This window comes from Mesoplodon densirostris, chromosome 15 (genome assembly GCF_025265405.1).
Source record: "Mesoplodon densirostris isolate mMesDen1 chromosome 15, mMesDen1 primary haplotype, whole genome shotgun sequence".
NCBI lineage: Eukaryota > Metazoa > Chordata > Mammalia > Artiodactyla > Ziphiidae > Mesoplodon > Mesoplodon densirostris.
In genome coordinates, this window is record NC_082675.1 from 23,209,450 (window position 1) to 23,497,807 (window position 288,358).

At 40.4% G+C, this 288,358-nt stretch overlaps 2 protein-coding genes across 8 annotated transcripts; both read left to right on the forward strand.

The window, feature by feature from the left end:
* Positions 1-2,248: 2,248 nt before the first annotated feature.
* Positions 2,249-138,112, forward strand: MTMR3 (myotubularin related protein 3). 7 transcript variants are annotated; one of them, XM_060118096.1, is made up of 21 exons: positions 2,249-2,462; positions 78,896-78,948; positions 89,468-89,553; positions 94,042-94,131; positions 94,560-94,676; positions 102,823-102,905; positions 105,142-105,308; positions 111,435-111,531; positions 114,075-114,188; positions 118,799-119,004; positions 119,540-119,671; positions 120,659-120,770; positions 123,748-123,943; positions 124,740-124,925; positions 127,518-127,688; positions 128,906-129,051; positions 129,818-131,234; positions 132,577-132,687; positions 133,161-133,249; positions 134,000-134,026; positions 135,888-138,112. In XM_060118096.1, the coding sequence occupies exons 3-21, from the start codon at positions 89,551-89,553 to the stop codon at positions 136,057-136,059; spliced, it is 3,636 nt and encodes a 1,211-aa protein (XP_059974079.1). In that variant the 5' UTR covers positions 2,249-2,462; positions 78,896-78,948; positions 89,468-89,550; the 3' UTR covers positions 136,060-138,112. The 7 variants fall into 7 exon arrangements, with proteins under 7 accessions (XP_059974079.1, XP_059974081.1, XP_059974082.1 ...); XM_060118097.1 differs by lacking the exon at positions 2,249-2,462 and adding an exon at positions 2,753-2,821; XM_060118098.1 differs by lacking the exon at positions 134,000-134,026.
* Positions 138,113-188,584: 50,472 nt separating this feature from the next.
* Positions 188,585-263,761, forward strand: HORMAD2 (HORMA domain containing 2). Its single transcript, XM_060119357.1, is given in 11 exon segments — positions 188,585-188,635; positions 192,632-192,773; positions 194,672-194,735; positions 195,487-195,523; positions 198,407-198,427; positions 199,158-199,184; positions 205,643-205,710; positions 207,996-208,004; positions 208,921-209,069; positions 209,249-209,502; positions 263,657-263,761. Coding segments are annotated over 11 exon segments (927 nt in total).
* The last annotated feature ends 24,597 nt before the right edge of the window (positions 263,762-288,358 follow it).

Below are 288,358 nucleotides of genomic sequence, written 5' to 3' on the forward strand. Positions count from 1 at the left end.
AGGTAGCAAAACGTGTGCCCCGAGGGGACTGAACTTGGTGGGAACCTTATTTTACTGGGCAATAGGAGAAACAGGTGGGAAAACCTGTTCATCTGTTCTTTTGTACTTACTGTTTCCTCTCTCATACTTTAAAGGCTATAATCATATAACAGTAAAAGGAAAGCTGGATAGCAAATTATAAATAAAGGTGCAGAGTTGAGGTGGGAGGGAAAGTCACCGTTAATATGTGGATTTGAAGGGCCAACAGCAGGCCACCACTGAGCTTCAGATTTAGCCCTGGGCTTTCTGGAAGCCAAGGTGAGAAGATACACAATCAGCTGCCTAACACTAATTATCAGAAAGGAAGTGCACCTGTATCTGTGAGCAACGTAGAGAATATTGCCTGCCATATCAGTAAACAAAGGATGTTGCGGCCATCAAGCCATCAGCCACTGCAGCCACCTTCTTTACGGTGCTGCAGGGGATTCAGGGTGGAGAAAACAGGATACTGGTCCCGGGTCGTTAAGGTGTATATCAAAGGAATGATTTCAATGAGCCCAGACTCCTGCATCTTCCCATGCATAATAAAGTGCTAAATTCATTAACTTGAGATGTCTGTTTTTTCTTTAATTAACGGTAATCTTTTGATGTTCTGACTACCTGGTTTTTGGTGCAAAAATTCCTATATATTCTGGCTCCTCCCTTACCTCTTTGGAACAGTCCCCAGAGGTATCAGAGAGGCTAAGAATAAAACATATTCTCAACTTTTAGGTTGTGCAATTTTTTTTCAGCTGACAGAGTAGAGCAAAGCCTTTTCTAACTTTGAACTCTAGTGTAGTTTCTTACTTGGGATTTTATTTCAGGCAACGATGCCATAGAGTTGGCAGTACAGCCTGGTGGGTGAGAGCATAGTTTTTGTTGTCAGTTGGGTTTGGGTTTGACATATATATATTTTAATAAATTTATTTATTTATTTATTGGCTGCGTTGGGTCACTGTTGCTGCATGTGGGCTTTTCTCTGGTTGCAGCGAGCCGGGGGTGGGGGGCGCTACTCTTCTTTGCAGTGTACGGGCTTCTCTTGTTGCCGAGCACAGGCTCTAGGGTGTGGGCTCCAGTAGTTGTGCACGGGCTTAGTTGCTCTGCGGCATGTGGGATCTTCCTGGACCAGGGATCCAACCCATGTCCCCTGCATTGGCAGGTGGATTCTTAACCACTGCGCCACCAGTGAAGGCCCTGGGTTTGATTTTTAAAAAACTTTTAGTGCAGCTTATCCTGGGCTGCAGTTTCTTCATCTGTAAAATGGTGATAATAACAGTATCTACTTATTCAAGCTGTGAAGATTCAATTAGATGAGTTGTATAAATATTAGCTATTAGTTAATCAAGGAATTTCCCACTGCTTGTCATGAGCAGTTCTAGATGCTGGGGGTAAAGTGATGAACCAAACAAAGAAGATCTTTATCTTCAAGTAGCTTTTACTTCAGAATGGGATAAAAAGACAACAAACACGAAAAACAGGTAAATAATTGCACAGAGTACCGTGGAAAAAACAGTACAACAAATGCAAGGATAGATTTCATTTGACTGGTTCTCGCAGCCATTTTCCAGAAAAGTCAAAGGAATAACGTTAAAACGTAACTCTGATGAGGTGAATATGTTAGGGCCTGAGGTTAATTCAGTCCTGGTGTGTAGAATTCTTCTACAGGCTATTGAGTGTGGGTTACAAGTTTATTTTTTGCTTGTTTGAAAACTCACTTCTTCCAGCTGTGCTTTGGTGCAAGCGGTCTGAAATTGTATCGAGTAGAACCTTGAGCACACTATACTTAACTTGCATTACATTAAATTAGTTTTATCCTCAGCACAATTACAGGTGAAAGATACTACTATTGTTCCAGCGTTGTCTTGCCCAGGGCTATAGAGCTAGGAAAATATGCCTCCCAAAAATCTGTGGGACCACCTTTGGTTTTCTTCTTCGCCCATTACCCACCCTTTTCTCTTTCCTTCTCCAGCTGCTCTTCCCAGCGAGCCCCTCGCTCGCCCCCTCGCTCGCCCCCTCGCTCGCCCCCTCGCTCGCCCCCTCGCTCGCCCCCTCGCTCGCCCCCTCGCTCGCCCCCTCGCTCGCCCCCTCGGGCGCTCGGCTGATCAGCAACCCCGCTCACCCCGGGGGCGTGGTAATCAGCCCAGACCGCGCCCCCTCCGCCGCGATGGCCCGCCCTCTTTTCCCCTGACCGCCGGCTGAGAGGCCGAGCGTGCGCGCGCGCCCCCGCTCGCGGCCCGGCTCTGTCTCGGGAGCGTGCTCTGTGTGGCCGCCGCCGCCATGTTGTTGTGGTTGTGAGAAGGCGGCGGCAGCGGCGGTGGCGGAGGAGCAGCCGGTCGAGACGCTCCAGCGGCCCAGGCCCTGCCCCCCGCCGGCCCTGGCTGGGAGCCTTGTGGGGTGGCGGAGGAGGCCGTGCCGTGACGGGCCTCGCCATGTCCTGCCGCCCGGTAAGGAAGGCCCCCCCTCCCGCCCCGTCTCCTCTGGGGGTGAGGAGGAGCTGGAGGAGGGGCGGGCCTCGGCCCGGGCGCGGCGGCTGTCACCCTCTGAGGAGGCGGCGGTGGCCCGCGGGGGTCTGGGGACGGCGTGCGTGGCCCCGGGAGGGTGGCGCGGGCGGCGGCCGCGGCCGCCAGAGGGAGGCGCGGGGAACGGGAGCTCAGCGGCCCGGCGCGGCCCGGACCCTCGGCGCGGAGGAGGCGGGGTCCAACCCGGGCTGCCTTCCCGAACTTGGTGGGGAAGGGCCCACGGGGCTAGGGGTGTGAGGCGCTACCTCGCAGCGTCCGGGGAAATGTCCGCGGACCCCCGGGAGGTGAGTGTGCGCCCCTCGCCCCGACTGGGTCTGTGGGGGTCCTCCATGGCGAGAGGCCGGAGGTCGGGGGCCACGGAACCCCCGGGGCGAGCGGAGAGGGCCCGGGACTTGTGGGAAGGAGGAGTGGCCGCCTTACTGTGCAGCAGGGCATCACCCTGACCTGGTAGTGCTTGGGTGGGAAAGATGGTTCGGAGGCGGTTGAGAGAGCTCAGCAACACTGGTCAAACAGCTCCACGAAAGATTGCAGAGTAATTTCTCAGATGAAAATCGTGCCACTAAATGTATTGAATCCTGCTGCTTAGGACCCCTAAGATAATATTGTTGGTTGTACTTTGGGCTGGAAAACTTCCTTCAAAATAGTGGGGTAAATTTTATGGCCGTTTTAATAAACTCCTCGGCGGTCTGATAGTCTCACCTGTGAGTTTTGCACATTAGCTACTGTTGAGTAATGATGGTCAGGTGTCGTCTCCAGACTGCGGCCTAAATTCTTAACCGTTTTAGTATCTTGACATACACTGTGTTATCTGACAGTATCTATTTTTTTCACAACGAGGGAAAAAAAGTTGGCATGCCCTTCCAGTTGAGCTTCACCTTCATTTCTCATAATGTCGACAACAGTGCCATCGAGGCCTGGGTTGAATTAGATGAGATGTTTTTTTTTAATGTAATGTAGTCGTGACTTGTACATGAAGAGGTGTTGGGGACCTTCCCTTTTCAGATCCAAGGCTGTTTCAGTAGGGCAAGAGACAGGACGCGTGTTGCTTTTTGCTCGGAGTCCAACTAAGGTAAGGTGTGTTTGGTGGCAAGCAGAAAGTCGTCTTTTCCAAGGCCTGTGACTTGGGTGGGTAGAAGAGCTTAGAGAATGACACTGTTTTGAGTAAACCCAGTACAGTATGTGTCATTTAACTAAGTTTGGAGGGTTCTAGAATTTTAGATTTGCTCCCTATAAAGGCTTCTTTCAGCTGTAATTACTTTCCTCATTTTCAGGTGGCCCTGAGCTGTTTGAGTGACCGGCACACTGGTGCAGCCCCACCTGTAGTTAGTTAATGGCAAGCCATAGGAGAACCGAGGTTTTCCCAGCTTGTAGGCCAGGTTTTTTTAGTTCAGTCCTTACCTAATTAAATACCAGTTGTCGGAAATAATATGGGCTGCCTGAGATGCTGATTCCTGGGCCTCACGCAGGACCTGGTGAATTAAAATCTCTGAGGGTGGGGCCTAGGAATCCATCCTTACAAAACTCCCTGAATGATTCTGGTCAGCCAGATTTGTGAACTTGTGCTTTAGATCACTTTTGGTATTCCAAAAGATTTCCACTAATTACGACTCATGAGAGTGTTTTTAATTGTTTATACAATTTCGGAGGTATGGAGGAGGGGGAAGCCTGAGAGACAAAACTGAAAAATGAGCATCTCTTAAAATATAATGGATTTATGTAGGGGAAACAGATTTGTTGCCAAAAATTATTTGTGCAGGTTCTGAGGAACACACTTGATAAAATTAGAGGCTGCTTGACTGGAGGTATATCCAGAGATACAATGAGGAATCCAGAGGAAACAAGCAGAGAGGGAGAGGCAGTAAGTCTGCTTCTGGCCCACAAAGAGCTCCACTGAAGGTGCTTCCCAGCATCATGATTGCTCCTACACCATCTGATTCAGTTTCTAGTAAAGTGTGGGTAGGGCAGGTGAATTAGCAGTCATTTGAGACAAGGGTTGTGAACCAGGCAGGTTTACTGTGGACTGTGAAAAGTTGTTGAAATATGCCTGAGGCCCTGAGGACTGGTAAAGTCAGTTTTAAAATCTGTTGCAGTTTTGGTTAACACCTTCTGTGGTAAAGTGGAGTGCTGAGTTACCAAAGGAAGTAGTCATATTGCAGAGGGGGTGTGGTGAGGTTTGTTATAAGTTTGGAAGAGTTGGAAGAAAGTGTTACAGTTGTATAGAGCAGTGAAGGAGTTTGCTAAATATCCTGTTAAATCATAGTGTAGTATTGTTAGAGAAGTACACCTAGTTGTCCACTACAAGAGCCAGAGGCCATGTTTGTTTTGTTCCTTGGTGTCTCCAGTAGCTAGCATAGTTACCAGCATATACTGTGCTCTCAGATATTTGTCGAGTAAATGAATAGTATTGAGATGGGAAAAAGAACAGTTTTGGTGGTTGATAACAACGTTTGTTATTAAAAGTTACTTGATCATTTGCATTGGATTAAAGAGTCAGTTTTTTAGTCCTTGTGGTTTGGAACTTTGAGATCCCATCAAGAGATTCTGTTTTCTAAAGACTGCCATTGCACACTATCCTGTTCTCTAGTTTTGGGGTCTTAAATGTGCCTTAATTTTTGTGTGTGTATGTGTTTCTTAATTTTTTTAGGTATTGGTGTTTTTAAGCACATTTTAGATGCAGAGCTATTTAGAATAATGGGAAGCTGTAGATTGGCAGAGATTGTGTCATTAATTTGACTCTGTGACTGCTGTTGGGAATGTCACTTCTCTGGACCTCAGTTTTCTTATCAATCTACAATTAAAGGCCTGTACTTGTTGACCTCAAGTAGTTTCTCCAGCCTGAATTTGGAAATCTTTAATAATTTGTAATTGTTACTTAGTATTAATCTCATATAGGTAGATGAACCTTTTAATAAAAAAAAAACTGAAAAAAGAACATTCTGTTTTGAATTCTGCTTTTGACTTATGGATTTTAGACATTGTCCAAAAGTGCTCTGGAAATTGAGTGCATGTTGTAAGTATTATGCAGAAACAACATGCTTATGCTGTTGTAATTAACTTAGTGTTGAAATCAAAATGGATTTCACATAGGGAACTTCAAAATTTAGTGTGAAGCCACAAGATTAAGACTGGTTCGGGGGAAGTTTGTGTAATTTATGTGGTCAGCTGTTCCTTACAGACCACCCAGCTGTGTAATTTTCTGTGGTGAATTTATATGTAATTTTATAATCAGTGAAACTTAAGACAAAGCATGAGATTAAATATGTATCCAATTGAACTAGGATTCCCAATAATTTTAGAGGCTACCAAAATTGTTAATATTCATTGTTATTTTTAATTTTAATTTCATGCTTGTGTCTTCACTTTTGCGCCTAGAACCTTAACATACCTTTTAAATTCATATTTGTATCAGATGTTCAAACTGAAAACTATTGTAGCATGGCATTGGATTCAAGCCTGGGTTGTGCTTCTCATTAGCTGTATTGTTTCTGGCAAACCACATAACCCTTCTGAGCTTCAGTTCCTTCATTAGTAAAAGGAAGAAGAGCAACTTCTCTATTTATATCAGCCTGTCAGTGAGGATCAAATGGAGTGGTGTATATGAAAAGCAATCTAAAAATGTAAGGGATAATAATGGAGTCATATTGTATTAGAATCCTGTTTTCCTGGAAGAGTTGGCTTGTGGAGCAGTGGTAAAATCTGGTATCTGCTGTCAAGTGCAGAATTTACTAATATCACTGGTAAAGCAACAACAAAATGTCTGTACTCTGCCTGGAGAAACCTTTTAGCAAGCACTTGTACCAGTCTGCCAATAGGAATGGTCACAGTGTTTCGAGAAACTTCAGAGGGATCTGGGAGTCTTACATTTGTGCCCAGGTTTGCACTTGGAGTAGACTTGCTAGATTTCACACATTTTGCTATGTTAGAATGGTGGTAGAAAGTGGAAGGGTCAAGGAGTTTAGTACATTCTGTGTAAAGTTTTAGGGCTGTGTTTTCTAAATGGCAGGTGGCAATGTCATAGGGTAGTGAAATCAATGTGGTGATTTCTAAAAAATAGAAAATATCAGCACATCAAAAATGGAAAAAAAATTATTGATTTGGGAAACTTTTGTTGTTTTATACGTTTATATATGTGTATTGAGTTGCAACATAAAATGTATTTTTTCTTTTTTTTTTTTCTTTTCTGCACCGCGTGTCTTGCGGGATTTTGCTTCCCCAACCAGGGATCAAACCTGTGCTCCCTGCAGTGGAAGCATGGAGCCCTAACCACTGTACTGCCAGGGAATTCTCTTGTTTGGACTTTTAAAATACATGTGCTATTGTTTCCTTAGGCTAAATTCCTAAAAGTGGGCTTACCTGGCAAAGGGTTTTTTTTTTTTTTATTAATTTTTGGCTGCGTTGGGTCTTCATTGCTGCACCCGGGCTTCCTCTAGTTGTGGCGAGCGGGGGCTACTCTTCATTGCGGAGTGCGGGCTTCTCACTGCAGTGGCTTCTCTTGTTGTGGAGCACAGGCTCTAGGCGCACGGGCTTCAGTAGTTGTGACATGCGGGCTCAGTAGTTGTGGCCTGCAGTCTCTAGAGCGCAGGCTCAGTAGTTGTGGTGCACGGGCTTAGTTGCTCTGCGGCATGTGGGATCTTCCTGGACCAGGGCTTGAACCCGTGTCTCCTGCATTGGCAGGCGGATTCTTAACCACTGAGCCACCAGGGAAGCCCCGGGTTTTGTTTTTTAAATTGGAGTATACTCAGGACGCCCTCTAGATAGGATACTATTTTAAAGTCTCAGCAAGAGATTATCAGTGTCCAATTCCATGTATTCTTTTTTTTTTTATTGGGGTAAAATTGCTTTACAATATTGTGTTAGTTTCTGCTGTACAATGAAGTGAATCAGCTATATGTATGCATATATCCCTTCCTCTTGGACCTCCCTTCCACCCACCCATCCCACCCATTTAGGTTAACACAGAGCACTGAGCTGAGCTCCCTGTGCAATTCCATATATTCTTGGTAGTGATTTACTACCTTTTAGCTTGTTGGTGGGAGTTTAAAATAGTTTGGGAATAGTTTTCCTTTGTTCTTTTTTCAGCATCAGATCTTAGCCTCTACAGCTTAACTGTGGAAGGGGCAGGTAAAAATGAAAGTGCAGTGATAGGGACTACTTTAGACCAGTGGTCTCTAAACTTTTTGATTGCTCATCCCAACAGTAAAAAAATTTTGAGCATTAATGTTCAATCCTTAAGTATTTAATTTACAAATAATATGTTTAGTAACTGGTTATTGTGTACCTTATAAAATATAAACAAAAAAATTAACAAGGATGAGAACTAAAAATACCTTATAAAATATAAACAAAAAAATTAACAAGGATGAGAATTAAAAATAAAGTTCAAATACCTTTCTTGTTTACCCCAGTGGAGCATCTTGGGTACTCCTTGAAGTGTACTATACTCTACTTTGGACATAACTGCTTTTGACGCTTAAGATTTAATGTTGGGCTTTTATGGTTGACTGTTTTTGGGCCTTTCCACTAACTGTGCAGATGGTCCAGCCTAGTTGGATTATGATAGTCTTTAAAGTGTCCCATGCTGTTCAGAGTCACATCCGCAATAAGTGCAAACATAAACCTTGCTTATAAAGCATCAGTTTGATACCTTTTGTCATTGTTGACGTGGCTGAATTTGAAAAGGGCAAATCAGGATAGGAAACAATCTAAATAATTAGTCTACTTCTCTTAGATATGAAGAACTGATATTGTGTAGAGTATATTTTTTAAAGTCTGTGCTTTATGGAAAGCAGTTTGGTTGTAACATTTTTGTTTTCTAAGAGCTTACGTCTTGGAGACTGAAAAAATTGCTCCGTACTTGCTTTCCTTTGCTTGCAAAATACCACAATTAACCTTTCACTCTAACTCCATTTGGAAGAGCCTGAGTCAATAACTTTTAAAAAATGATTTCTTGGGTTGAAGCTTTTCCTGATGAATCTTAGATTAAAAGGTAACTTTTTCCCTTAAGTTTGAATAAGTTACTTTTGATTTGCCCCTTTCCTCCCCCCTGTAAGTTACAAAATCAGGAAAATGGTGTTTTTTGCACTACAAAAATGAGTCTCCCTCTCACTTCCCATCATGGGGAACTTAATTTCAGTTATTTTATATGGGTCGATATCAGAGAAAGATAATATTGAAATCTTAGAGATTGTGAAAAGAGCAACCTGAGTGATTATTTTTTGCTAGTTAAAAGAAATTTTTTTTGCCAGTTAAAAGATAATTTATATTGAAGGGGATTGCTATATACAGTATTTTGGGAAAAGGGCCAGGTATCCCTTCTTACCTTAGGTAGCATGATTTATAAGGTGCTGTCACATACATCTTCTTGGATCCTCATAAGGATTTGAAAGCATCATTTAATCAGGGATGTTGTGACTCCTTTGAGGCCACATGCGTAGTATTTGACATCATATTTAAAGAGGTAGACTGTAATCCCTGCAGAAGTAGGTACTGATGGCTATTCTCCTTCACTCATCAGCACTTTATATACTGCCTGGTACAAAGTAAGCTATCAATATTTATGGACTGTTTGAACTCGTACATATATATTTACATGTGTAAATAAGTTATAGCATTGTAAAACCAATACGTCATTTTCTGTAGTTAGATTTTTCGTTCATCTGATGTGCACAGAAAATGTTTTTGTGGGAGAGGTCATTAATTTTACATCAGCCTTTCAGATATCCTCTTACTTTCTCTTAAGGATAGATTCATGGTGACAAAAAAATTAGTCTTGATGTAAGTCTTTTCACCGTGTGTGTCCCTCCTACTGGCAAGACTGTGTGTGTGTGTGTATGTATGTGTATATTTATTTATATAGTAGCTTGCTATTTTTTTTTTAATTAATTAATTCTTTATTTATGGCTGTGTTGGGTCTTCGTTTCTGTGCGAGGGCTTTCTCCAGTTGTGGCAAGCGGGGGCCACTCCTCATCACGGTGCGCGGGCCTCTCACTATTGCGGCCTCTCTTGCTGCGGAGCACAGCTTCAGTAGTTGTGGCTCACTGGCCCAGTCGCTCCGCGGCATGTGGGATCTTCCCAGACCAGGGCTCGAACCCGTGTCCCCTGCATTGGCAGGCAGATTCTCAACCACTGGGCCACCAGGGAAGCCCAGTAGCTTGCTATTTAAAAAGGAAACATACTCATTAGTTAGTCTTTGGGTATATAGTGGTTCTTGAAACATGGACTTCATGGTTTGCCATAGGGTGAATGAAAAGGAGCAAGTATGATTTCTCTCACTTGTCTTATTCTCTCCAGTTCCCTGTACATGTGGTTTTGGTTTACTCTGAAAACACTGAAAAAAAAAAGTTAGTCTTCTGAAGAAGCTAGTATTTTATTTCCCCTTTGGTCTGCTGAACTTAAAATCATGTTTAGTAAGTGAACTAATATACTTTTATACCTAAGAGAGACCCTGTAAAGAGAAGAATGGAGGGCCTCCCTGGTGGCGCAAGTGGTTGAGAGTCCGCCTGCCGATGCAGGGGATACGGGTTCGTGCCCCGGTCTGGGAGGATCCCATATGCCGCGGAGCGGCTGGGCCCGTGAGCCATGGCCGCTGAGCCTGCGCGTCCGGAGCCTGCGCGTCCGGAGCCTGTGCTCCGCAACGGGGGAGGCCACAACAGTGAGAGGCCCGCATACCGCAAAAAAAAAAAAAAAAAAGAGAAGAATGGAAATATGAATAGTGATTAATTTCTGGCTGGGATAGTGACCATTTTCTGCTTCATATTCTTCTGTAGTTTCCCAATTTTCTGTAATGAACATGTATTACTCTTATAATTAGGAAAAAGCTGCTATTTTAAAGTACATTTTAATATCCTTAGTTTTCTTTTTTTTGGGCTGTGTTGGGTCTTCGTTGCTGCGTGCAGGCTTTCTCTAGTTGCGGCGAGAGGGGGCTACTCTTCATTGCAGTGCGTGGGCTTCTCATTGCGCTGGCTTCTCTTGTTGCGGAGCATGATCTCTAGAGTGCACGGGCTTCAGTAGTTGTGGCTTGTGGGCTCTAGAGCTCAGGCTCAGTAGTTGTGGTGCACAGGCATAGTTGCTCTGTGGCATGTGGGATCTTCCCAGACCAGGGATCGAACTTGTGTTCCCTGCATTGGCAGGTGGATTCTTAACCACTGCACTACCAGGGAAGTCCCCGTCCTTTTCATTGACTGGCTTATGAAGGTTTAAGTCATAGTCACCATTGAGAAAGTGGGTTGTGGTCTTCCCTGGTGGTCCAGTGGTTAAGATTCTGCACTTGCACTGCAGGGGTGTGGGTTCGCTCCCTGGTTGGGGAAGTTCTGCATGCTGTGGGGTGTGGCCAAAAAAAAAAAAAAAATAGAGGAAGGAAGTGGTTCCTTAACCGACTCCAGTTCCTAAGCAGAGCGGCAGCTGTAGGAAGTGGTATGGGAAAATGGGGCAGGCAAGCTGATTTGAACTTTCTTATTGTAATTTTCACTGTGACTGAAGCAGTCTGGGCTTTGGTCACAGTTAAACACAAGACCTCCATCTAATTTTTCTCTTCCTAATGAGCTGTTTGAGAATTATGAAACTTAAAAAGAAAAGTCAGATTCTATGAACTGTGAACACAGGACTTGGCCTGAATTCCCAGTTTGCTTGCTGATATGCCATGTGGACTTGCCATGTGGAGCAAGAACTGTAGCTGTGTATGTGTGTGTGTTTAAAAATATCAAGTGGATGGAGAACAGTATGGAGATTCCTTAAAAAACTAAAAATAGAACTACCATACAACCCAGCAATCCCACTACTGGGCATATACCCTGAGAAAACCATAATTCAAAAAGAGTCATGTACCACAGTGTTCATTGCAGCTCTATTTACAATAGCCAGGACATGGAAGCAACCTAAATGTCCAATGATAGATGAATGGGTAAAGAAGATGTGGCACATATATACAATGGAATATTACTCAGCCATAAAAAGAAACGAAATTGAGTTATTTGTAGTGAGGTGGGTGGACCTAGAGTCTGTCATACAGAGTGAAGTAAGTCAGAAAGAGAAAAACAAATACTGTATGCTAACACATATATATGGAATCTAAAAAAAAAAGGTGATGAAGAACCTAGGGGCAGGACAGGAGTAAAGACACAGACGTAGAGAATGGACTTGAGGACACGGTGGGGGGGAGGGTAAGCTGGGACGAAGTGAGAGAGTGGCATGGGCTTATATATACTACCAAATGTAAAATAGATAGCCAGTGGGCAGCAGCCGCATAGCACAGGGAGATCAGCTCAGTGCTTTGTGATCACCTAGAGGGTGGGATAGGGAGGGTGGGAGGGAGGGAGAACGAAAGAGGGAAGAGATAGGGGGATGTATGTATGTATAGCTGATTCACTTTGTTATAAAGCAGAAACTAACCATTGTAAAGCAATTATACTCCAACAAAGATGTTAAAAAAAATCAAGTGAGACTATAGCAACTCAGATGTGATACTGATTTTGTATAGGTAATTTGAACTGGAATATGCTTAGATAAATGACTTATTTTGACAGTCTCATTGGGGTTTTGGTGTTAATGTACAGCTGGGAGTTGAGCCACTGTACGTTTATTTACTCATTCATCTGTTGATATTTTAGGAACGTCTATGTAATACATCCTTTAGAGTTTAAGTGATAGAGTTTAGGTAGAGCCTGGGCTTTTGCTGTTTATTGCATGTTATAGTGACTTAAATGCTTGTGTAAATAGATGATATTCAGAATGTTAGATTTCTGGGGTAGAACTTTTTTTAACTATTTGCCCTTACTTTATTATTTTAAAGAATAAGCTTAAAGTTGAAGAATGATCAAGGTAATAAAGGTAGGTGCTAATATAAATTTATAGAGGTTTTTAGTTTAAAATTTTATAATACAGATATATAGGCTTGTCAAAAAATAAAATACCCTGTAGAAGTCGATAAAGGCCATATTCCTCTGTTCCCAAATTCCACAATCTTCGCTTTCTTTTTTTAAAAGTAAAATTTAAATATTTCAAAATTTAGAAAAAATGGAGAATAATTTAATAATCACCATGTACCTAATTTAAAAGATGTTGATTTAGATTTAATAGATGTTGACATCTTGTAAGATTTGCCTGAAAGGTGTATTTATATTTGTTTTTAAAAATCAAAATATATAGTTGGAGTCCCTTTTGCATTAATCTTAGATCCTGTTTCCATTATCCAGAGGTGGTTTTACTCTCTTAGCCCATGCTCTTTTATTCTTCCAACAAATGTCTCTGTGTATTTAACATGTAGTATTATGGTGTTTCAAATGTATGTGGTACCTTAGTGTATATATTCTATTTGGAAAGCTTGAAATTTATCTGTGTTGATGTATGTATATTTGCTTCACTTAAAAGCTATTAGCTTAATAGCTATTCAGTTGTATGAATAGAATGCAATTTTAGTCCCCTATTAATAGTTGTTTTCAGTTAATATATAAATCTTAAAGTTTCCCTTTAATAGGATCAAACTGTACGTGCTTATCTACAATTTGTTTTTTTCTCAGTAATGTACTACGGACATCTTACTGTATCACAAAATACAGATTTACCTCATTTTTAAGGACTGTAGTTTTTAAAAACTTTTTATAGTCACGCTACAATTATTTATCCAGTCCTTTACTGATGGACATCTAGGGATTTTTTTTGGGCATTTTTTTATCTTATTACAAAAAGTGCTGTCTCTCATGGATATTCTAGCACTTTATACTTTTGAACAACGGTAGGATAATTTCCACAGAAATAATTCTGCAGAGTAAATTTTGGGGGAATAGAATTGCATGCAATAAATATTGATGCTTTTATATTAAATCTAAACCAATACGTGTATTTGTAACTTTTTTATTCCTGGTCTGTTCACTTAGGTCTGTTCAAAATGGGTGCTATGTAAGAGGCGCTGAGATGGATAGCTTTGTAATATAAAGCAGCTAACATGTTAAAATTGCATAGTAGAAACTAGGAGGAGTCCCAGCTTTATATAGGTGAGGCACATAGAGCTGAGTTCGGGGAATAGTTTTAGTTTTGCTAGCACAGAATAAAGGATTCAAAAATAAGTTTGTAAAGTGCTATAAATTAATCAAATCCTTAAATTACTTGAAATTTCTTTTACTTGCTGTACTGAGCCCTTTTAGGCTGAGATCAAAGGCAGTTTTGGTGAAGATGTGTTTGGTGGTAGTGTGCATAATTGGGAGCAGGCAGAGATTAGAAAGCAGTGAAGAATCTGTACTGTACTCAGAATTAGGTAATAAGGACCTGAATTAAGGTGGTGGCAAGGTGGTAATTTAGGTAGCTAGATTAAGGTAGAGGATTGTTGGTTGATACCCTAAAGGAAATACACAAATTTGAATGGGAGGTTAGTGGCAAGGATTCAGAGTTGGTGGGTTTTGGGTCTCAGAGAATAGTGATAGTATAGAAATGTGGAAGTGGGAGGGGGAGCTGGTTTTGGAAAAGGACTAAAATGAAACCCTTCACACGTTTAACATTGAGGCCAGGGTATACAAGTAAAAATATCCTGCAGGAGCTTGGAGATAGAGAACTTGAGGCAGGAAGAAAGTAGGCCTTATCTGGATGAGATCTTGAACCTAGAAGAGCCAGAGATTGAGGCTCACATTTAGGGGAGTGGGAGAAGATTGAATTTTAAGAAAACCTGTTAAAATTAGGTTAATGAGGCATAGTGGAGGCCAAGGAGAAGAGATTTCCAAACGAGTGATAATTAAATTTGAGTGAGATGGGAAACAATGGGATTTGGTGATCCATACTAGTCATCCGTCATTTTCTTAGGTTAATTTTAGCATAATAAGGGGTGAGGAGTGGGAGATGAAACAGCATGTATGGAACCTGTGTTGTTCAATAGAACTTTCTCTGATTCCTTCTGACATTCGATAACTGCTGTTCAGTACATATTGAGCCCTTGAAATTTGGCTAGTTTGACCAAGGAACTGTTGGGTTGGCCAAAAAGCCTTCGGTTTTTAAGTAAAAATAAAAGACATTTTTCATTTTCACTGAGAACTTTATTGAACAACATATTCACCCTACCTTCTGCCATTTTTCAGACAACTTCATAATTCCATCTTCCCAAAACTTTTAATCTTGAGCAAAGAACTGTTCCAGGTGCCTTTTACAGTCTTCTAAGGAATTGAAATTTTTTCCGTTAAGAGAATTTTAAAGAGACAGAAATAAATGGAAATCCAAAGGTGCGATGTCTGGTGAATACGGCGGATGAATCAGAATTTCCCAGCCAAGCTGTAACAGTTTTTGCCTGGTCACCAAAGAAACATGCAGTCTTGCGTTATCCTGATGGAAGATTGTGCATTTTCTGTTGACTAATTCTGGACGCTTTTCGTCGAGTGCTGCTTTCAGTTGGTCTAATTGGGAGAGCAGTACTTGTTGGAATTAATCGTTTGGTTTTCCAGAGGAGCTCGTAATAGAGGACTCCCTTCCAATCCCACCGTATACACAACATCACCTTCTTTGGATGAAGACCGGCCTTTGGTGCGGTTGGTGGTGGTTCATTTCACTTGCCACACGATCTCTTCCTTTCCACATTATTGTATGGTATCCACTTTGCATTGCCTGACACAATTTGTTTTGAAAACGGAATGTTTTCATCACATTTAAGTAGAGAATCGTATGTGGAAATATGGTCAAGAAGGTTTTTTTTGCTTAACTTGTGTGGAATCCAAACATCAAAGTGATTAAAATAACCAAGCTGCTGCAAATGATTTTCATCGCTTGATTTGGATATTTTGAATATGTCAGCTATCTCCCATGTGGTATAACGTTGGTCATTCTCAGTGTCTCGATTTGATCACTATCAACTTCAACTGGTCTACCCCACCATGGAACATTGCCCAGCGAGAAATCTCCACCACGAAACTTCTCAAACCACTTTTTTGTTTGTTTGTTTGTTTTGTTTTTGTTTTGCGGTACGTGGGCCTCTCACTGTTGTGGCCTCTCCCGTTGCGGAGCACAGGCTCCGGACGCGCAGGCCCAGCGGCCATGGCTCACGGGCCCAGCTGCTCTGCGGCATGTGGGATCCTCCCGGACCACGGCACGAACCCATGTCTCCTGCATTGGCAGGCGGACTCTCAACCACTGCGCCGCCAGGGAAGCCCTCAAACCACTTTTGACACATTTGATCAGTCACAGCACCTTCTCCATACACTGCACAAATCTTTTTTTGCGTTTCAGTTGCGTTTTTACCTTTCTTGAAATAATAAAGCATAATATGCTGAAAATATTGCTTTTTTCTTCCATCTTGAATATTAAAACAGCTACACAAAAATTCACCAATTTTGGGCCTCCCTGGTGGCGCAAGTGGTTGAGAGTCCGCCTGCCGATGCAGGGGATACGGGTTCGTGCCCCGGTCTGGGAGGATCCCATATGCCGCGGAGCGGCTGGGCCCGTGAGCCATGGCCGCTGGGCCTGCGCATCCGGAGCCTGTGCTCCGCAACGGGAGAGGCCACAGCAGTGAGAGGCCCGCGTACCGCAAAAAAAAAAAAAAAAAAAAAAAAAAAAAAAAAAAATTCACCAATTTTGATAAGTTTTTTTTTTTTAATAAATTTTCAGCTGCGTTGGGTCTTCGTTGCTGTGGCGGGCTTTCTCTAGTTGCGGTGAGCTGGGGCTACACTTTGTTGTGGTGTGCAGACTTCTCATTGCGGTGGCTTCTCTTGCTGCAGAGCACGGGCTCTAGGGTGCGTGGGCTTAGTTGCTCTGTGGCATGTGGGATCTTCCCGGACCAGGGATCGAACCCTTGTACCCTGCATTGGCAGGCGGATTCTTAACCATTGCGCCACCAGGGAAGTCCCAAGTTTTTTTTTTTAATGTGCCCTGATACGACAGGTGTCACAATACAGTCTAACAAAATTGTTTCGAATGAAGTTAAAGACAACTAAGTGCTACTAGAGCCATCCCAATAAATTAAAAATTTTTTATTTTAATTAATTTAAATTTAAATAGCCACATGTGGCTAATGGCTACCTGTTGGACGGCACAGATTATGGACTCTTAAAATGAAACAGTGATGTAGATTAGCAGGAGGAGGAGATCTCAGGATAAAGTAGAAACATTTAGTTATTTAAAAATTTTGTTGCAGTGCTATCAAAATTGTGTTGGAATTACATATTTTAGTGCAAACCAGATTTTTGCATTTTTGTGTTCAGTGTTGGCTATAATTAATTGACAACTCTTTTCTATATAGAAGATCAAAATTAATTTTAAGAGAATTATGGTCTGAAATTTTTTCATGATGTCCCTTCCCTTTTTTTTCTTCTGTCTTGCTTTTTAAAGGTTATAATTCAAATTTTACTGATGAAAGAATATCTATTGAGACATTTGGATTTCTGTTTTCTCCCATTAAAAGTAACTGAAAATTTCTGTTTTAGAAATCTCATTGGGGAGAGAGGGAATACCAGCTATACTTTAAACAAATCAATATCTTAGATATTTTATGGCTTGAGAAATGGTTTGCTTTGAGAATGATTTATGGTTTAAATTTGAATATTTGATAATACATGAGAGAACCTTTCTTACTAGGCTTACCTAAATGCACTTTGCAAGAAGAAATATTAAGTGTAAATGGAAGAACCCATTCACAAACAGTGCTAATTATGTGATTCCATTTCTATAAAGTTAAAAAAAAAAACTGAAGTCAGAATAATGGTTATTTTTGGTAGTGAGCATAAGGGAGACTATAGGGTTTCTAATGTTCTGTATCTTGATCTGGGTGGTAATTTCATGGTTTTCTTTATGAGAATCATTGAGTTGTATACTTATATAAACTTTTTTGTATGTATGTAACACTTCAGTTTTAAAACTTTTACCGCCTCACAAAATTTTAATGAACATAATTAGCTGAGTTTGTCTTTCTTTAGCTTTTTAATTTTTCTGCTACTTCTGTTCACACGTGAATACACTTAATGATGAAACCTATTTTTTAAAATTACGATCGAAAACATGCAGAAGGGTGCATAAAAAATGTATAGCTTAATGAATTTTTAAAATGAGTATATTGGAGGCATGTCCCTGGTGGTCCAGTGGTTAAGACTCTGCTTCCACTGCAGGGGGCATGGGTTCGATCCCTGGTCTGGAAACCAAGATCCCGCATGCCTTGTGGCGCGGCCAAAAAAAAAAAAAAAACCAAACTACATTGGAGGGTTTTTTTGTTGTTGCTCATTTGTTTTTTGTTTTTGAGTATGTCGTACCTATGTCTATAAGAAGGGAAGGAGTTGATAGAGGGTGAGAATTTTTGAAGAGAACAAAGTTTTGAGGATTCCCAGAATACCAGATCTTTGCCTTGGCTCTTCCTTCACTTTACCATCTCCTTGGGCAAATCATTTAACTTAATTTGGGCCTCAGATTTTTCTATACAGTGGGGATCATACCTAACCTTCTTTGCAGGGTGACTGGTGCAATTCAAAATTATAGGAACATAGAATAATATTACTAGATAGCCCTTTACGCTTGAATTCAGGTCTCTGACCTTACAGAACAGAATTGTGATGCGAAAAGATAAAATGATTTGTACAAGGACACACAGCTGGTGATTATTAAGATTATTCATTTACATTGGCTTAAAAATTTCTGAGGCTTTTAAGTATGCTAGGCACTATTCTAAGCAATCTACATGTATTAAGTTGTTTAATTGTCTAGGATTATTCCCAGAGGTAGGTATAATTATTCCAATTTTACTGATGAGGAAATTGAGGCAAAATGGGGTTAAGTAACTTGCCCAGGTAGTTGTATTCTTTGCTATACTGCCTAGCCAAGTGAAAGCACTTAAGGATTTTAGGAAAATATTAAGATCTTTTAATAATGTTTTACAGATTTTGTGGAGTAAAATTTTGGTTTTTGAACCAAAATTAGGAAAAGGAACCTCATTTGTTGTGACTATCATGATTATGGAAAAGATTGATGTTAATACTTACTGTTTGGGTTTTATTCCGTCTTTGACAAAGCTCATTTTCTTCTTAAAATGACTAGGATGTAAACACTAGGTAGTTTTCTTTTAAAAATAGATTTGTTTTTTTAATCCTGAGTTAGTTTATTTCTACTTTACAAATACTGTTTAGATTTCTAGGCAAAATGTTAATGGAAGGGAGTTTTCAGACTTGGAGGCAGATCTAATAAGGTTTAGTGTTCCTGTATCGGTTGTTTCAGCAGCGTCTGGTTCTTGTTTTCAGGACAATAATACAGATTCTGTAAAAGTTTATTTTAGACTAAGGTATAATTTACATACAGTAAAACTCACCCTTTTTGAGTACAGTTCTGCAACTTTTGGAAACACATGATCAACACTGTAATCAAGATATAGAAGAGTTCCATCACCTCAAATTGTATTTGGCAACTACTGATCTGTATTGTCGCTATAGTTTTGTCTTTTCCAGAATTTCATATAAATGGAATCATGCAGTATGTAACCTTTTGAGACTGGCTGCTTTTATTTAACATAATGCACTTTGAGACATCCGTAGTTTGTGTATCAGGGATTACTTTTTATTGCCGAGTAGCATTCCATTGTATGGATGTACCACAGTTTGTATATTCATGTTCCAAGTTCATTTGGGTTGTCCAGTTTGTTTATTTATTTTTGGCTGCGTTGGGTGTTCGTTGCTGCACGTGGGCTTTCTCTAGTTGCAGGGAGCAGGGGCTACTCATTGTTGCAGTGCGCAGGCTTTTCATTGCGGTGGCTTCTTTTGTTGCGGAGCGTGGGCTCTAGGCCGTGGAGGCTTCAGTAGTTGTGGCTCGCAGGCTCTAGGGTGTAGGCTCAGTAGTTGTGGTGCACGGGCTTAGTTGCTCCGCGGCATGTGTGATCTTCATGGACCAGGTCTCGAACCCGTGTCCCCTGCATTGGCAGGGGGATTCTTAACCACTGTGCCACCAGGGAAGTTCCGGGTTGCCCACGTTTTGATAACTACAAATAAAGCTGCTATAAAAGTATTCACACACGTGTGTGTATGCCCATGTATGTGTTTTCTTACGGTTTAAAAAAATATATGGTGCCTAGAGCTTTTTAAACTTTATTATGGAACCTGAAAAAGCTTGTAATTTTCACAGAATTTTGTTAATTGCTTAGTAAACTTCACCCCCCAAAAATTTCACTGTGGAATGAGAATAATTTGTTATACAAATAATCTTACAGAGTAAACTGTAAATAATGAGAATTTTTTTAAATTAAGGAAGTAGGCACATGTACTTAGTGGATATACTTACTTACCAAACTCCTTAGTGCATAATGTCATATTTTGTTTTTAGTAGCTCTTGAATTGTGAATCTTTGACTTTCTTTTGTTCCTCTAGCTAGCAGAATGGTTATATAATTGGTTATGAAAAGTCTATAAATAAAACAGGTTTAGCACTACAGAGTTTCCGCAAGATGGCTGGAAGTATTAATATTGGTTGCCAGTTTCATGTAAACAAGTCATAAAACTTACAGTTTATGGTTGATTAGCTACTTGAATTAAATTATCCTCTTTTTTTTTTCCTGTGTAGTGAACTCTTTCTAGCAATATGAGGGCAAGAAAAAGAGGTGTAGGACCTTTTATCTTGGGAAAGAAATTGCAGGCAATTTTTGCAAGTTAATGTTTCAGGGTTCCGATTCTGACCCTGCAGAGGACTACAGAGACTGTAGGTGGTATATGACATCTTCGAGAATAGTATATGTGTGTTTCTTTTGATTAGTCTTAGAATTAGATTAGTTTAAGCCTTTTGGATACTGTGATGAGGTACTTGGTATACAGAGCTACAGAGCTTCTTTCAGCAATGTACATTTCTTCTGAGTTAAGATATTTAGAAAACTGAATGTTGTGTTTAGAACCAAGAGACATTACACTTCAAATATGAACATTTGGTTAAGGGGATATCTCACTTGTAGGCTATCATGTTTCTAGCTATTTCCCATGGAAATATCCATCTGGAGATGCCCACTCTTGACAGTAATGGGGATTGCAGATTAACAGTTTGTTTTCTGTATGTGGTTGTTTGCTAGCGGCAAGACTTAGGTTCTTTACTTTTCCTAAGACTACAGTATTGGTGATTCAAGTTGAGAATTCCAGGATAAGGTTGCCAAAATTAGAAATATGGAAGTATGGAGGTAGCAACCATGGGATCAGTATTACGAATAAAATTTTAATTAGCTGTATTAGTTGCACACTTAATTTTCACTGCTACCTAGTGAAGTAGGCAGGGCAGGCTGTACTGTTACTCTCACTTTACAGGTGAATAAATTGTGTTTCAAAGCTGTCAGAACTTGTCTGAGGTTGCACTGCTAGTGAATAGCTGAATTAGAACTTCAGTCCAGGTCTTCTAATAACAAGTTGGATGTTCTTTCCACTACTGCAGTTTAGTATGGTGAAGAGCTCAGGCTTGGGTTTGAATCTTGGTTTTACCACTAGGAGCCTGTGATCCTAGGCAAATTCCTTAACTTCTCCTTGCATCAGAATTCTCAGTTTTAAAATGGGGATAACAGTACTCTTGGGGCCTTTGTTAGGATTCGGCAAATGCTTACAACAGTAGGTAGCCAATAGTAAGCACTCCATATATGCCGGTTGTGGTCGTTGCTACTGTTACTACAGTGATAACACTGCTTCTTTCCCTGAAGGCATTATAACTGTCCATTACATTTTTTTTTTTTTTTTTTTTTGTGGTACGCGGGCCTCTCACTGTTGTGGCTTCTCCTGTTGTGGAGCACAGGCTCCGGACGCGCAGGCTCAGCGGCCTTGGCTTATAGGCCTAGCCGCTCCACGGCATGTGGGATCTTCCCGGGCCGGGGCACGAACCCGTGTCCCCTGCATCGGCAGGCAGACTCTCAACCACTGCGCCACCAGGGAAGCCCCATTACTTTATTTAGAGCTAAGAGCTTTTGCATTCCTGCTCCATGGAACTACTTAAGTTGCACTACACACACCCTTCCCCCATTCCCAGTGTTTTACCTTCTCAAAACTAAGAAATACAAAAATTTATTAGTGGGTTCATCTAAAAAGATACAAAAATAGATTTTTCCCTTTAGAGATATTTGATGAGCCTTCAGAGAATTCCTGGGTATCTCAAACTTTTGTTAACTTGAGAATTCTTCAGCTAGTTTACCTGATACAGAAAAAGATAACTTTTTCTTTGTCAAGAGCATGAAAAACTTTTAAATGTACCCATTTGCATAACATCTACTTAAAGTTATCAGGAGATTTTACAGGGCATTTTTGGACATTTGCACAGAAGAGAATCTTTTAACATGATACTATGTAAACCTGCTTGGGTTATTCATTCCTTCTTTTACTGAAACATGTGAGTGGCTTGCTTGGATATGTATCTGTGTCCTTTCTTTGATAAACACCTGAGGGAGTCTTTGGAAGTGCAGTGTTTTGGCCACTATTTCAACTCTGCAGAAATATGGTTTCATGATAAACACAACAGAAAGCACATTGGCAGCAGTCCAGAAGCTGACTCACCAAGGAGTAATGATAGACACTTTGAAGGCAATGGCCTATCCCAGGGTCCTATTTCAAAGCTTCATGCTATGATAACATCAGTGAAAGGCAGCCAAGAAATCAAGATGTGATCTTACTTGTATCTCCTGGGAATAATGGTAGGAAAGACTTCTGTAGTAGGATGCAAGTAAGATTTTTTTCGTAATGATCTTGTAAAACTTGGGGATGGGCGAAAAGGTGCAGATTCAGAATGGTGGTGAGCTTTGTGAGGCTGTAGTACCATTTCCTTCTCTTGGACTGGATGAGAATAATCTTATAATAACTAAGGGTTAACTCAAGAAGCTCAATGCCGTATCAGTTTTCTAGAGCTCGGGGAATATACTTAGCTCAGTAGTAAGCACACGTATCATGTTCATGTCAGACACTGTAGCTACTGTTTCCTACTTGAACAGACTAGAAGAAACCAAAGCAAGACCAGAATCAGTTCAGTTTTGAGGAACAGACGCTTTGCCTACTAGTGTTGCATATTTTAGGAGTAAAAATATTATGAAGGTGGACTTGCTTCAGAGTCATGAAATAAATACTAACTGTGGTTGTTTTTGTGGATTAGAATGATTGCAGCTCCATTTCTAAATCCAATTTTATAGCCTTAAGTTTTTCTACATGGCAAATTAAACTATAATCACTACCGAAGATCATTGCTGACTCTGTGTGGAAATAGCAGTATGCCCTTTCGTGTTGTTGAAAGTTGTTTCAGAGATAAGAAAACACCTCAATAATCTGAAAGTATTTTTCAGAGATGAAGCTAAGTGAATATGCCACAGTGATAGATTGACCCTTTTTTGATTATTGCGGTACTTTCTGTCTACCAATAAAAATTGTTAACATGATAGTCTTTTCCTATAGAATATTAAGGAAGATTGCTTTTAGCTCTTTACTGTATTTTTTTCAGGCATAAAGTTTAGGAAATAAAAACTTAGTTTTCTGAGTGCTGTAATTTAATATGTGCTTTATCCAGAATGTGCCTCTTTAAGTGCTTTTCTTGAAGAAATGTTACTTTGCGATATTTTTGTATAACTTGAGAATATAGATATCTCTCCCTGCCCCCCCCCCCCAACCCAGTAATCTGGGCCTGGTTTCAGTGCACTGAGAGGAAAAAAATCCTAGTTTTTCTTCTTTTTTGCCTTTTTGAAATGGAGTAGTATGACATTCCCCCCACCCCGCCTTTTTTTTTTTTTTTTTTTTAAACTCTGGAGAAGGGAGGATTTATTATTACTTGCAGCACTGGGGAGAACACTGAGGAATCTTTCCCAAAGCAGTGTCTGGCCCTTTTGTTTTTGAATTGGTCTTATACTTGTCCTACTTAAGTTCTTATATGATTTGAACTTGGATCTGTAAATTATTAGCTAGCTCTTATGACTTGGGCAAGTTAACTTATCTTTTTGTGCCTTAGTTACCCCCTTTGTAAAATGGGATAATACCTCATAGGGTTGTTTTAAGATTAAATGACTAATAAATGATGAAGCACGTGGAAGAGTTCTTTATATGTGTTGACTATTATAATTGTTACGAACAAGGAGCTTCTCCCCTACACTATTTGCAGCTCTACGTTTTTGTAATGTTTTCATAAGTAGTATGACTAACAGAACTTTGTATTAAGGAATTTAATTCTTTATCATAAATAACTATAAATTTACTACTTATTAAAAATAGAGTATCATTTTATTCCCTCAGGTTGAGCCTGAAAGGTAAGAGTTAGTAGAGAGTGAGCCTTTTTTATGTCTTACAGGTACTCAGATACTACTAAATGTAGGTCATCGTTTGAATTGAATTCTGAGTATACATGCAGTTATGTAGAACAGAAACAGCTTGCATGGGACTGGAAGTGCCGGAAAGATAAAAACCGTAGAGGGTAGCGAACTGCGTCACTTAAACTGAGTGGTGGATCAGCAAAGAATTTGGGGTTGTGAGTTTTCTTTATAACACTCAATTGTTTTGAAATGATTAGCCTTGAAACAAAGTAATTTAAAACTTAGATATGCTAGGAAGTTTCAGATTCCTTTCCACTTAAATGCCTTTCAAGGAAGGAAGCGGGAATTCCCTGGCAGTTCAGTGGTTAAAACTCTGCTTCCACTGCAGGGGGCCCGGGCTCCATCCCTGGTCAGGGGACTAGGATCCTGCAAACTGTGCGGCGTGCCAGAAGGGGGGGAAAAAAAGAAGCATTTCTCCAGAAATATTTAGCTCCCTGAGTGTTGTATGATTCTTAGCCATTGCTGTGTTGATTATATGATCACTAACAAATATGAGTCTCATGTTATGCTTTAATTTCAGATTTGTGCCATCACTGAGTGAATTTTTAAGTGAGATTGCTCTGTTTCTTGCTAAACTATCATATATATGCTCATTAAATTGACCTTTTCCTTTTCCCCCTGTGTTTGGACTTTTCTGTAATTTTAGGTCACTGGTTTTAGAGCCAGGGGTTAGATTTCTTTAGTTTTTACATTTTGGATTATCTGGAGGATTATTGCTAATTCCTAGATTGTGCCCTTAAGGCAGATTTTTTGAACATTAGGGGCTTCCCCAACACTTAATTATACTATTAAAAGGAATAGGGTTTTCATTGGATTTTTGTTTGTTTTTGAGGTCCTTGCATTTAATTCATGGAACCAAGATAACTTATAGATAGTGGCAAGTCATTGCTTTTAGTTTATTCAGCAAGATTTCTCATTACTCATTTTCTGGTGCCTTAAGGGTTGAACATGTGTATTAGGCCTGGCCAGTTTTGTCTCTCTCACTTGTACTGATTGACATCCTACACAAAGGGCCAGTAGGTATTCTTCACTGGTATTGATACACAGATGACAGGAGAAAGCTGTCAGTTTTCTTCTGGGTTTGTGAAGCTGAGACTACCTCTAGCGGGAGGCAGGAGGTTTGTCTATAGTGGGAGAGAATGAGGCCAAATGAGTAAAGAGGAGCATGAGATAAAGAGATGGATCTGGTGGCATTGAGACTTTGAGGCCCTACTGCCTGAAGTTCATGCTTTTTGTATCTGTGCACCACCTTAGTATCCTTCTGTGAGCCAGGCAGTTCTGATTTTAAGTTAGCTGGGTTTCTTTCACTTAAAATTGAGAGTTCTGACTAATATATCCAATATTAGTCTAGTAATGTTTAAAGATAGTTTGGACTTTAATCTCCGGGTAAATATTTAATATGCATAGGTAAATTCAGTTCATACATAATATTCAGAATCAGTGAAAATAATGAAGTATTTTCAATTTTCAGTGGTCTTTGCTTATAGGGAAAGGTGTCAGGATGGGTATAGAATGGATCAGTATTCTTTTCTAATCGTTTATACCTATACGATGTAGAAGTTTCCTTTAAAGAGATTATCACCATAAGTAGAAGAGCAAAGATAGATACTTAGATTATAATCATAATTTCACTCATCAGGCATGAATATCCTCTATTGTTTTCTCAAAAAGAGGCTGTGGTAACCATATAAAAGTGGCAGAAAGAGGGAGGAGAAAAACTGGAAAGTAGAACAGACGAGGAATTGAAGAGATGAGCTACGTATGCTAAGAATTAGTGAACAACTAGTATTTGCTGTAGGTTCCATGGATTGCCTACTTCTGGATTAGATGCTAGACTCTTGTGAAATGAATTGGTGATAGAGATGAAGAAAAGTTTTAATTTGTTTTCTTTAGGCTGAGGTTAAGATTGATGTGGTTAATAAGTATTAAGGGCAGCTTTCTTGTCTTGCTTTTAAAATAAGCTGTTGAGGGCTTCCCTGGTGGCGCAGTGGTTGAGAGTCCGCCTGCCGATGCAGGGGACACGGGTTCGTGTCCCGGTCCGGGAAGATCCCACATGCTGCGGAGCGGCTAGGCCCGTGAGCCATGGCCGCTGAGCCTGCGCATCCGGCTCCGCGACGGGAGAGGCCACAACAGTGAGAGGCCTGCGTACCGCAAAAAAAAAAAAAAAAAAAAGCTGTTGATACTATGTTGTCTTGCAAAATCTGGTTCTTTCATTACTTGACCCTAATTGCTTGATTGTAACACATAATGGGAGAAAGAAAGGTAAAGTACTCAAAACTTTCTTTCAGAATTTTTGTTTTGGAAGCCTTTGAATACTGGGATTAATGCATAGGCACTTCAGTTAACATGAAGAACTTTAAAATAATCCATTCCCAAAATAAACTTGACCACTGGCAAGTATTTGAGGTATCTGTGCTACACCATCCAACTTTTAGCCTAATCTGTTTTAGCTGGCTTGCCCTGAGTAAGTTGAAACATCTTTTACGGCTTCACTATGGGTTAAGTGCAGTTCGTGGAGCTCCATCAAAAGGGTATTAGTTATACAGATTCTCATGGTCATTCCTAAAGCATACATTCTGTGTTTAGATTTACAATAAAATAATCTGTGTCCCTAAACATGGTTCCACCAGCTACTAATGATTTTGGGGCAAGTCATTAACTTCTTAGAGCCTTACTCTAACTAAGATTTAGGAAAAATACTTGCCTCACCTGGAGCATATGTGTATACCTCTGACTTTTTTTTCTGCTAAGTGCAGGGGGAAAAAGCTTCATTGAGGTATAATTTGCACAAAATTTCACTTTTTTTTTTCCCCCGTGCCAAGCAGTGTATGGGATCTTAGTTCTCCCACCAGGGATTGAACCCACGCCCCCTGCAGTGAAGCCTGGAGTCTTAACCACTGAACCGCCAGGGAATTCCCCAAATTCACTCATTTTTAACTATGTAGTTTGAGTTTTTAAAATTGTATAAGGTCATATAAATAATCCTATTCTTATCACCCCAAAAGGTTTGGATCACTTTCCTTCCCCCATCCCTGCCTGTGGCAGTTACTGATAACTTTCTATAACTATAGTTTTGCCTTTATTCTAAAATGTCATATAAATGGAATCATACAATACATACTATTTTGTGTCTGCCCTCTTTTTTTTTTTTAATCAATTTATTTTTGGCTGTGTTGGGTCTTCGTTGCTGCCCGAAGGCTTTCTCTAGTTGTGATGAGCGGGGGCTGCTCTTCATTGAGGTGCATGGGCTTCTCATCGCGGTGGCTTCTCTTGTTGCGGAGCATGGGCTCTAGGTACGGGGGCTTCAGTAGTTGTGGCTTGCAGGCTCTAGAGCACAGGTTCGGTAGTTGTGGCACATGGGCTTAGTTGCTCCGCGGCACGTGGGATCTTCTTGGGCCAGGGCTTGAACCCGTGTGCCCTGCATTGGCAGGTGGATTCTTAACCACTGCGCCACCAGGGAAGCCCTTGTCTGCCCTCTTTGACTTAACATAATGCTTTGAGATTCATTCCTGTTGTTAAAAGTAGTAGTAGGTTGTATTTAATTTTAGTATTCCATTATATGGATATTCCATAGTTTCTTTTTTTTTTTTTTTTTTGTGGTATGCGGGCCTCTCACTGTTGTGGCCTCCCCCGTTGCGGAGCACAGGCTCCGGATGCGCAGGCTCCGGATGCGCAGGCCCAGCGGCCATGGCTCACGGGCCCAGCCGCTCCGCGGCATATGGGATCCTCCCAGACCGGGGCACGAACCCGTATCCCCTGCATCGGCAGGCGGACTCTCAACCACTGCGCCACCAGGGAGGCCCTCCATAGTTTCTTTATTCACTAGTTGATGGATATTTGGGTTTCTAGTTTGTAGCTGTAATGAATAAAGTTCCTTATAAATATATGTATACAGGTCTTTGGGCATTTGTTTTAATTTCTCTCAGTTAAATACCTAGAAGTGGAAATTGGAGTTATGTAGTAAATGTATGTTTATAACTTTATAAGAAACTGCCCAACTATTTTCCAAAGTGACTATACTGTTTTGTATTCCTACCAGCAATGTATGAGAATTCCAGGTGTTCCACATCCTTGTTAACACTTGGTATAGTCAGTCTTTATTTAGCCATTCTTGTGGGTCTGTAGTGATACATTACTGTAGTTTTACTTTGTAATTTCCAGATGATTAACATTGATCATCTTTTTGTGTGCTTATTTGCTATTCATTTATCTTCTTTGAAGTGTTCTTTAAAATCTTTTGCCCAGGGGCTTCCCTGGTGGCGCAGTGTTTGAGGGTGCACCTGCCTATGCAGGGGACACGGGTTCGTGCCCTGGTCCGGGAGGATCCCACGTGCCGCGGAGCCACTCGGCCCGTGAGCCATGGCCGCTGAGCCTGTGCGTCTGGAGCCTGTGCTCCGCAACGGGAGAGGCCACAGCGGTGAGAGGCCCGCATACCGCAAAAAAAAAAAAAAAAAAAAATCTTTTGCCCAGTTGAAAAATCAGGTTGTTTTTTAAGTTGCAAGAGTTCTTTATGTTTTCTGGATATGAGCCCTTTATTACAGGTTTTGCAAATCATGTTTTGCAAATATGTCCTCATAGTTTGTGGGGTTAGCCTTTTCATTTTCTTAACGGTATCTTTCAAAGATTGAAAAATTTAATTTTTATGAAGTCCAAGTTACTGATCTGTTATTTCTTTTATAGTTAATGTTCTTTATATCCTATTTAAGGAATCTTCTGTAAGCCTAAGGTCACTAATATTTTCTTAAATTTTTCTTTTGCAAGTTTGTGGTTTTACATTTGGTTCTGTGAAACACTTCAAGTTAAAGTCTGTTTAATGAATGAGATAAGGGTTGAGGTTCATCATTTTGTATATAGATATCTAAAATTTCCTCTAAGCAATGCTGTAGCTGCATCCCACAAATTGATATACTATGTACTACCATTCAGTTTGAAATATTTTCTAATTTCTCTTGTAATGTTTTTTTTGCTATGGATTATTTGGAAGTATGTTGTTCAGTTAACAGATATTTGGAGTTTTAGTTATCTTATTGTTACTGAATTCTAATTTAATACTGTTGTGATCAGAGAACATACTGTATAGGATTTCAGTCTTTTGAATTTGAGGTCTGTTTTGTGGTGAGGCACATGATGGTAAATATTGTATATGTCCTGAGAAGAATGTGTATCCTGCAGGTAGACATCAGTTATTGGTTGATAGCATTATTAGTCTTATATACACTTATATATTGTTTTGTTCTACTTGTTCTATCAGTTACTGAAAGAGGAGTGCTAAAATCTCAAACTACAATTATGGATTCAGTTCTGTCAGTTTTTGCCTCATGTTTTTTGAAGTTCTGTTTTTAGGTGCATATATATTTAGGATTGTTATGTGTTCTCAGTAAACTCACCCTTTTATCATAATGACTTGTCCTACTTTATCTTGGTAATATTTGCTCTTCCCAAGGCAACTTTGACATGAATATGGATAGCTCTTGTAGCTTTCTTAGACTGGTATTTGAATGGTGTATCTTTTTCCATCCTTTACTTTCAACCTGTCTTTGTCTTTATATTTACAGTGTGTTTCTTATAGTTAGCACGTAGTTAGATCTTGATTTTTTAAATTTAGTCTGACAGTCTCTGCCTTTTAAATGGTATCTTTTAAAAAGTCTGTTAGCATTTAAGTATTGATATGGTTAGGTTTAAGTCTACCAGCTTGCTCCTTGTTTTCTGTTGTGGGGATCCACTCGGACCTCTAGAATTGATATATGATTATTTTAAACTAAAGGCATTTGATATTCAACAATTCAGAAGGAAGCCTTCCTGGAACTTCCCTTTTCTCAAAGCAGAAACTTCTGGAGTGAGGCTCCCATAAGTCTCCTCTCCAGAGAAATTTATGGCCATGAAGAAAAAATGGCTAAGACCACTTACACCTGCATAAACATTACGACAAACTTTCTTCTGTTTATTCCTCTAGAAATCCATTTGTTGTTCCCCATAGAAGCCTTTTCATCTCCTACCTTTTCTATTAAATTAGGTATATAAGCCTCCATCTTTAGCTGTTTAAAGAGCCACTTCTTTTGTGCATTTTTCATATGCATATGAATAAACCTAGTTTTTTCCCCTTGTTAATCTGTTTCAGTTTAATTTGCTGGCCTCCAGTATGAAACTTAAGAGTAGAGGAAGTTTTTCCTCCTTGACACTCTTCACCCCATCTTTTCTTTTTTTTTTTGCGGTACGCGGGCCTCTCACTGTTGTAGTCTCTCCCGTTGTGGAGCACAGGCTCCGGACGCGCAGGCTCAGCGGCCATGGCTCATGGACCTAGCCGCACCGCGGCATGTGGGATCTTCCCGGACCGGGGCACGAACCCGTGTGCATCGGCAGGCGGACTCTCAACCACTGCGCCACCAGGGAAGCCCCACCCCATCTGTTCTTTATTTTTATTGCCATTTTTTTGGTTAAGTATTTTGTAATATTTAACTTATCTCTTTTTTTTTTTTTTGCGGTACGCGGGCCTCTCACTGTTGTGGCCTCTCCCGTTGCGGAGCACAGGCTCCGGACGCGCAGGCTCAGCGGCCATGGCTCACGGGCCCAGCCGCTCTGCGGCATGTGGGATCTTCCCGGACCGGGGCACGAACCCGTGTCCCCTGCATCGGCAGGCGGACTCTCAACCACTGCGCCACCAGGGAAGCCCCTCTAACTTATCTCTTATTTTAGTGTATTAACTGTGCTTATTTTTCTTCCTAGCTAGGGTTTACAATAAGCCCCTTTAACTTACCACAGTCTACCTTCAAATAATGTTATATATACCATTTGATGTATAATATGAGAGCTGTTTGGTAGTGTACCTCCATTTTCCCTTCTGTCCTTTGTGTTATTGTTATACATTTAGCTTCTAGATACGTTATAAAACCCATAATTCACTGTTATATTTGCTTTAAAGAGTCAACTGTTTTTTTAAAGAAGAAAAGATAATTTATACTTATCCGAATTCCTCAAAATTTGTTTTTATTTAAAGCTTTGTTAGGGTGGGCCAAGAGAAGTCTTTGCCCTAGGGCTAGTTTAGCTCTGCCTGTAAGGTTTCAACTGAATGCTGGAGTATTTAGTAAGATCTCTTCACTCTGGTTGAGGTTGGTTAGAACCCCACATCTGTGTAAAATAAACTCCAGTACTTGTTCGGACGTAGTTGTTCATTACCCAGTGATTCTTCTTTGCCCAACTTCGTGGAATCTCATTCTATGCATGTACACCTTAGTTCAGTAAAGACAGAAGCTCAGTGAATATAGCCAGTATTTTATAATAACTTTATATGGAGTATAATGTATGAAAATATTGAATCACTATGTTGTACACCTGAAATTAATATAATGTATAGTCAACTATATTTAAAAAAAAAGGATACCTCAAATTACAGCTGTCTCAGACTTTTGAAACTCATAATTGAGTTTCTGATTGGATTTCTACTGTGCTTGGATTTCCGCTTTTTGGCCAGGGTGTGCAAAGTACTTTGAGGCAAAAAGCTTGGGCAGTCAGAGGTCTGAGGTAGTTTATTTCCCTTCTCTCAGGGATTGAAGTTCTGTGCTGTCTGTTGTTGATCGTCCAAGAATTTTGGTTTATATATTTTGTCTACTGTTCTAGTTGGTTATGGTGGGAGGGCTAGTCCCAAACCATTTACTCCATCATGACCAGACTAATATTTTCGAAATGCAAGATTCTGCATGATAAAAGCTCTTATAGCCTTTAAATAACGTATTGCATTTTGCAGGCAATCTTTTGCAGCAGCTTTCCTGGCTTAGCCAGTATCCATGTTGTAATTACACATTAAAGAATTTTATGTAAATTAAAAAGTGTTTGGGGCCTCCCTGGTGGCGCAAGTGGTTGAGAGTCCGCCTGCCGATGCAGGGGATACGGGTTCGTGCCCCGGTCTGGGAGGATCCCATATGCCGCGGAGCGGCTGGGCCCGTGAGCCATGGCCGCTGAGCCTGCGCGTCCGGAGCCTGCGCGTCCGGAGCCTGTGCTCCGCAACGGGGGAGGCCACAACAGTGAGAGGCCTGCATACCGCAAAAAAAAAAAAAACAAACAAAAAAAAAACCCACTTTAATGTTAGAGGAGGAAAGATGATTCTCAGTGACTTTTTTCACATGAAGGTGGCATTACATTTTCATATTTATTGCTTAAGGAAAAAATTATGTGGCCAAAGATTATCTCTTATAGTTTGGTCATTATCTAGGACTGCGGACTTCAGTTTTGTTTTCTTAGTAATATTATTCTCTACTTCCTCATCATCTAAGAGAAGACCCTTCATATAAGATTTTAAAAATCATATTGGGATTTGCATTAAAAGTTGCATTGTATACCTAGTAGACTTTATAGTCATAATGTGTAATTTTCACCTACTAAATAGGGCCATCTTCCTTCACCAGAACCTTTATTTCACTGGAACAAGTCTTTGTGCCAGTTTTGGCACCACTCAAGGAATAGTGGCAGCCTTTAAATATTGACAAAAGATGTCAAATAATTTCCTGTCATTTTATTGTCGTTATTACTACTGGGTAAAAGATAAAAAGTTATAAAAATATTGTGCATTTATTTAATACATGTTTTTGCTTTCCTTTTACAGTTTTTAAAGTCTTGGTAAAAAGTGATTTTTGGGGTAAATTGACATACTGTGTCTATGATGTATATGGATAGTAAGACCCTCATGTAGCTTGAAGACAGCTTATGGAGTAAAGAATATTTGCTAACAATTAAATGGGATTTGAATAACTGGCAAGGGATCATTTGATACAGGGAGGTTGCTTATTTATCTTGAAATTGTATAATACTTTTTCTCATCTGAAATCATCAAATGTCTTATGTGGCTAATGCAGACAGTTTAAGTGTTTAATTTAGCAAAGATTAGTAACTGCTGGTGTTACCTGGCTTGAGATGACCTTGAAGGAAGTGTTGGGAGCATGATCTGTACTGGGCTGTTGAGAACTTTCTTTAGAGATACATACATAGTTCTTTCTTACACTGATCTCCCAGTGTATGCCAGAATAAGGTCTTACTTCTTGATGTATTGAAAAATAAGTCCATGATGTTAAGCAAGCATCTTTACATTGGTCATATAATTTAAAATAACTTCCATGTGGTCTAGTTAATTTTGAACTTTAAGTTTTGCATTTTGGTAGCAGATAGGAGCTCTCTGAAGCATTTTCTCTGCCTTGAAACATCTTCCTGTTTATTATCTTTGCCTATTTCCTTTACAGGATTTGGCTTAGGTTTATTAATATAATAAATATTTACCAAGTGCCACCTATTTACTAGACACTGTTATGCTCTAGGCCTGTGGATGCAGTGGGGAACAAGATTACTTGGTGTCTGACCTCATTCAGTTTGTAGCCTGTAAAGGAAAAGGAATAGGAGTTGGGGAATTACTTATGTATGTCTTTTTTTTTTTTTAATAAAATGGGCAAACTATGCTGAATGGTTAAGATAGTCTTCTGCTTTGTTTTGGTACATTGGGAGTTTCACCAGCATCTGTCTCAATCAACTGTTAATTTAAAGGGACTATATCATGTCATATGTTAAGAGTAAAGTGAACTTTACCTAAAATGATGCTGTTGGTTGTGGATTCTAAAAGGTAGAGGTACACAATATTATTTGCTTTTAAGAATACAAAGAAAGGATTGTCGGTTTGTACAGTATTATTTCTTTCCTTCCCACAGGAGACATTTTAGTATCAGCCTAAAATCTAAAATTATAGCTCTTAAAGTTTTGGGGAAGTGTATTATATGACTACATAGTTTTGCTAGTAGTCACTGGGTGATTAATTAAGTTTTCCTCATTTTATGCTTCCAGTCCTTTTTCTTTTCTAGGGGGGAAAACAGTTTTCTCTAGGTCCCACCTCTTCCCAATTCTTGTAGCATGGCATATTTTTATTCTTTATACCAAAAGTGTACATATTTAAGAGTGAATGATATTCTGTCATGCCATGGATTTCTCACTGACACGTTTGGTGAAGTGGTTTAAACTGCCCAATTTTATGTACGTTGACAGCAAAAGCTAGCCAAGAAAGGAAGAAGGGAAGTTTTTATCAAGAGGTTAATAAAATTATTGTTGTAAAACAGTGATATATGCCCAGTAAGAAATTTGGCTCTTGAAGTATAATAAGTGTTTCTGGATTACTAGTTTATATTGACGTTTGGACATGTTTCCAATCCTGGTTTTAATCTGTAGGAAATATTTTTCTAGATTAAACTCAACCCAGTATAATTATGTTTATAATTTATTTTAGATATCTAACTTTATTAGGCTACTGATTGATAACTTTATGTGTGCATTTTATTTCACCTGTGCTTTTCTTATTCTTAAGATTTAGGTAATTTGCTTAAAAAAAAATTAGATAAGTCGGGAGGGGGTGAGGGAGAGAGGGATGGACTGGGAGTTTGGGGTTAGTAGATGCAAACTATTATATTTAGAATGGGTAAACAACAAGGTCCTACTGTATAGTGCAGGGAACTATTTCCAATCTCCTGGGATAAACTGTAATGGAAAAGAATATAAAAAAAGAATATATACGTGTATAACTGAGTCACTTGGCTGCACAGCAGAAATTAGCACAACATTGTAAATCAACTATACTCAATAAAAACACTCAAAAAAATTAAATGCATGAGAACACTAAAAAAATTAGACAACTCAGGAATTCACTAGTTATTCCTTATTTAAAAAATTATTAGATCACATATGCTAATTGACTCATCTCTGCTAATTAAATCATCTGTATTAGGCTAGAGAAAAGAACATTTTGTTGGAGTCTTACTATGTAAAAACTAAGCCATCAGTAAATTCATGGCTAAGATTAAGACTTTAGGAATACAGGGTTCTTAAGTTGAAGTCTGAATATGGGCATTTAGTAAACAGTATTCTTGCTAAATTTGTCTATTCAGTTTTGGTTCCTGCTAGCATTTAGAATATTTGAATATTGTGTTATATTCATTTGGATATTTATTTTTGCATCTATGTAACAAAAAGGAAGTGGTTGGTATTTAAACTTTTTGAATGGTAGGAAAAGGATCTTAGAGGCAAAGGAAATCATTTCAAGACCAGTGTTGTACACCTACTATGAACAAAGTTTTTTTTAACCTTATGTATAAATAATTCTCTAGCATAGAGATTGTTCAAGCTTTGATACAAGGCACAGTTAGTAATTGCATTTGGCCTAAAGATTGATGCTGACCAAAAGTTAAACCTTGTGAGTTTTGCTTCTTCTAATTTTTTTTTGCTTCTTGATACTCTTTGAAAATATATGAATGACTACTTAATTTCTTCAGCATTTACTAAATTTTGTTTAAAGACTTAAAAAAGCTTACAAGTTTAATATGTCAGAGTTAAAACAAAAACTCCACAGGGTTTTGTGTGTGGATTTTTTGCTGGGGTGGGGGGATGGGTTGTCCTCTTGTAATGCTACAATAACTTAATGAACATCCTGTTAATATTTTGGGGAATTTCTTTTACGGGAGTTTAGGATTTTTTTTAACATTTTAATTCATAGTTCATTATTTTCTGAAATTCTTATTTCACTTTACTACTTTTACTATATATGTGCATATATATAATTTTATTGTGGTAAAATATACATAACATGAAATTTACCATTATAGATGTACCATTCTGTGACATTTAGTACAATCACATTGTTGTGCAACTATCACCTGTATCCATTTCCAGAACTTTTTCATCTTCCTCAGCGGAAACTCTACGCATTAAATACAAACTTCTCATTCATTCCTCTCTTCAGTCCCTAGCAACCACCATTCTGCTTTTTATCTTCCTGAATTTGACTACCTTAAGTATCCCATAAGTGGAATCATACAATATTTGTTCTTTTGTGACTGGCTTATTTCACTTAGCATAAAATCATTGGTTTATCCATGTGGTAGCATATGTGAGAATTTCCTTCCTTTTAAAAGCTGAATAGTACTTCACTGTACGTATATACTACATTTTGTTTATCCATTGATCCATCTGTGGATACGTAGGTTGCTTCCACCTTTTGGCTATTGTGAATAATTCTGCTATGGACATGGGTATACAAATACCTGTTCAAGTCCCTGCTTTTACTTCTTTTGCGTAGGTACCCAGAGGTGGAATTGCTGGATCATATGATAATTTTTTTAAAAAAATAAATTTATTTATTTATTTTTGGCTGTGCCGGGTCTTTTTTTCTGTGCAAGGGCTTTCTCTAGTTGTGGCAAGCGGGGGCCACTCTTCATCGCGGTGCGCAGGCCTCTCACTGTCGCGGCCTCTCTTGTTGCGGAGCACAGGCTCCAGACATGCAGGCTCAGTAGTTGTGGCTCACAGGCCCAGCTGCTCCGCGGCATGTGGGATCTTCCCAGACCAGGGCTCAAACCCGTGTCCCCTGCACTGGCAGGCAGATTCTCAACCACTGCGCCACCAGGGAAGCCCCCATATGATAATTTTATGTTTAGTTTTTTGAGGAATTGCCATACTGTTTTCCCCAGTGGCTGCACCATTTTACATGCCCACCAGCAATGCACAATTTCTAATACATCCTAATACTTTATTAATTTATTTTTTTGTTTTAAACAATAGCTATTTTGGATTTGATTTGCATTTCCCTAATGACTAGTGATGTTGAACATCTTTTCGTGTGCTTACTGGCCCTTTGTATGTCTTCTTTGGTTTGGAACAAAGTCTAAGTCTTTAGTAGCAACAAAATACTTTAGAATGGGTGCCTTAAACAACAAAAATTTATGTTCCCACAGTTCTGGAGGCTGCTAAGTCCTAGATCATGGTTATAGCAGGGTTCAGTTTTTGGTGAGGGCTCTCTTCCTTGTTTTCAGAAGAGCACTTTATCTTCATATGGCCTTTCCTCTGAGCCATATGAAGGATGGAGGGAGCTCTCTGGTGTCCTTCTTATAAGGATATTAACCCTATTGGATCAGAGCCCCACCCACCCCTTATGACTTCATTTAGCCTTAATTGCTTTTGTAAAGGTTCTTTCTCCAAATACAGTCACTTTGGGGATTAGGCTTCCACATTGTAATTTTGAGGGGACACAGACATTCAGTTCATAACAAAGTATTTTGCCCATTAGAAATTATTTTTGGTTGTTGTTGAATGTAGGAGTTAAAAAATACATATGTAGGGCCTCCCTGGTGGCGCAGTGGTTGAGAGTCCGCCTGCCGATGCAGGGGATACGGGTTCGTGCCCCGGTCTGGGAGGATCCCATATGCCGCGGAGCGGCTGGGCCCGTGAGCCATGGCCGCTGGGCCTGGGCATCCGGAGCCTGTGCTCCGCAACGGGAGAGGCCACAGCAGTGAGAGGCCCACATACCGCAAAAAAAAAAAAAACAAAAAACAAACATATGTATATGTACACACAGACTAGATATTAATCCCTTATCACAAATGTTATTTGCAAATATTTTGTCTCATTCTGTGGGCTGCCTTTGTACTCTTTGCATCAAAGGACATTATCAACAAACGATTTTCATTTTGATCAAGTGCACTTTGTTAATTTTTTTACTTGTTGCCTGTGCCTTTGATGTTATATCCAGGAAATCATTGCCAAATGCAATGTCATAAAAATTTCTTCCTGTGTTTTCTTCTAAGAGTTTTATGGTTTTAGCTCTTTGATCCATTTTGAGTTAAATTTTGTATATGGTATAAGAAAAGGGTCCAACTTTATTCCTTTGTATGTGAATATCCAGTTTTCCCAGGACCATTTGTTGAAAAGACTGGGTTTCCTGTTGAATGGTCTTGGTACCTTATGTGCCCCATATATGCAAGGTTTTATTTCTGAGTTCTCTGTTCTAGTCCATTGGTCTTTATGCTAGCACCACACTGTTTTGATTACCATAACTTGGTAGTAAATTTTGAAATCAGGAAGTGTGAGTGTTCCAGGAAGTGTGAGTTTTCCAGTGTTGTTCATCTTTTTTCCAAGATTGTTTTGTCTGTTCATGGTACTTTGAAATTCCACATGAGTTTTAGGATGAATTTTCCTATTTCTGCAAAAAACATCATTGGGATTTTGATGGAGATTGAATTGAATCTGTAGATCACTTCAGGTAGTATTGACATCTTCACAGTGTTCAGCATTCCAATCCATGAACACATGATATCTTTCATTTATTTGTGTTGTCTTTAATTTCTTTTAGCCTTGTTTTTGTAGTTTTTAGTGTACACGTCTTTTGCTTCCTTGGTTACATTTATTCCTAAGTATCCTTTTTGATGCTATTGTATGTAGAATTGTTTTCTTAATTTTGTCTTTGGGTTGTTCATTGTTATGTATTCTATGTTTTTATAAATTTATTTATTTATTTTTGGCTGCGTTGGGTCTTCGTTGCTGCGTGCAGGCTTTCTCTAGTTGCAGTGAGCGGGAGCTACTTTTCCCTGCTGTGCATGGGCTTCTCATTGCGGTGGCTTCTCGTTGGGGAGCATGGGCTCTAGGCGCATGGGCTTCAGTCGTTGTGGCACATGGGGTCTAGAGTGCAGGCTCAGTAGTTGTGGCACACGGGCTTAGTTGCTCTGCGGCATGTGGAATCTTCCCGGACCAGGGATCAAACCCATATCCCCTGCATTGACAGGTGGATTCTCAACCACTGCACCACCAGGGAAGTCCCTGTATTTTATTTTTGTGTTTTGGACCAAGAATATAAATTTCTAGCTTTCCTAGCTGGTAACTAACTTGGTTATCCATACTGATGTTCGTAATTGATTTGGTAGTCTTAACAGTTTTTAAAAATGTTTGGATGAGGGGTTCCCTGGTGGTGCAGTGGTTGAGAATCTGCCTGCCAATGCAGGGGACATGGGTTCGATTTCTGGTCCGGGGAGATCCCACATGCCATGGAACAACTAAGCCCATGCGCCACAACTACTGAGCCTGAGTTCTAGAGCCCATGAGCCACAACTACTGAGCCCGCGTGCCACAACTACTGAAGCCTGCGCACCTAGAGCCTGTGCTCCGCAACGAGAAGCCACCGCAATGAGAAGCCCGCCCACTGCAATGAAGAGTAGCCCCCGGCTCATCGCAGCTAGAGAAAGCCCGCCCGCAGCAACGAAGACGCAACACAGCCAAAAGTAAATAAATAGAGTAAATTAAAAAATGTTTGGATGAAATAATTTGGAAAGCAATTTTTCCTCAATTTCTTTTGATGCCAGTAGTAATTTGTGTGTGCTTTGTTCTGAATATTAGGGTAGTAGCTTGGGAGTGGCCTGAGCCTTGGAGGTAAGGTGATTAAAATTAAGAGTAATTGTAGTGAATAATTCCAGACACATCTTTTTTTTTTTTTTTTTTTTTTTTTTTTTTTGCGGTACGCGGGCCTCTCACTGTTGTGGCCTCTCCCATTGCGGAGCACAGGCTCCGGACGCGCAGGCTCAGCGGCCATGGCTCACGGGCCCAGCTGCTCTGCGGCATGTGGGATCTTCCCGGACCGGGGTACGAACCTGTGTCCCCTGCATCGGCAGGCAGACTCTCAACCACTGCGCCACCAGGGAAGCCCCCAGACACATCTTAAAGGGTAAATCTTGTGATGGTTAGTTTTGTATGTTAACTTGACTGGGCCCAGGGGTGCCCAGATGAAACATTTTTTCTGGGTGTATCTGTGAGGGTGTTTCTGTATACGGTTAGTGTTTAAATAGGTGGACCTAGTAGATTGCCCTACCCCCCACCCCCAGTGTGGGTGGGCATCATCCAGTCCTTTGAGGGCCTAACTAGAACAAAAAGGTGGGGGAAGAAGGAATTTGCCTTTTTTTGCTTCCTGCCTGTCTGCATGAGCTGGGACATTGGTCTTCTGCCCTTGGACTGGGATTTACACCATCAACTCTCCTGGTTCTCTGGCCTTTGGACTTGGATTGAAATTATACCGCTGGCTTTCTTGGGTCTCCAACTTGCAGGTGGCAGATCATGGGACTTCTCATCTCCTTTAATCCTGTGAGCTAATACCTCATAATAAATCTCTTCATATATGTAATTTATTGGTTCTGTTTCTCTGGAGAACTCCAGCTAGTACAAATCCCATTTTCTAAAAAAGTAACCAAGGAGTAAGAGTGGAAACATACTCTGTTCCTTTTTGATTTCCTTTTTTTTTTTTTTTAAAAAATGACAGCTTTGTTTAGATAATTCACATACCATAAAATTCACCCTTTTAAAGTGTACAGTTCAATAAATTTTAGTGTATTCATGGAGTTCTGTGGTTATCACCACTAATTTAAAAATGTTTTCAGCACCTCCAAAAGATACCTCGTACCCTTTAACAGTTCCTCTCCTTTCCCACCTCTTTTCAGTTGCTGGCAAGTACTAGTTGACTTTATTTCTGTGAATTTGCTTACTCTGGATATTGTATATAAATGGATTTATATGTGGCCTTTGTGTTTTACTTCTTTCACTCAGAGTAATGTTTTTAAGGTTCATCCATGTTGTAGCATGTATTAGTACTGTGTTCCTTTTCATGCCTGAATAATATTCTATTGTGTGGATAATACATTTTGTTTATCCATTCATCCATCAATGGACATTGGGTTGTTTGTACTTTTTCACTATTATGAATACTGCTATTATGAACATTTATGTGTAAGTTTTTGTGTGGACACATATTTTCAGTTCTTTAGGGTATGCTCCTAGGAGTGAAATTGCTGAGCCATATAGTAACTATAGGTTTAGCTTTTTAAAGAACTGCCAGACTATTTTGAACAGTGACTGTGCCATTTCACATTTGTACCATCAGTATTTTAGGGTTCTAGTATCACCACATCCTTAACAATACTTGTTGTTACCTGTCTAGCCATCCTTAGGGGGTTTGAAGTGGTATATATTGTGGTTTTGATTTGCATTTTTCTGATGACTAATGATGCTGAGCATCTTTTCATGTGCTTATTGGCCATTTGTATATCTTCTTTGGAGAAATGTTTATTCAGATCATTTGCCCATCTTAAAGTTTATTATTTTTAAAATTGTTGAGCAGCATTCTTTATATATTCTGGATACAAGTTCCTAATCAGATATATAATTTGCAAAAATTTTCTCCCATTCTGTGGATTGTCTTTTCTCTTTCTTGATGGTGTTCTTTGAAGTACAAATATGCTTAATTTTGATGAAATCCCATTTACCTATTTTTTTTCCTTTGGTTACGTATGGCATTGGTTTTTTATCGAAGAAGCCATTGCATAATGCAAAATCATGAGGGTTTTACTCCTTAGTTGTAGAAGTTTGATAGCTTTATTTCTGACATTTAGTCTGTGATCAATTTTGAGTTAATTTTTGCATATGGTTGTGAGGTAGGGTTCCAGCTCGATTCTTTTGTACGTGGATATTCAGTTGTCCTACCACCATTTGTTGAAAACAGTCTTCTTTCCCGATTGATATGTTATGGCATCTTTGTCAAAAAATCAGTTGACCATATGTGTCTGGGTTTATTTGTGGACCTGTATTTCTATGACATTGATTTACATGTTTATTCTTAAGTTAGTGCCACATTGTTTTGATTACCCTCGCTTTGTAGTAAGTCTTGAAATTGAGAAGTGTGAGTCCTTCAACTTTTATTCCTTTTTTCAAGATTATTTTAGTTATTCTGGGTCCCTGGCATTTCCTTATAAGTGTTAGGATCAGCTTGTTACTGTATGCAAAAAAGCCAACTGAGGGGCTTCCCAGGTGGCGCAGTGGTTGAAGGTCCACCTGCCGATGCAGGGGACACGGGTTCGTGCCCCGGTCCGGGAAGATCCCACATGCCGTGGAGCGGCTGGGCCCGTGAGCCATGGCCGCTGAGCCTGTGCGTCCAGAGCCTGTGCTCCGCAACGGGAGAGGCCACAGCAGTGAGAGGCCCGCGTACTGCAAAAAAAAAAAAAAAAAAAAGCCAACTGATATTTTTAGAGGGATTTCATTGAATCTGTAGATCAGTATGTGAGTAGTATTGCCATCTTAACAAATTAAATCTTTAGATCCATGAACATGGTGGGATGTCTTTGTATTTGCTTAGGTCATCTTTAATGTCTTTCAGTGGTGTTTTGTAGTTTTGAAGTTATTTGTCCTAAATTCTTTTTTTCATTTTCTGTTCTAGATTTTGAAGTGTATTAAAGGGTAAAGTTCATCCTTAGTGGTGGTAGTTTATTAGAAAGAAAATTTGAGTGTCGCTGTATTTTCCAAAGCAGCATGTGATATGATGCATGCAGTAGGCAACAGCAACACGTGTAAAATGATAGTGATATTTCTCAGATGAGATCATTTAAGGGGTGAAACGTATTAATTTCTTGTTTGCCTCAGTGCCTTCCAAAATAAGATTTCAGTACTCAAGTAGGTGAATAAATTCTCCTTGTAAAATATTAAAACATTAACGATAAGACTAAAATTACCTTAACCATCTTTTTCAATACTGTTTTTTTCTCATTTTCTCTACACATAAGCCACTGTAATTAGTTTTGTTTTTTTTCTTCCAGGCTTTTTCCTTCGTGCCTTTGTGTATATATGTACCCCTAAATAATATATATAATAATAATATATACCATTATAATATATATAATAATATTATATACCAAATAATATTATATACCAATAATATATATACCATTCTTTTTTTTTCAATTTTATTTAAAATTTTTATGGTAGACAATAATCATTTGCCCATCTGAGGCCAATAGTCTTGATTAAAAAATCACAAAGTTGTATAAATGTTCTCTTCCTTCTCAAAAACCATGTTCATTTTCTCTCCATGAAACAGGGCTGCCTGGAAAGCCTTGAACCACAGTGTAACCCACAGAGCTTAACTTTGGCTCATCAAAGCAGTGTCACAGCTGTTCCAAGAGGAGGCATTTCTTCTCTGGAAGTATGAAGCCAGTGATTAGTATACACAAATCAGCTTTTGCCACCACTGTCATTGGCTGAGGACAGCAGTAGGTTCACATGAAATCATTATTTTTGTTAGAAAGTGATGGAGCGAGCATAATTCCTAGTAAATTTCATGATTTTTCTGCCAGAATACTGAGGTGAATGACCTTGAAGTCCAGTTTCTTCATAAGCGTCTTTATCCAGTGATGATAATAATTTCCCTGGGAATTGGGGTTCTCCTCTGCTCTCAGCAGATCCTGGGCAAACCAAGTAACCTCACTGATGCCTCAGCTTCCATATCTTGCTCTTGAAAGATTCACAGGCACAAGAAGGAACCAGGCTGTGGGCAGAGGGGGTAGGGAGGAGGCACGAGTCCAGACTCAAGTTTCTTCCCTCATTTCATAATATATTGTACATTTCTCTCTATATCTTACATTTTCCTCAGTAATATGTCTTAGAGACATTTGCTTAAATATTATATAGCATTCCCTAATATGAACATTGCTTTGTTTTTATTACCTGTTGCAGTGAAGATTTTTCTTACATTTCTGTCAGTGCACATGTGACTACTTCTCTGAAGTATACTAAGAGAAGTAGAGTTGCTGGGTTATATGATATACATACCTGTAGTTTTAACACACTGCCAAAATGCTCTTCAAAGTAGCTATAATAATTTTACTTCTATCAAAAGTGTATGCAAGTAGTCATTTTCTATGCACATTCCAGTATTTGAAATTAAACAGTATCTTTTTGCAAATCTTATAGATGGAAAGTAGTTATTGTCATTGTTTTCATTTGTATTTTTCTGATTATTTGAGGTTGACCATACTTTCATATGTGTGTTGAACGTTTGCATTTCTTCTGTGATTTCCCATTATCGTTTGTCTGATTTTTTCAGTTGGGATTTTTTTCCTCTCTCATGGATTATAGGAGGTTTTTAAAAGAATATGCTCAATTCCTTTCAGATTATTGCAATCTGATCTTCCTTTTACCATAGATTAGTTTTACAGAATTTAATATAAATGGTCATTCCCAGACCTTTTATGTGGACTTCTGAGCTTATGATTATATTCAGTTTGTTATAAGAAAGGGAACTTAAAAAATTGAGTTGTTGGCTAAAACATTTTGAATTAGAGTTGAGTGGTTTCCAAATAGTGACTTGGGAACTTTACTTCACTGTTTAATTAGAAAAAAATTTTGTTTTAAATTCTATAGTGGAAACACTGACACAACAAGGTTAACAGTACTCGAATCTCTGAAATGAGATATAGCCCAGTGGAAGGAAGATAGCAGTAGCTGATCTACCCCTATCTGTTTCCATACTTGCCTCTTAAATGTTAGTTTCATGGTACTCTTTACCATTACATACATTGATTTTGGTTTATATTGTCTTGTACACGCAGAGATTGTTTTGATAAAGGACAACATCCAGAGTGATAGTGTTTTAGTTTTTGCCAAAGCTATATTTTAAACAAATAATTTTTATTCCCATAGTCCCCCCAAAAGCAGAAAAAACCTCCAAGTTTATTTTTTTAAGCAGACTAAGTCAGTAGAGGGGAGGATGTCTAACCTGATTTCTAGCCTTTTTGTAGCGCAGTTAATGTTACAGATTCATCAAGATTTCATGTTATTTGGTGGGAACTCCTGACAGCCAGCTCTTCTTTCTTCCTTGCTTGTGCCTTGATCTCATTGCACACCTTCTACTTAAAGTTCTGCAGTGGTTATTCTTTTAAAAAATACCCATCTCAGAGCTCTGCTCATGTTAACTAAGATTACAGGGACTGGTTAATAAATCTGAATGCCAGTGCAATATATGTCAGTCTGTTGCATTGTAGGTTTGTATTTAAGCTGAGAACTTCTCTGTTCTCTGAAAGCACTTCTTGTTTTAATTTAAAAAAATTGAGATATGATATACATATAATAAAGTGTAGTAACCTTAAAGTTTGACAACTTTTTAACCTATGTAACTATACCCAGATTAAGATGAACATTTACAGCTCTCCTCCATTAAGATTCTCTCCCACCCTTTCCCAGTCAATACGTACCCTAAAGAGATAATCACAATTTTGACTTCTGTTACTATAGTGCCTTTGCTTTTGTGTTTAGTTCCATGGTAACAGTTCTTTTTTAAATATTCCTTTTTTTGGTTGTGAATTTAATAGAACACTGGAGTGGCATACCTAACCTATTAGTAAAGTTATAATCAGAGATTGCTTGGAAGGCATGGAAGTAAGCAAGGTGAATTGTATGATTCAGATGATTAATAGTATCATTCTAGGGTAGTCTTATGCAGCCTTCCTCATGGTCAATATACTTTACAACCTCCTTTTTCATTTTGATTTTTTTTTATAATAAGGAGAATAAAGAATGATGAATGTTCATATACCTACAGACTAATTTAACAATATTAATCTTTATCATATTTATGTCAGACTTAACAAATTTTTTGCTTTGATATTATTTCAAATTTAATAAAATCTACAGAAGTAATATGAGGAATTTACCAATGCCCTTCACCAATTGTTTATATTTTGTTTCATATGCTTTATAATTCTCCTTTTTTTTTTTAACCATTTGAGTGTAAGCTGGAGGTGCTGTGCCCCTATGTGTCTTTAGAGTTTATTTCTTAAGAATAGGGTAAGGAACATTCTCTTGTATAACCACAGAGCAATCCTTTATGGGTTCTTATAGTTTAATTTTGAGGATAATTTTATATCTGAGTTCTTGGATACACCTCTTAGTTGGCAAAATATTCACGTTTCCTCAGGTTCCTATATCATCAGAATTTTTAGTATATTTTTAAGTGTCTTATAACTAAATGCAGTTGTTGTTTGTTTTGCTGTTGGTCAAGACATTTTGACATTTGAGAATTAAAATACATCTTGCTGACTTCCGCTTGTATTTCATTGTGTTGTCACCAGGTGTACTGTATTCCAGTATCTTCACATAATTTTTGAACCGAGAGGTGCTAATCAGACTTCAGTCTGTCAGTGTCCATTGCACATTCATACCATAAAGTATCAAAGATGATACTATAAACCCAACAGAGCATTTTTTATTTTCCCTTACCACCAGCTCCCACAGAGGTGATGTACTTATGCTTGTCTGAGCCACATTTATTCTCCTCCTTGTTCTCCTTATATAATAGTACACACTTTTAGGGCAGTTGATTTGTGGATAAAGACATTTCCGTTGTGTATAAAATTTATGGAAGTGAGTAAATTTGCTTGTGAAAATTAAGCTCTGGACACTATAGGTCTTGGCATACATCTAACCAACTGAGCAACTATCTGTGTTGGAGTACTTGAAGAAGGTGGTGGTTTCCCTCATGCCCTGTTTGGATAGTCTGGATAATTTTTCTTTTATACATGTAACGTCTGGAATTTTCTCTTGTTTTATTTGCATGTTAAAATCTATAATATACTTTTTTTCCTTAGTACCTAAGTTTCAGTATTTTATTATACATTGTTATATTGGTAGAATTTGAAAAATCCTATCATTGTTTTAGGGGAAAACTCGATTCGGGTGATCATTCACATCATGGTGAGGTGTCTACTCTGGTATTTTAGAATCTAGAAATGTACTAGCTCTTTGACCTTGGGCAAATTACTTAATCTTAGGGAGACTTGGAGTACTACTCTCTCTGAAATAGGGATGAGCAACCTATGAAGATTAAGTGGGATAGTGTATGAAAAGTACATTGGCACATAGTTCAGTAAATACTAGCTCTTAAATATGAAGATAATGGTGTTTATTCAGAGTTTGGTTTTGTTTAACAAAATAATAAAATATCCCTTTAGACTAGTTTTACTAAGCCTATATTATCCTATTATAGTGTTAAAACAGAGCTCTGGGGGCTTTCCTGGTGGTCCAGTGGCTAAGCCTCCGTGCTCGCAATGCAGGGGGCCCAGGTTCGATCCCTGGCCAGGGAACTAGATCCCACAACTAAAAGATCCCGCACGTGGCAATGAAGATCCCTCGTGCTGCAACTAAGACCCGGAGCAGCCAAATAAATAAATAATAAAATAAATAAATATTTTTTAAAAAAAGAGCTCTGTATGCAGTATTTTAACTGTGGTTCTCTTGTGAACAGCGTAATGGATACTTCTGTATTGAAGACCTTTTAAGAGTTTTTTATGTATATTAATTCTCCAATAATTCATGAGTTTGGTCAGGGGAGGTAATTAAATTTTTTTGAGAGCTCAAGAACGATAACCAGAGTGTGTGGTGTAACTAGTTATTGATAGGTATCAGGACATTAGTGATAAAGCTACTATGTATGTGATTACTAAGTGCCAGGTACACTTCTAATTGCTTCTGTATATTAGATCATTTAATCCTTAATACTCTGATACATTGTTGCCATCAGAAGCTTGTTAATGAAGAGTGACCTGTTGAAGATTACAGAACTAGTAACTGCCTGAATTAGGTTTTGAGGCAAGGTCAGGCTGACTCTAAAGCTTTGCAAGAATGCCTAAAAACTAACACTGTAATGCTAGTGTGTGTTTTAAATTCTATTTGTTTGTTTATTTATTTATGGTTGTGTTGGGTCTTCGTTGCTGTGCGCAGGCTTTCTCTAGTTGTGGCGAGCGGGGCTACTCTTCGGTGCGGTGTGCGGGCTTCTCATTGTGGTGGCTTCAGTAGTTGTGGCTCGCGGGCTCTAGAGCACAGGCTCAGTAGTTGTGGTGCACGGGCTTACTTGCTCGTGGCATGTGGGATCTTTGCGGACCAGGGCTCAAACCTGTGTCGCCTGCCAATCCACCACTGCTCCACCAGGGAAGTCCCTGTTTTTAATTCTTAAACATTAACATTCCCCCTGGAGGCTTTGTTTAAAACAGGAGACACTGAAGAGATACTACACAGTAAAAGGGGAAATCATATCCCTTCACTCTGCCACAAGCTGTTGTAGGGAGTAGAACAAAGGAAGGAAAGCAGGAGATTTAGTGTTAAATATGGACTTTTACAAAAGAATTTGCCTTTCCGATTAGGTTTATTGTCTGGTTGATAATCCTTTCTCCCTTGTACCCTTTCCAGGAAGAAGTTTAGAAGCAGTAGACAAAACCACCTGTCCACTCTGAAACTCCTTAGATGGGTTTGCATCTCTTCCTATTCTATAGTCTACAATTATAATTTGGAACAAAATTAGATTTAAGAATAAAAGATTCTTCTATGGTTTTGTTATAGTACTGACCTTAACACCCTAATAAATTTTCTTTGAAAATCAGATAATTTGGGTATGCTTCGGAACTTTTAGGTAGTTGTAGTCTGATTAACACACTGATCACATGGACCAAATTCTCTAATCCGGTCAGTTTTTTGCTTCCTTGCCCTTACATTTGCTCTATTGTGCTGGTGCCCATAACAACACAAGCTTACAGCCCAGTGATGCAGGGCAAGTAGACTTCCTTCCTACCCTGAAGTTTTTTCCTGTACTAGATGCCAGCCCTGAGGATGGTGAGCCTGGGAGTTTAATGGAAAAACCTGATTTCCTGACTTTCTCCCATTAGATTAGATTGTCTCAGTGCTGAAGTAAAAAGTGGGTAGCAAGCAGTGCCTGGCTTGAGGATATTTAATAAATGTTCAGCTTTAAAGTGAATGGATTTGTTGCTTTAACATCTCAGAAAATGTCAGTGGCTTGAATGTTGGGTTGGCCAAAAAGTTGGTTTGGGTTTTTCCATAAGATGTTATGGAAAAACCTGAACGAACTTTTTGGCCAACCCAATACTATTGAAAAATAATCTGTAGTGGAACATTATTTAGTGACACCAAGTTTTCAATTTAATAGTCATTTATTTGCCTTGGTAAATTCTGTGTATTTTCCCATATTCTCCAAAACTTGCTTCTCTTCAGTTTTCTGAGTTAATTTTTTTAAATAGAATATAAAATTGTAACATATAAAAAATGACCCCCTTCATCCTTTCCATTTGAGTTTTTAAATGCTTATTTTTTTTGATATAACTGACTTGGCTAAAAGACATCCTGGATGATTTGATTTTTTGGATTTTAAAGGCTTATATTTTGCCCCTTTTCCAGAACCTTTTGTCAAGCATCCGCTTCTACAGCTGAAAAAACTTAAGATACTTCTTGATAAGTATCTTAAGTAAGGATTAAGCTTCCTTATTATGTAACTTCTGTTACCCTTTTAGTCATTTCTACTAATTTTTCAGCTTCACTGTATTTTCTCTTCTAACTCATTTGGACTTGGGACTTTTAATACCCTTATCAGCAGGGCTGAATCTTTTTTTTTTTCTGAGGAGAATGCTGGCACTTTAAATGGTTATAAAAATTAGATGTTTGCGTGCCTACTGAATGCCAAGATATCCTTTTCTGGAGACTTCTTTCTTAACCACACACTGTTTACCTTTGATCACAGCATTCTTTAGGCTCAGGAGCTGCTTGCTCTCTCTTCTTTTTGTGCCTGTTTACCTTTTCTTTCTTAAAAGTTTGAAGACTTTTTTTTTTAATACTAGTTTTTAGAATATAAAGTTTGGTGAATAATAGCACTACATATAATTTTGGAGTCCCAATGAAGTACACATCAAAATGCATTTCATAAATGTGTATAAAAGGATCTAAAATCATTGAATGATGGAATAAACTTCCCAAAGCCTGTTTTTTTTTAGTTATGATGCTTCAGTAGGTACAGACGTTTTGAAATCTGAGTCCCTGATTTGGAACTATATATACACTTCTGGTCATAATGAGAAAAAAGAGTTTTATTGATTTGTGAGCCCAGAAGTAAATTTTTCTTGGTCACTAGAGTACTGGTGTTTGTAAATTCTTTTCCGTTTTTCCCATAGAATCCTAGCACAGGACTGGGTATGTAGTTGGCAGGGTCTCTTTTTCAAAAATTAAAAATTTCAGAATGGCTACAACAGAGCATTAAACCAAGTGTGGAGTCCCATGTGACTGCACAGGTTGCACACCCATGAAGCTGGCCCTGTCCTGGCTAACGTGTTCAGTTCTTCAACAGATGACTTAGAAAAACTGTACATTTCCTAATTTTGAGGCATAATTGTATGTTTTACTATCTTCATTCGAAGGAAACATGTCTGTACTATCAGTAGAATCTAAAATATCTTGAACTGGTTTACATTAGTTTTATTTTCTAATGTAAGATCTGGTTGAGGAGTGTTACAACTCAAATTTTTATTACAGGTTTAAATAAAATAAAAAACACAAAAGACTAAGCATCTGAAAGATGGGAAAGGGACTTAATTGGAGCTGAGAGTTTATTCAGACATTGAGATCTTATAGAGAGAGACTTGAAATGGATGGTCCTGGGTTGTGACTTGAAGTCATGTGTTTATCTTACTCTTGAGATAACCTTATAAACCATTTCAGGCATGCTAATTGAGGTTAGTTAAAACTACTTTTAGCAAAAGCCATATGGTGCTTTTCCTAATGAGCTAAATCGAGCCTTAAAATCCAAAGATACAGTTTTTTGTTTTTTGTTTTTTTGGGGTTTTTTTGCAGTATGCGGGCCTCTCACTGTTGTGGCCTCTCCCATTGAGGAGCACAGGCTCCGGACGCGCAGGCTCAGCGGCCATGGCTCACCGGGCCCAGCCACTCCGCGGCATGTGGGATCTTCCCAGACCGGGGCACGAACCCGTATCCCCTGCATCGGCAGGCGGACTCTCAACCACTGCGCCACCAGGGAAGCCCCAAAGATACAGTTTTTTAATAAAATCACTTGAAGGTTTCAAGGTAGACATTATTCTGGGATGATTATGTGTGTGGTGGTATTACTTGGCTATTTTATACAGAAGATTAACAATTGATGTGGACTTTCAGATGATGCTGTACTATTGATAATAATATTGTATTTTAACAGGTGAAAAACTTGATGGGAGTTGAAACTAGAATCCCTTTTTTCTTCTAAGTAGGAAATTGGAACATTCTCAAAGATCCAACATTTCTTGTTTTTTCTTTTATTGTTCCTTGTTGCCAGTAGGCTAGTGAGTAGTTAAACAATTTCTTTGACAAAAGGTGCAAGGTAACTGACTGAAGCCATCATATAACACATGCCTTTGATCATGTCATGAACTTTTTTTTTTGAATTTATTTTTTTATACAGCAGGTTCCTATTAGTTATCTATTTTATACATATTAGTGTATATATATCAATCCCAACCTCCCAATTCATCACACCAGCCCCCCTCCTCCCCGCCACGTCCCCCCTTGGTGTCCATACGTTCGTTCTCTCTGTCTTTGTCTCTATTTCTGCCTTGCAGGCAGGTTCATATGTACCATTTTTCTAGATTCCACATATATGCGTTAATATACGATATTTGTTTTTCTCTTTCTGATTTACTTCACTCTGTATGACAGTCTCTAGATCCATCCAGGTCTCTACAAATGACCCAATTTCGTTCGATTTTATGGCTGAGTAATATTCTGTTGTGTATATGTGCCACATCTTCTTTATCCATTCATCTGTCGATGGACATTTAGGTGGCTTCCATGTCCTGGCTACTGTAAATAGAGCTGCAGTGAACATTGTGGTACATGACTCTTTTTGAATTATGGTTTTCTCAGGGTATATGCCCAGTAGTGAGATTGCTGGGTCATATGGTAGTTCTATTTTTAGTTTTTTAAGGAACCTCCATACTGTCCTCCATAATGGCTGTATCAATTTACATTCCCACCAACAGTGCAAGAGGGTTCCCTTTTCTCCACACCCTCTCCAGCATTTGTTGTTTGTAGATTTTCTGATGATGCCCATTCTAACTGGTGTGAGGTGATACCTCACTGTAGTTTTGATTTGCATTTCTCTATTAATTAGTGATGTTGAGCAGCTTTTCATGTGCTTCTTGGCCATGTCTTCTTTGGAGAAATGTCTCTTTAGGTCTTCTGCCCATTGTTTGATTGTATTGTTTGTTTTTTTAATATTGAGCTGCATGAGCTGTTTATATATTTTGGAGATGAATTCTTTGTCCGTTGATTCGTTTGCAAATATTTTCTCCCACTCTGAGGGTTGTCTTTTCGTCTTATTTGTAGTTTCCTTTGCTGTGCAAAAGCTTTTAAGTTTCATTAGGTCCCATTTGTTTATTTTTGTTTTCATTTCCATTACTCTAGGAGGTGGACGAAAAAAGGTCTTGCTGTGATTTATGTCAAAGAGTGTTCTTCCTATGTTTTGCTCTAAGAGTTTTATAGTGTCCACTCTTACATTTAGGTCTCTAATCCATTTTGAGCTTATTTTTGTTTATGGTGTTAGGGAGTGTTCTAATTTCATTTTTTTACATGTTTTCCCAGTACCACTTATTGAAGAGATTGTCTTTTCTCCATTGTATATCCTTGCCTCCTTTGTCATAGATTAGTGGATCATAGGTGCGTGGGTTTATCTCTGGGCTTTCTGTCCTGTTCCATTGATGTATATTTCTGTTCTTGTGCCAGTACCATATTGTCTTGATTACTGTAGCTTTGTAGTATAGTCTGAAGTTAGGGAGTCTGATTCCTCCAGCTCGTTTTTTTCCCTCAGGACTGCTTTGGCTATTCAGGGTCTTTTGTGTCTCCATACAGATTTTAAGACTTTTTGTTGTAGTTTTGTAAAAAAAATGCCATTGGTAATTTGATAGGGATTGCATTGAATCTGTAGATTGCTTTGGGCAGTATAGTCATTTTCACAGTATTGATTCCTCCAATCCAAGAACATGGTATATCTCTTCATCTGTATCAACTTCAGTTTCTTTTCTCAGTGTCTTACAGTTTTCTACATACAGGTCTTTTGTCTCCCTAGGTAGGTTTATTCCTAGGTATTTTATTCTTTTTGTTGCAGTGGTAAATGGGAGTGTTTCCTTAATTTTTCTTTCAGCTTTTTCATCATTAGTGTATAGGAATGCAAGAGATTTCTGTGCATTAATTTTGTATCCTGCAGCTTTATCAAATTCATTGATTAGCTCTAGTAGTCTTGTGGTGGCATATTTAGGATTCTCTGTAGTATCATGTCATCTGCAAGCAGTGACAGTTTTACTTCTTCTTTTCCAATTTGTATTCCTTTTATTTCTTTTTCTTCTCTGATTGCCGTGGCTGGGACTTCCAAAACTATGTTGAATAATAATGGCGAGAGTGGACATCCTTGTCTTGTTCCTGATCTTAGAGGAAATGCTTTCAGTTTTTCACCATTGAGAATGATGTTTGCTGTGGGTTTGTCGTATATGGCCTTTATTATGTTGAGGTAGGTTCCCTCTATGCCCACTTTCTGGAGAGTTTTTATCATAAACGGGTGTTGAATTTTGTCAACAGCTTTTTCTGCATCTGTTGAGATGATCATATGGTTTTTCTCCTTCAATTTGTTAATATGGTGTATCACATTGATTGATTTGCGTATACTGAAGAAACCTTGCATCCCTGGGATAAATCCCACTTGATCATGGTGTATGATCCTTTTAATGTGTTGTTGGATTCTGTTTGCTAGTATTTTGTTGAGGATTTTTGCATCTATGTTCATCAGTGATATTGGTCTGTAATTTTCTTTTTTTGTAGTATCTTTGTCTGGTTTTGGTATCAGGGTGATGGTGGCCTCATAGAATGAGTTTGGGAGTGTTCCTTCCTCTGCAATTTTTTGGAAGAGTTTGAGAAGGATGGGTGTTAGCTCTTCTCTAAATGTTTGATAGAATTCACCTGTGAAGCCATCTGGTCCTGGACTGTTCTTTGTTGGAAGATTTTTTTTTTTTTTTTCCCCAGTATGTGGGCCTCTCACTGTTGTGGCCTCTTCTGTTGCGGAGCACAGGCTCTGGACGCGCAGGCCCAGCGGCCATGGCTCACGGGCCCAGCCGCTCCACGGCATGTGGGATCTTCCTGGACCAGAGCACGAACCTGTGAACCCTGCATTGGCAGGCGGACTCTCAACTACTGCGCCACCAGGGAAGCCCTGTTGGAAGATTTTTAATCACAGTTTCAGTTTCATTACTTGTGATTGGTCTGTTCATATTTTCTGTTTTCCTGGTTCAGTCCTGGAAGGTTATACCTTTTTAAGAATTTGTCCATTTCTTCCAGGTTGTCCATTTTATTGGCATATATTTGCTTGTAGTAGTCTCTTAGGATGCTTTTTATTTTGCTGTGTCTGTTGTAACTTCTCCTTTTTCATTTCTAATTTTATTGATTTGAGTCCTCCCTCTTTTTCTTGGTGAGTCTGGCTGATGGTTTATCAATTTTGTTTATCTTCTCAAAGAACCAGCTTTTAGTTTTATTGATGTTTGCTATTGTTTTCTTTGTTTCTGTTTTATTTATTTCTGCTCTGATCTTTATGATTTCTTTCCATCTACTAACTTTGGGTTTTGTTTGTTTTTCTTTCTCTAGTTCCTGTAGGTGTAAGATTAGATTGTTTATTTGATATTTTTCTTGTTTCTTGAGGTAGGCTTGTATTGCTATAAGCTTCCCTCTTAAAACTGCTTTTACTGCATCCCATAGGTTTTTTTTTGTTTGTTTGCTTGTTTGTTTTTTTGCCATACACGGGCCTCTCACTGTTGTGGCCTCTCCCGTTGCGGAGCACAGGCTCCGGACACGCAGGCTTAGCGGCCATGGCTCACGGGCCCAGATGCTCTGCAGCATGTGGGATCTTCCTGGACTGGGGTACGAACCTGTGTCCCCTGCATCGGCAGGTGGACTCTCAACCACTGCGCCACCAGGGAAGCCCTGTTTTTTTTTAAATTAATTGCTTAATTAATTTGTTTTTGGCTGTGTTGGGTCTTCATTTCTGTGCGAGGGCTTTCTCCAGTTGCAGTGAGCGGGGGCCACTCTTCATCACGGTGTGCGGGCCTCGCTGTCGCGGCCTCTTCTGTTGCGTAGCACAGGCTCCAGATGCGCAGGCTCAGTAGTTGTGGCTCATGGGCTTAGTTGCTCTGCGGTATGTGGGATCTTCCCAGACAATGGCTCAAACCCGTGTCCCCTCCATTGGCAGGCAGATTCTTAACCACTGCACCACCAGGGAAGCCCCATCCCATAGGTTTTTTTTTTTTTTTTCTTTTTGCGGTATGTGGGCCTCTCACTGTTGTGGCCTCTCCCGTTGCGGAGCACAGGCTCCGGATGCGCAGGCCCAGCGGCCATGGCTCACGGGCCCAGCCGCTCCGCGGCATATGGGATCCTCCCAGACCGGGGCACGAACCCGTATCCCCTGCATCGGCAGGCGGACTCTTAACCACTTGCGCCACCAGGGAGGCCCATCCCATAGGTTTTGATCATTGTGTTTTCATTGTAATTTGTCTCTAGGTATTTTTTTATTTCCTCTTTGATTTCTTTAGGATCTCTTGGTTATTTAGAAACGTATTGTTTATCTTCCATGTGTTTGTGTTTTTTATGTTTTTTTCCCTGTAACTGGTTTCTAATCTTATAGCGTTGTGGTCAGAAAAGATGCTTGATATGATTTCAGTTTTCTTAAATTTACCAAGGCTTGATTTGTGCCCTAAGAGATGTGATGTATCCTGGAGAATGTTCTGTGCGCACTTGAGAAAAAAGTGTAATCTGCTGTTTTTGGATGGAATGTCCTATAAATATCAATTAAATCTCTCTGGTCTGTTGTTACATTTAAAGCTTGTATTTCCTTATTTCTTTTGTGTCTGGATGATCTGTCCATTGGTGTAAGTGAGGTGTTAAAGTCCCCTACTATTATTGTGTTACTGTTGATTTCCTCTTTTATAGCTGTTAGTAGTTGCCTTATGTATTGAGGTGCTCCTATGTTGGGTGCATATATATTTGTAATTGTGATATCTTCTTCTTGGATTGATCCCTTGATCATTATGTAGTGTCCTTCCTTGTCTCTTGTAACATTCTTTATTTTAAAGTCTATTTTATCTGATATGAGTATTGTTACTCCAGCTTTCTCTTCATTTCCATTTGCATGGAATATCTTTTTCCATCCCCTCACTTACAGTCTTTATGTGTCCCTAGGTCTGAAATAGGTCTCTTGTAGACAGCATATATATGAGTCTTCTTTTTGTATCCATTCAGTGAGCCTGTGTCTTTTGGTTGGAGCATTTAATACAGTCACGTTTAAGGTAATTATCGATATGTATGTTCCTATTACCATTTTCTTAATTGTTATGGGTTTGTTTTTGTAAGTCCTTTTCTTCTCTTGTGTTTCCCACTTAGAGAAGTTCCTTTAGCATTTGTTGTAGAGCTGGTTTGGTGGTGCTGAATTCTCTTAGCTTTTGCTTGTCTGTAAAGCTTTTGATTTCTCCATTGAATCTGAACGAGATCCTTGCCAGGTAGAGTAATCTTGGTTGTAGGTTCTTCCCTTTCATCACTTTAAATATATCATGCCACTCCCTTCTGGCTTGTAGAGTTTCTGCTGAGAAATCTGATGTTAACCTTATGGGAGTTCCCTTGTATGTTATTTGTTGTTTTTCCCTTGTTGCTTTCAATACTTTTTTTGTCTTTAATTTTTGTCAATTTGATTACTATGTGTCTTGGCGTGTTTCTCCTTGGGTTTATCCTGCCTGGGACTCTCTGTGCTTCGTGGATTTGGGTGGCTGTTTCCTTTCCCGTGTTAGGGAAGTTTTCGACTATAATCTCTTCAAGTGTTTTCCTGTGTCCTTTCTCTCTTTTCTCCTTCTGGGACCCCTATAATGTGAATGTTGTTGCATTTATTGTCCCAGAGGTCTCTTAGGATGTCTTCATTTCTTTTCATTCTTTTTTCTTTATTCTGTTCCACAGCAGTGACTTCCACCATTCTGTCTTCCAGGTCACTTATCTGTTCTTCTGCCTCAGTTATCTGCTATTGATTCCTTCTCATGTATTTTTCATTTCAGTTGCTGTATTGTTCATCTCTATTTGTTCTTTAACTTTTCTAGGTGTTCTTCAGTTCTTCTAGGTCTTTGTTAAATATTTCTTGCATCTTCTCAATCTTTGCCTCCATTCTTTTTCCAGGGTCCTGGATCATCTTCACTATCATTATTCTGAATTCTTTTTCTGGAAGGTTGCCTATCTCCACTTCATTTAGTTGTTTTTCTGGGGTTTTATCTTGTTCCTTCTTCTGGTACATAGCCCTCTGCCATTTCATCTTGTCTATCTTTCTGTGAATGTGGTTTTTGTTCCACAGGCTGCAGGGTTGTAGTTCTTCGATCATGTCAAGAACTTGATCTCCTTGGAGACGAGTTTACTTCATGGAAATTTTAGTACCTTAGAAGAACCTTGGACTTTACCCAAAACACTAGTCACCTGTAAATGTATGCTTTTTGGTTATAGGGGGGATCAGGAGTTCATATGCATACCCTCAGAAAGAGAGAGTCTGGTGACATTGGGAGGGTGATGCATATGATCTCATTGTACAACCTTTTCTAAAGACAGTATACTACTTTTGGATGGGGGTTAGAGACTCTGCTTTAGGATACTATTTTAGGATTTTTTTTAAGTTAAAATAGAATTTATTTAGTGAAATACACAGATGGAAATGTGCGGTTTGTTTCAGTAAGTATTTATAGCTGTGAAGCCACTGCCTCAATCCTGATATAGAACTTATACATTGCATTAGAAAGTTTTCTCTTGCCCCTTTCTGGTTATTTCCCTGTCTCCTGCCCAAACTACTGTTCTTGTTTCTGTCACTACAGATTAGTTTTATCTGTATTTGAACTTCATTTAAATGGAATCGTGTAGTATTCTTCTGTAACTTGCTGCTTTGAGTCAACATAATACTTCTGAGATTCATCCCTGTTGCTGCGAGTATCAGTAGTTCATTTATTGCTGAGTAGTATTCCATTGTAGAAATACACTACAGTTTATCTGATGACCTGTTACTGAATATTATGAGTTCTTTCTAGTTTGGGGCTATTATGAGTACAGTTGCTGTGAATATCTGTGTGCAAGTCTTTTTGTGATCATGTGTTTTCCCTTCTCTTGGGTTAATACCAAGGAGTGAAATTGTTGGGCCATAGGACAGATGTACTTTTAACTTAATAAGCAATTGCCAAACTGTCCTCCAAAGTGGTAATGTCAGTTTACATTTCCATGAGCCATGTATGAGTTCCAGATACTCAACATCTTAGCCAGCATTTGTTCTTGTCAGTCTCTTTAGTTACTTATTGGGTGTGAAAGGTTATCTTACTGTGGTGGGTTTTTTTTTTTTTTTTTTTGCGGTACACGGGCCTCTCACTGTTGTGGCCTCTCCCGTTGCGGAGCACAGGCTCCGGACGCTCAGGCCCAGCGGCTGTGGCTCACAGGCCCAGCCGCTCCGCGGCATGTGGGATCTTCCCGGACTAGGGCACAAACCCGTGTCCCCTGCATCAGCAGGCGGACTCTCAACCACTGCACCACCAGGGAAGCCCTTATTGTGGTGTTTTCACATGCTTTTTGCTGATGACTGACAATGCACATTTTTTAATGTGTTTATTGGCCATTTGTATATCTTTTGTGGGATTTCTATTAAAATCTTTAGCCCATTGAAATTTTTTTGTTATTGATTTTTTGGGAACACTTCTTGTATTGAAATATGACAGAGTGCATGAGATGTAATTGTACAGTGTAATGAGTGATTATAAAGTGAACATTCATTTCACTACTATCCAGGTTAAGAAATAGAATACCAGCCCCCCAAAAGGCTGTCCAGGTCTCTGTTCCTTCTAATGCTTATCCCTTTCCTTCCTTCTTAGAAATAACTAATCACTCACCTGGCCTTTATGGTAATCACTGTATGGCTTTTATTTGTATTGTTACCCACGTATACATTCATAAACAATAGTTTTGCCTGTCTTTGAATGGAATCGTACTGTACACGTTTTCTGTCTTGCTTCTCTTGCACATTCCTATGTGTTGTGTGTTGATCTAGTTCGTTTTTATTGCTGGTATATTGTACAGATATGCTACAAACTATCCATTTTATTGTTGCTGGACAAGTGGGTTGTTTCTAGGTTTGGACTACTATGAACAATGCTGCTGTGAATATTCTTAAACATTTCTTTTGGTGCAGTATCTGCATTCTAGGGTTTATTCCTAGGAGCACAATTTCCAGGCCACGGGGTATGCATATCTTCGACTTGAATGCCATGTTGTTTTCTAAGTGGTTTATCAATTCATATTTCCATTAGTAATGAATGAGAGTTCTTGTTCCATATCCTCATCAACACTTGATATTGTCAGTGTTTTCAGTTTTCAAAACCTGGGAGGTGTTTAGTAGTATCTTGTGGTTCTAATTTGAATTTCCCTGATGATTGTTTTTGAGCATCTTTGCCTATGTTTATTGGCAATTTGGATTTCCTCTGCAATTGCTTATTCAAGTCTTTCATCCATTTTTCTAGTGGATTATTTGTCTTATTTAAAAAAATACTAATTTGTAGTTCTTTGTATATTCTGGATACCTTGTTGGTTAAGTTTGGGCAAATACTTTTGTCCATTTATTTGCCTTTGTTTTCACTGTCTTTATGATCTGACTAATAGAAATTCTTAACTTTAATGTAGTCAAATTTAGTTTTTTTGCTTTATGGTTACTTTTTATGTCTTATTTTAAAAGTCTTTCCATGCCTAGAGATCATGAAAATATTTTCTTAAGCATTTTTTTTTTTTTTTTTTTTTTTTGCGGTATGCGGGCCTCTCACTGTTGTGGCCTCCCCCGTTGCGGAGCACAGGCTCCGGACGCGCAGGCTCCGGACGCGCAGGCTCAGCGGCCATGGCTCACGGGCCCAGCCGCTCCGCGGCATATGGGATCCTCCCAGACCGGGGCACGAACCCGTATCCCCTGCATCGGCAGGCGGACTCTCAACCACTTGCGCCACCAGGGAGGCCCTTAAGCATTTTTTGAAAGCTTTATACTTTTGCCTTTCACAGTTTTGTCCATAACTCACTTGATGTTGCTTATAGTGTATGAAATAGGGGCCAATTTCATTTTTTTTCCATGTGGATATCAATTGTCCCAGCATACTTTATTGAAAGGCCAGTCCTTCCCCTACTGTTTTATATTATCTCTTTTCATAAATCAGGTGTCCATTATATGTAGATATGTTTCTTGGCTCCCTGTTCTGTTCCATTGGTCTCTCCCTGTGACAGTGCCACACCATCTTTAGCTAGTATGGTCTAATCTTCATATCTGTCTTACTGAATCTTCACATCTTGATTCCTCTCCCCCTTTGAAGGGCATTTTAGCTATTCTTGAACTTTCATGATTTCAGAATCATTTTATCATCTCCTTCATAAGAAAAGAAAAGAAAAGAAAAACACCTGCTAATATTTTGATTGGGATTGTATTGTATTATCAGTTCAAAGAGAGAACTGATAATTTACAGACTTTGTAATTTATTGTGGTGGTCTTTACTGTCTTTCAGTACCTCCTCATAATCTATCTTCATTGAATTTAGTCCTGGGTGCTTGATAGTTTTTGATGCTGTTATACATACATTGTCTCTTTTCTCTAAATTTTTTTCTAACCTACAGTCTTGCTAAATCTTTGTAATCCTTTGCTTTTATATATTTCTACATCATGTTATTAGGTTTATATAATACAGAATCATTGTTTTCCTAATTTGAACATTTTATCATTATGAAAGGTTTTATTTCTAGTAATGCTTCTTGCCTTAAAGTCCTTTTTTTTTTGTATAAGTATAGCCAAACCAGTTTTTCCTTTGTTAATACTTGCTTGACATGTTTCTTCATAATCTGTTTTCCAATTTTTTTGTTTCCTTAAATTTTCAGTTGTGTGTTTCTAACAGTGTGTAGTTGGATTTTTTTTTTTTTTTTTTTTCGGCCGAGCCGAGTGGCTTGAGGGATCTTAGTTCCCCAACCAGGGATTGAACCCAGGCCACCACAGTGAAAGTGCTGAGTCCTAACCACTGGACCACCAGGGAATTCCCTTGTGGTTGGATTTTTAAATTTGGGAGCTGCTGGGACAGTACAGCTCAGTCTGTCTTCAGTTTTAACAAGTTATTCTGGGGAAACAAGATGGTAGATTGTTTTCTTTAGGTGGTGGTAGTAAAGTGACGTTCATTGAGGAGCAAGTTCATTGTTAGGATTTTTAGCTAGTGTGACAAAGGCAGAATACTCCATTAGTAGTAGAACTGTTGAATGTTAGTCAGCTGATTAGTTATTTTTCTTTCTGATAAAACTTTATTTGCAGTAGGTCTATATAAATGCTTTATCACAGAACATAAAAATTAGCTGTAACTGCATTTTTTTAATTGCCATTTTTAATTGGTATAGTTCTGATTTAAGCTTTTCTCACTTTTGAAATGTTTACTTTTATCTCAGTTACAGTGAATGAAGTATAAATTGTCCTCATTGCTGAAATCACTGCTGTCTTTGATTTATATTAAAAGCAGATCTCACCATAAAGTAAATATAAGCTCTACATTAATTTATTTCTGGAAATGAATTAATTATTATTTAAGAAAATATTTGACTTTTAATATTCATAAATTGAATGTTTTACTTATTCTTTAAAGCTGTAATTTGAGTATAATAGTTTGATTACTTAGAAATTTTTAAATTTCTAATGTTAGTGTGAAAGAAAAAACATGGTATGGTTTATATTATGTGAAAAATTAATTCAAATGAGTATTTTTGTCAAGAAATCTATAAAACTTTAAAACTAAATTTTAGTATGCAGTGTCTAATAGTATCCTTTGTTCAGCTGATACAAGAAACTAAACAGAACGATTTATATTTGAGTTAAAGTAATCCCTAACTATGTAAAAAAAACAAAAACAACTCTGATATACATTATTCAATTATGATTTTACTAAGGAAATAAGGCTGAATGTTTGAATCACGTGATTTTGTTATCAGGACTCTGGGTTGCTGGTGATAGAAACTGAATTAGAGCTTAAATGAACGACGAGAAGGGGTGGCTTTATTGGCAGAACACTGGAGCGGCTCATATAATTGAAGAACTGTGGCAGGCAGCTTGGGGACTTTGAGGACTGGAGGTGGGGGTAGAGTGTCTCAAGTATTCTAGCTTTGCATCTCTCTGGGCATTGGTGTGGGATCCTTTCAGGTTTCTCCTGGTTCATAGCTGCACAGTCCAAAGTCTCTTCTTAGTGTCTCAGTAATATTTTTCATGGTGCCCATAGGCCAAAAAAATAACTAACAGTTCCATTTATAAAGTGGTTAGGGCCAAACATCCTAAGTATTTATTTCCTAACAATTTAGTTATTTGAAAAGTTGATACATGCAATTTGAAAGAGAACGTTTTAATTTCCATATATATGCACGTTGGATACTGCACAGATTCTCAAGCCTTAGAATCAGATCAGACATTACACCTCTGTTTCCTGTTCCACACTGATTGTTACATGGTGCTTGTTTTTTATCATAGCAACTGCTAAAACTCCTGCTTCTTAAAGAAATGTCACTGAAAGGAATGTTCTGTGAGTTAATGTTGAAATTATGAATGATGTCAGATAGTCGTTTGTGTGGTCCACTAGATGTCAGTTATTGCCATTTCCCTTAAAAACTAGAAATAGTCCTGTAGGGACCCTGTGAACTTACTGTGGTAGGCCCAGGGTGACTCGGTGTACAGTGAGGGGACTGAGTCTAGTAGAAGAGAAGGATTCTCATTGGTTCCCCCTTGGTTCATGTGGTTGAGGGAATAGGCTATGACTTGGTTAACCTGGGTTACTCACCCAACTCCTATGCTTAGAAGGGCATAATATTCCATTGTATGGGTATATCAGTTTACCTATTTCCAGTTGTTTAAAAATTGTAAACAGGGTGTAAATTAACATTTTGTATATCTGTGACTATTTCTATAGCATATAGATTCTATTAAATCTCACCTAACACTTAAACTTGAAAAAAGTTTTATGGATTTGAAAACATGATTATTTGTGCTTTAAAATTATCTCGGTAATTGAGGATCAGAGACCTAAACCTAAGAGCTAAAACTATAACACTCTTAGAAGAAAATGTAGGGGAAAAATCTCATGACGTTGCATCTGGCACTGATTTCTTGGATATGACATCAAAAACACAGGCAATAGAAGAAAGAAATAGAATACACCATCAAGAGAGTGAAAGGCAATCCAAAGAATGACAGAAAATATTTGCAAGTCATGTCTGATAAAGGATTAATATCTAGATATATAAAGAACCACAGTGCAACACCAAAAAACAACCCAACTAAAAATGGGCAAAGGACTTGAATAGACATTTCTTCAAACAAATTATACAGATGGCCAGTAAGCATGTGAAAAGAGGATCGGTATCACTGATCATTAGGGAACTGCAAATCAAAACCACGGGATACCACTTCACACCCATTAGGATGGCTATTGTCAAAAAGTGGAACAGTGTTGATGAGGATATGGAGAAATTAGAATCCTGGTGTATTGCTGATAGGAATGTAAAATGGTACAGCTGCTGTGGGAAACAATGTGGTGGTTCCTTAAAAAATTAAACATAGAATTACCATGTGATCCAACAATTCCATTCCTTGGGTATCTAGCCAAAAGAAGTGAAATCAGGGACTCTTAACAGATTTGTACATCAGTGTTCATAGCAGCACTATTCACAGTAGCCAGAAGGTAGCAACAACCTAAATGTCCATCAGTAGATGAATGTATAAACAAAATGTGGTACATATAGTCATCCCTCGGTATCCATGGGGGACTGGTTCCAGGACACTGTGGTGAATACAAAAATCCAAGGATGCTGAAATCCCTTGTATAAAATGGCATAGTATTTGGCATAGTATTTGCGTATAACATACACACATCCTCTGGTATGGTTTAAATTGCTTCTCGATTACTTGTAACACCTAATATATATAATGTAAATGCTATGTAAATACAATGTAAATGCTGTATAGTTTCTGGCAGGTGCAAATTTTTTTGCTTTTTGGAACTTCCTGGATTTTTTTCCACCTGAATATTTTTGATCTGCAGTTTGTTGAATATGCTGATGGGGAACTTGAGGATATGTAGGATCTACTGTACATACAATGAAGTATATTTGGCCTTAAAAAGGAAGTTTGGGATGATAAAGTTCTGGAAATGGATAGTGGTGGTGATTGCACAACAGTGTGATATACTTAAGGCCATTGGATTGTACACTTAAAATGGTTAAAATTGTAAATATTATATATTTTGTACCACAGTAAAAATAACCCTGAAAAAACTACCTTAAATTTGTACTTTGTTATATTTCAACTATACCTTAATAAAGCTAAACAAAATCTTGGAATAATCTAAAAAATTTGTGAAGACTTTAAAGATGATGAAACAATAAACTGCATAGTTTTGAAAGACAATTTGTTCTACAAAGTAATATTCTTATGGAGGCAGATCTGTTTAAGAGGCAAGAAACTGGTATATTTTAACTCTAAAAAAAATTTATTAATTTATTTTTGGCTGCGTTGGGTCTTCGTTGCTCCACGCGCGGGCTTTCTCTAGTTGCAGAGATCAGGGGCTACTCTTTGTTGAGGTGCACGGGCTTCTCATTGTGGTGGCTTTTCTTTGTTGTGGAGCACGGGCTCTAGGCATGCGGGCTTCAGTAGCTGTGGCTCACGGGCTCAGTAGTTGTGGCTTGCAGGCTCTAGAGCACAGGCTCAGTAGTTGTGGTGCACAGGCTTAGTTGCTCCGTGGTACGTGGGATCTTCCCGGACCAGGGCTCAAACCCATGTCCCCTGCATTGGCAGGCGGATTATTAACCACTGCACCACCAGGGAAGTGCCGATATATTTTAACTTTAGGAAAACTTTTAATTATCCCTGGTGGCACCTTCATCCATATGGGATGAGAATATGTCTTACTGCTAAATGGTGCAGAACAGATTTGGAGGGTCATATTTTAGAGGGCCATATTTATTGTTACTGGTGGTTTGCTGTCAGAAGAGAGAACGAATTTTTTTTTTTTTTTATAACGGGGTTAGAATTAGGCTCTCTACTTACCATATAGGGTTCTTACTAGTGATAGAGATCAAATGGGGAGTATGCTTATTAAGTTCACAGATGACTTGTAAGCTCCTTGGAGGATAGAATTAGAGTTCAGAATTATCTTGACAAGTGAGAAGATGTTGTAAAGAATAAAGATTTTAAGGAACATGTGTCAAATAGTGTACTTTAGACAGTGGATAATAAAACACTGATGAAAATCTGTAGTTTTGTGGGAGAATGAAACTGAATAAAACCTATACTGTTCTTTGAAAAATATAGTTGAACCCGTAGTAAGTGTATAAGAAATAAACATGTTCAATATTACAGGGGTTCCTTACTTGGATACTCTTTATGAGCAGTAAAGTTAGCATCAAGTTTTACTGTATTAGCGAACTTATTTAATGGAGAGGCAGTGTGGTATAGATACTTAAAATGTAAACTGTGGAGCCAGAATGCCTAGGTTTGAATTCTGGCTTCTCCACTTAGCTGGTATAAGTTCAGGAAAGTTACTTGTTTGTGTATCTTTTTTCAACTGTAAATGGTAACAATAATAGTTACTACTTTATATGTGGGGTTAATTGAGTTAGTATACGTAATACTTTTAAAACAGTGCCTGACAGAGGGAAATGCTCAATAAAAGTTAACTGTTAATAAAACAAGCTTGACAGCTGGCCACAGTTGACTCATTAATAGGAGATTATACTTGTTTCGTTTGACTGTTTTCTCTCCCTGTTCTTGCTGTTACTTAAAAAATTATTTAAAATAATTTGGACTTGTTCTTCCTGCACAGCATGCCAAATAGTATTTCCATATTTTTTGATGCTATAGAGTCAGCTATTCATGTGGATGCAGTACTATTCAGGTTCTTTGCCAATTATCAAAAAGCATTAAATGTATATGACTGAAAAATTATCTTGGCTTCAAATTGGAAGAAACTGCTTTATTTCACCTTTGTCATTTCAAGAAAGGTTGAGAAAAGGAAAGAGGAGGAGTCCAGTTTTGGGGGTAGAAGCAAAATTATTACACAAAGAATGGGACATAAAAAGGATGCTTTAGAAGTGGCTTGATCAAGGATTCCTACTTTTATATGATGGCCTCAGAGATCAAAGAGGATTAAGACCACCTCTTTCTTGCTGTCACTTTTGTATTCCATATCTTTGTTTTGAAGCAGTATTTCTAGCTTGACAGAAATGACCCTCATTTTACACAAAAGCAGCATTCTGTTAATAGCAATTCAGGACTGATATTACAGTTGTTATCAAGTTCCTGTTTGCTTCAAGAAGTTTTTACATGTTAGTGAAACTATAGTTACAATTTTCTGGTCACATATTATCTATTTTTAGTGTAATACTGGAACATGAAAGTAGAAAGCACTCCAGTTTTCCCATGATTATAATGAGAATTATCACCTATAGTTATCTTTAATTGCTTATGAGAAAAACTTTTATGGTATCTCAAAACTCTTAAGCTTGGGTACATATCTGAAGAAAATGAAAACATTAATTTGAAAAGATATATGCACCCTAGTGTTCATAACAGCATTATTTACCATAGCCAAGATACGGAAGCAACCTAAGCACCCATCAACAGATGAATGGATAAAGATGATGTGTATATACACAATGGAATATTACTTAGCCATGTAAAAGAATGAAATCTTGCCATTTGCAGCAGCATGGATAGACTTGGAGGGTATTGTGCTTAGTGAAATGTCAGTCAAATACTGTATGATGTCATTTATATGTGGAATCTAAAAAATTAAACATACTAGTGAATATAACAAAAAAGAAACAGACTCACAGATACAGAGAACAAACTAGTGGTTACTAGTGGGGAGAGGGGCAAGTTAGGGGTAGGGGACAAAGAGGGAGAAACTACTAAGCATAAAATAAGATACAAGGATATATTGTACAAGACAGGGAATATAGCCAATATTTTATAATTATAAATGGAGTATAACCTTTAAAAATTGTGAATCACTGTGTTGTACATCTGAAACTTATATAATATTATAAATTATACCTCAGAAAACCTCTTAAGGAGAGAAATTTCATTGATCAAAACATTTTGAGTACCTCTTGAGGGAACTTGCCTCTGTGTGTTTGAGAGAGAGAGAGAGAGGAAAAAGGAGAAGGAAGGAGGAGGGTGAGAGAGTTGGGGGAGGGAGAGAAGTAGACCTAGGTAAAAGAGAATAAATGTTAAATCATGTGTACTTGCAAAAATGCAGTGAAAGTTTAGTGCTTTGGAATACTAGAGGAGCTCTAGGGATCTGGTTGGTGGAGAAAGGGCCAGTCTGGGCATAGGAAATAACATAAGCAATGGCAAGGAATTTGGAATGGACACAGAATGTCCTAGAGGGAAGAATAAGATTTTCATGTGGGGGAGACCTTGTCATTAAGAAGGAAGGTCCTCGTTTTGGGGAGGTCTTGTTGAAAGGTATGTTTAGATCTTGACAACTACTATGATAGTATCCTGAGAATTGAGAATGTGTAGAGAATAATGGTTAACATTGCTTGGCTCAGTCAGTTAAGTGATTTCTTCTTGGTTAGCCTCAAATGCCTACGACTAAAATTTTTGCTTCAGCAAAATCACATTACTTTTTTTATTTTGGGCTTTGAAAGTTTTTAATGAATAATGGAAACTTATACATCTTTCAATCCCAAGGGTTTATTCTGTATGAAGAAAGGCAGGTAGAAATGTTGGATTTATGGTAAGAACTAGAATATAGAGGTTTTAAATGGGAATGGGTGTGCTTGAAACATTTATTCAGTGGGTAGGTAATAGGAGGCTCTGGTTAATTTCTTGTATTGACCTAAATTATGCTTGTTTTTTAAATCTAGAAAACAGTTATTGAGCATGTTTCTTGTCCTCATCAGAATTAGTATTCATTGAACATTGATTAGAAAACTATTAATGTTATCTCCATTTTACAGATGAGAAGACCATATCACTTTGGGAAGTTCACTCAGTTTGAAGCCAAAATTCACATCCAAAACAGTCTGATTGCAGAACCTGTGCTCTTACCTAGTAAGCTATATCGTAATGCCTCTTGTTAAGCGGTAGTGGTAAGGCTCTTGGGTTCAGATGTTGAGTGTTGAGTGGGAAAATGACCTATATAGATAATCACGGTCTAGACAGTTAGAAATGTAAATAATTATAATGACATGTAGTAAGTTATAAAATAGAGCTGTATTGAAACTGCACAGTGAACTCTGAAGGGAAAGTTTTCACGGTGAAATTAATGTTTTCAAGCCAAGTAATGAAGGATATGTTGGATTTATCCAAATGGATTAGGCGGTATGAGTAAATCAGGCAGAGGTAGTAGCAGTGACAAAAGCTCATGCATGAAAAATTTTAAAGAAGCCTCAAGTCGTTCATTCTGGACATGTATGCCATAGGGCATATCTTTTTTGAGTAGGGACGTTTTATGGAAATGTCTGTTGATAGGATCGATATGCCAGGTGATGTTTAAAGAGGAATTGACCAGAATCAGTTCTAAGTTCAGTTGTAACTGGTTATTTTGTTTCATAGGTAATAAGGTCTAAATAAATTTAATTCAGCAAATGTTTGAGAACCGGTTTGCTAGACCAGTGGTGGTGGCCCTGGTGGCATGGAATGGAAAGATGGAAATTGAGCATTTCAAAGAAAGCAGTGGGAGATGGTGTCAGATTTTGTTATTGGAAAGAGTGTCAGATGGTTTCCAGTCTTGAAGACCTAGGCTGACCAAGATTCCCGATGGAATATTAAGAAAGAAGATTTGGTGGGGGAAGGGAAGGGAGGCCAGTGATGGCTTCTGTTTGGAATATGTAGAGTTGGAGGTGCTTCATTGACAGTCCAGAGGAGATCTGCTATTCTGCTCGTGTGCCAGCAATAGCAGTCAGGATTGGGGAAGCTGTGGGAGCTCTCATGTAGTAGTAGCAGAAACCTTGAGAGAGGCTGTCATTTCTATGGGGTAGGACTGGATGTTGTTGTTTATGGCACTGCTCAGGCCTGCTTTGAATGGTTTCAGACTTTTAATGGATTGGAAAAATAGGTCTTATGAAGCAAAATGAGAGAATAAAGCAGCCCGAGGAAAGACAGGTAGCAGTTTGTCTTATGAAGGATTTGTATTAGCATATAGTGCAGTATAACCCAAATCTCTCATTAATATATTACCTACACGATTTTTTGCAGTATCTGTATACCAAATGATAATGCTTTTTTTTTTTTTTTTTGCGGTACGCAGGCCTCTCACTGTTGTGGCCTCTCCCGCTGCGGAGCTCGGGCTCCAGGCGTGCAGGCTCAGCGGCCATGGCTCACGGGCCCAGCCGCTCTGCGGCATGTGGGATCTTCCCGGACCGGGGCACGAACCCGTGTCCCCTGCATCGGCAGGTGGACTCTCAACCACTGCGCCACCAGGGAAGCCCGATAATGCACCTTAAAATCAAGTTTTTTTCTTTCTTGGTGATGTGTAAATTTAATAGTGTGCCTTGACTTCGGTGGCATCTCAGAGTCAATAGAATGCAGAATGTTTTTTCCAGTGCTCATTAGCGTAAGTATATAGTTTTGTTTTTTAAAGGCCTTTGTGTTACATTTAAGTCCTCTTAAATATCACCAATGGTATGTATACCATACCATGGAAATAATTGAAAAAATACCTATATGTTGTAGAATATAGGTTTTAGGTTAGATGTTGAACAGTAAATCAGTAGAAAATGTAAACTCTCTTCCCAAGGTTTTTATATTTCTTTGCATTTTAGCATATGTGTGTGCATTGTGTTGTCCATTCATAGGCCTGATGTTTACCAGAGAGCTTGGGTAAATGCATTATTCCTTACACCTCTTTTAGACTTCAGTTTCTTTCACAAACTATTTTCATGTTGGAAAATGCAAGAAACATGAGTGGCTCAGATTGACCTTGAAAGTGTGGTATTATTCTTAGTAGTTATGTTCACATGCTTATTGGAAACTTGAGAATTCCGGTCACTTGTCTGTGTGGATTTTTTTTTTTTTTTTTTTTTTTGGCCGCACCGCGCCACATGCAGGATCTTAGTTCCCAACCAGGGATCGAACTCCTGTCCCCTGCAGTGGAAGCTTGGAGTCCTAACCACTGGACCACCAGGGAAGTCCTAGTACTTAGGTTTTTTGATGTATAAACAATATATTTAGAATACTCAGTATGTTTAGAATAGGTTGATATTAGGCTGTATGTTTGAGCAGTTTTTCATCTTGTTTTAGAGAATATTTTACCTATATTTTTATTTATGTATTTATTTTTTAAATAAATAAATCTATTTATTTGGCTGTGTTGGGTCTTTGTTGCTGCATGTGGGCTTTTCTGTAGTTGCGGAGAGCAGGGGCGGCCACTCTTTGTTGTGGTGCATGGGCTTCTCATTGCGGTGGCTTCTCTTGTTGCGGAGCACAGGCTCTAGAGCGCAGGCTTAGCAGTTGTGGCGCACGGGCTTAGTTGCTCCGCGGCAGGTGGGATCTTCCCGGACCAGGGCTCGAACCCGTGTCCCCTGCATTGGTAGGCAGATTCTTAACCACTGCGCCACCAGGGAAGTCCCTTACCTATATTTTAATGTGCTTACTATGAATATAAGTAATTTACCCAGCATGTTTTTTAAAAAAGCTCCCGCCTCCTTCCTTTTCTGATTAATGGATTAAGCAAATTGATAGCTTAAGAATTTTTAAAATTCAAGATTTGGTTTTTGTCTTCAGTTTGAACCTATGACTTGTCTTGAGGTTTTCAGAGTGGTTAATTTAAGTGCAGTTACTTAAGGACAAAGGAGAACCCTCTTTTCTTAATAAGACTTTATTTCTTATTAGCTTAGGACTTTTGCCATCCTTTTCTTAAGTAAAGCATGTTCGTGAATTCTGCTTTCTGACTTTAGCTGAAAATTTTTTCTTCCTGTGTTTTTTTTTTTTTTTGCGGACGCGGGCCTCTCACTGTTGTGGCCTCTCCCGTTGCGGAGCACAGGCTCCGGACGCGCAGGCTCAGCGGCCATGGCTCACAGGTCCAGCCGCTCCACGGCATGTGGGATTTTCCCGGACCGGGGCACGAACCCGTGTCCCCTACATCGGCAGGCGGAGTCTCAACCACTGCGTCACCAGGCAAGCCCCCTTGTGTATATTTTGATGGCAGTTACACGTTTCCCTCTGTTAACATGAGATAAATATTACTAGTTTAAAAGGGTGGGTCTCTTTCTGGGGATCTGTTGAATTATATTGGTCTTAAAAGGATTCTTAAGAAGATGGTCTGGTTCTGGTCAAGACGATTTCTGGTCTTTTGGCTACCTAATGATTGAGAATTGAGGAGATTATTGGGTTTTTATTGGCTTGTTTTCAAAAATATGAGTAGCCCCCTACCTAATTGCCAGAATATAAGTTTTAACTAGGCTAGCAGGAAGAAGAGTGGATTCTTTTTCTTGCACATATAGCCTCTACTATTGGAATTTTGTTTCTCTTTTCTGAATGTACCTATTGGCTAGTTGGAGTTGGACAGTTTATAATTGAGATGACAGCAGTTAAAAATTTAAATCCGGGGGCTTCCCTGGTGGCGCAGTGGTTGGGAGTCCGCCTGCCGGTGCAGGGGACGCGGGTTCGTGCCCTGGTCCGGGAAGATCCCACATGCCGCGGAGCGGCTGGGCCCGTGAGCCGTGGCTGCTGAGCCTGCGCGTCCGGAGCCTGTGCTCCGCAACGGGGGAGGCCACAACAGTGAGAGGCCCGCGTACTGCTAAAAAAAAAAAAAAAAAAAAAAAGAAAAAAAAAAATTTAAATCCGTTTCTTCTCTTCATTGTTAAGTTTTATGCTTAAAGGATGGATTTGGGGCTTCCCCGGTGGCGCAGTGGTTGAGAGTCCGCCTGCCGATGCAGGGGACACAGGTTCGTGCCCTGGTCCGGGAAGATCCCACATGCCGCGGAGCGGCTGGGCCCGTGAGCCGTGGCTGCTGAGCCTGCGCGTCCGGAGCCTGTGCTCCGCAACGGGGGAGGCCACAACAGTGAGAGGCCCGCGTACTGCAAAAAAAAAAAAAAAAAAAAAAAAGGATGGATTTGCATTTTCATTTAGCTTTCTGGTCCTTGTCCTTTTTTTTTTTTTTTTTTGCGGTATGCGGGCCTCTCACTGTTGTGGCCTCCCCCGTTGCGGAGCACAGGCTCCGGACGCGCAGGCTCCGGATGCGCAGGCTCAGCGGCCATGGCTCACGGGCCCAGCCGCTCCGCGGCATGTGGGATCCTCCCAGACCGGGGCACGAACCCGTATCCCCTGCATCGGCAGGCGGACTCTCAACCACTTGCGCCGCCAGGGAGGCCCGGTCCTTGTCCATTTTGATGCCAGTTACTCTGCATAAAACTAAGTGGAGTGAACCAGAATTTTTCTGAAGAATCTGTTTACAGATGGGTAGAGAAACATTAACATTCCTATATATTATTAAAAAAACTGATAAGCAGTATGCAGATTAGCTAGGTTTGGGATACTGATAGCTATTTTTTGAGTGTAGTTTAATTCCAAATTTTTCCTAGAATTGGTGTTGAATATCCCAAGTACCTAGGCATAATAGGAAAACCATGTCATTTATACATGGGCATACTTCTGACTTCCTATGGTAAGTAGACCTTCAAACTAAGTTGCTTGTCTTTCTAGAAAAGAAACCTCTTTCAGCAGTGAGGGCGGAGGGTTGGTGTAAAAAGGGTGGGGTTTAGAGAGTCTGTTTTTGCCACTCTAGGGCAGGATGCAGAAGCAAAGCATATTAGAATAAACACTGTAAATTTGCAGATTTCAAAATGACATTGGTATATTGAATTTTGCATAATTTTTTAGTTGTCTTTAACAAAAATAAGTTTTTGGTCTTTGCTACCTCACTGATTTCTTTTTCTGAGTACATAAGACATAGGAGCTCATAATTTAAGCCTTATTAAAAAACCTTTTTGAGGAACCTATTGTAAAACTGCTCGTCTTCATAGGGATTGGTCATTTAAGTGTTTTGTCCAAGAAAATGTAGTTATAATTTTACTCTTCAAACAGTAGGAGGCAGGGACAGAGTGCCGTCTCATGTTGAGATAATCGTGATTTTTTAAGAGGGGCAGAAGTCATTACAGGATTATAATTAGGAAAATTTAAGTTTCCATGAAGAGGTATGCACCTCGTGATTAGGAATCTTTCTTTTTTTAAAAATAGAACATTTGACCTATGCATTGCCCATGAGAACTTTGATTTGTGACAGTGTAGGGGAGAAAGGAGGGGGAAACAAAATTACTTCTTTCCTCTTCATCAGAGGTTAACTGAGAGCTAGTGGCAGGACATTAATGAGCATACAAAAATTTACCTTCTCTTAATTTCCCAACAGTAGACCTTGGAATTAGTCAAAGAAACAAAAGTCAGGAAACGTTTTTCCAACACTGGGGCTAGTCTTTCTGATCTTTCCATAGCAGTTATAAATATTGAACTACCTCTGGCACTTAGATGAAATGATCCTGCTTGGCTTTTAATTTAATTAATTTCTAGTGCTTTGAATGCCTGGATTTTCTATCTCGATAACCGAGACTTAAGTATTTGGTTTCTGTTAAGAGTTTTTTTTCTTAGGAGATAGGGAACATTTCTTCATTTACCATGGTGAATCTAAATGCCGCCTTATAAAATTAGATTTAAAATCCTTAATTTCAGTAGTAAAATGATACCTGCCTTGTGACTTTTCATGGAGGATATAGAGTCAGAAAATAACGTTGCAAATTACTCATAGAAATTCCTTACAATCCTATTAATGATTTAATATATCTGAGTTAGTAGTATGAAGTGAATGTTTTCTTTTTTTTTTTTTAAATAAATAGTATTTATTTATTTATTTGGTTGCACCAGGTCTTAGTTGTGGCTTGCTGGCTCCTTAGTTGCAGCACATGGGCTCCTTAGTTGTGACAGGCGGGCTCCTTAGTTGGGGCATGTGAACTCTTTGTTGTGGCATGCATGTGAGATCTAGTTCTCTGACCAGGGATTGAACCCAGGCCCCTGGCTTTGGGAGTGTGGAGTCTTATCCACTGCGCCAGTAGGGAAGTCCCGTGAATGTTTTCTTTATAGAAGTGATTATAAGGAGCAAGTCAAAACATTAAAAAAAACCTTTTTTGAAATTATTTTTACCCTTTTTAGCAGATTGTATTATATCTTCGGTTTTAATCCTTTCTGGTCACCACCAGAAAATGTCTTCACTAAGACATCATGTATGACTTATGCTCCCCTGCCCCCCTTTTGTATAAGGATTAAGTTTAAAAGGGAAACACTTGTAAAATAAGTGATTTTAAAAGGTACAAATCAAAGTTGATAAAGTTGGTTTGATCACAGCTGATCTTTCTGAGAACATGGTCAGGGCTTCCTTTTGCCCACTTGAGATGTGAAAAGCAAAAAGGTGCATCTGAAGTACAGTCAGATCTTAATGTCTAAAAATGCTAGAGCACAGTTTCTTTGCTTTTGACTTCTCACATTTTTGGGTCCCATTTGGAAAAGCAGCTATCAGTATTTCAGCCACTTAAATGAAGACAAATGATCTTAAGTATTGATCGCTAACCAACTGTTGGAAATTCTGTCTATTGCAGATACTCCTTTGAGGAATGTATTCAGAACTTCTCCCACATGAAAACAAAACAAAACAAAAAAAACTCCTCATAGAATGAACCACACTCTGTACCACTAATGTAGTCACAGAATTATTCAGGATTGATCTTCGGTCATTATCTATTGAAACAGAATTTTACTTGTTAGAGTGAACATTATCATTAATGTTGCTGGTTCAAGAGACTTACTGCTAGTAAAAGGCTCTTTGATACAGAAATTTGATTATAACATGGAGTTCATCTGACCGTTTCTGACAACTTACTGGATTTTTGTTTTTCAAGAAGATGGTTGTTTTTTGCTTAGGAAATGATAATATTTTAGCTGCTTATCTGTGTCCTACAGCTGGCAGAGGAATGCAGTACTCTGACCATGAATTTGCTTCTGGATCCCTGAAAACACACAGAACTTACTTAGTGTTTTCAAAAGAGGTAGAAAAGACATGTGGCATCTTTTTAAAAGTTTTTTTTTTTTTTTTTAAGTAAATTACCTTGTTTGGAAAACTCACTGAGTTTTCCAGGACACTGACTCAATTTTGTATTTAGTTTCTTTCTACTTTTTTTTTTTGAAACATGGTTCTAATAAGTAGGAGGGGAAAGTCCAACTGAGAGCATTCAGCCATACTTTTTATTTTATTTTTTAACATCTTTATTGGAGTATAATTGCTTTACAATGGTGTGTTTCTGCTTTATAACAAAGTGAATCAGCTGTACAGCCATACTTTCTGAACTGTCTCTCGGTTTTTATTTTCATTTATAGTTGACTTCAGCAGCAAAAGTTTAGAAAACTTGAGGTTTGGTCTACTGTACAGGGAGTAAGACCAAACCACAGTAGTTTTACTCAGTTGCTAAATGCTTGGGTTTTGAGTAATACTAGTGATTAAATCATCTCCCACCATGGAATAATCTCCCCAACATGCCATAGAATCCTAGTTTGGGAAGGTCATATCATCTATCAGATATCCGAAAAGTTACTAGGCATAAGTGAGGAAACACTAAGGGAAAAACTTGCCCAAAGTCGTAGCAGTTGTAAAGTCACTTCTTAAAATTTAACATCTCTGAATTACTTTATGACCTCCACACTCAAGTTTTGCTGTCAGTGTTTCTTACTATGCAGTGCATGTGCAAGAAAAGCCATTTCTTTCACATACAGTGAAAATAAAAGATTCCTTTAAAATTACTCAGTGTTGCCTTCTTTTTTTTTTTTTTTTTTTTTTTTTTTTTTTGCGGTATGCGGGCCTCTCACTGTTGTGGCCTCCCCCGTTGCGGAGCACAGGCTCCGGACGTGCAGGCTCAGCGGCCATGGCTCACGGGCCCAGCCGCTCCGCGGCATATGGGATCCTCCCAGACCGGGGCACGAACCCGTATCCCCTGCATCGGCAGGCGGACTCTCAACCACTTGCGCCACCAGGGAGGCCCTCAGTGTTGCCTTCTTAAAGTTTTGAACCCTCAGTCATTCCTGTATTTGAAAGTGAGACAGGGCTGTAAAAAAAATACTTCATAGGGTGGAATAGGGAGTGTGGGAGGGAGACGCAAGAGGGAGGGGATATGGGAATATATGTATATGTATAGCGGATTAGCTTTGTTATAAAGCAGAAACTAACACACCATTGTAAAGCAATTATACTCCAATAAAGATGTTAAAAACAAACAAACAAAAACTCCATTGTTCTTTTGAAGTTAAAATGTACCCTAGGCAAAAAAGTGCTGCTTTAACCACCCTTCTCCACCCTGGACAACCCCCCCCCCCCACACACACACACATTTTTAGGAGGCCTGGCCTGAGTCTCTTAAGTTTTTCCTTGTGAATTTGGTTTGACCTAATTAGTTTTTGTAGTTTGGATTCACTTATTATATAAATGGCCCAAATTGGTGTGCCTCTTTGTTGAAGCTGATCTAGTAGGTGGCATACACATGATAACAAACTATTCCATGTAGGTGTCCATTCCTTATTAGCCTTCTCAGGGCCTCCATGCCCTTCCTCTTAATCAGTATCTCATTGTCTTCCAGTAAGACATTGACTATGCTTTGCAGATGCACAGTAATATCTAGTATTTTAGTATTTAATAATCAAGTATGTTTTTATTCTCTTTAGGGTTTCCTCTTGAAATAGATAAAATTCTATCCATAGTATAATACATGATTGTAAAAAAATTTACCTTTTTTGGATAACTGCAAATTCTTTTTTTTTCTTTTAACACTATCCCCCAGATGGAACTTAAGGGTGACCATAGTTAACCTTTGCCCCACACTGCTGCCCTGGCTGGCTGTTCATTAGTGTTTTATGTGTTTAAGAATCCCATGTTATTAGACACTTTAGGTAATTGCTTAGATTTAACGTAACCACTTTACATTCTACCTCTTCAAATATATGACTGTTCAAGGTCACCCAAACATAACTGTTCCTACTCGGAGGTGTACATAACTGGTGTCACAGGGTATCATCTGGCTTCATGAGAAGGTAGCTTGTGGCACCAAAGAGCTTCTTTCAGACTTACTTCTACATGGCCTTTAACTGGCAAATAGTCCTAAGAGGCATGGGCAGTTTTTAAAATTTTGTTGGCAGTGTTTCACAATGGCATACTTGTTTCCAACTAAGTAGATATTTGGTTGTGGTTAAGAGGAGTCATTGCTGGCATTAAAGCAGACCTGCCTGAACCTTTTTGTTGAATCTTCTGTTGTTTGGTCTATGTCTTGGAGCTTTACACCTGTGGAAACTGTACAGAAACACTTTTGTATTAATGGACTTATATCTTTGACAGAATAAATTACCAAGTAATTTCTAAAACATGTCAGATGATCCTTGGAGTAGATGTAGTGATTTCTTTGAAGTAAATGTAACACCATCAATTCATTCTTACCCCTAGACTTAACCTGTCTCTTGAATTTAATCCCATTTCACCCCTAATTACTGGCTGGACATACATCTACTTGGGAGACCACCTTTAAAGTCAGTGTATCATATCTCGTGTTGCTTCCTTGGAATCTACCCTTCATTTCTTAACAATACCATTCTTTTTCTACTCACCACAGGCCTTAGAGTTTTGCAGTTATCTTTGACAACTTGCTCTGCCCCCTTTTTTCCATTCCTAATCAACTACCAAGCTCAGGCAATTAATGCTTTCACTCACTTTGGTGTCTTCCGCATTTTTACTATGGTTGAGATACTGGGCCCTTAGCAGTTCATATCTGCACTACTAGTCTAGGAACATCCTAAGTGACTTTTCCCCTCCAAACCATCCTACTTGCTGCTTTTTAATACCACCATTTTCATGTTGTTATTCTCCTGCTCATAAAGCGTTTGGTTTAGTGCCATCGAATGAAATCTAGATTCCTTAGCCTGGCATTCAAGGCCCACAGTGTGTCCTATCTTTTTAGTCTTATTTTCCTGAACATGATTGGTATTCTGACCTATTCTTTATTTCTCAAAAATGTGCTTTCTTCCCACTGTGGTATTAATAGTCATCCTTACTTGGCTTCCATCCCCTCTTTCTCTTTATTGAAATTCCACCTAATCTGTAGGACTCAAGTTGAAGTTCTCTACCTCCTGTGAAGCTTCCCTGGGGTTGTCTCTCCTCTGAACTCTGAGTACTTGCATGTCATTGGACAGTTAACCATGTAGTACTCTGATACTTCTTGGGTTACAGTGAACTATGTCTCATCATTTTTTGCATTTAATACCTAAGTGGAATGTGCCTTCATATATTGTTTTATCTGGTTCTTCTTTTAACAGCTAAGGACAAAGAGACCCAGTATCTGTTCTTTTTAACAAATGTTTTCTTATTATCCTAAATAAAATTCATAGATGATACAATGTACCTACAGCCATAGTTTTAAAAAAATCAACAATAACCTTACTATAGTATAAAGGAAAAATGAAAAAAATTTGTAACTTGTATTTCAGTTTTCAAATACTCAGCAAAAATTATACTCTAGAAAGAAAAGTTCTTACAGATTTAAAACCCCTGAACTTTCCTGCTGTACTGTGTTGTACCTCCTTAAACAACTTAACAGGACCAATCTTGATACTAACACGATTTGTATCTGAAGTTGCAAGTTATGAATAGCCTTAGTTCCTTTCCCATACAGCATGTGGTCAATACAGCCCAGCCTGTATTAAACTAAAATTAAATTTTACAAAATTTAAATTAAAAGTTACTGGGAGACAAAAATACGACTTGTAAAATGGTTAAAACACTTTATTATTACATATTTAGCCTCCTCTTATATGGTTCTTACTTGTTTAAAAAATGGTTCCAGAGGTTATGGCAATAATGTGATATGTTGACTGACTCTTTAATTTTAGGACTTTGATATTTTGTACAGTCTTGTTCATATATGTGACTTAAACAGCTCAAAAGGATGAGTTGCCTGCAAATTCTGAGAGAAGTCTTTACAAAGGAATCAGGTTGATAAGGTCTTTTATCTCTAAAGGTCAGATTGTTGCCTGGTTGTGACAAGAATTCTTTGTGTTTAGACTATACTCCTGCCTCTCTGATTTTTTTCTTACATAAAAAAGACCCCTTGATAGAAGCCAATTATGTGTACAAATTAAACTACCAAGTCCAAACCTAGATCTCCTGTGATCTTCTTAGTTGTTTAAAGTACTTGTTCCTTTAGTGGCAAAGGTTTACCTGAGAAGCCATCAGAAATGATGCTAGATTGATAGAGAAAAACTCTTAAAGAGGAGTATTTATAGGTTCTTGGAAAGTTCTATCTGTGCAGTTCTGTAGTTTCTAAAAGCGTGCTAAGGCCTGACTTGGCCCGTTTTGCACAATTAAACATTCTAAAACCTGTGGTTGACTAAATAGTTTACATTGTAACAATTTAAAAAATAATGTATTGTCATGGCATTCTAACTTGTAGAGAAAAGTCTTGTGGGGAGATCTAAGTGGCTTAACTTGATTCTTAGGATATTTGTCATTGTAAAACTACTGGTTTTTCTTTTGCAGATTTTCTTGTGAAACGTTCCAGTAGAAAAAGTTCTTGGGACGAACTTCATTTGGTAAGTTTGTCCCCTACCTCCTGCCCCCTACTGTACTCTCTGCTGTTCTGAGGCAGCAAAAGGTAATTTGTAGATGAATTTTGGGGGCCTGTTTTGTCTTTGGACATAATTATTTAGGTGAATCCTTGTATGTTCACTTTAATGTTAAATCTCAATATTTGGTGGTTTGGTTTTTTTTTTCCCCGTTAGGACTCAAGCCAGATTACTTTTCCCATGTATAATTGTGCCATAGTATAATATACTGTGCCTAGAAACTTGTATTTAAGTTGAGATTAAATGAGTTGTGGCCCTAATCTTTTGTTTAAAATAGTTCTTAACATGATGTTCTTTTAAATGGAAACTTGATTCTTACTTTGAGTTTTCTTAAATTGTTAAATCTGTGTGAAAATCGAGGCCTCATTACTAGCATTAGTGGTACTAATGTGATGTTCTACTAGAAAATAACTTCTAAAAAATTTGTTAGTCCTGCCCCCAGTGTGGATGTTAATCCCTGTCCTGTCCTTTTTTTCATAGACCTGTGTGGATCTGTTATTACCTAAGTCTTTATTACTTCCTCTTTTTTCTGCCATCTATTTAATGGAGGAAATTATTATCTAAGTTTATTGAAAAGAGAAGTTGCTGTTTTGGTTTTAAGTTTCTGGATCCAAATCATTCCCTTGTTCCAGAACCTTTAGCTTGGCATTGCCTCCAGATTAAGGATCAAGCTCCTTAGCATGGCATTTTAGGCTCTTTATAAGTGAGCTTTAAGCACATCTACTGCAACTAGGCACTCATTTCCTCCATACATCTAGAACGTCTTTTGCTGTAGCCACCCTGACCTACTTACTGTCCCTCAAATACTGTCCAATATCTTGCCTTTTTTTTGGTCTCATTCTTTGCTTGTGCTGTTCCTGTCCCCCCTTTGTCTCAAAATCTGTCTGGTTCAGCCATTAAAAGTGTGAGTGTTCCACAAAGCCTTACTTGAGTGCCCAGTTCAGAATCCATTTCTCTGTCTTTTGCATCCCCATGGTATTATATTTCTACATCTGTTATCACACTCTGCCTTATTAGTTATGTTTGTCACTCCACAGGATTGTGAACATCTTGAAGGCAAGAACTATCTTCATGTTTGAATTTTCAGATCACACAAACGTTCCCTGAGTCCTGGGATACTAGTGTCTTCTCAGTATAATTTCATTTTAATTAGGATTTTTGTTTTTGTTGTGTGTGTTTGGTTAAGAATAAGGGAGAAGAATTAGATTCTTTTGTTCTAGTAGAGAAGAATTAGATTCTTTTGTTCTAGTAGAGATTAGTTATCATCTTGTTGATTCCGGATACTGTTTTTTTCCTTTCCATATAGGAAGGATTTATATAGTACATATAATGTGTCCTTGTAGTCCAAGTTGCTCAGTATCTCACTTGGCTGAGTTATTGTTGGCAAGTGTGAGTTTTAGTTACTGATTAAGGAATTGAGTAATTTCTTGTTAACAGGTGCCTGAAAGAATGAGATTCCATGTTAAGTAGGAAGATAAATATCTTACTTCGGTAAAGATTTCTCAGAAGTCACATTCTGAGACTGACACTGGAGACCAGTGAAGCCTGCAGATCCCAACTGTCAAATTCTCATACATACATTAAGAAAAGAGAAATCATTTGACTTTGCTTCAAATAAGAATTTTACCCTTCATTTGGCCTAGCAGGGTGCATATTAGACCTTTGGAGAGGAAATGTAATCCTAATGTATTACTTGACTCTTCAGTGTTTAATTTTTAAAAAAATTATTTATTTATTTTTGGCTCCGTTGGGTGGGTCTTCGTTGCTGTGCACAGGCTTTCTTTAGTTCTGTTAGGCGGGGGCTACTCTTCGTTGCAGCGTGCAGGCTTCTCATTGCGGTGGCTTCTCGTTGCGGAGCCCGGGCTCTAGGTGCCTGGGCTCAGTAGTTGTGGCTCATGGGCTTAGTTGCTCCGCGGCATGTGGGATCTTCCCGGACCAGGGCTCAAACCCGTGTCCCTTGCATTGGCAGGCGGATTCTTAACCACCACGCCACTAGGGAAGCCTGATGTTAGATTATTAAATTAATTTTGATACCAGGAAACATATTATTGGAATTAATATAATGTGGGTTCCAAATTAAAAGACTAAAGAAAGATGACAGCTAGATCCAGTGTGATCCTAGACTGGATCCTTTTATAGAGGGGGGAAAAAATCTCTGTAAAAGATGTAATGGTTGACCAAATTGGAATATAAAAAGTAGATTAAAGTACTATATCAGTGTCAAGTTTCCTGAATTTGAAAACTAGTTCTGTGGTTATATAAGAGATTATTTTTGTTCTTATAAAGTATATATTGAAGTAGTAAGGGGTAAAGAAGTAGCATGACTTGCCTTAAAGGTCCCAAAGGTCATAGAGTTTAGTGAATGGCAGACTCAGGACTCTTGTCTCTTCTGCCCTCAGAACCATTGCTTTACATCCCTGATTATTTTTTTTGATGGCTTTATCTTCACACTCTGTCTTAGGTCAAGTGAAAAGCTTTTATGCAATATTATTTTGAATTTCCTTTTTAAAAATATCTTTGTGGGGCCTCCCTGGTGGCGCAGTGGTTGAGGGTCCGCCTGCCGATGCAGGGGATGCGGGTTCGTGCCCCGGTCTGGGAGGATCCCATGTGCCGCGGAGCGGCTGGGCCCGTGGGCCATGGCCGCTGGGCCTGCGCGTCCGGAGCCTGCGCGTCCGGAGCCTGTGCTCCGCAGCGGGAGAGGCCGCAACAGTGAGAGGCCCGCATACCGAAAAAAAAAAAAAAATATATCTTTGTGGAAAAGTTTATTTTTCTAATTACAAGGGTAAAGTAATTCTAAAAGTGTAAAAACAAAGTCCCTATTGCCACTTTCTTCCTTAGAGTGGTAACCATTGTTAACAATCATTATATCATTTTTCCGTACATGTACAAACATGTTTCTGGATTAATACAAATAATGCTTATACGTATTTTTATTTTAACCTTTCAAATTACAGAACATTAGGACTTCTACCAAGTTGTTGACTGAGTTAGTGAAGTATAGTTTCATGAATGGAATTAGTATGTGTAGTCTTTGGCAATAATGATCCCCCCCACCAAGTGTGTATCTTTTCACCTAGTAAATTTATTTTTAAGAATCTGGGCTGCAGGGCCTCCCTGGTGGCGCAAGTGGTTGAGAGTCCGCCTGCCGATGCAGGGGATACGGGTTCGTGCCCCGGTCTGGGAGGATCCCATATGCCGCGGAGCGGCTGGGCCCGTGAGCCATGGCCGCTGAGCCTGCGCGTCCGGAGCCTGTGCTCCGCAACGGGGGAGGCCACAACAGTGAGAGGCCCGCATACCGGAAAAAAAAAAAAAAAAAAGAATCTGGGCTGCAGAAATAGTGACTTGTGCGGAGATATGGGCAAGGATGGTTATTGTGGCTATTTTGATTGTAATAGAAAAGTGAAAATAACCTAAATGTCTCAGTAATTGATGAATTGTTAGGTTATGGTGTATCGGAATATAATGGAATACCGAGCTGCCATGTTGAAAGTATGTAGTGACACAGGAAGGATTTGGTACATTGAGGGAAAATGTGCAGAACAATGAATACAGTATGATCCTCCCCCCTCATTTTTCGGGGGTAGATTATGTATGTCTTTGTATATGAATAAAGTGTCCTGGACAGAATTATAAAATATTAACAATAGTTGTTATTACATGCAGTTGAAGTGAAGGGCAGCAAAGAATGAGAAGGGAAGTTCTACTTATTTACTTAAAAACAAACAGATTTGAGATATAATTCATATATCATACTATACATTTGACCCATTAACGTATACAGTTCAGTGGTTCAGTATATTCATTGTGCTGTGCAACCATCACTGCAGTCAATTTTAGAACATTTTATTACTTCAGAAGGAAGCTCTCCATACCCTTTAGCTATCACCCCACCCTTCCCTTCCACCTCTCCCAGATCTAAGCAGCTGCTAATCCCCTTCCTATCTCTATTAATTTCCTTGTTCCATTTCTGTGAAGTATGATATGTGGACTTTTGTGACAAGCTTCTTTTACTTGGTATAATGTATTCAAGATTCATCTATATTGAAGCATGTATCAGTACGTCGTTCCTTTTAATTGGCTGATTAATACTGCATTTTGGGATATACAACATTTTGTTTCCATTCATCTGTCAGTGGTCATTTGGGTTGTTCCTGTCTTTTGACTACCTTGAATAATGCTGCTATAAACATGTGTATACGAGTTTTTCTGTAGATATGTTTTTGTCTCTCAGACAAAATTCTACTCTCTTTAGGAGTGGAATTGCTGGGTCAGGTGGTAGCTCTATGTTTAATCGTTTGAGGAACTGCTAGGCTGTTTTCCAAGGAGGCTGAACCATTTTACACTCCCACAGCAGTATCTGGGGACAGTTGCTTAGTTTTTACACCTGTATATTAAATTTTCTTAGAAGGAGCATGCATTACTATTACAACTAAAAAATTAAGAAGTGTTAAATTACTTCTCTTAGGCTAACAGTAATGACTCAGTTTCTTCCTTTCGGTGATAGTATAATTACCATTCTGGAACGCAAGTTTTGCAAGTCAGTTGTTGACTATTTTTTAATGATTGGCTATATCTGCTCTTTGTAGTATTAATATTATAAGGACCTCCAGCGGCTTCGTGATTCATATTGGTTGCAGAGTTACCCATGATCTTGGCTTTTTCTTATGAACTTGGAATTCCTATAGAAAGTTTACCTTTCCTCAGATGTTTAAAGCAGCACCTCTTATTTTGAACTATGTTATCTGTTTTCTTATCTCCCCTCTTGCACCATAAATTCTTTAATCTTCCTTAGCCCCCACATCTAGGCCTTTACCTATTACTGTCAGTTATACTCTAAAATAACTTATATCCTTATGCTTTTATTCCATCTGCACTGCCTCCATTCTAAATCAAGCCACCATTTTCCTCCCTGTGATTGTCTCCTGATTCTCTTTATTCTTTTTGTTCTCTAATCCATTCACCACATAGTAATCAGAATTATTTTAAAATCAGATCATATCACTCGGCTGTTTAAAATCTGTCAATGAATTTTTGACACTTGGAATATAATCTGTTGCCCTTGGAATATAATTTATACTCCTTACCATCTACATTATCCTCTTGTACATTTCTCCATCTTCAAGTTGGGCCACTCTTCTTTCTGACTCAGTACATTTTAGCTATACTGGCTTCCTCTTTTTAATCCTTCAGAAATGCCAAAGTCTTTTCCTTGTCAGGAACACATGCTGTTTTCTGTACCAGAAACTGGCCTTGCTGCACAGAGAGGCCTTTTCTGACCACCTTATCTAAAGTAGGACTCCCATACCCCCACCCTCTCAGTCTCTGTCTCAGCATCCTGTTTGTTTCCTTTATCACATTGAGCACAATTTGTAATTATAATTATTTCTTTCTGTCTTCCACACTGGGATATGAGCTCCTTAGTGCAGGAACCAGCACAGTGTCATAGTGTTTGACACGTAGTTAGTTGTCAGGTAATTGTTGATTGACCAAAGTGCAGCACATCATTTTACAATCTTTATTTGGTGTAGAAATGGAAGACATCAGGGACTTCCCTGGTGGTCCAGTGGCTAATAAGATTCTGCACTCCCAGTACAGGGGGCCCAGGTTCGATCCCTGGTCGGGGAGCTAAGATCCCACATGCCTCGCGGCCAAAAAACCAAAGCATAAAACAGAAGCAATATTGTAACAAATTCAATAAAGACTTTAAGAATGGTCTACATCAAAAAAATCAAAGAAAAATAAAAACTTTGTGAAAATTTCAAATGTATAAAAGAGAAAATAGGTTAATCTCCATTTACTTATCTCATTGGGCTTCAAAAGCTATCAACTCATGGGCCCATCCTGTTTCATAGATATATACTCCTACTCATTCTGCCTGTTCCATGATATATTACTTCATGTGTACATATTTCAATTGTATATCTAAAAGAAACTTCTAAAAAGCCATAACCACAGAAACCTCCTAACCACTGTGACATTGTCAGTTATACAGAAAATTAATAAATAACATCAAATATTATATGGGCAGATTTCCCTAAGTGTCTCAAATTATTTTGATACTTTGAGTTAGGATCCAAGCAAAGTCCATATATTGCAGTTGGTTGACATGTCACTTACATCTCTTTTTAAATCTGAGTTTTCCTTTGATCTCTTCTGTCTTGCAGTTTAAAGAATTTGGGTTATTTTTATATTTTTATAGCTTTCTCTAGACTAGATCATTATGTTCATCCTATATTTCATTAGCAGTTGTAAAATGGTGATACTTATTTGTGTCTTTCCTTGTTTGTATATTAGGTGAAATACTACCCCCATCAACTACTTGGTTGTACAGAGGTTCAGTTTATATAGGAAAAGCAAGATAAATACTAATTCTTTGCCTTTATTTACCAGTTTCAAAAATAAGAAGTTGCTTACTTAGCATCCTCCAGTGGTGACCAATGAGAGGGAGAGAGAGAAATATTATGAACTTATAATTAAACATATTGAAATTCAATACATAGCGCTTATTATTTTTGTTCAAATTATTCCATTTTCACCAGTGATTCTGTTTAGATTGGCTCTGGAGTCCTTTTGTTATACCCTTAGTAGTCTTTGATAGTTTCCTTGCTTTCCAATTTAATGTTCCAGGATCAACTTACACATTTTCTGTTCTAGACCTGTAATTGGCTATTTCTCAGGAGCCTTGGCTCCTTTTGATGTGAGAATTAGTATTTAGATACCATGGTCTAGATGCTTAGAATGCTCATTGCTGCTGGGTCAGTTCCATAACTTTTTTGCAGTAAGATTATTTTTAGTATTTCATGAAGAGTTTGATTATATTCATACTCCTCATCTACAAATCACATAAAACTTACCCTTTAAAAGCATACAGTTCAGGAGTTTTTAGTATGTTGTGCTAAACCACCACTAATCTGTTTTCTGTCTCTACCTAGATTTACAATTCCGGGCAATTCATATAAATGAAATTGTACAATATGGTATTTTGTGCCTGGCTTCTTTCAGTTAGTATTAAGTTTTCAGAGTTCATCCGTATTGTATCATGTGTCAGTATTTTAGTCTTTTTTTATTGCTGGATAATATTCCATTGTGTGGATATACCACATTTTATTCTTTCATCATTTGATGGACATTTGGGTTGTTTCTGCTTATTGGCTATTATGAAAAATGCTGCTGTGAACATTAACACACAAGTTTTTGTGTGGATATGTTTTCAGTTCTCTTGGGTATATACCCAGGAATGAAGTTAATGACTCATCGTGACTTTTTTTTTTTTTTTTTTTTTTTTTTTTTGCTGTACGCGGGCCTCTCACTGCTGTGGCCTCTCCCGTTGCGGAGCACAGGCTCCGGACACACAGGCTCCGCGGCCATGGCTCGCGGGCCCAGCCGCTCCGCGGCATGTGGGATCTTCCGGGATCGGGGCACGAACCCGTGTCCCCTGCATCGGCAGGCGGACTCTCAACCACTGCGCCACCAGGGAAGCCCCATCGTGACTTTTAAAGGAACTGCTAAACCATTTTCTACAGCAGTGCGTGAAGGTTGCAAATTCTCCATATTCCACTACCTTTTTTATGTTAATATCTTCATCACTGGAGTTGCACTTTGTTATCTGTTTTGAAAAACTTCAAATCCACTTCTATTTGAGTTATTTAAAATATAGCAGTTTGAATATGTATATGATACTGTCATTAGACATTTAATTCTAAAACAAATATCTTTTGCACAACATTAGGACAGTTTAAAAATAAAATTCATCCAGTAGGTGTTTCTTTTTAAAGTGATCTTTTTTTTTTTTTTTTTTTTTTTTGCTGTACGCGGGCCTCTCACTGCTGTGGCCTCTCCCGTTGCGGAGCACAGGCTCCGGACACACAGGCTCCGCGGCCATGGCTCGCGGGCCCAGCCGCTCCGCGGCATGTGGGATCTTCCGGGATCGGGGCACGAACCCGTGTCCCCTGCATCGGCAGGCGGACTCTCAACCACTGCGCCACCAGGGAAGCCCTAAAGTGATCTTTAAGAGATTTTTTTCTAATAAGTTCATACCCTCAGGAATAATTTCTTTGCCTTTCCTCCTTTCCTTTTTAATTAATTCCAACAGGTGGCCTCTTTACATACCCTTGCCACCTCATCTAAAACAGCAGTTCTTTGTTACTCCTTATCCCTAAACCCTGCTTTATTTTCTTTGTAACACTTACCAGCTACCTAATATAAAGATATCTATTTATTTGTTTCTAGTGGGGAAGGCAGGCAGTAAAATTTTTATTTTATTTCATTTTTTAAATTTATTTTTGGCTGCGTTGGGTCTTCGTTGCTGTGCACGGGCTTTCTCTAGTTGAGGTGAGCGGCTCTACTCTTTTTTGCGGTGCACAGGCTTCTCATCGTGGTGGCTTCTCTTGTTGCAGAGCACAGGCTCTAGGCATCCAGGCTTCAGTAGTTGCAGCACGTGGGCTCAGTAGTTGTGGCACATGGGCTTAGTTGCTCCGCGGCATGTGGGATCTTCCTGGACTAGGGATCGAACCCGTGTCCCCTGCATTGGCAGGCAGATTCTTTCATTTATTTATTTATTTATTTAGGCTGCATTGGGTCTTCATTGGTGTGCGCGGGCCCCCTCCAGCCGCAGCGAGCAGGGGCCACCCTGTGCCGCGGTGCGTGGGCTTCTCACTGTGGTGGTCTCTCTTGCCGTGGAGCGCAGACTCTAGGCGCACGGGCCTCAGCAGCTGCAGCACACGGGCTCAGTAGCTGTGGTGCAAGGGCCCAGCTGCCCCAAGGCATGTGGGAGCTTCCCAGACCAGGGATCGAACCTGTGTCCCCCGCAATAGCAGGCGGACTCTCAACCACTGCACCACCAGGGAAGTCCCAGGCATTAAAATTAAGCTCCATGACTTTCTGGTTACAGTTGTCTCCCCTAGATCTAGGGCAGTGCCTGGGTTATACTAGGTGTTGAATAATTGTTTATTGAAATGAATGAATAAATGAGAATTTTATGCTAATCTGTGTTCTTGAGCTAGGTTATATCACAAAGACTTGTTTTAGGTTTGAATAATGGTAAGAATGATGACTCTGACTTGATTTGTTACTAAACCACTTGGTTCTTCCTCATCCTTCTAGCCTCTGAACAATGGAGTACCCCAAACCACCACTTGGTCCTCTTAGTTTCTCCATCTGTACTTGCCCTGGAATTTACTAGCTTTAATGCCATCCACACACTTATGGCTCCCACATTTATGTTACTATCTCTAGCTTCCATCTTCTTCATCTCCAGGCTAGTTTGTTCAGCTTTTACTTGGCCTCTTCAAAGGGATATCTGATAGGCATCTCAAATATAACGTGTCTAAAACGGAACCTTTGATTCCCTGTTCCCCCTCCTGTACCTCTGCACAGAGTGGATAATCCATTTTTCTTAATGTTTTCCCTCATCAGTAAATGGGAAATCCTTGCTTCTAGATGCTGAAGCCAGAAAGTGTGACTTCTTTTATTTAATGAATTAGTTCAAATCCTGTGGGTGGTAATTTCAAAATATATCCAGAATCCAGCAGTGTCTCACCATTTCCATCACTACTTCTTATGGTGATTATTTCCTTCTGACAGGTCTTCCTGTTTCCTCCTATGCTCCCTCAGCTCCCCCAACAATCTAGTCTGTTCCCACCCTATAGCCAGAGCCATCCTTTAAGTCACCTCATGTCGCTCCTGTGTTCATAACTGCACAAGGCTCCACATGTTCTGGGCCCTGCTACTTCTTTGATGTCCTCTGTTCCCTCACTTTCACTGCTCACAAAGAGTTTACTTTGAATATTGAATCCCAGACTGCCTAAAATATCCTATATTCATGGAAGTTTAGTGAACTAGAAATGCTGGCTTTGCATGAAATGTATCTATTTTTTTTTAAAAAAGCTACTTATTAGAGATGATAGTGTTCTTACTAGCCTGTCTTTGAGTTTCTTGTTAGGTATTCCTCCCCCACTCTTATACTTGTTTCTGAAAACCAAGTAAAGGTATTAGTGCAGTTTATGTGAGTTTTCAGTGAGCATAGGATATTGGGGCAAAAGGCAGTTTTTTCGTATTCTTTTACTAAGCCAGTTTGGTTCCCACAGATGGGGGGATACATTTTGAATTTACAGATAACCACAAAAACATACTGTAATATTACAAGAATGTTGTGTTTGCATTTGCAGGTCAGTTTTAGTTATTGCTTTATTATTTTCATCTAAGGTTTATAATATTTTTTGTATTTGCTATCAACATTAAGAACATGAGCCTTTGCTACTTTTTTGCTCAAATAGTTTACGACCAGGAGGATTTTCACAAGGGAGTTAAGGAGTTTGGATTTGACTAGTGGGGATTGGCTGGGTGATACTCATCTTTTCCTTGGCTGACTGGTCAGGTCTTTAGGTCCTTGTGTATGCAGTTTCTTTAATTAGGGTATGGCCAAACGGGGCGGGGTGTGTGTGTGGGAATTGCCAATTTTGTCCTTTTTTTTTTTTTCTTTTTCAAGATTCAGGCATAAAGGAAAGAAAAGCCTTGCCAGGATACTGAAGAAAGGACGGGGATCTCTCCTCCTAATCTGGGCCTCCTGTCATGGTAAGTTAAGAAAATTGAACTTGAACTCTGTCCTGACAATTAAGTGAATACTAATAAGTTCAGTTACCCATTTTTGTTATTGTGAGAAATCATTTCACTTTTTCTTTCCCAGAACTCTCTTGTCTATTTTCTTTTATTGTTTACTTAGTAGTAATAATTTTAGAATATTCTAGTGTCTTAGAGCAGTTTTGCTTCTATTAACTTTAATCCTGTGAGTCAGATATTGTCTCTTTTCAGTCAGATAGTAAATGGAGTCAAGACTAAAACCCATGTTTCTTGGACTACAGGGTTCTTATTCCTTTTCTAGGAAGGAAGGTATCATGAAAAGCTTTTTCTCTGTGTGTGTGTGTGTGTGTGTGTGTGTGAGCGCGCGCATGTGTGTGTTTTCTTGTGTGTAGGAGAATTATATGGTCATACACATATTCTTTATGAATTTACCTTTCTGGATAGAAGCAATTCCCTGTCTTCCCTGTCTTGTCTCTTTAAGGCATTATTTTTATCCCAGAGAAGATGAAGTAGCTCTGTACACTCCCTACCTACGTCTTTGACTAAAATGAGTGTATTTCAGTGACTTGTGGGCCATTTAGGACCCAGTTCAGGCAGAGATGATGGAGCAATGAGCCAACCACATTTCTGTCAGTCCTGAGAACACGTAAACCGTGCTCCAAGGCTTAAAAAAGAAATGGTCCTCTGTATTGTCCCGCTTCTATCTTGGTGATGTTTTCTAGAACCAAACTCTGTCTCATGCTGGTGCACAAAGAAGGAATTGAAAAGGCCATGTTAATTTCAAGCTTCATTAGGAACATGGGTGGAAAATGCTTTTCAAAATTAAAAACAAACTAAAACAAAACAGAAAAACTAGTTGTATAGAAGTGTCATATTAAAACGACGACAAAGGTAACTGCTCTCATCTTAAATCTTTGCCAGTTTTTTCTTAGTTTGTGGGCATAACAACTTTCTAATGTATCCTGTACCCAAACACTGATGAGCTTTTCTTTAGACTATATTTTATTTTATTGGTTTTCACGAGTTTTTAATGAATTGAAAAAGTGTTTGCCTAATATTTTATAGTATGTATGCCAATGCTAATGAATAGCAAATGGTGGACTTATGAAAGCAGCTCTGTTCTGTACTGGGGGGTTGTCCTTCACTGTGTACCACATAGCTACAACGGTGTGGTCCTCATTCTGGTGCTACTGGGGTCTCTGGTGCCCTGCAGACAGTCTTCCTGGTGCGCTCTGGAGATACTTCTGTGTGCAGTATTTGGGGAGCAGTATGACCGTGGGTCTTTTTTAAAAAATCTGTCATAAAGTAGCATTATAACAAGTTTTTACAAGTACTTATTTACAACTCTTCCACCAAAACCCATGGTTGTGTTCCTTTCTAACTAGTTTATGTCCATATGTATATTTTACGTAGTTGGAATTAAAACATAATTATTTTGCTTATTTCACTAAATGAATTAAACACTTTTCCCTTCTTGACTCATTGGATTCCTAATGATTTTTTACTAGCTGCATATCATTTTGCAAGTTGTTGAATCATTGATTTAAGTAATATTAATATTTTCTTTTGTTTTAGAATTTTGGTTCTGTGTCCTTAATCCTTATTATTATTATTATTATTATTTTTTTTTTTTGCGGTACACGGGCCTCTCACTGTTGTGGCCTCTCCCGTTGCGGAGCACAGGCTCTGGACGCGCAGGCTCAACGGCCATGGCTCAGCGGCCATGGCTCACGGGCCCAGCCGCTCCGTGGCATGTGGGATCTTCCCGGACTGGGGCACGAACCCATGTCCCCTGTGTCGGCAGGCGGACTCTCAACTACTGCGCCACCAGGGAAGCCCGGGAAATTTATTTTTCATGGCCTTTAATACCAGTCTTAAGAATGATAAATTGACAGACTGACAATCACTTTAACTTTTACATTTGTCAAATGTTCCTACAGATATTTCACTCTTAAGTATAGTTTTTTTTTTTAACCTGGAAAGCTGTATATAAATTCAGTTTATAGGCATTTCCACTGGTCAGCCTCTACTCGCCATGTTCTTTAAATATTTATCTCTAAGGTATAGACTTAAGTCTCTTACCTGCATAGTTTAGTGAATAGCAGAAATTAGCCTGGAACTGTGGTGACTGATCGATCCCTTTTCAAGGTTTTATAGGTGAGCCCATATGGCGCTGGTGGAGATTAACTACCACCAGATTCCACAATGCCTGGTGTTCCTCAGCAGTAGCAGGAAATTGACCATGTGGAATACATTCTCCTACTAACAAACTACTGCTTATAGCTAGCCTAGGAGAAATTTGTTTTCAAGCCTCTTATCAGGGTAACACTTGACAGACTTTTTCTTTTTTTTTGGTTAGTTTGTTTGTTTATTTATTTATTTATGGCTGCATTGGGTCTTCGTTGCTGCGCACGGACTTTCTCTAGTTGTGGCGAACGGGGGCTACTCTTCGTTGCAGTGCATGGGCTTCTTACTGCGGTGGCTTCTCTTGTTGCAGAGCACCGGCTCTAGGTGTGCAGGCTTCAGTAGCTGTGGCTTGCCTGCTCTAGAGTGCAGGCTCAGTAGTTGTGGCCCATGGGCTTAGTTGCTCCATGGCACGTGGGATCTTCCCGGACCAGGGCTTGAACCCGTGTCCCCTGCCTTGGCAGGCGGATTCTTAACCACTGCTCCACCAGGGAAGCCCCGACAAGTATCAGTTCTTTGGTTAGTTGCAGTGTGGAATCTGAAGCCATATCAGTGAACTTTTTGTATTATGTTGAAACCATAGGTCTGTCTTGCACTTTAAATTAATCTTTTTCCATGCATAATTTTGTAACATCAAGAATAGGTCATTTAGGGGCTTCCCTGGTGGCGCAGTGGTTGAGAGTCTGCCTGCCAATGCAGGGGACACGGGTTCGTGCCCCAGTCCAGGAAGATCCCACATGCCGCGGAGTGGCTAGGCCCGTGAGCCATGGCCACTGAACCTGCGTGTCTGGAGCCTGTGCTCTGCAGCGGGAGAGGCCATAACAGTGAGAGGCCCGTGTACCACAAAAAAAAAAAAAAAAAAAAAAAAAAAAAGAATAGGTCATTTTGAAAACGACGAGGAATGAGAAAATAATGAGTAATGCAGATCTTCCAAATGTAGACATATTTCGCGGTAAAATTTCTTTAAAAAAATCACCCTTGGGGGCTTCCCTGGTGGAGCAGTGGTTAAAAATCCGCCTGCCAGTGCAGGGGATACAGGTTCGATCCCTGGTCCGGGAAGATTCCACATGCAGCGGAGCAGTTAAGCCTGTGTGTCACAACTGCTGAGCCTGTGCTCTAGAGCCAGTGAGCCAGAACTACTGAGCCCGGGTGCAATGACTACTGAAGCCCATGCGCCTAGAGCCTGTGCTCCACAACAGGAGAAGCCACCACAATGAGAAGCCTGCGCACCGCAACAAAGAGTAGCCCCCACTCTCCGCAACTAGAGAGAAAGCCCGCATGCAGCAACGCAGACAAAAACAAACAAAAAACCTTGAGTATTGTTTGTTTATAGATAGGATTTTTCTTTCTTTGAGATTAAAAAATTGTTAGAAGTATGATAAGTAGAATGTGTAGAAATGTCCACTAGTGGTTGTAATTCTTACTGGTGCTGTCAGTTTAACATGATATGGTTTTGCTCATATAAAATTTGCTGTGTAAACAGATTCCATCATAATTTACAGTCAGACTTTCCAACAGATTGCTTTTTCCCCCTGGTCTTCCTATACCATAAAAATTCATAATGTAAAAGGCTACTTTTTAATATAAATTATAATTAGTTCAATTCACGTGCCATTTAGATTATAATTTATTGCTTCTTTGAAATTGCCTTAATAGAAATAAATCTAATTTGTAATATAAAGCAAATTATGCTGGGGGTAGTGGTTCACACATGTTTTCAGTTTGAGAATTCACTTCTTAAGTTTACATTAAAAAGAAAAAATCTTTCTGTTATGGAAAGTTCACATATAACCAAAGGAGACACAATGGTATAGTGAACTCTCACTTAAAAGTTGCATGAATTATCCCTCATGGACAGTTCTGTTTCATTTATGCCCCATTCCCTTCCCTCTCCAATTATTTTGAAGCAAATTCCAGACGTGAGTCACATCATTTCATTTTTATATAATGCAGAATGTATCTTTCAAAAATAAGAATTAAAGGTTATAACTTAAGAGAAAAAAGCCACTGTATCTTGGTTTCTCTTAAAAGTAATATACTAACAACTTATTAGTGCTTAATAGAAATGTTCTTAACTTCTTTGACTTTTTTTTTTTTGGCATTGGTGTGTTCTCCATCTAAAGGCGCCTAATGTATTAGATGGAACACTTTTGGGGGTGAGTATTTTTTCATTGAGCTTTCTGCCAGTCCACCTTGGTCACTGGACTCTCACTGTTATTATGCTCCTAGACATGGCAGAAAAACCCAATATGGATGAGTAGGAGCTTTGAAATTATTTAAACATTTGGGTTTTTCCAGGATGAAGAGACTCGGCACAGCCTTGAGTGCATCCAGGCCAATCAGATCTTTCCCAGGAAGCAGCTGATCCGGGAGGATGAGAATCTTCAGGTAATTTCAGGCCACTTTTGATTGTGAAATAAGTATTAAGCATCATAGTAACAATGTAGCAGAGCTAATGGATTCAAGTAATGTACTATATGTAGGAAAATATGTATTAGAAAAATATATTTTTTCCTGAGCCATACACATAATAGCAATTTAAGCTGGAAAACATCTCTCCTGTTAGAAAGACTTTTTTTCCTGAGAATTCACTGAGATGATCATCTCTGCGTCATTCCTTCTGTAGTCTAGAATATGAATAACTAGGTTTTATGAATCTTGAATCATGTGGGTATAAACCCATCCTTTTTAGGTCCCTTACCCATTTATGTACTGTTTTTGAGTGACAGTGTTTATCATCCATTCACCCGACCCGTGTTTGAACACTTTGCTTTACTGCTTCAAAACTCTGAAGGGTTTCTTCTTCCATTTTGAAGGTTCCTTTCCTTGAACTTCATGGAGAAAGCACAGAGTATGTGGGCCGTGCTGAGGATGCCATCATTGCCCTTTCTAATTACAGACTTCACATCAAGTTCAAGGAGTCTCTGGTTAATGTAAGTGTTTCTCAACTGTTCTCCCACTAAAGTAGATGGAGAAAGGAAGTATTCCAATAAAAAAACTTGTTAATGTTCTCAAAGAGAGGAGAGTTATATGGGGTTTGGTTTGAAAACCTTGTGTGCTCTGCTTTTCTCTCACTTAATTTAAGCACTCAGGAACACTAGGTTAGCAAGCAACTCTTGTGCTTGATTTAAAATGATACATGTAGTTGTCAGCTAAGGTGTCCATTGTCTCCTAACACTGCAGTAGGTAATGCTGTAGCATTAAGCTTTGTAAGGGTGCAAAGGCTGTGTAGGCTTTTATTCCTCAATTTTTAGTAGCTGCTGACTGCCTCAGTTGAGAGAATTTCCTTGACCTTAATGTCAAATGTTGAGTTGTACTTTGAGCTCAGTGCAGACTTCTGTTATAGGATGAAGTTATTCTAATGGCTCCTTAGTGGTGTAAGTATAGATGTTAAGTACAATGTGTATTTGCATAATGGACTATACATTGCTGAAGAGAAGGAAGGCTTTCACTTTTTGAGTGCATTTACCCTTTTCAGTTATTAATGTATTCTCAGTGAACTGGTTCTTCCAGCACACTTGCCATCATTAATAGTTTTCAATAAACGTGCCTTTTACCACAAAAATGTGAAGGTTCATGTATTTCAACCAAATGAATGCCTTCTTTCTTCCTCACTGGAAGGAGGCTTTTTGCACTTTGGTTCTGGCACAAAGAAGTGTATTATGACATCTTGTAAAAGCTCAGGACTGGACTTTCGTTCAGATTGTGTGTTTTGGGGTTCATTTTGGGATTCTTAGAAAAAGTTTACTCAGCCATCCAGAAGTTACCCAATTCCTTCATCATATTTTTCCCTTGTCAAGACTCAAATGGCTGACATTTTCTTTGTGGTTGGCATTTATTATTTTAGTATTTATTATTATTCTTTGTAGTTAAGCATTTACATCCAGGAATCATTGTGGCCTGAATTCCTTCTGGTTTCTAGATTTGGGCTATGATCATATCTGTTATGTTAGTTTTCTGCCTATCAGCTAAAAATACACACTGGATTCATCAAGGAAAGAGGCATGTTGTGCTTTCTTACCATATAGTACTGTATTCAGAAGGGCCCATTTGGAATTGGGTGGCTGTGATAGGAGGGGACAGGATTGAATCTCCTATAACATTCCAGCAACCAGAGGTTTCCTACCAGCTGCTGTGGAAATAATGACAGTAATAATTAGTAGAATTGCCCAATTTAATTTTGTGTTTAAACTGTGTTTAAATGTCTAGAATTGATAAAATTGTAATTAAATTGCATGTGGAGATAATTTAGTTTCATATCATTGCATTTTTCCATACAGTCCTCTGTCTCTCAGCTTTTTGGTTTATGGCGAAGTATTTCAGAGACTATTTTTAGATCTATTTGGGAATATGGTCTATTGGAGAGAAAGCATGGATTTGATCATGTCATTCACCAGCCTGAAGCCCTTCAGTGTTTCTTAACTACTTCTAAGATGAAATTACTTAGCATTGTATGATCCTTGGTCCCTGACAGCTTTTCTGTATCCCTCTTTTCCCCCTTCTTCCCTTTGTATTGGTAAAACCACCCTCCTAGGAATCTCAGACATAATTTACACCTCTGAGTTCTCTCTTCTCCTACCCAGGGAACTTCTCTTCATCTGTCAAAACCCAGTTCAGGTGATAAATTCTTCTGTGAAGCCTTTCTCAATCCCAGTTCCCTCCCTGACAGTTTATTACCCTCTCTTCTGGCTTCTTCTGTATCTTGAACATACCTTTACAACATTTACCAGATATGCTGTAATTTTTTGTTTATTCATCTTTGTATCTTCAGGATCCAGCGTGTTTACTGGTGCCATGGTATTCAGTAAAAACTAAAGTAAATTGAAGTTAATAGGGGTTTGAAATTGATATTAGACCATTTTTAAACCTCCTTTAGGTTTAAAGTTCATTTTAAAACATACTTCTGTGTAAATATGCCTGTGTCATCTTGTCTCTTAACGGTAGCTGTATGAGTAGCTTATCTACTGGAATTGTTGGTCCCCCATTGTGCTTAAGAAAACTTACCCCGTTCTTACTTTTGACTCATGTCTTCACCTAAAAGTGCTTTCCATTTAGCATTATAACCCTCTAAGGCATAGAGCCTGTATGTCACATTTTAAAAAGCCCAAGATAATGGTTTTGCACAGAAGAATTGTTGTGCAAAAGTATTTTGGCGTTGCAGTGACTTTAAACATTTCAGGTTGAGAGCGACTAGGACTTCTTCATACAAGTACGTTAATCACATCGCAGTTAGTGCTAAGGTTCCTAAAACCTGTGGTTACTCCCAGAAACAATGGCTCCTCCTACACTAGGTCCTCCCTCAGCAGATGAGTATTTAAGTAAAATCTGTGAGATTAAGAGACCCCCCCCCTTTAAAGGTCATTATATCTAAATCAAACATAAATCAACCATCACCCAGATGTGCCAGTATATATTGTGGCATGCTCCAGTTTGCATCATTTTGTATGCTTTTAAATCAACACACATCATTTTGTATGCTTTTGAATCAACACATTTAGCACTTTAGAGAATGACTTACTGACAAGCTTTCAGTAGCTACCTGATAATCATATATTCTCTGTTAATTTCACAGCAGCGCTGAGATACATCATTACTTTATTTTTATTTATTTATTTATTTATTTATTTTTGCTGTACACGGGCCTCTCACTGCTGTGGCCTCTCCCGTTGCAGAGCACAGGCTCCGGACGCACAGGCTCCGCGGCCATGGCTCGCGGGCCCAGTCGCTCCGCGGCATGTGGGATCCTCCAGGATCGGGGCACGAACCCACGTCCCCTGCATCGGCAGGCGGACCCTCAACCACTGCGCCACCAGGGAAGCCCCATCATTACTTTAATGCACACACATTCACTGGATATCAAGTTTCCAGTTTCTAGGGTAAAGAACCTCTAGTACAGTTCAGTTGTAGCATTTAAGGTATGAATTGCTCCTATTCTGTGCTTTTCCCAAACTATATTTTTATATATGTACAGGTATTTGCTTAACTAATTTATAAACAAGTAAGTGTTCAAGTGGAGTTCATGAAATTTTTAAACAATTCTTGTTGTGTAATTCAATAGACCGCCTCTCAATCTGCTGCTTCTGCAATCCCAGTAAGTAGCATGAGAATTCTAGGCGGTTGTTGCACCTGTGCTTGGAATAAACTGGTTTTGAGTGTCAGATGCTCACCTTGCAAATCAGCAAAGTGTGTCATCTCTGCATGAGTCCCTTCCCTCATATTAGACAAAGTTCTAGTGGTTTCCTATATGAGGACAATTTGTGGGGTGGGGATAAAGCCACACAGTTTAAACATAAGCGGGTGGAATTGTGACCTTCAAAAAATGTAAACTGAATTTCAACCAGAAATAATTTGTAAAGTCAATGTGAGTATTTAAAAGGACATTAAAACTCCATTTCCAGACTGCTGTGTTAATGCTTCTTAGGAACAAGCTGGAAGTATACTTGGAAACACTTCCCTTAGCATTTTCCTAGATTCTTTCCATTGCCTAACTATTGTACATCAAAAATCTTCATTCCCCAAGCATCAATAGGAGGTTATTGTTAACAATGCACTTTGGCCTTAGCATTCATAAATCAGAAGAGCTTCTGAAACCAGTGCTGGAAGAGTATCTTGTAAATACCACAGGTGAGCAATAAAGAGTTTGGGTCTTTAACCTGTGACAGTCTTCTTCCTCTGACTGGTTTTTAAGTCATAGAGTTAGAGCCCAGATATTCCAATGTGTTACAGATTTTAGGTTAAGACTCATTACATTATTTTTTACTCTTCTATTGCCAGTTTTACTTCACATGTGTATGCAAGATTAGTACTTCCCATTCATGCTATAAAAAGGGCATTTGTTTTTAAAAGGTATACATTATCCCACTTTTAAATTCTGGTGCTTAAAAAATAATTCACACACACACCCCCACCCACCCAGAATGAATTATGGTAAATATAGTAGGATATGATGATATAAAATTCCCTCTGGAATGAGACAGTACTGTGAGTCTTTTATACTTGTGCATGTCTATTAACTTTTTAAACTGCCGCTCTTCTGCTTTTTTGGATTGATGCTCTTATGAGTTTTGGTATACATGATATAACTTTTGACCTTTTGAGGAATTGATTAACAGCACTGAGTGTGTTTGATGTATTTTTTTTTTTTTTCTGGTATGTGGGCCTCTCACTGTTGTGGCCTCTCCCGTTGTGGAGCACAGGCTCCGGATGCGCAGGCCCAGCGGCCATGGCTCATGGGCCCAGCCGCTCCGCGGCATATGGGATCCTCCCAGACCGGGGCACGAACCCGTATCCCCTGCATCGGCAGGCGGACTCTCAACCACTGCGCCACCAGGGAGGCCCTGTTTGATGTATTTTGAGCATGAGTTTGGTGGGTTTTATAAGAGGTAAAGCACTGTGATGGGAGATAGAATTGCCTGGCAGGTAGAAGGCAGAGGAGAAAAGAGCAAAAAGAAAATGAGTTGCTACAAAACACTGAATCAGTGGGTAAGAGAGGATTTGAATGTGACTTTAGATTTCTTCGAATTGCCTCTAAGGAATCTTGGTTTACATTCTGTTTTCCTCTTGAAGATCCCTGGTGAAGAGGCTACTACTTAATTGTGAAAGAAAAACTAAAGTAGAGCTCACACAGAAGGGAAGGGCATCTTAGAGGAAGAAAGAAGGGAGTACCATATGTAATGGAAGGACCCTGAGCTAGAGGACAGCCATGGATTCTGGTCCTGACTTGCCACTAGCTTTAGTGTAGTGGCTTAACCTTCCTGGGCTATAAAATGGTCTGGCTCTTGTGTCTGTAATTCTTTGTTATAAGGTTGAATATTGGGTATGTCTAGTTACGGAAATGGTAAGAGATCCTCCTAATATATGATGAAAGTTGAGAAACCTAAATCAGTGGACTTGCCTTTAAAAAAGTAGAGAACCTTATGTTTTGGTTGGATGTATGAAGAGGAAAAGAAGCCTATCTCTGGCTTTTTAGAAGAGGAGGCAGTCTGGGGGCAGGGGTGCATTGAAGAGTAACACTGAGGTGAGAGGGGAAGAAAAAAGGGAATTTGGTATAAAATCAGATATTTCCCTTTTAGGTCCTTATTCTTGCTGCATATTAAACTTCCTTGCATGTGACAATCTGCATGATCATTAAAATCTGTTTTCTGTGTCTATGACTTGAGTACACATGATTGTTTCTGGTGACTTGCTAGTATCTGTATACTAGCAACCAACATTTTTATCCTTATTCCTTAAATTTTCAGTGTTAAAATACATGAAAGTTTGTATATTGAAAGCATTTAGGTAGCATATGTTTTGCATGCTCTGAGGTGTTGCATATTTGTATTTTGGAAGTCTGGACATAGGCTCTTGGGCTCTAGTCCAATAGTAGGGATGTAAAACTTACCTGTTCTTTGTAGCAAAATAGCACAGACTGGTCCACTCCCTCCAGCAGCTGCTAATAGCGTTAGTTGGTTTTCAAGTTTTCTAGCTCTAAGGAAAGGTGATAGAAGGGGATCTGGGATGCGGGTGACTGCTGAGAGAGCACGTGGATTTGTAAAGCTCACTCTCACTCTACCCCAGACTCTTCCCATTCCCTGTCCCTGGGACTTCCTAAGTTGTGACCATCCGAGGTTGAGAAAGCAAAGGCTTGTGTCATGTAGGAAGGTTGGAAGGTTGTCCAAGGAAGTCAGGAAGCATGCAAAATTTTGGCTGGTAAAATTTTAGAAAATTGAGATAAGAACTCAGGCCTCTTAATTGCCACTCTGGCAGCTCTTTTTTGTTTGTTTGTTTGTTTTGTTTGTGGGGTGGGGGGAGAAGGGGGTTGTAGGTTTAAAAACAAAGAAACCCAACATGAGTCTGTTATAGGATATCCAGAGGACTGGCCTGAGAACAAATCAGTGTTCTCTTCTGATCTCTTAATCTCCTATTACTTCTTCACAATTTATCCCCACTGATACATTGTTGGTTTTTTATTTTTTCCTTCTTAGACGTACAGGTCTTGAAAGAATTTTTAGCAGCATCAACTCCAGTTTCTCACAGCACCTTGGGGTTAAGGAGTTAAACAAAAACAGAGGGCCAAAGCTCCTTTTTTTTCTCAGAACACAGGCAAGAATTCTTAGTCTTTCTCTTACTTCTGGTCCTATTACAAGTGTAAGGGAATTTTGTTGATTAATCAAGAAGGCTCGGGCTTCCCTGGTGGCGCAGTGGTTGAGAGTCCGCCTGCCGATGCAGGGGACACAGGTTCTTCCCCCGGTCCGGGAGGATCCCACGTGCCGCGGAGCGGCTGGGCCCGTGAGCCATGGCTGCTGAGCCTGCGCGTCCGGAGCCTGTGCTCTGCAATGGGAGAGGCCACAGCAGTGAGAGGCCCACGTACTGCAAAAAAAAAAGAAGGCTCTAGTCCTGAGGTAGAACTCACAGTCATTACCTGAGTAATATTATTTTGCTTTCTTCCCCTTTTTAATCCCTGCCCCAGTTTGTTTGTTTATTTGTTTGTCTAAGATGTCCGGCATTGGGCTTCTTTTTGATCTCCACATCCTTGTTCTGAGAGTTCTCAGCTGACTCTGGCAACTGCATGGTGGGGCAGCGTTTGCCAGAAACCTGTTTCTGAAACTGGTTCAGCTAACAGGAGGGCCACCCCGTGCAGGCAGGACTCTCTTGTTTCTGTCTGTTGGAAGAGACTGCCTCCTTCTCATGCAAAACATGAATTGTTGGAATGCTCCTTGCAACTCCCAGAGCCACATTTTGGTTGGGCTTGATACAGTGTGAAAAGACCCTTTTCCAATGAGTGTTTTCCAATGAGTGAGAGTATCTACTATTATTTTTACCAGGCTCTCTTTAGAAGTTTTGGAAATTGCTTTCTGAAGCCAGGGGTTGAATCAGGATAAGATGAGGGACAGAGGGAGGATTCTAACAACCGCTTAAGGATTTGTCACCCTGTTCAGATGCTTTCCCTCCTGTCTGCCTGCCTTCTTTGATCCCTCTCCACTGTCATACTTATCCTGTGTTCAGTAGTCTGCTGACCAGACTGGCAGGGAAAGAACCATCCCAGCTTACTCATACCTTGAGCCCCACTTGGCAAACAGGGCTCCTCAGCTTGTCTTTTTCTTTTTTTTGGCTGCGTTGGGTCTTCGTCGCTGAACGTGGGCTTTCTTTTCTCAAGTCGTGGAGAGCGGGGGCTACTCTTCGTTGCAGTGCGTGGGCTTCTCATTGCGGTGACTTCTCTTGTTGCAGAGCATGGGCTCTAGGCGCACGGGCTTCAGTACTTGTAGCACGCTGGTTCAGTAGTTGTGGCTTATGGGCTCTAGAGTGCAGGCTCAGTAGTTGTGGTGCATGGGCTTAGTTGCTCTGTGGCATGTGGGATCTTCCTGGACCAGGGCTTGAACCTGTGTCCCCTGCATTGGTAGGCAGATTCTTAACCACTGTGCCACCAGGGAAGTCCCCTCGGCTTGTCTTTTGAAGCAAATTAGACCTAGCTAATTAGGCCACTGTGAGACCTGCTCCCTTCTCCTCGATACCTAGTCTACTGAGCAGAGAGCCTGACCCACAGCTCTGTCTACTCTCTTGTCTTTTTTTGTGCAACCTGCAGGCAGTTCAGACCTCCAGTCTTTTTCAAGATTCTCCTTTGCTGACACAAAGCCACAAGCCCACCTTGTCATTTGGGGCAAGTGACAACTGTAATCCCACTAGCCTCTTGATCTGCAGCTCTTTTCTGTCAACAAGACAGGATAAAGGTTCTGGTTCCCTTTAGCTTCTGTGTCATCACAAATCACAGCTAGCTCTAACCTTGTAAAGTAGTGCTTTGAGAGATGAGTTTGAAAGTTTGTTGCCAGAAAGGTGGCATATTTCCCTGTTCTTCCAGATGTGGTGCCTCCTCTTTGTTAGCTTTGTGCTATGACATGACTTGAGGGCACTGATTAGAGGTTGAGAAAGGGAAACCCTAAATCACCCAGGAAATCACTTGAGTGCTATTGATCTAGGTGAATATGCAGTTCTGTGCTTCTTTTTCCTGCAGAGCTTTCTAATCACTCTTGTTGGACACACTGAAGAACTGCAGGGTCAATACCTTTTTGACTAAGGGAACTTCATCTTTTTTAATTGCAGGTTCCATTACAGCTTATAGAAAGTGTTGAATGCCGAGATATATTTCAGCTTCATTTGACTTGCAAAGACTGCAAAGTTATCAGGTATGTGACGAGTTTATGCTATTGTTTAGTGTGGAAAATACTTCTTAAAGGATGGATTCATGATTTGATAACAGAAAAACAGCTTTTGAGGGTCAGCCTAGTTAGTATTTTCGGAGTAGTTAGTCCCTGAAATGTTTTATCTTTAGCCTACTTTTCTATTGGAAAGGTGTTTTTTATTTTTTATTTGGACATGATTTTAAATTTACAAAACAGGTGCAAACATAAAAATAGTAAAGAGCACTAGTATTGTTAACATCTTACCCTATTTGCTTTATCGTTTGCAGGGGGCGTGTGTGTGTGTGTGTGCGCGCACGCGTGCGTGCATGCGCTAGTGTGTGAAATTCTTGTTCTGAACGATTTGACAGTAAGTTACATAATCATGGCCCTTTGCCCTGAAATACTTAAGTGTGCTTTCTTAAGAATAGGGGTATTTTCTTACATAACCCACAGTATCATTGTCAACTTCACAATTTTACACTCATAATACTTTTTATCCAATCTACTCTCCATGTTCCAGTTTGTCAGTTGACCTAATAATGCCCTTTATAGCATTCCCCCTACCTCGTTCAGAACAGGATTCAGTCAAGGTCACACATTACATTTAGTTGCCGTGATTCTATAGCTTTCTTTAATCTGAAATGTTTTCTACCACCTTTCTTTATCTTTTATGACATTAACGTTTTGAAGAAAAAATCTTTTATTGTAATAGAAAGTTTCTTATTTTGTGTCCAGTGTTTCCTTGTGATTAAATTGAGGTTGTGCGTTCTCAGCTGACTACTGTACGTATGAGGTTGTGTCCTTTTCAGGAGATTGTATTACAGCTGGAAGCAAACAATGTCCATCTGTCCCTTGCTGATCACTCTTGTCAAGGAGTCACCCGCTTTCTGTGTAATTTCTGTATTTTCTCCCTTGCAACTAATCAACAGTCTGGGAGGCACTTGAAGACACTAGAAATGTCCTGCTTCTCATCACATTTCTCCAGTGTTGGCTTTATCTGATCTAGTCTTTACTATAATGGTTGAAAAGTGATGCCTAAAATGCATTTTAAATTTAGTAGCTCTACCAGTTTTTAATTCCCCAAGTTTTTACTTTATTTCTTTGATCTATTCTGGAGTGCCAGTAAACATTGTGTGTGGGCATATTGATGAGCCACACTGATTGGGACAAGGGAGAGGTTTAAGTGACCTCCTTGTTTTTTTTTGTTTTTTGTTTTTATTTTTTTTGGAGTATAGTTGATTCCTCCTTGGTTTTAAGGTAAATATTTAAGTTGCTTTTTAGCCATTGAGATTTGGCTTGCTTTTGATAGATACTGGTTATAACTCACAGTTTTAAAAGGTTGCTTATTAATTACTCAATTTTAGATACTGCATTTAAAAATATAAAGTATTTTTTACACTAATTATTTTAACCTCCTAGTTATATATACTGAAAATTGCACTTGATAATAGAATTGTTTTGTTCTCTACATGGTAACATCTGAAAGTTTCAGTGTAATGTATCTTATTTTCGATTTAAAGTTGCTGATTTATTCTAATTGCTAAATAGATAAATTTTGAAATTATTCCCTAATTGGCTAAAAGTACTGTGAACTATGTTTGAGCTTGCTGTAATAATGTCATAACAAAACAAAAAGAACTTCTTTAAACATATTCTTTGAGAAGGACAACCATAAAGCTTTGGTGGAAGAAGTGGAATAAAACCCCATTCCTGGAAGAGAATGACTGCCATTTTACTTTAATAATTGTCAGTCTCAGAAGAGATTTTATTAGTCTAAAAAAATAGGTTTTCCACATGTCCAGTTTTCTTCTTCTTGACATTTAGCACCATTGGCTAAAATTTGTTGGACATATTTTGTCATTATAAATCATAAACATTAGACCACCTCTAGTGCTTTTTTTTTTTTTTTTTTTTTTTTTTGCGGTACGCGGGCCTCTCACTGTTGTGGCCTCTCCCGTTGTGGAGCACAGGCTCCGGACGCGCAGGCTCAGCAGCCATGGCTCACAGGCCCAGCCGCTCCACGGCACGTAGGATCCTCCCGGACCGGGGCACGAACCCGTGTCCCCTGCATCAGCAGGCGGACTCTCAACCACTGCGCCACCAGGGAAGCCCCTTCTAGTGCTTTTTTGATTATAGTTATCATTTCACTGTGAGTAGGCACTCTTGAAATGGTGGCTACCCTTAGGTTTCATTGTCAGCTGTCTTCTGATTACATTTGTACTTGTTTGGCTTTACAAAGGTGTCAGTTCTCAACCTTTGAGCAATGTCAAGAGTGGCTGAAGAGACTGAACAATGCAATCCGACCACCTGCTAAAATAGAAGATCTCTTCTCATTTGCATACCACGCTTGGTGCATGGAGGTCTACGCCAGTGAAAAAGAGCAACATGGAGACCTGTGCAGGCCAGGTAGGCCTTTCTAAAACGTGCAGATGGTGACTTTATTGAAATACTGCTTGAGATATCCATAACATGAAATGGGACTCCTAAGCATTCATGTATTTAATCAGTATACTTTTCATGGAACATGTAGCATTTGCCCATCATTCTTCTAAGCTCAATGGAAGATGTTTCCTACCTTTCAGGGGGAAGGAAAGAACACTAGACGTGGCATCACAATTTACTGGGCCTGACTAAAAACACCTAGGGTATGGGTGTTAGGGGAGCCCAGTGGAAGGGAGCCACGAGCGTTATATACATGTTTGCGAAGAATGCACATTTGAAGTGGCTTTTGAGTAGGCTTTGAAGGTTGAATAAGAGTTCATTGATAACAGACTGGGGAAAAGAACTTTAGACAGAGCAAGTAGCATGAACAAAGGTACAGAAGTGTGAGGTTAGGCCACAGAATAATGGATTACAAAATGGCTTTTTGCTGTCTTTGAATTTCAAGTCATAGATTACCTTTTGTCACCCCTTTCATCTCACAGATGATGAAACAGGTCCAGAGAGGCCAGGTGACTTTTCTCAGGACAAATAAAGAAGTTGGGCCTATATTGGAACCCAGGCTTCCTGACTCCTCATGAAATCTTTGTCACACTCACTGTCTTTCTCCCTCAAAAATGGCATTGACAAAGTTCATGCTGTTTCTCTGTGTGTAGTTTTCTATAAATTGTATGTTGCCGTAAATAGAACTTTGCTGGTCCAGCACCAAATCTTTAACATGTCCAGCTTGGAAGCAACGTCTTGAATTCCTGAGCAGTGAAACGTTGTGAGCTTCCTTCCAATAAAGTTTACTCTAGAGACTTTTTCCTTTAAACCTCAATTTTCAGTCCTGAACCTTCAATATTAACAATTCTGCCCTGGGTTGTTTTAAACATTTGAGGCTAATCTAGCATGCTTGGATCCCTTTGTTTCCTGGCTCATTCACTGGTTAAAGCTTTTGGTTCATATATTTAATTAAATTATAGCAAACACAAACATATTTTTAAAGATGCTTTAATATGTACTTTTGTTTGACCCTCATGACCTTGTCAAACAGGCAGGATAGGCTGGTGTTTCTGTTTTGGGAGCCAAAGAAACGGAGTCTCAGAGTAAAACCTGTTGCCAAGTCCCACTGCTAGGCAGCGACAGAGCCAGGACTTGAACCCAGTTCTCAGCTATTGGGAGCTGACTGTATGGGGTGCTGTGGATACAGAGATGAAAAACAGAGGCACCTGCTCTTGTGGAGCCTCAGGGAAAGCCCCAGGAATCCAAGCTTCCCACAAGCCTGGTCAGCCAATGGAACCCAAAGTCGTTCAGAAGAGTCACCCACACCAACCTTGGAAGGGGACGAGAATGTGCCTTAGCTGTCTCTCACTTCACTCCCTTTATCCGTTGCATCTTTCTTTTTCCTTCTTTATATGAGATGCCATTGTATTTTAATTCTTTTTGTTCATGGCTCTTTTCAAGTTTTTTTAGTTTTTAAAAAAGTAACGTTTACATGCAATGAGATGCACAAATCTTACATGTATATTTGCTAAGTTTTTAGCTATTATATCTTATTTATTAGATTTTTAATCTCTACCATCTCCTAGGATAATGAAGTTATTGAGTGTATCTTGCTGTATTATGTTATATAAGAACTCTGATTTGTTTAAGGCTCTTAACTCCAAGAGGCATCCCCTAGTTTTGGGTTGCCAGTGTTTAGTTAACAAGGCTTGAATTTCTCCTAACCTGTTTCTCTCACAACCACAGACTGAAAATTCCTCATCTTTAGATGATTCCTTATTCCCTTGATAATTTAGTTTCTTTAGGATTTGAGTCAACTCAGAATATTCCTAAGATGTGTCAGATCAAAACTTCACTCCTGTCTATTAATTATAGATGGCTTTTTTCTGAACTGAGATGACTTTGGTCCCCAGGTCTTTCCCTTATTGAAGATATTTGGTATTCGTTGGCCACCAGCACATCCAATTTCCTGTCTTTTCATGGGTTTGTGATGGATGGAGGCATTTGGGGGTTAGAATACTGATTTAGGAACTAGAAAACCTGAATTCAAACCTGTACTCTACCATTTAATTTTACAAATTAATACTGGGCAAGCCATTTATCCTCTCTGTACTTTAGTTTCTTTTGTTCTTCAAAGTGAGACATTTTTCTTCTTCCTGCCCAAGCTGATCTGGATATTCTGAAGATCAAATCTGTTAATGCTGGAGAGTTCAATTCAGTAAATGTTTGAGTGCCTCCTATGTGCCATGCCATGTGAATACATTTTGGAAATTATGAATATACAAGACGGTGCCATTGTAACTGATTGGAACTTTATGAGTAAAGGTTGTATTTTCTTTTCAATATATACATTCCACACTGAAGTCAACCTGCTACAACTCACATGCAATCTTACTGTACTTCAGTGACTTGGTTTGAGTGTGTGTATATATGTATGGCTTTTTCCTTTTATATATTTTCACTGTGGAGTACAGAGGAAAACCTGCTTTTAAAAAATACTGTGGTTTGAGAGTCCGCCTGCTGATGCAGGGGACACGGGTTCGTGCCCCGGTCCAGGAAGATCCCACATGACGTGGAGCGGCTGGGCCCGTGAGCAATGCCGCTGAGCCTGTGCGTCCGGAGCCTGTGCTCTGCAACGGGAGAGGCCACAACAGTGAGAGGCCCGTGTACTGCAAAAAAAAAAAAAAAAAAAAAAAAAAAAAGAATAGGGTTCAAAAAAAAAAGAATGGACTGGACTTCCCTGGTGGTACAGTGGTTAAGAATCTGCCTGCCAATGCAGGGGACACGGGTTTGAGCTCTCGTCTGGGAAGATCCCACATGCCGCAGAGCAACTCAGCCTGTGCACCACAACTACTGAGCCTGTGCTCTAGAGCCCACGAGCCACAACTACTGAAGCCTGTGTGCCTAGAGCCTGTGCTCCGCAAATAGAGAAGCCACTTCAATGAGAAGACGGCACACCACAACAAAGAGTAGCTCCCACTCGCCACAACTAGAGAGAGCCTGCACACAGCACCAAAGACCCAATGCAGCCAAAAATAAAAAATAAATTTAAAATGAACAGGAGAAAATTAAAAAAAAAAAAGAATGGACTAAAGCTTAAAGCTTCTCTCCCATATGCTCAACATCTTTCTCATTTTAGCTGCCTTCTTGGTGACTGTTCTGTACTTCAGCATTAATCTGGAGTCCTGACAGATGACTGGGCAATTCAGTTGCTATTTTAGTAGCATCAGACCCACATCTCTGACCTCTCTTCTATGATATACCCATTAAGCACATTTTGATTAACTATGAATAGCATGACTCTGGGTCATACACTGTTGTGCAGCTGCCTGTTTCGTATAAAGTAAAAGCCCTTGTCAGCAGAGTCCGTTTTCTGAGTTTAAATGCAGTCCAGTAAGTGTACATCTAGACGACTGCACTGGGACCTTTGTTCATAGAAAAGAAGGATTCTTCCCTCCGTATTTGAAAATCTGGGCGGGCTAGTTCTCACCTTCTCTGACTCTGATACTGTTCTTCCTCACTATCCCAGGCCTTTAAGTTGTGTATAATTGTAGGCTTGAATACTCAGAATCACCGGGAAGCTAGACTTTTGGGGGGAAATTTTTTTTAGACTGCTGGTTGACACTGTGGTTATGATAGAGGGATTTACTGCTTTAAATTTTTTTCATTCCCATTAAAATAAGAATTGCTACACTGTTTGTGGTGTAAGAAATACAGAATGTTAAAAAGGGACAGATCCTCATTTGGGGATGGGGGAGGCACACAGGAAGGGTTGAAATGGAAATACAAAGCTAAACAAATAAATTGGGGTATTACAGCATATCTAATGTTGAATCAATGGAGACATGAGAATTCTGAGAGGGGAGTTCTTAAGGGAAATCCAGCAATATATGTGCTTGGCATGCACTTTTCTGGCAGAATAAACACAAGTGAACTTACAACACAATTTAGCAAAAGCCAGTTGAATTACTCATGTATGTAAGGTCTGCTGCTAAATTTTTTTTTCAAGCAGTGGTTTTCAAACTAGGTTGTGATCCACCAGTAGGTCATGAAATCAAAGTTTTAAGAAATGAAATATGAAATGAAAATTCAGGATAGAAAATACCAATGTATCACACACATAGTAAGGGTGGGTATTTTGTGAAACTTAAAAAATAAATATGTCGTATTGAATTGTGATGTAAAACATTCTCATTGTGGGTTGTGATGGTCAGTTTCAAAGTTGAAGCTGATGAAGTCACTGCTTTGGAGGATACAAAGATAATTAAAACTCTTCGCAAGGAACTTGAAACAACAGATTTTCTGTGCTCACTACTCAGTATATATTTCTTGTGTGTAGCTCAGAATTTCATGCCGGGGATGGTAATTCTAAGCCCTTTCTTGGGCAATTGTTCTATGTAGAAAACTGCCTGAGGAGGAGGGGAAGGAGGTGGGAGAGGAGGAGGAGGAGGTTCTTGTTATTTTGCCAGTGATTATTTTAAAGTTATAGAAGATCCTGTTTAGAGTATGTGTTTAAGATAGAGGTACTAATGTAAATGACCATTAATTAAAATACCTTTACCTTTTGCAAAGACTTGGAGCTGTATCCCAGGTTGGGGAAAATCTTGTCATTAATTAATGAACTTGGAAGTTGCCATAGTTCTTACAGCTTTTATATTGGGATTAAAAGTGAAAGATTCCCTGTGTAGAATTATTGATGGTCACCATTCCTTGCAATTTGTAGACAGCGCTCCAATACAGGTAGCTTTTTCCTATTTGGAAGATTATATTGCTTTTAAAACTTTTCCAAAATGGGATAGATTCAGTTGATTATTTCTTCCTGCATCTCTGAACCTCACCTTTTTATAGCTCTCCTTCAGGAAACATATAATACTTAGTTTAAGCTCAAGAAAAGCAGTTTAAATGTGAAGTAGTTTTATAGACTTGTCCTTCATTCAAGTAATTGCTATTTCGTATTCTGAAGCTATTCTCCCAGGGAGAGCAAAGCTTTGATCACCAGTGCTGGCTGTTTTATGCTTTTGTTACTGTAGTTTCTCCCAGCCCCCACCAGTATTTATTTTACAACCTATAATACTATATGTTAGAGATACTGCTTAATGGTTTGTTTTGTTGTTGTTGTTTATTTGTTTTTTATAAAATTACTGCTCTAGGACTGTTTTCAAGGAAGGAAGTTATTTCAGGTTTAATGACTTTTATGTTCGGTTCATTTCTGCCTTTGTTGCTCGCTGTCTTGAAGAAGCAGCCAAATTCATTAGGGCAAATGTAGGCAGGTTATACTTGTTTGGGTGGATGTTCTTACAATTGCTCAGCACTGTAGTTACTAGTGTGATGTTTCTTGAGATTCCTGGGTACTGGCAGTTAAAAGTCCCATGATCTTTTAACTGCAATTCTGTAATCTGTAAGGTTCTGAAAATCAAAAGATTTTTATTTTATTTGGTAGTTTGACTTGATCTGAACTATTTGTTGCTTTATTTATCTCATTTAGTGTGAATTATCCATGCATTTCACTGTAACGATGTTAACGTTTGGTTAACGTTAACCCAGTTTGATATCATTAACCCAGTATTATTATACATGCACACCTTAAAATCCAGAAAATTCAGGTTCTGAAATCTGGCCCAAAGTGTTTCTCATGAGGAGTTATAGGTCTGTGCTGCCATTCTTGATGAACTTGTTGATTTTATTTCTTACGTATACCATCAGTCTCAGTGTGGAAATGGGAAAGTAGCCAGTATAGGGATAAGAACATGGGTTTTGAGATGAGACAGACCTGCCATAATAATCACCTCAGTCTCAGTTTTGTCCTCTGTAAAATGAGCCCAGTGATACTACTCTCAAATTTGATAGTAGTGATTAGATAATATTCTTTTTTTGTTTTTTAGTTTATTTTAAATTGAAGAGATAATACTAATTTTTAATTAAAATCAAAATTAATTTCCTCATTTCTTCTTATAGTCTTATCCTGGCAGGAGATTTTTTTAAACTAAATATGTTATTTATACAATACCTTTTTAAACATAACTGAGCAGGGTAGCAATGCTTTCATTCCACCTGTTGTGGAAAATCGTATTCATTTCGTCCTTTCTCCTATCTGTCTGTGGTTCCTAGGGGAACACGTAACATCACGGTTTAAAAACGAAGTGGAGCGGATGGGTTTTGATATGAACAACGCCTGGAGGATTTCCAACATCAATGAAAAGTACAAGTGAGTTGTATTTGATCCCTGTGGACTGTGTTTCATGGCCCCTGCCTTTGCAAGAAACCCCAGTTCTCATGTGGCAGAACATTTGAATTTAGACTTCTTCTTTGAAATGGAGTTTTATTTATTAAATCTAAATGCCTCATCTTCAGCGTACTTCTGGGCCTTCTGTTCCCATTGCTATCACTGGAGTGGAAAGAGATCCTTACTTATAGTAGGATCCTGGAACCTTCCTTTCTGTCCCCTCCTATTCTTCCTGGCATATGCATGTCTAGATAATATTGTGCTTACCTGTAGACAGGGAGTTTCTGTTGTTCTCATCACTGCTTGACATCACATTAGAGATAAGATTAGTGATCTCAGAAGCAGTGATAAAACACTTAGGAGTTGGTTTTTACTGTAATTTTACTCCAGATCCTATGAAATAGGCTACCGTATTATTCTCTAATTTGTTGAGCTAAAACTAATGTCACAGCTATGATCGCTTAACCATTAAATGTTAATGTAACCATTATTAAATATTTCCCATTACCTATTTCCCTAAAAGGTATAAGAACTTTGGTAGGGGAGGGCAGTTAACTACTGTGATTTTGGTGATCCAAATTTCTGTAAAACAAAAGAAAATTGTCCAGAATTTTAAAATTAACATATCCTTCTCCTCTTAAGTTTCCCTGCAGCAATTGGAGGCCTTAATCACTCTGTTGTCCTTCCAGCTGCCTCAAATTGTGATAGGTATTTTCCTGAACTGTTTGTGGGTAGCCACCGGAGCATTTCATTTTTTGTTGGAAAAACAACAGCTAATTACTACGCACAGCTCTTAACATGGACCTTGGCCAAGGAGGTGGTGTGAAGAATCAGGAGCTACAGACATTTCATACTTTTGCCTGTTCTCAATGACAGGTCACATTAGAGAATTGAGGTGGAGAGAGGAGGGGCGTCCTCAGGGAGCCTGAGGCTGCCACAGGCTTTGCTCACATGTAACCCACCTTTCCTATACTGGAAACTGCTTATCTACAAGTGAGAAGCTCATACTTGCTGAAGAGCTGACTACTAGGTAATGTAATCCTTAGAGAACAAGGAATATAGTGATCCAGAATATTGGGTGAAGTAAAACAAAACCTGAATTAAGCTAAGCTTGTTGAGAAAAAATTTTTCAGTTCAAAAGCTAGTGGTTTTCAGAAATCTTTTTAATATGGATTTAAAAAATTAACTTCTTTGAGTCCACTATTTCCACTTCAGAACCAGCCTTCAGGACATTGAAAAGTTCTTCGTACTACAAAGGAAGAATAAGTGCCAAATTTACTCTTAAGTTTAAAAGAAGATAAAAGGAACAAGACTCATGGTTAGAGTGTTAATTTATAATCTGTGTCCTAGGTTATTTTTAGGAGTTTGTAGATAGGTATTAGGAAGTTTGTGGAGCTACTTTTGGTCAGTCTCCCTTCTCCTGGTTAGGCTTTTGAATTCCTGATACTTAATCTGGAAATTGAGAATAAGAGAGAGAGATTTAGTGCAGAATGATCAGAACCCTCAATTCCTAAGCAGTTTGTATTTGTCTGCCTCTTCCCCTAATGCATAGAGTAGGTAGGGCATGGTGGTAGAGATGGTGGTAGTGGAGGACGAGGAGCAGTTTGTATATTTTTGGATTTGGATTAAGTGTCTTATTGCCTTCACTATTGAGAAGGAATATTGGGTTTCCCAGAGAGAGACATGTCTTGTAAGTAAAAAACCTGTCAGAAATAATGCTTTCTAGGGCACCAGCTTGACTAGTATGTGCCTACTAGTATTTTCCCTAATGAAAACAGCTTTTCTTATGCAACATGGTAAATCAACTATAATATAAAATAAAAGTTAAATTTAAAAAAGAGAAAAACAGCTTTTTCCCCTTGAGTGTAGTTTATTCTGAAGTATGTTTATAGAAATTATGATTAATAGCATATTCACATTACTAACTTGGCTTAATGGAGCTACGATTATGTATGCAGATGGGGCTGACCCATAGTGCTCTATCTGTATACCCACGGCTGCACCTGTTACCTATAATTAGGACACCCTGTTTGGTTCACATCAAAGAATATGTTAGTAATCCTATGATGTCTCTGGAAACTTGAAATTGTGGGCTCTTGCCCTTCTTCTCATGTTTCCCTGAAAGACTGAGGGTCTGGTAGAAGTAACACAGACTTCCACCTCTGCAGTTGGACTGGGCATTTGTGTAGTTAGAAATGACCCACATATTGGTTACAACAGTTACAGTGGAGTAACTGCCTCTCAACTCCCCTTTTTACATTGATAGTTAAGATCACCAGATTTCCAAAAGGCAGCATCAAGTGGAACAATCCAAGATAGTATCATTTGACATATACATAAGTAAACACTTAAGGCACCCCATTCTGCTGAGCAGGCCAAGACTCAGGTAATGCTCCTCATTGCCTTTTTACTGGCTCTGGGGTAGCTTGATCGACATCCTTCTGCTGGCTCACTCATGTCTCTCCCTCTTCTCCCCTCCCTCTCTGTCTTCTTCCCTTCTCCCTCTTCCTCACCTTCCCTGTTAGGCTGTGTGGTAGCTATCCACAGGAGCTCATAGTGCCTGCTTGGATCACTGACAAAGAACTAGAAAGTGTCGCAAGCTTCAGGTCCTGGAAGCGCATCCCCGCCGTCGTCTACAGGTAAGGAAGCCTGGCCAGACCCAGCTTGGTCTGGTGCTACTGCCCACTGCACGTGGTCTGCTGCCTCTCTTGCTGCTAACCTGCGGGGGGTGGTGGTGGGGGTCAGGGAACTTTCCAGGTTATTCTGTACTTCCTTATTGCTGAAGCTGCTCGTCCAGTCATATACCAGTAATTCATCTGGAACACTACCTGATGATTCAGTTGACACTGAAAAGAAAATTTTAATAGAAAAGTGGCTGGACTTGCTATTTTAAGATCCTTCTGACATTCTGTGGGAAGATAATGTGCTCATTGCATTTAGCTTCAGATGTTGGCCTTTGGATTAAGAGAGATGAACCCTAGAAAGTACAAATTGGGAGTGTAGATTTGAGTCCTTTGTGATTGTCTTTGTGGTTGAAACTTTGACACATGGAAGGAGGTCTGCTTTGAGAGGGAGCATTTAGAGAAGAAGGCTAGGGCTTGGCTGGATAGATGCTATCAGAGATCAAAGGAGGGAGAGTCAAGGGAGGCAGGTCCTAGAAAGGGGTGGTGGTGTGGTGACGAGCACAGATTATAGAATTCAGGTCTTCTCTCTGACACGCCTTGCTGTGGCACCTTGAGTAAGTCCCCTAACTGACCTCAGCCTGTTCCCAGTTAGTAAAATGGGAATGATGTTCTTACTTCACAGGTATGCTGCGACATCTGAATGAAGCACTGGGCTTCCTAAGCAATGTCTGGAGTAGGTTGTATTCCTGAGGGCTGCTTTTATAATTCAGTGACTAGCTAGCTCAGTTCTCACAGAATCATGTTAAATTTTTAAGAAGTCATTCCCTCTTATTTTGGAACAGTTTCAGATGTCCTTGTAATATCACATTCTCCATTTCATTTTTCCAGTTTGCAGAAATTATGGACTCTCCTTGAATTCGGGCCAAACCAGTGAGGTTTAGTTAGAAACTCATGCCAGGAGGCAGTCCATTGACATACTGAGGTTGTAAGAAGGGGTTTATTTCCTTGTGGAATTCCCACTGAGGTAAGCAGCTTGTTTAGCCCATGGAAGGCAGATTCTGATGCCCACACTGAAGAGGGAGAGATGGAAAAGTACGTATTTGCTTCTGTCCCAGAGGAACCCATTAAGTTTTCAGCCTCAGTTTTCATCACCGTTTTCAGACACTCCTAGAAAAGTAGGTCACCAAATTTACCTATCACTCAAGTGGTAAGGATGACACAGGAATTAGAGAGAGCAGTGAAAGCTGAAAGGATTAATGAGTCTTATCAGTGATCGGCCCAGCTCAAATAGGGAAAGCAGCCAGCTGCTGCTCTGCGGACAGCAGCTGTGTTAGATCAGCAGCCCTGGCATTTGTGAGGTTTGCTGACTTTGAGCATAAGGGGAAAGGATTCTCATTCTCAAAGTAAGGGTCTTTTGGTGAATTCTCCCTGTTGGTAGAGAGGCCTAAAAGTGTAGGCTGAAGAAAAACTTAGAGTAAACATGGGAAGCTTCTTTCCCCTTCCAAAGTTTATTCCAGAGGGCATAAGCTTCCCTAGCTCAGGTGGCAGGATGCTTCTGAATCCAACATGTGTTTACTGAATGTAGTTGTCTGTAAATTGCAGTAATGACTCCTGAGGTTGCTAGCAGCAGTTACTTGACAGCACCATGCTGAACCAGCACCTGATTTAGTGCTTTCTCCTATGGTGATGAGAGAGTGCTTAATTGGATTTATTATTGAAGACAGATTGCTTTAACACAGAAAGATGGTGCGAAGGGCGCCCATCTGTAGTGCAATTCACAGCTCTCCCCCTTTGTGCACTGAGTGATAGTTAGAAACTTCTAGTCATTTAGGGAGTTGATTAATACTAACTTAAGGATAGTTTAAACATTTGTATCTTTCTATATAAAATTGAAGCATTTAGTGTTTAGTAGGGGACTCATACATTGGACATCTTAATTTTTATGTTTCCTTGTTCTATTTGTAAAATGATGGAAATGCTCTTTAGTGATTTTTAGCTGTAGTGTTTTCGTTCTCTTTCATGCAATCTAAAGCATTTAGAAGACTGCAGAAAACTTCACTGCTTATTGCAGCAGTTCAGTTGCAATCTAGCTATTATAATACTATGGCCCTTAGGGAATTCCCTGGCAATCCAGTGGTTAGGTAGGACTCCTGCTTCCACTGCAGGGGACACAGGTTCGATCCCTGGTGGGGAAAGTAAGATCCTGCATGCCGCGTGGTACGGCCAAAAAAAAAATAATGTGGCCCTTAAAACCCAAGACCCAGGCTGACGAGTGCCATCTACTGTTCCTCTCCAGCATTGCTGGGAAAGATTTCAGAAGAAAAGGATGTGCAGGAAAGGCCCTGCCAGCCTGTCCTGTAAAGGGTTTGCTGTCAATCAGCTCATTGGTTACTCAGCACCTATTATAATATGCTAGGAGGCATTTTAAGAATCAGTGAGGTTTTATTTATAGTTTGGCTCCATTCAGTAGGTGACCCAATTGAATGTGTTGGCAATACACAAGTACTTTCCATTATTTGTCTCCTAATGAGGGAGGATTTAAAAACTACAAGCAAACTGATGGTTCCAGTGGAATTTGATTATTGCCAAATTTAATTTATTGCTTATGAGTTTTAGGATTGAAAACAAAAATCCTTCTCACGTTGTTCCTTGAGCAAGATAAATAGATTCAATAGTCTTTGTTAAAAATCCATCTGTGCCCTACATGTGTTATATGTGTGTATGAATATATGTTTAGAAACAATTTTAATGGGAGTAAAAGACATTGACAGTTCTCTCTAGGATATAGAATTGGGAGACATTAAAATTTTTTGCTTTCTAGCTTTTATATTATGCTCATTTATTTTTAAAGTGAACTGATTACCTCTATAACTTCTAAAAACAGCTTTATTTAGATGTCACATACAATTCACCCTTTTAATGTGTATAGCTCAGTGATTTTTTTCTGGTATATTCACAGTGTTGTGCAACCATCACTACAATTATTTTAGTACATTCTCACCACCCCAAAAAGAAACCCCAGACCCATTAGTAGCCACTCCCCATTCCCTCCCCAAGCTCCTTAGCTCTGGGTTATCATTAAATCTACATTCTGTCTCTATAAGATTTACCTATTCCGGACACTATATAAATGGAATCATAGTATGTGGTCTTTCATAACTGACTTCTTTCACTTAGGAGCAATAACATACTCAAGGTTCATCCGTGTTGTAACATGTATTAGAACTTGATTCCTTTTCATTGCCAAATAATATTACCTTTATAACTTTTTAGTTGCTGAAATTGCCTAACTAAAATTCCTAATGAGGAAAAGCTTGAGTTTTTAGAGCATCTTAAGGTAGACTATGAGTATGATTTCTGGTCTTATTTCTTTTTTTTTTTTTGCGGTACGCGGGCCTCTCACTGTTGGGGCCTCTCCCGTTGCGGAGCACAGGCTCCGGATGCGCAGGCTCAGTGGCCATGGCTCACGGGCCCAGCCGCTCCACGGCATGTGGGATCTTCCCGGACCAGGGCATGAACCCGCATCCCCCGCATCGGCAGGCGGACGGACTCTCAACCACTGCACCACCAGGGAAGCCCTGGTCTTATTTCTTGATAAAGGATCTTATCAGAGTATGGCTTATTGATGTCTATGCTATTCATTTCCTTCTAATAGTTTACAGAAGGGTGGCTGGCTCATTGAGCTATCTACCTATAGTAAGAGCAGTTGTGATTCATGAAATGTCAGGAGGTTTTGTAAAGCAGTCCACTATGGGCCAGGTAAGTATTTCAGTCCCACGTGTGGGATCTTGTTTTGAAAAGAATCCTCAAGCCAGCCCCAAGTGTACAGTTGTCCCTCGGAAGTCAGTGAGGAAACAAATGTTTGTCAGCATCTATTATGCTAGGATATTCAGGTGTAGTATTAAAAAGGAGAGATTAATACTTCATTATTAAGTGTGGTATTTGTAGTTTATTTTTTAACTGATTTTCCAAAAATAAATTTAAATATTCAAGTATTTTCTTTATGAATATTAATTTTTCTCTGACAATACACTTTTAAATACACTTTTATTATTTTGTTGGTTATTCTACAAAGGTCTCTAAAATGGTTTGATAATCAAGAAAGATGCAGATAGGTTTTGTTATTTTTTATTTTTAATTATTATTATTTTAAATATTTATTTGGCTGTGCCAGGTCTTGTTTGTGGCATGCAGGCTCTTTTAGTTGTGGCATGTGGGATCTAGTTTCCTGACCAGGGATCGATCCCGGGCCCCCTGCATTGGGAGCACGGAGTCTTAACCGCTGGACCACCAGGGAAGTCCCTAATTCTTACTTATTTATTTTTTGTCTGCACTGCACGGCATGTGGGATCTTAGTTCCCTGACCAGGGATCGAATCCGTGTCCCCTGTAGTGGAAGTGTGGAGTCTCAACCACTGGACCGTCAGGGAAGTCCCGGGGTTTTGTTATTCTTGTTGCTGTATAAGACTTCTGCCCTGAGAGGACTTGAAGCTAACCCATCACTTACCTTCAGTCAAGCTGTTCATTAAGGCATTTAAAATCTACTATCTCACTTTTTGTATGAGCACAGAGCATCTGAATGGGGCCACTGGGATGGGTACAGTTGTTGTCTTGCTCCCCGCACAGGCACCAGAGCAATGGAGCTGTCATTGCCCGCTGTGGACAGCCGGAGGTCAGCTGGTGGGGCTGGCGAAATGCTGATGATGAGCACCTGGTGCAGTCAGTAGCCAAAGCTTGTGCCTCCGACTCCAGATCCAGTGGCAGCAAGCTGTCAACTAGGAACAGTCCCCGAGACTTCCCCAATGCAGGAGACCTTTCTGATGTGGAGTTTGGTAAGGTGCTCCCTGGGCCTCTGGCAGCAGTTTTTATAGCATCTGAGAACCTTTTCTTGAAATGGCCTTCTTCTTATAAGACACAGAATTTGTTTCATAGGAGAGAGAGAGTGAAGCATCAGTTGATGGGATTGTTTGAGGAGTCATGGATCTTGGCAAAAACCAGAAGACCCTCTGTTTCAGACTTGGTTTAAGTGGACTAGAGTGTTTGTTGTCTTTCTTGCCATCGTGACAAGATGGAATATATATGTGATAGGGGACCTGCAGTGTCTCCAGACCATGGGGGAAAACACCAGGATTATGTTGTAGTCATTCTAGGACTACAGATGTAGAAATGCGGTATAGGAGATTGTAGGCAAAATAGAAAACAAACTAGAGAGAGAAGTCCTATTGTATTAATGTAGTTTTGCGTAGGTGGATTTCACTTAATCGAGTTTTTTGGGTACTGTAATAAGTGCCTGTAGTTCTTATTTTGCGACAATTCTGGGAAAAACAGGTTCATTTAGTTTTTCCTTCCTGCTCCTGATGTCCCTAGATTCTTCTCTGTCAAATGCTTCAGGAGCAGAGAGTTTAGCTGTCCAACCACAGAAGCTTTTGATCTTGGATGCACGCTCCTATGCAGCAGCTGTGGCGAACCGAGCCAAAGGAGGAGGCTGTGAATGCCCAGGTGAGGTGCACAGTGCTTTCGTCCCTGACCCTCTGTCCCTGTGAGTCCACCCCATGCCCAGCTGGGTCTTAGTTCTCAATTTGAAGTGAATGGAAAGCCATGTTCCTCATCCTGTCTTGAGACAGCCAGAGCTCCTTCTTGGATTCTTAATACTGTATGCTCTTTTTAAGGGAGAAATGGAGGAGGAGGTGCAGTGAAACCAAAGAATCTTCCTTCCCTGTGCCAACTTTTAGGTGATAAGGAAAGTAAATCCTCTCCCATAATAAGACCTGTTATGTTTGGAAACTTCTTTAGCAGCTCAATTTCTCAGCCTTCTAAACGCTTTTTTTGTGTTTGACAGTGGGTATGCTCATTACTAGCCTCACAGAAAACTCCTCACATGACTTTTACTTAGAAAACATGGGGTAGAAATTGAAGCAGCAAATACAAAACTCTAGCAAAGTGCCTCAGTCTTGACCTATAACACCCTTACTGTTTGAACGCTGGCTTTCTCCAGGGAAGGACCTGTTAGGTGCCAGTTGTGTGCTGTTGGAGCAGGTAGGGGCACTGAGCTCCTTTTTCAGATGTGAGCTAAGCTGGAATCTAAAAGCAGTTGTACCAAGGTGAAATTTGAACGCAGAAATGCATGGTTCTGCTACGTTCTTTTCCAAGAGCTTCCAGAGATGCAGGTTAGGAGAGGCCCAAGAAGTAAACCTGGGGTAAGGTGGAAGTATACACATCTTTTTAAAAAAAAAATAACAGCTTCTATTTTATATCAGTATCTTCACAAATCTAACCTTCCTTTTTGAAAAGACAGCTAAAAATCAAGCACTCATAATAAAGTCCTCTCATAATAAAGGACTGAACTAATAGGCATCAAAACATTGGCATTTCATGAGTCGGCAGCTACAGTGGGTTTGTTTTATAGCCAGTTTGCTCCTTTTAAATTTGGCCATTTGGACTTTAAATTCAACATATTTGTGTTCTCTTTGTTGTTATTCTCTCCAGAGTATTACCCGAACTGTGAAGTTGTTTTTATGGGGATGGCAAATATTCATTCAATTCGGAGGAGTTTTCAGTCTCTGCGATTGCTGTGCACACAGATGCCAGATCCGGGAAAGTAAGACCTTGGCTTTGGCTTTAAGTTTGCACTGATTTTTTTTTTTTTTTTTTAATGAGTTTGAAGGTGTCTTTCTATTTTTTGGTAAATTTCAGTTTAACTTTCAGAGTCCATGGTTATTCTTACTCCTGTGTTAGGAGCATGCAGCACAAAGGAGGAGCTGGAAGAAAAATCTAGCACTTTGAAAGGTTTAAAATGTGCAGCAAAGAACAGATCTCAGCCCTCAGAATGGAAGCATTGCCTTCTTATTTTTCCTGGGCCCTCTTCCTTTTCTTCCACATGTTTTTGACTCAGAGTAACTTAATTCTTTGTTTTCTGACATACTGTAGTGACACTTAACTTGCTATGAACTGGAATGTTTTACCGTGAAGAATAAAAATTTATTCATTATGTTCTGAAAAGGGTTAAAAATTCTTTAGACTTGCCAGTAGGTCAGTTCCTTTTACATTTGCTTCTGATTTCTAAACTACCATCTTACTTACTAAGAACATTACTGTGATTTTTATTGCTTATTAAAAATGAATGGCTGGCATTTGCTGTGAGGAAGGTGAAATAACACTCCTCCCCCCAAGGGAACTGTTTGAATACAAGATAAATTAGGAGGAATGCTCTGTAAAACAAAATGGACAGATAAATATTTCAAAGCCCCTGTTTTACTGTTTCAGGAAGGCAGAAATGGTGCCAGAGAAGACAGAATTTTCTGTGTTCTGGTGTTTGTGCTAGGTCCCATAGCTGTTTCCCTGGGTTCTGTTCAGTAGATCTCATGATTGCATCAATTTTGCAGCATTGTTTGATTTATTAAATCAAATGGCTGCTTGAACCACTTGTACTAACTCCTGGTAGCAAATGATTAAATTCATCACAGTTGCAGTCAGCCCAGAGGGTGAAGCAGTTGTCCTTGGAAATGAGATCGCTGCCCTGCTTTGGGGATTAGCAACTTGCATCTGCTATACGTATTCAGAACCTAGCTAGTAGTACTCTTTCCTAAAGGAAGGGGAGGGCATAGAAAGAGCCTGGCTGAGGATTCAGGAGATCTGCCACTAATTGACTGTGTGACTTAGGCCAGTGGCTTAATTCCTGTGGTTATCAGTTTTTCCTGTCTATAAAATAAAAGGGATAGAGTCAGTACTACCTGATCTCTAATATCTTCCATAAGTTAAAATTCTTCCTTAAAAAGCTGTTTTTTAAACTCTGAGTCAAGAAGATGTAATTAGCCCTTGCTTGGTCCAAATGAATGTCAGGGAGGAGGAGGGAGGTTGTAAAGGAAGAAGGAAATGCTTTGTCTGTCTTTGGCAGCAAATCATAATGCAGTACTGAAGCTTCCCTTGTGGATAAAAAGAAGCTATGGCAGAGGCGGGACCAGCTTATAAGCGAGCCTCCTGACACTTGTTTGCAGCTGTAGAGGGCTACAGCATGCTTAGGTTGCTACCTCAGCTTTTGAGAATAGGACAAGGGAGACTGGAGTCTCAGCACACCTCCTCCGTTGGCAGATTTTGGAGTGCAGCTTCTGTGTTAGGCATGGATGGACGACACCAAGTGGTATGTAAGAATGATTCAGTCAGGTTCAAGAGAACCAGGTTCTCATTTACTGTTTCTCCAGGGGCCAGGAGATAAATTAGTATTTGTTCTCCTAAGCCTCATCTTTTATTTTTTTTCAAGACTGTGTGAGGAATGAGAATAAGTAATCAATCCACCAGCAAAAAATGTTTCTCAGGTATTTAGTAGGACATAGAAGGTCTTGAGATAGAATTTTTATCCACGTTTTAAAAAGTAGGAACCTTCAGTGTGTGCTAGGCACTGCACAAGGAGGGTATAGCTGTGCCTGAGACACAGTGTCTGCCCACTGAGGAGTCAGAGTCTGGTTGGTATAACAAGCAAATCCATGTGAAGCCAGTGCTTATGCAGTACATTCTGGTGTTTGTTTGCCTGGAAAGACCCTCTCTTTGGACTATTCCAAAAATTCATACTCATTCCCCAAGGTTTAATAAGCCTTTATAGGCTAGTCTTGGCAAAAGCCTTCTCATAGTCCCCTGACAGAAGTATTTATTCTCTCCTCAAACTCAGAGTTTGAAGGACTAGACTGTGGTCTTAACTACAAATCTGATCACATTTTGGAGAAATTGGAGCTTCTTTGGGGGGTTGGGGAGTAGAATTCATGACAGGGCACAAGAAATAAAATGTCAACACAGTTAAAAAACCATTTGTGATCAGCTTGTGATTATTCCCAAGGGGCCATTCTTGGGATCTGATACTTCCTGAAGGCCTTTCAAAAGGTTTTTAGATCCCTGCTGAATCTAGTCTGTACTAAGCCCAGCAACTGTGTAGCCACAGGCGTACTAATTTGTGTGAGTCTAAATCATTAGTTTGGGCCCATCCAGTTTTAATCCATAGACATTCAAGACTTGATCAGTGGTAGGTGTTGGGGTGTGGGTAGTAAGCGATGTTGTCTGCACTGTTGTTGGATGTGGCATCTAGCTTGTATCTTATTACAGACATACTTATATTTGAGTTTTCTTTACCTTTTTTTTTGAGAACTTGCTGGGCAGAGTTGCTGATCATTAAATATAAATATTTTCTCTTTTCCATCTCAGTGGCTGTGTTTTTTGTTTTTTTGGGTTTTTTTGGAAAAGATTCCAGGAAGAGCTACTTTTCTTATACTGGGTAGATATACCTATTATGGACTAAAAAATATTAAATATTAATTCTCTCTGGGAAATTAGCTGTAAGATTTTTGGAACAGAAGGTGGCCCTGTTAATTACTGTCCTATTTCTAAGGCTTTCCTCTATTGCATGGTAGGGCTTGGGTTTCATTCTTGTACATGCTTTGTAAACACAGAGATTTTCTGTTTGTTTTGGCAGTGTTTTATTTGGAAGGAAAAGTCTTTGGGAATTGCTTTTTAATATGACTGGTATTTGGCATGACCCAGTATATCATAAAAATCAGCATTTCCTATCCCCTTCTGTTTTATTTTTGTAGTTGGCTCTCAGCTCTTGAAAGTACAAAATGGCTCCATCACCTGTCTGTGCTTCTGAAGTCAGCACTTCTGGTAGTGCATGCTGTGGATCGTGATCAACGACCAGTGCTAGCACACTGCTCGGATGGCTGGGACCGCACCCCCCAGATTGTGGCATTGGCTAAGCTCTTGCTGGACCCTTATTACCGAACTATAGAGGTAGGATTTGACACTTCAGGATGAGTGGGGGAAACCTTGGAGGGTTTTATGATCAGTTTTGATTGTGGTGGCTAGGTCCAGTGAAAGTGAAATTTCTTTAGTTTTGAATCATTGCTCCTTTATCTTGAGCTAAATTGTTGTGGTACGTACCACAGTGCTTGTGCCTCTTAAAAGGGGGTAGATTGTGGATAACAAGGTATTGAGAATACAGACATGTTTTCCTTTGCAGAGTATCTACTTGGATACCCCAGGAAAGTGGGGCTTCTATAGAAGGATCTTGACATGCTTATTATGGTAATGGGTCTGAATATCACCACAATGTTCTGTGGAGAAAGAACCCTATTGTGAAATAATCACCTATTGGGTTAAAGATATAAGAAAAACCATAAAGGTACCCTAAAATATATGTAAATCTGGGATGGGGAAAGATTTTACAAACATGACTTTGTAAGGATACCATGAAAGACAGAAATTAAAAAATAAAAAAGAAATTAAGGGGGAAAAAAGTATGACTTTTTTATAGTGAATGAAGGGTTAAAAATATAAATAGTCTCAACAAAGACTTAGATAAATGCTTAGTTACCACCCTTTTGATGATTATGCAGTGGAGTTGAGGGAATCGGAACACTGCCCTAAGCCTGTGTCCCATCCTTTGGCCGTGGGGCTGGGTTAGAGGCTCCTGGTGGGCTTAGTGGGAGGGCGTTAAAAGGGATCACTGTTGATGACATTAGGCTCAGGACAGTTACAGTTTGGATAGACAAGCACAAATGGGTCTCTCCTGGGTGCTTCCCCGCAGGGTTTCCAGGTCCTCGTGGAGATGGAGTGGCTGGATTTTGGCCACAAGTTTGCTGACCGGTGTGGTCATGGGGAGAACTCGGATGATCTGAACGAGCGTTGCCCAGTGTTTTTACAGTGGCTTGACTGTGTTCATCAGCTTCAGAGGCAATTTCCGTGCTCTTTTGAGTTCAATGAAGCATTCCTTGTGAGTTTGGGCTTGTGATTCTTCATTTTGGGGACCTTCTAAATTCATAGGGCTATCAATGCAAATGTTAGTGGGCCAGTTTTCACATGAAACTGCATCCTTTCTAGAATTTGAGGGGTCATTCTTCCATTTTTAATTAAAAAACAATAGTAATAAACAGGTATTTGTTTATTTAGTGAATCCATGTGTACTAAGTTTACATAAACTTTGAGTTCTTCTTTAAAATGGATGATAAAAGCACTAAACAGTAGTTAGAAATAGAAACAATAGATTTTCATCTGCTCCCTCCAGTCCATCTACCAACCCCCCTGCGTCTGTCCCACACTCTCTGCTCCCTGTCCTTTGAAGGAGGATGTACTGTCCTTGCCCTCTTCCAGCCCCTCCTCCACTTGTGCACCAGCTTCCACCCCGCTCCTTTGCTCAGCTTCACGGCTTCAGCATTTCTCCTCCCTGCCCTCTGCATCAGCCTATTTTCCTTTTTACCAGATCATTGCCATCAGCATACAAGCATGGTATAGTGCCTCCTATTTCATCAAAACCGTTTCTGGGTCCTGCATCCCCCTCTAGCTATTATCTCATTTTTCATATCTCATTTCTTCACAGCAGAGCTCCTCAAGTCTTGACATTTACTCTCTCAAACGCTTCTCCTCCCATTCCCTTTTAAACCTGGCCCAGTCAGGTGTTCACTCCACCACTTTACCAGAGCTGCTCTTGTTAAGGTCACCCGTGACCTTCACATTTGTAATCCAGTGATCAGTTTTCAATCACCCTTCTTTTTTTTAATGCAGTATAAGTGATAGATAACATTATATTAGTTTTAGGTGTACAACAGTGATTTGATATTTGTATATATTGCTAAAAGATTAACACAAAATTCTAGTTAACATCTGTTACCATACATAGTTACGAAGTTTTTTTTGTGTGATGAGAACTTTTAAGATGTCCTCTCCTGGCAACTTTCAAATATATAGTACAGTATTACTAACTTACAGTCACCCTGCTGTACATCACATCCCACGACTTACTTATTTTATAACTGGAAGTTTGTACCTTTTGACTGCCTTCATCTTCTTTGATCCATCATTAAAATTTGGCACAATTTAATCACTCCTTTCTTGAAACACTTTCTTCAGTTGACTTCCAGCACACCGTCTTAGTTCTCCGCTTCACCAACTGGTCCTTTCTGTCTCCTTTGCTGGTTCCTCCTTCCCTCCCCACTCGTGAATGCTGGGAGTGCTGAGCCTCCTTCTCTAGGGATTTCATCCAGTTTGTTGGCTTTAATTGCTCTCTGTGATTCCCACATGTATACGTCTTCAGCTCAGATCTCTCTCTCCACTTAACTCCAGGCTCTCATCCACTTGTGACTACTCAGTATCTCCACTTGGATGTCTTAATGGTATTTCAAACTTAACATGTTGAGAACTTAGTTCTTGATTTCCATGTGTCTCCACCCCAAAACTTACCTTCCAGAAGTCTTCCATCTCACCAAATGGCAACTCAAACCTTCGATTCATTTAGGGCAAAAACTTTTATGTCATCCTCAACTCTCCTTTCTTTCATATTCCATATTCAGTCTGTCAGCAGATTCTGCAGCTCTGCTTTAAAAATATATCTAAAACCTGATAACTTATTGCTACCTGTGCTGTTTCCAGCACTAGTCTAAGCCACCACATCTCCTGCCCCAATTCCCGAGTCAGTCTAGCAGCCTGAGGAATCCTTCTAAAACATGATACAGACCATATCATTCCTCTGTCAAGAAACCTCCAATGACTCTGCTTTTCACACAGAATAAAAGTCACAGTCCTTAAAGTGGCCTGCAAGGCCCTCCTCCAAGGCTCTCTCCACAGTCCTTAAAATGGCCTGCAAGCCTGTCCAGCCTCATTTCCTCCCATCCTCTGCCTCATGCAATGTCTGTCAGTTCCTCAGAAGTTGCAATCCTCAAGTGCTCACCTCAAGGCCATTGTGCTGGCAGTTGCCTCTGCCTGGAGCAGCCTCCTCTCCCACCCCCGGCTGGTATGATCTGCTCTCTCATTTCCATCAGGTCTCTAGAGGCCAGTGAGCCTTCTCACGCTGCCCTGCATGTGCTCTGGCCCTCTTACCCTGCCTTATTGTTGTCCATAGCACTGGTCACCCCTCCCCCTACAGCCAGAGCGAGCTCTACCAGGGCAGGAGAGCCGTCTTCTCACTGTTGCCTGTCAAGCACCCACAGAAACGTTTGGGGTATGTGAGATGCTCAATAGCAACTTGCTGAATGAAAAGCTGTTTAGAAGTTCAGACTTGGGTTGCACACTGACCTGCTCCTATGCCCAGTTTATATGGGTAGCCGTTAACTTGGGACCTTGGGGACTGTTTACAAGGGAGGCCAAGAGGATGGGGGTGCCAACACCGTCTTTGCTTTTTTGACTCAGGAGTGATGGTGGCTGGGGTTATGAGGAGTCTGCGATTGGGTGGCTTACTTGGGTCCCCCATCCTTACCAAGCGTGAACTGAAGTGCACATCAGGGGCGTTGGGGAAGGTGGCTTAGCTGGGCTGACCTTCCCCCAGAAAATGTGTACCCATTGCTTGATTTTGCCTCATATTGGACTCCCATAGGTGAAACTGGTGCAGCATACCTATTCCTGCCTGTTTGGAACATTCCTGTGCAACAACGCCAAGGAGAGAGGGGAAAAACATACTCAGGAACGGACATGTTCTGTGTGGTCGCTGCTTCGGGCGGGCAACAAGGCTTTCAAAAACCTACTGTATTCCTCTCAGTCAGAAGCCGTATGTATTCTACAGTCTTTTCTCCCTCATCAGCAGAATGAATGTGGGGATGGGGACATATGGGATCTTTTTTGAAAAGTGACTGTTTTCTCGAAGGCATCTCAGTTGTCTCTGGATGGAGTAGTTCCATTTTTTCCCAACCACTCTGTCCTGAGAAAGGCCTGTTTTCTGGTTATTCTGCCCTGCTTCTGACTGCTCTTTGTTCAGGGTGGTTTTATTTAACAAACATCTCTACTTTGCCACTCTAGACATGAATCTTTTCTGGCACCTCCGCCAGAGCTTAACTTATTTCTAGCATGTTCTGTCTAACAAGTGGAGGAGGCACTTAAGTTGTTCCCTGGATGCCCCTGACAGCTCAGAAGGAGCTGCAGGCCCCCAGCACCCTTCCAGTGTCAACAGGCAATGATACCCATTGCAGCATCTGTCTCAGCAGAAAACTGTGTGTGACACTAGCAGTGTGTCTGTGTTATCCTCTGCTCACATGGAGAACTGGCAGGCCCTTTAAGACTTTGTTCCTCAAAGGAACACTTTCTGTTAAGCAAAGGAGGCACTTATATCTGTGCATTGGTACACAGTAATGTACACAGTAATGTTCCTTTTGTCAGAATGCATCTTAAATTCTAAAGTCACAAGGAAGCTAATCAGAGGTTACATTGATTTGCTGGACTATTAATTAATAAACCTCTCACTACAGTTAAGTAGTCCAAGGAAAGATTGAAGCTAGCTGCTTCTCTCTCTCCTGTGCCTGCTGGGGAAGTAACAGTACAGAAGAAAATTCCCTCCTTTTCACTTGATTAATTTAGATGATCCTATAAAACAGGTTTGATAATGTTTTCTGAAGCCAAGCTTTTGTACTAGGGAACTAACTATCACCGTCTAGCAGAATGACTCATTTTCTTGTGCAGTAAAAGCAACAAATTAGGTTGAGAAAAGCCAGTCATTCAATAAAGGTGACCTAAGAAACAACTAATGAGAAATGGATTTAAAGAATTTTTTTTAGATTTTCATTCCCACAGAGGCTGTCAGGTGAAAAATGTCCCGTCTACCCACCACCCCCCGTGATAGAGCTGCATCCACTCATGCTAAATGCCCCTTAGAGATGATGCAGGACTGCTGGGCGTTCCTGCTTGGTGCTTGCTTCTTCACTCTCATTTCAAGACATTTCTAACAGACTTGTTGGAAGTTGTTTAAACCTGTGTCCACCGCTCTCTCTTCAGGTGCTGTACCCTGTGTGCCATGTGCGTAACCTGATGCTGTGGAGTGCAGTGTACCTGCCCTGCCCATCCCCGTCCACCCCCGTGGACGACAGCTGTGCACCATACCCAGCCCCTGGCACCAGTCCTGATGATCCACCTCTGAGTCGGTGAGCCTGGGGCTGATGCCAAGACTGCAGGTCCTTTGTGGATGTACTCCTGTGTTGGGATGCATCCAGGGTTGGTTGGAGATCATGACATTGTCTGGTTCCACACATCTTTCTTAGATCTCTGAAGTTTTCTTAGGGAAGGTATAAGGGTTTTGGGCTATAAGGCTGGAAGAGCCTTGTTCCCTGTAGAGTACTGGGCCCTGTTGCTACATCACTCTCTTGCATGCACCAAGCAGTTCCTCAGTGATGGAGCATATCCTCTGGGTTCCTTGTGACCCTCTGGCTGGAGTTTCAGCCACTGCTCTGTGCTCCTGCCTCCCTGCTGTGACTTCCTGTCCTGGGCTTGAAAGACAGATGCAGTCAGATGATAGACAGTCTGGCTTTGAGACATATGAATTAGCTTTATTGAATTCAGACTGATGAATAATAATTTAAAATATTGTAATATCAGAAGATCAGCAGTGCTACTTTCCTCTGCCACTAACTGAGAAACAGCAGTATCATGAAGAATATCTTTTAAAAATAGCATTTGCTATTAGCTTATTTGTATGTGTTGGGCATGGGGTAGGGATGGTGCCACAGGAATAGAAGTACTCATCCTGGAGCTCTGCCTTCCTGCAGTCTGAGCCTTACTCCAGATGCGCCATGGCTCCTTGAGTAGCCATAATGGAGCCGTTTATGAAATGACTGCCTGTTAAAACCTGTTGTCTCCTACTTCCCTGTGAACAACCTCATATCCTCATTTCCCCCACACTCCTTCCTTTAGGCTACCAAAGACTAGATCATTTGACAATCTGACCACAGCCTGCGAGAACACAGTGCCTCTAGCCAGCCGGCGCAGCAGTGACCCGAGCCTGAATGAGAAGTGGCAGGAGCACCGTCGCTCGCTGGAACTGAGCACTCTGGCTGGTCCTGGAGAGGAGCTTCTGGATCCTGACAGCCTGGGGAAGCCAGCCAAAGTGCTGGGTGGCGCCGAGCTGTCTGTTGCAGCTGGAGTAGCTGAGGGGCAGATGGAGAATATCCTGCAAGAGGCCACCAAAGAGGAGAGTGGGGTAGAGGAGCCTGCCCACAGGGGGATGCAGGAGGTCGAAGAGGAGGCTCTTTTAGAAGAGGGGAGCAGGGGGAAGACCCCTGAGTGCCCAGCCATTGTGCTTCATCAAGAGCCAGAACTGGGTGATGCTGCTCTAAGGAGCCACCATCCAGGCACCAGCCTTCCTGTGCTCTCACAGGGTATTCCTGAGCAGCAGGGTGGGCACAGTATTCTCCCCAGTTCTCTCCAGGAGCCCCCCCGGGGAGAGGATGCCCAGGAGGCCCCTGTGGAACAGTCTCGAATAGGAGCTATCACACAGGACAGGGAGGAGGCAGTCCTTCCAATCTCAGTAGATGTGAAAGTCGGCTCTGGTACCTCACAGTCAAGTTCTCTGCCCTCCCAAGTTTCATTTGAGACCAGAGGACCAAACGCGGATAGTTCCATGGACATGTTAGTGGAAGATAAAGTGAAGTCAGAAAGTGGTCCCCAAGGCCATGATAGACCTTGCTTACCTGCCAGGGTAAGCAGTGACAGGTTCAGTGGCAAGGAGGAGCTTCCTCAAGCCATGGAGCCCAGGCCTTCAGAGAGGAGCCTGGCTGAGAGGCCCCAAGTGGGATCTCTGGTGTATAGGACTTCCCCCAGCAGCACCCAGAGCCCAGCGAATTCTCCTTGTGCCTTGCCTTTAGCCGAATGTAAAGAGGGGCTTGTGTGCAATGGTGCTCCAGAGACTGAAAATAAGGCCTCAGAGCAGCTCCCAGGGCATAGTACCCTCCAGAAGTACCCTACCCCCAATGGGCACTGCACCAATGGGGAGACTAGTAGGAGCAAGGACTCACTGAGCCGCCAGCTGTCTGCCACAAGCTGCAGCTCTGCCCACTTACACTCGAGGAACTTGCACCACAAGTGGCTACACAGCCACTCGGGGAGGGCGTCTGCAACTGGCAGCCCTGACCAGCCTTCCCGCAGTCACCTGGACGACGACGGCATGCCTCTGTACACGGACACTATCCAACAGCGCCTGCGTCAGATTGAGTCGGGCCACCAGCAGGAAGTGGAGACCTTGAAGAAACAAGTCCAGGAGCTGAGGAGTCGCCTGGAGAGCCAGTACCTGACCAGCTCCCTACGCTTCAATGGGGACTTTGGGGATGAAGTGGTAAGTACACCGTGGTGCCTTCATAGCTGCACAAGGAGACAGGGCACACTGAGTTGGGGCACCCTTTGTACAGATTTCTGAAAGAACTGGAAAGTTCCAGAATTGAGAGAGGCTGGAGATCAGCCTCAGCCAGGTGATTGGCAGTGTTCTTTTTCTTTCCTGTCTTGCTTACTTTCCACAAATATCCTGTCTAGACAGAATAAGGAAGAGAGTTAGCACTCACTATGTGGTTGGTCAGTTCTCTTTGGAGAGAGGATCATGCCTTGAGAAAAGCGTGAACTCCTGGGCAGAATAACATTTGTAGGGCAATGTCAAATATTCCTGTGAAATCATAGTGCCTGTCCTACCCCAGTAGCTAGTGAACAATTAGCTGCTGCACCCCACCCCCAACCCCCAAACATAACATGGGCTGTAGCTGTGAAGGTTTAGTTCTTTTTAAACAGATATCTGTACCTACCTTGTGGCAGGTGATGGCAGTAGAAATGGGGAGAGAGGTAGCACTGATGGAGCCTGGTGACTGGAGTAGTGGTACCTGAGGGGAGGTTCTCAGGGAGGCAGTCTCGACGTGATTAAGGACAAGTGTGAGTCTGGCTCTGAAGCAGTCAGCGTACATTAAAGGCGGGCTCATCCAATGACTTTCACTTCAAACTGACTTGGTTTTTCCTTTATACTAATGATGGTTTCTCATTTTCCCAAAGAGTCCTTCAGAGAAAGGACATGCCCAAAGCACTTAGTTTCAACACACACGTGTAAGTGGCAGGGTTGGACTGACAGGCCCCCTGGAGCAGCTGACACTGAGTTCCCACTTCATCCTGGTCATTTCTGCCCTACTCACTTCCTGGAACCCGAGGCCTGTCTTTCCACTCCAGAATCCCTGCACATAACCTTAGATCTGTGTATCTCTCTTCTAGCTGAGCTCAGCCCTGTCTCTGAACCTGCTCAACCCAATTCTTTTTTTTTTTTTTTTTTTTTTTTTTTTTTTTTTTTTTTTTTGCGGTATGCGGGCCTCTCACTGTTGTGGCCTCCCCCGTTGCGGAGCACAGGCTCCGGACGCGCAGGCTCAGCGGCCATGGCTCACGGGCCCAGCCGCTCCGCGGCATATGGGATCCTCCCAGACCGGGGCACGAACCCGTATCCCCTGCATCGGCAGGCGGACTCTCAACCACTTGCGCCACCAGGGAGGCCCTCAACCCAATTCTTGATGGCTGAGGCACCTAGAGATTCAGCAGCCCTAACACCCAGGCCCGCCCAAAGTCCTCAGTGCTCCCTTCTTTGCCAAGCCCTTTCTTCTTCTGGGAGGAGACCAGGTTCATTCTGTTCAGCTGTGTTTGTTTGCCAACAGACTTCAATTCCTGACTCGGAAAGCATTCTGGATCAGAACTGTTTGTCTCGCTGCAGCACAGAGATTTTCTCTGAAGCCAGCTGGGAGCAGGTGGATAAACAGGACACGGAGGTACAGGCTCAGCCCCTGTTCTGAGTGCCACCCATGCAACTGTTCTGCAGTTCTTCTCTACCCCCATCATCCATTCCCCCTGCCCCTGGCTAAGGAATGACCACACAGCACACTTAGCCTTGAGCCTCTCTGAATCTCAGCACCTGTGAATTCCCATCAAGCCTAGAATTTCTCAGCAAGGGAGATGCAGCAGGCCAGCCCTCTCTCCTCATTGCGTCTACGAACTGGAGCCTTGCCAGCTCTCACAGCGACCCAGGGTGCTATTGCCTGCCACTTGATCTCAGGGGAGTTTGAAGTCCCCTCCAGGGAAACGATTTGGACGCCTTTCTTGTACTGCTGACATCAGACCTGATGGGCTGGTGCCACTGGAGCCAGTGTGGTCCTTGTGACTCTTGCTGCCCCCAGCATGGCTCTGTTGGCTCCGGCTGGATGGCCCATCTCCTGTCACTAACCTGGCCTCATCCGTTTTACAGATGACCCGTTGGCTCCCTGACCACCTGGCCGCCCACTGCTATGCATGCGACAGCGCCTTCTGGCTTGCCAGCAGGAAGCACCACTGCAGGTGCCACTGGGAGGGTGGGGTGGGGTGGGTGGGGGTGTAGAGGCTGAGATTTGGTCCACAGATCCTGCAGATTTGAAAGATGCAGGCAGCTGGCTGGCAGTGTTTTGAGGCAGACTCCAGGGTCTTCAGGACCCTGACTCACCTTTTGTGCCTCTGAAATTGGTGTTTGCAGAACTGCACTGGGTGTCTTTCTTCCATTTTAGAGTGATCGTAAGTTTTGAAAATGATGTCCCTTTTTTATTTTGCTTCCTGGATTGGTGGAGCAACTGCCACCACCACCCACACCGCCATTTCTTATTCCTAGAATACAATTTCTTCCGATTCAGCATGGCTGCTGTGAGCAAAGACAGTTTTCCTGCTGTGGGCAGGGAACTTCGTGTTCCTACTCCTTACCCCCGCTCCCTGACCGCATACTTATTGGTTGGAGGACTAGTGGGAATAGCTTAGGGTATAGTCTTCAATCCATAAGGCTCCTGACTTCTTTCTTCCTTCTGGGTTGGGGTAGTGAGTGGCTAGGGATGCTTTGCCCCAGCTGGGGTGGTGACTGGAGGATGTTCAGTGTTCTTGGGGTAGGGATTTTATCTGAACTGTGACATAGCCCACCCACATGAATGGACCTGGATTGAAAATGGAACCACACCTCTTTGTCTAGTGATGATGCTTCTAAGACTGTATATCTCCCCAAGCTCACCCCAAGCCCAAATGTCTTTAGTTGGCTTCTTCTCTGAGCTCTTTCTCCCCTCCTTGCAGGGACATTGACCGTGTTGATCAAACGTGGTGAGCATTTGCAACAACCTGTCTGTGATTTCTGCACACCTACAGTAACTTCTCCACACTAACGCTACCATTTCCCCCTCTCTGCACTCATTGGGATGAAGCTTGGGGCAGGAGTGCAGGCAGGCAAGCAGGTGGGCTTGGGTGGGGTGGGGGACCACAGCAGCTGGCTGAGGAGACCATTACAGCTGAGTCAGGTTGCAGCCGTGGTTGCCCCTGCTGACTGCATAGGTCAGCCGAGCCATCTTGCTTATGGCAAGAAGCGGTGCTTCAGCAGGGGCTGGTCTTGTGGAATAGCCAGTTGAGGGGTTTTAGAGCTATTTCTTTGGGGTCAGATGCCGGTGACTTTCAAGTCAAACAGCATGACTGCTTTTTTTTTTTTTTTAAGGAAAAAAAAAAAAAAAAAAAAAAAAGAGCCCAGGACTGAACAGAGGTGGTCTTTCCAGAGAACTGTTAGCGCTGAAGACTTAAGGGAAAACTCCACTTAGGGTCTATCAGGATCCCCTGAAAGAAGTCAGATAGAAAAGCTTAACTCATCAAATACATGTCAGGCCTTTAAGCTGAATTCCAGAAGGTATGTTAAATAAATGTACACATCCAGAAGTAGATTTAGGTAATTTTTCTCTGTAACCACAGTTGTTGCTGACTCATGCTTTTCAGAAACAGAGTTGTGAAGTACTCACTGCATTCTAGAAGATGAAGTCCTGTGTTTGTTTTAGTTCTGTCTTTTCATTGCTCCTTGTCTAGCCTTTTCCTTTTGTGGTGGTATTTTGTTGCCAAAGGGTATTCAGTATTCTCTCTTCTGTGCTTAAGTGGTCCTTAATCCAGCAGTGGGTTTCCTTTCTGAGGAGCATAAATGAAAAGGTAGTGAGTGATACTGGCTGAGGAGGAGGATTTCCTTTTAGATGCTTGCCCCAAGTCTTTGGCAGGCTGCATCAGACTCTTCCGAGTCTCCTATTCTAGGGCCTCCCCAGAGTGGGGTGGGGTTGTAAGGTGAGCAGAAACTCATCCTCTGCCAGTTCCCTTTCCTGGTAGTTGTGAAGGGCATCAGTTTGCGTGTGCAGACTTTTGCTGCACAGGCGCTCAGAGCTGGGCTTTCAAATGGAGGAGTGGAGAGAGGCCGGGGACCTGGGTGCAGTCAGGCCTTCAGGTAGAGCTGATATTCCCTGGAGATGCATGGGGGCAGGGGAGTGACCCAGTGTCAACTCATCCTTGTCTAATAGGGTGTGTGTGTGCACCTGCGTTCACCTGTGCTCTTGTCTTTTCACCCTGAGCATGTGTCACTGGTTGCTTGTCTCCTGGCTTCGCATGCTGTCAGCAATAGCAGTCCTAGATGGCAGCAGTCAGTTCTTCGTGTTGTTGCCTCTGAGCCTTTGGGCAAGGCTCCTCACTCCCCAGCTGGGCTGGTAGTTTCTCTCATCTGATTAGCTCAGAGGCAGTTCCATTGGACTCTGGCCTCTCTATGATCATAAGCTACACAGAGGCCATTGCCCAGGTGGGTGTGGCCACGGGGTTTTCCTGGGCCAAGACTTGGCCATTGAGCTAGCAGCTGCCTTCTGCCCTGGGCTCATTTGTTCTCATGGATCTCTCTTGAGCAGCATCTACCTGACACCTTGTAACCTTGAGCCATAGTGGTGAGGCAACCAGGGTCCTTGGCCTTAAAGTGAAAGTGGTGTGCGATTGTGCTAGGGAGCAGTCCCCTCCCTTCCTGGCTTCTTCGTGGGTTTAGACAAACGAGTGTTTGATATTAGAGGAATCTCCGGCATATCTGAATCGTGTACAGAGAAGCGCTGTGTTCTGAAGTTGGTTTCTCCACCCTGTGTCTGCTGACACTAATGCTGTTTTTGTTTCTGCTCATCTCAAGGAATTGTGGGAACGTATTCTGCTCCAGTTGTTGTAACCAGAAGGTTCCAGTTCCCAGCCAACAGCTCTTTGAACCTAGTCGAGTGTGCAAGTCTTGCTATAGCAGCCTGCATCCCACAAGCTCCAGCATTGACCTTGAACTGGATAAGCCCATTGCTGCCACTTCAAACTGAAGCTCAGTGACCTGGGGCGGGCAGAGTCCAAGCTGCTGTTCCTTTGACAGGCCCACGACAGCCTGGGCAGACTGAGAGGCCCATGCACTTTGGAATGGGGACATGGAAACAGCTGTGCAGAGTGATGGAAATTTAGGGTGTACCACTGGATTGTAGATTGATCTCTCCCTCCCCAACCCACCCCAGCATTTGTTTTCCTCTCCATTTTCTATCCTCCCTCTGCCTCCAAAAATGAGACAAGTACCCTTTTTTTTTTTTTTTGGATGGAAGACCAGAGGTTGCCAGGCCCCCTGTTAACTGTTGAGCTGCCTGCTGTCAGGCGATGCTGAGGGGTGCCTTCGTTCCTCAGGATGGGAGGAGGATGGTTGAGTCAGGAGTGGAGGCCTGAGAGAAAGAGCAGGGAATAAAGCCAATGCTGACGTTTGTGACCATTCCTCGTATCACTGCCACATCAGAGCTGATTGGATTGGAAAAACCTTTGCTGCTGAGGACGCCGAAAGCATCTGCTCTAAGGGCAGTGCCCCAGGTGCTCTCTCCCTTCCGAGAGGGACTGGGCTAGTCCCACCCCACAGGCAGATAAACGGGATTGGGGTTTGGAGGGAGGGGCACAGGCACATAGTAAGTGGGACCCCTTAGGCGCTCCCACCCCATTTGGGGAAAGAAGGGGTACAGGGGTACACTTGTGAGGCAGGGAGAGGGCTGGGGATGGGTGGCTCGCTATTCTCCCCCAATGGGATTCTCTTTTTAACTTGACCCAGATTGTCTAGGGCTCCCCTCACTGTCAACAGTCTGCCCCCCTCAGCCAGGCTGTGTGGAGCTTCCCACCCTCAGGCATAGGGTGCAGACTGGCCAGAGTGCAGTATCCTGCTGCCGTGGTCAAGGCCAAAGTATGCCCTGAGCCTGGAAGCCCCTTCCGGGGCCTGGTCCCCCAAACAATCTTTCTTCCTCGTCTAGCACAGGGAAATCCAGACTCAGGGTTCCAAAAATTCCCCACTCCCAAACCAATCATGGATCTCCCCCTTTAGGGGTAGAATCAGCCTTTCAGAGTACAGTGTCTGGAGAAGGGAGCATGTCCCACAGACTCAGCCTTCCTCCGCCTCCCCTTGGAGCAGCGGAAAGGGCCCAGCGGTCCCACTGCCCTGCTCCTGTGCTGCTGGTCAGCAGTGAGGGGCCACTTGGTGACTCTGCAGGGCTCCTTAGAGAAGTGACAAAGCCCGTAGGAGATGCGAGGCACCTTTTCCTTCGTAAGCTTTGATGGGGTCCAAAAAGAGCCTTATTTAAATCAAGAATATTTGTGGTGGAGGTGGGTATGGAGAAGAGTGGAGAGGAGTTTAGGTTTGTGCTTTGTGATCTTGGCATCCATGTTTTGTGCCTGCCCTCCCTCTCGGGGGAAGGGCCATGCTTGGCTCTGCTAAAAGCTGCTAACTGGTAACAGGGCGGATTGTGGTGGGCAGTGGGGTTGAGGCCTGGGAACTCTCCTGACCCTTTGGAAGCAATTCCCTGGCTAAAGGCAAGCTGTCTCTCAGGAAGGTGGCTCCTGTGTTGCCTGGGTGTAGATAAGACGTGGCCCAGAAGCCTTCCCTGGAGCTGTCAGTCCAGGCAAAGCCAAGAGCATCTGAGTGCATCTCTGACGTCCAGTGGCAGGAGGTTGCTCAGAATCTGAATTTAGTGAAACAGGGTGTAAGTTCTTCGCACTCTGTGTGGTCTGGCCTTGCAGGTAGGGAGAAGTCAGTCTAACTGAAGATTGTGCAGGTCCTAGTGACAGGTGCCAAGAGGTTACGATACGGGTTTCTTGGGTCTGATGTACAGTGTGAATAAATGCTTGCAGCTCTTAGCCCTTTTTTGATCAATGAAGCACTTTTTTATTAATATTTTTCTTTGTATGTAAAGGAGGAACCATAACTCTCCGTAGCTGTATATATAACCCTTTTCTCCTAAAGAGGAGTTGGTCAGTGCTCCTATATTTTTCATTTTTTGTCAAAGCAAGAAGTAAATACTTTAGAACTGTTAAATATATAAATAAAGTGAATAAAGTTTAGTGTTCCGCATGGTAGCATTTGCTAACACGTTCTAATTTTTTTTCCCTGTGGTTTATTCCCCTTCACCCCATTTCCCTCTTACACAGAAGCAATTTGAGGTGCTGCTGAGAAAGTTGACTTTGACAAAGGAAAACTACTGATTTCTTTTCAACTCTGGACCTTGGCAAGGAGCCGCACAATACCCACACACTGCAACACATTTCCTCGACGGTTTTTGCCACTAACATCTCCAAAGCTAAAAAGGCAAAGCAGTCTGACATCTTAACAATCAGCTGTTCTTCCTTATCTGAAGAACTGAGTGTCAACAGTAATTAAAACTACCTCTGTCCTCCAGGCTCACTTTTTTTTTTTCTTGCTGTTGCTTTGATTTTAGCCAGTGCTCTGGCCCCTTAACCCCACGCAGGGAGCAACAGCTGCACCTGCAGCAGCAGGTAAGCACTGAGGCATGCGTGCAGTGGAGACTGAAAGGATGTTTTGTGGGGAGGGTGGCTAGAAAGTGCCTCTGCTCTGCCTGTCTTGGATGAGAGAATTACGGGTGGGCAGAGAGACCTTGGGCAGAAACTGAATTGGATGAGTGGATTGTGTGCCTAACTAGAGGTCTCCTTCCTCCTCCCACACAGAGGGAGGAACCTCTGCTCCTTAGGTCTTCAACCAGCCGAGGAGGCCGTAGTTTCTAGTCACTTCCGGACTAGTTCTTGTTCTTCGCGGAGGTGGATTTTCTTTCCTGTGTCACTCTTGGGCACCCTTCCCATCCTGTGGGCCTGTGGGGGACGTAACGTTATGCAGTTCTTCCTGAGGGAAGGTAGGTACTGAGTAACGCCCAGCTCTGGGGTTGCCAGCCTCACATCTGTGGTGAGTTGGGGGTTCTGACGAGTGACGTGCTCTGAGCTACCGGAGAGCCTTCCAAGGTCACTTTCTAGATGTACTCACTTTAGCCTAAAGTACACATGCACTTAAAAACAGCTCAGCTGGTTCCAGTCTGAGAGCTGTGTGTGCCATCTGGCAGGTGTTTGAGAACTAACTTGTCCTCTGGGAGAAGGTGCCACTTCAGCTGCCTTCAGTCCATCTGGGAGCCAAGTCTGTGCTCAGACCAATTTGTAAAAACCTGAGTTGTGTCATAGCCAATGTGTGTCTACACAGAGCTCCTGTTGCGCCTGGGGCTAATGCTTAGTCCTTGGCAAGTTAAAAACACTTGCAGGATCTAGCAAGGCTCTTGGGTCCATAGAGGGGGATACTGGCGTCAGGGAAGATGAAGAGCCAGGTGCTGGTGAGACCTGCACGGTGCAAGTCAAGGCAAGGAACTGCCCTGTGGAAGAGGGCAGTATGTGAAGAAAAGCTCAGTTACCTGAGGACACAGCCAGATTTCTTCAGGCTGTCACATGGAGGTATTTGGTCTAAGCAGTGGAGTACTAACAGTGACCTTGAGATGCCAGGATGTCCTCTTCATCTCTGAATTTTCCCCCTTTCTGTACTTTGGTGTCCTTAATCCCAGTCCAAAAAATGATAGGACTGCCTTAATCCACTGAGACTTTCTAGTAAAGGTGTACAGAAAATTTTTTCTTTATTTTGCTAATATGCTCATTGTTCATTTCTCTGTTAGCAGAGAATATTCTAAGAATTAAAAAGGTACTGTGGCGGATTTAAAGGGGAATGAACAAAATGCCCCAGAGCATTTGTTAATTTCCAGCTATTAAAAAATATCAAAATGGGAATTGAGGATAAATCCTAGAATATGGTTTCAGGCCACTGTCCTTGAGACAGCTGATATACTTGGCTGCTGCACATGAGGCTGGGAGATCGTTACTGTAGCCATGACCTCTACTGATGTCTTAGGAACAAGGGCTGCTTTGAAGGTGCTGTTGCAGGACTTTTCATTTTGCTGGTACCTGTTCAAGTGATCTGTCTCCAGGGCTGCAGCTGTACCCACCCGACTGCATTAGCTGAGGGTAGGGCTAACAGTGAGTGAAAATGGACCTGGACTGTGGAGCAAAATGACCTGACTCTCCATTTGGAGTTTAGAAAATATGGCAGGAGTCCCAGCTGTTTAATTTCTAGTCACATTTTCTAAGAACCTTTGTTCAAAGTCGAGGTTACTGATGAGATGTCTGGAGGGCAGGACCAGAATGTGTGAGAGGCATCTAGCAGGAGTAGGTGGCTACGCTCCTAAGCCTCTGACTCTTAAACAGGAGTCTCCCTGCCCCCAGTACACAACCACACTTACACTTTGGTCCTCTCCCTTGTGTGGAGTTCATCTGCATATTTGTGCAGATACCAGCTGCCTCCCTGGTTGAACAGGGCTCTTCCAGACTAGGCAGTTGTCGGAGGCATGAGGAGGAAAGGGAAGGGGTACCCTCTGAAGTAGGAATTACAGAGTTTTTTAATGCTGCTGTTTTATTTACCACTTACTCTTTTTTTATCATATCGAAGTTCTTAGCTTCTCTTATAGTGCTCATAGCAGTTGCATTTCAGTTGTATTTTCAGTGAAATTTGTTTTACACTGGCATTCAAAATTGACCTTTCACTGCTTCCTGACTGATTTAAGATTTTTTTTTTTTTTTTAAATGCAAACTGAACCCATGAGGCTTGGATTCTGGTTAAAAACACCGTGTTGCTGCTGACAGCAGTGCCCACTATTGTAACAGCATTGATTCTGCTATAGCCTCCGTGACCATGTAAACTAAGTAAATGTCATTTTCACACACAAACAGTTGTTCAGCCCCTTGCCACTGTGGTTCTCTAGTCAGTCTTGTGACCAGTGTTTTAGGTGCATGGGATAAAACAGCTCCACCCCTTAGTCTGTTCAAGAGACAGGGAGGGGCCTGGCCAGGAGGGGGCAGCAGGAGTCAGCATCTGTGTTTCAGAGGCCTGGGACTTGAAATCCTGGTATTAGAGGTGGGGGGAGGGACCTTAGATAGTGTAGTTTTGTGGTTTTCATGCTGTTCTGTGGGGAGTGAGCCTTCAGTCCCATTCAGTATTAGGCTTCCAAGTAAGATGTGAAGAAAGGTTTCGATGATTAAAATGAAAGTCTGAAATCATTGATTTAATCCAACCTCCTGATTTTTTTTAATTTTTAATTTTTTTACAGTAGGTCCTTGTTGGTTATCTGTTTCAGATGTACATACTGCTATATTTAAATCCCAAATTCCCAATCTATCCTCCCCCCCACCTTTCCCCCAAGTTCATTCTCTAAGTCTGTGAGACTGTTTGTTTTGTAAATAAGTTCATTTGTATCTTTTTTTAGATTCCACGTAATATCATATTTGTCTTTCTCTGACTTACTTCACCTAGTATGATAATCTCCAGGCCCATCTATGTTGCTGCAAATGGCATCATTTCATTCTTTTTAATTGACTAACATTCTGTTGTACCACATCTTCTTTATCCACTCATCAGTCGATGGACATTCAGGTTGCTTCCATGTCTTGACTATTGTTCACAGTGCTGCAACGCAACGGACACTGGGGTGCTTGTATCCTTTCGAACCATGTTTTTCTCTGGATATAAGCCCAGGAGTGGGATTGCTAGATCATGTGGTAGCTGTTATTAGTTTAAGGAACCTCCATACTGTTCTCCATAGTGGCTGTACCAATGTATATTCCCACCAGCAGTATAGGAGGGTTCCCTTTTCTCCACACCCTCTCCATCATTTATTGTTTGTAGATTTTTTGATGATGGCCATTCTGTTCAGTGTGAGGTGATATCTCATTGTAGTTTTGATTTGCATTTCTCTAATAATTAGCAGTGTTGAGCATCTTTCCATGTGCCTTTGGCCATCTGTATGTCTTCTTTGGAGACATGTCTGTTTAGGTCTTCTGCCTATTTTTTGATTGGGTTGTTTGCTTTTTTTTTTGACATTGAGCTGCATGAGCTGTTTGTATATTTTGGAGGCTAATTCCTTGTCAGTCGCACTGTTTGCGAATATTTTCTCCCATTCTTTGGGTTGTCTTTTTGTTTGTGGTTTCCTTTGTTGTGTAAAAGCTTTTGAGTTTAATTAGGTCCCGTTTATTTTTGTTTTTGTTTCCATTACTCTGGGAGATGAACTGAAAAAGATATTGATGCAATTTATGTCAGTGTATTCTACCTATGTTTTCCTCTAAGAGTTTTATAGTATCCGGTCTTACATTTAGGTCTTTAATCCATTTTGAGTTTGTGATATTTTGTTGAGAAAACCAAGTTTCAGGGAGCAGCAAAGATTCATCCACGGTTACCAGTGAATAAACAGAATTTGAATAAGAAACATTCTCTCCTGCCCCCTTGCCCTCAGTGCTCTTGGGTTTCCAGAAAGCAGCCTTAGATAAATAGTTGCTCTAACCTGGTTCTCTTTGAGTTAGCCAAACCAGAAATCTTGGAGAAGAGCTTAGTAGTCACTACCAGAAGGCTTAAACTGTGAGCCCTCCTCTCCCTGGTAACCAAAATCAAAAGGCTTTGATATTGTAATGCAGTATTTTTGTTTTTCTTTTAAACCTTTCATGTACATAAAAAGTGTTAATAACATGAACTAAGTTCAAGTCATGTCTTAAACTAGTGGGGTGGCAAGGGTGGTGGGGGGAGCATTTTTGACTAGTGCAAATGGGTTAGTTGTAAGCTATCTCAGTGTCCAATTTATATCCGATTTTGTTTGGGTATGGTATGGAGGAAAAAAATCCTGATTTTTATCTGTGTAAGTGGAAGTAGTCGTAGGTTGTCTGCAATCTCTAGTTATGGACAAAACTGAAGTAGATACTTGAAAAAAGATCAAGAGGAATATCCAATACCTGCTTTCAGCCCTTATCCTCCATACATCAGGTAAGAAACACACAAAGGTTATAATCACTAAAACTGTACTATCGTGAGAGCCATAGCACTGAGTTGCAGCTGGGTGTGGCGATCCCAGCACCAGGCTTGCACCTTCTGCATCAGCGACCCCTGAGAAGCCCGCACGAGCACAATAATGGAGGCCTTACCTGAGGTCTCAGGCAGCCTAAGCAACGCATGTTTTACATCCGAGTGTACGTGTTATGGACGACTTTTAATATTTAAGATGACACTTGAAGCAAATGTTTGCAGGGAACCTCTGAAGCACTGCCACAAGAGCCAGTTTCAAAACCACTCGATTGGTGGAAAGAACCTGGGGTTTCTGAGCCCACAAACTTGGGCTGGAATCCAGCGCCAGCTGAGTTGCCCATGGGTGGTGAGGAACTGAGCGTTTCCTTATCTAGAGCAGAGCGCTGGCCACAAAGAGGGGGTTGACAGTGAGCGCCTAGAAAGTGCTCCCCTTTCCCCGGCCCATGAAATGAGGTGACATTTCTGTCTCTGGCTGCTGGTGGACAGTCTGAATGGTCAGAGCCAGACAGGGCTTCTGTCCCACCATGTATTAAAACTAGAAGATGACTGGCCCTGCCCTGGGTCTTCCACCTTACAGAGGTAACATTCTGATCTGAGTTAAAATAAATTGCAAGTTTATCAAAGACTTTAAAGTTCATATATGAACTGAAAATATATTTTTTTAATGGATGCAAGTCTGCAGGTGCACTGCTGCTTTAAAATCTTATAAAAGCAATGGGAAAGGGGGCCAAAAGAAAGAAATTGCTTGTTGGGGTGGCGTCTAAGAACTCTGAGTCCTGTGGAGACTGATGTGGCCTCGCTTTGCTGAACAGGCGATGAATTTTAGGTTTCTGGCTGAAGACTGACCAAGCCCTAAGATATGCAGACCAGCCAGCTCTCCAGGCTGAGGAGCAGGGGAGGTAGAGCGAGGTGGGCCTTACCTCTGCACAGCATGGATGTCTAAGGCCTGGGCCAGGTTGTGTTCACTACCTGGCAAGTGAGCCCAAGGCTGGAAAAGGAGTGAAGACCTTGCCTTCAGCTCATCCTCCTTTCATCTCCAATGCCAAAGGAGCCCACGGTGGATGAACATATTAGGGCTTCATCATCCAAATTAAAACAGATGTGAGTTAATTATAAATGGTTCCCCTACTGTACTTTGCCCATTGGAAAATCAGTCCCTAGAACTAGAGGTTCTTTCAAGTCACCCAGAAGATTCTGGTACTCACTGGCACATACTCTATACTGGGGCGGCTCCCAATTTTGAAGTCCCTGTCAGCCCTTGGGACCTGACCTGGGTAGCATAATTCTATTCTTTCATTTGAGTTGATCAACCAGCCAACTGCTGCCTCAGACTTCTGCCCCACAACACGTTCTTGGGTGTCCCCAAGGACTATCCATATCTGCTGGCTCTTCTGCCTCTGCAGTTGGCCTTCGAGGCTGCACCAGACCATCCTTTCCCTGTGCCCTATGTTGGTATTGGTGTTCCTGAGGTTCAGTTCTCTGCCCTCCTTCCACACATGCTTCCCTGGAAATTCATAAATCAGGGTACTTAAAATGGAGACACTTTATTAACAACAGTTCCATATGAGTCTCTGCCAGGAATGCAGCGAAGTCATCCTTCCCCAGGGGCTTGGAGAAACTGCTAAGGCATCAGGTATGCCCACCTGAGCCAGTGTGCAAGGCCACCTCACATGCATACCCTTCCATCCACCCTATGCAGCTCTGAGGCATTAACTTGGGGACTGGTTCTCATGGGCCTGAAGACTGCTTGCCCAGTCTTGTCAGTTGAAAGGAGGGCTGAACCAAAAGACCTGCAGCACGGGCCCTGCCTTTTCTCCTCTGCGTGCAGGATCTCAAGTGCTAGGATGTCAGCATTTCCTTCCCAGTCAGCCTGGAGCAGGTGTGAACACTGATGTCACTTTGCCATCCTCTCTCCCAAGCCCAGCCAGGAAGTTAACCTCCTCTTTCCAGACTGTAGTTGAATTCCTCCCCAAGGCAGGTGTCAAGGCACCCCTTAGCCCAAGAAGCCAGAGCTGGGTGTCTGCCTAGGCACATGCCTGTGTGTGCGTAGCTCTGTGCTGCCCTGACCCGGAGATTGTGGGACCTGTGTTCTAGCCCCTTCGTTGATGATTTAGGGTGTAGCCTTGACCACTCTACTCTGCTTTAATTTCTCCTCTATGGGGAAGTTTGTCCAGTCAACCCACAAAGCTGTTGAGGATCCAATGAGGAAATAGATCATGTTTTACAAAGTCTAGTTGCCCTGCAGCATGAGGGGTAGCATCCTGCAAAGCCCGCACTTGAACTTCTGCTCCGCCTGAGGCCCCCACCTTACCTGCTTTCACACGTCGTCCAGAGTTGGAAGCGGCAGGAACCCTTCTTGTTTCCCAGGCAGCCGTACTGCTCCAAGGCAAGAGAACTTCTCACCTGTACCTGCTCAGCTGGAGGGAGGAGGGAAACAGGTCTTTCAGGGGTGATAGGGACTCCCGGCCATCTCCAGCCAAGATGGTCCCCAAGGTGAAATACTTAAGTGGGTGGAGTGTTACCAGGGACAGGTTCTCGGGGTGGGAGCTCTGCCCGGGGCTGCTGGGAGTCTCCGAGAGGTGGGCTCCACGGGGTGGCCTCGCTTCCAGGGCAGGTGAGGGCTGGGCAAGCAGTCAGCCGTGCTGGCCCCTTCCCTTCGGGGCTCTGCCACCTTACCTCCATTCTGGTCAGTGTCTGGTTGGCAGGGGTGATCCCTGAACTTCCCAAACACAAATCTCTTGATGTCTGCCCATCCTGAGAAAGGAGAGGCACCAGAGGTGACTCCCTGGCCAGTTTGTGGTGTTGCCTCTGTCCCTCTAGGGCAATATTTTGCTATCAGCTGCCCTGCCTGGCTTTCTCTCTAGGCATGCAGAGCTGGCCCTGCACCCCATGGGGAGCAGAGAAGTGGGCTCAGGCAGCAGGTCCAGAAGGTGGAGGAGTTGAACTCCTGCCTGCTAAACCACATGACCATGGCCTTCAGCAGGCAGAACACTTGCCCTCAGAGGGGAATTGCACTCCTCTAGTCTCTGAGTAGGTGCAAACTTTCAAAGGAGCCCTCTGGCACCCTTTCCTCCACGGTGCCGTCAGCCCCACTCTGTATTTCCACAGCCCTATCTGACCTGGGGGTCCCTCTCACCTGCCCTGCCCCCATGCCCAGAGCTCCTCCTGCCTCTCCCCCTCCTTTCTCTTCTGCTCCAAACTCCCCTTGCCTCTGCAAGTCATCCAGGACAGCCTCACACTAAGATAAGAAAATACACAAGCCAGAAACGGCACAAATGTCCATCAACAGGGCAAGGGATAAACAGTTTGTGAAACATTCATCTACAAGATCTAACACAGCAATGAATGAATAAACTAGTTACACATACTGACACACAAATGAATCTCACATAATACTGAATAGAAAAAAGAACAAAATTATGTGCTGTATGATTCCATTCTTTCAAAGTTCAAAACCAGGCAAAAGTATTATTTCAGATGCCAAGGTATGGTAACTACGAAAGCCAGGGCCTTGGTCATCTCTAGGGGTTGGAGCGAGCAGGTTGGGCTTCCAGAGTGCTGGAGATGCTTTAGGTACTGATTAGAGTAGTGGGTTTCATGAATGCTCATCTGGTAACTCATCAGCCTCTACAGATTTTTTTTTTAATTTTTTTAACATCTTTATTGGAGTATAAACTACAGAGTTTTAATGTACTTTTCTATGTATATGTTATTTCACAAAGTTCAGAAAACAAAAAACCCAGCCCCTCCACCTTGGGCTTCTCAGGGCATCGGCCCCTTGGTGTGCATACCTCTCATGCAATTGATTGGCCTCAGTGGGGAATATCTAGTGGGGAACTCTCAAGGCCTGAGGAGAAAGGGGTTGGCCCAACTACTCAGGTGGCCCTGGGTCAAAGAATGGGGGCCACCTTCATTCCTTCTCCAGGGGGGTGGTCCTGCCCATAGTGCTGTCCCTTCCTTGCCCCAGCCTCGCTGCATTCCCAGAGAAGTTTGTGTTGATCTGGAGCACTGGCTTGGTTAGGCTGGCCTTGAATGGGCCTTATCTGACCTAGCATGAATGGGATCTGCTATGATGAGTTGCCCCAGTGCCCTAGGTTTAACTTATATTGGGTAGGATGCTCTTGGTTTCCATTGTTTGTTTATATAATGTGGTCATCTGCCCACTTACCTGGAGTTGGTGGGGGGACATTACAGAGACCTCATGGCTGGGAACCTTTGATTATATACAGGGATACCAGTCAAATAACAAAATATGAATTCCTACTTTACGTCAGGCACCTCAGTAGGCAGAGAAAGCCAGAATCCTGTGCTCATGGAGAAGACTGTTGACAAAAGACAGGTAAGTGTGATGAATGCTGCAGAGCAGTCTGGGGATCTGTGGAAACTTGCAGCAAGTCAGCAGAGGGGTTCCGAGGGAAGTAATATATAAACTAAGGCCTGAGGAATGAAGAGGGAAAGAGACAAGAAGCTAATTCATTGAGCATGTACTGTGTGCTAAGCCACTTTCGTCATTTCATTTAGTCCAGACAACCCTTTGTATTATTATTCCCATTTTACAGATGAAGAAACTGAGGCTCAGAAAGGTGAAGAGCCCTATCCAAGGTCACTCAGCTAACATGTGGCAGAATGAGGACTTGAACTCTAGTCTGCATGATTCAAAAGCCAGGCAGTGAGGAGGCTGCTGTCAGTCATGGCAAGAAGTGGTGGTGGCATCATTGGATAGAGGTAGATGTGCAGGCTCAAGAAGGACCCTGAAGAGAGAACTAACAGGATTCAGTGAGCACTGTTGAGGCAAAGGAGGAGGAGGAACCAGACTCCAGGTTTCTGCCTGGATCAACTGGATGGACAGTGATCCATCCAGTTGGATCATTTACTAAGATGGAGAATGGGGAGGAGTAGGTTTAGGGGGAAAATCATCTAAATTTGATATTCTACTTCAGTTAATAAATGAAAATAAAACACGGATAATTCCATTCTAGAAACTCCCTCTCTTCATGCCTCCTCAATCCCAGTGTTTTCTACACTCATTTGTTGCCCCTTCCTTCTAGTTTTCTAAAGCACCCCAATTCCTTTCTGATCTGTGGGCCCTCTAATAACCAAACCCCAAGCAGATCAGAACTGGGAGAACCACCAAGAGAACGCTGTCCTTGGCCACACCGTCTGCTCCCTCAGCAGTGGCCCTCTGGCCACCCCATGCTTTGTCCAGGTCTCCTGACGCTCCCTCCTCTGCAGAGGCTCTCTGCCAGGGGAGGAGCTGCTCCTATGCCTGAGCTCCTCGTGGTGGAGTTCCCCCCCACCCCCGCATCCTCCTAGTGCCTAGAACATTTGGTGTGTGCACCGCCTCTGCAGTCACACAGGGCCCCGCACTCAGAAGGACCTTGCCCTCGGTTTAATGCACTTCTATTGCAGTTTCGAAATTCCTACTATATTTAACAAGAGGCCCCATATTTTCATTTTGGACTGGGCCCTGCAAATTCTGTAGCTGGTCCTGTCCATGCGTCTGCATTGTAATGATGCAAGACACTAAGTGGTAGCCTTTCCCATCTGTGGGGATGAACCTCTTTTCCATCTAGGAAGACCCACTGTTTTAAATCAGAGGGAAATAAAGCAAAAAAGAGCCCACTTCGTTTGTATGAAATAGTTTTTTGTGCAGTTTTATGTTCCTTCATGGGTAATAACTCAGGAGGGAACCTTGGGAATAGAATACAGAAGTAACAAATTATGGGCCATTAACTGTGGTTAATTGTTTCTTTATAGCTTAGAGTGGAGGCACGTTTGGATTGCTTTGGCACTCACAATTACAAGTAGGGAAGGCGGTCTACTTAAATATAACCTAGGAGGACTTCCCTGGTGGTCCAGTGGTTAAGAATCTGCCTTCCAATGCAGGGGACATAGGTTCGATCCCTGGTCGGGGAACTAATATCCCACATGCTGCGGGGCAACTAAAGCCCGTGTGGCGCAACTACTGAGCATGTGAGCCACAACTAGAGAGGCCCATGAGCCACAACTACAGAGCCTGTGTGCCATAACTAGAGAGAAGCCTGCACGCCGCAACTAAGACCCAACACAGCCAAAAATAAAATAAATAAAAATAAATAAAACCTAGGGCCCCTCAGGAGGTGGAGGGAGAGGCAGCTGAGTGATGACCCCAACCTTGCTTCCGAAGCCAAAACTGCCATCAAGGACTCACCTCCAGTTAAAGTATTTCTCTCACAAGCCTCATTACTGAGTAACTCTGGACCCCTTACCTGAGATCCTCTCAGCTCTGCAGGTGTGGAGGTGGTCTACGTGCTGTCTGGGCATCCTGCTGCAGCAGCCTTTGGGGTGTAACTCATACTTGTCCCCAGTTAGTTGGTGTCATCTGCCACTCAGGCTCCAAACAGCTGCAGAAGATCCTTGCTCACTTTAGTAAACACCTGTTTTAAAAAAAAATTGAACTCAAAAAATGTTTGGACTCCTTGCGAAAGAAAGGTGCAGAAATGCTCCGCCGGCTATCGTCATAGGCTTTCCCGTCCTAACGAGCTAATGGATGAAGCACTCAGACCGCTGAATGAGAAGTCCTCCAGTGTTGTTCACCTACAGTAGTAACACCAAAGACTTCAAGCACAGCACACAGAAAATAAAATCCACCCCCAATTCCTTTCCTCAGAGACATAGCCAATATCAGTCCAAACTGACTGTTGAAGGCTTTTTGGAATGTACTAGGTCATCCCATTTACACTGTTGAGCTGATCATATAATTCAGCTGTCCTGCCCTGGAAGCTTGGCTGACCTCCTTTGATTCACAAAATACAACCCAGATTCCTTGGTCTGACTGACATCAGCTGGCCTACCAGGCATACTCAGCTATTCCTGACCCCATGGACTTTCTCCCCTTAACTATTCTCATCTGTTTCCTCTCCCTCAACTTTCATATTTCTATTATTGAGTGCCTGTCCTGTCTAGGTCTGGGGGACACAAAAGGAGGAAAACAGGCACAGTCCCTAGCCTGGGCTTTCAGTCTAGTGAATCCATGAATTATGCAAACCTTCATAGCAAACGGTGAGGAGGACTGTGAAGGAAAGTGGTGGAGCTCTGAGCACCCCATCAGGGGTTTGGTCTAGTTTGGACATCTGGAAAGGTTTCCTTGAGCAGTGTGATTTCTGTGGAAAGACAGAGGTGGTAACTAGGCACCAACCAGGGTGCGGGGAGGCTGAGAGGCCAGGTCGGCAGGGCAGTGGTCTCGGAAGCAAGGCCCTTTAGAGGGAAGCACTGAAAGGCCAGTGGGGCTGGTGTGCAGGGGGCACAGGGGGATGTGAGCTCGGGTCAGATAAGCTGAGCCTGAGGTTGAAGAGTGAGGTCTTTGTCCCCAGAGCCGCGGGAAGCCTCTGAAGGATTTTCAGTAGGGGGAACACCAGAGCTGTGTTTTTAAGAGCCTTCTGGAGGAGGTACAGGGCCATCGTGCTCCGGGTGAGAAGGGAGCAGCAGTGCAATAAAGAAAAGTGTCTGGGCTGCAGAGAGGGGAGAAGCACATAGGAAGGACAACAGTGTCACCTGCTGAGGGTGTGTGTGTCCCGGGGAAGTCGGGGGGTTACTTCTGAAGAAGGCTCTCCAAATGTCGTGCTCAGAGGGAAGTGGGGACTGGGGTTGGACGTGTGAAAGTCGAGGCAGAGTGATGGAACGGAAGCAGTGGATGGGAAGGAGCTCCACCCGAGAGAGAACAGGCGGCCAAGGACTGAGCTAAAGGCCAGGGAGAAGAACTGAGCTGCCAAAGGGGGCAGGAAGGAAAAGAAAAAGGAAGATGAAGGCAACATGGTGCCAAACAATAGGGAAGAAAGTATTTCAGGAAGCACCAGTCCTGAAGGATAAATAAAAGCCAGCCTCACGGAGAGAAGGGGAAAAGAAGGGCGGAGAGAAGAATCACAGTCCAGAAGGCAGCGCGCCCTGAGTTCTAGGAGCTGGAGCTCGGATGCAGGCGGAACTGGAAGGGGGAGAGGAGGTGTGAAGGCAGGTGGATCAAGAGCGGCCTCAGTAAGGAGTTTGGACACAATCCTGAGGGTCAGCGGAGAGTTTGGTTTTGCCTGTCTTTTTAATTAGAAACAAAATGCATGCTCCTTGTAAATAAAATAAGATGACCACCCGCCACCAAAACGAGCTCTAGCAACAAAGAAATGTATATGTTAACAAGTGAAAGTTCCTCTGCCAAATCCCCCCTCCTCAGCTAGCACATTGGTGTTATTCCAGACCTCTTCCTGCCACTCACAAACTTCATTAGTTTTGTGAAAACAGGATTATGCTACCTATAATTTCTGCAACTTCCCTTACTGAATTAGCAGTAATCTTGAGTTTCCTTCTGGGTGGTTACACGCAGATGTGCCCACCGGTTTGAATGGCTGTACAGTCCTCCACAGCCCAGATATACTTGTATCCTAGGATGCTGACTTATTTTCTTGAAACTAAAATGGCTACTGAAGTGCCTAAGAAGAGGAGTATTCCCTAGGGGCACTAAATCCCAGTCTGGTTCTGCCACTAAGTACCTAGCTCTGGGGAGGGCACAGCCCCTACTGGGCCTCAGTTTCCTCATCCACTGTGTGCCAGGCACTATTATCCCATAAAACACGAGTGTTAATACTTCTCATCGATGAAAGACTTTATTTTAGGTAGAGGAATGTAATGATCAGATTTGTGCTTCATAAAGATCACTCGGGCTGCAGTATGAAAAATTATTTGCTCTTCCTTCTCATCCATATTTGTAAAAAAAAAACCTTACCAATCTTTCAAGGCCTAGTTCAGATTTTCCCTCTTCCAGAAGTTCCCTCTCCATCATGCCCTACCTCCTAACTGGAATTCTCCTCTACCTGGTTCTCCCCCTAAAACATAAAACCCCTTGAAATTGAGAATCATATTTTTCATCTTCACATGCTCCACAGGAATAGGTAGGTCTATACGAGGACTTAATAAATCTTTGCAGAATTGTCCATGCACTAAAAAAATCATTTTGGTGGGACAAAAGAAGGAATAAATGAGCCACTCAATACCTGTTTGGGACTCAAGCCTTCATTTGATAAGTTTATCCACAAGCCTCAAGATGTGTATGATTTAGCACTGCAGGAGGTATTTTCCTGGCTCTGAAAGGGTCTGACCTGCCCTGCCTGGAGTGCTGATGTTGAATAAGACTGTCTGGGAAAGAGGCACTAAGACCAGCCTGGTTTATGGTCACAGGGCTTTAATAATATCCTGCAACTCTGAAGCCTGAGAGCTTCCTTTTCACCTTGTACAATACATTGAGAGCTTTGCCTTCACTGGACTATTGCTATATAGGAATGAGTGACAGTGACTTGCCTTTTCTTTTCTTTTGAAAGTTTTGCCCATTAAATACATTTTTCTTAGATCCCTGCAGTTTAGAATTATGGAAATAAAAAGCTTATATTGAACACCTATTCTGTGCTTGAAGATCAGTTCTTCTGTTTCATAATTTTAAATAACTCAGTATAAAAACAAATAAACAAACAGGACCTAATCAAACTTACAAGCTTTTGCACACCAAAGGAAACCATAAACAAAATGAAGACAACCCAATGAATGGAAGAAAATATTTGCAAATGAAGCGACCAACAAGGGATTAATCTCCAAAACATACAAACAGCTCATGCAGCTCAATATCAAAAGAACAAACAACCCAATCAAAAAATGGGCAGAAGATCTAAATAGACATTTCTCCAAAGAAGACATACAGATGGCCAAGAGGCACATGAAAAGATGCTCAACATCACTAATTATTAGAGAAAAGCAAATCAAAACTACAATGAGGGGCCTCCCTGGTGGCGCAAGTGGTTGAGAGTCCGCCTGCCGATGCAGGGGATACGGGTTCGTGCCCCGGTCTGGGAGGATCCCATATGCCGCGGAGCGGCTGGGCCCGTGAGCCATGGCCGCTGAGCCTGCGCATCCGGAGCCTGCGCGTCCGGAGCCTGTGCTCCGCAACGGGGGAGGCCACAACAGTGAGAGGCCCGCATACCGCAAAAAAAAAAAAAAAAAAAAAAACTACAATGAGGTACCACCTCACACTGGTCAGAATGGCCATGATTAAAAAGTCTACAAATAAGAAATGCTGGAGAGGGTGTAGAGAAAAGGGAACTCTCTTACACTGTTGGTGGGAATGTAAACTGGTACAGCCACTATGGAGAACAGTATGACGGTTCCTTAAAAAATTGAAAAGAGTTGCCATATGATCTAGCAATCTCACTCCTGGGCATATATCTGGAGAAAAACGTAATTCGAAAAGATACATGCACCCCAATGTTCATTGCAGCAGTATTTACAATAGCCAATACATGGAAGCAACCTAAATGTCCATCAGCAGAGGAATGGATAAAGAAGATGTACATATATACAATGGAATATTACTCAGCCATAAGAAAGAGTGAAATGCCATTTGCAGCAACATGGATGGACCTAGAGATTATCATACTAAGTGAAGTCAGACAGAGAAAGACAAATATCCTATGATATCACTTATGCGTGGGATCAAAAAAATGATACAAATGAACTTATTTACGAAACAGAAACTTATTCACAGACTTCAAAAACAAACTTAAGGTTACCAAAGGGGAAAGGTGGGGAGAGGAATAATTTAGGAGTTTGGGATTAACATATACACACTACTATATGTAAAATAATCAACAAGGACCTATTGTATAGCACAGGGAACTCTACTCAATAATGTGTAATAACCTGTATGGGAAAAGAATCTGAAAAAGAATGAATATATGCATATGCATAGCTGAAACTAACTTTGTACACCTGAAACTAACACATTGTAAATCAGCTATACTCTAATATAAAATAAAAAGTAAATTAAAAAAATAACTTATAGATAAAAAGTCATTTACACAAAATATCATCTAAGGAAAGGCTGGAAATTTTCTGCGACTTCTATAGAGTCTATAACCAAGAACAATAAGCCTAAATAATCCAGAGATTTCTGGATTTAATTTAAAAAAGAATTTCACTGGGTATAAGTTAAAAATTATTCTGAAAACAGGTACCTGTCTCTGGGAGTGTGGTGGGGTCAGGGATTCACTGAGAAGGACCACAAGAAAAACTCTGGAGTGACGGTCATATTTTACAATTCTATATGGGATACACGTGAACATATTTGTCAAAACTCACCAAATGGTGTACTTACAATTTGTCCACTTCACTGTACATGAATTTTTTTAAATGAAAGCAGCCTTTGTCTTCTAGAGAGCTCATTCTCCTGACAGGACTTATTTTTTTAAAGACAATATTTTTTTAGAGCAGTTTTTTTTGTTTTTAATTAATTAATTAATTTATTTTTGGCTGCATTGGGTCTTTGTTGCTGCGTGCCGGCTTTCTCTAGTTGCAGTGAGTGGGGGCGACTCTTCGTTGCAGTGCACGGGCTTCTCATTGCAGTGGCTTCTCTTGTTGTGGAGCACAGGCTGTAGGTGCACGGGCTTCAGTAGTTGTGGCGCATTGGCTCAGTAGTTGTGGTGTGTGGTCTCCAGGGTGCGTGGGCTCAGTAGTTGTGGCTCGTGGGCTCTAGAGCACAGGCTCAATAGTTGTGGCTTACAGGTTTAGCTGCTCTGCAGCCTGTGGGGTCTTCCTGGACCAGGGATCGAACCCACGTCCCCTGCATTGGCAGGCGGATTCTTACCCACTGCGCCACCAGGGAAGTACCTACAGCAGTTTTAGGTTCACAGCAAAATTGAGAAGAACTGACAGAGATTTCCCATATATTCCCTACCCCCACATATGCTCAGCCTGCCCCATTATCAACATCACTCACTAGAGTAGTACATTTGTTATAACTGATGAACCTACATTGACATATCATAATTGCCCAAAGTCTATGGTTTACATTAGGGTTTACTTTTGGTTTTGTATATTCTATGGGTTTGGGCAAATATATAATGACATACCAGGATTGTAGTATCATACAGAACAGTTTCACCATGCTAAAAATCCTCTGTGCTTTGCCTATTCATCCTTCCCTCCCCCCTAACCTCTGGCAACCACTAATCTTTTTACTATCTCCATAGCTTTGCGTTTTCCAGAATTATCATACTGTTGGAATCATACAGTATGTAGCCTTTTCAGACTGGCTTCTTTCACTTAGTAATATGCATTTAAGGTTCCTTCATTTTTTTTTTCATGGCTTGAAATGCATTTCTTTTTAGTGCTGAAAAATAATCCATTGTCTGTAGGTACCACAGTTCATTTACCCATTCATTTACTGAAGGGCATCTTGGTTGCTTCCAAGTTTTGGCAATTATGAATAAAGCTGCTATAAATATCCGTGTGCAGGTTTTTATGTGGACACAGTTTTCAGCTCCTTTGGGTAAACCATATATGAAGTTTATCTGAAAAGAAACCAACCCTCTACACAAACATTAAATTCTAGTTAAACGTATGCATGCTGAAGCATCAAGGAGTGTAGTGTATTTATGTCTGCAACTTACTTTGAAATGCATAAAAAATCATTTATGGATGGATAGAGGGATGGATAGGTAGACAGATATATGATAAAGCAATATAGTAAAATGTAAATTGTAAAATCTAGATGATGAGTATATTGGTTTTTTACCATAAAATTCTTTCAACTCTCTTGTATGTTTGAAATTTTTCATTAAAAAAGTTGGAAAAAATTATTCTGAAGTGTATGTCTTACTCTTACATTAGATGCATCTCAGAAAGCCAACCAGTACCTACAGTCATCTGGCTGTACCCAGCAGCTCTAAACTATAACTAAAGACACACTAAGAAGGCAAAAGAGTGCCAAGTCAAGGTCCTTAAGGCAGTCCTGCCTCTGGAAAGGACAGTGATGTGAATTGGTGTGAGACAGCTGAGGTTACTAAGTCACTAACCAAGGTGCTTCCTATACAGTCATAGGGGTGACCTGTGAGTTGAGAGATGAAACAAAAACTAATTCTAGCAGCAGCTTATGATGATAATTATGCTAAGAGGGTGGATAATGATCAAAGTCAGCCCCTGCCATGCTCATGTGTCCTATTGTTAACATCTACCTGCTTGCTGGAATATAGCCTCCACTACAGAGAGGACCAGGGCCAAGAGGAAGAGAAGTCCTCATCTCCAAACTTATTGGACCTGGAAAATGTAGGCGAGGCAGGGGTAGAACTGTGGAAAATGAGAAAGATACTAAGGAATCTGTGTAATAAATAGCTAACATGAACCCCATTCTAAACTTGGATATTACATTTCTCTTCTAGCAACATGCTAAAAAGGCAGCAAAGGAGGGTGGGTCAGAGCAGCAGTTCCCAAAGTATAATATGGGGTACTCTAGGGTCTCTGAGACTTCCAGAGAATCATGAGGTCAAAACTATTTTTATAAGTTTCATTTGTCTTTTCACTTGCCTTCTCCTGTAAGTGTACAGTAGAGTTTCCAAAGGCTGCATAACATGATATTTTAACACATTAAATGCAGAAGCAGGTTTGAGAATCCAGCTGTCTTTTTTCCAGCTGTCTTCTTTTAGTCAGACGTTAAAGAAATTTGCAAAAATGTAAAACAATGCCACTCCTCTAATTTTTTGTTTTAGAAAATAGTTATTTTTCATAAAGACATTATGCATGTTAATGTGTAGTAGGTTTTTTATTTTTTAATTAAAAACGAGTTAATACTTCAAAGTGTCACAATTTTAATTTCTAATATAAAATTTGATAGATATAACACATAAAGGCTCTTTGGAGGTCCTTTTATTTAAAGTTTTACTGTTGTATAATTTACATACAGTACACAAATCTTAAACATTCAGCTCAATTAATTTTTACATATGTATACACCATGTAACCTCCACCACATTCAAGTTATAGGCCATTTCCATCATCATGGAAGGACTCACCAATCCACCAGAGGTCACCATTATTATGATTTCTGTCATCATAGATTAGTTTTGCTTGTTCTTAACTTCATATGAATGGAATCATAATATGTATACTTTTGTGCCTGGCTTTTTTCTCTCAGCATAGCATTCTTGAGATTAATACATGTCATTCTGTGTATTAATAGTCTGTTCATTTTTATTATTGCCAGTAATATTCCATTGTACAACTATATCACATATTGTTTTCTTTTCCTGTTTGATAGACATTTGGATTTTGTCCAGTTTTTGACTATTATGAATAAAGCTGCTATGAACATTCTTGTACAAGTCTTTGGTGGCCATATGAATTAATTTTTCTTGAGCATATGCCGGGATGTGGAATTGTTGGGTTCCACAGTAGGTCTATGTTTGGCTTTATTAGAAGCTGCCAAATCATAATGGATGAGAATTTCAGTTACTCCACATCCTCAGCAACACTTGATAATGAAAGTTTAAAATTTTTTTTCCATTCTTCTAAATGTGTTATTATGGTTTTAATTTGCATTTCTTTGATATTATTCTGAGTTCCTTTTAATACATTAATTGGTCATTTGAATATCCTCTTTCATGAAATGCTTGTTCAAATCTTTTGTTCATTTTAAAAAAACAAATACTATATCACTTATATGTGGAATCCAAAAAATGATACAAATGAATTTCCTTACAAAACAGAAATAGACTCGCAGACATAGAATAAACTTATGGTTACCAAAGGGGATAGGAAGGGGTGGGGAGAGATAAATTAGGAGTTTGGGATTAACAGATACACATTACTATATATAAAATAAACAACAAGGACCTACTGTACAGCATAGGGAAGTATAATCAATATCTTAAAATAACCTATAATGGGAAATAATCTAAAAAAGGATATATGTGTGTATATGTATATATGTATGCACATACACACACACCCCCCCACACACACAGATAACTGAATCAATTTGCTGTATACCTGAAATTAATACAACAATGTAAATTAACTATACTTCAATTTTAAAAAAAAAACCTCTACCTCAAACCCTCAAGAAAAAAAAAAGATGAATAGGAAAAAAATTAGCTTATTGATTTGTAGAAGTTCTTTGTATATTCTGTATATGAATTCTTTATCATTCTATAGCTGGCCTATTTACTTTCTTTCTTTTTTTTTTTTTTTTTTTTTTGCGGTATGCAGGCCTCTCACTGTTGTGGCCCTCTCCCGTTGCGGAGCACAGGCTCTGGACGCGCGGGCTCAGCAGCCATGGCTCACGGGCCTAGCCACTCCGCGGCATGTGGGATCTTCCCAGACCGGGGCACGAACCCGTGTCCCCTGCATCAGCAGGCGGACTCTCAACCACTGCGCCACCAGGGAAGCCCCTATTACTTTCTTAATGATGTGTTTTGACGATCAGATATTCTAATTTAAGTCAAATTTATCAATCTTTCTTATTTGGTTTAGTGTATTTTGTGATCTGATTAAAAACTTTATTTACCACAATACCAGGAAAATATTCTCCTATGCTTTTATTTGGAAGTTTGATCGTTTTAGCTTTTGATTTTATGTCTATGATATACTTAACAAATTTTTGTGTTTGAGTTAAGGGTCAGGCTTTACTTTTCTCCATACACACAATTAGTTGTTCCAAAATCATTCCCCCATGTAATTACAGTGGCACCTTTGATGTAAATCAAGAAAACATACATCTGTGGGTCTATTTACGGATTCTTTGTTCTGTTCCAGTGGTACATTTATCTATCCTTGCTCCAAAAGTACTCTGTGTTAATTACAGTAGTTTTGTAGTAAATGTTGAAATATGCTGGTTAAGTCTTCCAACTTTGTTTGAGAACCAGTAATTTTTTTATTAAAAATGTTTTTCTTTATCAACATTTCTTAGATATTCTAGGGCCTTTGTATGTCCATATACATTTTGGCTCAGTCATTTTTTCAGAATATAAGGGGGTCCTGAGACCAAAAACTCTGAGAACTGCTAACTGAAAGTATGGGCTCAAATGCTGGAAGCCCAGGATCACATCTCAGTTTTTGCCATTACTTGTGGGAACTTGGCAAAGAATTTAATTTTTCCATGTCTCTGTTTCATCACCTGTAAGTTGGGACAACAATAGTGTCTATAATATAGGGTTGTGTCCATCAAATGTTAAACATTATCTGAATGTTTTTGTGTTTGTTAAAATAAATGGGGCAGGTACACTGAATTTTTTTTTTAAGAGTATGAAGTCAAAAACAAAACCTAAAGAATCAGAAGGAAATATGTAACCTTTTGACAATCTCAGGGTACTTAGTTAGAATCCAGTTGTATCAGCTTCATATAAAAATAAAAATATACAACACAACTGTACAAAATCTATGGGATGTAGCAAAAGCAGTTCTTAGAGGTTAAGTTCATAGTGATACAGGCCTTCCTCAAAAAAAACAAGAAAAATCTCAAATAAACAACCTAACCTACCACCTAAAAGAATTAGAAAAAGAAGAACAAACAAAACCTAAAGTCAGTAGAAGAAAGGAAATAATAAAGATCAGAGAGAAATAAATAAAAGAGATTAAAAAGCAACAGAAAAATCAATAAAACCAAGAGCTGGTTCTTCAAAAGGGTAAACAAAATTGACAAACCTCTGGGTAGGCTCACCAAGAAGAAAAGAGAGGACCCAAATAAAATAAGAAATGAAAGAGGAGAAATATAAAGAATACCATAGACATAAAAAAAACCCATAAGAGGGGGCTTCCCTGGTGGCGCAGTGGTTGAGAATCTTCCTGCTAATGCAGGGGACACGGGTTCAAGCCCTGGTCTGGGAGGATCCCACATGCCGTGGAGCAGCTAGGCCCGTGAGCCACAACTACTGAGCCTGCGTGTCTGAAGCCTGTGCTCCACAACAACAGAGGCCATGATAGTGAGAGGCCCACGCACCGTGATGAAGAGTGGCCCCCGCTTGCCACAACTAGAGAAAGCCCTCGCATAGAAATGAAGACCCAACACAGCAAAAATAAATAAATTAATTTAAAAAAACCCATAAGAGAATACTATGAACAATTATATGCTAACAAATTGGACAACCTAGAAGAAATGGACAAGTTTCTAGAAACATACAGCCCACCAAACCTGAATCAAGAAACAGAAAATTTGAACAGACTGATCACTAGAAGTGAAATAGAATCTGTAATTAAAAAAAACAAAAACAAAAACAAAACCCAAAAAACTCCCTACAAACAAAAGTCCAGGACCAGATGGCTTCACTGGGGAATTCTTCCAAACATACGAATAAGAATTTATACTGATCCTTCTCAAACTCTTCCAAAAGATTGAAGAGGAGGGAATACTCCCAAAGTCATTCTGTGAAGCCACTATAATCACCCTGATATCAAAACCAGACAAACACCAAAAAAGAAAATTACAGGCCAATATCAGCAAATCTGTATCTGTATTGATGACTATATTAATCTATTATCTATGAATATATTGATCTATAGCTATATACTGATATCTATATCTATATTTGATAAACATAAATGCAAAAATTCTCAACAAAATATTAGTAAACACAATCTGACAACACATGAAAAAGGATCATACACCACAATCAAGTTGCATTCATCCCAGGGTCACAAGGATGGTAAAACATACACAAATCAATCAATGTGATACACCACATCAACAAAAGAGAAGACAAAAACCACATGGTGATCTCAACAGATACAGGAAAAGCATTTGACAAAATTTAACATCCATTATGATAAAAACTCTTACCAAAGTGGGTATAGAGGGAACATATCTCAACATGATAAAAGCTATTCATGACAAACCCATAGCCAACATAAAACTCAATGGTAAAAAGCTGAAAGAAAGCCTTCCCACTAAAATCTGGAACAAGACAAGGATGCCCAATCTCACCACTTCTTTTCAACATGGTATTGGAAGTCCTAGCCACAGCAACCAGACAAGAAAAAGAAATAAAAGGTATCCAAATTGGAGGAGAAGAGGTAAAATTGTCCTTATATACAGATGACATGATACTATATATAGGAAACCATACAGACTCCACACAAAAACTACTAGAACTGATTAAAAAAAAATTCAGCAAGGTAGCAGAATACAAGATTAACATACAGAAACCTGTTGCATTTCTTTACACTAACAATGCAATATCAGAAAGTAAAAAAAAAAAAAAAAAATCACATTTAAAATCGCATCAAAAAACCCCCCAAAAAACAAAAATCTTAGGAATAAACCTGATCAAGGAAGTGAAAGACTTATATGCCAAGAACTATAAAACACTAATAATGAAACTGAAGATGATTCAAATAAATGGAAAGATAGCCCATGCTCTTGGACTGGAAGAATTAATATTGTTAAAATGGCCATACTACTAAAAACAATCTACAGATTTAACATGATCCCTATCAAATTACCCATGACATTCTTCACAGAATGTGAAAATCCTAAAATTTATATGGAACCATAAAAGACCCAGAATTGCCAAAGCAGTCCTGAGGAAACAGAACAAAGCGAAGGAATAACCCTCCCAGACTTCCGACAATACTACAAAGCCACAGTAATCAAAACTGCATGGTATTGGCAAAAAAAACAGACACACGGATCAATGGAACAAAATAGAGAGCCCAGAAATAAACGCACACACCTATGGTCAATTGATCTTCGACAAATGAGGCAAGAATATACAATGGAGAAAAGACAATCTCTTCAGCAAGTGGTGTTGGGCTAGCTGGACAGCCACATGTAAATCAATGAACTAAGAACACACCCTCACACCATACACAAAAATAAACTCAAAATGTCTTAAAGACTTAAATATAAGACAAGACACCATAAAACTTCTAGAAGAGAACAAAGGCAAAACACTCTCTGACATAAATCATATAAATGTTTTCTTAGGTCAGTCTCCCAAGGCAATAGAAATAAAAGCAAAACTAAACAAATGGGACCTAATCAAATTTATAAGCTTTTGCACAGCAAAGGAAACCATACACAAAATGAAAAGACAACCTACAAATTGGGAGAAAATATTTGCAAATGATGTAACTGATAAGGGCTTAATTTCCAAAATATACAAACAGCTCATACAATTCAATAACAATAAAACAAACAACCCAATCAAAAAAATGGGCAGAAGACCTAAATAAACATTTCTCCAAAGAAAACATACAGATGGCCAACAGGCACAGGAAAAAATGCTCATCATCACTAATTATTAGAGAAATGCACATCAAAACTACAATGAGGTACCACCTCACACTGGTCATGGCCATCATTAAAAAGTCTACAAAAAAGAAATGCTGGAGAGGATGTAGAGAAAAGGGAACTCTCTTACCCTGTTGGTGGGAATGTAAACTGGTGCAGCCACTATGGAGAACAGTATGGAGGTTCCTTAAAAAACTAAAAATAGAGTTGCCATATGATTCAGCAATTCCACTCTTGGGCATATACCCAGACAAAACTATAATTCGAAAAGATACCCCTATGTTCGTAGCAGCACTATTTACAATAGCCAAGACATGGAAACAACCTAAATGTCCAACGACAGATGAATGGAAAAAGAAGGTGTGGTATATATGTATAATGGAATACTACTCAGCCATAAAAAAGAATGAAATAAAGTTGTTTGCAGCAACATGGATGGACCTAGAGATTATCATACTAAGTGAAGTAAGTCAGACAAAGACAAATACCATATGATATCACTTACATCTGGAATCTAAAATACAACACAAATGAACATATCTATGAAACAGAAACAGACTCACAGACATAGAGAACAGACTACTTGTGGTTGTTGAATGGGGGATGAGGGAGAGAAGTATTGGGAGTTTGGGATTAGCAGATGCAAACTATTATATATAGGATGGATAAACAACAAGGTCCTACTGTATAGCACAGGGAACTATATTCAATATCCTGTAATAAAGCATAATGAAAAAGAATATATATGTATAACTGAGTTACTTTGCCGTATAGCAGAAATTAACACAACATTGTAAATCAACTGTACTTCAATAAAAGTTTTTTAAAAATAACAGAAAGCAATGTGGGAAATTCACATATACGTGGAAATCACACAACAGACTCCAAAATAACCAATAGGTTGAAGAAGAAATCACAGGAAAATTAGGAAATACTTTGAGATAAGTGAAAACAAGAACACAATGTATCAAAAGTTACAATGCAGCTAAAGCTTAGAGGGAAATTTATAGCTATAAATGCTATATTAAAAAAGAAAGGGCTTCCCTGGTGGCGCAGTGGTTGGGAGTCCGCCTGCCGATGAAGGGGACACGGGTTCATGCCCCGGTCCAGGAGGATCCCACATGCTGCAGAGCGGCTGGGCCCGTGAGCCATGGCCGCTGAGCCTGCGCGTCCGGAGCCTGTGCTCTGCAGCGGGAGAGGCTGCGGCAGTGAGAGGCCCGTGTACCGCAAAAAAAAAAAAAAGAAAGACCTCAAATTAATTACCTAACTGCACGCCTTAAGAAACTAAAAAAAAAAAAAAGATGTGCAAACTAAACCTATAGGAAGCAGAAGGAAGGAAACAATACAGATTCAAGCAGAAATAAATGAAGTAGAGAACAGAAAAACAATAGAAAAACCAATGAAATAAAAAGTAGATTCTTTGAAAAGATCAACAAACTTGACAAACCATTAGCTGGAAAGGCCAAGAAAAAAAGAGAAAAGACTCAAATTACTAAAATCTGGAATGAAAGAGGGATGTTATAATCACTCTTATATCAATAAAAAGGATTATAAGGGAATTTTATGAACAAATGTATGCCAACAAATTAGATAACCTAGATGAAATGGAAATATTTCTATAAAGACACAAACTACTGAAATGGACTCAAGAAGAAAAAGAAAGTCTGAATAGGTCTATAACAAGCAAAAGGATTGAATCAGTAATCAAAACTTCCCACAAAGAAAAGCCCAGAACCAGATAGCTTCACTGTTGAATTCTACCAAACACATAAACAAGAATTCACAAACTTTTTTTTTTTTAACATTTATTTATTTATTTTTGGCTGCACAGGGTCTTAGCTGCAGCATGTGGATCTTCGTTGCAGCATGCAGGATCTTTAGTTGCGGCACATGAACTCTTAGTTGCAGCATGTGGGATCTAGTTCCCTGACCAGGGATCAAACCCAGGCCCTCTGTATTGGCAGCATGGAGTCTTAGCCACTGGACCACCAGGGAAGTCCCTTACAAACTCTTCTTTAAAAAAATAATAAAAGGAAAGAGAATATTGCCCAATCATTCTATGAGGCCAGTATCACCCTGATACCAAAACCAAATTTAAAAATACCACAAGGGGGACTTCCCTGGTGGTCCAGTGGGTAAGACTCCACACTCCCAAAGCAGGGGGTCCCAGGTTCGATCCCTGGTTGGGGAACTAGATCCCACATGAACGCCACAACTAAGAGTCCGTGTGCCACAACTAAGACCCTGAGCAGCATGCATAAATAAATATTTAAAAAATAAAAAAATAAAAATATCACAAGGAAAGAAAACTACAGATCAATATTCCTCATGAATTTAGATGTAAAAATCCTTAAAACATACTAGCAAACTGAATCCAGCAATAGATACAAAGGATTATGCACCGTGACCAAATGGAATTTATCCTGAGATTGCAAGTTTGGTTCAATATATGAAAATCAATTTAATACATATTAAAAGAATAAAGGACAAAACCATATGATTGTCTTAATATATGTATAAAAAGCATGAATACAATATGTGTATAAAATCAAACACCCTTTCATGCTAAAAATATTCAACTAATTAGGAAAAGAAGGAAATTCCATCAACCTGATAAAGGACATCTGTGAAAAAACCCCAGTGAACATCATACCTGATGGTGAAAGAGTGGATGCTTTCCCCTAAGATCAGGAACAAGACAAAGATATCCACTCCTCCCAGTTCTAGTCAACATAGTACTGGAGATTCTAGCCAGGCAATCAGGCAAGAAAAAGAAAGAAAAGATACCCAGATTAGAAAGGAAGAAGTAAAACCAGCTCTATTTGCAATGACACGTAGAAAATCCACACACACACACACACACACACACACACACACACACACACACACACACACACACACACACACACACACACACTATGAGAATTAATAAGCTAGTTCAGCAACGCTAAAGGATATAAGATCAATACATAAAAACTAATTATCTTTCTATACACTAGCAACGAACAATCTGAAAATGAAATTAAGAAAACATCTGCATTTACATTAGCATTGTTATGGATTGAACTGTGTCCCCCAAAAGCTATATATTGAAGCCCTAATGCCCAATGTGACTTTATTTGGAAATAGGGCCTTTAAGGAAGTAATTAAGGTTAAACGAGGTCATAAGAATGAGGCTCTAATCTGACAGGATTAGTGTACTTATAAGAAGAAGAAGAGACACCAGAGATCTCAATCTTTCCACATATGCACAGAGGAAAATGCATGTGAAGATACAGGGAGAAGGTGGCTATCTGCAAGCCAAAAAGAGGTCTCACCAGTAAGCATCCCTGCTGGCACCCTGACCTTGGGATTTCAGTCTCCAGAACTGTGAAAAAATTAATTTATGTTGTTTAAGTCAACTAGTCCATGGTTTTTCTGTTATGGAGGCCCAAGCAAACCAATAGAAGCATGAAAAAGAATAAAAAACTTAGGAATAAGTTTAACAAAGAAGTGCAAGACTTGTACAACAAAAACTACTCATGTCATTGAAAGAAATTAAAGATCTAAATGAATGGAATGATATCCGTGTTCATGAATCAACATTTTTAATGTTATTAAAATGGCAATACTCCCCAATCTACAGATTCAGTGCAATCCCTATCAAAACCCCAGTTGCCTTTTTTGCAGGAATTGACAAGCTGATCCTAAAATTAATGCAAGGGACCCAGAATAGCCAAAACAATCTTGAAAAAGAACAAAATTGGAAGATTCACACTACTCTGATCTCAAAACTTAATAGAAGGTTACAGTAATCAAGACAGTGTGGTAGTGACAAAAGGACAGACATATATATAAATAGAAATATGGGTATGTAAATAAACCCTCACAATTGATGGTCAATTGATTTTTTTTTTTTTTTTTGCGGTACGCGGGCCTCTCACTGTTGTGGCCTCTCCCGTTGCGGAGCACAGGCTCCGGACGCACAGGCTCAGCAGCCATGGCTCACGGGCCCAGCCGCTCCACAGCAAGTGGGATCTTCCCGGACCGGGGCACGAACCCGTGTCCCCTGCATTGGCAGGCAGACTCTCAACCACTGCACCACCAGGGAAGCCCAGTCAATTGACTTTTAACAAAGGTAACAAGACAATTCAACGGGAGAAAGAATAGTCTTTTCAACAAATTTGTGCTTGGATAAGTGAATAGTCACATGCAAAAGAATGAAGTTGGATCCCTACCTCACGTAATATATGAAAATTAACTCGAAATGGACTGAAGATCTAAATGTAAGTATAAAATTCTTAGTAAAAAACCACAGGCATAAATCGTTGTGACCTTGGATTGGCAATGATTTCTTAGATAGGAGGGCAAAAGCACAAGCAACAAGAGAAGAAACAAATTAGATTTCATCAAAATTAAAACCTTTTGTGATTTGAAGGACACCATCAAGAAAGTGAAGACAACCCACAGAATGGGAGAAGATATTTGAAAATCATATCTTTTAAAGGACTTGTATCCAGAATATGTAAAGGCTTACAAACACAATTAAAAAAAAATTTTTTTTTTTTTTTTTTTTTGCGGTACGTGGGTCTCTCACTGTTGTGGCCTCTCCCGCTGCGGAGCACAGGCCCAGCAGCCATGGCTCACGGGCCCAGCCGCTCTGTGGCATGTGGGATCCTCCCGGACCGGGGCACGAACCCGTGTCCCCTGCATCGGCAGGCGGACTCTCAACCACTGCGCCACCAGGGAAGCCCCCCCCAAAAAAACCCCACAATTTTTAAATGGACATAGGATTAGAATAGACATTTCCCCAAAGAAATACAAATGGCCAAATAGCACATGAAAAGATGCTCACCATCATTAGTCAATAGGGAAATGCAAATAATCAAAACCACAATGAGATATCATTTCACATTCACTAAGATAGCTTCAAACAAACAAAAAAGGCTTGGGGAGATGGAAAGGATAAGGCAAGGCTGTGGAGAAATCAGAACCCTCACACACTGTTGCTGGGAATATAAAATGGTGCAGGTGGTATGGAAACAGTTTGGCAGGTTCTCAAAAAGTTAAACATACAGTTACCATATGATCCAGTAATTCCACTCTTAGGTATATGCCCAAGAGAAATGAAAACATATATCCACACAAAAACTTGTATACACAAGTGTTCATATCAGGATTTTTTTTTTTTTTGGCGGTACGCAGACCTCTCACCGCTGCGGCCTCCCCTGCTGCGGAGCACAGGCTCCGGACGCGCAGGCCCAGCGGCCACGGCTCACGGGCCCAGCTGCTCCGCGGCATGTGGGATCCTCCTGGACCGTGGCACGAACCCGTGTCCCCTGCATCAGTAGGCAGACTCCCAACCACTGCACCACCAGGGCAGCCCCATCAGTATTATTTTTAATAGCAAAAAGGTGGTGACCCAAATGTCCATCGACTGATGAATGGATAAACAAAATGTGGTATACCCACACAGTGGAATATTATTTGGCCATAAAAAGGAATGAAGTACTGATACATGGTACCACATGGATGAATATCATACTTTTGTTTTACTAAATGAAAGATGCCAGACACAAAAGGCTATATATTGTATGATTCCATTTATGTGAAATATCCAGAACAGTCATCCACAGAGGCAGTAGATTAACAGTTGATAGGGGATAGGGGAGGGAGAAATGGGGAGTGACTGCTAATAAGCATGTGGCTTCTTTTTGGGGTGATGAAAATGTTCTGGAATTAGTGGTGATGGTTGCACAACTTTATGAATATACTAAAACCCACTGATTTGTATGCTTTAAAGTGGTGAATTTTATGTATATGTAAATAAAAAGTATATTTAAAAAAGAGAATGGTGGGAGTTCAGGCCAAGATGGTAGAGTAGGAAGACCCTGAGCTTACCTCCTCTCATGGGCACACCAAAATTACAACTATTTACAGAGCAATGATTGTTGAGGAAGACCAGAATCTAGCAGAAAAGATCTTCAACTAAAGATATAAAGAAGGAACCACAGCGAGACCGGTAGGAGGGGTGGAGCGGTACAGTCAAGCCCCACACCTCTGAGTGGGGGACCCACAAACTGGAGGATAATTACAATTGCAGAGGTTCTCACCAAGGAGCAATGAGTCTGAGCCCTATACTGGGCTCCCCAGTCCTGGGGTCCTGCACCAGGAAGACGAGTCCCCAGAACACTTGGCTTTGAAGACCAGCAGGGCTTACTTTTGGGAGACCCAGAGGACTGTGGGAAACAGAGACTCCACTTTTAAAGGGTGCACACAAAATCTCACATGCTCCAGGACCCAGCGCAGAGGCAGTGATTTAAGAGGAGCCTGGGTCAGACCCACCTGCTGATCTTCGAGAGTCTCCTGGACAGGCAGGAGGCAAACGGAGCTCACCCTGGGGACACAGACACTGGTGGTAGCCACTTCTGGGAGCTCATTCTACCATGTGGACACTGGTGCTGGCAAGTGCCATTTTGGAATCCTTCCTCTAGCCTATTAGCACTGGAACCCAGTCCTGCCCACAAGCCTGTTGGCACCAGCACCCTCAGGCCAAGCAACTAGCCAGGCAGGGACACAGTTCCACTCACCAGCAGGCAGGCTGCCTTAAGACCTCCTGAGCCCAAAACTGCCCCAGGATAAGGCCCTGTCCACCAGAGGGCCCAGGACCCAGCCCCCAACACCAGTGCACAAGCACTAACCATGGGGACCCCCAGAGTCCTGCAGTCAGAGACCCCAGGACCCAGCTCCACCCACTAGTGGGCAGGCACCAGCCCTAGGACCCTCTGGGCCCTGGCCCCACCCACCAGCAGGCCAACATACCAACTCCAGGGCCCCCAGGATCCTGCAGCCAGAGACCCTGGTACCCAGCTCTGCCCACCAGCAGGTAGACACCAGCCCCGGTATCCTCAGCCCTGATCACCAGAGGACTGGCACTAGCCTGGGAGCAGCCTCACACATCAGTGGGCAGGCACCAGCCACAGGACACCCCTGGGCCCCTGCCATACCACGAGTGGGTAGACACCAGCCTCAGGACTGCCACAGCCCTGCAGCCTGCCAAGGCAGGACCCAGCCCACCTTTCAGCAGGCCAGCACCAGCCCTGGGACCCCATGGGCCCCAGCCCTGTCCACTAGCAGGCCAACACCAGCTCTGAGACACCTTGGGCCCCTTAGCCAGACACCCTGGGATCTGGTCCCACCCACCAGCAGGCCAATACAAGGCTTGGGACACCCCAGATCCTGAAGCCAGCTGTGTCAGGAAATGGCCCATGTCTACCAGCAGACCAACACCAGCTCCAGGATCCCCAGGGCCCTGTATCCAGAGATCCTGAGAACTGGCTCTGCCTACCAGTGAGCCAGCACTAGCCCCAGTAACCGCTGGGCCTTGGCCACACCCACCAGCAGTTCAACACCAGCTCTGGGACCCCTGGACTCTGCAGCCAGAGACCACAGGACTTGGCTCTGCCTGCCAGTGGGCAGGCACTAGGCCCAGGACGCAGCTTCACACACTGATGGGCAGGCACCAGCACTTGGATACCCTGGGCCCTGACCTCACCCAACAGCAGGTAGACACCAGCCCCAGGACCACCATGCCTCCACAGCCTGCCTTGTCAGGACCCAGCCAACACACCAGCAGGCCAGCCCCAGGACACCCCATGCCCTGGGACCCCCTGCACACTGCCCTGCCCACTGGCAGGTCAACCCCAGCCCTGGGACACCTTGGGTCCCTCAGCCAGCAGCCCTGGAATCCAACCCCACCCACCAGCAGGCTACCACCAACTCCAAGATAGCTTGGTCTCATCAGCTAGCTACCCCAGGATCCAGCCCCACTCACCACTGCACCAGAACCAGCTTTGGGACCCCTCAAACCCACAGCCAGCCATGCAGGAACTGAATCCACCTACCAGTAGGCCAACACTAGATCCAGGAACCCTGGCCCCACAACTAACCATCCCAGAACCTGGCTCTGTCCATCAGTGTGCCAGCACTAGCCCCGGGACACCCCAGGGCTCTGCAGCCAGCTGCCTCATGACCCGGTCCTGCCAACCAGTGACCAGCAGCCTCCTCACCGGGCAGGGCCTAGCAACCCAGCTGGACCAGGGACAAGCCACACCTACCAGACTGCCCACAGTAGTCAGCCTACCATAACAGAAGGACCTATGCAGCCCACATGGGGGCACCCCTAAAGCACATAGGTCTGGTGACCAGAGGGGAGTGCACTGCTGGGACATATAGGATGTCTCCTACAAAAGGCCACTTTTCCAAACTTGGGAAGCATAACCAACTTACCAGAGACATAGAAATAAAAACAGCAAATTAGGAAAAATGAGGCAACACAGGAACATGTTCCAAACGAAGGAACATGATAAAACCCAGAAGAACTAATTGAAATGGAGATAGGCAATCTACCTCATAAAGAGTTCAAGGTAATGATCATAAAGAATTCAGAAGAAGAATGGATGAACACAGTAAGAAGATGAACAAAGAGAAGATACAAAGAAGAACAAAATAGAGCTGAAGAATACAATAGCTGAAATTAAAAATACACTAAAAGGGGCTTCCCTGGTGGCGCAGTGGTTGAGAGTCCGCCTGCTGATGCAGGGGACACGGGTTCGTGCCCCGGTCCGGGAAGATCCCACATGCCGCGGAGCAGCTGGGCCTGTGAGCCATGGTCACTGAGCCTGCGCGTCCAGAGCCTGTGCTCCGCAACGGGAGAGGCCACGACAGTGAGAGGCCCGCGTACCGCAAAAAAAAAAAAAAAAAAAAAAAAAAAAAAAAAAAAAACACTAAAAGGAATCAACAGTAGATTAGAAGATACAGAAGAATGGATCAGAGGAAATCACTGAAGCTGAACAGAGAAAAGAACAAAAAGAAATGAGGACAGTTTAAGAGAACTCTGGGACAACATCAAGCATACTAACATTTGCATTATAGGGATCCCAGAAGGAGAAGAAAGACAGAAAGGGGCAGAGAACATATTTGAAGACGTAAGAGCTGAAAACTTCCATAACCTGGGAAAGGAAACACATCCAGGTCCAGGAAGTACAGAGTCCCAAACAGGATTAACCCAAAGAGGACCACAACAAGACACACTGTAATCAAAATGGCGAAAATGAAAGATAAAGAGACTATCAAAAGCAGCAAGGGAAAAACAACAAGTTATGTACAAGGGATAAGTCTATCCGCTGAATTTTCAGCAGAAATTTCAGCATGGCACGATATATTTAAAGTGATGAAAGAGAAAAACCTACAACCAAGAATACTCTATTCAGCAAGGTTTTCATTCAGATTTGATAGAGAGGGCAAAAGTTTTACAGACAAGCAAAAGCTAAAAGAGTTCACCACCAAACCTGTTTTACAAGCAATGTTAAAGGGACTTCTCTAAGCAAAAAAGAAAAGGCCATAACTAGAAACATGAAAATTACAGAAGGAAAAAGCTTATTGGTAAAGGGAAATATACAGTAAAGGTAGTAAATCAACCATGTACAAAACTAACAGGAAGATTAAAAGACAAAAGTAGTAAAATCATCTATATCCACAATAAGTATTTGATGGATACACAAAACAAAAAGGTGTAAAATATGATGTCAAAACCAGTAAATTGTAGGGGAGGGAAGTGTAAATTCAGGGTCATTAAAATGCATTTGAAATTAAGAGATCAGCAACTTAAAATGATCACATATACATATAAGTTGCTATATATAAATCTCATGGTAGCCACAAACCAAAAATCTGTAACAGATATATGCACAGAAAAGAAAAAGGAATCCCAACATCAAATATAAAAGATAGTCATCAAATCACAAGGGAAGAGAACAAAAGAAGAAAGGAAACAAAAAAAAGAACTACAAAAACAACTCCAAAACAATTAACAATGGCACTAAGTACATACCTATCAATAATTACTTTAAATGTAAATGGACTAAATGCTCCAATAAAAAGACACAGGGTAGCTGAATGGATACAAAAACAAGACCCATATATATATGCTGCCTACAAGAGACTCACTTCAGATCTAAAGACAGACATAGACTGAAAGTGAGGGGATGGAAAAAGGTACTCCAAGCAAATGGAAATCAAAAGAAAGCCAGGGTAGCAATACTTATAGCAGCCAAAATAGCCTTTCAAACAAAGACTGTAATAAGAGACAAAGAAAGAATCAATCCAAGAAAATATAACTATTGTAAATATATATGCACCCAACACAGGAGCACCTAAATACATAAAGCAGATTATTAACCAACATAAAGAGATTGACAGTAACACAATAATAGTAGGGAACTTTAAGACCGCACTTACATCAATGGACAGATCATCCAGACAGAAAATCAATATGAAAACACTGCCTTAGAGACATAGACCAAATGGAATATATATGAAACATTCCATCCAAAAGCAGCAGAATACACATTCTTTTCAAGTGCACATGAAACATTCTCCAGGATAGATCACATGCTAGGACACAAGTCTTAGTAAATTTAAGAAAACTTAAATCATATCAAGCATCTTTTTCCAACCACAGTGCTTTTTCCAACCACAAATCAACTACAAGAAAAAACTGCAAAAAACACAAACATGTGGAGGCTAAACAATATACTACTAAACAACCACTGAAGAAATCAAAGAAAAAATTTAAGAATACCTGGAGACAAATGAAAATGAAAATACAACAGTCCAAAATCTATGGGATGCAGCAAAAGTAGTTCTGAGAGGGAAGTTTATAGTTATACAAGCCTACTTCAGGAAACAAGAAAAAACTCAAATAAGCAACTGAACCTTACACATAATGGAACTAGAAAAAGAACAACAAACAAAACCCAACATTAGTAGAAGGAAAGAAATCATAAAGATCAGAGCAGTAATAAATGAAATAGAGACTTAAAAAAACAATAGAAACAATCAATGAAACTAAGAACTGGTTCTTTGATAAGATAAATAAAATGGATAAACCTTTAGCTAGACTCAGGAAAAAAAGAAAGAGGGCTCAAATCAATAAACTCAGTAATGAAAAAGGAGAAGTTACAACCAACACCACAGAAATACAAAGGATAAGATTACTACAAACAACTATATGTCAATAAAATGGACAACCCAGAAGAAGTGAACAAATTTCTAGAAATGTACAATCTCCCAAGACTCAACCAGGAAGAAATAGAAAACATGAACAGACCAATTACCAGTAATTAAATTGAATAGGTAATTTTTAAAAATCCCAACAAACAAAAGTCCAGGACTAGATGGCTTCACAGGTGAATTATACCAAATATTTAGAGAAGAGTTAATACCAAGTCTTCTCAAACTATTCCAAAAAACTGCAGAGGAGGGAACACTTCCAAACTCATTCTACAAGGCTAGCATCCTTCTGATACCAAAACCAGACAAAGATATCACACAAAAAGAAAATTACAGGCAATATCACTCATGAACATAAATGCAAAAAATCCTCAACAAAATATCAGTAAACCAAATTCAACAACACACTGATAGGATCATATCCCATGATCAAGTGGGATTTAGCCCAGGGATGCAAGGATGGTTCAATACCCACAAATCAAACAACGTGATACACCACATTAACAAGTTGAAGAATAAAAATCATATGATCATCCCAATAGATACAGAAAAAGCTTTGGACAAAATTCAACATCCATTTATGATAAACACTCTCCACAAAGTAGGTATAGAGGGAACATACCTCAACATGATAAAGGCCATATATAAGCCCACAGTTAACATCATACTCAATGGTGAAAAGCTGACAGCATTTCCTCTAAGATCAGGAGCAAGACGAGAATGCCCACTCTTGCCACTTTTATTCAACATAGTATTGGAAGTCCTAGCCACATGATTAGACAAGAAAAAGAAATAAAATGAATCTAAATTGGAAAGTAAGAAGAACAACTGTCACTGTTTGCAGATGACATGATACTATACACAGAAAATCCTAAAGACACCAGCAAAAAACTACTAGAGCTCATCAATGAATTTGGTAAAGTTGCAGGATACAAAATTAATATACAGAAATCTGTTGCACTGCTATACACTAACAATGAATGATCAGAAAAGGAAATTAAGAATCCCGGGACTTCTCTGGTGGTGCAGGGGTTAAGAATCCACCTGCCAATGCAGGGGACACAGGTTCGATCCCTGGTCCGGGAAGATCCTGCATGCCGCAGGGCAACTAAGCCCATGCACCACAACTACTGAGCCTGCACTCTAGAGCCCACGAGTCAAAACTACTGAGCCCGTGCACCACAACTACTGAAGCCCATGCACCCTAGAGCCCACATGTCACAACTACTGAGCCCACGTGCTGCAACTACTGAAGCCCATGCACCTAGAGCCCATGCTCCGCAATAAGAGAAGCCATAGCAGTGAGAAGCCTTTGCACAGCAACAGAGAGTAGCCCCTGCTCGCCACTAGAGAAAGCCTGCATGCAACAAAGACCCAGCACAGCTAAAAATAAATAAAAATTAAAAAAAATTTTTTAGAAGAATCCCACTTGCCATTGCATTAAAAAGAATGAAATATCTAGGAATAAAATACCTAGGAATAAATCTAACTAAGGAAGTAAAAGACCTGTACTTGGAAAATTATAAGACTCTGATGAAAGAAACTGAAGATGACACAAACAGATGGAAAGATATAACATGTTCATGGAGTGGAAGAATTAATATCATTAAAATGACCATAGTACACAAGGCAATCTACAGATTCAGTGCAATCCCTATCAAAATACCAATGGCATTTTGCACAGAACTAGAACAAACAATTCTAAAATTTGTATGGAAACACAAAGACCCTGAATAGCCAAAGCAATCTTGAGAAAGAACAGAGCTGGAGGTATCACAGTCCCTGACCTCACACTATACTACAAAGCTACAGTAATCAAAACAGTATGGTACTAGCACAAAAACAAACACATAGATCAATGGAACAGAACAGAGCCCAGAAATAAACTCACATACTTATGGTCAATTAATCTATGACAAAGGAGGCAAGAATATACAATGAGAAAAAAACAGTCTCTTCAATAAGTGGTGCTGGGAAAACTGTACAGCTACATGTAAAAGAATGAAATTAGAACATTTTCTCATACCATACAGAAAAATAAACTCAAAATGGATTAAAGACCTAAACGTAAGACCTGAAACCATAAAACTAAAAGCAAACACAGGCAGAACACTCTTTGACATAAATTGTAGCACCATTTTTTTTGGATCTGCTTCCTAAGGCAAAGGAAACAAAAGCAAAAATAAGCAAATGGGACTTAATTAAACTTAAAAGCTTTTGCTCAGCAAAGGAAACCAAAGACAAAACAAAAAGACAACCTACTGAATAGGAGAAAATATTTGCAAATGACATGACCAATAATAAGTTAATATCCAAAATATATAAACAGCTCATACAACTCAATTAAAAAAAAACCTGATTAAAACATGGGCAAAAGACTTGAATAGACATTTTCCCAAAGAAGACAGACAGGTGAACAACAGGCACATGAAAAGATGTTCAACATCACTAATCAGAGAAATGCAAATCAAAGTCACAATGAGATATTGCGTCACACCTATCAGAAAGGCTATGATCAAAAAGACCACAGGTAACAGATGTTGGCAAGGATATGGAGAAAAGGGAACCCTTGTACACTCTTGGTGGGAATGTAAATTGGTGCAGCCAGCCACTATAGAAAACAGTATAGAACAGTATAGAGGTCCCTTGAAAAACTAAAAATAGAACTATCATGTGATCTAGCAATTCCATTCCTGGGTATATATCTGAAGAAAACGAAAACACTAATTCAAAAAGATAAATGCACCCCAATGTTCACAGCAGCATTGTTTACAATAGCCAAGACATGGAAGCAACCTAAGTGTCCATCGACAGATGAATGGATAAAGAAGATGTGATACACACACATATACACATAATACTACTGGAATACTAATCAGCATAAAAAAGAATAAAATTTTGCCCTTTGTAACAACATGGATGGGCCTGAAGAGTATTATGCTTAGTGAAATAAGTCAGAGAAAGACAAATATATGTTAGCACTCATATATGGAATCTAAAAAATAGAACAAACAAATGAATATAACAAAATAGAAAAAGACTTACAGATATAGAGAACTAGTGGTTACTAGAGGGGAGAGAGAAGGAGGGAGGGGCAACATAGGGGTAGGAGATTAAGAGGTACAAACTACTATATACAAAATAAACTACAAGGACATATTGTACAGCACTGGGAATACAGCCAATATTTTATAATAATTAAACTGAGTATAATCTAAAACTCTGAATCACTATGTTGTACACCTGAAACTAATAAACTAATATAATACTGTAAATCAACTATACCTCAATAAAAAGAAAAAAGAGGATGGTTTTCTGTATGTACACTATACTTGAATAAAAAGTTAACACACAGGAACTTCCCGGTGGTCCACTGGGTAAGACTCTGCGCTCCCAATGCAGGGGGCCCAGGTTCGATCCCTGGTCGGGGAACTAGATCCCGCAGCATGCATGCCACAACTAAGAGCCCGCATGCCACAACGAAGATCCATCCCATCCCACAAGCTGCAACTAAGACCTGGCACAGCCAAAATAAATATAAATAAATAAAAATAAATATTAAAAAACGTTAACACACAGATAATGGTTTCAAATTAGATAAATGGAAAAATAATATTATCAACAGAAATAGGAAGTTTTCAATGCATCTTTTCAAAGATCAATCCATTATGCATAATTTGAACGTATCCCAGTTAATTGCTTGGGTATTTGGGATTCTTCCAATAACATATGTGCATTCACTCAATGTGTTTATTGAGTAAGTCTTATGCCTAGTTACTTTTCAACAAATAAAGGTTGGGGGGGGGTATATCCACAGGTTATTGATGAGGTCATACTTTAAATTCTCCCAATGCCTCTAACTACGGTAAATCTTCTGTGCTATGCACTAACATGACTGAGGTTAACACAGCCCCTGGCACATTTGAGAATATGACTTTCAAAGAAATCTGGCTTTCTGGTATAGCTTTCCTAGGTGTAAGTTATAGCAAACCTCTAAATGATGCCTTCTTGCAATTCTTTCTCCCTTTCATTTTTAAAGCTATGTTGGTAATTTCTGTGTAATGTCTCACTTTCCAGTTGTTTAACCTTTCTCTTGGCAGGAGGGAATTGGTTTTTGTTTGTTTAATGAGGAGAGTTGTTAGAAACGCCTGCCTCAGATGTCTTGTATCATTATATTCAGTTCATGCTAAGATCATCATAAGTATTCTGAATCTTAAATTAGGCACCATCTCAGTCAGAGGTTGTTAGTACTTACACATTTATCATTACGTTAGTATAAACTAAAGGAAGGGGAAGAAAAGCCCCTCATGGGGCTGAGGTTGGACTATGTTCTCATAGTTCTAAACCATTTTTGGTAACTGTCATTTTCCAAGCATCAAAATGTGTAGAAAGTAAACGGCCTCAAAATATGGGCTGTCAGTAGTGTGGCAAATTTTGAACATCACCTCTTCTCAGATCTCTGTACAGAGGTACCAAGTTGCAATCACAGAAAGGCAGTTTAAAAACTACTTCATGGGCTTCCCTGGTGGCGCAGTGGTTGAGAGTCCACCTGCCGATGCAAGGGGACACGGGTTCATGCCGCGGTCCAGGAAGATCCCACATGCCGCAGAGCGGCTGGGCCCGTGAGCCGTGGCCACTGAGCCTGCGCGTCCGGAGCCTGTGCTCCGCAACGGGAGAGGCCACAGCATTGAGAGGCCCGTGTACCGCAAAACAAACAAACAAACAAACAAAAAAACTACTTCATTTGAAATCTTTTCTATTAAATGATAAACATTAAGAGGAATAACATAATCTTACACGTCAACAAAACATCATAGTCAGCAGAAAACAGAACTAAGTAGCCAAATAGAACATTTCTATAATGTTTGAGCATTCAATATCTTCCTTGACATTATTTTTTAGTCAGGGCACTCAAGCAGGCAGCAGCCTGTCACTTACAGCCTCTGTCATTTCCCGTTCCAGTTCGTTAAACCCTAGGCTTTCCCCAGAAACACACAATCCACATGGAGATTCTTCTGCCAGTCAGAAAAGATCAATTCGAAGGATGCAGAAATTGATATGCAACTCTTGAGTGGGCATGAACGCCATAATAAACTGCTACCTACACATGGAATTATTATTTTCTAGGTTGACAGTGTATGGGCAGAAGCAGCAGGAGCATATGGGAGCATATGTTTAGACTTTATAGTCGGCGCTTATTTCCTATTGACTGGCTTCTCTTTGGCTGCCAAAGAATAGATCAAGTTCAGAAGCTAAAGCCAAGTTGGCAATTCTTTATCTTTGCCTTTCTCTCTAAAAAATACCTAAATTAGTAAGGCAGCATAGCCAATTTACACACACAGGATTGATTAAAAACTTCAATTATTTGCCTCTCTTTCCTTCCCTGTAATACTTAAAATTCTAGGATTTCAGAGTCACATTCACAAACACTTCTATAAACACCAATGATCCAAAAAACAAAAAAAAAATCACATGGCTACTGTATACTGTATGCCCCAATGAAAATAACACCCTAATGCAGAAATGAGAGGGCTCAAAATAATGTAGCTGGAGCTCTCTTCTTAACCATGAGTGAGGCACCTGGGATTGCAAAGGCAACATTTAGCTTTCAGAAGCTTGTTGCTGACAAGAGTGGAAAGAAAGGATCTTACATCTTCTTTTCTTTCCTAATTCTAAAGCGGTGAGCAAAATGTCTGCTTTTATTGGTTTGAAGTGGCCTAAACCACTGCCAAAAAATGTGCAAAGGAAATTATATATACACATTCTCCTCCTAAAATGCCACCTCCTTTGTGAAGCTGTCTTGATTCCCCATTCACAATGCATACCTTCCTTCTCTACACTCTATCATAATTTATACCTCCATTAATATTTGCAAATTATTTTCTATGTGAGTAATGTGTTTACAGGTCTCCCTCTCTTACTGAACTGTAAACTTCCACAGCTCAGGGACCAAGTCATTATCTCTCTGGTCCCCACAAGGCCAAGCAGAGTGCTTTATAAATGGTAGGTGCAAAATAAATGTTTGATGAGTGAATAAATACGGTGGTGTCAGCTTTATGATGACTAGAAGTTTTGATGATGTTAAGAGTAGTTGCTCCCCAAACCTCAATCTCTTTTCTCTGTATTTGGTATCATGATTATGTGCACTGAAGAGGGAGAAAGATTTAGAGATGTCTTCCTGAGAATACATTTTATATTCGATATGTCTATTTTGATAACCCTCGAGTAAACCATCTTTTGGAAAAGATTTCCAGGGTTAAACTGAATTCGATGGGGGAAAGTTTCAATGAGTCAGACAAAAGCTATCTCTACTTCCTGTGATGCAGTGTGCTGTCACACACCTCAGAAAAAAAGTGCAAAATTCTAAAAGCTGAGAGCATGACTCCACAAGACTCTATTAACCAGGTGCTACCTATATAAAATGATCAAGAAGAGGAAAGAAGGAACCGTGAATGGTCTTTAGTTCTCAAAAAGCAAGGGTCTAACTAGAAACTAATGAGTGACAACTGTTTCAGGTACACAGAGTAAAAAGGAAACACACGTGTCTAAAGAGAGAAAGGTCAACTTTAGGCAATGAAAAGTCATCTCAAAAAAGATCCTCCCCCCACCCCTCACCCCCGGCATTTTCATGTTTCACATGTTATTTTACTACTGGATACAGGATTTGGCAAAACTTTAACAACTGGTTATTTGGAAATTTCTAAACAATGATCACTTTCTCCTACAATATACATTTTTCCATTCCAAAACAAACAAGATACTTTGTTTTGACAGGGACAATTTCCAATCTCTTAGCACTGAAACGCATAAAAGAAAATGGAAAATTGTTTGAATACCATATAGCACTTTTGAGTTTATTAGGCCATTATCCCCAAGGCTGGATTTAATCAAAAGATGAAGAATACAATCTCAAAAGCTTTTAGTTGACAAGAAGTAAGTCTTGGAACTTCCCTGGTGGCACAGTAGTTAAGAATCAGCCTGCCAAGGCAGGGGACACGGGTTCGAGCCCTGGTCCGGGAAGACCCCACAGGCCACAGAGCAACTCAGCCTGTGCGCCACAACTACTGAAGCCCGCACGCCTAGAGCCCATGCTCCGCAAATGAAGCCACCTCTTCGTTACGGTGTGCAGGCTTCTCTGTAAGAGAAGGCACCACAATGAGAAGCCTGCACACCGCAACGAAGAGTAGCCCCTGCTCACCACAACTAGAGAAAGCCCATGCTCAGCAACGAAGATCCAAAGCAGCCAAAAAAAAAAAGTTGTGGGCTTGGGATTTTTGTGTTTGAGCTGTAAGTCAGGTTCACAGAAAAGTAATCAGAAACTAGACTGGCTGGAGATAAGAAAGAGCCTTGAAATGAGAGGTGTGATACCATGGGTTGTACCTGTGACTTGGCCTCTCAACAAGCCTGGGGACCTTGAGCAAATTACCTGAACTCTTATCTGTAAAGTTCTTTGATAATTTCTAAAGCCCCTTTTAGCATGATCAGTTTTTAACTGTCTCATATTTTTCCTTAAGTCATCAATTAGTTCATTCAACAATATAAATACCTTCAATGAACATAGTAAAGGACAGTTTCTGCCCTCAAAGAGTGCATAAGTCAGTGGGAAAAGTGAAGGCTTCACCCGCAGTTCCTAGGTGCTCATTCATCCATTTAAGTTCCAAACAAAGGTCACAGAGGAGCCCAGAAGGGAATGTGGATGGAAAGGAGCAGGAGAATCCCCACAGAAATTCTTGGGAGGAAGAGAGGGTAATTTATTGTCTCAGTCCAACAAGTTTATTAAGTGACTACTGTGCTGGGCACTGGGGATCCTGGGGTGACCTGAAGAGATCAGGCCTCTAATGAAGCTTACTTGCATTCTAGGTGGTGAAGAAAGAAAAACAGGTTAACAAATAAATGAAATCCAAATTGTGATTAGTTCTAGGAAGAAAACAGAGTGAGTGATAATGAGAGAGAATAACTGTGTGTGTGTGTGTGTGTGTGTGCACGTGGTGTGGTAGGGGGGTGGACTTCAGCATAGGGAAGGCTCTTTGGAGATGGTAGTGGTTAGCTGACTGGGACCTCAAGTGAGCACAGCCAGCACACAGGGGCTAGTGGTTCAGCTAGAGGGAAGCAGGAATATGCTGAGGCTGGAAAGGGCTGGAGCAGACAGATCATCTGCATGGTTGTTTTAAAGAGCAGTTACTTCTGGAAAGTACAGAATTAAAGCAGTACAGATGACCCTTGAACAACACAGGTTTGAACTGCGCGGGTCCACCTACACGTGGATTGTTTTCAATAAACACTACAGTATTGCTACACAATCCACAGCTGGTTTAAATCTTGGATGCCGAACCTCAGATAAGGAGGGCCGACTACAAATTTACAGGGGGATTTTTGACTGTGCAGACTGCCAGCACCCCCGACCCCCCAGTTGTTCAAGGGTCAGCTGTAGTTCTCGACTAAGGGCCATTTTGTCCCCCAGGGAGCATTTGACAACGTCTGGAGACATTTTGGGTTGTCAAACGATTTGAGGTGGGGAGGGTACTACTACTTTGATTGAGAAAACCTGCACTAAAGGAATTTACTGCCCGAAGTTTGGTTTTAGTCGTTAGGTTATAAACTCATGTTTTTACAAACTTGAATCTTTTTTTTGTTTTCCTTTACTGTGGAAACAAAGTAAAAACAGGTTTCAAGTGACCCACTGCTTCATCCACTCTCTCAGGAAACCCCACTGCAGAGGTTCCAGGGGCTCCACGAACCGCTGAGAAGCCCCACAAGATACTAGATGTGTAACTGAACCCGTTGGAAAGGGACCTGCGGAGGCCCACACCCAACTGCTCACTGGGGTTACCTCTGCTTAGGGGACCAGGTTAGGAGGCAGTGTAAGAGGAGCACATATTCGTGTTTTATTTCCATAATTACCAATGAATATTAAAAATAATGCAAAGTGGGGGTCCATACAGGGAAGAAGTGGAGAGTTGCCCTCCCGCGCGAAACCTCTGTCCTCTGGGCCTCTACCGCCCTTCTGCGTTGACCCGCTCCCTCCAGGCTTTAGCCTCCCCTCCCTCACCCCACACCCCACCCCCGGCGGGCCCTTGGCCCGCATTAACCCCACGGCCCCACAGGCTCTAACCCAGGCCCCTCCGGGCCCGCGAAGTCCTCCCCGCCCCCACTCACCTCGGCGGGCAGGCGTCTCCTCAGGAAGGCCGGCAGTAGGCTGTCCTCGATGTAAGGGTTGCCCAGGCGGAGCAGCCCCGAGCCGAAGGCCCCGTCGGGATCCGTGTGCGGCGCCTCGAGCTCGGCGCGGGCCCCTCAGGCCCGGGACCGCCCGGCGAGCCCTCGGAAGGGCGGGAAACGCCTGAGGAGAGACTTGGAGCCGGCGGCCTGAGGGCAGGTGGGCTGGGAACCACCTCCCCACGGGCGCCAGGACGCCAGGCGTGGAGGGCGGGGCTTGCTGGGGGCGCGTTAGCCTTCGCTCGCCTCTTTTTGCATATTCATGAGACCGAGCGAGGCGGGCCGCTCAGGCGAGCAGAGGTAATGAATTATTCATGAAGCGTATCGCCCCGCCCAGGAAGGCCTCGTTGATTATTCATAAGCCCGAGGGAGAATTTTTAGCTGGAAAAGGCCGTTGAGTCCTCCTCACTGGGAGGCGTCGACCCGCTGAGGTGAGGGCTGTCCAGATGCGAGGCATACGGAGAAAAAGGGCGCTTGAGCGTCGTTAGTTCTCTTAGGTTTTTTTTTTTTTTTTCCCTTAGGTTATTTTTTTCCCTTTTCGTTTCTTTTTCCTCGAGGCTTTACGTTTGATTTGAAAGTATTTCTGTGAGGCCCGAAGTATTCTGAGGAGTAGCGGGAAGGCCGGGGCTGAGGGGAAGGACAAAGGGGAACCCCTAGGTAGCATTCCCCACCCCCCTCCCCAAAGCTTGATGATGAAAAATTTCACATTTACTGGGGGTGGGAGAAGTGGGATGGGGGGGTGGAGAGAATTGTACTGGGAACACTCACATTCCCACTATCAAGGTAGCTTTTAAATTGAAATGGTGGAAAAGAAGAAATCAGTCCTGGTGAGGACGCAGCAGCGGGCAATCGGCAGCCAAGCTCTTATTCCGGCCGACACCTGCGTGTTGCAACCAGTCGGATCGGGAGCTTTGTGGGGGAGGGCTGTCTATCTTCTAGGTCAGGTTTTCTCCAGCCATTGAGGTGTTCTGTGAGAATCAACGGCTGGCGCAGACCAAGAGGTGTGAGTCCCCACGGGATGACCTCAGCTCCTCTTCCGCCTTATCCAGGATTTGCCGTTTAATCTCATGGACTTTAGTTCCCCAAACAGTGCAGGGGAGAGAGTGTCTTGAAACTCAAGATTAACCAATCACCAAAATGTGTTCAACTGTGCAGAGCCCTGGACTCGGTGTGCGGTACATCATGTCACTTGGCTGGTGAAAATGAAGAAAAAGTACGGTTCTTGCCCGTAAAGGAGTTTTAATCTGATTAGGACAATAATCTAATTTCTCCCCCATTGGGCCATAAATCTCTTGAGGTAGAAACAGTATTTTACATCTTTGTAGGCCTACACGAAGACTAGCACGTGGTAGTCGCCCACTAAATGTTGAATAGAATGAATAATTGAAGTAGCCTGAAGAAGATATTAAAAAACCAAAAGAGCATGAATAAATACCCAGTTAATATAGTGGAAACCATTTACTCTGAGTGAGCACGGAGTAGGGGAATTAACAGGACCAAATGGGATTTGTTAAAATGGAGAATAATAATTTATGGGCGCAAACTCTGTGAAACCTCTGAGTCACAGGGTGACCTTTGGCAAACCATGTTCCCTTACTGGACTTCACTTTCCTCCTCTTTGTACTGATAGTTTTATATTGTACATTTAAATCTATGATCCATTTTGAATTAATATTTGTATATGGTGTCAGATTTAGGTTGAAGGTTTTCGGGGTTTTTTGGTCTATGGATGTCCTGTTGTTCCAGCACTGTTTGTTAAAAAGACTATCCTTCCTCCACTGAATTGACTTTCCTTTTCTTTAAAATGAAAGGATTGGATTAGTTTTAGAGGATGTCTCCTCCCCCTTCCAACTCTGATTTAAGCCCATTTATGTTGACATGTACTTCCTTTGAGTAAAGCCATCCTTCATACCATACACATGTATGGAAGGTCATCTAGCTGCATTTTAGAATCTAGCTGTTGGATATTATACATTTGATAGAAAAGGGATTTTCTTGTTTAAAAAAATGGTCTTGGAAGATTGGGAAAGATGGGTGAAGAGCATTAGGAAATCAACTATTATTGTCTTTGGGCAAATGTAATGAAACTTTTTTGTGTGTGTCACTCAGAATGCCACCTACCCCCCCCCAAAAAAAGTGGCTTAGGCCTTCAGAAACTAAACAACAGCTGGTTAATTTTTATCTGAATCTTGGATTCACACATAAAATGGTAAAAGAGTAATTGTGCCACCATTTTAAATAGGGCAATTGTGATGTAGGTCAAGAAGTAAGCCCAGAGTGAGTCTTATCTGAGAAAACACAGAATTTTTGTTTTTCTCAAGATCATAATTCTTGTCACAGAGTAGACAAATCAAGCATAAGAGTGAATGTACTGATGCCCTGTGAAGTTTCAGATGTTTGTGGATCCACTATACAAGCAAATATATAAGTCATTTGGAAGTTAAAGTTCTGTTCTTAAAACCCATAGTTATGAAATATCTCTTAGGTTTTAGATAATGAGTCAGAACAAGGTGATAAAAAAATATCAGAGTAATTCTCTGAGAGTACATGATCTGTAGAGTCATACATCCTGGGGCTGTCAGCTTGTGAGCTTTCAAAATTAAGCAGAGTTTGTACTTGAATAGGAGACCTCCACAAAACACCTGCTCAAAGGGAAAAAAACAGTAGCAACAGAATAGTTAGAGGTTGAAAGGAGCCTGGCTATTTAAAATAATTATTTAGATCTTTTTTGCCTTCCTGAAGCCAGTTTATTTCAGGACACCAAAAAGAGACCCTACCATGTTTAGAAATAAGCAAGCAAGCCCAAGAAGGTGCTGGTAATGCAGTATTTTAGATGGAATGAAAGCAAGGGGAATTTCATTACGCAGAGTCATTGTAGAAAAACCCCTAAATTGTGAGTCAAATTTTCTTGATTTTTATTCTCAGTTCTGATTGACCTTGAGTAAGTCAATTGACTTCTCTGGACCTTGATTTTCTCATCTAGAAAATTAGATGTTTGGACTAGATGACATTTAAAGTTCCTTCTACTTCTAAAATTCTGTAATTCTATTCTAGACCCTTACTTTTTCCCTTGTTCATGTAGTACTTCTCTATTGATTCAGCAGATATTTTTTGAGCATCTACCTACTTTATTCCAGTACTGTCATGGTGCTAAGGATTCAAGAATGAGCTAAACTAGACACAAAAGTTTATATATGATTCCATTTATATGAAATGTCTGGAATAAGCAAATCCATAGAGATGAAAGTAGATTACTGGTTGCAAGAAGTCAGGCGAGGGGAAAATGAGGTGTGATTGCTAGTGGGTATGGGGTTTCTTTTAGGCTAATGAAAATCTTCTGAAATTAGATGGTAGTGATGGTTGCAAAACTTCGTGAATATACTAAAACCTAATGAATTGTACCTTAAAAAAAAAACTTAAGAAATATAGAATGAACTAGGCAGATACAACTTTGCCCTCACATTATCTCACAGCAGGGTGGGGTCAATACTTAAATGCAAAATGATATGGAATATATTACAATGGGCACATAACCCAGACTTGGTGGTTAACCAGGGAATAATTCCTTGAGAAACTTATACTAAGCCATGTCTAGAAGATGAGTAGGAATTGGAAAGGGAGGAGGATGTTTCAGGCAGAAGGAACACTACAAAAGCCTGAAAGCTAGAGAGAATATAGGTTAATTAAAGTAGATAAGAATAGCTGATGCATAAAAGTGTAAGGGAAAATGGTTAGACATGTGGCTAAAGAGGTATGAGCCAGATCTTGAGGCTGTGGTAAGGAGTTTGGATTTCATCCTGAGGACAGTGGGGAGCCACTGAAGTATTTCAGTAGAGGAAGTTACATAGTCAAGTTTGTACTCTAAAAAGAATACTCTGGCTGCAATACAAAGAACAGACTGGAGACGGGTAAGACCAGTGACAGGCAGACTGGTGGTTGAAGAAATCCAGTCAAAAGATGAGGCTGATCTGATCTGAAGCATAGATTACAACAATGTGTATAAAGTGAGGAGTGGACACTTGAGAAATATTAGGAGACTGGATGTGGGAATGAGGGAGGGAACAGTGTTGAGTCATAGTTTTTAGGCTTGAGCGTCTAGGTATTTGATGTTGTCATTCACTTAGCTAAGGTACAGACATAGGTTTCAGGCAAAAGAATTCACATTTGGGTATGCTGGGAACATCAAATTGGAACTGGCTCATGGTCAGAAGTATAGATCTGCAACTCCCCAGCGAAACCTAGGTTGGGGGTATACATCTAAGAGTCGTTAGAATAGAAATAGTAATTGAAACAACGGGAAAGTATTTGTTCATGCAGGGAGTGTGTTTAGAAGTTAAAAAAAGAAAAAAAAAGCTCCTAGGACAGAACCCTTGAAGAACACCAAAAGCTAAGAAAGGGTCAGGTTACACTCGGAAATGAAGGTTATAATCTGAAGTCAACAAAAGATACCTTGGAATCATTAAGGACCAAAGGACTAGTAGGTGGTTTCAGTTTCATATAATATCTTGTAAAAGAGTGTCCCCTAGTGCTGCTCTGAAGAAGTAAATTGAGAGAAATTAAGTATTACCTGTTTATAATCTCTATCACCACCTTGTGGCAGTGTCCTTAAATAATTCTGCCCTCTTTTATTTGCAAAATCTTCCAGAATCTTGCATTAATTTGTACACAAAAACAAGTCACAGGCTATCCTGAGTGATCCAGAATGGAATTTCTATAAGTGGGTTATCTACAGATATTTTGGTCAGAACTCCATAAAACCTTGACAAGAAACTACAATATAGATTAAGTCCTTTGAAAAGAAAAAGGGAAATTTACTTCTTTTTTATGTTAGTGAAGCAACAGAATTGAAAACTGTATGTATTTTAAATATTAATACTTTTTATTATGGCAAAATGTACTACATTACATAAAATTCATCATCTCAGCCATTCTTAAGTGTATAATTCAGTGGCACTAAGTGCATTCACAGTGTTGTACAACCATCACCACTACCCATTTCTAAAAATTTTTCACCATCCTGAACAGAAACTCTGTACTCATTGAACTCCCCATTCCTTCTACCCTCCAGCCCCTGCTGACTTCTATTCTATTCTCTGTTGCTATGAATTCGACTACTTTAGGTATCTCTACCTCATATAAGTGGAATCGTGCAGTATGTGTCCTTTTGTGTCTGGTTTATTTCACTTAACATAATGTTTTCAAGTTTACCCATGTTGCAACATGTATCAGAATTTCATTCCTTTCTAAGGCTGAATAATATTCCATTGTATATACCACATTTAAAAAATCCATTCAACTGTTATTGGACATTTGGGTTGTTCCACCTTTTGGCTATTGTAAATAATATTGCTGTGAACATTGGTGTGTAATTTGTTTGAATCCCTCCTTTCAATTCTTTTGAGTTTAGACCTAGAAGTGGAATTGCTGAGTAATATGGTAAATCTATTGAACTTTTTGAAGAACTGCCATACTGTTTTCCATAGCAGCTGCACCATTTTACATTCCTACCAGCAGTGTACAAGGATTCTGATTTTTCACATCTTCACCTCCACTTGTTATTTTCCACTTTTTTGAATAGCCATCCTAATGAGTATGAAGTGTAAACTTTAACTTTTGAGTTTACTTTGAAAATCAGTTACACATGAAGTTAATTCAAGAAGCATTTATTTTATTTATTTATTTATTTATTTTTAGAATTTCTTTTCTCTCTCTTTTTATTTTATTATTTAATTAATTAATTTATTTATTTTGTGGTACGTGGGCCTCTCCCTGTTGTGGCCTCTCCCGTTGTGGAGCACAGGCTCCGGACGCACAGGCCCAGCGGCCATGGCTCACGGGCCCAGCCGCTCCGCGGCATGTGGGATCTTCCCGGACCGGGGCACGAACCCGTGTCCCCTGCATCGGCAGGCAGACTCTCAACCACTGCGCCACCAGGGAAGCCCCAAGAAGTATTTTTGAGCCCTTGTTATATAGAGAGCACCATTACACTCTGAGGGAATAACAAGGATGAGTAAAATATACTGTTGAATCTTTAGGGGATTTACAATTTATTTTTCCCCTCCAAATGTATTTAGGAACAAGTAAGTCAACTTAAATTTTTTTCGGGTGGTTGGAAAAACTAATCCAGAGATCTTACTTTATAGAAAATTGGTAGTGGAGATAAAAATGTTTATTAAACTAATTTTCAAAAGAATACAATCAAATGCTAATTATATAGTTCTTCGGAAAATTCACAATAAGGATTACGTTAGGCAAGGTCTCTAATTTTTTTTTTTTTTTTTTTTTTACAGGTTAGACTTGTTAAAAGAGTCCTTGATAGATTGCTATAATGGCCACTGCTCAGCTCTCTCACTCTATCAGAATTCACAAGGCACCTAAGGTATTTATTAAGAATTAAAAGAAAATCAATGACTATTTAGTGAGTTAGTTCAGAATCATGACTTTAATCTTTGGTGTTTTTTTAAACAGCAGCTTTATCAGTTAATTGGCACATAATATTCTGGCAGAGTATGTCTACATTTTAACTTGGCTAATGGACTGAGGATGTTCAGGAAATTAGAATAGATTTCTACAGAGTAACTTACTGGGTGCTTGTTTCATGTTTATATATTTAGACTTTGTAGAGGAAAAGAAATCAGAAACAAAAAAAAGATGCTTAAAGAGAATGGCTCTTTGTTAGACATTCACTTCCTGACACAATTAGGACACTTCTAATGCACACTGTGATGTAATTATAAGAACTGTAGGAAAGAGTACTTAGAGAAACTAGGATCCTGGGGCCCTGGGGAAGCAAGGGCCAGGCAACCTTGCTGGGTTCACCTGGGCAAGTTTATCTTGTCCCATGACATTCATTAATGAATCATTCATTGATTCATTGAGAGCTTAATATTATATAATATATATGTAATGCTGTGTTATTCTCTGAGAGAATTAAAAAAAAGAATCTTCACATTCTAGAAGTTTATAATCTGGTTAGGGAAATAAGACTTACAGGAGGTAAGTCACTATACAAAGCAGTATATGCATTAAATATATGTGAAAAGAGTAAAGCAATACAAATTCTAGGAATTTAGAGATTTTATATAGACTGGAATGGTTTGTATATTTCTCACGAAGGAGATAGGACTTAAGGTGGACCTTAATTAATGAAAAGGATTAGGAGAGAGGAGAGAGAAGAGAATTCCATGAGGAAAAACTAGTATATGCCTTGGCTCAGAGTAAGAAATGAGCATGGCACGTTTCAGAGAATAACAAAGAATCCATCCTTACTGGAGTGGAGTGTCATCATGTTGGACAGAAGTAGGAAATAAAATTGAATAGGAACTTTGGGGACAAATTAATGTGGATCCTAAAAGCCAGGCTAAGGAATTTATGCTTTATTCTGTAATCAATGGAAAGTCAGTGGTTTCACCAGGACAGTGAGTAAAATAATGTTTTAGGAATATTAAGCTGTAGCAGAGGCAGGGAAGATTGAAGTTGAAAGAGAATTAGGGCAGAGAGAAAGCAGTCATCTTTCTGGCTCAAATTCAATATACTCACCAAGCCAACTCCTGATCTCATTGCGTTTCCACTTAGGAAACCCTTCCTGGGGTGAAAATGCTGAGCTGGGTATATGAATTGCAATCAGCTTGGCAGTTATTTTTCTCACTGTAAATTAACAAATTGACCTTTTGATATAAACAGATCTTTGTAGTTTGGACTGCATGAGCTACTTCTCCCAGTAAATTTTAAGTGACTGTATGATTTTTCTATTTAATACTTAAAACAACAATAATAATAACTCTAGAAGGTAACATTTATTAGCACTTACCATGTGCTGGGCACTGTGCCAAGGGCTTTATATTATTATTTCACTTAAACCTTAAAATAAGGGGAAAGCTGAAGCTCAGAGAAGTAAAGTAACTTGCCGTAGGTCATGTAGCTTGACAGCTGAGCTGTCAAACATTACTTATATCATTAGCACAATTTCTTATTAAAATAATTTATAATAGTGTTTTCTATTATCAAGCCACAGTATTTTCATTTGTTAGACATTTATAAAAACGTGAATGATAACCCTTAAAGTATTAGATCAACTGAGCTGAGAAAAAAATCCCTGGAGTATAGAAAAGTAACAGAATTCTAGAGGCCTTTTCCAATCATTGATCTTCATTATTACAAATGGCCTTTTAGATTCTATATTTAAAGTAAACATCTTTATATTTTTAGGTTATTTAATTTTACAAGTGGTTATTACTCAAGTATTGCCTCTAAATTTTGACATGTTTTCAATAGGTTATTATACATGCATGCCATGCCAGCTATTACCCAATTACCCCCAAGGAACCTTAATTTCTCAGGATCTATGGGTACCAAAAGCAATTTTCTGTAAAATTTTACACACATACACATACACACACATGCATATTACATACCTAATTCTCCTTCAACGTTAATCTTTCCTACTTCTGCTATAGCTTAATATTCGTAAAACAATTATTCTACTCACTCTCCTAATCAAACCTGCTATCTTTCGACTGGTTACAGAATAAAGCATAAATTCCTTAGCCTGACTTTTAAGATCCATAATAATTTGTCCCAAAAGTTCCTATCATACATGCAAGAATAATTTTATGTATCTTTTTAACAACTGAATATAATATGGTTTGACAAAATGATGAACTGATAATTCATTTTCGCTATGTAGTGTACCAAAGAGGAAGCAAGCTTACATTGCAAAATCATGTCTAGAATGTCCTGAAGACATTCTAGAACCAGATATAGATATAGAAAAGCTTTTGGGGCGTTCTCTTTCATCTAAATGCATATTTGTGGGTAGTACCTGCCTCTAAGTAACAGAATTATTAAAACTTCAACAGTTGAAACTGTGCAGTATAGTAAAAAAGACCTCTGAATTTGAATGAGGTAATCAGAGATCTACCATTCTGACTTCTAATATCATAGATTAGTTTCACCTGCTTTTGTACTTTATATAAATGAAATCATACTTTAGTACTCAATTGTATCAGGCTTCTTGCACTCAGCTTTATCTGTGAGAGTCACTTATACTGCAGAACTTTTGCTTAAGCAAAGCACAAAGATGTGGAAATACATGGTAGTAGAATAGTAGATGAATAGTAGTTCCACATGCTAGAGAGTAGGGTGCATAGGAGGGGATAAGGGAGGAGGGGCAGAAGGGAGGGGTGGGAGATGAGACAGGAAAGCTAGGCAAAGATAAGATTTTGACAGTTCTCAAATGCTACACTTGAACTCTATCCTGTACGAACACTGGGAGTGTCATGAGAAGATTTGTATTCTTTAAAGTTAATAATGTTGGCAGTATGAAGGACAGATTGAATGAAAGGAACCCTTAGCAGCGAGGTCAGAGGCAACTACAGTAATAAAGGGGAGAAGTGACCATGTCCTGAGCCAAGGCAGTGGCAGTGAGAAGAGAAAGGAGAAAACAGATCTGAGAATTCTCCTAGAGAGGATTAATAGGACTTTGTGATTGGATATGGGGAATGGAGGAGAGAGAGAAGCCAAAGATGACTGTACTTCTAGCTTGGATGATTGGAGTGGATGCTGATCCATTTGTCTGAGAATGAAACTTGGGATCAGGTTTCAGTCAGGGTGATAGAGATAAACTGAGTTTGAGGGGTCTACAAAGTGGTCTAGGTACAGATATTTAGAAAATAGACAAATGGAAGTAGGGCTCAGAACAGAAATAAGGACTTCAAATTTTCTCTGGATAGGCTGTAGCTGAAGCAGTGAGACTAGATGAAATTACTCAAGAAGAGAGAGCTATGAAAAGAGAAAAGCCTGAAGACAGAATTCTGGGGTGGGAGCAACATTTAAAGGGCAGAAAAACTGGAAAAAAATAAAAGAGATTGAGATAGATATGGAGGATAGGTGGGGGGAAAAATAGTGTTATGGCAGCTGAGAGAGAGGAGAGTGTGGGCAAAAGTGTTAAGCACTGCAGAGGAGTTTACATAATACGAGGACCGAGATGAGGTCAATGATAGGATGTACTTGGTGACTTTGGAGAGAATAGTATAGAACAGAGGGGGTGGAAGACAGATTACAGTGGGTTCTGAGGAGTGTATGAAAGGGAAGATTATATAATCATAGTAAAACTCCCCATTTTGCCTAAATCCATGGGTCACTGTAAAATAAATTATATCAGTCTTGAATTACTTGTATAACTGTCTCTGCCTTTCTTTTTGCCTTGCCAGTGAAGATCTAATCTGACGCAATATTCAAAGCCCAGTTTCCTTTCGATTATCTGTAAAGGTATCAGATTTGAGGTCTTGAAAAATCTTTCCATTTTACTTGTGGTAATGGCATGATGGGCTGAATATATTAAAGAATACTAATCTTTTTCATTCCCCCCCCCCAGGAAACAGTTTTCCCACCTCGAATAACTAATGAGCATGAGTCATTGATAATGGTGAAGGAACTTTTTGCTACTTCTATCTCATGTATAACATATCTAAGGGGCCTGTTTCCAGAGAGCTCTTACGGAGAACGCCATTTGGATGGTAAAGTTTAACTAAATGGTTACTTTGGCTGGTGGGGCCCTTTTCCTCTATTTGGCAGGAGTAAAACTTTACTTTCTCACAGAGTGTGCTAATTCCAAGTCATGGGTTCTTTAAGATCAATTTGCTAATTCATTTTCCATTTTAATTTCACTATGTTTAGTGGTTTTACTTATAGGAACCATTAGTTCCTGGCTAGATACCAAATCACCGAATGAAGAGAAAAGAAATACGTATGGACAAGCCCAGTAATTCTAAACTGTACCTACAAAAGCAGCAGCCAGATCGAAATCTACTTGGGTGTACATTTGCACTATTTTGTATCTCAACTTAATTTTTTTCTTTGAGGTAGACTTTGGCCTTGAGGAATTTTAATTGAGAAGTTTAATTCTTTCTGTTAACATATACAAATATGTCGAAAATATGCATACCCATGCCAAACCCATTTGTTGATTAACATGGATATGTAGACAATTATTATTCTAATCAGCTCTGTTCTTTTCTTAATTTTCTGCCTTTTCTACTTTTCTTCCTTTTATTTCTTATGTCCTTAAACTCATGATCTCATTTCCTTGTATTACAAGGTGTTTCTGTCTCCTTTCCTTCTCTTCTATTAAAAAGAATGTACTTAGGACTCTTCAATTTTTCAAAAATCTTTTTATCTGTTTAAAAAGATGGATTGTGATAACAATTCAGAAAATTTTGCTGATTTGTCATGAAAGTGGGAAAGTATCATTTGGAAAATAAATATAGAGGGCTACAAGTTTCCTTGTAAGATGTTATTTTTCAAAATCTAACTTTACTTTAAATTTCTCACATCTGTATTTAATGATATACTTAGGCCTTATTCTAATTTAATTTTCTTAAACATTTGATTCTCTACATGAGCATCAATGAAATGCATGTGTGCTATAAACACAAAAGCATTATATTTGCAACTGTGACAGCCTCATTTGTGTCCTCTTTTGGTCTATAGGATATAAATCAGTAATAGTGAAAATGTTTATATGTAGCATATAGTTGCAGTTTCTCCTCTTGTTTGGAATATAGAATTGGAAAAAGACATGTTTGGAGTAATTAACTGAGCACTTATTGTGTGCCAATCACTAACCTGTGCATGGAGGGCAATAGCATTGTTTATAGCTTTATTTTTTGTGACAGTTTTAATGGAAGTTATATATCTCCCTCTCAGTGTTTGTGCTTAAAGTAGCATATGTCATAAAAATGCCCAGTACTCCTAAGTTGCTCTCTTTTTGGCAATCTCTAAATGTTATACCAATATGGAATAATGTTCATATCTCTCAATAGCAATAGAGGTAACATCAATTTTAGGATAGGAAAACAATATGAAAAGGTGAAGTGATTTATACAAAGCCATACATGAATCAGTAATTGATTTTAGACTGATCTAAACCAAAACTTTTAATGTGATTTCCTTATTCTTCCTTCCTATAGTAAGGTAGTTGAATTTCAGATGGAAATTAATATTTGAGAATAATCCATGGAAACATTTTTCATCCTTTTTTTCTTTCATTGAGAGAGAGAGAAATACCAGAGAAGTGATTTGAGACTGAGGTGTATGTTTTAAATTGGTTGATGGAGATGGTCTTAGTACTACCTTATGATAACTTAGAATTCAGCAGAAGCAAAGAAGTGACACAAATTGATTTTGCAACCAAATCAGTTGTGCTACATTGTAGAAGGGAAGACTGCTAATCTATAATAAAAATGGGAACTAAGTCAATTATCAACATAGGATTTATTTTTAAATTAGATATTTAGTGATTCAAAATGTTTTATAAGCTATAAACTAAGTAAGTTATATAAATAAAATCATGAAAGGAAATACCCTTATTTAGTATGGACAATTTTAGTACAACAGACTGTTTCTATTTTTGTAGACCTCAGTTTAAAAATCATCCGAAAAGATAAAAAATGTCCTGGGTCACTGCATATTATCAAGTGGTAAGTAACTGAAATTCCACCAAAGTTGAACAACATTATTTTTATCATAGCTGAAATTACCCATAAGACTTTATTTGGTAAGATCATTTCCTTAGAACTACTGCCTTCTTCCTTTCTTTCTTTTCATCTTCTTTTTTTTTTAATTTCCTAGAAATGTGTAACAATTATTCAATATTATTTTAAGATACTGATTTAGTTTTGTTTTTGAAGAAAATGGACTTTATATAAGAAAGAAAAATATCAATCAAAATTTGATTGCTCATCATATGCATGTCAGTGTCCTAAACATCATGGGAGGCCAAAAGAAAAATAAGATGTGATTTCCTACCTCAAAATTGCTTACGTATTGGGCTTCCCTGGTGGCGCAGTGGTTGAGAGTCCGCTTGCCGATGCAGGAGACACGGGTTCGTGCCCCGGTCTGGGAAGATCCCACATGCCGCGGAGTGGCTGGGCCCGTGAGCCATGGCCGCTGAGCCTGCGCGTCCGGAGCCTGTGCTCCACAACGGGAGAGGCCACAACAGTGAGAGGCCCACATACCACAAAAAAAAAAAAAATTGCTTACGTATTATTTATAAAGTACTATCAACATATTAAAAGATACAGGAATTTCTAAAAAATAATTAAATGGGAAAGGTGAAATGTTTATCAATTTAATGTATTTCAAAGCAAAAAACAAATCAGTTTTGTACTTGGGATTCTTTCTGGCTTTGCATCTGGTCCAAATTGATACCAAACATTTATTTCTTGACAGGATTCAAGGTTGTTTTGATGCTTTGGAAAAGAGATACGTAAGAATGTTTTTAAATTTACACCAGGATCAAAGACTCATCCTTTATCCCTTTAAAAGAAAAATTTAGCCTTTATTTTGTTGTTGTGTTTTAATGGTATACCAGTTCCTACGTTTGCATTCCTGAACCAGTTTCTTTTTATTTTGTGTCTTTGTTGTCCTGTTGATGTCTCGTTTACATCAATTAGAAATGAAACCCCCATTTTTCTCTTTTACATACTCATATCTTTTTGACTACAGAATTTCCTCTGAAGTCACTGGAAGAGATCCACAGGATGTGGGAAAGGGCAGACAAGAATCTGGCATTTAGCACATTGAACATGTTCAAAATAGTGGCGATTCAGTTTGCAGATATGAAAGGAAAAAATGGACTTGAATAATCGGTTTTTATTCTATGTTAGTTATTTTGTTAGCTATGTTTGGCACATGTATATAACCTGTTCCCTCAAAATAGCTAGTATTGTAGCTTGAATTTTTTTAAATGCAGCTTGAATTTTAAGTGCATTAGATTTTTCTTGCTGCCCAAGACAGCTATGAAGAGTGTAGAAATTAGAGGCTCTAGTCCTAGTTGAAGAGATAATATATAAATGAACTTTCCACCACTGCTTTCTCCTCCTTTCCCCATCTCTGTCTTCTTTTTACTTCTCAATTCCTATTCCTTTAAAAAACCTTAAGGTGAGTAAGCCTTACATTGGATTATTTAGTTGCACTGATATATTTCCTTTTTCATTGAACAGTTATTACTTATGACTTATTCAACACTGACTGGGGGGTTGAGGGGTACAAAAATGAAACAGATATGAGATTGGGCACACAAAGAGCTTATAGTCCATGGCAGAAGATAGATGACAATCATATGCACGGCTGATGATCAGCTATTGCACACTGGCATAGCCGTACCTGTTGTTAAAATGTTGAAGTACTCTATATCCAGTGGTAAATGGTTGCTTCTCTGAGATCCCAAATGACTCCCACCATGTCCTCCCCTTCACCCCACCAGTGTCTCTTCTGAGATGTCCCTAGACTGTTCCACAATCTAGCAACTAAAGGGTTGACACCTGGCCCAGGGGGGAGCTTCCAGGAACTCAGCACCAGGGCTAAGTTGGCATCTTTTCTGATTGGTCAGTACCTGTGCCATGTTGGGCTGTTAAATTTTGATTTTTTCATATCAGTTTGATATTTTTATAAAAAATATCACCTTTATCACAAGTATAAATAACCATAATATTCATTAGAAAGTGATGCATACCAAAGGCAAGATATTGATCATGTGCAAAGGAAGTATGGAAAAGGAGGGGTTATATCCAGTGAGGGACATGAGGGAAATCTTTGGGAGAAAATGACTTTGAAGGCCCTTAATATTTAGACAGGTTGAGAGGGGAAGAAGGTCCTCACCAGTACACTGAACAGCACTCATTCATTCTCCTTTGTCCGTTCATTTAGCAACATTTCTTGAGTGCCCATCTTTGAGGGGCAGTGAAATATAGTTAAGAGCTCAAGGTTTAGAAGAAGTCAGTCTGAAGTGAATCCTAGTTCTGCCACTTAATACCTGTGTGATCTTGGCACATAACCTGCCTCTTGATAACTTAGTTTCTTTACAATAATAATAGAACGAACCTCTTAGGGTTGTTTGAGAATTAAATGAGTTAATAATCTAAAGCAGTAGTTTTCAAACATTAGCTTGCATCAGAATCACCTGGAGGGCCTGTTAAAACACACATTGCCAGGTTCCACCCCAAAATTTCTGGTGTGAGAATTTTCATTTCAGACAAATTCCAAGTGATGCTGAGACTGCTGGTCTAGGGACCATACTTTCCAAGGCATCACTCTCACCATTGCTCACCATGTTCAAGCACACAAGGATTCGAGAACATGCCAAGTGCCTTTTACCTTTGTACATATTGTTACTTTTGCCTGCAAAATTTTCTTCCCTACCCCACACCCTTTATCTGGCTAATTCCAATTTATCCTTCGGGTCCCAGTCTAAATATTTATTTCCTCGGGGAGGCCTTCCCTGACAACCCCACCACCACCCCTCTCCCAGCCTAGACTGTCCATCTGTTTAATGGTCACAAGCACTCAGTGCTGCTACTTCATAGCAATTAACACAATTGTAATGATGTACCTATCTGTGTGCTTTTTTTGTTCTCTCCTGCTGGCCTGCATGTTCCCTGAGATCAGGGGCCATTTCTATTTTTGAATGAATGAACTATTAATTAAATAATTAATATAAATTAGAGCTTTACTGTGTAGTCTTAAAATCAATTGTATGCAGTAACCAAAACGGCCACACAGTGTCACTAAAGTTTTAGTCTTTTGGGTGAAATAGGTGAATAATTTGATACAGAATTATGGTCCTGAAATTTTCTCATTTGTATCCTAGTTTTTAATAGGATTGCTTATATCTCTATCTCTGTATCTATATATTCCATTATTCTTCCAAACAGAATCTGTTTATAGTAATGTAGATGTAGGGAGGGCAGGGATTTTGTAGACTTTTATCAGACATAAAATTTTTTATTTTAGATTACTTTCAAAACGCAAACTGTTTTAGAGATGCTTATGGCATAATTAACTTTTAGTAATAATGAATTATTTTGTATATCTTTTGCCTCCCAACTAGAATGTAACTTATAGAGACTAAGGATAGTTATCTTCTTTTTTTTTTTCCATCTCTCCCCTCCCCCAGCAGAACCTTGGGTATGTAATAGAGACTCACATGAATGGATGAATAATTAGTATCCATTTCTCTGACCTTCTGAATAGTATTTTTTTCCTACCCAGATCTTTCAATTTGAAAGTCATATTTGAATTAGACTTTATTGAAAATAATAATAATATAGGTGCAAGTGTATAGTAACAATAGTTTTCTTTTCTCTTGAAGCTACACGTGGCAGTACTTACAGTAAGTGCACATTTAAAGACCAAGCCTCTGTCTCTGCTTCATTGTCTTTTGTTAAGTGAAGTAGTAAAACAGTATTCTCCCCCATCCTCCCTGAATTTCATTGTCTGTCCTATGCACTTTGGAAGAAAAAAAAAAAAACTCTATCAGAAGTTTTAATAAAAGATCACAATCTACATATTTCTTTGGCATATTATAATACATGAGGAACTATATAGGCTATACTATCTGCTTCATCTATTGGCTATCAGAATTTCATTTTCTGCGTTAATTTACAGACTCAAAGCTCTTTGTTTTTGAAGTTTTGCAGACTTTTTTGAAGCTTTGTATACTTCCTGGTATAACACGGTATATGTAGTTAAGAATAGAAGGAAAATGAGAAGATACTATTGAGAGTCTTAGATATATGAGTTATTTTAAAAATTTTAAACTGTAACAAATTACTGCAACTGTAGTGCAGTTGCGGTAATCATAGATATCTGGTTATCAATTTCCTTATAATTAGGGTTCACAGAATGCTCTAAAGACTCTCTATGTTCACAAAATAAGAGCTTATTCTATCTCTAGCTTGAAATATATATCTCAAGATACATATATATATATATATATATATATATATATATTTCAGTACTCAATTAATACAGCACAAATTGAACTCTTCACATAGAAAGTGTATTCTGTGGGGAGTAATCTAGTTTCAGAAATTAAATGCTGTTTATTTTTCCTTACATAGCTTTACACAAATCCGAAGGAACCTGAGGTAAGAACACATAAAGAGGTGGGCAGTATATTATATTTAAATATGTTTACCCGAGTTGAGGCCATAAATTATATCACTAGACTACCATATGAACAAAGTAACTCGTAGTGAGCTTTTTCAGTGTGTTGTATTATAAATGTCACCAATTCTTTATTATGAGATTTTAAAAACTACCTAGGGGTATTGGGAAAAAAACATTGAGTAGAACTGAGCGTATTCCCTAACACGCTAACAGTAAGAATCTGTATGAAAACTGCCTTTTATTTTTATTTTAAATGATGCTGAGTCCTTTCTATTTCTGACCTTTTTGGCATAATGCTAAACTTTTTTTTTATGGCTAACTTAATTCTCTCCCTTCTGACGTTTCATAGATTTTTAAGCTTTACCTCTTTACTTCTCTCTCTAAATTTCTCCCCTCTGCTTATTGAATCCTACTCATCCTCAACACCAACTTATGTTTAAAGCTTTCAGGAAAGCCTCTTTGGCTGTTTTGTTCACACTAATTTCTCCCTTCTCTAAATTCCTTTCTCCAGCAGGACCTCACAATTTAACACTCTTAATTAATTCATAAAGATTACTTTATCTCCCTAACCAGATTGTGATTCCTGAGGACAAATCTTGTCTTCTTTTCGATCTCCCAGTGTGAATTCATAGTCCTGGATACGTAATAGTAACTTGTGCTACTCTGAATGACAGCTGTGGCAGTGGCACAAATGGAGGGAGAAACCCTCCATTCTTTCTTCTCATTCCACCCTCTATTTTCCTCCCGGCTTTCTTCCCTCTTCCCTTTCCCTTTTGCTTGCTTTCAATTTTCCTTCCCTAAACCTATGGATTTAGCCTAACTGGTGACCTTCACAACTAAGTTAAGCGGTTTTTAGCCTTTAATATCCTTTCTTCTTTGGCAAGATTATAAACAGCTGTTTGAGCAAGGCAGAAGAAAACTGGTGCATGAGGTGGGTAACAGTTCCTCAATGCCCAAGCTAAACCTATTTTTATCTTTGTCTCTAGTTTAGTTTCAATTTCTTTTGTTTTCAGTAGGTTTGAGGGGAGGTTTCCCGAAGTAAGATCTCCTGATAAATTGTTAATAAATTGGTCATTTCCTTAGTGCAATAATTATGTTTTCTTATGCATGTAAAACTCATCTGAAACTAATGGTTTGGAGGTAGTGAAATGCTGAGGAAATCGGGCTATCTACAGAAAAATATTACAGAGTGGGAAGAAAACTGTTAAATGAGTTTTGATGCAGGCAATATATGTAATAATAAAGTTAGAAAGCAAAAGCTTATTATATAAGTTCTGAGCTATCATTTATGACCCAGAAAAAATATTTTGAACTCTTACATATTGTTTCCTATAGCAGTGATCCCTAACCTCTGTGTTCATGGCACACTCTTGATTACTAGAAAATTTGGTGGCATGTTTAAGGGTATTAAAAGACTTAAAAGGACACCAAATGTGTCAGCAATAATTATGGTATAACTATGGCACAGCAATGTTCATAGTGCCTGAAAGTATACATGGGGTTACACTGTTTTATGGTTGCTCTTTAGCACCAAATCACTGATAGAAGAAAGGTCAAAGAGGTAAATAGTTCTATGCACTCACAAAACAGCATTCTCACATAAAGTCTTTCTTTAGCATTTTTCTGATATGGTGCCATGTTTCTTGACTCATACTGGTAGAAGTATATATTGTCCCCTAAGCAAAACCACACAAACAGTAACAACATTAATATTTACCTGAAGGAAAAATGCACTTTACACATGGACTAAAATTTGCAGCACTCTTGTGAAGAGTCTTTCATGGTACACCAGTTGAGAACCTTTGTCTTAAACAAGTGTGCTTATCCAGTCCAGAGACCAACAGAGTTTTGGGCATTGCACAAAGCTGTGGTGCTTCTGCACTTGAGTCTTTGTTCTGGTTGCTCCATCTTAAGAAAGAGATGAACTGACGAAAGTAACTGAAGTAGTGAAGAGGGCTAGTGTGGCTTTTCTGCAGATACACACTACAGAATGGGTGGAGGGTATTAATAAGATGTGTAAGCCAAAATGTAAATATGTTAAGGAAATTTTTACACAGTTTAATGCATGATAGATCCATAAAGAATTACTATATTTGAATATTGTGATGATTCAAATCCTACTGTTTCACCATCTGTTTTTCTTTTTGCCTGTTAGAGGTGGTCAACGCCACTTTTAATAGGCTGCTTCAGGAACTGAACTATAGACGGTCCCTGCTTCTAGCCACAATATACTTTTAGATACTTTGTTTTTAAAAAATCCTGTAGGATGGGCTTCCCTGGTGGCGCAGTGGTTGAGAGTCCGCCTGCCGATGCAGCAGACACGGGTTCGTGCCCCGGTCCGGGAAGATCCCACATGCCGCGGAGCGGCTGGGCCCGTGAGCCATGGCCGCTGAGCCTGCGCGTCTGGAGCCTGTGCTCCGCAATGGGAGAGGCCACAACAGTGGGAGGCCCGAGTGCTGCAAAAAAAAAAAAAAAAAAAAAAAAAATCCTGTAGGATGAAATCCTAATTGAATGTGAACTCTATCCTGGCTGATTATATATTCATTCAGCAAGTATTAATTGGGTTCCCCTTATGTGCCTGAAACACAGGGGTTAATGGGTAGACAAGGTCCCTGCTGTCTGGAAGCTTATGTTCTTATGAGGGAGGATAAACAATAAACAAGTAAACAAAAATTAGCAAAACAGTTTCAGATAGATCATAATGCTATGAAGAAAATAAAAGTTGGTATGCTGGAGAGTGCTAAGGTGGGAATGGAGGAAGAAAGATTGGAGGGCAGTCCCTGCAAGGCCTCCCTGAGGGGCCACTGTTTGAGCTGAAAGTGAATGGCTAGAAGAGTCACCCCATGCAGGCCTGTGAGAGGTAATAGCATGTGACTGGCAGAACAACACAGTAGTTAACATTGCAGGCGCTGGAGTCAAATCCCATCTCTACTACTTACTAGCTTCATCTATGATGATGTAATACCTACTCTGAGTGTGGCTACGTAAGAATGAATAGATGTAGAGCATTTAGGGAAGTGCCCAAATATCATGATTATTATCATCAATTGGAGACAACATTTTCCAGAGTACAGTTGTGTAGAGGCCCAAAGGCAGGAAGGCATCTTGTGTGTTCATGGACAAAGAGGATGCCCTGAGCCTGGAGCTGAGTGAGTGGGAGGGAAAGAGGCAGGAGATAAGGTCAGAGAGGTAGGCAGGGGACAGATGAGTAAGGCCCGTGGGCCAAGGTAAATTCTGGATTTTATTCTAAGGGCAAAGGGAAACCATTAACAAAGGAGTGACATGGTCTGATTTGCATTTTCAAAACTTTTTTTGGCTGTAGAACAGAGAATGAATTTGGTAGAGGAGGAGTAGTTCAGAAGCAAGCAGATCAGATGGAAAGAGATGGTGTTGGCTTGGATAGGGTGAAGAGAATGGAGGTGAAGAGAACCAGATGGACTTGGGATGTACTTTGGAGATAGACCTGAAAAGTCTTGCCAATGGATTGGAGTATGGAGGGAGAATGAAAAGCTGTGTATGTTGCTGTTGCTTTGGTCCATGTGGATACATTCAGTATGATTAATAGAAACCATTGGTGAGCAGTTTAAAGACTCATACTTACTAGGCAACACATTAATCTGAAAAGCAGGAGAATGTTTTATGAGGTGTTAAGAAGAAACTAGTGCCTGCTGTAAATATACCTTCCTTGATCAATCAGACTCGGATGGAAGTTATTAAGGATTATCATCTTCTATAAAACAATTACAAACATAACTCTTTTATTAGTAGTTGCACTAGGGACCAAATAATAAAGTGTTAATAAAATTATCAGCCACTAAAGGATCTACTCTTGATACATTTAAAAAAAATAAAAGATAGCTCAGAGCATCAAAAAGCTAGAGCTGGTTGAGAAACATGGGCAGTCAGGAAGAACAGGCATTGTTTACTTGACAGGGCACCTATACCACATCAATGCATCAACGCATCCACGGAAGAGAGGATATTGTGTATCTAGCCTGTCTGGAGTGAACCTGTTGCTGTAGGCACCTCTATTCTCACATATCTCTAGTATTGTACTCACAAAGCAGCCTTCTGAACTTGGTTTGATTTCTCAAGTAGACTGTCTTGCTAGAAAAAATTTTTTTCTCTTAAAAGTAACTCCATTACAAGTCAGTCTTTTTAGAGTATAAGCACCAGGAGCCAGTTTCCCTAGGACCTGCTCACCTATAATTCATGGGATACCAAATCTTAGAATAGACAAAAGTAACAAGAACATTGTGATTTTTTCTGATCAATCTAACATTCCATTCCCACAGTGTCAAGGAACAAACACTGAAATAGATGAATGAAGGGTATTTTTTGTGTTCAGACTTAAACTCATACCCTTGCCTATCTTTAGCACCTTCTCCAGCTCTGTGTACAGACTACTGTTGACCCTTGAACAACACAAGGGTTAGGGGTGGTGACCCCCAAGCAGTGGAAAATCCATGTATAATTTATGATAGGTCCTCCATATACACGGTTCCTCTGTATCCTTGGTTCCTTATTCTCAGATTCAACAACCACGAATCATGTACAACTGTAGTATTTACTATTGGAAAAAAATCTGTGTGTAAGTGGGCCTGCATGGTTCAAACCCATGTTGTTCAACAGTCAACTGTACATGTATCTGGGTCATCTGTTAGCTTCAACTATTAGGCAATCACCTTGTTTTAAATGGAGTATATCTCTCATGAGGAAATCTGTCCTTTATTTCTAGCTTATTTATATCAGTTTATATTTGTCCATATTTATAGCTAGCAAACAGCAGTGGTGTCTAGTTTTTAGTGCAGGATCAAAAGAACAGAAATAAAAAAACACCTGATACCATAGACCCTGGTTCCTTTCTGATTTTTTCTAGCTTTCCTATTGCCATTCTAGTCTTCCCTGAATTACTACAGAATTCTCTCTCTCTCTCTTTTTTAACATCTTTATTGGAGTATAATTGCTTTACAATGGTGTGTTAGTTTCTGCTTTATAACAAAGTGAACCAGCTACACATATACATATATCCCCATATCTCTTCCCTCTTGCGTTCTCTCTCTCTTTTTTTTTTTTCAGGAGTCTCTTAATTGTTCTCATGGTTCCCACTTCTCTGCACTCTTTTTTTTTTTTTGCGGTATGCGGGCCTTTCACTGTTGTGGCCTCTCCCGTTGTGGAGCACAGACTTCGGACGCGCAGGCTCAGTGGTCATGGCTAATGGGCCTAGCCGCTCTGCGGCATGTGGGATCTTCCCGGACCGGGGCATGAACCCGTGTCCCCTGCATCGGCAGGCGGACTCTCAACCACTGCGCCACCAGGGAAGCCCTCTCTGTACTCTTAAAATACCCAAGGTGATCTTAAAAAATGCTGATCACTCCCATGCTTAAAACCCTTCAATGGACTTCTGGTTTACTTGGAATAAAGTTCAAACCCCTTAGTTAAAAAGGCCCCACATGGGCTTCCCTGGTGGCTCAGTGGTTGAGAGTCCGCCTGCCGATTCAGGGGACACGGGTTCGTGCCCCGGTCCGGGAAGATCCCACATGCCGCGGAGCGGCTAGGCCCGTGACCCATGGCAGCTGAGCCTGTGCTTCCGGAGCCTGTGCTCCACAACGGGAGAGGGCACAACAGTGAAAGGCCCGCATACCGCTAAAAAAAAAAAAAAAAAAAGACCCCACAACTTTTTCTACAACCTCATCTCCTACACTCTCCCCCTTGCTCACTCATCGCCAGCCATTTGGCCTCCTGTGATAGAAGAGGCTTCCTTTCCTACTGTAGAGCCTTTGCATTGATGTTTCTTCTGCTGGGGTGCCCCGCTCTCCCCAGCTCTGCACATGGCTGACCTCTCTCGTCAATGAGGCTCAGCTCAAACATCATCTCTTTAGTGAGGCCTTCCTTGGCCCTTCCAAACCAAATCATCACCTCTCCCTTCTGTACTCTGTCACAGCATCTGCTTCATATTGTTCACAGCTCTTATTACTACCTGAATTTATTTTGTTTACTTATTTATTGACCATTTCTCCCATCAGTCTGTGTTTTCCAGAAAAACAGGGACCTTTTCTGTCATGTTCACCATAGTGACTCCACTGCCTGACACAAAGTAGACATTCAATAAATATCCTTTTCATGAATGAATGGTTTCTTAACTAGTTCCACTGTTACTTACCTAAGCTGGGTCAGACACTTGACTCTGTGCTTTAGCTTCTCCAGCTTTAAGATGGTAACAAGAGATTATGCCATCTAACTCATTTTCAGCATGGAGAAAAAGTGTTATCTTTATATCTGAAAATATTACTCCTGAATAATGTAATGCTATAAAACAAACAAGTATGTAGGAGGTATAGTAGGTATACAATGAAAGTGTTCCTTACCTATTATCAGATAAGATTCTGGATTTTTTGAAAATAATTTCTTTCTCTATTCCCTTTCATATTTCTAGAAAGTGACTGAGATATACCAGTTCAAATTCAAATACACAAAAGAAGGAGCCACTATGGAGTTTGACAGGTAGAATCTAATTGTTTAATGAACATGAGAAATATGTAGGATTGAGGTAAACATAAGCTTCTTGAGGCCAGAGATAGGTCTTATACTGCCTTTGTAACTTCCCCAACAATCCCACAAAAACCACTATTATGAAAAGGAACTGTAAAAATTGTTTAAATTTCTGAAATCCATAGATGAAGCCAGTAGGAGAAGAGGCTTCCTTTGCAAATTCTTTCCTTCTTCTCCTGTAGGTGATATTAGTAGGGTCTAAAGGCAGTTTAGTGGTTAAGAGTCCTAATTCCTAGGGCAGAAAGATCTAGCTTGGAACCCCAGCTCTGACTATTACTGGTCATTTAACTTTGGACAGAATAATCAACCTCCCTAAATATTAGTATTCTCATCTGCAGAGTGGAATTAATAATATCTACTTCATATGGTTACTGTGATTATTAAATTATAACGCATATACAAAGCTTTACCCATGCCTGGCACATAATAAACACACAGTAAATTGTACCTAGTGGTGGGGATGGTGGTGGTCTTTGGAGGCAATGGTGGTTGGTGGTTGGCACAGCAGTAGAAATTATATTAATGAGGCTGTCTATGTGGTGTTGATTGAATAACTCCATGAGGCTCTATCTAGCCACTAATTCAAAGTTTCTCAATTGCTATGCCAAGATATTAATGCTTTTAACCCTCAATATAGCCAGATCAGGACTGGGGTAGATGAAACCCCTGAGCTATTTACCTATAGACACAAATATTCTCATCTGTTTACCCTAATATGTCATACAAATATAATTATCTATGTGTCCCTGTATGGAAAAGACTGGAAAGCACTGCATTTTCCTATCAAGTCTGAAATTCCAAGTTTTAGGTATACTAATGGGTTAAATAGCAAGGACAAGGACATTTACTTCAGAAGGTCCTTAGTGAAGATGGAGGTGTTTTGTTGAGGAGCAACATTTATTCCCCTCCCAGTAGCTTTTGGATTCAGATAGAGCTAAGTATTGCTGATGAGATGGAACAGAAGTGGGGAGGGTGGATGATGGAGAAAAGCCTTGGGTGGTAGAAAGCTGCACCTCAGGGGGATGAGTTTCTCTGAAAGGAATAACACTGAAGAGAAATGTGGCCTAATTCTCAATTTTCCATACTATTAGCTCTGTCTCATCATTTATTATTACAAGTTTAATGATTTCTCTCCAAGATTCACACCCTTAATTATCCTCTCATTTGTAAAATTTACAGACAGCATTAGGATGTGAAGAGGAAGTAAGTTCTAGGAACAAGAATTAAGGTACTAACCATCATTAGCTAACATCTGTATAACACTTTACAGATTGTTCAGCAGTTTTCACACATATTCTCTCACATAAAACAGCTGCCTCTTACTCTCTAAAATTCAAACATAAGTACAACTGACAAGCAGATTAATCTCTTTTGTTATGAAGGCACGTAAGTCTAGAGGTGAACAGTAAAACAGAAATGGCCAGATCTGGGACTTCCCTGGTGGTCCAGTGGTTAAGAGTCCATGCTCCCAATGCAGGGGGACCGGGTTCGATCCTGGTCAGGGAACTAGATCCCACATGCCGCAACTAAAAGTTCTCTCACGCCGCAACGAAGATCCTGCGTACCGCAACTAAGGCCTGGCACAGCCAAATAAATAAATAAATATTTTAAAAAAGAAAAAAGAAGAAATGGCCAAATCTTTCTGCTACTAAGGGGAAGAGAAGGTAATGCATACGTGACCAAAGGTGGGCATTTGTTCAAGTGATTGTTCATACAAAATTACCTTATCATCTCTTCTATAGTAAAGAAAATTTTCCTTTTAAAAGAGTACAAGGAAGTCTTGAAAATGATTTTACATGAGTATGATTTTATGAATATGGTGTACACTGAAGGATCCCATGTGCTACATGGCTAGAGCCCCTCCCTCTCATTACCCATTTCAAATTGGTTAAATCCTGGTAGACAAAACTTTAAATTTTTCAAAACTGAAAAAGGAGCAAATGTGATTCCTTAATGTTTGTTTTATAAATTCACACTATCTCTAGTAGTTCAATTACTAAGGATTATTTTTCAGTATTGAGAAAGGCCTTGTAAAAAAATATATTGCAGTCATAGTCCTTGGAAACTACTCAAATGTGAGACTAATTGGGGAAAAATTTTGGAGAGAAATAAAAAATGTTTAGAGTTGGAAGGTAATTTATCCAACTTGTCCATTCATTCATTAATACAACAAATGTTTATTGAGTACTTAATATAGTTGGGCACTAAACTTAGTACAGTGGAGATGAAAAATATAGCCACTCATAGTCTAGAGGGGACATACAGTTACAAACAGGAGTGAGGTATAGGGATTACCAGGGAAGACTTCCCTGAAGAGATGACACATCAGATAGGTATTAAAGGATAAATTCAGTAGAGTCAGGAAAAGAAGCGGGAAAAGCACAGTACAAGCAAAGTGAACAGCACATACAAATGCACAGGAGTAAGAAGGAACTGGGTCGTAGTTGCAGATGAAGGTGGAGGTGAGTGTGTGGTTGGTTGTGAAAGGCATTGTACACACACTGTTCTCAAATTTGATTGAAAGGTGATGGATATAATAGAAGAAACTTAAGCAAGAGAATGACATGAGTGGATTTTCCTATTAGGATATTATTTTGGTAGTAGTGTGGAGAATGTTTTACAGCGTGGGCAAGAAGAAAAGCAGGAAGAATAATCAGTCATTGTCATAATCCATGTAAGAGTGAGAAGGGGATGCCTCTGAGAGATAACCAGATGGTACAAAGGCCCAGAGCTGATGGTTGATTTAACTTGGAGAGGTATAGAAATGTGTGTAAGCTTATCTCACATAGGAGCTAACTGACATAGAGTGTCTAAGTGACTTGACTGGGGTCATTCAGCCAGTTAGCAGCAGAGCCAATATTAAATGTCAAGTCCATTGTTCTCACTATTATAGTATGCGGTTATTTGTAAATCAGATTTTTAAAAAATCAGGTCACATTGAAAATGTCTTAAGGGAACTTGCTACTTAAGAAATCCTTGGTATATACATTGCAAAAAGTACAATAACTCCTCTAATTTACATTCTAAAATAGTCTCAAGAGTGACCTGAGTTTAGTTTATATTTATCTGATCATATAGTAAAAAGTTTTGTTCTTTTTAAAATAGATTTTCAGTATTATATGTGATTGAAAAGTATGCTGTTTTTCTGTGTGGTTATAGCAGGAGCACAACCTTCAAAAGTGGGACAAACAGTGAAGATATTAAGAAAGCCAGTGTTCTACTGATGCGTAAATTGTATATACTGATGCAGAACCTTGGACCCCTTCCTAATGATGTCTTACTTACTATGAAACTCCACTACTATAATGCAGGTAGGTGGGGACCTCTAGTCAAATTCCTTCTTCAGTGCTGAAGTAAGTATTTTGGATAAATAGAAGGATTTTGGCAAGCATTTGAAAGAGATGTCTGTTGTTACACATGAAAGATTATGCTGACTTGTTCTCCTGAAACTCAACAGTTTTCTTGGTTTTCTGCCCTTTTCATTTTGCAGTGACCCCACATGATTACCATCCCCCTGGTTTTAAAGAAGGGGTAAACTCACACTTCCTGCTGTTCGACGGGGAGCCTGTAAACCTGCAAGTGGGATTGGTCTCCACGGGCTTTCATAGCATGGAAGTAAAAGTCACAACCGAGGCCACCAGAGTGTCTGATTTGGAGAACAATCTCTTTCAGGAGAGCAGCACTACAGAGATCGCCCATCAGGGTCTAGACTGTGATGAAGAGGAAGAGGAATGCAACAATCACGTAAGGCAAAGCTGTAGCGACCCTCCACTGCTTCAGTTAAACCCAGTTGACATTTTTCAGTTCATACACAGGTCATATCATAGTAACAGGATCCAATGGAGTGTGCCGGGTGTAAAAACTGAAACAAAACTAGCCCCTAACCTCGAGTCTTTATTCTAAAAAAGCACTATCTTCAAGAAGGAAATATACTCTGTTAGATGAAGTGGTCCATGGCTAGGAGAAAAAAAGACTTTCTAATATACTTCTTTTTATAAAAGGTACCCATGAATTTAGGAAATTTGGGATTTTCTATAACTTATAAAAGCATATTAAACATATTTAAAAATATTACATGTGTTTATTCGTACTCACTGCAAGTATAAGTAAGTTCTTGATTACTGGGGTAGAAAAGTGTTACGGATAAACCTAAGTCAGAGTGCATTCATTTTCACTGCTGTAGATTATTCTACTCTTGACAGACATTCTTTCTTCCTCTGCAACTGTTATAAACATTCATGTATACACCTCCTCATACACATATGCAAGAGTGTCTCCAGGGAATATACCAAAGTCCTAGGGCTTGCACATTTTCAACTTTATTAGGTAATGAAAAACTGTTCTCCAAAATGGTTGTACCAATTTATGCTCCACCAAAAGTGGAGGGCGTGCTCTACATTACTGTCAATACTTTTTTTTTAAAGTAATACTTTAAATTTTATTTATTTATGGCTGCATTGGGTCTTCATTGCTGCACGCGGGCTTTCTCTAGTTGCAGCGAGTGGGGCTACTCTTTGCTGGTGCGCAGGCTTCTCATTGCGGTGGCTTCTCTTGTTGTGGAGCACAGGCTATAGACATGCGGATTCAGTAGTTGTGGCTTGCGAGCTCTAGAGCGCAGGCTTAGTAGTTGTGGCGCATGCGATTAGTTGCTCTGCGGCATGTGGGATCTTCACGGACCGGGGCTCGAACCCGTGTCCCCTGCATTGTCAGGCAGATTCTTAACCAATGTGCCACCAGGGAAGTCCCCTTATCAATACTTAATTTTACCCAAGTTTATGTTTTCTGCCTAACTCCTGGATGTAATGGTAATGCTTCATGATTTGATTTTGATTTGCATTTCCCTGATTATTAATGAGTTTAAGCATCTTTTCATGTATATTGGCTGTTCCAGTTTTCTTATGTATAAAGTAACTGTTCAAGTCTTTCATGCATTTTTCTATTGGATTATTTATCTTTTCCTCATTTATTTAAAAATATGTTCTGAAGAATAATTATTTTTCATTATTTATGTTGCAATTTTTTTTCAGGTTTGTGGCTTGTCTCTTCACTTTCCTTAAGATGTTTTTTGCTAAGGAGAAGTTCTTAATTTTAATGTAGTCAACTCTTTTCCTCTAATATGTGCTTTTGGATATTAAGAAATTCTTCCTCATCTGAGTTCATTTTAAAAATTCTCCTCTATTTTGTTACAAAAATTTTAAGGTTTTTCTTTTTACATTTTTATTCCACTTGGAGTTTATTTTTATTTGTGGGGTAAGGTAGACCAGACCCCTTTTACATTTTAAAATCCAAGTGTAATATACATACAGAAAAATACATATATCATAGTGATACAGCTCAATAAATATTCACAAACTGAACACCAGGGCTGGGATGAGAGTGAGGCAAACAAGGTAAGAGTGAGTACCACCTTAAATATTACTTCCTAGGTATCTTGTTTGCCTCACCCCATTCCAGCCCTACTGAATACACATGTGAAATCAGCACCAAGATCAAGAAACAAAATACTACCAGCACCTTGAGAAAACTCAGTCTTACTTTGCAGTCACTGTTCTGCTCAACAGGAGTATCTCTATCCAGGCTTCTATTAGCATAGATTAGTTTCTCTTGTTTTTTATTTTATAGATGTGGAATCATGGAGTATGAAACATTTTTCACTGCTTTGAACATTCCGAACATGTTTTTTAGTGAAATATATACACATTTCTGGAGGGACTAGATTTACTAGGAGTAGAATTGCTGGGTCACAGGAAATGAGTACATTTAGCTTTAATAGATACTACAAAACAATTTCCAAAGGGCTTGTGCCAATTTACACTTCCATCAGCAAGTTTTGGTTGCCCCACATCCTCACCAACTGTTGGCATTTCCATCTTTTTAATTTTAGCCATTCTGGTGGGTGTGTAGTGGTAGGTCATTGTGGTTTTAATTTGTAGTTTCCTGATGACTAACGAAGATGAACACCTTTTCACATGTTTATTGGCCGTGTTGGATGTCCTCTTTTGTGAAATGTCTTTTCAAGTCATTTGTCATTTTTCTATTGGGTTCTGTTGGGTTTGTCTTTCATTCTTATGGATTTGTAGGAGTTCTGAATATATATTCCACATATAAGTCCTTTGTCAGATACATGTACTGTGAATATCTCTTCAACTTTCTAACTTGCCTTTTTACTCTCTTAACGGTGTATTGTGATGAACAGAATATTAATTTTAATATAGTTCAACTTATCAATCTTTTTGGCTACCTTTGGCAGTTTTTATTTTAAAAATTTTATCCACTCTAAAGTTTACAGAGATGTACTCTATGTTTTTCTCTAACGAGGAGAAATAGCTGCAGAAACAGAAGTGATTTTTAAAATTATAAGATACCTCCATGAATAACATCATACCAAAAAATATAAATAACTGACCTTTCTCTCCCCTATCTTCAAGTATTTATATATTTTGGTATGCCGTTATTCATGGAGGTCTCATAATTTTAAAAATTGCTTCTGCTTCTGTAGTTATTTCCCTGTTTTTATATCTGGTATTTATTTGTCCCCATTTGTTATTCTTGATTAGATTGGCCCCAAATAGTATTTTTTATTACTCTTTTCAAAGTCATCTTTTAGTTATGCTGATCTCTTCTGTTGCTTTGTTTTTCTATTTTGCTCATGTTTTGTTTTTATCTTTGCCTTCTTCTATTTCTCTGGTTTGGTTTTGTCTCCCTTATTCCAAACTGATCTCTCCATCAATATATAGACATATATATTCTATGAGTACCTCGAATTCAGTACCAAATGGAATTTCAACTTCTTACCAAACATGCTCTTCTTCCTCCCAGGTTCCTTATCTTTGTATCTCATTAAAACATTACCAAGCAGCCTGACCAGGAATGTGTTCAACTCCTATTTTCTTCTCACTTTTCACAGCCTTTTGGTTACCATTTCCGTCTGTTTTGTGTCTGAAATACTTCTCCAGTCTGGCCCTATTGCCACTGTACTGATTCAGGCTGTCATCATTGCTTTCTTGGTGAAGGACAGCTGAGCCTCCTAACTGAATCTCCCTGATGTCAGCATTGCCCCTCTAATTTGTCTTCCAGAGTGCCAGAGAGTGAGGGTACTAAAACTATGATGATAATTTTCAAATATTTCAAGTTGATTTACTTTGTGTAATTTCAAAGGTCAGAATGAGAGCCAGAAAATGAAAATTACATTGGCTGGGTGAGGTGTGCAGAAGTTGATTTTGGCTCAAGAGAAGGAAGAACTTTCTCTTTAAAAATTTTAAAGCAATATCATAATGATATTAAAGTAATTTTAAAAGCAGTGCAAATCTTCCAGCTGTCCTACCATCCCAACCCATCCGTACTGTTTTCTTTCTTTCTTTTTTTTTTTTTTTTGGCCACACCACAGCATGTGGGATCTTAGTTCCCTACCCAGGGATCAAATCTGTGCCCCCTGCAGTGGAAGCACAGAGTCTTAACTGCTGGACTGCCAGGGAAGTCCCTGTTTTCATTTTTATATGTTCCATCCCATCTAGTCATTTTCCACAGATATACATATTTATACATGATTTTAATCTGGTATAAATATAAGTTTGTTTTATTGATAATTTTATACCTAATATTAATTTTATAACTATGTCCTACCTTACTCTTCATATTTTTTATTTTAATGAACTTTTTTTTCCATTTAGGTATTATACCATTTTCCTACATTGAACATTTAAGTTAATTCCTGATTTTACTATTATAAGTGGTGGTGTAATAAAATACCTTTGTATGTATGGCAGAATTTTCCCTTATTTTCTTTTTTTTCTTTTTTTAATTTTATTATTTTTTTTATTAGTTTCTGCTTTATAACAAAGTGAATCAGTCATACATATACATCTGTTCCCACATCCCTTCCCTCATGCATCTCCCTCCCTCCCACCCTCCCCATCCCACCCCTCCAGGCGGTCACAAAGCACCGAGCTGATCTCCCTGTGCTCTGCGGCTGCTTCCCACTATCTATCTACCTTACGTTTGGTAGTGTATATATGTCCATGCCTCTCTTTTCGCTTTGTCACAGCTTACCCTTCCCCCTCCCCATATCCTCAGGTCCGTTCTCAAGTAGGTCTGTGTCTTTATTCCCGTTTTACCCCTAGGTTCTTCATGACATTTTTTTAAAAATTCCATATATATGTGTTAGCATACGGTATTTGTCTTTCTCTTTCTGACTTACTTCACTCTGTATGACAGACTCTAGGTCTATCCACCTCATTACAAATAGCTCAGTTTTGTTTCTTTTTATGGCTGAGTAATATTCCATTGTATATATGTGCCACATCTTCTTTATCCATTCATCCGATGATGGACACTTAGGTTGTTTCCAGCTCCGGGCTATTGTGAATAGAGCTGCAATGAACATTTTGGTACATGTCTCTTTTTGAATTATGGTTTTCTCAGGGTATATGCCTAGTAGTGGGATTGCTGGGTCATATGGTAGTTCTATTTTTAGTTTTTTAAGGAACCTCCATACTGTTCTCCATAGTGGCTGTACCAATTCACATTCCCACCAGCAGTGCAAGAGTGTTCCCTTTTCTCCACACCCTCTCCAGCATTTATTGTTTCTAGATTTCTTGATGATGGCCATTCTGACTGGTGTGAGATGATATCTCATTGTAGTTTTGATTTGCATTTCTCTAATGATTAATGATGTTGAGCATTCTTTCATGTGTTTGTTGGCAGTCTGTATATCTTCTTTGGAGAAATGCCTATTTAAGTCTTCTGCCCATTCTTGGATTGGGTTGTTTGTTTTTTTGCTATTGAGCTGCATGAGCTGTTTATAAATTTTGGAGATTAATCCTTTGTCAGTTGCTTCATTTGCAAATATTTTTTCCCATTCTGACGGTTGTCTTTTGGTCTTCTTTATGGTTTCCTTTGCTGTGCAAAAGCTTTGAAGTTTCATTAGGTCCCATTTGTTTATCTTTGTTTTTATTTCCATTTCTCTAGGAGGTGGGTCAAAAAGGATCTTGCTGTGATTTATGTCATAGAGTGTTCTGCCTATGTTTTCCTCTAAGAGTTTGATAGTTTCTGGCCTTACATTTAGGTCTTTAATCCATTTTGAGCTTATTTTTGTGTATGGTGTTAGGGAATGATCTAATCTCATACTTTTACATGTCCCTGTCCAGTTTTCCCAGCACCACTTATTGAAGAGGCTGTCCTTTCTCCACTGTACATTCCTGCCTCCTTTATCAAAGATAAGGTGACCATATGTGCATGGGTTTATCTCTGGGCTTTCTATCCTGTTCCATTGATCTATCTTTCTGTTTTTGTGCCAGTACCACACTGTCTTGATTACTGTAGCTTTGTAGTATAGTCTGAAGTCAGGGAGCCTGATTCCTCCAGCTCCGTTTTTCGTTCTCAAGATTGCTTTGGCTATTCGGGGTCTTTTGTTTTTCCAAACAAATTCTGAAATTTTTTGTTCTAGTTCTGTGAAAAATGCCAGTGGTAGTTTGATAGGGATTGCATTGAATCTGTAGATTGCTTTGGGTAGTAGAGTCATTTTCACAATATTGATTCTTCCAATCCAGGAGCATGGTATATCTCTCCATCTATTTGTATCATCTTTAATTTCTTTCATCAGTGTCTTATAATTTTCTGCATACAGGTCTTTTGTCTCCTTAGGTAGGTTTATTCCTAGATATTTTATTCTTTTTGTTGCAATGGTAAATGGGAGTGTTTTCTTGATTTCATTTTCAGGTTTTTCATCATTAGTGTACAGGAATGCCAGAGATTTCTGTGCATTAATTTTGTATCCTGCTACTTTACCAAATTCATTGATTAGCTCTAGTAGTTTTCTGGTAGCATCTTTAGGATTCTCTATGTATAGTATCATGTCATCTGCAAACAGTGACAGCTTTACTTCTTCTTTTCCGATTTGGATTCCTTTTATTTCCTTTTCTTCTCTGATTGCTGTGGCTAAAACTTCCAAAACTAAGTTGAATAAGAGTGGTGAGAGTGGGCAGCCTTGTCTTGTTCCTGATCTTAGTGGGAATGGTTTCAGTTTTTCACCATTGAGGACAATGTTGGCTGTGGGTTTGTCATATATGGCCTTTATTATGTTGAGGAAAGTTCCCTCTATGCCTACTTTCTGCAGGGTTTTTTATCATAAATGGGTGTTGAATTTTGTCGAAAGCTTTCTCTGCATCTATTGAGATGATCATATGGTTTTTCTCCTTCAACTTGTTAATATGGTGTATCACATTGATTGATTTGCGTATATTGAAGAATCCTTGCATTCCTGGAATAAACCCCACTTGATCATGGTGTATGATCCTTTTAATGTGCTGTTGGATTCTGTTTGCTAGTATTTTGTTGAGGATTTTTGCATCTATGTTCATCAGTAATATTGGCCTGTAGTTTTCTTTCTTTGTGACATCCTTGCCTGGTTTTGGCATCAAGGTGATGGTGGCCTCATAGAATGAGTTTGGGAGTGTTCCTCCCTCTGAAATTGTTTGGAAGAGTTTGAGAAGGATGGGTGTTAGCTCTTCTCTAAATGTTTGATAGAATTCCCCTGTGAAGCCATCTGGTCCTGGGCTTTTGTTTGTTGGAAGATTTTTAATCACAGTTTCAATTTCAGTGCTTGTGATTGGTCTATTCATATTTTCTATTTCTTCCTGATTCAGTCTTGGCAGGTTGTGCATTTCTAAGAATTTGTCCATTTCTTCCAGGTTGTCCATTTTATTGGCATAGAGTTGCTTGTAGTAATCTCTCATGATCTTTTGTATTTCTGCAGTGTCAGTTGTTACTTCTCCTTTCCCTTATTTTCTAAGGGTATAGTATCAGGACTGAAATTTACAGAGCCTGAAAATTTGTATAGCTCTCAAATGAGTATTATCATTTTCCAGAAGCGTCCAGCTTCTCTACCTCCTCAGGATGGATTTTCTAAAAATGACAACTACTTGATAAAACTGACTGTCTTGAGAAGGGTGAACACTTTGTCAACAGCTGTGTTCAAGTACAGGTAGATACTATGTTCAAGATAGAGTATAGATGATTGTCTCTAGGGTGTTGCAAGAGAAAATCATGATTTGGGGGGAAGGTTGAACTAGACTGACCTCTGAGGTCCCTTCCATGCTAAGATTCCCTGGGTTATATTTTGAATTCCTATTAAAAGCATAATGCCCTACTAAGCACTGTGAGGAAAATTAAGATATATAAAATATAGTTTCTACCTTTGAGAACTCTAGCTGAAGAGACAATATCTACATGATAAAAATAATACTGGAGAGTATATGAATGATAGAAATAATATTAACTAACAATACTGAGCATGATACTCAGGGCTTCACATGTATTATCACTTTAAATCTTCCCAGCTATTTTATGAGGTAGATTCTATTATTATCCTGATTTTACAAAGGAGAAAACTGAAACTTAGAGAAATTAGCCCAAGGCTACAGATACAGTGAATAAGTAGCAGGGCCAGAATTCAAATCAAGGCAGTTGGACTCCAAAGCCTGTGCTCTTAGGATACAGAAATAAAGGTAAACTGGCACTGGGTGGGAAGGTTTCACTGAGTTGATTTTATGGATACATCAGTTTGATTGGCAGAGATTAAGGCAGAGGATGTTCCAGGCAAGTTGGAAAGTACAGTGTGGTAGCATCAGAACTTCTGTCTCTATGATTTGGAATTCCAATTCTGAACCTTCCACATCTTTTCCTGTATCCTACCTGGCTTTGCTGAAATCTCTACTTTTCGTAAACTTTAACTCAAAGATTTTTAAAAGCTTTTTTAAATCATAAAATTTTTCTATTAAAATATAAAGTTTAAAAAATCTTGATCAAACAGCTTATACTGCTTTTTCACCAGTGATCCATAGTAAAGAAGTAATTTAACAAAATCATCTTGTGAGGTTATTGTAAGATTGAAAAAAATATTTTAATACAATTTTCTTTTTCAGGTTATTTCTTATCTCAGTCACAGAAAGACAAATATAAAAGATTTCTACCAGTAGTTGAAATTATTCAGTATTTGTACTCTTCATTTTCTGGTGTGATCCTTAAGATCTGAAGAACAATGTAAAACTGAGATCATAGTTTGGCAATGGATTCAGAAATGATTAAAGGAGACAAACTTGAATTTATATAATATAAATTTCTTAGATGATAAGAACTCTTAAAACCTAACTCCACTTGGAAAATAGGACACAGAACCCAAGTAAAGAGACCAAGGAATCCCAGGACAAAACAGGGTTATGTAGAACTGTCTGAAAAACCCTGTCCCAAATATGTCCTTATTTTATCTACCTCTGTGACATCTTCAGGACAGGTCTTCCTTCCTTGTAGGAGTGGTTTAAGCTTAAGGCCTTAGGTAGTAAGGACACACAAACACAGTGGCACCTCACAGTACTCTGTGAAGTTGGACCTGTTTTCTCTGTTTCAGTCAGCTGGACGGATAGCAATAGACATATACACTAGAGAGAGACTCTTGGACAGGCTTCTTTAAAGAACTCACCTATGTGGTGACAATAACCACATGTTCTGGAATTGGTTGTAGAATCTTATTTAAATTTTATGCTAAGTTTAAATGCTGAGGGAAAAGTACTTCTTTCTAATAGAGGTAGTTAACCCAGGCTCCTTAAAGGACTAGTAATTACTGATACATCCAGACAGCTATAAAAAGATGGAGAGCTAATGTTGCACACATGTCTATTGTAGAGACTGATGGTCCTAGTTTATTAAGACATTACAGCTCTTTGGGAATTCGTATTTTTATCAGTTTTTAAGTGGGAATCCATAGGCTGTAATTTTCTAATTTCCTGAGCTTTTTATGAGTTTTTGTACCCTCAGAAAGGGTTGCTTTTTCTTTTTGATGAATTCCACAAAATAATACATATATTATAACAATATATGCATTTTTTTCCCTGTGTGAAGGCCATTTTTTTCCCTGTGTGAAGGCCATTTCTTACCTTTTGTGCTAACACATTTGATTAAAGTGTAAATGATTTGTTTTTGAGAAATTAGAATGTAAAGTACATTGGTGCCAAAGTAAATGGTACCATTTAAGTGTGGACTAGAAAGGTATTTTCTGCAGTTCCTTAGAATTGCTTTGTATTCTAGTCAGTGGATTAAAACAAGAGCCTTTTCATTCAGAATCTATTTTCTCCCACTAAACTCTGAACTGAAGTTTTGCATTTTTGAGGTATAGTCTGATGATTTTCATAGTATTACATCTCTTGAAGCATATATGCCTTGTTTGATACAATGTAGTGTTGGCAAGAATATCTTAGATTCTTGGAAATAGAGTTGATTATTGAAAACGTTGGAAGAGGCGCATTATCTACAGAAAATATTCAGACTTAAAAACCACACATCATTCTCTCTTTATCATGGGGCTATGGTCCTTTTCACAAAGTTTCTTTTTGTCAAATAGGAAATTTTTTTCAATTAATTTTTCTGTTCTGCATTACAGAATATAATTGTTATCCTCTGTTAACCATGAAAAGAGGAATGAAAGTTGGTTGACTTTTCCATCAGTCATATAAGTCATCTCTTTTTTTAAATGAATCACTCTATAACGTATCAGAGAATTATCTCCTTCTTTTGTGAGTGGGAAGAGCCACTCTGATGATCTGTGTATGTTTCATTTACATAAAGAATAAAAGAGTATATTGATATATATATATATATTACAACAGAAGAAAAGCATAGTGAGTAATCTTAGGTAATACCACTTTGGATGTTACTATTATTTTTTTTATTTTTTATTTTTATTTTTTGCGGTATGCGGGCCTCTCACTGTTGTGGCCTCCCCCGTTGCGGAGCACAGGCTCCGGACGCGCAGGCTCCGGATGCGCAGGCCCAGCGGCCATGGCTCACGGGCCCAGCCGCTCCGCGGCATATGGGATCCTCCCAGACCGGGGCACGAACCCGTATCCCCTGCATCGGCAGGCGGACTCTCAACCACTTGCGCCACCAGGGAGGCCCTGGATGTTACTATTATTAAACCCTAGCATTAAAAGAAGTAAGTTTTGTTTTTTTAAAAAAGGAGTAAGGGCCTCCCTGGTGGCGCAGTGGTTGAGAGTCCGCCTGCCGATGCAGGGGATACGGGTTCGTGCCCCGATCTGGGAGGATCCCATATGCCGCGGAGCGGCTGGGCCCGTGAGCCATGGCCGCTGGGCCTGCGCATCCGGAGCCTGTGCTCCGCAACGGGAGAGGCCACAACAGTGAGAGGCCCACATACCGCAAAAAGAAAAAAAATAAAAATAAAAAATAAAAAAGGAGTAAGACTGAGAATGTTCTTTTTGGTTTAAAAAAAATGCCTGTAATAATCTGAAATAATACAATGTTATCATTATACTAAAACCAGTGTAATATTAGGCTCTATTTAGAGTTTTTTAAAAAATAAAGACTTTATTGAGATTTAGTCAATTACATATTGGAAAAAATATAATGATAATGTTACTTAATTATATAGAACTATATACAGTTGGCCAATTTTTCTAATACTTGTTATATGTGCTGCTAGTTTTCCATTTGAAGTTACATTGCCTGTTGGTAAACAGATGAGATTATGGTCTGTAACAAACCCAGGCATTGTAAGGAGAGTAATTCTTTTGGTATTTATATTAGGATCTCAAAATTGAGATTTAAGACTTCAGAAGATCAGTCCTTCAGACAATGATAAAGAGGAGCTAGAAACAGAAGTATATATATATCCTCTATGGAGCCACCACCTCAAATTTGCTTCTTCCTGTATGATGGAGGGCTCCTCCTGCTTTGATAACCAAATTCAGAACAAACAGAAACCTTATAGCTAATGGCACTGGTCTGACATTAAAACAAGTCTACACTTAGCTCATTGTGAAGAAAGTTTAAAATAATATTCTAAAATATTCTAATCAACCATAAGTTATCAACATTTATTCAGTCAGCAAATTTATATTGAAGCCTATCATGCTTGACTCACTGTACAAATGTAGTAGACACAAAGATAAACACGTCAAATCCCTGATTCAGAATCGCTCAGGAGAAATGGAACAAGTAGCTGTTATATAAATAACAATAATAATCAGCATAAAGTGCCTACAAAGGGCTTTATATACACATGGCTTCAATTGATCCCCACAACTTTGCATAACATTTTATAGCTGAAGGAACAGAAGTTCATAGACATTAAGTAGCATATCCAAGGTTGCCCAACTAGAAAGCATCAGAATCAGTATCAGAGAACCTAGGTCTCTCTGGCTCCAAAGCTCACCCTCAGTCCGTTAAACCTTACATTCATTCATGTAGGAGAGAATGTTAAAAATCCCACAAGAGGGCCTCCCTGGTGGCGCAGTGGTTAAGAGTCCGCCTGCCGATGCAGGGGATACGGGTTCGTGCCCCGGTCTGGGAGGATCCCATGTGCCGCGGAGCGGCTGGGCCCGTGAGCCATGGCCGCTGGGCCTGCGCATCCGGAGCCTGTGCTCCGCAACGGGAGAGGCCACAACAGTGAGAGGCCCACATACCGCAAAAAGAAAAAAAAAAAAAAAAAAAATCCCACAAGAGAGCAAAAATCCTATAGAATGATTAAATTCCACTTTTATTCATGAAGGAATAATGTAACAGACTTGCTCTCCTGTTATAAAAGATTAGGAAACTGGGTAAAATATATGAAGCAACTGTTTTCAGACATTAGATAACAGGAAGGGCAAAACATCCCTGAGAGAAGAAAAACAAGATGTGCCTTAAAACTGCACCTTCCCTCAGGGGGTCCTTTCTGGACCACCGGTGTGGGAAGGGGGAACCCAAGCAGAGCATGGCATCTTGCTGGGTTGAAGAAATAGACTGGAGTTTGAGGAAGCTGAAGCACCTGGGGACAGAGTATCAGAAGGGAGGGATCTACAGAGAGAAAGAGCTCCAGAAGTCATCACTGGCATCCCTTGAGTCTTTTGTTGAATATTCAGCTTCTCAGGTATGGGTTGAAATTCTACAAGGTTGGACACAGAAAACTATTGGGGGAACTGTAAAAGATTCTTAGAACTCTCACAAGACTGACAGATGTTCACATAACGATCCGTTATGTGGAGAGACCTTGTTGAACACCCGGAACATTCAATAGAGACTCCAGAAGGGTTACACCTTAGCATGAAAGCTAAACCAGTCCTTTAGTGAAGGCCTCCAAACAATTCTAACAGCTTAAAAACAAGCCTTGAAAGGATCAAGCTTATTTGCCTGCCAAAATAACATTCAACACTTTTTAGAGGAAAATAAAATCCAAACACTCAACTATGTAAAATTCTTATTGTCCAGAATCCGATAACAACTCATTCACATGTAAAGCAGCAGAAAAACTGACCTATAACCAAGGAAAATTAGTCAATAGAAGGAGACCCAGAAATGCCAGCAATGATAAAATTAGCAGATAAGGACTTTAAAACAACTATTATACCAAGTGCAATAATAACCTATGTTTACACAAAAACATGTATACAAATGTTTATAGTGACATTATTTGTAATCTCCCAAAACTGGAAACAACCAAGATGTTCTTTAATGGGAGAATGGATAAATTTAAAATAAAAAAGAACAAACTACTGGTACCTGCAACATCATGGATCAGTTGCAAATACATCATGCTAAGTGAAAGAAGCCAGAATCAAAAGACTACATACTGTATGATTCTATTTATACAACATTTTTTTCTTGAACAGCTTTATTGAGTTATAATTCATATACCATACAAATTGCCCACTTAAAGTATACAATTCAATGGTTTTTAGTATGTTCAAAGAGTTGTGTAACTATCATCACAATCAATCTTAGAACATTTTCATCACCCCAGAAAGGAATCCCATACCCTTTAACTATCACCTCCCTATTTCCTCTTTCCGTCTCTCCCCCAAGTCTTAAGCAACCATTAATCTATTTTCTGTCTCTATAGATTTTCTTATTCTGAATATTTCATATAAGTGAAGTCACACAATATACTGTGTTTTGTGACTGGCTTCTTTCACTTAGCATTATGTTTTCAAGTTTCACCCATGTGGTAGCATGTATTGGTGCTTCATTCCTTTTTATGGCTGAATAATATTCCATTGTATAGGTAGACCACATGTTTTTTTTGTTTTTTTTTTTTTTTTTTTGCGGTATGCGGGCCTCTCACTGCTGTGGCCTCCCCCGTCGCGGAGCACAGGCTCCGGACGCGCAGGCTCCGGACGCGCAGGCCCAGCGGCCATGGCTCACGGGCCCAGCCGCCCCGCGGCACATGGGATCCTCCCAGACCGGGGCACGAACCCGCATCCCCTGCATCGGCAGGCGGACTCTCAACCACTTGCGCCACCAGGGAGGCCCCACATGTTTATCTATTCATCAGTGATGGACAATTAGGTTGTTTCCACCTTTTGGCTATTATGAATAATGCTACTATAAACATTCATGTGGGACTTCCCTGGCGGTCCAGTGGTTAAGACTCCGTGCTTCCACTGCAAGGGGCACGGGTTCGATCCTTGGTCGGGGAACTAAGATCCTGCATCATGCCAACAACAACAACAACAAAACGAGAAAACATTCATGTACAAGTTTTTTGGAACACCTATTTTTAATCCTCTTGGGTATATACCTAGAAGTGGCATTGCTGGGTCCTATTAACTCTGTTTAATCATTTGAAGAACTCCAAAACTGTCTCCTAAAGTGGCTGCACCATTTTATATTTCCCCCTGCAGTGTATGCAAGTTCTAATTTTCTTCACATCCACAACAAGACTTATGTCACTTTTTGATTCTAGCCATCCTAGTAGGTATGAAGTAACTGGTATCTTGTTGTTATGATTTCTATATCTGTAGCAACTAGTGATATCATTGTTTATTGTCCATTTATATATCTTTCATGGAGAAATGTTTATTCAGATATTTTGCCCATTTTTAAGTTAGGTTATTTGTAAACAACAGTAAAAATTGTTGAGGTGTAAAAATTCTTTATTTCCTGGTTACAGTCTCTTAACAGATGTATGACTTGGAAATATTTTCTCCCATTCTATGAGTTGTCTTTTCATTTTTATGATGGTGTCCTTTGAAGCACAAATGGTTTTTAATTTTGATCAAGTCCAAATTATCCATTTTTTCTCTTGTTGCTTATGCTTTGTGCGATGTGTGTATGTGATATCCAAGAATCCTTTGCCAAATCCAAGGTCATGAAGGTTTACTCCTTTGTTTCCTTCTAGGAGTTTTATAGTTTTAGCTCTTACATTTAGATCTTTGATACAGTTTGAGAGTCAATTCTAGTATATGGTGTGAGGTAAGAATCTGACAGCATGCTTTTGCATGTGGATATTCCAACACCATTTGTTCAAAAGACTGTTCTTTCTCCCTGAAATGGTCCTAGTGCTCTTGTCAAAATCAGTTGACCATAGACAGATGGTTTTATTTCTGGACTCTCAATTCTATTCCATTAGTCTATGTGTCTATCCTTATGCCAGTACCACACTGTCTTGATTACCATTGTTTTGTAATAAGTTTTGAATCAAGTATGTGTCCTCCTACTTCCTTCTTTATTCTCAGGATTGTTTTGGTTATTCTGAGTTCTTTTCAATTTCATATGAATTTGAAAATCAGCTTGTCAATTTCTATAAAGAAGTCTGCTAGGATTCACATAGGGATGGCATTGAATCTCAAGATCAGTTTGGGGATTAATGACATTTTAATATTAAGCGTTTTGATCCATGAACATGGGATATTTATCCATTTATTTAGATTTTCTTTAATTTCTTTCAGCAATGTTAGTTGCACAAATCCTGTTAGTTCTGTTTCTCTGCAGAACCCTAGGTAATACACTTGCTGAACTTGTTAGTTCTAATAGTTTTTTAGTGGATTCTTTAGGACTTTCCACATACAAGATCATGTCATCTGCAAATAGATACACTTTTACTTCTTCCTTTCCAATCTGGATGCATTTTATTTCTTTTCCTTTTGTAATTGCCGTGGCTAGAACTTCCATTACAATGTTGAATAGAAGCGGTGAGAGTGGACAGCCTTGTCTTGTTCCTGATCTTAGGAGGAAAGCATCCAGTGTTTCACCATTAGGTATGTTATTGACTATGCTTTTTTGGTAGGTGCCCTCTAACATGTTGAATAAGTTTCCTTCTATTCCTAGTTTCTTCAGTGTTGTTTTTTTTTAATCGTGAAAGGCTGTTGGATTTTGTCAAATGCTTTTTTTCTATTAAGATGATCAAGTGATTTTGATATGATGTATTACATTAATTGATTTTTACATATTAAACCAAGCTTGTATTTCTGGGATAAATTCCATTTGGTCATGGGAGATTTTATATATATATATATATATATATATATATATATATATTTTTTTTCCTGAATTCAGTTTGCTAAAATTTTGTTAAGGATTTTTATGTCCACATATATAAGATATATTAATCTATAGTTTTCTCTTCTTATGATGTCTTTGTCTAGTTTGGTATCAGGATAACACTGGCCTCATAAAATGAGTTGGGAAGTGTTCACTCCTTTTCTATAGTTTGTGGAGAGGTTGCATTAGTTTTTCTTTGAATTAAAATAAGCTAGCTGGGTCTGGGTTTTTCTTTCTGGGTAGTTTTAAACTTATTATTAATTCAGTCTCTTCACTTGTTATAGATCTATTTAGATTTTCTATTGATATTTCTTCTTGAGTCAGTTTTAGTGGTTTGTGTCTTTCTAGGAATTTATTATTTCAGTTATGTTATCTCTATTGACATATAACTGGTTGTAGTACTCCTTTATACTGCTTTCTTATATTTTTGTAAAGTCAGTAGTAATGTTTGCTGTTTTGTTTTTATTTATTTATTTATTTTTATTTATTTATTTTTGGCTGCATGTGGGCTTTCTCTAGTTGCGGCACGTGGGGGGCTACTCTTCATTGTAGTGCACGGGCTTCTCATTGCGGTGGCATCTCTTGTTGTGGAGCATGGGCTCTAGGCACGCGGGCTTCAGTAGTTGTGGCACGTGGGCTCAGTAGTTGTGGCTCGCGGGCTCTAGAGCACAGGCTCAGTAGTTGTGGTGCACGGGCTTAGCTGCTTCCAGGCATGTGGGATCTTCCCGAACCAGGGCTCGAACCCGTGTCCCCTGCATTGGCAGGCGGATTCTTAACCACTGTGCCAACAGGGAAGCCCTGCTGTTTTATTTCTGATTCTAGTAATTGAGTCTTCTCTCTTGTTTTCTTGGCTACAGGTTTGTCAATTCTGTCAGTCTTTCAAAGAACCACCTTACAGATTCATCAGTTTTCTCTATTGTTTTTTGTATTCTCCATTTCATAAATTTCCAAAACAGTCTTTATTACCTTTCTTCTGCTTGTTTTAGATTTAGTTTGCACTTTTCCATCGTCTTAAGGAGGAAGTTTAGGTTCTTTGAGATCTTTCTTCTTTCTTAATATAGGCATTTACACCTATTAAATTCCCTCTAAGCACTGCTGTTTTAGCAGTGTTATGCTTTGTTCTGTTGTATCTTCTTTTTTATTCATCTCAAATGATTTTCTGACTTCTCTTTCAATTTCTTTTTCGACACATTGGTTATTTAGGACTGTGTTGTTTAATTTTCATGTATTTGTGTGTTCCCTCGATTTTATTCTGTTCTTGATTTCTAATTTTATTCCACTGTAGTCAGATTGAACAATACATTAAATACACATTATTGAATTTCTCCAGGAGTCTCTTCTAACAGGTCTGAGGTGATATCTCATTGTGGTTTTGATTTGCATTTCCCTAATGAGCATCTTTTCATGTGCCTGTTGGTCATCTGCATTTCCTCTTTGGAAAAATGTCTATTTCTTCTGCCCATTTTTTAATCGGGTTGTTTGGTTTTTATGATGTTGAGTTATATAAGCTGTTTATATATGTTGGATATTAATCCTTTAGCTGTCATGTCATTTGCAAATATTTTCTCCCATTCTTGTTTATTTATTTATTATTATTATTTTTATCCTTTTAAATTTATTTGAGATTTGTTTTATGATTTAACATATGGTGTTTGCTGGGGAATGTTCCACATGCACTTGGGAAGAATGTATATTCTGCTGTTATTGGATATAGTGTTTTATAGATGTCTGTTAGGTCTAGTTGGTTTATACTATTTTTCAGTACTTTTATTTCCTTATTAATCTTCTGTCTAGCTGTTCTACTCATTACTAAAATTGGGGTATTGAAGTCCCCAACTGTTATTGTTGAATTGCCTGTTTCTCCCTTCACTTCTGTCAGTTTTTGCTTCATGTAATTTTGTGTTCTATTGTTAGGTGTGTATATATGTATATATGTTTATAATTATTTTGTCTTCTTGATGGATTGGCCCTTTTATCATCATAAAATGTCCCTCATTATCTCCAGTAACAATCGCTGCCTTTTGATGGGATTGTTTAATCCATTCACACTAATGTTATTATTATTTTAAAGTCTTTATTGAATTCATTACAATATTGCTTCTGTTTTACGTCTTGGTTTTTTGGCTGCGAGGCATGCGGGATCCCAGATCCCCGACCAGGGATCGAACCTGCACCCCCTACACTGGAAGGCGAAGCCTCAACCACTGGACTGCCAGGGAAGTCCCTAATGTTATTATTGATAAAGTAGGATTTATGACTACCATTTTACTTTTCATTTTCTATGTGTTTGTCTTTTTTGTTCCTCTAGTCTCCTTTACTGCTTTCTTTTGTATTGAGTGAATATTTTTAATGAAGCATTTAAAATTAAACTTTTTCACTAATTTTTTTGTTTTTTTAATTGGTTACTCTATCATATACATCTTAACTCATCAGAATTAGCTTCAGGTTTATGCTAATTTAATTCCAGGGAGAGTTAGCAGTGTTACTCCTATATAGCTCTATTCCCTTTCCCCCTTTTCTGTGGTATTATTGCTATTAATATTATACCTATAATGTTACACACCCAGCAATACACTGTCATAATTATTACTCTGCCATCTGTAGTCATTTTCTTAGCCCAATGCAGCTTTGTTCCTACTCAAGTCCTTTGTGCTCATATTGGCACATATATTACACTTCCTTATGTTATAGATTGAACAATACATTAAATACACATTATTGAATTTCTCCAGGAGTCTCTTCTAACAGGTCAGAGGTGATATCTCATTGTGGTTTTGATTTGCATTTCCCTAATGAGCATCTTTTCATGTGCCTGTTGGTCATCTGCATTTCCTCTTTGGAAAAATGTCTATTTCTTCTGCCCATTTTTTAATCGGGTTGTTTGGTTTCTATGATGTTGAGTTATATAAGCTGTTTATATATGTTGGATATTAATCCTTTATCTGTCATGTCATTTGCAAATATTTTCTCCCATTCTGTAGGTTGTCTTTTCATTTTGTCGATGGTTTCCTTTGCTGTGCAAAAGCTTTTAAGTTTAATTAGCCCTCATTTGTTTATTTTTGCTTTTATTTCCTTTACTTTTAGGAGACGGATCCAAAAAATTATTGCTGTGATTTATGTCAAAGAGTGTTCTGTCTTTGTTTTCCTCTAGGAGTTTTATAGTATCCAGTCTTACATTTAGGTCTTTAATCCATTTGGAGTTTACTTTTGTAGATGGTGTTAGAGAATGTTCTAATTTCATTCTTTTACAGGTAGCTGTCCAGTTTTCCCAGTACCACTTATTGAAGAGACTGTCTTTTCTCCATTGTATATTTTCTTGCTTCCTATGTTGTAGTGAAATTTATTTCTTAAATAATAAGACTTGAAAGTCAAAATTAGGGCCTCCCTGGTGGCGCAGCGGTTGAGAGTCTGCCTGCCGATGCAGGGGATACGGGTTCGTGCCCCAGTCTGGGAGGATCCCATATGCCGCGGAGCGGCTGGGCCCGTGAGCCATGGCCACTGAGCCTGCGCGTCCGGAGCCTGCGCGTCCGGAGCCTGTGCTCCGCAACGGGAGAGGCCACAACAGTGAGAGGCCCGCATACCGGAAAAAAAAAAAAGAAAGTCAAAATTAGTCCTTGATTGGTGGGCTGCAGAATGGATGTTGTATTAGCAGGCATGAAAACAACATTAATCTCATTGTACATCTCCGTCAGAGCTCTTGAGTGACCAGGTACATTGTCAATGAGCAATAATATTTTGAAAGGAATTTTTTTTTCCTGAGCAGCAGGTCTCAACAGTATTATCAATAGACATACTGTCATCCAGGCTCTGTTATTCCATTTATAGAGCACAGGCAGAGTAGATTTAGAATAATTCTTAAGGGCCCCAGGATTTTCAGAATGGTAAATAAACACTGGCTTCAACTTCAAGTCACCAGCAGTATTGGCCCCTAACAAGAGAGTCAGCCTGTCCTTTGAAGCTTTGAAGTCAGGCATTGGTGTTTCCTCTGTAGCTATGAAAGTCCTAGATGGCATCTTCTTCCAATATAAGGCTGTTTCATTTACACTGAAAATCTGTTATTTAGTGTAGCTACCTTCATTAATTATCTTAGCTAGAACTTCTGGATAACTTGCTGCAGCTTCTACATCAGAACTTGCTGCTTTATCCGCTTTCATGTTATGGAGATGGCTTCTTTCCTTAAACGTCATGAACCAACCTCTGCTAGCCTCAAACTTTTCTTCTGAGAAAAGCTTCTCTCAGCTTCTGAGAGCTTCTTCACCTCTCTAAGCCTTCATAAAATTGAAGAGAATTAGGACCTTGCTCTGGATTAGGCTTTGGTTTAAGGCAATGCTGTGGCTGGTTTGATCTTCTATCCAGACCACTAAAACTTTCTCTATATCAGCAAGACTGTTTTGCTTTCTTATCATTCATGTGTTCATTGGAGTAGCATTTTTAATTTCCTTCAAAAATTTTTCCTTTGTTTTCACAGCTTGGCTAACTGTTTGCCACGAGAGGCCTAGCTTTGGGCCTAGTATGGCTTTTGACATGCCTTCCTTTATTTAATCTTAAAAAAAAAACACCAAACTTTTTTATTTAAAGTGAAAGACATTCAACTCTTCCTCTCACTTGAACACTTAGAGGCCATTGTAGGGTTATTAATTGGCCTAATTTCAATATTGTTGTGTTCAGGGAATAGAGAGTCCTGAGGAGAGGGAGAGAGATGGGGAACGGCCAGGCGGTGGTGCAGTCAGAACTCACAAAACATTTATTGATTAAGTTCATTGTCTTATATGAGTGCAGTTCATGGTGCCCCCAAAAGAGTTACAATGGTAACAATCAAAAGATCACTGATAGGGCTTCCCTGGTGGCGCAGTGGTTGAGAGTCCGCCTGCCAATGCAGGGGACACGGGTTCGTGCCCCGGTTTGGGAGGATCCCACATGCCGCGGAGCGGCTGGGTCCGTGCGCCATGGCCGCTGAGCCTGCGCATCCGGAGCCTGTGCTCCGCAACGGGAGAGGCCACAGCAGTGAGAAGCCCGCGTACCACAAAAAAAAAAAAAAAAAGATCACTGATAATAGATCACCATAACAAATATAACAATAATGAAAAAATTTGAAATATTTTGAGAATTATCAAAATGTGACACAGAGACATGAAGTGAGCAAATGCTGTTAGAAAAATGGCACTGACAGACTTGCTCCACACAGCATTGCCACAAACCTTCAATTTGTAAAAAACGTAATATTTGCAAAGCACAATAAAATGAGGTATGCCTGTATTAGAAATCAATAACAATATATCTGGGAAATATATAAAAATTTGGAAAATATTGAAAATATCAATAAAATTGATAAACCTATAAGCTAGACTGATTAAAAAATAGAGAAGACACAAATTTCCAATAACAGGCATAAGAGATCGATATTTCTACAAATCTCACAGATATCAAAAGCAAAATAAAGAAATATTGTAAAAACTGTATTCTGATAAATTGGACAACTTAGATGAAATAGTCACATTCCTTGAAAGACACAGATGACCAAATTGACACATATAGAAATAGATAAACTTAATAATCTTATATTGTATAAAGGAGTTGAATTTGTAACTAAAACCATTCACATAAAGGAAACTCCAGTTTAGATGGTTTCACTGGTGAATTCTTTCAAACAATTAAGAAAGAAATAATGCTGATCTTAAACAAACTCTTTAAGAAAATATTGAAGACTTCACAACTCATTTTATGAAGCCGGCATTATCTGATTCTAAAACCAGACAAATACATTATAAGAAAAGAAAACTCTGAACCAAACAATACCAGTAGCTCTCATGACTGACTATAGATGCAAGTACCTTTAACAAAATATTAGCAAATCAAATTCAGCAATATATAGAAAGAAAAATGCATCATGACTATATGGGGTTTATCCCACAAATGCAAGATTGGTTTAAGATTTTAAAATCAATCAATGTAACTCACCATATTAACAGAATAAAGGAGAAAAACCACATGATCATCTTTATAGATACAGAAAAAGTGTTTGATGAAATCAACATTTATTTGTAATTTTTTAAAGAGAAATTTCTAGAAGACAAGGAATGGAAGGGAACTTCCTCAACCTCAACCTAAAAGACATTTACACCATGCACCTTTGGTCAATTAATCTATGACAAAGGAAGCAAGAATATACAATGGGGAAAAGACGGTCTCTTTGGGACTTCCCTGGTGGTCCAGTGGTTAAGACTCCACACTCCCAATGCAGGGGGCCCGGGTTCGATCCCTGGTCAGGGAACTAGATCCCACATCCCTGGTCAGGGAACTAGATGCTGCATACTGCAACTACAGATTCCGCATGCCACAACTAAAAATTCCTCATGTCACAAGGGAGATCCCATGTGCTGCAACTAAGACCCGGCACAGCCAAATAAATAACTAAATAAATAATTAAATAAATAAATAACTTAAAAAGATAGTCTCTTCAACAGCTAGTGCTGGGAAAACTGGACAGCTACATGTAAAACATTGAGAATGTTACCTCACACAATATAAAAAAACTCAAAATGGATTAAAGACCTATATGTATGACCTGAAACCATAAAATTCCTAGAAGGGAACATAGGCAGAACACTCCTTGACATAAATTATAGCAATATTTTTTTCAGATCTATCTCCTCAGGCAAAATAGATAAAAGCAAAAATAAACAAATGGGACCTAATTAAACGTAAAAGCTTTTGCAAAGCAAAGGAAACCATTGACAAAACAAAAAGACAACCTACAGAATGGGAGAAAATGTTTGCAAATGATATGACCGGCAAGGGGTTAATATAGAAAATATATAAATAGCACATACTACTCAATATCAAAGAAACAAACAACCTGACCTAAAAAATGGGCAGAGGAACTGAATAGACATTTCCCCAAAGATGGCATGCAGATGGCCAACAAGCACATTTAAAGATGCTCAACACTGCTAATTACTAGAAAAATGCAGATCAAAACAACAATGAGATATCACCTTACACCTGTCAGAATTATTATCATTAAAAAGTCTACAAATAGCAAATGTTGGAGAGGATGTGGAGAAAAGAGAACCCTTGTACACTGTTGGTGGGAATGTAAATTGGTGCAACCATTGTGGAAAACTGTATGGAGGTTCCTTGAAAAACTAAAAATAGAACTATCATATGATCCAGCAATTCCTCTCCTGGGTGTATGTTCAGAAAAGACAAAAACACTCATTCAAAAAGATACATGCACTCCAATGTTCATAGCAGCATTACTTACAATTGCCAAGATATGGAAGCAACCCCAGTGCCCATCAACAGACGAATGGATAAAGAAGATGTGAGATACATACACACATATGTGTATATATATAATGGAATATTACTCAGCCATAGAAAATAATGAAATTCTACCATTTGCAGCAACATGGATGTACCTAGAGAATATTATGCTTAGTGAAATAAGTTAGAAAAAGACAAATACTGTATGATATCACTTATATGTGAAATCCAAAAAAAAAAACAACCATATGAATATATAGGCAAAACAGAAACAGACTCACAGATATAGAAAACAAACTAGTGGTTACCAAAGGGGAGAGGGAAGGGGGAGGAGCAAATTTGGGATTAAGAGATACGAACTGCTATGTATAAAATAGATAAGCAACAAGGATATATTATATGCACAGGGAATTATAGCCATTGTAATAACTCTTAATGGAGTATAATCTGTAAAAGTACTGAGTCACTATGCCATACACCTGAAAGTAATATAGTATCATAAATCAACTATACTTCAATTTAAAAAAAGACATTTATGGGCTTCCCTGGTGGCGCAGCGGTTGGGAGTCTGCCTGCTGATGCAGGGGACACGGGTTCGTGCCCCGGTCCGGGAAGATCCCACATGCCGCGGAGCGGCTGGGCCCGTGAGCCATGGCCACTGAGCCTGCACGTCTGGAGCCTGTGCTCCGCAACGGGAGAGGCCACAACAGTGAGAGGCCCGCGTACTACAAAACAAACAAACAAACAAAAAGACATTTACAAAGAACCTAAAGGTAGCATCGTACATAACAGTGAAAGACTAAACACTTTGTACCTAACTAAGATAGAGAGTAAAATAGGATATCAACTCTTACTACTTCTATTTCACATTATACTAGAGGTCCTAGTCAGTTAATTAAAGTAAGAATAGGGCTTCCCTGGTGGCGCAGTGGTTGAGAGTCCGCCTGCCGATGTGGGGGACACGGGTTTGTGCCCCGGTCTGGGAGGATCCCACATGCCGCGGAGCGGCTGGGCCCGTGAGCCATGGCTGCGGGGCCTGCGCGTCCGGAGCCTGTGCTCTGCAGCGGGAGAGGCCACAAAAGTGAGAGGCCCGCATAATGCTAAATAAATAAATAAATAAATAAATAAATAAATAAATAAAGTAAGTAAGAATAAAAAATAAAAGGCATACAGATTGGAAAGGAAGGAGTAAAACTAAATTTCTTTGAAAATGACACGACTGTGTACACAGAAAATCCTGACACTACCAGGATTAATATATGAAATTAGCAAGGTCACAGGATACAGGGTCAAGACACAAAAAAACTATTGTATTTCTCTATACTATCAATGAACAATTGGAAAATGAAAAATTTAAATACTATTTACAGTGGCATAAAAATTCATGAAGTACTTAAAGCTAAATTAATAAGACATTTGCCAAAACGGACACAATTAAAACTGTAAAACACTGCTGAGATAAATTAAAGAACACCAAAATAAATGCAGAGGTCTACCATGTTCATGGATTGGAAGACATGATTAAGATGTCAGTTCTCTCCAAATCGATCTATACATTCAGTGGAATCCCAGTCAAAACTCCACAGGCCTCTTTTTTGTGGAAATTGATAAGCTGATTCTAAATTTAAAAGGAAATGCAAAGGACCTAGAAAAGACATAGAACTTTTGAAAAAGAACAAAGTTGTAGAACTTAGTGTATCAGATATCAAGACTGTAAAGGTACTAAAAGTACAGTAAACAAGATAGGGTGACCTTGTAGTAAAGACAGACATATAAATCAATGGAACAGAATACAGAATTCAGAAATATACCCACACATGTATAATCAATTGAGTTTTTACAAAGGTACCAAGGTAAAAGATAGTCTTTTTGACAAATGGTGCTGGAACAATTGGATATCCATATATCCATATTAAGTGAACCTTAATCCTTACCTCATACCACACACAAGGTTAACTGAAGACAGATTAAGGACCTAAACGTAAGAGCTAAAACTATAAAACTTCTAGAAGGAACCAAAATGTTCAGCAAAACGTTTTCAGGCAGTTCCCTAAAAATACTAACCATAAAAGGAAAAATATTGATAAATTGGACTTTATCAAAATTTAAAACTTCTCTTCCAAAAAGACATTGTTAAGAAAATAAAAAGGCAAGCTAAAAACTGGGTGAACAAAAAAACAAAACAAAACAAAACAAAAAAACTGGGTGAATATATTCTTAATACATACATCTGACAAAGAACTCGTATTCAGGATATATAATTTTTATGTGTACAGATTATATTTATACAGATTATTTTCAACTCAAGAAAACAATCCCATTTTTAAAAATGTCCAAGAATTTGAACAGACACTTCACCAAAAAATATGTACCCATAGCCAAGTAAGCACATGAAAAGATGCTTCATGTTATTAGTCATCTGGAAAATACAAATTAAAACCAAAATGAGAAACTAGCATACATTCACTAGAATGACTAAAATTAAAATCAACAGTATCAAGTATTGTCAAGGATGTAAATCTTTTGGAATTTTCATACATTGCTGGTGGGTCTGTTAAATGGTACAACCACTTTGGAGAAGATTTTATCAACTTCCTATAAAGTTAAACATATGCTTACTGTATGGTACAGCAATCTCACTCCTAGTTATCTATCCAAGAGAAATGAAAACATATAATCACAAAAATACTTGAACAGAAATGTTCATAGCAGCTATATTCATAATAGCTCCTATTATTGGAAACAACCCAAATGCCCATCAACAGGTCCTGGGATCAGCAAACTGGGGTATCTTTGTACAGTGAATTAGTATTAGCAATAATAATAATAATAAACTGTGCAAAACTGTGAATGAATTTTTAAAAGTCAAAAAAAGTCAGACAAGAGTACATACTATATGATTTCATTTACATGAAATTCTAGAAGCAAAACTAATCTAAAATGATAGGAAACAAACTGATGTTTGCCTAGGGGTGGGGGTTGGATGGGGATTTAGTGCAAAGAGGAATAGGGAAACTTTAAGTTGATGAAATGTTCTCTATCTTGATTGTGGTGGTGGATATATAGGTTTATCAAAGCTCATAGAAATGTATAATTAAAATAGATGCAATAGTATGTACAATAGTATGTAAACTTTGCCTCATTACAGTTAAATTTTAAAAAGCAGTAATCCATGGTATTATTCATTAAAGCCCTATTGGTAATTGTTACAAACTGGAAACAACCTAAGCATCCCTCAGTGAAAGTTTGGTTCAATAAGTTTTGGTAGACCAATAAGATGAGGCACTATGTAGCCATTAAGAACACAGTAGAGAAGTAAAATTATTGATCTGGAGAAAATATTTGTACTTTTTTGGTAAATGAAGATAAGATAAAACAAGCCACCTAATACTCTCCCAGTATATAATTTAATTTGGGTTATGTCAATAATTTGCATTATATTCTTCTAACTATATAATTCTATAAAGAGCTGAGTTATGTAGTAAGTCATGATTGCTTTTCCTTTCTTGCATAAGTTTTTGCTTTCTCTGCAGTTAATAATTGTTCTTCATTTGCTTAGTTTTTCCTCTATTTATTCCTAATTCAATTCCAAACTTTCTGCTGATTATCTAAACCTGCACTATCCTAAATGGTAGCCCCTAACTACATGTGGCTATTAAAATTTAAATTAATTGTAATTAAGTGAAATGATAAGTTTAGTTCCTCAGTCACACTTGTCACATTTCAAGTGCTCTGGCTAGTGACTGCTGTATTGGACAGTGCAGATATAGAACATTTCCATCATCACAGAAAGATCTAATGACAGTGCTGGCTTAAGTCTCCTCTAAGATAATTTTGTCCTCACTGAGAAATTTCTCCTGGAACTTTTCACCTTTGACCAAATCTGTTGCTCTCTGGTGCCTGGCTCTCATCCTGGAATCTACCTTCAACAATTTCTGGGGAATTCTTTGCCCCTCCTGTGTTAGACCTTTTGTTTGCTATTCTTGGTTTTCTCCCTCATTTCCATGGAGCATATCCTCTGATAACTTCCTGAGAAGAGGAGTGATGGGAGGTGAGCTTTTGAAATCATACAAGCCCTAAAAATATTATTATTTTACCCTTTTATTTGATTGAGAGTCTGGCTGGAAATAACAATCTAGGAGGACAATTATTTTTCATGAGAATTTTGAGGCATTGTTCCTTGTGTTCTAGCTTCTGGTGTTGCTGTTAAAAATTTCCAAGCCATTCTGATTTTGAGTTTTTGTATATTATCTGTTTTTTCCTGTCTGGAAGCTTCTTCCTCAGATTTCTAAAATTTCATAATGTTGTGCCTTGATATAGGTCTGTTTTCATTAATTATTTATGCTTGTCAGTCAGTGGCCAGTTTAAATCTGGTAACTTGGGTGATCCTTCAGTTCTGGGAAATTTTCTTGAATTATTTCCTTGATAAAAATTATGTCCCCTCAAAACTCTCTATCCTTTCTTTCTGGATCTCCTAATATTTAGATAGTAGACCTCCTGTATATAGTTACTCTATTTTTAAAAATATTTTCTCTACAATTTTCCATATCCTTGTGCTTTTGTTCTGCTCTCGTGGATAACTCTTCAATGTAATCCTATTCTTCTGCTGAGTTTTTATTTGTGCTATTGTATTTTGTTTCCAAGAGCCTTTTGTTGTTGTTCTCTGAGTGTTCCTTTTTACAGCATCCTGCTCTCATTAATGCTTACAGAATTGTCTCTTATCTCAGAGGATATTGATATCTCTAGATACATTTCTTCTCTTTGTATGTCTTTGTTTGTTTTTTCTATTTGTTTGCTGTTTCCTCCTTTACCCCCATCCACCTCTCCTACCCCTCTCTCCTCAGAAGGCCAAAGATGGCTGGTAGTCCTTGGTTGTCTGCTTATACTCAAAAGGGGAAGGACTAGAAAGCTCTGAGCTTGTGGATGATTGTGATTGTGGCCTTCATTGTAGAATGATATGATCAGGCCTTTGGGGGGAAATGCTCAATATCTGTATTTTTAAATCATTTCTCTTGGTCAGTTTCTTCAATCTATGTTGGCCACCAGTGTTTTGGGAGCCAAACAGAGATAGAGGGCTGAGGGTCTCCACATTCAGTATGCATAGTTTCACTTAATTCCCCCATTTCCAGTACCATAACCCTGCCTCAACTATGCTTTGGATCCCACTATCCAAACACCTCTATCACCTTCCCCAGAGAATAAACTTCCAATTTTATGCCTGGGTGGTCAAGGGGCAACTGTTTGGTTTTGCAAAATTGAAGAAGGGGTCTGAGGATTCCAACTGCTTCATAAATGTCTTTTAGTTGGTCTTATTTTAGCTCCTCTACCACCCTCTTTATCCCTTATTTCAAAAGTACCTGATGCTGGAAATTCTTTAGACTGCTGTACATTTGGATGGTTCTTGGTTTACCCCACTGCTGGTTTAAGTTACCAGTAGCTACCATGTAGCTACATTAGTTACCTCTCATCCATCTGCTTTCCAGCTTCCAAACTTTCATTGCCGTTGTTTTCTCTCTTATTCTTTCTGTCCTTTGGGGTTTCTATTCTTTAAATAAACCTCTTTACTGTCATTCTAAAGAGGTTTGGGGAGGAAACTAAATAAATGTTGATGGCATGTGCCTCTACCATCTTTACCCAGAAGTCAATAAATATACTCCTAAAAAAATAAATATGTCAAGAATTACTCTATAGGACCAGCAATGCATTTTTTTCTTTAAGCATTTTGGTCTGAAGAATAAAGGTATTATTACTTGCTTTAGACAGGATTTCTGAGAATTGGTAAAGTATTACTCAACAATTTTAACATAAAAAACACTTCATAATACTATAAAGATACTACAAAAATCATATTTAAAGAATTTAAGGGCTTCCCTGGTGGCGCAGTGGTTGCGAGTCCGCCTGCCGATGCAGGGGACACGGGTTCGTGCCCCGGTCCGGGAAGATCCCACATGCCGCGGAGCGGCTGGGCCCGTGAGCCATGGCCGCTGAGCCTGCGCATCTGGAGCCTGTGCTCCGCAACAGGAGAGGCCACAACAGTGAGAAGCCCGCATACCGCAAACAAAAAGAAAAAAACGAATTTAAGTCTAGGGGCTTCCCTAGTGGCGTAGTGGTTGAGAGTCCGCCTGCCAATGCAGTGGACACGGGTTCATTCCCCGGTCCGGGAAGATCCCACATGCCGCAGAGTGGCTAGGCACGTGAGCCATGGGCACTGAGCCTGCGCGTCCGGAGCCTGTGCTCCGCAACGGGAGAGGCCACAACAGTGAGAGGCCCGTGTACCGAAAAAAATAAAAAAAATAAAAAAGAATTTAAGTCTAAATGGTTTCAAGAAGAGAATATTAGCTCAGAGTCTTCCACTTGGAAATAAATATCTCAGATGGGTAGAAGGCCACTGGATATAATAATGATATTATCTGAAAATATTTGCATGTTTTTAATTTTTCATGCACACTCTATCTTTTCAGAGCTTGCTAGGACATCCATAGTTTCAATTTAGGAAAAAAATATTAGTATAAGATAGTTTAAAAGTCCACAAAGATACTGTCCTATTAACTTAGAAGAACACACAGAGATCAAATTCTTCCACTTGGTTTTGGATGCTTTGTGTCATAATCCTGACTTTGTTCAAAAGCAAGACTTTGAAATTCTGAGTAGAAGGTGAGGAGGAAAATTTGAATGAAGTTGCTCTAAACATTAGGAAGAAAAAGGCTTCACGTGATCCTGATTATCCCTCTAGTTACTGTGCTGTTTCCTTACCAAATTTTTCATAAGAGGCTTTCCATTTACTGTACCCCTTCTCACCTGCTCTTTGAATCAGAAAGCTGGCTTCTTCAGTCATCTTCACTTTCCTTCACTTTTCCTAACAATGACTTTTAATTAAGAGATCTCACTGTCTTTACTCCTTTTTTCAATCTTCTTGCCTGTTTTATGATGTTGACTCTATACTCTCTTTTAAATGTTCCTTTTTATTTCTATGACATTATACTGTTCTCATTCTCTTTCCATCTGTCTGTGCTGTCATCCGCTTCTCTCTGTTACTTTTGTTCCTTCTCCCACCTCTAACTGTGGGCAAAGCCCAACCTCTCCAAGGCCCTGACTGTATAATCTTCAATGTCTACATACTTTGGAGGATTCATCCATTCTCAGGGCTTTAATCATCACATGTGTGCTGTTGACTCCCAAAAGTCTTACCTTGTGCCCTGACCATTAGCACTGAACAGCTTCAGTTCTATATCTTTAATTTTCTGTTGGGCATTTCCACTTTGATATCTCACTATCATGTCAAATCCAGTATGCTCACCTTTTTATTCACCACTGCCCTCCCCTTTCCACACCCAGAACAGCTTTCCTTACCCAGTTTCCCTGCCTCTCAGCAGTCTCCTTTATCCTCTCAATGTCTTAAGTTCAGAATCTTGAAATCATTCTTATTTATTCAGTCAAGTATCAAAATTCCTCCAAGCCTTCCTTTTCCAATCTGTTCTTACTGCCCAAACTGGAGTCCAGGCCTTCATCCTCTTGCATTTGAATTGCTGCCACAGCTTCCAGGCTCTCCCACAGCCTCCTGCTCTATCCCATACCACTGCCAGTCTAATCTTCTTTAAATATAACTTTCATCGTATCACTTCCTTAATCAAAATCTCTCATGATTCCTATTTCCTACTACATCAAGTCTAAACACCTCTACCGGGCTTTCAGGCCACTCATGAAATGGCTCCATGTTACCTGTCTTACTTCCCACTCTTACCCAACCTGTTCCCCCTTCCTTAAGTCTGTTTTCTCACTGTCAAAAGAACAAGCCAAGTTTGTTTCTGCCTCCATATCTTAACAAATTCTTTAACAAAGTTAAACAAAGTTTATCAAAACTTTCTCTTGCTTGGAATGCCTTTCTTCTTTCTATTGACCTAAATCATATCCATCTTGCAAAAGAATTGTCTATGCTTGCTATGTCCACTTCCCTGCTCTCTATTCTCTTTGACCCACTTTAATCAGGTGTTCACTCCCACTAACTCCACTGTCCAATACACAATTATTATTTTCCTATCATGAATTCACACCTATACCACCAATTCCAATCTAATACTACAGAAATCATTCTAGTTTTCTCACTTTCTGTATTTGTCATTTCTTTCTCCATCAGTGAGAAACCTGGCCCCCATTATACTTAACATATTTACTTATGTTATCTGTCCCCTTGAATGTAACCAAGCTCCCATCCTTGCCACCTTCCCCACACACATATAGATACCTATCTCACCCTGCTCAGGCTCTGACACCCACTGTGAGTCACGCATACTTGTGAGGCCTTCCCCACTCCATTCAGCCTCTGACTTCTCACGCTAGGCCCGTCCTCCACATGGAGGCTCTCCTCATGCTACTCAGGTTCTGACTCCCCTCCGTGCACACACCTCTCTGGCTCTGCCACACCTGACACTGGTGTTAGGACTGAACTGCTCATCGAGGGACAGGAAGAGGAAGAAGAATTAAAGTCAATATTTTATTTAGAAAAAGCTTTCTAGTGTAGATTTGACTACAAGTTGAGAAGGTGATAACATTTGTTTCCTTTCTCCTAAAAAACACATGTTGTCAATATCAATCTGAAATACCATAGGAATCAGTGGACAAGAAGCCAAATCATTTCTGAAAGAATACCCAACCTAGATCAATGTAGAAACAAAACACCCAGATAAAAAAAGAAATATTTCTTCATATTTTTCAATCTTTTGTTCAAATATTTTGGTATTATGGACACAGCCTCAGAATCACTATCAAGTGCTAGTGATTATGGTAAATTCATGAACCTTACATTTTTGAAGATGGTGGTTTCTGATGCCTGAGGCTCAAACTTAATTTTATCTTTTAAAACTGAGAATGCAAATATTTCTCACAATAATATTATAATCATTCAGTTAGACCTCTGCAAGATCGCCCTTGATAACCATTTCACAGAGATGAAGCACTGATGAGGAGTCAGAATGTGGCCATCAAAGAGACTACAGACAGCCCCTGGAGACCACAACTTCCCCAGGACAAAAATACCCAAGTTTGCTTCCAAATCCTTTGAAGATATAAACTAACCATTCCAAGAAGTAGCTTTCTCATTCCTACTGTTACTCCCAACTTTCTTTGTCTGAGAAAGGCAAATTTAGCCTTTCTTCTAAATCAAGATATGATAGACTGGAGTTTTGTTTATTTCTAAGCCAAAGCATTCCCAAACTCCCACTGCATTCCTGGGAAGTCCTAAATGCTGTTGAGTGCTCCTTGGCCATGTCTCATTCCTTCAGGGAGTCAAACACTCTCCATCTGTACCCTCTTGAAGACCATGAAAAGGGAACACAGGCTCTGTGACTGCTCCCACCAGGTGGGTCCAGATTAACTTTACAGTCCACTTACGAGGAAGCTAACAAGGCTCCTCTGTGGGTGTTTGAGCACACCTTACAAAACTGCTGATGACCTCATGAGCCAAAGAAAGCAGGTCTCACATTGTGGACTAAGCCTAAATATTAATACTACTTTATATTTATGTAGTGTCTTTTTTCCAAGGAGCTCCAAACCTCTTTACAGACATTATGTCATTAATCCTCAAAGCATTGCTGTTTGGTACATGGCAAATACTATCCCCCTCCTTTTTTTTTTTTTTTTTTTACTGTGATGGAAACTTGCAAGTCAGTGATGGAACCCAGCCCCCTAGTTCTCAGTCTTTGCACTATACTGTGAAAGGAACCAGATGAATAATTTTTCAAGCTTATTCATTGCTTCTTGGGTGGGATTTGAGAGGATGTCTCAGTTTGTATGCGTTTCAGTTTTCAGTGCAAGTTTGTAGCTGAAATTTGAAGGGAAGACCGTTACTGAATGTATAATCTCACTTATCACTCAGAGATCCCGTATACTTCTCATACCCCAGGATAAGTTAGATTTTTTTAAATCCCTATGCCAGTTTAGGGTACATTTCATTTATAGCAACCACATATTCACCAAAATTAGGCAATGTTCAACTAGATACAACCAATTTGTATTGAGTGATTAACATGTACCAGATACTGTGCCAAACATTTTCAAATACATGATCTTATTTTACATATATGATATCCCATGAGGACCTGTTAGATTAAGTCTTAAGTGTATGGATACAGAGTGGGGCAAGAAAAAGAAAGGTACTAATAGAAGTATGGCCTCAGCTGCCATGTCCCTGCCTCCAACCTCCCCTCCCACCCCCCAAACCAAAGAGCTCAATTAACTCTAATTCCCTTAGTGGAAATCCCCAGCGTAAATATTTCCACAAAAATGGAAAATGTGGGTGAATTCTAAAAACCACTAGGAATTAGCTCAATACCCACCAAAAAAAACCCCCAAAAACCCAACACCTTAAAAGATTGGTTCCTGCATATTCACCAATTAATGCAAAGCACAGAGAACAAAACACAACAGTGTCTAATGATGACAAGTATTTCTTGATTTCACTTGGTTAGATACTTCCTAATCAGGAATATTCGAACCAGGAATTATGAACTATGGTGGCATAATTTTAAACACAAAAATCAATTTCACATCTCGTTTTTTTATTCTTTCATGTGACCCACCATCGTATTGTTTTCCAAATTGGTAGATATCTTTACGCTGCTGAATTAGATAATGGCAGTGAAAAGAGAGATGCTGGGGGAAAACAGAAAAACTCTTCTTCTAAAACAAGGAGAAACTTTCAACTTTTAATCATTAAATCTGAAAGCCTCAGAGTAAAACTGTGCCAGATGCCCTGCAACAATAATACTATTCCACCCTGCTCTCTGGCCCAGCTTGATTTGAAATAGCCTTACATTTCTAAATAAATAGTATTTAATTTGAGACTGAGCAGCCCTACCCCATCATGGAAAATCTTTATAGGTTGGAAAATATGTACAGTATGTCATACTTTAGGTATATAATCTAGCCATATTCTGTAGCATAGCTATACTGCAGTTTATACTCAATAACCTTGGGTTTTTAAGAAAATGTATTCATATTTTAAATATGTTTTTTTCTTGTCATAGGAAATATTAGCCAAAAGGAATATCCTGTATCCCAAGTAAAAATTTAGTGATGGGGAAACTTAGAAAGTGGTAGTAAAAAAAAAAAAAGTGATGTTTGCCCTACCTGGGTTGCCATGCATGGTTGTATTGATTGTGCACAATTCCAGGGGGGTACCTAAAACATAGATAGCAATGTGAATGGCACCCCCTGGAAGTGAGCAATGCCTGGCCGTTCCGATTTAATTAATTAGTAAAGCTTTGGAGAATGTTCATGTTTTTTCTCAGATTCACAACAAAGACGGGTTGTAAGCTGCAGCAGGACTTTTATTATTCATCCTTATGTTTTTGTGTGTGTGCAAGTTCTTAGTTCTTCCTCTCCATATTGGTTTCTTTTTTTTTTTAATTAATTTATTTTATTTTTGGCTGCGTTGGGTCTTCGTTGCTGCACATGGGCTCTCTAGTTGCGGCGAGCGGGGGCTGCTCTTTGTTGCAGTGCGTGGGCTTCTCATTGCGGTGGCTTCTCTTGTTGTGGAGCATGGGCTCTAGGCACGTGGGCTTCAGTAGTTGTGGTGCTCAGGCTCAGTAGTTGTGGCGCATGGGCTTAGTTGCTCCGTGGCATGTGGGATCTTCCTGGACCAGGACTCAACCCGTGTCCCCTGCATTGGCAGGCGGATTCTTAACCACTGTGCCACCAGGGAAGTCCCTCCATATTGGTTTTAAAAGACTTCCCTACTGACTGAGCTTTAGCACATTGGTCTGGCATTCTCCCAGCTCTAGGTTTTCATGAGTCAGGGAAAAACATGTGCTGTTTTGAGAAGAAGCTCATCCAGCTCAAACAGCCCCGGGCTAATTTTTGAAGTCCCTCCCCACATTCGCCTTCTCCCTCTACATTCCTACAGCATCCTGCTTGTATGTTTATTTAGCCCTTACTTCATCTTACCTGTGTTAGATGTTGGTTAGAGTTCACTGTTTCTACATCTGTGTTCCTCACTACCTTGAGACACTCTGCTGCCCATCCCTGCCGTGTCATCCTGCTGTTCCCATCACCACCACAGCACTTAGCATGGTACCTTGAATCTCTGCCTTCCTGACCCTCCTTTTTACCCTTCTACAGTTTGGTTCTCTTTCATTTCCTTTAGTCAGTAGGAAAACATGTGGTCTCCAGATGGGGAAGATAACTGGAGACAATGGGAAGAAAGCCCACCTCCATCTGATATGAGACCAGGAATGACCCTGCAGATAGGTCAGTTACTTGGTCACAACCCTCCACTTCCTCATCAGGCCAGGCCTGATCCAGCTTTAGTAAAACAATTTGAAGAGGATGATATTGTGAATTTTATAGCAGTTTAAGTTTTTTAGTGGTACAGTTGATTTCAAAATGAAAACAGAAGTTTCTGGAGGGATGTACAAGAAACTGGTAACAGTGGTTGCCTTCTAGGCAGGGAATTGAGTGGTTCTGGGATGGCAGGGAGAACCTCACTGTATACCTTTATTTTACATTTTGAATTTCATACTATGTGACTGTATTAGTTATTGAAATAGATAAATAAAATCAAGAAAAGGGAACCAGGCAATTAAATAACTAGATGTGAACTGAATGGAAAGTTCTGTTAATTATAGGAAAGGATTCAAATATATTAAAAAATAAAAGTAGATCAGAAGGAGAGGTATGATTATTTTCATTTGCTGTTAAAAACTTTGAAAATGTTTCACTGTTGGCTGAAAAAGTAAAATAAAAATTAAGGTTAGGTGTCTGTCCCTCATATAAAACTTATTCTCACTCTAAACGCTCAACTACTTCTTTTTAGTTTTTTCTTCAAGTGAACTTAGGGCCAGTTTAAAGTGAAAATCTGACTTCTTAGTGAATGTATCTTTGCCACTGCTTCCACCTTGTATGGAAGAACTGTTCAGGGGATGCCAGAGTTCTTAAGTGTCATCTGCTTTGCCCTCTCCTTCCTGCCAGCAAGAGTAGGCAGTTATGACCTGAGGTCTGGATGTCACACCCATAGAGATCCTCCATCTCAGACAGTCTTCATACCAGAGTGGTCTTTTTCTGTCTATTTTATGGGGCCTATCTCTATAGTCATTTCTGTACTTACAGTTATACTATGTTCCTTTCAACACCTGCTGAAGCACTTTATAGAGACTCAGACTCAAGCAAATGACCTACATAGCAAGTCTATGAGAAGCAGGGTATCACATTTCCAATTCTGTAACTATTATCTGTTCATCTCTTTTTTGAAGAATCAGCAAACTTATGTCAAGTTTAGTACATCTAATAACATCATCATATCATTGCCTGTAAGTTTCCTCCTACATGCCACAAACCAAAAACAACTTTTTCATTTTTATAATTACTTCAAGTATGTGCTTGAGTGTGTTTATATGTGTTTTATATGTCTACCTTTAGCTACCACAGAGATAATAGTTAATTACTCAGGCATTTGAAGGTAGGAAAGTAGCTGACATTTTTCTACTGAAAAGTATCTAATAATAGTTTAGAATATTTTATAACTGTAAAACATAAGCCAAATAAACTTTAAATGTTTTAATGTTCTTTTATTAACTTTCCAGTTAACAAATTAAAATAGTTTCATAATAAAGCTTTCATCACATTGAAATAAAAGAAAACAAAGAGATAAACCATGTTGATTATAAACACATCAGTTCATAAAAGATATAATTTTAACAATAAGCAAACTAATATGGAACTTTATATTTTTAATATAACTTTAATTATATAAGTTTTACATGAATACATTCTCACAGATAATTCAAACACTACCAATAAGGGTATTCTATACCACTGATTTTGTATTTAAAACACACATACATACACACACACACACAAGATATGCTGACCAATATGGTAGCCACTAGCTATATGTGGCTATTAACTACTTGAAATGTGGCTAATTTTTTTTTTTTTTTTTTTTTTTTTTTTTTTCCGGTATGCGGGCCTCTCACTGTTGTGGCCTCTCCCGTTGCGGAGCACAGGCTCCGGATGCGCAGGCCCAGCGGCCATGGTTCACGGGCCCAGCCGCTCCGCGGCATATGGGATCCTCCCAGACCGGGGCACGAACCCGTATCCCCTGCATCGGCAGGCGGACTCTTAACCACTTGCGCCACCAGGGAGGCCCGAAATGTGGCTAATTTGAGTTGAGATGTGCTGTAAGTGTAAACTACATACTGGATTGTAATGACATAGTATAAAAAATATAAAATATCTCAGTTTTCATATTGATTACATATTGAAATAATATTTTTGATATATTGGATTAAATAATTATTAAAATTTAATTTCATCTGTTTCCTTTACTTTTTAAAATGTACCCACTAAAAAATTTTAAATTTTATAATTGTGCATTCTATTTCTATTGGACAGCGCTATATACATGTATATAGGTATGTATGTATATATAGTATACATACATACATATATACATGCATATATATATACACACATATATGCATATATTTGTGGATTTTTAAAAACTTATTTATTTTTGGCTGCATTGGGTCTTCATTGCTGTGAGCGGGCTTTCTCTAGTTGCAGTGAGCGGGGGCTACTCTTCTTTGCAGTGCGTGGGCTTCTCATTGCGGAGGCTTCTCTTGCTGAGGAGCTCGGGCTCTAGGCACACAGGCTTCAGTAGTTGTGGCACGTGGGCTCAGTAGTTGTGGCTCGCAGGCTCTAGAGCGCAGGCTCAGTAGTTGTGGCGCATGGGCTTAGCTGCTCGCGGCATGTGGGATCTTCCCGGACCAGGGCTTTAACCTGTGTCCCCTGCATTGGCAGGCGGATTCTTAACCACTGCCTCACCAGGGAAGTCCCTATTTGTGGGTAGTTTAAAAGCATAAATGGGATAATATCTTTTCCTGAAACTTGCTTTTTTCACTTAACGTATGTCTTAGAGATTTTTCCTTGTTGGTATATTTAGATTAACCCCATTCTTTTAAAATACTGCATAGTATTCCTTAGTAGTAAAGTGCTCTAGTTTGTTTCAATTTTCTGCTATTACTGGAACATTTAAGTTGTTTTCACTTTTCCTTAGGAACATTGTTTCAGGGAATGTCCTTGAACATGACTCTTTGTGTGCATATGGGGACTTTCCTCTAGAATAGATGACTAGAATAGAAGTGCATTTGAAATTTTTGTAAATCCTCCAGATTGTCCTGTTCAAAGGACGTTTTCCTTACAGTTTCATCTTTTTTAAAATCACGTGCCACTTTTTATTTTTAACTGAGGTAAAATATATATAACAGAAAATTTATCATTTTAACTATTTTTTAAGTGTACAGTTCAGTGGCATTCACACTGTTGTGTAACCGTCTCCAGAACTTTTTTCATCTTCCCAAACTGAAATTCCGTACTAATTAAACACTAACTCCCCATCTCTCTCCTCAGCCCCTGGCAACCACCATTCTACTTTCTGTCTCTATGAATTTGACTACTCTAGGTGCTTCATATAAGTGGAATCATACACTAGTTGTTCTTTTGTGACTGGCTTATTCCAGTTAGCATAATGTCTTCAATGTTCATCCATGTTGTAGCATGTGTCAGAATTTCCCTCCTTTTTAAGACTAGATAATATTCCATTGTATGTATATACCACATTTTGTTTACCCAATCATCTATCTATGGACATTTAGGTTGCTTCCACTCTTTGGCTATTGTGAATTATGCTGCTATTAACATGAGTGTAGAAGTATCTGTTCAAGTTTATGCTTTCAGTTCTTTCGGGTATATACCTAGAAGTGAAATTGTTGGATCATATGGTAATTCTATTTTTAATTTTATGAGGAACTGCCATAGTGTTTTCCATAGCAGCTGCACCATTTTACATTCCCACCAGCAATGCACAAGGGTTCCAGTTTCTCCACATCATATCCAATACTTGTTATTTTCTGGGGTTTTTTGTTTGTTTGTTTGTTTTAACTAATAGCCATCCTAATGGGTGTGAAGTGTTATTTCACTGTGGTTTTGATTTGCATTTCCCTAATGATTAGTGATGTTGAGAATCTTTTCATTTGGTTGTTGGCCACTTCTGTATCTTCTTTGGAGAAATGACTCTTGAGGTCTTTTGCCCACTTTTTAATCAGGATTTTTGTTTTGTTGCTGTTGAATTGTAGTACTTTATATATTATGGATATTAATCTCTTGTAAAATATATAATTTGCAAATATTTTCTCTTATTCTATGGATTGTCTATTCCATCTCATTTGTAGTGTCCTTTGATGCACAAAACTTTTTAATTTTGATGAAGTCAAATTTATCTATTTTTTCTTTTGTTGCTTGTGTTTTTGGTGTTATATCCAAGAAAGTCTTGCTCAATCCAATGTCATGAGGCTCCCCCCTACATTTTCTTCTACGAGTTTTATAGTTTTTATTTTTATTTATTTATTTATTTATTTATTTTGCGGTATGCGGGCCTCTCACTGTTGGGGCCTCTCCCGTTGCGGAACACAGGCTCCGGACGCGCAGGCTCAGCGGCCATGACTCACGGGCCCAGCCGCTCCGCGGCATGTGGGATCTTCCCGGACCGGGGCACGAACCCCTGCCCCCTGCATCGGCAGGCGGACGTTCAACCACTGCGCCATCAGGGAAGCCCTATAGTTTTTAGTTCTTATGTTTTGGTCTTTGATCCATTTTGAGGTGGTATAAGGGTCCATCTTCATTCTTTTGCATGTGGATATCCAGGTTTCCCAACACCATTTTTTGAAAAGACTTTAGTTTCCGCACTGAATCCTCTTGACACCCTTGTCAAAAATCATTTGACCTGGGCTTCCCTGGTGGCGCAGTGGTTAAGAATCTGCATGCCAGTGCAGGGGAGACAGGTTCGAGCCCTGGTACGGGAAGATCCCACATGCCACGGAGCAATTAAGCCCATGTGCCACAACTACTGAACCTGTGCTCTACAGCCTGCGAGCCACAACTACTGAGCCCGTGCACCACAACTACTGAAGCCCGCGTGCCTAAAGCCCATGCTCTGCAACAAGAGAAGACACCGCAATGAGAAGCCCACGCACTGCAACAAAGAGTAGCCCCCGCTCGCCACAACTAGAGAAAGCCCGCATGCAGCAACGAAGACCCAACACAGCCAAAAATAAATAAATAAAATTAATTAATTTTTTAAAGAACTCTATGAGAAACATTAAAAAGAAAAAACTCATTTGACCATATAGGTGAGGGTTTATTTCTGGGCTCTCTATGCTATTCCTTGGTCTACACGTCTGTCTTTATGCCAGTACCACATTTTGATCACTGTAGCTTTGTTGTAAATTTTAAAATCTGGAAGTGTGAGGCTTTCAACTTTGTTCTTCTCTTCCAAGGTTGTTTTGGCAATTCAGGGTCCCATGAGATTTCATGAATTTTAGAATGGATTTTTCTATTTCTGCCAAAAAGAAACGTCATTAGGATTTTGACAGGGATTGTATTGAATCTGTAGATTGCTTCGGGTAGTACTGACATCTTAACAATATTATGTCTTCCAATTTAGGAACACAGGGTAACTTTCCATGGTTTCATCATTTCATACTTGCTTTAAAAGGTTTTTACAGTGCTAAAGCTGTAAGCAAAGTTTTCCATATTTTCTTCTGATAAGTTTTTCTACATTTTCTTCTAATGAAGTAGTTTTGCTTTTTACTTTTGGCTCCCTAAGCTAGCTAGAATATTTCTTTTCCTGGTGTGAGAAAGTTTTCCCATTGTATTGGTACCACTTGAATCGTCTACCCTTTCCCTGCTAATTTGAATGCCACTTTTATCATAAATTAAAAACCTGTAGATATATAGGTCTTTATACTTGCTATTCTATTTTACTGTATTGATCCATATGTCTATTCCTATATTACTGCTATTGTGTTTTAATTACTCTACATTTATGTTTTGCTGTCTGGATGGGCAACTCTTTTTCCCCTCATAGTTCCTCTATTTCAGTATTTGAGAGATCTTCCTGTGTATTTTCACTTCTAGACGACTACTAGAATCATCTTAATAAGTTCCAAAAGACATATCATTGGGATATTGATGGAGATTGCATTGGTTTGATAAAATTATCTTGGGAAAATTGTGACATTTTTACAATAACAAGTCTTTGCATTTTGAGGAAAATTTATTTCTAATTTCTGTATTCCTGTTATCACCATGGTCCCTAGGAAACTTGTTTGCTTGCATTATATAAATTGCCTCTGTAAAGCAGTTCTGTCCAGTAGAACTTCTGTGACAATGAAAATGTTCTCTATCTGTTATGTCTGATATGTGGTTATTTATTCAGCACTTGAACTGAGCACCCACGTGTGACTTTTGAACACTTGAAATGTGACTAAACCAACTGAGGAACTGAATTCTAAATTTTATTTAATTTTGATTAATTTAAATTTAAATGGTCATGTATGGCTAATGGCTACCATAATAGTGCAGCTTTAGGCTATGTGAATAACTATGTAAATGAATACTTTTGTAGGTAGTAGAGGTAGGTAGCAAAAGAATTACTGATGTGAGACACCACGTAAAGCATTGCAGAGTCTAAAGATCATAATATGAATACAAGTGAATTCCTAAAGAACAGAAAACCCTGTCCCAGGTAAAGGACAAATTGTTTACAAATATTAATGCTGTCAGGAAAACTTAATTACAAAAAATGGGCTGTGGGTATTCGCTCAAGAAAGAAAGCTCATATTAGATTAAAGAAACAGGAAAGGCTCTGTGGATGAAATACTTTTAGAGATTGATCCTGAAGGAATTATTCAAAATTTAAGAGAACAAGTAATAGAAGATTTCTGTATTCTGAAATCTGGAGGAAATAGAGAAGAGGGAAAAGAATGAGGTGTGTTTGGGGAATAACTGTATTAGTTTCCTAGGGCTGCTGTAACAAATTACCACAAATTTAGTGGCTTAAAACATCAGGAATGTACTCTCTCATTAGAGGCCAGAAGTCCAAAATCAGTGTCACTGGGCTGAAATCAAGCCATACCCCCTCTAAAAGCTCTAGCGGGGAGTCGGTTCTTTGCTTTTTCCAGCATCTGGTGGCTGCTGGAGTTCCTTGGCTTGTGGCCACATCACTCCAGTTTCTGCCTCAGCAGTCACACTGTCTTCTTTTCTGACAGTGTTAGAATCTCCCTCTGCTTCCCTCTTATAAGAATATATGTGCTTATATGTAGGGTCTGCCCGGATAATCCAGGATAATCTCTTCATCTCAAGATCCTTAATCACATCTGCAAAGACTGCCCCCCCCACCCCGTGCCTTTTTTGCCAAACAAGGTAACATTCACAGGCTCCAGGGACTATGACATGCACAATCTTTTGGCGGCCCATTTTTCAGCCTTTCAAACCACAAGGATCCAGTTTGGCTGGAGTAGGGATACCTGTGGCAGTAGAGATGATAACAGCCACCAGTCACTAAATGACTCGCACATATGAGATGTACCAGGTGCTCTATCTGTGCTATTTCATTTACTCATTACAAGAACTCTGTGTAGGCATTAGGAAATGAGAGAGGAATCTAGGGTGACTGTGTTTTCCACCTTTGATGACTGGGAAATGGTGATTAACAGAAATTGAAAAGTCATGAGGAAAAACTGGTTACAAAGGAAAATCAATAAACTCAGTTTTGGCTTTAGTTTGAGGTCCCAGTAGGCTATGCCCAAAAATGGTCAACTGCAGATAGAAGCCCAAGAACCCTACATAGAGTTCTGACAGCCTCTCCTGCAATTTCCTACCTTTGTTTTCCCCTTTGGGTTGAAAGCAAATTATAAGGAGCACTAAATTTGAAGTCAGGAGACCTGTGTTCAAGACTTCCACTTACTAAATGTGTGAACTGGACAAGTCATTTCACTTCTCTGAGCTTCAGTTTCTAAATCCGTAGAAGAGGAATAAAAACCCCCTCCCTGTCCACATAGTTATTGCAAGGAATAAATGACATAACATTTGTGATGTTCTTAGCGCAGTCTGTTGTAAGCCTTCAAATGTTTGTAAAAAGAAGAGCAAAAATTTTAATATGTCAAACTTAAATATTTTAATTTGAAGGTGATATATCTTAAAGTTATCTGGATTCTAAGCAATAACTATTAGTTTTGAAAGTCCATTATTGGCTCCTTTCCCATTGTCCATACTTTTATCACATAAATGTCTTAAGTGCCACCATGAAAATTCACTCCCTTTCTAAACAGATGACCTAAACTCTACTTCATAGAAATAATTAAGGCCATCAGGTATAGATCATTCAACTTCCTGCCCCCCTATTTAAAGATGTACCTGTATCTATATCCACTTTTACCACCCTCCTGCAGACCTCAAGTAATAGCCTGCCTTTTATCCAAAGTGAATACACTTTCTACACGTGCTCCTGATGCAGTGTCCTCCATCCTGAGCTCCCGGTCACATAGTCAGTGCCCTGGTGGACATCTTCATTTGGATATCTCACCTCCAATTCAGAATCTTGAAAACAGAGTCAGTTATTTCTCCATCCATCCTCCCCACCTTGTTTCTACCACCCACCCCCTTAGCTTCCTCTGTTTCCCATCTTTGTCAATGGCATTACCTGGGTAATTCTTGTCATTTTTTACTCCTTTCTTTTGCCACCTCTGTGCCCATTACAATGAATGGCAAAGATATGTTAGGGGTCAGGTTCAGGCCTTCATTCTCTCTCTCCTCGGCCCTCTGCCGCTTTAGCCCTCTCCTGTCTAACCTCACTGCTGCTCTTGTTCTTGCTTGAAGTAGCCTCATTGCTTCTTGTCACACTCCTCCCCAGCTCACCCCTCATAATGCTGCCATAGGGACTTTTCTAAAACAAATCTGCTCTTAGAACCCTTCAGCGGCACTCCACTATAGTACAAAGTCCAAACTTCGGAGAACGACATTGTCTGACCCAGCCCACCACCCTATGCCCTTCCTGTTAGTCCCACTGAACAATTCCCAATTCTCCAGGAGTATTCTGCTTTATATCTCTGTCTCTGTGCTTTTGTCTAGAATGTTCTCTCTGCAAGATCAGTCCCTAATGCCATTTGCCTGGTGAATGTCTGCTCATCTTGCAGTACTTAGTTCAAGTTTCACATCCCCTTTGAAGCCTTGCCAGGCCTCCCCAGGAAGAGCTGATAAGATCTTTTTGGAACCTTTACTGTACCCTATACGTGACTCTATCATTTCATCTGTAGCCAGTTTGTTTCCCCACCATAATCTCTTTAAGGACTTGAAGTATGTCTTGATCAGCTTTGTGTCTTTAGTGCTCAGCACAATGTCTGACAGAGAAGATACTCAAAAACATTTGTTGAATAAATGAATTAATTATAGAACTTTAAACCCATATGATGCCTTAGAAAATATAGAGGAAGGCAGAACCGATATAATAACTTTTAGAGATTAATGGAAATATGTGATTATGACTCTAAGGAGAATACATATTTACCTCCCAAATAGAGATAAACATGGTCCAGAACCCTGGGCATAAACTACAGAAAATCAAGAAAGTAAGTTAATGGGGAAACTCTTCCTAAATCTCAGTAAAACATGAGACACTTCCCAACATATCAGAGAGTTCACAGCTCTACTGGAGTTGGAGGTAAGCATTCTCTTTAGGTATTTGGTTTCTTACTTCTCATTCATCACAATGTTAACACGAGCTCCATTTATGCTAATAGCATTTATTTTATAATTGCTGTTGATCTACCTTTCATTGTACAAAAAAGATAAATGTTAAGGGAAAGGATTCAAAACTAACATCACTGCTATAACTTACTTACAGGGGCACAGACCCTCTCTGAATCATAAATTTCCTTGATCTAGGAACTTCTTTCTAAAGAAAAACGTTTTGCCATACCTGACCTGACAATTTTGAAGTAAGCAAAATTCACTGCACTCTCACTCCAGGCACAGAAGTACTCACGATATTTCCTGGGTGTCTGGGGCTGCCCACCCCTTGGTCCCCCAAACAGATCTACCTCCTAAAGCAAAGCACACTGCCCTGAACTGCTTTTTCTATATTGATACTTATCTGTCTTCTCCCCAAAGCCTGTGAGGCCCTGCTTTCAGCAGGCTGCCACTTAGAGACATTTGATAAGTTAATTTACACTAACATCATATTGAGTAATAATTCCAGGGGAATTTACATTTTTAACGGGAGTGTGTTGGATATATAACACCTCACCCTAAGAGCCAATCTAATGAAGGGACACTTCTCACTGTCCCATATACCTTCCATGTCTTTTTATGACTTAGTGTCTTTAAACATGCTGAATGAACCTTCCGCCTAGAAGGACCTCTCCTACCCACCCCCATCTCCAGTACGGTGAACTCCTACTCATTCTTCAAGACCCAGCTCAACGTCCCTCTTCTGCTAAGGAGCCTTCTCTAAATTCCCCAGGCTGAGCTGGTCACTCCCTCTTGATTTTGATAAAACTTTGCATACTTGCTGTCTCAATTTCTTTAATTTTTTATGATTCTTCAGCGACTTCAAGGTGACTTCTGCCCTGAACAATCCAATGCCCCTAGTAACCTCCATGTGGCTAAATCAAGTAGACATATTTCAGTCCTTATCTTGACCTCTCAGCAACACCTGACACTACTGACCACCACCCTCACCTCTTTTATTTTCTCTACTCCTTCTTCTTAAAACTCTCTTCTTTTGGCTTTCTTTGTAGGACAGTCTGCTAGACTTCTTTTCTCTCTCTCTTTCTCAACCTTCTTTGCTGGCTCATCTTCCACCTGATCTCTAAATGTTGGAGATCCTTACGGCTATGTCCTGGCCCCTTTCCCTTCTCACGCTCTGATCTCTCAATAAGCAATCTCTTCCACACCCATGGCATTAATTAGCCTCCATATGCTGATGACTCTTAAATTTACGTGTCCAACCCAGACTTTTGTCCTGAGCTCCAGATTTCCACATATAGCTGCCGATTCAATATGTCTACTTGGGGTTTCTCAGGTACTCCAAACACAGCAGGTTCAAAACTCTCATTGTTCTCTGCCTGAGACAACAGTCCCTCCATCCATGAAGTTAGCTAAACCAGAAACTAGGAGTCATTATTGACCTACCTAGCTCTCCTTTACCACTGTATCCAGTTGATCATCCTTCTGACTCTACCTTCTAAATATTTCACTGTTGACTTCTCTCCATCTGCACTGGTATCCAAGTTATTACCTGACTACTACAGTAGCATGACTCATCACCCTGCATCCACTTGATGCCTCCAATACCTTTCTATACAGCAGGCAGAGTGCTCTTTGAAGACAGATTCATTCATTCATTGAAAAAAAATGTATTAAGCCCCTTCTAATGTAAGTTGTGACCAATACAGGCATGTCCCTGATCTCTTGAAACTCTATTAAGAGCATATGACTGGGGTACCTAATTTAATTGGAATGGGGGTAGGGAAAGTTTCTTTAAGGAAATAATTTTTCAGCTGAGATCTGAAGAACGACTAGGAATTAATTAGGCAAAAAGAGGGCTGGTGTAGGGGAAAGAGCTTTTTCAACAGAAGGAATATCATGTGCAAAGGTCCAGAATCAAGACGAAGCAAGGTATGAGAAAACTGAGAGGGCAGAGCGTGAGAGGCAGAGTAGAGGAGATGAGGCTGGTACTGCTGGGCACAGCCAGGCCCTGAGGGGGGGTGGCTCTAATTGAGAGGTATTTGGGGGGTAGGAGCCCCCTCAAACGGCCCATCACAGTGGATGAGTGTGGGAGTGGGAGTGGGAGCAATTTTATAAGGAATGACTGCAGAGCTTTCATCAGGGTTTTATAGCCAATCTGTGACCCCTCTCCTTCCCTAGAAGTGTAAAGAACCACTGATGGTGTATGAAAAGCCAAGGCAGGAACTTTGGACTTTGTCCTAAAAGTAGTGAGATGCCATTGGAAATCATTAAGCCAAAAAGTAGCATGGCCAGATTGTAAAATCTACAGGGCAGGGATTTTTTTTTTTTTCCTGTACGCGGGCCTCTCACTGCTGTGGCCTCTCCCGTTGGGGAGCACAGGCTCCGGATGCGCAGGCTCAGTGGCCATGGCTCCCGGACCCAGCCGCTCCGCGGCATGTGGGATCCTCCCGGACCGGGGCACGAACCCGTGTCCCCTGCATCAGCAGGTGGACTCCCAACCACTGCGCCACCAGGGAAGCCAAAGAGGGCAGGGATTTTTTTTTTTTTTTTTTTTTTCGGTACGCGGGCCTCTCACCGCTGTGGCCTCTCCCGTTGTGGAGCACAGGCTCTGGACGCACAGGCTCAGCAGCCATGGCTCACGGGCCCAGCTGCTCCACAGCATGTGGGATCTTCCCAGACCAGGGCACGAACCCGTGTCCCCTGCATCGGCAGGCGGACTCTCAACCACTGCGCCACCAGGGAAGCCCGAGGGCAGGGATTTTTATCTCGTTTTTTCACTAATGTGCCCCAAGCACCTAGAACAATACCATGCACAGAGCTGGCCAATCATTAATAACTGTTGAATGAAGGAATGTCTCTTATGTTGTATTGCATTATATTGCAATCATGTGCTTAATGTCTCTCCCTTATAAGACTCAATCCTTGAAAACAACTGTGTCTTATTCATTTTTATATTACTAGAGACATGGTATTTGTGCCCAGCACAGTGCACATTCATTCATTCAGCCAATAATTTAAGAGCACCTACCAGATGCCAGAAACTGGGAATACAAAAATGACTAAGATATTGTCATTAACCTCAAAGAGTTTATACTCTGGATGAGAAGACTGGTAAGTAGGCCTGATAATACCATGTAGTATATGTTACAAAAGGGGTAAGGACAGAGCACAGCCAGGGTGTCAGGGAGGCCAAGAGACAGAAGAAACTCCAGGGCGAATCCTGCGCCCAGTGATGAAGGAGAAGCAGAGCATGGGAGTGGGCACCAAAGGCAAAGTCCAGAGGGGAGTGAGCAGGGCCCATTTGAGAACTGAAAGTGGCCAAGGAAGTCTGGAGCAAGATGAAACTGCAGAGATGGGCCAGGGCCATAAAGAGTCTGGACTTTATCCTGAGAACAATGGGAAGTCATTAATGGATGGACGGCGAATCAGTAGAGCTATGTGGTCAGATTTAATAAAAGACTAATTAGGCTCCAGCCTGGAGAATGGATTGGAGAAGCAGTAATAGCGGAAGTCTGAGACCCAGCAATTGGGAGAGATGATATTGGCCTGGGCTAAACCAGAGGCAGTGGCAATAGATAAAAATGGATGGATTCGAAAGATATTAAGGAGGTAGGATCAACTGGAATTAGTGATAAGTTAGATGTTAGATATTAGGGTGAGGATGATGGAGTAGCCATGGACGACTCCCAGGTTTATGTTTTATTTTTTAACATCTTTATTGGAGTATAATTGCTTTACAATGGTGTGTTAGTTTCTGCTGTATAACAAAGTGAATCAGCTATACATATACATATGTTCCCATATCTCTTCCCTCTTGCATCTCCCTCCCTCCCACCCTCCATATCACACCCCTCTAGGTGGTCACAAAGCACCGAGCTGATCTCCCTGTGCTATGTGGCTGTTTCCCACTAGCTAGCTATTTTACATTTGGTAGTATATATAAGTCCATGACACTCTCTCACTTTGTCCCAGCTTACCTTCCCCCTCCCCATGTCCTCAAGTCCATTCTCTATGTCTGCGTCTTTATTCCTGTCCTGCCCCTAGGTTCTTCAGAACTATTTTTTTTTTTTTTTTGCGGTACGCGGGCTTCTCACTGTTGTGGCCTCTCCCTTTGAGGAGCACAGGCTCCAGACACACAGGCTCAGCGGCCATGGCCCACGGGCCCAGCCGCTCCGCGGCATGTGGGATCCTCCCGGACTGGGGCACGAACCCTGCATCGGCAGGTGGACTCTCAACAACTGCGCCACCAGGGAAGCCCCATTTTTTTTTTTTTTTTTTAGATTCCATATATATGTGTTAGCATATGGTATTTATTTTTCTCTTTCTGACTTACTTCACTCTGTATGACAGTCTCTAGGTCCATCCACCTCACTACAAATAACTCAATTTCGTTTCTTTTTATGGCTGAGTAATATTCCATTGTATATATGTGCCACATCTTCTTTATCCATTCATCTGTCAATGGACACTTAGGTTGCTTCCATGTCCTGGCTGTTGTAAATAAAGCTGCAATGAATACTGTGGTACATGACTCTTTTTGAATTATGGTTTTCTCAGGGTATATGCCCAGTAGTAGGATTGCTGGGTCATATGGTAGTTCTATTTTTTAGTTTTTTGAGGAACCTGCATACTGTTCTCTATAGTGGCTGTATCAATTTACATTCCCACCAACAGTGCAAGAGGGTTCCCTTTTCTCCACACCCTCTCCAGCATTTATTGTTTGTAGATTTTTTGATGATGGCTATTCTGACCAGTGTGAGGTGATACCTCATTTGCATTTCTCTAATGATTAGTGATGTTGAGCATCCTTTCATGTGTTTGTTGGCAATCTGTATATGTTCTTTGGAGAAATGTCTGTTTAGGTCTTCTGCCCATTTTTGGATTGGGTTGTTTGTTTTTTTGATACTGAGCTGCATGAGCTGCTTGTATATTTTGAAGATTAATCCTTTGTCATTGCTTTGTTTGCAAATATTTTCTCCCATTCTGAGGGTTGTCTTTTTGTGTTGCTTATAGTTTCCTTTGCTCTACAAAAGCTTTTAAGTTTCATTAGGTCCCATTTGTTTATTTTTGTTTTTATTTCCATTTCTCTAGGAGGTGGGTCAAAAAGGATCTTGCTGTGATTTATGTCATAGAGTGTTCCGCCTATGTTTTCCTCTAAGAGTGTGATAGTGTCTGGCCTTACATTTAGGTCTTTAACCCATTTTGAGTTTATTTTTGTGTATAGTGTTAGGGAGTGTTCTAATTTCATTCTTTTACATGTAGTTGTCCAGTTTTCCCAGCACCACTTATTGAAGAGGCTGTCTTTTCTCCATTGTATATTCTTGCCTCCTTTATCAAAGATAAGGTGACCATATGTGCATGGGGTTATCTCTGGGCTTTCTATCCTGTTCCACTGATCTATATTTCTGTTTTTGTGCCAGTACCATAATGTCTTGATTACTGTAGCTTTGTAGCATAGTCTGAAGTCAGGGAGTCTGATTCCTCCAGCTCTGTTTTTCTTTCTCAAGATTGCTTTGGCTATTCGGGGTCTTTTGTGTTTCCATACAAATTGTGAAACTTTTTGTTCTAGTTCTGTGAAAAATGCCAGTGGTAGTTTGATAGGGATTGCATTGAATCTGTAGATTGCTTTGGGTAGTATAGTCATTTTCACAATGTTGATTCTTTCAATCCAAGAACATGGTATATCTCTCCATCTGTTTGTATCATCTTTAATTTCTTTTATTAGTGTCTTATAGTTTTCTGCATGCAGATCTTTTGTCCCCTTAGGTAGGTTTATTCCTAGGTATTTTATTCTTTTTGTTGCAATGGTAAATGGGAGTGCTTCCTTAATTTCTCTTTCAGATTTTTCATCATTAGTGTATAGAAGTGCAAGAAATTTCTGTGCATTAATTTTGTATCCTGCTACTTTACCAAATTCATTGATTAGCTCTAGTAGTTTTCTGGTAGCATCTTTAGGATTCTCTATGTATAGTATCATGTCATCTGCAAACAGTGACAGTTTTACTTCTTCTTTTCTGATTTGGATTCCTTTTATTTCTTTTTCTTCTCTGATTGCTGTGGCTAAAACTTCCAAAACTATGTTGAATAACTGTGGTGAGAGTGGACAACCTTGTCTTGTTCCTGATCTTAGAGGAAATGGTTTCAGTTTTTCACCATTGAGGACGATGTTGGCTGTGGGTTTGTCATATATGGCCTTCATTATGTTGAGGTAAGTTCCCTCTATGCCTACTTTCTGGAGGGTTTTTATCATAAAATGGGTGTTGAATTTTGTCAACAGCTTTTTCTGCATCTATTGAGATGATCATATGGTTTTTCTCCTTCAATTTGTTAATATGGTTTATCACATTGATTGATTTGCATATATTGAAGAATCCTTGCATTCCTGGGATAAACCCCACTTGAACATGGTGTATGATCCTTAATGTGCTGTTGAATTCTGTTTGCTAGTGTTTTGTTGAGGATATTTGCATCTATGTTCATCAGTGATATTGGCCTGTAGTTTTCTTTCTTTGTGACATCTTTGTCTGGTTTTCGTATCAGGGTGATGGTGGCCTCATAGAATGAGTTTGGGAGTGTTCCTCCCTCTGCTATATTTTGGAAGAGTTTAAGAAGTATAGGTGTTAGCTCTTCTCTAAATGTGTGACAGAATTCGCCTGTGAAGCCATCTAGTCCTGGGCTTTTGTTTGTTGGAAGATTTTTAATCACAGTCTCAATTTCAGTGCTTGTGATTGGTCTGTTTATATTTTCTATTTCTTCCTGGTTCAGTCTTGGAAGGTTATGCTTTTCTAAGAATTTGTCCATTTCTTCCAGGTTGTCCATTTTATTGGCATATAGTTGCTTGTAGTAATCTCTCATGATCCTTTGTATTTCTGCAGTTTTACCTTGCTCCTTCATCTGCTGTGTGTTTCTCTGTCTTCTCATTTTGCTTAACTTACTGTGTTTGGGGTCTCCTTTTCGCAGGCTGCAGGTTTGTAGTTCCTGTTGTTTTTGGTGTCTGCCCCCAGTGGCTAAGGTTGGTTCAGTGGGTTGTGTAGGCTTCCTGGTGGAGGGGACTAGTGCCTGTGTTCTGGTGGATGAGGCTGGATCTTGTCTTTCTGGTGGGCAGGACTGCGTCCGGTGGTGTGTTTTGGTGTGTCTGTGACCTTATTATGATTTTAGGCAGCCTCTCTGCTAATGGGTGGGGTTGTGTTCCTGTCTTGCTAGTTGTTTGGCATAGGGTGTCCAGCACTGTAGCTTTCTGGTTGTTGAGTGGAGCTGGGTCTTAGCGTTGAGATGGAGATCTCTGGGAGAGCGTTCGCTGTTTGATATTACATGGAGCTGGGAGGTCTCTGGTGGACGGACGTCCTGAACTCGGCTCTCCCACCTCAGAGGCACAGGCCTGACACCCGGCCAGAGTACCAAGACCCTGTCAGCCACATGGCCAGGTACGTGGAGAGTTTCTTGCCTTTTGGGAAGTCTGAGGTCTTCTGCCAGCGTTCAGTAGGTGTTCTGTAGGAGTTGTTCCACATGTAGATGTATTTCTGATATATTTGTGAGGAGAAAGGTGATCTCCACGTCTTACTCCTCCGCCATCTTGAAGGTCTCCCTCAACTCCCAGTTTTTTAACTTGGACACCTCCAGGGGAATGCTTGCCTGGGTGGCTTTGGCATCAAAGGTGCAAACTCAGCCAGTTAGAACACACCTGAAAAATGTTTCTCAAATGTTGCTTTCTATGGATAAATTTGTTGGTTTATATAGTTCAGAATATGGACTATTGATCTATGTTAGGAAGTATCCCCTGACTGATCACACACTTGCTTTCAAATCCACTAGTTTTCTATAAACCAGTGAGACTTCCCAGACCTCACTGGTTGCCTTGAGATTGTATACATTATTAAAGATGTTCTGATGAACTCACTGTAATAAAATTACAGCTCTGAAACTTGTAATAAAACTCTGGTTTACTTTTTTTTTTTTTGGTGGTACGTGGGCCTCTCACTGTTGTGGTCTCTCCCCTTGCGGAGCACAGGCTCTGGACACGCAGGCTCAGCGGCCATGGCTCACGGGCCTAGCTGCTCTGCGGCATGTGGGATCTTCCCAGACCAGGGCACGAACCCGTGTCCCCTGCATCGGCAGGCGGACTCTCAACCACTGCGCCACCAGGGAAGCCCTCTGGTTTTCTTTTGAGCAAAGAAGAAAAAGAGAAAAACACTATTAAACCATCAGACCAACTTGTACACCCATCTTGTTTTCTTCCCAGTGTATCCAGACTTGATAGAAGTGAGAATAATTTCATTTGAATAGAAAGCATGCCCAAGCAACATTTTTTAAAAAGCTGAATTTTACCAAGTACTTTTTCTTACAGCTACACTGTAACACATTCATCTCCTAGATGCAGGAGTTGGTTTTTGTGCTTTGGGTTTTTATGTTGCTATTTCCTTTCCTTTAGGCAGACCATTTCAAACTTTGCATATCTAAGCAAACCAGTTACTTGAAGAGCAGCTCTACTTATATTCTCAGAGTTTTACTGCTCTATATAGTCAATGTCTTGGTTTAAGCCAAAGGGAATTTGTGGTTTCTGAGATCAGAAATTCAACTACTTTCTAAAATGAAAATTTAGTGATTAAATTAGCCATTTGTAGACCCAATCTTTGGTTCTAAATAGTACTTAAATGCTTTAATGACATTTCCACTATTTTGTAGTAAAAACATGTCAATAATAATAACCTGTATCTATAACAAAAGAGAAAAAGAATAATGTTGGAACCTCTACTAGATATTCTAAATCTTGCTTAAAAATATATATCTTTTTTTTTTTTTTTTTTGTGGTACACGGGCCTCTCACTGTTGTGGCCTCTCCCGTTGCGGAGCACAGGCTCCGGACACGCAGGCTCAGCGGCCATGGCTCACGGGCTTAGCCGCTCCGCGGCATGTGGGATCCTCCCGGACCGGGGCACGAACCCGTGTCCCCTGCATCGGCAGGCGGACTCTCAACCACTGCGCCACCAGGGAAGCCCTAAAAATATATATCTTATTCCATTTTCCTCCAAAGAAAGAACAGAGAACATGGAAGAACCTTTCCTCCCAGCTAGTGGCTGGAAAATATAAAAATGCCCTCCATGTGTTTCTTGGAATTCCAGGCATTAGGGATCGTCTGACATCTGGTTGTTCACTCAGTTAAGCAAATATAAATTCTAAAATCTTTACCAAAGCTGAGCCCAATGGAGAAATATATGTCTATGATGATTCACTAATCAACTTGTCTGTAATCAATAACATATAAGTCTCATCAAGCAGAAAGAAGGGCTATGGTCCTTCCTAATTCTTTAATCTGAACCTATGATTAAAAATAATAATAATAATAATAATAAGGCTGTATGTTTCTGCTAACTGAAAAGGGACTTCAATTCTATTTGCCTCTAAACCAACCAGTGCCCTAGATCTCTCCTGACCCTTAATTGCCCCTTGTTGGCCCCACACCTTGACAACTCTTCTCTCAAGAGCTGGATGTGCTGAATTCACTAAAGAGAGCCAAGAAACTGTCCCTGAAACTGGCTGCCTCCAGGGGCCTCAGCTCCTGAAACTTTGAATTCCAGACTCTGATACTGGCAGCAGGGCCTCTGTGCAGGGCTAAACCAGCCCACAGGAAAGCAGGTTTAGATTGGTTATGCAGCAAGAGGGATTAATGCTTGGTCTACCTGTCTTGTATATGCCTGTGCAGACATCAAAATCTCTGCTGAATTGTGCCTCTCTCTGGTGATTCTCACAGATTCAAAGAATGAATTTTGTGTACAGTCAGCAAAGTTCTGAGAGCTCCAGGAAGAAGAGGAAGGTCAGCGAACCAGTGAAAGTCTTCATCCCTGACAGAAAATGAAAGTTAGATGCCTTTGCTACTTTTATTCTAAAATAAGTTTATTTTGCAACAAATATGCATGAAGTGTCTTAGTAGGAAAGTAAGTTCCTATCACCAAAACCTTTTACTAAATTTGTTGTTAATCTGTTGTTCTCAAAGAAAAGAGGGTTTTCTTTGCATAATTAAACTTCCCAGGTACTTAGACTACTGTGAAACATTTTAACTTGTTGTAACCCGTGTGCTAGAATCCCTCTTTAGCTTTATTAAAATTCCCACAAAATTGCATAGCATGTGTGTGGTGGTGCTTATCCAGGTGTGATTTTTGTGTTAACTTCAATCAGGAGGTTGATCAGCTAAGTGTTGGACCAAAACGTACTCTCCCTGTAGAGTTCCTCAAAGCTGGTCCTCCACCCTGTTCTGTTGGCCAGCCTGACAGGACTAGGCTGCAGTGCAGGAGCCTGGCTCCCTTCTGAAGGCCCATGTTAAATGCTTCCCCCAAAACTTCAGTTTATCAGTCTGTAACCTGCAGATGATGCTACTAGTCCTCTCCTTATTCTGGAAGAATTTTGATAGACTTAATGATTAGTATCAGATGAATAATAAATGACAAAGTGTTATTTTTATTATTTATATAACATGAAATTTAATAATTTTGTTTAAATGGATAGGACCAATAAGTTAAATGTTATAAGTGTGTGTGCTTTCTGGTTAAATAAAGCCAAAATACGAGGTATTTTTTGGCTCATCTTTTTTTCCTTCATTCAGATCAGTGTAGAAAGTACATCAGTACCTGAAGTGCTTGTTAAAATACAGATTACTAGGCCTGCCTCATTTCTACCAATCAAAATCTCAAGGGGTGGGCCCTATGGAAAACTCCCTGGGTTCTAATGCACACAAAAGGTTGAGAACCCAGGACCCCTGATCCAGGCTAAAAGGAGAATCTCTGGGGCTAGACATGCACTTTAGCCAGCAGAAGGCTGTGGGTTGTAACAGAGAAAAATCTGAGGGATCTTGCCTGTCCAGCACTACCTTTTGTGAGACTCTCATCCATTTCTGATTGCCCATAGGCAGCCTCCAAACTGGGGTCTTGAATTGGCCTGTAGCACTGGGGCCTGCCAGAGAGGAGTATTTTCCCTTCTCCCAGCATGTTAAGTACACTCACATAAGCTCACTCTGCCACTAAAAGGAGGAGGAGGGGGAAGGTATTGGGTTTATTATATCCTTGATAGAATTGTAGCCTGAGTCACCACAATTTCTTTTAAGAGAATCATATAAAGAGATTAGCTGTCTAGTAGAAGGATTAGGTTTATTTTGTGTCTCTCCAGAGCGTAGATCCAAGACCAAATTGGTGAAAGCTATAGGAGGTCATTTGGACTCAGTATAAGGAAGAACGTTGTAACTCCACAGGTTGTCAAAAATTTGAAACAGCCTGCCTTGTGAGGCAGTGATCCTACCCGCCCCCCAAGCGTTTGAACACAAAGCAGCTTCATAAATACTCTAGGAGGCTTTGACTCTCAGAGCAAATTAGTTGTGGGGAGTGATTAGTCAATCTGGATCTCAGAAGGAACCATTTTGTTTAAAAGGGGAATTTAGCTCTTAATCGATAGTTATAATTTTCATAAACTTGCCTAAGGTGGCAGGTCCTTTAAGTCTAGAATCTGAATCTGTCTAGATACTTTTTTAGTGAGTTTACCGTCTCTGTTAACACTGCCCCCCCCCCCCACTCCACAATGGATACTAATAGGTGGAATGTGTATGTCTGATGCAGTGTGTGTGAGGCAGCAGAGAGAAGTTGCTGGGCCTGTGCCCTGGGCTGGGCACACAAAGAAAGAGATCTGCTATCAAGAGGATCTGAGAACTAAGACAACGTGAACTGGCTGATTTTACACAGCAGAGTTCCTATGTGCAACCAGCTATCAAGATTGGAGGCTGTTCAGTGCTATTTACTGGATGATTTATTGGGATGGGGAAAAAAAAAAGAACCTCTTTTCTAGTCTATTCATTTCTGTCCTTAATAATAATGGAATGAGTAAACACAAGTTCATCAAGGAGCTGGAACTTCAGGGAAAAGAAGAAAGACTTAGACCCCGAGCTGGGGAGCCTAAGCTTTGGCACACTAGCCATTCCCTCACCCTGCTGGTGCCTGGGTTATCAGTGTGCTTATAAAAATCAGCTGCAGATAGCTTGGAAACTGGGACATTGTTAAATTAACATTTTTGCAGGGGAAGTTTGGCTGTCTGGGGTTTTTCTGTCTTTACAGAAAATTGGTCTAGCTGGAAAGAGACAGGTTAGGTTTGTGATTGCCACTAGCCTTTGAAGCCAGGCACCAAAACCACACCTTCATTTCCCTTCTTGTAGGTCCCTATGGTATCTGGGTTCTTTCATTCTCCAGTTCACCTCTACCAGGAAGAGACTGGACATGTTCATCAGTGTCAGTTACATTCACACAAGTTCAAAGTTGTGTATATGTTTTTTAAAATAACACTAACCATTAGAGCCAGTTTTCAGTGTGTCTTAAAATTGTCAATTCCTGGTTTCAAACCCAACAGTACTGGATCTTGAGAGATTTTCACAGATTCTTATAGTAAAAATAATTCTCAGTTGTAATCATCATCGGTCAGAAGGAAGACCCAGGTGATAAAATGAGAGTTAACACACTGTGCTTTTAAGAGTTAAAGCAAGGTCCTCCCATGGTATGAGTTTAGATTCTGAACAAGCGAGGAAAGGCCTTTGTCCCAAATGTATCCTCTTTAGAAATTATTAGTTTATATATATATATTTTAAAAAGGTAATATTTTCAATATGATTGTGTGTTTGTGTAATGAGGCCCTGGCTGAGACTTGCTATGCAGTTTGCAAGTTTCTGTAGAGGAGGAGGGCCTTAATTAATGGGCTCTTTGGTTTTGCAATGGTAAAGCCAAGATCCTATCCAGAAATGGAGAGACATGAGGTGCTAATCAGCTCACATCACTTCTCCTTGGGTGACTACATCTCTGCAAATAGGGTCTACCTTCTGGGAGTGTCGAAGTTGTTGAGACTGACTCTGGAGGTGGTGGGCTCACAGTGGGGAAGGTGGAGGGTAAGCTGATCACTGCAACCTGGCTGGAAGTTGCCGTGAGATTTGCTCAGTAGGGGACCCTGGGAGCAAGTCTCACTAAACAGTCTGGTCTGGTCTCAACTGTGCCATGAGGTTCAGCAGTACAAGGGTTTCCCCGTGGCAGGAGTGGTGAGGTAGGCAGATTCAGAGAGCCAAAAACATCTAAGACAGACTGGTGGAGCACAAACCATTCCTTGGGGATTCAAATACTTAGGGACCTGGTATAAGAGTGGGGTTCATTACTTGTGTACCGCAGGACTCCTGAAGGCCGGAGGAGTCTGGGGCATCTGGATTCCATCTGGATAATTACTAATCGGCTCTAGGGTAAGGAGGCAAATTTAGGTTTTCATCTTTCTGTGAGCAAGGTAGTTAAGGAAAAGGCTAGGGTGCTGGCTGCAGAACCTGGTTGCCGTTTTCTAGACAGGTTATTTCCCTGCTCTAGCCCTTGGATTACTCAATCTATAACATGTGGATAATAGCGGTACCTACCTAGTGACATAGTTGTGAGGATTAAGCCAGGCAATTCAAGCTAAGTGCCCAGCATGCATATAGTCCGTGCTCAACAGGTGTTCATCACTTTTGCTATTTTTTAGCTCTTGGCACGTCCCCTTCCTTAGTCTCAGGAGCTCAGGGTTCCTGTGCTGCTTTTTGCCTACCCCGAGATCCTGCATGGACACCCTCTCCAAGCCTGGGCTGGCACCTGAACCATGCTCCCAACTGCTTCTGTTCTCAGCACCCTCCCCACTCCTTTCCCTCAAGACAGTTTGATGGAAGGGAAGCATCAGATTAAGCTTAATGTGCTGCCCTCCCACATTTGCACTTTAAAACAAAAGCTTGTTTATACGAAAACTGAATCTCACATAGGGAATGAGATATGAGAAGAGACTGAATAAACAGGGAAGAAGAAAGTCTAAGGAGAACTTCATAGCTGTCTTCAAATATATGTGAGGCTGTCTGGAAATGCAGGAACCACAGACACAATCTGTGTTGTTCCAAAGACAGAACACACAGACCCAGGAGGAAGAAGTGGCAGGGAGGAAGGTTTGGGCTCAACATATTGAAGACTTTCTCCCCTATGCAAGGTGCCTGGCACATGGATTTTAATGTTTTCGTTAGCAATTAGAGCTGCCCATGACTGCTTCTTTTTTGTTTTGAATGAGTGAATGAGTTTTATATGGAATTTTGATTTTTTTGGAAAAAATTTTAAATTCTTCTTAATCTCTATTTTTATTTTTATTTATTTTTATTTTTTTATTTTTAAAGAAGATGTTGGGGGTAGGAGTTTATTAATTAATTAATTTATTTTTGCTGTGTTGGGTCTTCGTTTCTGTGCGAGGGCCTTCTCCAGTTGTGGCAAGCAGGGGCCACTCCTCATCGCGGTGCACGGGCCTCTCACTATCGCGGCCTCTCTTGTTGTGGAGCACAGGCTCCAGACGCGCAGGATCAGTAGTTGTGGCTCACGGGCCTAGTTGCTCCGCGGCATGTGGGATCCTCCCAGACCAGGGCTCAAACCCATGTCCCCTGCATCAGCAGGCAGATTCTCAACCACTGTGCCACCAGGGAAGCCCTATTTTTATTTTTACAGTTTGATGATTTATCACAGAGCAAACACCTAAGTATCTACCACTCATTCAAGAAATAGATCATTGAATTCCCTGGAGGTCCAGTGGTTAGGACTTGCGCTTTCAGCTGTGGCTCGGGTTCAATCCCTGGTCGGGGAACTAAGATCCTACAAGCCGTGCGGCGTGACCAGAAAAAAAGATCATTGCCAGCGTTCCAGAAATTGCCTTTGTACCTCTAGCAAAGGGCTACTCCTCTCTTCCCCATAAAAGTAACCACTATTCTTTGACTTTTTTATCCGTGACTGCTTCTGACTGTAATGAGTTCCCCATCACTAGAGGTGTTCAAGCCGAGTTGTCCAGGATGTTGCTCTATGGATAAGAATTGAATCAAATGAATATTGAGGTCTCTTCTAGGTGTAAAATTCTATGACACTGTTATTAAAGGTAGAATTTCAACAGAGAGGTTTTGGGAGCAAAGGAACATTTTATAAATCCTTTTCCCAAAAGGCAATAGAGTGAAGTTGTTAAAGCTGAGGGTTCTGGAGTTAGACATTGCCTGGGTTCAAACCCTGGTCGTCCTACTTACTAGCTGTGTGACTCTGGGCAAGTTTTTTGCTCTCTCTGTACTTCAGTTTCCCCATCTGCAAAATGCGGTCCATAATACTGTCTCTATCGCAGAGTTATTGTGAGAACTAAGTGAGTTAATATAGGTAAAGCACTCTGAAGAATGCCTGGCATAAAGAGAGTTAATGCTCAATACACGTTAGTTACAAGGTATTATCTGATACCCTTGCTACTCCGCAGCTTTTTACGTCTTTTCAGTATGTAGAAGGAAGTCCCTTCTACCATAATTGACACTGACCTTGTTTTTTCCTAAATCATATGCCAGCCATGGCCACTGTAATTAACCAGTGCACTGTCTATCTCCTGTAAGCAAGCTTTAAAGCTAAACAAGCAGGCACAGCCTGTGACGCACAGTTTATGAAGGATCCTGCTGATGAAACTCAATCACGGCCGTGGACACCTTAACCCTGATACATGCCTGGCAAGTGGTGGATGCCCAGTAAATACTTGTTGAATGAATAGATGAACTTGGCAGGGTTCTTATTATTTCCTACATTTTATTTATTTATTTTTGATTCGGTAATTTCATTCACATGACTTAAAATTCAAAAGGAACTAAAGGCTATAGAGTGAAACACATCCCTCCCTCCCTGTCCCCAGTTTTCCTCCCCATAGGTGACTAAGGTAACCACTTTCTCATATGTCTTTCTAGAGTTATTTTAGGCATAAATAAGTAAACATACTAGCATACGCACGTTGGTTTCTTTCCCTCCTTTTTAAACAAACAGCCACATACACTGTTCCAGGTACGTTTACTGATGTGGTCACAGAAGTGGGGGTGAGCATGGGCACACTAAGGAGGAATTAGAGAAGAAAAAGCTCAGAGACAGAAAATCAACCAGGCAACTCTTGCATCAACCCAGATGTAAAGTGATCAGAGCCTGGGCTGGTATATTGAAGGGGGTAATCAGGGAAAGAATTGTTTGAGTGGGTTTCGTTTTTAAGTTTTACACCAGGGTAACTGCCACCACAATCAAGATATAGAGCGTTTCTGTCACCCCCAGAAGTTCCTTCATGTTCCTTTGTAGCTGTGCCCCTCCCTGGGCCCACATACCCACTCCTCTGCTTTGTCAGAGTTTTTCAGCTTCTGTGTTTCAGGCCTATGTGGTATGGTGGCATCTCCACTCAGCAGAGCTAATCATAGTATTAGTCAACATCAGTGGCACTTCCTCTGGGCTGGGCATTCTACTAAGCACCCACTCGTGCTCATCCATTTAATCCCTTCCACACCAAAGGAGGCAGGTCCTGCTGTTATCTCGATTTCTGATGAGACATCTAAGATACACAGAAGTGAAATCACTTGCCCAAGGTCACACAGCTAGTAGAGCCAGAATTTTGAACCCAAAGCAATGTGAAACTAATCAAGAAAATACTCAAACTCCAACAGAAAGACTTCATTACTATTTAACCAGAGCAAGGGAGGAGGGTAAGAATCCTTCGCAGGTTAATATAGAATGGATTTGTCCAGCAGTCTTCAAGTGTGCTTTAAATGGCTGGTAGCCTTTCTTCATGGGCATTAGTCAGTCAGTGGGCAGAGTTTCATTCCCTGGCCTTCAATATGCACACCCGCCACACCGTTTTTTCCTAAGAAATTACAACATTCAGAACTATCTCTTTATGGTAAAGAACTGGTGTGGTCAGGGTATTACTGAGAAGACAACTATCTCTGCCTATCTATGGGTCCCAGAATATGCATGTCATTCTGAAACCACAAGGAACGTGGTTAAGTCCCCTGGTCACATCTCTCAACAAAGATTTATCTGTTTCGCTGTTGCCTCCAAAGAGCTTTCCTCCTGGACTAAGATGTTAATTCACGGTGATGTCTACTAATGGGCCGTCCCTAAAGAGGAGCCTATTAAAGGAATTAATTACATCGAAGGTTCAGAAAACTTCCCAGCATAATGAAATGGCTCCCTAGCTGTAATAGCCTGAGAAAGAAACCACCGATCTAAATCCTGAGACAAGTTCCTATAAAGTGAGAGGCAAGTTTGCTCAGGTAACTACAGACCCTAGGAGAAACAGGATAGTGAAAATGTTAACAATGAAACCAATTTTCACTCACTGATGGGGTTTTATTAAATATAGATCATATTTTCCCAAAATTTTCAAGTTCTTTATTACCACCTCTTATATGAGACCTATGTTTGCCACTTATTAATACTACCAATTAACATTAAAATGCAATTGTAATGTTTTTTTTTAAATAATAAAATAGTTCTCTCCAGTCAACATAGAATAAAAGATAATGGACTTAAGATGGATTATGTGGAGCTCAAATTCAAGGGAAGGTGGTAGAATTATCCTTTCTGGAAATCTAGATTGGTTTCAATGCAGTGCTGCCTGAAGCCTGGGGAGTAGATTAGATGACTTTCTGGTCTCTTATTCCTCTGTATGGCCTGTTTTTACACTGTCCAAATCTCCAGAAATGACAATAGCAGAAGAAAAAGATAATGGCAGAAGATTAACTGTAGTGCTAGGGATGTGCTAGTTACTGATAAACCACCAATTTGTTGGTTTCTAGGTAGACTGAGGAGGGTAGCGTAATGTGGAGAACTGGCTAGCAATTTGGCAAAATCTGGGTTTTAATCTTAATCTTGGTTCTCCCTTTATTTCTGGACAAGTCATTTATCTCCTCTCTTCTGTTTCATTAGCTGCAAAATGCAGATGGTGACCCACCTAGGGTTTTTAACAGCCAGGAAGTAGATACAAGGGGTGGTGACAGCCCACGCTAAATCTGGCCTTGTGCCTGGAATCCCTCTGCATGGGCTCTGGGGTAATTTGGAGGGGGAAAGGAGAGCTCCCTTGGGGGCCCAGCCCATTCACCACTGGTTCTAGAGAAAGCCAGATCCCCAGGAGCCAGGGGAGACCATACCAGTCCTCTGGCCCCTCCTCCAGACATTAAGGTGACTGTTGAGCAAAAGTGAGACTTATCTGAACCTAGTCTATGGTCAACTATAACATGGGCTTCACTTGGAATGAACTCAGCCTTAAGGTTGGGGCCCAGGGGAAAGGTTTTTTAAAATTACTGCTATTAACGAAACTCATTTACAATTACGGTATACATAGAACAGTCATTTACATGCTATAAACTGTTTAGGAGATTATGGTGGTGACACACTATGTAAACTGACTTTGAAAAGTTACAGAGGTTGCAAGATGATTAAACACCTTTCACTCTCTTGCTATTGTTTGGATTTTAAGTGTTTCTTAGAATGGGCAAGTGACATAAAATCTAACCTACTTCTAGCTAAAAGTCTAACAGTTCTGATGGAAACTTAAACCAATTCTGCAACCAAAAGACAAACGGCTTAAAACTGCCAGGTATCAGTATTATTGTAATATTCCCTTTAACAAAAACTTATAACTGAAATTTATAGGTAAGAATTTACAGTAAGCAGCAGGTACTTGGAAACTTGTCAGTTAAGGTTTCCCATTAGAGAACTTCTACTGTAAGCTTTTTAACCCTCTAAAGTCAGAAAAAATAAAAAAGAACTTTCACAATTAGTTTCTAAGGAAATTATATAAAAGTCATAATAACTAAAAGAAAAGTTTTAGACTGTCATTTCCAATAGGACATGACCTCCTAAAGAAAAAAACATTTTTGTTTTTTTGGAGAAGGCTGTATATAAATAACAATCAAAATCTATATTCTTGATATATTTCTAAAGAAAATAGTTAACTAAATCTCTTTAAAGTGATTTTATTTCCTGCTGCTCCCCCAACCTCCTCAAAATTGAGAATACAACAAATATTTGCATAGGTTTATTATTCACATTTAATCATGAATAATTCACTTTGTACAGACAGCTGGGTAAACAAGAGATTTGGAGTTTCCTTTTTCTAGAATATTTTTCCCTTGGCTGAAAGGAAACAGCATCAGTGTGGTTTTATATGGTTTTCAGTGCCATCCTGTCCTCCCTCCCTCGAGCAGGAGGCATCCCCTCTTTTATGCATTTTTTTTCCATTTCTTTCTTTCTGTCAGTTATTGGGCTACACCTCACAAACACTTTTTTTTTTTTTAATTATGGAATGCAAAACGAGCTCCACCACTCAGTACTTTGGTCTGCAAGAGAACATCAAGTATATGTTCACGGACCTGCTTTTGTGTAGATACTCTCACAGTGTTGGGAAAAGATCCTTCTGAGCTCATCCTGCCTCATCATTAGATCCTTCACCTTCTATCACTCATTAACAATTTCACAATTATTTGACTATCTACCACAAAGCGGGCTCTCATTTCCCTCTTCTCCTCCCAGGCCTACGTGAGGAAGTGAAGCACGCATCACTGCACACAGGTTTATCCAGGGCATTTCAACCTGGGCAAGGGGGTATAATTTACCAAAGGTCAAGGATCCTTCCAGTTCTGTGAACGTCACCAACCAAACTGTGATAGTATAACTTGTGGTTTAGAAGAGAATTAGGCTTGCTGTATGTAATTCAGCTATGACCAAATTGGGGGTGGGGGGTGGAGGGAGGTCACAGTATACCCTTGAGAAATCCCTGCTCTTTGTCATGACCTGGCAAATTAAGAATTTTAGCCACCCAACAAATGCCATACGTCCACCCTAACTGCATTAGTTAAGCACAAAACATGGGCATAGGGATGTATGTATCCTCTCTTCAGCAACAAGTATCATAAAATATGAATGCCATAGAAGTATGGCCAAGAGCATTCCAGAGAAAATTAACCATGATTTGAGTTAATTAAAAATTATTGTTTTCTTCATTTAACAAAAGTGCTTACCACGTGCTAGACATTTTCTAAGCACTTTACACACATAAACTCTTTAATTCTTATAACAACCCTATGAAATAGGTACAACCCTTATCCCCGTTTTACAGATCAGGAAAATGAAGCACAGAGAAATCAATCAAGTCATTTGCTTAATGTCCCCACAGGAAGTGGTAGGGCCAGGACTCGAACCGGGCAGCCTAGCTCCAAAGTCTGTGCTTTCAATAACCATGCTGTACAATGAGTATAAATACCTGCTTATGGTAAAAAGTTTAGAAAAATAAGAAAAACATAAAGAAGAAAAAAATTACCCATAGTGCCACCACCCATTTGTGTGTATTTTCTTTGTGTATGTGTATTTGTGTTTGTGTGTGTGTACAAAAGCATTTAATTTAGTGGAATTTCTCATCTACCCCCTCTCTCTTTCAATTAGCTATACCTTACGAACATTCTCCCATAGAAACATATTACTTTGATTGCACAAACAATTGTCTTAGTCTACTTTGTAAATACCAGCCCAGCCAAGTTTGGAAGCACTTATTTATGATTGGGGGGGTGGAGTAGGGGGCTGCTGATTTAGTAGAGGCCTTATTTCCCTAAACTCAAAGAGCTTCCCTGAAAATGGGCGCAGAATGGTTTCTTTTAAGTGACCTGAAAAAATGTGTTGTGTCTAGAAACATAGCGTGACTTTTCCCTTCAAAGCATTTCATGTTATGTCCACTTCATATTGTTCAGTTTCCTTAGGGGCGGGGCAGGGGGAGTGAGTCTGGGTGCAAAGAAAAATGTAGGCTAGTCAACAGGAAACCTGAAGTCCCTGAAACAGCACAGTGGCCACTAATCACACTCTGGCAGGGCTGCTTTCTCTTTGACAGGTGTTGCAAAAATAATAATAAATGTTCGAAAGAACCATTTACCTGGTAAACAAAACTGTTATTAAGAACTGGTATTATACGCCAAGACACTGAAGAACAGTCTCTGAAGCCAAGACAGTAGTGGTCATTGCTATGACCGGTGACAGCTTTGGGCCAAGTCACATGCCATCCCGTCAACAGCCAGGGAGGTAAACAGCACAGCTATGTGCCTGCCGACCTAACCTCAAAACCTCTCAGGAGCACAAGGAAATTGGCTTGAAAAGACTGTTTCTCTTTTTTTTCCTCCTTGTTAATTGAATTTCTAGCACTAATTAAAGCAGCAGAAACAGAAAACCATATACAAAAGGGGAAGTCAAAGAATGACCCCTGTTTCTGAAAAAAACGAGTCATCGAGTCATTAGAAACACAGTTGCATCAATCCTCACTCTTTCCTTGAGCTGTTTTACCCATTTGCAGATGAGGCAGTGGAGAGCAGGGCCGAGGGCCAAGCTTTTCAGAGGGCCCTCTCTGGGAATTACTTTCATATGCACATAAATTTCCACAATAAGTACCTTCTGGAGTTTGCATACAACGGAGTTACTCTTCCAAGCTTCCTGTCCACTGTTCTAACTTGAGTTGTGCTACCAGAAAGTCAGGTGAGTATCTCAACTGCTAAGTCAAACTTGGCTTTTTCTGGAAACTAGAACTCACTAACTTGAGCCCCTAAATCCACCCCCCACCCTGCCCAGTCTTCCCTTTCAATTACCTTTTACCCATAGTCACTGGTCCTAGGTTCCCTTGGAGCTGTTAAGGCAGGAGCTGTCTGAAATTTAAGATTCAATACCAGGCAGCCAGATGGATCAAAAGAAATTTTTCTTTGACCCTAAAACTAAAGTCAAATCTGTTTTTCTTTCCGTTGCAAGTGTTTTGAAAACTTCTTTCTGTCTGAGTCTTCTAACCTTGGGGGAATGACAAGGCATTGGGACTAAACTAATCAGCTCTTCTAACCAACAACCTACTAGGGATGGAGGGTCACCACTTCTCCCAGATCCCATAGAGCCTCCTTCAAGGGAGGGGTTGATCTGGGGAGAAGTGAGTGGTGAGGACCAGACTAACAGCCTGTCTCTGGAGAGGATCTGAGCAGACAATAACCACAACGCAGGACAATACAGAACGCACCTTTACGTAGGATTTACAGAGTGCCTCTAACGTATATCATTTCTTTGAAGTTTCATATCTGTCTCGTGAGGTGGGTAACGACCACTGCCCACAGCCCGGAGAGGCTGTGTCGGCTGCCCGGATCACACCATTCACGTAGAACCTGGGTCTGAGGGTTGCAAGGCGTGCATGGTGGCCTTGCTCTCCCCCACCCTCCATCGCCTTGGTCCACACCTTGTCCAGCTCAATATAGGGCCTTCACTGCAGTCGAAGGCTGTCTTTCTCTAAGGCGCACTGATCAGTTAAATGACTCTGTTAAACGGTCAACGTCTGGTCTTGGTGACCCTCCCCCCCATCCTGAAGGCTCCTCTCCTATGACCTCGGCCGCCTCCAATTCTCCCAGGACTCCCTGAGGCAATACCACAGCAGGCCTGCCCTCCTGGGTAACTACTTGGGCCTTGAACCTAGACCTTTTCTCCCACAGTTCAACCCACTTACTCTGCATCTCATCTCTCCAAGCCCTACAAGGGGTGCAATTTGTGCTAAGAGACTACATGCTGGCAATGGTATAACATTCTAACACCCCAAACCGCCCGGGGACCACTTGCTGGCTGTGTGTGTTTGGGCAAGTAACTCAGCACCCACCCACGAATGTCACCTGTAAAATGCAGATAACAGTTCTTTACAAGTGAGGATCAAGTGAAATCATTCGGAACGTCATGTAAGTCAACTGAATTCCTTCTCTTCCCCTCAACCCTTCTTTCTCTCCTAAAGCACATTTCAGGGCACTGTCCTCTCTCACCCAGTTAACAGTAGCGGCCCTTTGACCAGTCTCTCTGCCTCCAGACATGACCCCACCACACACCCTCCACCCTGGCTAAAAGAATCCTTCCCGAGAATGAGTATGAACAGATTTTTTTTTTTTTTTTTTTTGCGGTACGCGGGCCTCTCACTGCTGTGGCCTCTCCCGTTGCGGAGTACAGGCTCGGGACGCGCAGGCTCAGCGGCCATGGCTCACGGGCTTAGCCGCTCCGCGGCATGTGGGATCCTCCCGGACCGGGGCATGAACCCGTGTCCCCTACATCGGCAGGCGGGCTCTCAACCACTGTGCCACCAGGGAAGCCCAGTATGAACAGATTTATCCTACCTAAAACCTCAAGCGGCTCCCCAGGGCCTCAGAGTCAAGTCCAGACTCCTCAGCGCAGCCCATGTGCCCTGCACGCTCAGCCCTTGCCCCCCTCACCAGCATCCCGGTGCTCAGTGCCCGGCGGGCATGTGCCACACTCTCCTCTTCCTCCAGGGCGGTGAGCAGGCTGTTTGCCTACAACACTCTCTCCCAGTGGCCTTTCTCATTTCTATTCATTCTTTAGTTTAAGCTTCATTTCCTCTGGGAAATCTTCCTGAGTTGGGTCAGATGCCTTCCCCTGTGGCCCTGTCCTCTCCTTCTTCTCATCCTGGCACCTAGAACACACTGTAACTGCCTGGCTGCCCACCCCTTGCTTGCTCGTAACTCTCTGGGGCTGGGCAAGCAAGAGAGGGGTGAATATTCACCCTGGCACCTTTCCTAAAATACATAAGGTGGTCAATTATTTGAAGTATGTTACTCTTACTTGAAAATATTTGCATTTCAAAATGCCCACCCTTTTCTTTGCATCTCAAAATCCACTCAGCCTTCAATGCCCTATCCCAAATAAAAGAGTAACTTTGGAATATTGTCTAGCCAGTGAATATAGTATTTTTTAATCTAAATGTAAAAGGGGGGGCTCATATGATAATACTATTACAAGATAAATTAGTGTTAATACTTCTATGGTGGGGCTTCGCTGGTGGCGCAGTGGTTAAGAATCCGCCTGCCAATGCAGGGGACACGGGTTCGAGCCCTGGTCTGGGAAGATCCCACATGCCGTGGAGCAGCTAAGCCCATGCGCCACAACTACTGAGCCTGTGCTCTAGGGCCCACAAGCCACAACTACTGAAGCCCGCTCACCTAGAGCCCGTGCTCCGCAACAAGAAAAGCCACCACAGTGAGAAGCCCACGCACAGCAATGAAGAGTAGCCCCCACTCACCGCAACTTGAGAAAGCCCACACACAGTAACAAAGACCCAACACAGCCAAAAATAATAATAATAATAATACTTCTATGGCATATTCATACAAATATCTCAATCTATTCTTATAATACTCCTATGCATTGGACTCATATTTTACAGGATGTGTTAGTTATAACTCTAGAATTGCAAGTGGCAAAACCCATCCTGAGTTAGTTTAAGTAAAAAAAAAAAAAAAAATTGGAGAGTTTGCTATACCCATGCAGGAGTGGAACCCAAGGCTTATAGTCAGAGGTTGCAAAGGAATTAGACTTAGAAACTGCAAAACCTTTAGAAACCCAAGGTTACTGGGGTCTTGTTTCTGCTTCTTTCCACACATACAACCCATTCTTCTCTCTCTTCATAATGGCTCTTTCTGATACCCAGTCCATTGGCCAAAGATGGCTGCCCATGGTCCAAGGTCAACAGTCATAGGCCCAGCTACATAGGGAGGCTGAGAGGCTGCCCCTTGGATGCAGGCACTGGTCCTCCCGGAAGAGGGTCTGATGGCCCAGCTGAGTCGGGGAGGGGGGAGTGTGGACCACAATGACTGGGAGGGGTGGGAATCACACCACACAGAGGCCCATTCTTCCAACCCTGTGGCAGTGAGGAGAGGGGCTAGGAGGAGAGGAAAATTCCCACAGAAAGCGGTCCCCTACGAAGAGGTTAAGGGACTTGTCTGAGAGCAAATGAGGCCCAGACGGAGCCAAGATGAGAGAACAGGTGTCAGACACTGGCTTTGCCTAAAGGTCTACAATCATGTTTTAAAATAAAGAATCAGAAATATAGGCAGAATTATGACATATGGACCAAGATATGCATTCTCCAGTGCACGTGTGACACTAAATGTACGTACTAAACACCCATTTACAGAAATGGCCTGTCAGCAGCATGGCAGGAGGGACATTCAAAGCTCTATGGAAACCTTTTGCCAGAGCTTAAAATTAAATGAAAAACCTTATGTTAACTCCCAAACAAGAGGCTTCCCTGGTGGCACAGTGGTTAAGAATCCGCCTGCCAATGCAGGGGACACGGGTTCTAACCCTGGTCCGGGAAGATCCCACATGCCGCAGAGCAACTAAGCCCATGCACCACAACTACTGAGCCTGCGCTCTAGAGCCCATAAGCCACAACTACTGAGCCCACGTGCCACAACTACTGAAGCCCGTGCACATAGAGCCCGTGCTCCACAACAAGAAAAGCCACCGCAATGAGAAGCCCTCGCACCGCAACAAAGAGTAGCCCCGGCTCACCGCAACTAGAGAAAGCCCCCACACATCAACGAAGACCCAACACAGCCAAAAATAAATAATAAAATAAATAAATTTAAAATAAAAACCCAAAGAGAATTCAAAACCAATTAAGTTTATAAAACAATCATGTTTAAAACTCAACAGTAATTTCAAAAACACATTTAGTTAATTCATTTAACTTCAATAGAAGTGGTTTTTAATATTGATCCTGTTGGCTTTAAATTTGCTTTTAAGAATTCTGTAGACACTTAGAGGCAAAAGAGATTAAGCAAGTAGAGGTGGGAACCTGCCCTGAATTTCCTCTTAGCTGTGCGCCTTGCACCCATCCACCTGGGAGTCCCCACTGTCCCTCTATGAAACCCTGGCTTTCTTCTGAGCAAGGGAGCAGCCCTGTTTGAAAAATCTGTGGTCTAGCCCAGATGGAAGAATGAGGCCCAGAGCAGTGGTTGTCAAACTTGAATATAGAAAAACACCTGGGGAGCTTTTCAGAAATACAGATTCTCAGACTCCACTCCCAGAGACCAGATCCAAGGAGTCTGCAATCCTCCCAGGTAGCCCAGACAGTTCCGACTGGGGGGCTGCTCCAACCCACTTCGGCAGGAGCCGTCATTCCTAGGCCACTAGCTGCAGAGCCACAACTGAGACCCAGGTTTCCTGATGTCCAGTTCAATGCTTTTCCCACCATACTCCGCTGACTCTCCAACTCTTCAATTGTTAAAATACAAACTTCACTATTTTAAAAAAGACCAGAATCAGACAACAATGAATGGATAAACAAAATGTGGTATACACATACAGTGGAATATTATTGAGCCTTAAAAAGGAAGGAAATTTTGACACACACTACAACAGGGATGAACCTTGAGGACACTATGCTAAGTGAACTAAGCCAGTCACAAAAGGACATTTACTGTATGATTCCACTTATATGAGGAACTTAGAGCAGTCAAAATCACAGAGTTAGAATGTAAATGGTAACTTTCAGGGGCTTTGGGAGAGAGAAATGGGAGTCACAGTTTTAGCTGGAGAAGATGAAAAAGTTCTGGAGATGGATGCTGATGATGGTTGCACAACAATTGTGAATGTGCTTACTGCCACAGAACTGTACACTTAAAAATGGTCAAGAGAGTAAAATTTTATGTTATGTATATTTTACCACAATTAAAAAAAAAGGAATCAAAATTTTCTCTGTCCTCCAGAAGATTTCATTTACCATTTTGTGGATGGGAAGACACATGTACAAATCAGCTGGCTTCTGGATGGGGGTTCTGGACGTTAAGGTCACCCAACTGCTTTAACTGTGTGCCTTCAGCCACCCCCAGAATGGTCCTCTCTCACAGTCACTCCCAAGATGCTGCCTTTTCATGTTGCTGTGAAGTTCTGCGTCAGCACCTGCTCATGCCTCAGCCTAACTAACACCTGCTGAGGGGGTGACAGAGGCCCTCGGGTCATGGAGGCTCGCCCCAGAGGAAACGAGGGAGGGAAAAGTGGACGCTGGAAAGTAACTCTGGAAACGGTGACAGTGGTCCTGAGCGCACATGAAGTGAAGGCCAGGGAAGGCATTAAGATGGGAAATTCAAATGTGGTCTTTTGCAAGAACCGCTGTAGCATCGCAGCTTCGTAGGAATATGGATGAAGGTCGTGAAGCACAGGGTAGAGATCACTGGAAAATAGGCTTCCTGCCGCCTGGGCAGACTTTCGGACCTTCCTCTCGTGATGCTCAGCCTAACCTTGCGCAAAACCCTCTCCCAACAAGGTGTGCAGATTGAGTTGACCACTGAAAGCCTGCATCTACTTATGCCCAGAGACTAGCCCTTCACTGGAACTTCAGCCTAAGCTGAACAACCAATTGCAGAGAAGTTATAGGAAAGGGCAAAGCTGAAAATCCATGAGTCGTACGTAAGTCCTTGGCGACAGCTGGGAACCCAAATTCCATTCTTAGTGGAGAAAAGGGGCCTGAATTGCCTTGAGCAAGAAGGGAGAGCAAGGAAGGAGGGGAAAAAGAAACAGGGGAGAGGTCAGGACTGACACTGGGGTGAGTTTTCTCTCCCTGCCCTGAGTTCACATGATGGTCGTAAGTTCACGGTGTCAGGCAATTTCCCAAACATTTGGGGAAGTTACTCATGAAGAAGAAGCCACCTCCAGACAGCTCATTGGGAAATGTGGACAGTCAGTGCCTGGGTGGTTCTCACACTAATCTGAGATTTATTAAGGCTTGGAAAGCAAGCAGCAGAGAGAGTTTTTACAATGAGAGTCATCGGCAGGCATTTCGATAGAGAAGAAAGTTTCTCTTTAGTCTGAAGGAAGTGGCAGGCCCCCGGGGGACTAGGAAGGCGGGAGCGGGGGCTCCTTTTGTGAGTGGAATGGGAGAATCATTCTCTTCTGAGTCCCCTCCCTTGCAGGGTGCAAGATTTTCAATTGCATTTGGGAGGAATTGGACTCAATGATCTAAAAGAGCTAACTTTTTCCCCCAAATATTGTGTGATGTGGCATCAGCACCTCAGCCAGATTCTGATGCTGCTCGGGGGGAAGTTAAACGGCGGATTTCACTTTATAACACTGACTTTTTCTTCCCAAGTTATATGGAAATTAAGTTGTTTTAAATCTACAAAGGTAGGGCTTCCCTGGTGGCACAGTGGTTAAGAATCCACCTGCCAATGCAGGGGACATGGGTTCGAGCCCTGGTCCGGGAAGATCCCACATGCCGTGGAGCAGCTAAGCCCATGTGCCACAACTACTGAGCCTGTGCTCTAGGGCCCACAAGCCACAACTACTGAAGCCCGCTCACCTAGAGCCTGTGCTCCGCAACAAGAGAAGCCACCACAATGAGAAGCCTGCGCACCGCAAGAAGAGTAGCCCCCCGCTCGCCGCAACTAGAGAAAAGCCCGTGCGCACCAACGAAGACCCAGCAGAGCCAAAAATTAATTAATTAATTTAAATAATTAATTAATTAATTTTTAAAAATTAAAAAAATAAATCTACAAAGGTAGTGAAAGAAACCCTACTGGAAATCTTTCATAAATCTAAATATGTTTCTGAAAGGTGATTAAACACTTCTGAAATATTTTGCACGTTGCTCTGAATTTTGATTCGTCTCCTTTTGCCGCTGCAACATTCAGGATGTTGTAAATGTTGTAGTTTGATCATCTGTCACTACCTATCTTGATTTCCCAGAATGTTACATCAACCAGATTGGTGTCCCTTAGTCAATGATCCAATAAGTCTATAGCTTCCTTGGGACTTTACAGTATATCAATACTTTACCAAATTTTTCTGTTACCAAAAAAAAAAAAAAAAAACCTAAAAAATAAAGATTTCCAAACACACTGGAACACCTTCCGGCCCTAGATCACAGCTCAGGCTGAAGTTCCAATAATGGGCTAGTCTCTGAGCATAAGTGGATGCTGGTTTCAGCGGTCAACTCAATCCACACACCTCATTGGGAGAGGGTTTGGTGCAAGGCCAGGCTGAGCATCATGAGAGGAAGGTCTGAAAGTCTGCCCAGGTAGCAGCAGCAGGCCCTGAGGAGGGATGCAGTTAACGAATTCCACAAGGACCCGGAGCACAGAGAGGCCTGGGATGTGGAGGGACAGCGCCATGCAGGGGGCCCCCTTCCAGCTAGCTCTTGCGGGGAGGTAGAGGTCTGGATACTCAGAGTCAGGCAGGAAAAACCTTTCCTACAGAGGTATGAGGATAGAGGTACATGTGGGGACAGAAAAGGGACTGATGTGGCAGGGTTTCTGGAAAGGTTAGATCCTGGAAACGTTTCAGAAGAAATTAAGAATTAAAGGTTTGTAAACACTTATAAGAGAACAGTAATTGTTAGGAATCACTAAGCATGGATTCACTAAGAACTAGTCATTTCCTGTTTCTTATAAGATTACTAGACTGGTAAACTAGAGGGTGTTGTCAAAGGGATTCTTGCCATTGGCTGGAAGTTTCTATGGTCCTGTGCAGGAAAGGAACAGAAGGCCCTGAGTTCTAATGTGTATCTCATTTCAGCAGGCGCCTGACATAGTTGGGCTCAATGAGATGCTAGTCAAGAGCGTGGTTTGTATGAGAAAACATTCATTCCCAAAGGCAGCTGGTGACGGATTGATGGTCGGATGGAGGACAGACTGTGGTGCTGACAGGGGCTCCATGTTTGGCCCTTTTTTCCATCTCCATCAATGTTTGCCAACAGCATAAGGAAACATACAGGCTGCATCTATCAGAATTTCAGATAATATAATACCGGAAGGGGAAAATAAATGTATTCGTTGATATATCAGAAAAAGGTCTTTGGGGACTGGAATGATGTCAAAAACAAGCAGCAGAAATACAATAGATATTAAGGGTAAAATGCTGCCTCCATCGTCAAAAAATCAACTTCTTAAGAAGCAGATGGAGAAATATGTCTCAGCAACAGTTGATGCAAGAAGAGACATAGGGCTTTCGGTTCACCGCTAGTGACCTAACAGTGCAACGCACTTGGAAGAAAAGACTGTATTTAAGAAGCATCTAGTCTCTATGTATTCTCTGATTCAACAAATCCTTATTTAGCCCCCCAATATGTGTCACTACTGGGATGGGCAGTGAACACAGGAGGACGAGACCAGTGGAGTCCCTTCTCTCATGCAGGCTGTAGTTTACTAGGGGAAAGAAGTAAACACACACACACACACACACACACACACACACACAAATCGCTGAAACTTGTGATAGGGGCCTAGCAGCACACAAATGAAGGTCAGAAAGAATGTGGTGAAGGATGCGCTTACTTCTCCTGGGTGGTCAGGGCAGGCCTCTCTGGGGAAGTAGCATTGAGGCCGAGGCCATATGAAGGGGAAGAGGAGACAGGGAGATGGAACATTCCAGGCAGGACAGGGAGTGCACTGGCCCTGACCACGGAAGGAGCTTGGTGTGTTCCCAGAATTGAAAGACCAGTGAGCCTTGTCCATATTCATGGCCACCAAGATCCATTCTCGCTTTCCTCCATGGTGATACATGCTGACACACTGTATCATGTTTCCCAGCCTCCTTCGCAGTTGAGTATGGCCACGGGACCGAGTTCTCACCAGTGAGATGCTAACAAGTGGTCTGTGTCGGGAGCTGGGCCCTTAAGAGCTGGACACACCCCCTCCTCACTCTCTGTTCTTTCTTCCTCCTGGTTGCATCTTGGACCTGGTAGCCACCTAGCTTGGACCAGAACACCCCATGGAACAGCGGAGCCCCAGCTCAAGGGGCCTGGGTCCCTGAATGACTGCAGACAGCAGGGCCACTTGCTAACCTGCATCAATCACCTCAGGCAGGTACTTGAGAGAGAAAAAACATTCTATATTCTTTAAGCCACTGAACTACTGTTGTGTCTCTCACCTAACCTGACTATTACAGAAACAAAGGAGATACTAGCTCCACCAACCAGTGCACATTTAGGACATTGTGTTTAGTTCAAAGGGTCACCTATTCTTTTTTTTTTTTTTAAGAGACACTGACCATTTGAAGCATGCCCAGGGGAAGGTAAGGACAATGACATTTAGGAATCCAAAAACCAAGTCAATGAAAATCTGTTAAGGACACCACAGTTGTTAAGTCTGGAAAAGAGATTTCTCAGGGGTGGCATGACAGCTGTCTTCAAACATTGAGAAAGAGGAATGAAGCTGAATTGGAGGAGCTCCTATAGGAGCGATGGGTGGTTGGGATTTACCACGAGGCAAATTCTGATTCAACACAGGGGAGAAGTTTCTAATGATTAGGAATGATTTGAAAAAGGCCAGATTGTTTTCAGGATCAGAGGCTTCTCCCCGCCACTGTGTCCAAGCAGAGACTGGCTGCCCACTTGTGAGGAGACATTTACAGGGGTGATCTTGGTATCATTGCAGAGATTCTAGTGAATTCTAGGATTTTAGGTAGAAGAGGTGGTAGATAATGCAAGCTGAAGCCAGGTCATAATGGGAATTGAATGTCGGTTTGGACTGAATCCTGGAAGCAAAGGGAATCTCAAAGGTTTCTGAGCAGAGTAGAAACAGGTTTCTGAGCGGATTAGCAACATGATAAAAGCAAGGAACATGGCTTTGGCCAACACAGGAGGAAGAAATCCTGATTTTCAAAGCCCTTATTGGTCATTTGATGCATGCACTCCCTGAACCAGTAGCCATTTAAGGAAAGCCAAGAGTAAAGAATACAGATTTTCATTGCTTTATTCTTGAGATAATCCAAAAAATATTTGAGGACTAGCATTTTTTTTTAAACTTATCTTCTGAGATGAATGATCCATTTAGTCCAAGGAACTCAAACTACACCCTTGTCTCACTCAGGCTTGTCTCATATCTGAACTGCTCTGTCAGGGGCAAGACCATCAGACCTCCTCTCTCAGATAAGGAGAAGGGCTCACAAAGAGGGCCAGTGAGTTGCTCAAGGTCACGGTGAGTCACGTGCACAGTGGCAGGGCAGGCTCCTTGACTGAGGTCTCCCACGCTGCCCCGAGCCCACGCTAAGCGTGCCCTCAACTAGGAATGTCTCCCACATACAGGAAAAACCAACAGTCTTTCCAGAGTTGGAAATTACCTGAGACATTTCAAGTTCAACCAATTTCATTTTGCAGGTGAGGAAACTGAGGTTTAGTGAGGTCACCTGGGCAAAGGCATAGCTATGACTTGAACCCAGTTCCCGGGATCACCTGTACTACATTTTACCATCCTGCCTACCGGTAAATTGCCCAGGAACACCCCACACACAATTACCTGGAATCAACTGGGTCATCACCATTAGCTCCACTGTCTGGAAATATAAAGGCTCATATTGGCTTTGGCCACCAAAGAGAGGAAACATTCTGCAATGCTTGAAAACTCACAGCTGAGGGGGTGCTGGGGAGCACTGTTTGAGCCTTGTACTACAAAGTCAAAAGGGAAAACATGTGTTTCACATTTGTCTTGGGATGGGAAAGAAAAACTTTTCCTTTCACTTAATCTCCATTTAAACAAACAGAGAGACTGCCCTTTTTGTAAACTCACCCAACGTCAAAGATCGTTCACTAGCCTGGCATCGGTTTACTAAGCCACTACAGAGCCACTTTCCCCACGTAATCCCCTCAATTAGAAGGCACTTCAGCTTGAAGAGGGGCAGGTAAAATAATACACATTTCCTCTGATGAACTGAACAGAGTCAGCTGAGGGAGTCAGGTTTCCAAATCTGTAACCTCTGGTTTCAGCCAGAGACCCGAGGCAATCCGGCTTTAGTCATGACTCAGGATTTGGGGAGTGAAAGCAAGCGCAGTCAAGTGATGTAAGAAAATTCCCCCCATTCCCCCATCCCCCTGGCATCCTGCTCCCCGGGGAATTCACTCTGAGTGCCTTGCGGGGAGGAGTTGCCAGGTCACTGGGTGCTGAGCTGCCTGCTCTCGCATCCCCATTGCAGTGGCCTGGTCTGCAATTGACAAAGGAAGTACTCAATTACAATTACTTTCCTGTTGGCCTGCGAGCTCAGATAATTGCTTTGCAATGTGTGTGTGTGAGAACCTCATAAAGTAAACCAAGAAACAGAAGAGCCAGGTCTGGCCTAAAGGGAAGTGTCAAGCAGTGGAGGGGGGGGGCAGGTGATGCAAGCTTGCCTTTGAAGTCATTTTGTTTGTGAGAAGTCTGCTGTGCTCTCTCTTAAGGAAACTCCACTGGAATGAGCTTTCTGTGCATGTGGGGTTTAGGGCTATTGTTTTTGGCTCTGAGGTTCACCTCAAGCCCGGCTAGGACATGTATAAATCCCATAACAACAGTCTGACATGAAATTGCTCACCCTCTCATTGCATCAGGGGACTTTTACTCAGGCGGATTTTTGAATGCCTCATTGTTTAACAGGACAGGAAGTTTACTCTTGATGCAAATGAGGAATCTTTCTGGTTTTTTCTCCATAGCTCCTTGGAAGATTTTCACAGAGGCCTGCCTTGTCATCCCTAGTCTAGCTCCTTCCATGCGAGCAGCTGCACCCAAGTTGCTTCTCAGAGTAGGGTTTTCTTAGGACAAGAGTCTTAGGCTTTTCCCTGGAAGTGACTGGGTGAAGGGCTAAGGGCCACCCAGGGACAGGGAAGGGTTGGATCTTCTGAAAGGGGTTGGATTTTTCTCTTTTCAGTTTCGTTTGTTTGTTTCTTATACACACAGAGAGGGAAGCCCCATCACCAAACCTTATCATGCTTTTTCTCTTAAGTGACCAGCTCACATTGGGAACATGGGGCTGGGACTCTGGCATCAAAAAGAAGATGCCTGGGCTTCCCTGGTGGCGCAGTGGTTGAGAGTCCGCCTGCCGGTGCAGGGGACACGGGTTCGTGCCCCGGTCCGGGAAGATCCCACATGCCACGGAGCGGCTGGGCCCGTGAGCCATGGCCGCTGATCCTGCACGGCCGGAGCCTGTGCTCCACAACGGGAGAGGCCACAACAGTGAGAGGCCCATGTACCGCAAAAAAAAAAAAAAAAAAAAAGCCTCATTGAGAACTATGATCTACCCTCCACTGGAGCAAATCCCTGAGAAAGATAGAAACTTCTAGAGAAAGGCTTTCGGGGTCCCCCATTTCATGACATAATCTGTAGGCAAACTCTTGAAAAGGCATAAGAACGCTCTCAACCTTTTGCTGATGTCCCCAGCCAAGAGACTGGCCAAGAGAGGCCCTCAAAGAAAGGGTTCACAGATAACTACTTTTAGTCAAAGGAAACCAGATCAAGATGATGACGGGGTAAATGACAGGGACGCCGACCCAAAGCCCTAGTTTATTTGGTTCTGTATCTCCAGAATCTTTTTTTCCTAAACATCCAAAAAGGAATCAGTAATGGGAGGGAGGGAGGGAGGGAGGGAGGGAGGAAGGAAGGGAGGGAGAAAAAGGAAAAAGTCAAGCACTGTGCATAAGCCCTAGAGATTAGTCTAAGGTTACAATACCATTGCAGTTGTCTTCTGCACACGGCTGAATCAACATGTCCCCAAGAGTCATAATGATACCTGACAACACATATGCTAGATTTTGTTTAAAATTACAGTGTTGACCAGGATTTTTACATGTGTGTGTCTATATATATGTACCTCTGTGTGTGTGTGTGTGTTTTCATTGTACCAAGTCAAGTGCAATTAAGCAAGGAGCAACCTCACTGCTGGCCAAGTTCTGTCCCATGCCTGCTTTACATTGGCATCACTTGCAGATCTTTAGCCACAACACACAGGTGCCTAAATGTCTCCCCACAGAGATCCTGATTTAATCAGGTGGGGCTGGGATCTGGGGGCAGATTTCTTTTAAGCTC

What these genes read in the sequence shown, in the direction of transcription:
- MTMR3 (XM_060118096.1), top strand. An exon ending in AACATCAATGAAAAGTACAA is followed by an intron (nt 111,532 to 114,074) that starts GTGAGTTGTATT and finishes CTTCCCTGTTAG; the next exon opens with GCTGTGTGGTAGCTATCCAC. An exon ending in ATCCCCGCCGTCGTCTACAG is followed by an intron (nt 114,189 to 118,798) that starts GTAAGGAAGCCT and finishes CTCCCCGCACAG; the next exon opens with GCACCAGAGCAATGGAGCTG.